Below are 248,488 nucleotides of genomic sequence, written 5' to 3'. Positions count from 1 at the left end.
GAAATGTTCTTGTAAATCCATTTTTCATGGAATTAGTTTTGCTGTTGGCTATATCTAGCCATTGTAGGACAGTAATTTAATATAAGGATATGTATCATTGTTACCAAGCTCTGCCTTTAGTGGAGATTGAGAGCTGCACACGGAGGGGAAGGAGCCTTGAATTTTAGTAAAATGTTGGACTAATGTCAATGCTGTTAGTGCAGATGTGTGTGGGTGGGTACCTATAAGAACAATAACGTTAATGTTCTGTTTGGTGAAAGCTGGCTTTTAGCACATTGCTCAATGTAGTGCTGTAAATATTTCCATTAAACACGGAGGCCCTTAAAAGTGAAACCCATTGACGCGCCTGTGACAGGTTGTCCACATTGCTCATCTGTGTAATACTGAACTTTCACCTTTTGTATTTTCAGTTAAATACTGTGAATTCATTATCTCATTGTTAATAGTGCAGCAAAGAAGGCGACTTCAGTTTACCAGCTGTCTGTTTTTCACTCCGCTCAATTTTCATAACCAAATGAGGCATGGTGCAAAATGGAAAGCTGATTCACTGCTGCCTGTTTCCCCTCTGGCAGGAACTGTTAAAATTGATCCCAAAGGGAAACAGTGTGGAACCTGACTGATCTAATTTGTTTTCATTAAAATGTGATCTTCTCTTCAGATAATTACATTATATTCAAATTGAACTCCAATTTAATCCAACTTGTACTTGCACCTAGACTCTTAATCCTTGTCACACCAAATCATACCTGAAAAATGCCACCCAAAATTATCACCCTAAATAAATGGCCTGCTGTAGTATGCTGTTTTGCACAGCACGTAATGAGGAAATAGACCATTTCAAAAAGCATAGGTAAGCCAAAAGTTGCATTGTGCAGAGTGATTTATTACTTTGGCTCAACAGTTTTTCTCTCACTCTCGAGGTTTTTAACCAAACTTCTTTTCTCGAGCAGCCAAAATTTCTTCCTTGCCCCGCTCTTGGCCATGGTGAGCTCAGCAGAACTACAATTGAAATCCCATTTACTCACCTATTTTATAGGCGCTAGAAATTTCCCACCAGCTGAAGTCCTGGTGATAAGAGTTTAACATCAGGAATGGGAATGTGGCCCAAATTTCTGTAGCTCACGGAGTGCTGCTTAAAAAAATTCCGAATAATTATTTTAAGATATTCCCCAGTGATAGTGTGCTGTTTCACCGTGAACTGCCACTCGCTGGGAATCATCTTGCTTTCATTATTTCCTAGACTGGTTTTAAACTGTCGTCTTTGTGCAAATGAGTTGTGTGAATTATCAACATAGAGACTTGCCCATGAAAAGTAACTTTAAAGTTGTTGAGAACACCAGGGGCACATTTTATCCATTCCTTTAAATCTCAGCGCTAGGCTTTTAATAGATTTGCAACCATTGAAATTTACTTTGTTAATGCAAACTTGTTTTCATTACACTGCAAACATCACCAAACGAGCTGATTTTATTGATTGTTGTTTGGCAGTAATCCTTCTATAATGTGTTTTATATGTGTTCAATCTTATATTTTAAATTTGGAGATCAGGTGGGAGTAGGTGAATCTGGTAGTGTTCCAAAATGATTAATTTTATCTAGACTACTGGAGATGCTAGAAAAAAACTATTGCTTTTTTTAACTGTGATTGGGTGATTTAGTCAGCGACAGGTCTGCTGTGGTTAAGAGTTTTTTTTAAGTAGACCAAAAAAAAATTGCAGAAATGACTGGGGTATGAAAGATAGTTCAATCCTGTGCAAGATATCTTTCTGCGAAAAGATCTGAAGTGAAAAACAGACGGCTGCAATGTTGCCTAGTTTATTAAAGTCTTCCTTCCCACTTGTCTTTCTTTGTATGTTCCTCTAAGATGAAGGAATTATCCTTTACCTCCGATTCCTGTCCTGTGCTGTATATGGGACCATTTTCTTAGTGTCTGCAATTACATGTTTTTTTTAAAATTTCTACTTTTTATATGTAAAATAAAGTTCTTCCATGCATGACTTTTGTGCCTCTCTCTCCCTTAATGATACTTTTAAAGCTATGTCCTGTGTTTCTACAAAATTGCTTACGTATTTATTTTTTAAAAAGTTATTGTCTGTTCATGTGAATAAAATTTAAGTGTTAAAACACTTTGGTGCCTATCCTTTTTCTCAGCTGCTGTAAAGGCTCACAGATATATTCACACTAAAATGTTGCTGCATTGAATTTGGTGTCTTTAATTTCGCACACATTCAGTTTCTGACACATTAAGGCTGGCGTTTCTCACAGAGGTAGGGGCTCCTCCTCCAGCTGAAAAGTCAGCGGTGAGTCCATCTCCGTGTGGCTGGGAAGCCCTGATCTAAATTAACGGCCAGCAGCCTGATAAATCAGCTCAGCTCGATGGTCCTGCCTCAGAGCTACTGGCCAATCAAATGGCTGGCAACTCTCTAGTCCCAGCAATGCCACTGGGAGTGGTGGCCATGGCTGGGATTGCAGCCAAGCCCCCCATGAGGATCGTCACTGAAACCGGACACTAAGGTAAGTGGAGTGGTTTTGGTGGGGCCAGTCAGGTAGGCCCCAGCGAGGGGTGTGGGAGGGCAAGAAGGAACAAATGGGCAGTGAGCACTCTTGAGGGACACACAGTGCCTGAACAGGCGGGGCACCCCAGCCACTGCCAGAATGCCACATGGTATGGGCACCCCCCCTTGCTGGTCAAAAAGCAACAGCGGCAAGAGGAGCCTCAATTAGCCCAAGGGCAAGCTGCCTGATGCTTCCTCTGCTGCTAATAAAATTTCAGGGGTGGGGGTATGTGATGGGTAGGGAGCCCCATGTCATAGTAGCCAATTTTACACCCCCCCCCACCTCCCCTGCTGCCAACCCGCTCCCACGGGAGTAAAATTTCAGTCCAAATGTCAGCCACTGAACCATGGCCTGCCAACAAGGAATTAAATTATCTACAGAAGTGAGCATTCAAGAGTAGCAGAAATGCAGAGGAATTGGGGGAAGAAAAGGTCTAAGCAAAGGGCTCACTACTTTGTGATCTAGGACATGGTAGACTTTTTTTAAAAAGCGATGTTCTGTGGAGAGCATTCACAGTTTCCCTGCCCCACCTGTGTTTTTTTTCTCACATCACACTATATATTTCATAAGCGTCTTCCATCCCTTCTTATCCCCCACCCCCATTACTCATATTGCTGCCAATGCTGCTTTTGGCCAAAACTCCTTCAATAGGTGGAATAGCTACCCAAATCTCTTCCGCTATCAGAGAATGTCAGAAAGGCATGCTGAGGTAAATTGCTGCCAATGCTCTAAAATTTGCCTTTTAACATATCACTGAATTCAGAACAAATTCAGTTTCCAGTGGGCTTAGATTTTGCCACAGAAACCATAACATGAGAAATCAACTTTGAATAACTGCTAACCGTCCTGTCATTAAGAAGTGGAGAGTTGTACCCGCGACATTTTGTGCAACTGGTACATTTTCTTTCTCATCCACCTCTGCAGTTAAAGTTGTTTTGGGCTGGCTCCACTTGCTGGCATTTGGCCAAAAACATAGGCTCAGGATTAAACTTAGTGCCTTGGAATTTCCAACTACATTAGTGTCCAGGTGCACCCTTAATCAAAGGATAAGCAAATTACACAGCTTAAAAGATTGTAGAAATTTGGACAGGTGTAAGTTACACTTGTAACACTACAACACCTAAAATCTTCTCTATCTTTTATACCTGTCCATCAACCAATCTGCCCACAAAACTGGTCATATCCCCAATTCTCAAGTGTGTATGTCCTTCAAATGCACTTTTTTTGGTGAGCCCACATTGTTACTGAATTTTCAGGCACAATGCGGGAACTGTTATGTTTTTAAATTGCAGGTTATTAAGTTTCTAATATCCCTATGAGACCAGATCTGTGTTCTGTAAAACTTTAATACATTTTTATGGCATAAGTCACATGAAAAATTTAAAACCTTCCCCTAACTGCATGCTTTTAAAATGTTTGTGCCTGATGTGCATGAATTGATGGTGAAATGAGTTAAAACTTAAATGTCTAGACTCAAAGAAGAAGTACATTGTTGTGTGGATTCAGCATTACCTTGGGTTGCTGATTTGTTCACACTGATTTCTGCCCATTTTAAGTGCGTGTATTCTATCGAGGTTGGGAGGAAACTTGGGTGAACTTGACATTGACAACAAGCCAACAACGTTGAAACGTTACACTTGAATTTTCCAGGTGCAACTTCTAAATAAATTAGAACAGAACCCATTTAGAGTATTGTTTACATGCCAAACAGTATCATTTCTTGAGCTATGCCTGGTTGTCAGTGTTTATTACCAGAAATCATTGTGGGATATAAATTCACTGTGTTGCAGTATCATTGCCTGGAGGTCATTGCAGAGTGTTGCTGAAGTGTCTTTTGCTCTTACAGGTGTGACTGTGCGATCAGGTGGCTCCCAAGCTAACTTATGATGAAATGGAACGTGGCCATTGCAAACCTTCAGAAAGAAGTATTTCAAAGATTGATCACATAAATTGCTCTGAAGAAACTTACTCATGGAAAATGTATCTAGCAGCTATTTGCAATAGAGATTAGTGTAAGATGTAGCTGGCGGGATTGATACCAAGCACATGATTACTGCATTAGACTTTTGGGTCTGGCAAGCAGTGCCAAGAGCTTCCTGGCCTCCTGAGGCTGGTGCCTCAAACTCCATTTGAGTTGGGCATATTCTTTACTTTTCCAGTGTGCTTGTGCTTTTTTTCCACAAGGAGAAACCTGGTGACACTAAGCATGTAGAATTTTGCTGACATCAAGAGCTCTTCAGATGATTCTACAGTTTCAAACGATGAGGATATCAGATACTTTGGAAGTTAACAGCATACGAGAAAGGAACAGACTAAATGTTACTCGAATGGGGAAATATGTGGGACAGTTTGAGGCTTATACAATACCACACACTCTTGTGAGCTGCAGGAGAATCCTGCTTATATTACTTAGGATTTTCTTTTTTTAATCTATTGCCTCATACAACCCCTATGAAGAGGCTGGACCCTAGTGGACCAAGTGACTATATCTTGAATTTTATCCAGAATCTGTACTCTAGTTCTGGAATCTATGCAAGGGTCAATGAAAGAAATTGTGACAGAAATCCAATTGCACTTGAGTTCCTTACATCAATCTTATTTGCAATAGAACATTGCAATTCCTTTTAATTTCCATAATGTAATGTTAGAAGTAAGCTTACAGCCCATTATTATTTATGTGATTGCATAATTCAGCTACAGCACACATAGACCTGCTCTGTGAAAAAAACAATATTGAACTGTAACTTGCAACAAGAACATTATTTTAATATTTGAAATATCAAGCTCTGCCAGAACAAATGGTATTTGGCTCAAAAGCAAGATTACAGAAGATGCCAAATGCTGAAATGCACCAAGTTGTGTGAAAATAAAAATGAACATTTGCTGGAGGATTGGGTAGTGGGGGTAGATGGTCGGTGGGGGCGGTCTGTTTCCAGAGTTCTGCTCGCAAATAAATATTGGGCTTTTCATCTCATTTCAAAGCTTCTCAACCCATCAGTGGAAAACTGGGACTGTGATGCACATTAGCTTTTCCTTGCAAAAGAAGTGGTGGAATAATCATAACCATATTATGCTATGGCAAGTGTAATATATTTAAAGAGCTGGTTGCATTGTGACACTGCCCTCTCTTTTGGGAATGGTGAATAAAGTATGTGACTGCATAGTCGATTAAGTAGAACCTCCATGTGAGTTATTTCCAGTCCAAAACAACACAGCAAAGTAGTGACAAGAATGGGATGGACCTTCTTTGCATGTTTCTTTTGAATAATCAAGGATTGGAGAACATCTTGACACACTTCTCGAAAGTCCTAAAGTTAAATTTGAGGATGGTTTGAGCAGTTTGAAAGATTGTTGCATTCATGGACAGCTCAATGAGTCAGCATATGGTACGTAGTGTGGACGTTATTGCATTTTTGCATCACAAGTGTATGAACTGTGAGCAGATATGAATTTAGACTGAGTGATATATGCAATTGAATGGAAAAAATAGCACAAAAAGCATATTGGATTCAGTGGGGGAATTCAACTCTCACAAAGAGGGCTGGAGTAATGTGAACAAAGGTTTAAAGTGAGATCTTTGGACTGTAGCACAGCTGCCCCTTGGACGTTAGCCCGTCAGTGGAATCTTTGTTTCAGTGTGCCTTTTGTATGTTCTAATTATATCCCATTCAAGCCTTGTGCTTCATTCTAGATTTTCTATACTCATGTCGTAAGCCACAGTTTATTTACCTATGATCCACCAAACTAAGGTGGAAATTGTTTAAACCAATAATGGTGCTGTCGATTGTCATACAATGCATGCATTGTGGCAGCTTCCTGGCTACCTGATATCCACCTGCATGATGCAATTGTGATAGTGATGTGCTTCTTGCGTGTTGATGGAATGGAAGCCCTTCATAGTCATCAATCCCATAGGATGAATAAAAAGTGCCTGAATGGTCACATATGGATACCATCACCGAAGCCCTTTTGAGAAGCCAGTAACACATTCCTTCAGCTTGTCATTATCCTGGGGGAAAGTGATTGAGTTTTGACTCTTGCGAACAAAGCACCAGTGACTTGATGCATGTTATGGTGCACTGCTGCTTGGCTCATCTGGTAAACACTCCCAAAGCCAGCTTTACAAGAGCTGACATAGAAGTTCAGGACTTTCACCACTGGGACAGAGTGATCCAAATATTGGATAAGGTTTGGAGGCCTTACTGCAGGAAATGGCAATGAGCTGTACATCTACCTGCTTGTGTCAATGCTTTTCCTTCGACAGCACCTTCCAAACCCGTGACTTCTACCACCTAGAAGGACAAGGGCAACAAATGCATGGGAACAGCCCACCTGCAAACTCCCCTCCAAGACCCATGCCATCCTGACTTGGTATATTACCATTCCTTCACTGGGTCAAAATCCTGGAGCTCCCTTCCTAACAGCACTGTGGATGCATCTACACCACATGGACTGCAGCGGTTCAAGAAGACAGCTCACCCACCACCTTCTCAAGGGCAATTAGAGATGGGCAACAAATGCTGGCCCACCCAGTGCCGCCCACATCCTGTCAATGAATAAGAAAATGATCCACCGAGTTCCTGGTCGCTGCAGGACCAAAGGGCAAGAGAAATTCTCATAGAAATCCCCACAACAGACCTAAAAAAATTAAAAAGGACAGAGATACAACAATAAATTAACCTAAATTTAATTAAAAAGATACTTCTTTCATTTTTAATACATTTTAAGAAGTTTCCTGCTGCAGCCTAGGAAGTAAGAATCCAAGTGTGCCAGGTTTACAGAGGTGCACAGTGATACATAGGCCAGAATCTTATGGGAGCACATCCGACCCGAATGGATGTGAAATAGCACGAGGTGGCGCTGGGCGAGTGCCCTGACGTCATCCCACATGCGAGCAACCTTCAGGTCAGCGAGTGCGCATAGGTGTCAGAGCCCCGCCCCACTTAAGGCCATTAAAAAGGTAATTTATCTCGATTTTATGTTGCCCGTATGATTTCAGGGTTGACTTTGCGCTCGTCACACGGGCAAAACGGGCCAGCGGGCAGCCCACTTTTAATGAAACCTCATCCAAGGGCGTGATGAAATGTCCGGAGTGAAATGTCATCAAAAAAGGTATCTGGGGACTGATGTTTTTTGAGTTTTGCTGTCAGGTGCTTGAAGGGGCTGCGTAGAGATAGTTTGCTGCATTCTTTTCTTGCCATTTAACCTGTCCAGGTTTGCCGCTCCCTGAGGCAGATCCGCAGCAGCTCTCCACCTTCAGGGAGCCCACTGGAAGCACCCACCCTCACTTTTGTCGGCACCCGCCCTCCTCTCCACCCTCCCCAGCCACCGGCAGCGCTGAGGCTTTCTCAGTACGCGTTTCATGCTGGCTGGCCGTTAATTGGCCAGCTGGTGTGAAATTGCGTTCGGGTGCCGATCACAGGCGAAAGCGTATTTTGCGTCTGCTTCTGGGCCCCTCGATCGCACGTGGCTGACGAACGTAAGATTCAGGCCATAGTGTCAGTGGAGCAAATCAACAAAAACTGCGAGAATGGAAGCTCTTCCTTCATTTACGTTCTTTCTAAAGTTCATGTACCAGAGCAGCATGAGCCGCCTGCTGTCCCAGTGCTTTCTGGGTGGGCTAGACTGGGAGGTGGAGTGGGCAATTTAAACATGCTCCATGTCTCTCCTACAAAGAACCTGTCGCCAATTTGCCAGCCTTCTGGAAGGAGAGGCAAATCACTCTCAAGTTAGCAATAAATAAATATAGAAGTTCTTGTGTGTGATTCTGGAAAAGGTGATTTAACTCTTGTCAAATCTGCAAGTAATTTAACAGATCCTGTTAGCTAACATAAAACTCATCTGGCTTTTGCTGGAAGGTCACAATCAGTAAATATTTTGACACCACCCAATGTTTCGTAATGCTGTAAATCAATGTGTGCAACAGATTCTGTGCTGTACATTGTAAATCATGATTTCCTTTTGTAATAAACTTGGAGTAGAAAATAAAAATGATGAAACATGAATCTTCTGGAGAGATAGAACAGCAGTCTTCTATTTTTCACTAAAATAAATAATTGGGTGGAGTTGCAGAAAACATTTCTCCAGAACTGAAGAGGGTGAATGTGTTTATGCCCAATTAATACTCATGGCTTCCTTCCTCATAAATAAAGGAAAGGCTAATTGTACAGATGTGTACCTTTAATCTATATATTTCATGTGTGTTCAATTGGTTTATTTTATTCTCTGATAATATCTGAACGTGCCCAGAACTTTCATCAGGCCCAGTGCATGTGTGTTTCACTGACCAGCTGGATTTTTATTTTCTCTGATAAAAATATGTGAGAATCTGTCAGGGAGTGTACTGGAAATTAAAGGACAATGTGGAAACAAGCTAATTATGCATCATGCCAATGACACACATCCATATTTTGTTTTAAAAAATTGAGTAATGGAGTAGGAAAATGTTGATAAGGCTAGAGGTGGGAAAACACCTTTCAGTCCATCAAAGCTGAACTCTGCAATACCCAAACTCTATGATGTCCAGTTCATGACCTGCTTTTGCACCCATTCCATCAGCAGTGATTTTACACGATATGGACCAAACAAGATACTTCTCAGTCCAAATTGCTCTAATTTTCTCTTTATTCATTCGCCGGCTGTGCATAGCAGCTGGTGTGCTAGGAGTTTGAACTTTCATTCTTGGTTCTGATTTTCCATGGTATCTGTGCAAAGGCATGTTGCAATGCTGCATTCAGGACACCCTAGAGTTGTCCCAAAATTCGTCGTCCCAAATTTGGCAGCAGAGTAGGGAACAGGGGAAGCAGTGACAGTACAGTCTGCTTCTTACTTATTTTGGAATATTACACAATTATTCATGAAACAAATATTGAGAAGCTGAATGTACACATGTGCACTGCTAACATCTAGGTCAGACTGACACATGTGTACATTCAGCTTCTCAATATTTGTTTCATGAATAATTGTGTAAGATTCCAAAATAAGTAAGAAGCAGACTGTACTGTCACTGCTTCCCCTGTTCCCTACTCTGCTGCCAAATTTGGGACAACCTCCAGCACAGAGCTCACTGATCCTTTGGCCATTGAACTGGATCCGCTGTCTCTCCACAACTGTTTTTGAACATGAATACTGGATCCTGGGTGCTCTAAGCTGATTCCACGTTGTTTAAAGGTCAACGCATCCCAGCACAGCACCTCAGACTCCAATTCTGGATTCTTTAATATCCTCCCCATATTCTATTTACAACCAGGCCATATCTCTTCTAATCTTTTCCATACATATGCAACATAAATCCCTCTGTGACCATATACATGTTCACCTTGACTGTCATTCTAGACCTGAATCCATCATTTCTGTCTCCCAGTTGTTTTTTTCTCAGACCCTCCTCTCCCAGCTTCCTCACCTTCCTGTCACCCAATCATGCTACCCTTAATCGCTCCTCTCCTCTCTACACTCTCAGCAATCCTCCCACCCCCCACCCCACTCCTACCCCCACCCCACCCCCGGCCCCTTTCCAGCTCCGACCATCATTACTCCTCTGTCTTCCTATCATCTTGCCATTATCCCAGGCTTCAATTGTCCTTGAATTAGCTCACATCTACCTTCTATGTTTCTCAGCATTCTCTGCAGGGCCCACTGAGGCACTTGCTACTGCCTCATTGCAAGCAGCAAACCCAACTGCCTTGTTTCCCTCTTTCACTGACCTTCCCATCCAGCACGTTGGCTGGACTAACCTCATTAACGTTATCCTTAACCTGTACCCGCCAGCCCCTTTTGTCTGTGACATCACCAACCCTTCTCTGCTTTTTTCTCTGAAATGTAAATTACTTCACAGGCCAGGCCTTCACCATCAATTACCTGATTATTGATGATTGTATCCACATCCTCGCTTTTATTGAAACTTGGCTCATAATTGTATGGGTCAGTACACCTTGCCCCTTACTATTTGTGTGGTGGTGTGACCCTTATCTCTAAGTCATTTCTTGGTCTGTTACCCTTTTCCTTCGATCACCTCAATTTCTTTCAATCCTCTCACTTCTTGTTTAAAATCCAAACCTCATTGAGTCTCTCTCTGTGATATCCTCCTTTCCTCAATATCAATATTTGGATAAGAGAACCAAATGTAATATTTCCAAGTTTGCTGATGACACAAAACTTGGTGGGAATGAGAGTGGTGAGCAGGATGTTAAGAGGCTTCAAGGCAATTTAGACAAGTTGAGTGAGTGGGCAAATACATGGCAGATGCAGTATAACGTGGCTAAGTGCGGAGTTATCCACTTTGGTAGGAAAAACTGAATAGCAGAGTATTATTTAAATGATGATAGATTGGGAAATGTTGATGTACAAAGGGACCTCGGTGTCCTTGTACACCAATTACGGAGAGCAAGCATGAGGGTGCAGCAAGCAGTTAAGAAGGCAAATGATATGTTGGCCTTCATTGCAAGAGTACAGGAGCAAGGATGTCTCACTGCAGCCATTCAGGGCCTTGGTGAGACCACACCTGGAGTATTGTGTGAAGTTTTGATCTCCTTAACCAAGAAAGGATATATTTGCCATAGAGGGAGTGCAGCGAAGTTTCACCAGACTGATTCCTGGGATGGCAGGATTGTCATATGAGGAGAGATTGGACCAACTAGGTCTGTATTCACTGGAGTTTAGAAGAATGTGAGGGGATCTCATTGAAACGTATAATATTCTGACAGGGCTGGACAGTCTGGATACAGGGATGATGTTTCCTCTGCTGGGGGGCCTAGAACAAGGGGTCACAATCTCAGGATATGGGGTATGCCATTTATGACTGAGATGAGGAGAAACTTCTTCACTCAGAGGGTGGTGAACCTCTGGAATCCTCTACCACTGAAGGCTGTGGAGGCCAAGTCACTGAATATAGTTAAGAAGGAAATAGATAGATAGATTTCTGGACTCTAAAGACATCAAGGAGTATGGGGAGAGAGCGGGAGAATGGTGTTGTGGATCAGCCATGATCATATTGAATGGTGGAGCAGGCTCAAAGGGCCGAATGACCTACTCCTGCTTCTATTTTCTATGTTTCTATGTTTCCCTCTCATCTTCTGTATTCAGTGACTCCTCATCCTTGTTGAGTTCAATCTCCATCTCAGTTTCTTTTGCCCTCTTTCCTCTGAATTCTGTCCTCCCTAAACCTCTCCCTTCACATAAACTTTTCTGACCATATTATGGTCACACTGTTAGCTTACCAACTCACAAATCTCTCTACTCCCATAGTTTTGATCATTGGCATGGCCGTCTCTCATCACTTGCTTGCTTCACCCACCATCTAACCCCTCCATTATTTTTTTCTAACTGTCCTTACTACAGCATCTGCCCTCAATAAAACTCCACCAAAGTTACTTACAATCAAAATTTCAACCATTTAGTTTACGGCCCTCCATTTGCTGTGATACTTCTGCAACTGTCCATTTTCTCTGTCGCTCCCTCAACTCCACCTTTTGTATCCTTCTCCCAAAAAATCCTTTACTCTCTCACCCCAGTCATTTCCCTTCTTTGGCCCACATCGGAAGTCCCTCAAGTCCAAGGGGCACAGACTTGAACGTATCTGCTGCACAACTGACTTACTATTCACCTCCTCTCCAATACAGCTCATTACTCCCGGTTCATTCTCCAGAGTAAGGATAACCTGCAGCCTCTTTTATCTATTGTTAACCATGTCCATCTTTCCTGCAGAACTCTCTCTGCATTTCTCTTATAAAGTCCCCAGGAGCGCCCCCCAAAACCCCACCTCCCCAACCCACCCACCCCTTCACCCCCACACCCTGGGTTAAGCATTGGAATATCTCTAACCTAAATCATCATTGGCATCCCCCCATGATGGTCATCATAATGCATTATTACTTCTTGCCCTGCTCAACCTCTCTTCAGCCTTTGACACAGTTAACTATCACATCTATATGGAAATCTCCTCCATTGTCCAACTCAGTGGGGCTATCCTTGCTTGATTCCACTCTCTCTATCTGATTGTCCCTGAGAATCTCCAGCAATGCTATTGGACCAACCTCACAATCTTATCTCTGGATTCCTCCGTGGATTTACCCTTGGCCTCTTCTTCTCCATCTACATGATGCCACCTGGTAAAATCAATTTGCTCCAGGTAAGCAATAAGAAGGCTGAAACCATTGTCTTCAGCTTTCCCCACAAATCCTGTGCCTCAGCATCAATTCTATTCCTTGCTACTATCTCAGGTTCAAAAAGATTGTTCACAGACTCAGACTCCTCTCCAATATAAAGATTGTCTCCTTCCATATTTTTAACATTATCCGCCTTCTCCTCCACATAAGCTGCTGAAACCCTCATCCAAGCCTTTGTTGCCTAGATACTTGAGTATTCCAATGCTTTTGTGGACTGCCTCCTTTCCTCCATCCTTTGCAACCTAAGCTCATCCAAGACTCTTCTGCATGTATCACATCTCGCATCATGTCCTGATCATCCATCATCTGTGTCCTTGCTGGATTAGATTGGCTCATAGTTGCCTAAGTTAAAATTGGCATCCTCATGTATGAATCCATTGCTGACCCTGCCATGGCTATCTCTGAACCCTCACCCATCCATATAACCACCACCCTCTACTCACTCTCTGTTCTTCTGACTCTTGTCCTTGTGCACTCCCCTCTCCTTGCCTTCAACCATCTCTTTTGCCAAGGTTTTAGTCAATCCTCTTCTTGGCTTGGCATCCTTTTTTAAAACACTTTTCGACTTTATAGGCATCGGCTCAGAATTGCTGTTGTAATGATGATGAAACTATCACTGTTCGCAACTTCCCCCAACCACACATGCACAGTTCAATGTGGAATTCCGGAAGTTGCGGTCACTGATACCCTGGCCCTCCATAGGGTGCACTTTGAATTCTATGCAGATGCAACCAGCACAGAGTCAGTGATTTGACATGAACTTCAATTTTTTCTGCATTATTCTCGCTGTGCAAAACACTGACAAAGTGAAGTCCTGCTGATGAGATCTAAGTTTTTAGCAGTGTACTAAGTCATAATTATTGCTGAACAACTTCTCTTCCCCTTAAAAACTGATTTTAAAAGTCTAGAGTGTCTTCCCTTCCATTCCATGATAAAAGTTCCATAGGTTTTTAAAATAATTAGTTTTTTTTTAAAGTTTGTTTCTGATTTTTCAGTTTCCACCTTATTTTCCCATCTTTATTTTTCTCTCTTTAAAATGATTAAAGTGTGAATTATAATCAGTGCTTTTTACTTCTGGCTTGCTGTCTGTGAGGAATTGTCAATCTAATTGGCTGTTCAGGCAGCTTGATGATTTCACTTTGCTGTTACTGAATGCCATCGATGGACAGATGGAGCCAGAATGAAACTGACATTGTGATGGAGGAAATCAATGCCTTATAGCCCGCCAAATCTTTTGTGGATAGCTTTCTTCAAGATTGAAAGTGAACGCTGTCCCTTCGCTGATGACCACAGGACCTGGGGGCCATTATCTAAATCCAAGTGGTTTTGTTGTTGTGGTGCTCCTGTCTCCTTCTGCTCTGTAGACCATTCCTGATCTCACAGATCCCCCTGTTCAGCAGTTGCCTAGCTGCTGAAACAAAGGGTTCATCTTAATTTAAATCAGAGACCATAAGGCCACCTGAAACTACAATTCCCTATAAGGTCATAACAGCAGTAGCCTGTCAATGACGTAGGACTTTGCTGCACTGGTGACAATCCCCTCACTCCCTTGCCTCCAGTTGGGGCATTTCAATATTTCAGGCAGATGCTGGGGCCATTTAACATGCCCCTCAGATTAGGGACAGGGCCAGGAAGAAGCAACATTGCTGCAGTGTCTGATTGCGTAGTAAGTTGGCCCACAGTCTTAGGCTTTCGAATGTAGCAGTTTCCATTATGCACTTGTTCACTCTACAATTAATTACACAAGGGAAGGCTGAATTTAAAATGTAACCCCTTACCCTCACCATCGTACACCAGGTGCCCATGACATCCAGTATTGTTGGGTGCAAATGATGGGAATTCCATGTTTGAGCAGACATATTGTACGCCTGATGCAATTTCCAATGGAATATGCTGGTGAGTGGGCTGGTGGAATGAACAACTTTACTCCACGGCTTGCTCAGTGGGTACCGGCGTAATGTGAGAGAAATTTGGGACTCTTAAATTCCAGCTTGCACTGCAGTCACTGAACTGTGACTTTAAAGTGAAACTAGCGCAGCTCACTTATATGTTGCAGCACCCAACTGAATTTTGAGCAGCCCGTTTTTTTACACTGCTATTCTGTCAAACATTTATCATTCTCTGTTATCTATTTTTATTTTTTTTTCACAAATTTATATTTGTTATTTAGTACCACATTTTGGTGTACTTTAAGTAATAACCTGTATTGGCCTTATCTACACTATTTAATATATTTCATGCACTTTGACAGAGTCCCTCTTCAGCTGCCTATTCTTACACTGTAAGGCTTAAGCTCCTAATATTTCATCCCCATTGCACTTGGAATTAGTGTTTTCGACCCTATCTGCTCCTGGTTGATGTTTTATGTGAAATGCTTTATTCAAGTTTGCATTCGTTGCACTAGATGGCAGTCTTCTCCACGTCAACAATTCTTAATGTGAAGATGTAATTCCTTTCAAGTTTAGCTCAAGGTTAATTTAATTTATGCCCTTGTCCTCAAGTTATTTTTCTATTCATTCTGACACTTTTCTCCATGAATCATAATCTATGCAGTGCTTTCTTAGAAAGGTAACAGATTTAAGTCTTTTTGTAATCTCTCTGGTGGTACCTTAGATGGGTAACAGATTTAGGCCCTGCAGCTTCTTTGTAGTTCAGTGATGACGTATATTAAAATATATTAGTGCCTGGTGTTATGATCCTGCTAGGGCTTGCTAATGTTTAAAGAGGAAATATGAACACCCATCAATTAACCAACAGAAGTATGTCACAAGATTTTACGTTTTTCAACATAAACAAGCTAAACTGCATATCAAAAATAATTGTACAAAATAAGTACTGTTAACACTAAAGCTACATATATTTTGAACTCAGTTTTACTTTTTACTTCCTCCCAGGAGTTCCTTTACCTTACAAAATATTGAAGGTTTATTCATTTTTCCTGGGGCCAACCCACAGGCCAGGATTTTCCATTTGGTTGGGGGTGGGTGGGGGAGGGGGGGGTAAGCGAGTTCGGGTGGGCACGGACCCGATCGTCGCACGCGATTGGATCCGCATCGCCATTTTACGCGGGTGGGCCAATTAAGGCCCGCCCAGCATATTTCCCAACTCCCGTGGATAGCGGGAGTGTGCGGGCGGCGGTGGGCGTGCACAGACCGCCGGGTCCAATGGCGACCCGGCAGTCTGTTTATTGGAAGGCCTGGCAGCCTTTTGTAGGCTGCTCACAATGGCCAGTTCCAGGCCGCAGCAGAGGGGTTTGGGTGAGCAGGCCAGGCTGGAGTGTAGGGCAGCGGAGCAGGCCAGGCTTCAGGGTAGGCCAGCGGGGGGCCAGTGCACCCCTCGTTTTTCTGATGAAGGAGGTGGCAGCAGGTCAGAAGCTGTTGGTCCCCCAGGATGGGAGGAGGAGGCCCCCCTACAAGATGAAACGTGCCTGGGAGGAGGTGGCGGAGGTGGTGAGCTCCCGCGACGTGGTGCGGCGCACCTGGATCCAGTATCGCAAGCGTTTCAACAACTTGTTGTGTTCTGACAGGGTGAGTACCATGTTGGCATTGGGCATTTAACCCAGCAGGTAGCGTTACCCTCTGCGGGCAACCCCCCCTAAAGTCTTAGTGTCGTGATTGCTTTGAATCATTGAGAACGATTTTCCTTTGCTGGGTGGCCAAGCAGATAGTGCCTATACTGAGGTCAGCCTGAGTGGGTCATGAGAGATAATTTTTCCCCTGCAGCATATGTTGATTTTAGTCCCACATAACTGGTTTGGGGGCAACCTGAAGGAGCTGCACCTAGACGCTGACTCAGACCTCCAGGACGTGTCCTAGTCAGGGTGATGAGATGGTGGAAGGGGAACCTCAAGGTGTTGTGGCAACGAACCATCTGCTGCCCTCTGCGCTCCACGTGCTTGTGCCTCATTGCTATGGGAGGAAATACCGTGTGGTTCCTAATGTGATGTAGGCAGCATGTTGCGGGGTTGCGGAGCAGGCCTAGCATCTTTGAGTGATCAGCAGCAGCGGGGTGAGGAGGCACCAGAGGCCTGGTATGTCCCACTCTGGTTGGGGTGGGCCGTGCGTGAACAGAGTCCATGTGCAATTTGCCCTAATCAATGGTCTTCTCTCTTTTTCAGGAGAAGAATGCCCATAACGCGGCCGAGCGTGTGAGGACTGGAGGTGGCCAGGCACAGCTCTCCATATTAAGCCGCTTCGAGCAGGAGGCCCTTGAACTGGGGAGGCGCCATGCACCCAGATCTACTGGTGTCAGTGAGGCTGGGGTGCTACGGCCAGGTATTTAAACCCAACAGTGAGGTCCGCGTTGTCCTCCCAACAGCCATAGCACTGAAGATTGTTAAATTAGTTATTGTTGCAACACGGCTGGGCCATTGGTTATGGAAGGTTGAACGCATAATGAGCCGGGGGGTGGGGGATAGGGATGAAGTTTGCCAGTGTGTGCACGCTAACTGATCCACTGTCCTTGTTCTTCCTTTCAGCATCATCGGAGCACGGCCGGGGGGAGGAGCAGCAGAGGCCTCCTCTCACTCCTGAGGGGCCTGAAGCCTCACCAGCGTCACACCATTTCTGCGAGGCAGGCACCAGCGCAGATACTAGCACCTCGGTGGGAATTAGAATATTGGCTAGTGTCCCAGGGCACAGCGGTGAGGGCACTTCACAGTTGCTGGAGGAGCTGGCAGAGACAGAGTGTGCCCATGGCGCCAGCAGTCAGAGGACTGCAGGAGACCAGGCACATGCTCAGTCTGTGCCTGATGATGTGCCTCTGGAGTTGTCTGCGACGCAGAAAATGCAGGAAATGCAGCCGGGTGTGCGGGACCATCTGGGGGAGATACATGAGGCTATGCTTGGCTTGGTCTCCGTGGTGGAGGGGTCCACGCGGAGGCTCACCGAAGCAATGAGCCACATGTCCGAGCGCCAAGTGTTCTCTATGGAGAGAGAGACGACTCTCGTGGAGAGGCCCCTCCAGGAGACCCGGCAGGGCTTCCTGAGGATGCGCTCTGACCAGCAAGCCCTCACATTGGCATTGACCTCAGCTGGTCACTGCCAGTGTGGGAGATGGTGTGGGCATCAAGCTTCCCAGCTCGGTGCCCATCCATTCACGGTGAGCAGGGAGGTCCGAGGCAACCTCATGTCGGCGCTGCAACTGCCTGTCGTCTCTGCAGGCACCTCTCAGGGCGCTCCGGATGAGGGCGGCATCTCCTCCGCCCCTCTCCCAGTGACCATATCATTTGGTGAGGCTGCGATGACTGGGGAGATGCCAACTGTGGAACTGGCAGCTCCCTCCCAGGCGGGGCCAGCACAGGCTCCACGCGCCAGAGGACGACAGCCAAGGTCATCGAGGCCAACAGGACAACAGAGTCAGCAGGCTGTCTCAGATGCCACTCCGAGCGATGGGGCAGCACCAAGACATTGCACCCAGAAATGAAAACATAAGGTACCTTAGGCACACCGCGGGTTTATCACTGGTGCTTGTGTGTTGGCCCGAGATTAGGTCCTTATGATTCCTTTTTGATTGTTTACACTATTGTTTTCTATTTGGGATAACTTCTGCTTCACACATATTAAATGCCAGATGTGTGACCATGGCTGAGGGTGCCTTGTTTCTTCTGCATGTGTATGTTTAAGAAAAGCGTAATGAGTGATTTGTTAGACATTCAGCTTTATGTACAAGGCCCTTAGTTAGTGCTGCTGACTTGGCAGATTTTGCACTTAGGTGACGAGTGTCGAGCCGACAGCCCAGGCTTGTCCTGGTGATCCATCTGTGTTGTGCTAGTGGAAGGTTTGTTGGATTAAAGCATCCCGGGTGTCCCTGCCTCCCTGGAGTAGTCCTGGGTCAGCGTCTACCCCCTCAGCATTTCCCTGTGTGTGCTCATCCTCGGACTCACTGCTGGATTCATCGTGGGCAGCTGCTCCCTGGGTGCGGGGAAGCCAGCAATGGCCGTGAAGCCTCTGGCTCGCTGTGTCTGGCTTGCCTGGTCCCAATGTAAGTGGATGAAGGCAATGCCTGTCTGAACAGAACGTCTGTGACCTGCTTGACACAAGTGTGGACAGCTGATTGGGAGATACCGCAAAGATCACCCACCGACCCCTGGAAGGAGACAGAGGCATAGAGGCAGAGGGCAGGTGTGACCTTCGGAGCCACTGGTATGGGGTATCTGCCCACACAATGAGGGGAGATCTCAGGCCCAATCATCTGACAGTTCTGTTGAAGGGTCATTCGGACTCGAAACGTTAACTGTGCTCCTCTCCACAGATGCTGCCAGACCTGCTGAGTTTTTCCAGGTATTTTTGTTTTTGATCTGACAGATATAATTGACTGTCTCACAGAATCACAGAATCACACAGTGCAGAAGAGGCCCTTCGGCCCATCGAATCTGCACCAACATGTGAGAAACACCTAACCTACCTACCTAATCCCATTTACCAGCACTTGGCCCATAGCCTTGAATGTTGACGTGCCAAGTGCTCAACCAGGTACTTTTTAAAGGATGTGAGGCAACCCGCCTCCACCACCCTCCCAGGCAGCGCATTCCAGACCGTCACCACCCTCTGGGTAAAAAGGTTTTTCCTCACATCCCCCCTAAACCTCCTACCCCTCAGCTTGAACTTGTGTCCCCACATGACTGACACTTCAACTAAGAGGATAGCTGCTCCCTATCCACCCTGTCCATGCCCCTCATAATCTCGTACACCTCGATCAGGTCGCCCCTCAGTCTTCTCTCCTCCAACGAAAATAACCCAAGTCTATCCAACCTCTCTTCATAACTTAAATGTTTCATCCCAGGCAACATCCTGGTGAATCTCCTCTGCTCCCCCTCCAGTGCAATCACATCCTTCCTATAATGTGGTGACCAGAACTGCACACAGTACTCCAGCTGTGGCCTCACCAAGGTTCTATACAACTCAAACATGACCTCCCTACTTTTGTAATCTATGCCTCAATTGATAAAGGCAAGTGTCCCATATGCCTTTTTCACCACCCCACTAACATGCCCCTCCGCCTTCAGAGATCTATGGACACACATGCCATGTTCCTCAGAACTTCTTAGTGTCATGCTGTTCATTGAATACTCCCTTGTCAAATTACTCCTTCCAAAGTGTATCGCCTCACACTTTTCAGGATTAAATTCCATCTGCCACTTATCTGCCCATTTGACCATCCTGTCTATATCTTCCTGTAGCCCAAGACACTCAACCTCACCGTTGACCACCTAGCCAATCTTTGCGTCATCCTCAAACTTACTAATCCTACCCCCCATATAGTCATCTATGTCGTTTATATAAATGACAAATAACAGGGGACCCAGCACAGATCCCTGTGGTACGCCACTGGACACTGGCTTCCAGTCACTAAAGCAGCCTTCTGTCATCACCCTCTGCCTCCAACAACTAAGCCAATTTTGAATCCACCTTATCAAATTAGCCTGTATCCCATGTGCATTTTCCTTCTTTATAAGTCTCCCATGTGGAACCTTGTCAAAGGCTTTGTTGAAATCCATATAAACTACATCAACTGCACTACCCTCATCTACATACCTGGTCACCTCCTTAAAAAATTCAATCAAATTTGTTAGGCATGACCTCCCTCTGACAAAGCTATGCTGACTATCTCTGATCAAACCTTGCCTCTCCAAGTGGAGATAGATTCTCTCCTTCAGAATTTTCTCCAATAGTTTCCCTACCACTGATGTGAGACTCACTGGTCTGTAGTTCCCTGGCGCATCTCCTCAACCCTTCTTAAATAGCAAAACCACATTAGCTGTTCTCCAGTCCTCTGGAACCTTCCCCGTGACCAGAGAGGAATTAAAAATTTGGGTCAGAGCCCCTGCGATTTCCTCCCGTGCCTCCCTCAGCAGTCTGGGACACAAATCATCCGGACCTGGAGATTTGTCCACTTTTAAACCTGCCAACACCTCCAATACCTTGTCACTCCCTATATCAATTTGCTCAAGAACCTCGCAGTCCCTCTTCCTGAGTTCCATACCTTCATCCTCATTCTCTTGGGTGAAGACTGACGTGAAGTATTCATTCAACACTCTACCGATGTCCTCTGGCTCCACCCAGAGATTGACCCTTGGTCCCTAATGTACCCTACTATTTCCCTGGTTAACCTCTTCCCATTGATATACTTATAGAATATTTGGGGATTTTCCCTACTTTTACCAGCCAGAGCTTTCTCATATCCCCTCTTTGCTCTCCCAATTGCTTTCTTAAGCTCCACCCTGCATTTTCTGTACTCCACTAATGCCTCTGCTGATTTGCTTCCCTTGTACCTGCTAAAAGCCTCTCTTTCCCTTCTCATCTTATCCTGAATATCTCTAGTCATCCATGGTTCTCTGGGCTTGTTACTCCTTCCTATCACCCTAGAGGGAACATGTTGAGCCTATACCCTCCCCATTTCCTTTTTGAACGCCCCCCACTGCTCTTCTGTAGATTTCCCCACAATAGCTGTTCCCAGTCTACCTTGGCCAGATCCTGCCTTATTTTACTAAAATCTGCTCTCCCCAATCCAAAACATTCTTTTGCAACTTGTCGATTTCTTTGTCCATAACAAGCTTAAATTGTACCATGTTGTGGTCACTATCACTAAAATGCTCCCCCACCACCACCTCAGCTACCTGTCTGGCTTCATTCTCCAGAATTAGGTCCAGCACTGCGTCATCCCTTGTTGGACCCTCTACATATTGACCTAAAAGGTTCTCCTGGACAAATTTCAAGAAATCCACTCCATTCAAGCCCTTAACACTATGTCTTTCCCAATTAATGTTGGGAAAGTTGAAATCACCTAATATAATTACCCTATTGTTATTGTTTTTACACACCTCCGCAAATTGTGCACATACTTGCTCCTCAATTTCCTGCTGACTATCTAGGGGTCCATAATAAACACCTAACAATGTGGCTGCCCCTTTTTTATTCGTAAGCTCTACCCACAAAGCTTCATTCGATGCCCCCTCCAAGATATCATTTCTCCTTACTGCAGTAGCTGACTCCTTAACTAATAATGCAATGCCTCCTCCTCTTTTACCCCCTCCCCTGCCTCACCTTAAGATTCTATATCCCGGAATGTTGAGCTGCCAATCCTGCCCCTTCCTCAACCACGTCTCTGTGATGGCTACTATATCAGAATTCCACATGTCAATCCTCACCCTTAACTCATCCGTTTTGCCTGTAATACTCCTGGCATTAAAGTTGAGGCCAACCAGCCTTGCCTTACTCCCTTGAAACTTATTGCAGCTGTCTTCCCTCTGACTTGATTGTTTTACTGTATTATGATGTGTCCCTATTCTGCTAACATTCTGTGTCCCCTCCCCCTGCCGAAGTCAACTCCTCCCAACAGCACTAACAAACCCGCCTGCAAGAATGTTAGTCCCGCTCTGGTTCAGATGTAGACTGTCCCACTTGTACAGGTCCCACCTTCCCCAGAAACAATCCCAGTGATCCAGAAATCTAAAACCCTCCCTCCTGCACCAACTCTTAAGCCACGTAGTCATCTGTGCTATTCTCCTATTTCTGTGCTTGCTAGCACGTGGCACTGGGAGTAATCCAGAGATTACAACCAGAGAGGTCTTGCTTTTCAGCCTACTGCCTAACTCCCTGAATTTTTGATGCAAGACCTCATCCCTCTTTCTACCTATGTCATTGGTACCAACATGTACCATGACCTCTGTCTTATCACCCTCCCCCTTCAGGATGCCCTGCAGACATCCCAGACCTTGGCACCAGGGAGGCAACACACCATCCTGGAGTCATGTTGACGGCCACAGTAGTGCCTATCTGTTCCCCTGACTATAGAATCCCCTATTACTATTGCTCTTCCTTTCTTCCTCCCCTCCTGTACAGACAGGCTGCATGTGGTGCCAGAAGCTTGGCTCTGTCTGCACTCCCTGGAGGAACCAGCGCCCTCATCAGCCTCCAAAATGGATTTGCGAGCGTGACCCCAGGGGACTCCCTTCGGCATTGCACCTCAGACATATTGAGACAACTGCTTCACCACCTGTAAACCCTGGCAGCAGGATAGTGGCCTCTTCTGCAGCTCCTTCCACCTTGGACTACCTCTTAGCCCTGTGCCCCTTGTGCCTGCACCTGTACTTCCAAAGGTGGCTCCCCTGGAGGCTGAATGTGCACTCCTGTCCTCCTCCCCTTCTAGCCCTCCCTTCTTCCTCAGAGGAGCTGCCTCCAGTGGACAGATCAGCTCCCATACCCAGGCTAAGGGAAGGCTTCCTGAAAGCTACAGGACCGGAAAAGATTCCTCACTGCAGAGTGCTGACCTGAAGGTTAAGAGTCCAGAAAAACAGCTGGCATGTGTTTTGATGTATTGCAGATCACACAGGCAAGTTTCATAAATTTTCAGAAATAAATGCTTGACTGTGTACACTCGTAACCTCACTGAGCTCTCTTATCCTGCCCGTGGATGAGGTTTATGCAAATGTCTCCTACCCGCTTGCCTTTTGCGCCCGTGCGCCGACCTGAAGATCACAAGGGCACCGAAAAATTGGCGTCGATTCAAGACTAAAAGGACCTTAAGTGGCCCCTTAATTAATGGTGGGCGCTCATCGGACTTCATCGTGCACCTGCCAAGTGAAATATCGCGATGGCGCGTAGTGACATTGGGACGCTTGCCCGATGTCATCGCGCATCATTTTACTTGCGGATGTGCGTGGCCTGCCCCCCCACTCATCAAACGGAAAGTTCTGCCCATAGGTATGCCAGAGCCCTCCAGAATCTGCTTTAATTCACTTTAGTATTCCAGATATTCCTTGAGGTAAAAATTTCATGGGGATCTTTCCATTAGATTTTGGCTAAACAATCCTCCAATTTTCTTTTTAAAGACCTCACAACTGTGGACTTTTCAGCTCCTTGTCCTTGTTTTGGCTACACATAGACTTCTTTTTCTGAGTCTGCTCCCACAGCCTCTGTATAGTTCTTTCCAAGCTAACTATTAAAGCTGACTGCTTTCTGTCACACGGCTCTGTGAGGACCACTGTAGATTTCTTCCACTAGCTGCAAGCTAGGGCAAATCTTCCAGTTGCGTTTCCCTCAGGAAACACAAATTGAGCTGCCTGCATCTGACAGCAAATGCACATAGATAAATTAAACAAAAGAACCTTCTAATCATGGATCCACCCTGAATCACTATCTGCATGGCAACATGGCATGCTTTGGAATGAATCAAGCAGCAAGGTAAACAACTTATTTTACCTTCAAAACATCTATTTTGTTCTGCAACCCATATGAATAATTTCTATCTCTAATGGAGTTTTACGACCCTCTTTCCTAGAATTGCCAGCTTTTAGCTTCTTTTATGGAGCTAACAATAAGATTGCTGTCTCTATGAAGAGGTCCAGAAATGGGTCACCCATTGTTTGAGGTTTTTTCACTCTCAACTCTGACCTTGTAAGATAAACACAAGTTAACTTTTACATGTAATTAGCTACGAGTTTGTTTGAATGGCATCTACTTCAGGGTTGCTTATCAGTTTCTCAATCAGATGTCCTCATTTTTCTACAGTTAAAACTCTAAATCCTAAAACTAGAAGTTATATTCATATGTAATATGAACTAGGTATTTGCAGCACTGGTAACACATTTTCTGATAGGGCTTCTTTGTAATGCAACATGTCCTTAAACTGGATGCAGTTTTCCAGTTGAATTTACCAGTGGTTTAGAAGATGGGAATTTACTTTCAATATTAGTGATTCAGATAGTTGAATGTTTTCTCCTCACAATTTATTTATCAGATTATTTGGTGTTACACAATCACATTATTTTTGGCACTGCTATGTATTGCTTACTGGTTTTTACTAATATTAAGTACCATTTTCCATTCATATCCACAGTTGTGAAAAGAGTGTAAATCTTTTTTCATGGATATACTTGCCCCAGACTGTTGCTTTTACAGGTATCATTCACAAGCTAAACATTCTACTTTCAATACTTTATCTGAAGCTTTTAATAAACAGGAGCTACTGGGAGCCCAAAACAGAACCCTGGAGGAAAACTGCTGCTTATAGCTTTGGCCAGTATTTTCCGTTTCTTATCTAACTACTCAATAATCCCATTTACAATTTCATGTTAGATGTCATGAGCTTGCACCACAGCCATAAATCACATCTGAAAGATCTTATCATATACCTTGTGAAATAACATCCACTTGGCCCACTGTATATGAAAATGAATCAATAAGTTCATTAGACATATTCCTTCTTTAATGTATTGACTTGGATGTATTTCCCTTACTTTCATAAGACCTAATAGAGTCTAATTATTTGTCCCTGTAGACCTGTCAAGCTTTTAGATCAAGACTATTATATGTGGCACATATCTCTGTCAATTTACGCACACATAATTTGTACTGGACTTCTAATAACTGAAATATATGCAAGCGATTCTTTTTACTGTCTCATTTTATTTTTAATATTTTGCTCACAGCCAGTAACACAAATGCTTTAATGCAATGAGCACTGTAGTAACATTTCTAATGCAACATAAAAGTACACGATTACCAATTTGTTTTACACCATCAGAAGCTGTAAAAGGCTTTCATTTATTGAAAAAGTTGACTTCAACACCTTCCTCCCTTGTTCCACCACCAACCATTCAACTCTGGCAATACACAGGCTCTGTTTTCTCTGTTCAGTCTATAACCCCTTGTGTCAATCTGTATTAGCAAGATGTGGTTCAATTGAAGAGTTGTAACTAAATGATCAAGTAACTCACAGAGTTTTTGAACTCTGCTACAAGAGCTACAACCTGTTGGCAAAACAGGGTTAATCCCCATTCAAAGGACCGAACTATCTTTAGTCTAATTTATTGTTAGATTTCAGAAAATTACAATAGCAACTTTAATCAACAGAACCAGTGCAATTTATGAAGACAACAATGTAAAGCAAGTGTACATAGGCCTGTGACTAGCTGTAAGATGAAAGAACAAAATGATTCTGAAAACATATATAATGTCAAAAAAATGCAGGCAACACACAATAGGTTCATCAGAGTCTGAAAGACAAAAAGTAGGTTAATGCTTTGGATGGGGACCACCTGCATGGAGCTTTCGTGTTCCAAAAGGAGCCTTGGTTGGAAGCATCAACCAGTTGTTTCTCTCTCCAGGTTTTGATGGGCCTGCTGTGCATTTCCAACATATCCTGATTTGATTTCAGAAATGCAGCATTCACTTTCTCTTTTATGTTCAGAATACACACTATGATGCTTGATGTGTGACCTGGCTGAGTTTTCTTTGAAAATGTTCTTTTGAAAACAGGAGTGTGTCAAGGTGGCTGCTGCAAACTCAGCTATTCCTCTCGTTGGACTGTTTGCATTCAAGGACTTCCCATTAACGTCACCAATTTAACACCACTACTGCTTAATGGGGTGGACGATACACAATGGTAACAACAAATAAACGTCAATATTGTTGCTAAAATAAGACAGTTTTGGCATTGTTTTGCCTCATGTTGAGATTGTAATTGTGATTAATTATTAGTACAAACCAGAGTTTGTTGATTCCTGGTCCTTGCTTTTCCCATTAAGATATTTATACCGGTCAATCTCCTGTGACTTTGTAATGGGGAGTCAAGACCAAGTACAGTATTGAAGTCAAGCAGAGGGCATTGAACCAATGCAAGTAAAGGGCAATTGAGAACCAACAGATAGAAAGGGAAGAAGAGAGTTGGTAGGGTGGGAGAAGAGATGTGTAGGGGATGGAGGAGAGAAAAGAAAGTAGGGGAAGCAGATGGGGAAAGGGAATGAGTCGGGGGATGGGAATAATGAATGGGGAACAAGGAACAGAAGAACAAGGAGGGGAATGGGAGCTCACAGAGGAAGAAAGAGGAAAGATGAGAGGGTGGAGGGGATGAAGGAGATGAAGGAATGGGGAAGGCAAAGGAATGGGGAAGGCTAAGGGATTGGAGACAGAAATGGAGGCAAACTATCACAGCAGAGAAATAACCTGCATTTGCACCTCATGATGAGTGGGGTGGGGGTGGGGAGAGGCAATGAGGAACTAAAACTATTCCTTTACTTTACAACTTCCTGCATGTAATATGGCACAGACATGATGTGCAATGGGGTTACCTAACAGAAATGAAAGGGGCTTCAATGGAGGAAAAGCAATAAATCCAGAAATGGCAACAACAGTTTGGGGGTTTTAGTATGTTTAACTTGTTTTCAAATATTGTTTTTCTACCACATGTCACTGTAGCACATTTAATAAGGAAGTTGGCAATTTATATTCCACCTCCAGATGTAGTTGACAAATTCTCCACAATAGGTTTTTTCATTGACAGTGGCTGACATAGGGCGTTTTCAGGGAATTTTGGAATGGCATCTTGGAATCCCCTCTGCAATTTTAATACGTGACATTTCATCAATTTAAAAGGGGCATCAGCCCATCTAATCCCATACAAGTGCTGTTTAAACTTGCAAGACAATTGGGCTTTCAGACAGACTCATGATGCAGGAAGGATGCTTTTTGCACTCACTTTCCTGAGGCATTACCTCAGGTGCAGTTTTGAACAGGTCCAGAGGGCACACCTGTGGTGGGAAAATTGAACCATGTCCCAGTAAGATTTAAAGCATTGATAAAAATTAAAAGGGCTCATCAGAAAAGGGAAAAAGCATTTTTTTAAAAGCCTTTGGAAAGGCTTAATATCTATCGGCAGGAATTAGGAAGTGACAGACAAAAATGGGAAGGGAAACCAGAGTTGTAAGCACAAGTCCCATTCAAGTGACTGAGTATCCCATCACCTGAACACCTCTTTAATGGGCACTGAAAGCAAAAGTAGTGTTACATGCAGTGGTTGAGAGTAGGGTGAACCTCTGTATCACTTGATGGCACCATCCCCATAGTCAGCTTGTCTGCAAGAAAATACATTCAAGTTTCAGGCCACAGTTGACACTTGCTGTCACTGGGTGAGCCAATTCCATGTTGAGTGATAGCTGCAGCCGTCTTTGCAGCAGATATTACAAATCTGGGCCTGGTGCCCTGCTAAACCAGACCCTGTGCAGGTAGTTTCCTACTTTCAGTATCAGGCAGCTGTACCAGGCAAGGGGAGTGGAATATAAAAGTAGAAAGGTTTGGCTACAGTTATACAGGGCATTGGTGAGACCACATCTGGAGTACTGTGTACAGTTTTGGCTTCCTTATTTAAGAAATTACATTAGAAGCAGCTCAGAGAGGGTTCACTCGACTAATTCCTGGCATGAAGGAATTATCTTTTGAGGAAATGTTGGACAGGTTGGACCTGTATCCATTGGAGTTTAGAAGATTGAGAAGTGATCACATTGAAACATAGAAGATCCTGAGGAGACTGGACAGGGTGGATGCTGAAAGGATATTTCCCCTTGTGGGAACTAGGGGACACAGTTTAAAAATAAGGGCTTTCCAATTTAAGATGGAGATGGGGACAATTTTTTCTCTCTTAGAGGGTCATTAGAGAGCAGTAGAGATGGGGCCATTGAATATGAGGCCGAGTTAGATAGATTCTTGATTGACAGGGGAGTCAAAGGTTTTAGAGGGTAGGCAGAAAAGTAGAGCTGGGGTCAAAATCAGACCAGTCATGATCTTATCAAATGGTGGAGCCAGCTCCTAATTTGTATGTTCATTTGTTTAAATGTGTGGTTGCTGATCAATGTGGTAAGTCTTCTTTCATTCAATGCCACCAAAAACAAGGTTTATTGTGATTAGGGCGCTTCTGAAAGGCCTTTAGATCTTCAATACGTTATTTAAATTTCTTAATTCAATTATGTTTTCATTCAAAGTTTTTAGTGCAGAAGAACAGCTTCAAATTATCAGGCATAGACTATAATACAAAGATGTGAGCTGAGAGTTATGGGCAAATATATGTCATATTCATAACCAAATTTACTCATTCAAAGTATATTGCTGGTAAATGGCTGCCTTTTGCACTAAATGCTAGTCCTTACGACTCATATTTATGTGAGAAATCTCGCAGCACAACACAACTGAAAAATATTAATGCAAAATATTACAGTAAATCCAGAATAATAGGCCAGAATTTGCTGCCAAAATAATGGTGAGTTTAATGGTACCTTCCGTTATTAATGTGCAATTTACCCTGACACTTGTGACAGGGAAGAGATACTCCATGAATTGCGAATCGCCGTTAAGTTGCTGGATAATCTGCACCGCTCTGCTGTTAGCTTCGGGAGAATGGCAGTTCACACTCAACCACTCCAAGAAATTGCTAATGAAACTCCCAGAAGGAAAACAAACCGTGGAGTCTCATTCTTACTGTTAGTAAATTGTGAGAGATTTTTAAAGTTTAAAATGTTAAAAAAGAAATCTTTCTTTTCCTTTCTGCCTTTCTTTCTCTTGTAATCCAATCATCCTTGCCCTCTATTTATTTCTCTTTCTGTATCTAATTTGATTCTATTTTAGAAAACAGTGGAAATACTCAGCCAGCCAGGCAGCAGCGATGGAGAGAGAAACATTTCGGGTCAATGACCTGTCGTTACAACTGGAAAACATTTCTTTTCTGCAGCAAACATTTATTTGTGAAGACAATGTCCCTTTAAAATCCTAGCATGATTCTCTACTACTACTTTATATTTATTTTTGTCTCCTTTTCTTGTTGTACAAATATGGAGAACAGTTGTACTTTGTATAATAGAGGATTATTATTCTTTGAACAGTTTGTTGAACAGAGTGGAAGCATTATTTTAATAAGTTTTGTTGAAACGGGGTGGGTGGGTATAAGAGTTATTTTGCTTTGTTTATAAACAGATGTAAGGGCCAAAGATTAACTTTAAGCAATAGGAATTTCTCATTGCAGGCAACAATTCACCAGAGTTTAAATGAAATTAGAAAATGCTGGAAAAACTCAGCAGGTCTAAGCTGTCAGACCTGCCCAGTTTTTCCAGCATTTTCTGTTTTTATTTCAGATTTCCAGCATCTGCAGTACTTTAATTTGCTTTTATTTAAATTAAATTATCTGTGCAGTAACTTTAAGAATGAGAAAAGTCAGTTCATTCAATTAAAAGCTATTTTTTCTGGTTCCTTCACTCCCATTATGATACTTGACTCCCTTCTGAAAGTATGTAATGGTTTTCCCCCAGTATCTGGTTTGACACATTATTCCGAGCATTTATTCCTCTTTGAGTAAAGAAACCTTGGTGTAAAACAATTCCACACTAATTTAAATTTATGTCCTTCACTTTTGCTTTTTCTGGCTTAAAGTAATATTCTGAGCATACTCTAGCCAAGCCATTTAATATTTTATATACCTCACTGAGGTATTCCTTTACCTTTCTTTCTAGAGGATCAGTCATACTGATTGTCTCTGCACCCTCTCTAACACACGTATATGTTTTTTGCAATGTTTGCAGAATTGAACATAATACTCTAAATGTGCTGTGGCCAGCGTTTTACATAATTTGCTGAGACCCGCATTCTACTGTCTTGTTGTATATTCCATTCTTTTATTTCCTTTCTTAGTTGCCTCATGTCATTGCCAAGCCATTAAGAGTGACGAGCCTACAAGTCCTTGTCTAAGTCTCCCTCTGCCACTTCAATGCTTTTCATTCTATACTTACTGAGGTTAACATGTACAACATAATATTTATCAGTGGTAAAATCTCAGCAAAATCAGTATATTAAAATTCATGTCTCCTCATTAACATAATGCTTCCACTGTGTCCAAATTGACAGGCAATATGTCAAAGACATTTGAAATCCTGATTGATAGCAGCAGATTACTCAACTCATCAAAAGCAATTCTGTCCTTTTTGGCACAATACGCCTACAATTGTGCATCAATGATGTAATTATAAGCTGGACAGCTGAACATTATTTGACCAAAAGTGACTTCGAAGATGGCTTTTCTTTCAATTGAATTGCGGATTTAATTATTTTTTGATGCCAACATGTGGTGAAGGGCTGAGAGATATCTTTCAGCCCAAATGATACAATCTCACAGGACAGAAATGAGCAACATTCTGAATGGTAATATATCACTCAGTAACTGATTGTAGGTTATGCTTAATCAAATTTCAGCAGCAAAAATGTTGTACTCCCTGCTCGTCTCATGGTAGAGTAAGGTTCAAAACAGGCACCCCAGCAGCATGGAGGCTGAGTTTCAATCCTTGGGAAAAAACATTCCATTCTTGTCAAACTTGTGCCCAGTGTTCAATTTTGAAGAAAAAGTCGCCCAAGGAAAAGGCTGAAGATAATCAGCTGCACACTATTTTTAATAATTTAAAAGAAAACACAGAATAACTTAGTAGGACAAGTTAGTTTTTTAAAAATAATGTTTAAGGAAGGGTAGCATGGCTTGAAACTTTGTTACGGCGTCTGTCAATTGGCAGAGAATCATCACAATACCTGAAAACAATTTAAGAAAAATACATTGATTAACAGATAGAAGATTCTGGAGAAGTGTCTTCAGTCCATTTCTCTTCAAAGTTACTAAACTCAAATCACCTGATCAATCAGTCTTGGTTTGAGCTCTAATTTTGTTTTTATGTTAGTTATGTTGCTTAATTCAAATTATTTCATTCAAATTTTCCTGGCGCAAATACAAAACTACTACAAATTATCAGGCATTGACAGTGATACAGAAACATGACCCGAGAGTTACAGGAGCAATCTTCTTCTTGAGTTCTCTGGCTGAAGGCAGGTCCAACACACAGTACCACGATCTCCACCGTGGGTCAGACTAGGAGGCAGGTCCCGAATCCACCCAAACCAGAACAAGGATCAAACTCCATGCTGTTGGCACCAATCCACACCAGCTGTCCAGTCAACCAAGGAGTCCAGGTTGCTGCGGCAACATGCACTTTTACAAACATGTTGTAGCCTGGAGCTTTGGATAGTGATAGTAGAGATTTCAATTTCTTTCCATCGCATGGCTGACCAGGAATCTCTCCTATTCCTGCTGGCTGCCTGGCACATGATGGAAGGATTTATATAGTAATGGTAGCTTTAAAGAATGTAGTGACTGTAGCTTTAAGACTTATTGTACTGTGTAGTATCACATGACAGTGTGAACAAATCAGCCTGAAGTGCGGGGAACCTTAGGGGTGGAGTTTTTGTCTAGTTGTGGTTCTTGATGGAAGCTTATAACTGCTGCTGAAGCCCGTAAATAAAGTTCACTGTTTCTTATGAGAAACCTGTCTGGAAAATCAAATCTATAAGAACTGGTGACGAGGATAAATTGGTTCCAGTGCTGCCCCTCGCCTAGTGAATGTGGGTATCTTGTTTTAAACAGAGGAAAGGGAAAATATACTCACCAGGTATACCACTTTCTGACAGGATCGAATCCTTCGACTCATCCACAAAGGATTGGAGTCAATATATAGAACACCTTGGTTTCTTTTTCCAAGTAAACTAAATAATGGCGGAGGAAAAAAAGGAAAGCAATTCTCCTAAGCATCTGTGGGAGTAAAACTTATAATTTAATTCATAGCTTGACAGCTCCGAACGCCCCCAATTCGAAGACCTTCAGTGAATTGGTATACCTTGGAAAGGGTAATTTTTAACCCAAACCCTCCATAATCATGCAGAGGTTCAAATTTAATTTGAGGGTAAGAGCCCCGGGGGAGACCTTAGCAACATACATAGCGAAGTTGCAACAACTATCTGAACATTGTGACTTCGGGGAGACCCTAAATGAGATGTTAAGGGATCCTTTGGTCTGCGGTGAGCACGATGATGCTATCGGTTATTAGCTGAAGTAAATGTTGATTTCAAAAGAATATTGGAAATAGCGCTCGTGATAGAAAGTGCCGAGCAGGATTTGCAGGCCTTGCAGGATTTACAAAATGGCGCCATTTCCCAGTTGGGCTGGGAACAGTCCGCCAGGCATGGCTTGAAAATCAGGGAGTTAGCCGCAAAGTGGGAGGCAGTCCCTGCTACCCGAAAATTTAAACAATATACAGGAGGCAGCTCAGTAGGAAAGAAAAGGAAAACCTGTTGAAAGACCTTCACACACTACAAGGATCCCTCAGGTCAAAGTTTGTACATCTGTAAAATCACGAAGAGAAGCAGAATGAATTTAACATCACTCTGAACAAACTGAAGAACCAGTCGGCAGAGAAGACACAGCAATGGTCAAGGTTCCAGGCGGAAACCAAAAGATACAAGGAGAAAGAAGAGCTGAAGAGTCAGCTGAGTGAAACAAAAGAGACGTTAAAAGGAAAGTAGTAACTGTAGCTTTAAGGAATGTAGTGACTGTAGCTTTAAGATTTGTTGTACGCTGTAGTTTCATGCAACAGTGTGAACGAATCAGTCCGAAGCACAGGGAACCTTAGGGATGGAGTTTGTGTTTCATTGTGGATCTTGATGGAAGCATGTAACTGCTGCTGAAGCCCTGTAAATAAAGTTCACTGTTTCTTATGAGAAACCTGTCTGGAAAATCAAGTCTATAACAATTTACAGCCTTTTTATGTACACACCTTCCTTGGACATTAAGTCTTGGAGTGGGTCTTGAACCCAGAGCTTCTAGCTCAGAGACAGAGACACTGTCACTGTACCACAAGGAGGACAAAATAAGATGAATTACAACACTGATTACACTTTAAATGTACATCATTGGCCGTAAAGTGCTTTGGAATCTCCTGAAGCCGTGTAAACATATTATAATAATGAAACCTCTTACTTTTCTTTCTTTACTCATTCAATTTTAGGGTTTACCATTAACCACATTTTGAATTATCGAACATGACAGGCCATTTTGTTTGGATTGTGCAGGTATTTTCAGTCATTAACATTTACAAAGCGATGCTGTAGCCAGCAGGAATATTGGTCACATTGCCTACAAAAGCTGCATAGGTATTTCAAGGTAGCCTGCGAAAGGGCATTGGTCCATCTTATTGCACTTCTAGGTAGGAGAAAAATCACACCAAGGATTTCTCAAGGGTTTTGCTGGGCTTCCCTATCATATCCTCGTTTATTTCATTTTCCAAATCTATGATCTCCTAAAAGAACAATGTCTCATTGAATGTGCCAGTAAGGCTATTACACTGACCGAGAATGATCTCCAAATTGCTTTCCTGCATACGTTGAATCATAAGTATTTAAGGATATTTTCAAGCCGAACATATCCTGTTTTATTTGGATTCTGGTAAGATACAAAACATCAACAATCACACAAAATCCGGGTGCTGTATCTCGGAGCATTGGAAAATGCATTGCAGGTTCTAATGCTAAGACCTGGGTAGGTTAGTTTGAAATACAAAGCTCAGTTCTGGGTTCAGGGATGTTTAAATTCAGGCATTTCAAAACTTCGACCATCAAAATAGAACCGAACTTTGAACTCAATGTTCTTAAACGTGAATATTGAATTCAGCGCAGGAGTCCATCCAAATGGCCTTTAAAAGACGTGCACCTGTCAGCCTGAACTCCGAGCGGAACTCGGAGGTGAGTGCCCACAACCTTGTGCAGCGCGCGCGAGCACCGCCCATAGCACATCAAGGAAGAGGCGCTGCGCATCCGGCGGGGACACAAGCAGGTCGCTTTTCCCTGGCTGGCCTTCAGTGTGGTGCTGGGGGCAAGGGCTCCAGTGCAATCAGGCTGGGGCGGGGTGGGGTGGTGACGGTAAACAGATTGAAGGAAATACTCAAGCACATGGTGGAGGAGGCGGGTGTGGGGGTGGGGGGACAGGGGACGAGGGAAGCAGCCACACACTTGGAAAAGCTTGTCAAAAGTGAGCATTCTTCCACTGCTGAGACCGTTCAGCTGCAATCCCCTTGCGAAAGGTGGCCACAACTCAGTCACTGGTGGAGGCACTCACAGCCCCTTGCAATGTCTTTAGTAAGGTCTGGGCCAGTATCCATCATGGTTCAAGTGCAGCCTTACAGTGCGGGTTAGGAGGATGCCTGTGCCTGAGCTGAGATTACAGCATGCAGTCCAGTGGCTGAAGCTGCCGCTAATTGGTGAAGTGGAGTGGGGAGGAGGTGGGTGGGGTTTTTTACAGCCAATGAGCACATTGGCCATCCAAGTGGTGGCCAGCACTCTCCTGCATGTGTAAAGGGGCCTTCAGACTTTAACCAAGAGAGATTCTTAGTACACCCATGCTAACCCATGCGTCTCTCTCTTTGATCCTGCAGGAGGAGAACATCAGGATCATGGAGCCTCATGGCTTACAGAGACCAGAGAAGAAGAAGAAGATAGCGGCGGAGGCGCTTGGCTCGGCAAAGCGAGGAGCACCTCCCTCAAGATGAAGGGGCGGCAGGGCCTGCTGTGGATGCAGCTGAAGATCCACAGAAAGCCATCATTTGTAGGTGCCTCACCAGACCCAGGGTCTACAGATGGAGCCTGTCATTCCTGCAGATGACTGAGAACCAGTGTCGCCGAAGATTGTGTATGTCAAGGGAACTGGTTGGTCACATTGCCATCTGCTGCAGGATTTGGTGCCTTGGGGATAAGGAGGACATCCACTGCCAGTGGCTGTGAAGGTGACAGTGGTGCTCAATTTTTACACCAGTGGCTCCTTCCAGGGCTCCACAGGTGACCTGTGCAGAATCTCACAAGCCTCCACACACAAGTGTATCCAGGAGGTCACAGATGCCATTGTCGTGAAGGCACGGGGGTTTGATGATTTCGCCCGGGGTCAGGAAAGCCAGGAAGCAAGAGCACTGGGATTTGCGCAGATCTCAGATTTTCCACAGGTAAAGGTCACCGTCGACTGCGCTCACATGGTGCTCAGATCTCCATGGCAACGGGCAGTCAGCTACGTCGACCACAAGAGCTTCCACACGCTGAATGTTCAGCTGGTGTGTGACCGCCACAAACACATCCTATAAGTCTGTGCACGATTCCCAGGGAACACCCACAACTCCTACATCCTTAGCAGGTCTCAGATCCCTGACGTCTTCCAGGATCCAGACAGGCTGCAGGATTGGCTCCTCGGAGACAAGGGCTACCCACAGAGGATGTGGTTGATGATGCCCATGTGGCGGCCTCAGGCTGCAGCAGAGTGATGGTGTAATGAGGCTCCTGCTGCAACCCAGACTTTGGTGGAGCAAACGATAGGCATTTTGAAAATGAGGTTCCAGTGCCTTGCCAGATCTGGTAGAGCATTGTAATACAGTCCCCAGAGGGTGTCATGCATCATCACCGCTTGCTCTGCGCTCCAGAACCTGGCGATGCAACAGGAGGAGGACCTGGCCCAGGAGGACATGGAAAAGCAGCACATCTCCAAAGAGGAGGATGTCGAAGGGGATGTGATAATGATGATGAGGTCCCCGAATGTGAGGATGCTAGCGATGAGGCCACCACACCGGCCAGGCAAGGCAGGCATGCTCAGGAACCCCTCATAGCCACAAGATTCATGGAGGATGATGAAGAGATGCAGTGAGGACAGTCCTGCCATCCTCACCCTGCATCTGTGAATGTTTGACTCCTGTGTGGCTGATGGCAGCGCACATACCCTCAGTGCTCAGGCTCATGTCATTGAGATGCAGCGGAGGCCTAAATAGTGACTAGATTCCAGGAGGATGATGACATGCAGTGAGGACACTCCATAGATCTTCACATAGCCTCTGTGAATGTCTGACTGCTGTCTGGCTGAGGGCAGCTTGCTTGCACTCTGTGATCAGGGTCCTATCATGGAGACACAGCTGTGAAACTTTAAATGCACCTGATCCTTTGTCAGCCTTCAGCACCTGTCCCCTTCAGGAACAAAGAGTTACCGTTCACAGATGCTATAGTGATGGGGGCCAGCCCCACCTCAAAGGTGCTGAGAGCGCACAGAGAATGACGGAACTCTGTGACACCTGCCCACGACATTCTGGCAGCAATGACAAGCACCATCAAGGTGCAGGCATCACTAATGTGTCCAGTGAGTGTGAAGCTGGGCCATCACTTTGGCCTGAAGGTTACACTCTGTACAGGGAAGAGGCCCTGGATTGAGACATCTGCCTTTATCTTGTGCAGGAACCAAGGTTTCACATCTGAGTGACACGAACACTGCTCATTAGAACAAGGAGCCATGGGCAAGGAGACACTCTTGAGAGTTTGTTTACCATAGTGAACATTATGTACAAGTGATTAACACCCGTGCCCAGGCTATGCAAATACATCTTCTTAACCTTCCTAACCCTGTCGCTATGTCTCGGTGCTCCCTCCGCCATCCACAGTGAACATGAAGGGAGCCTGCTGACTGTGACGGCCTGTCTGTGATGACCTTGGCAGGTGTCTTCTGGAGGGCCAAGACCTCGAAGGCCCTGGCCTGCTTTCGGGGTCCTGCTGTGTGGTACTGGAGCCCTCCTTGGCCTGTGGAGCTGGAGCTGCTGGGGCCACAGGAAGAGGGGATTCAGATGGGTCGGACACTCCCGGAGACACCTGGATGGATGGCTCCGGGGTGTGCATCTGCTGATCCTCCTCCCTATAGCTGCCTGAGGGCCCCTGGCTGACTCCTTGAGGAGCAGGGGTAGCTGCAGTGAGATCGAGCTGCCCCGCACCCCTCTTGAGTTGACACTGTTGGAGGCCAACTATGGCGTCAGAGATGGAGTTCAGCCCGCACAGCAGCGCAGGACTGATGTCTTAGACAAAGGTCTCCATGGCGGCCACCATACAACCAGTTTTGACCTTGTTGCGTTGGCTTGCCAATGCTATCACCTCAGACTCAAGGCAGACAGACTCCTCCATTGTGTCTTGCAATCTGGGGAGTGCAGCAGACACCCCTTCCTGATGTTCCCGAGCTTGCCTTTGCAGCTCCAGCAACTGAGGTATGACCGAGTCCAGAGGCTCGTCATCTGACTTGGATTCAGCAGATTTCTAGCCTCTAGCAGCCCTCCGTGTGCCGGACACCTGGAAAGTTCCTTCCACCGCCTGCTGTGGATCAGACAGTGCTATGTGCTCACCAGATTGTGACCGCCAGGCTACTCTAGAACTAGGTCCAACCGAGATGTATGTCATTGCGCTGGTGGAGGGTGTGGATGAGCATTGTGACGGGTTTCAATTAGGGTGTCATCAGCTAATTCTTCTGAGGTGTCTTTGGGGCTTGAGTCGAGGACCTGGCTCATGGACCCCCTCAGCTGCTTCCCAGATGTGCCTGTGAAAGCAAAGAGAGATGATCAGTACATGGCAGGGGACTGCAGAACTGACTCACAGCATGGTGTCTGTTGGATGTTCCACCACTGGATCCTCACTTGGCTGAGCACCACCGACCTCACCGTCAGCACAAGAATGGTCCAGATCTTCACTGGCCAGCTGGATGGCTCTATCTTCAAAGTTCATGAGGACCTTGATGTTGGGCATTCCTCCTCCAGTCTGCGACCTCCCTTTTGTGATGTGCCAGCTTGTCCTACATGAAGACAGATGGCGAGAGGACGCCTGCCGGACCAGATGGGAAGGATGCTTGGCATGTGTGGGTGGTGAGTAATCCCATGGTTGGGATGAAGACATGATCTGCAGGGCAGATGAAAGTGTGTGTGAGAGAATGAATGGTGATGTCCCTTGAACTGGCAGTAAGTGAGATCCCTGTGGATATGTGATGGGTTTGTAAGTGTGTGAGTTGAGAGTGATGGGAAGAGTGACTTACCCTGGTGGAATGGATGAGACCACTCATCCTCTTTCGGCACTGGGTGACTGTCCCCTTTTGCAGGGCATTGGCGCTGATGACCGCTGCCACCACCTCCCAAGCTGGATTGGTGACCTTGCTTGCTGGTTGTCACCCAGAGCGGAGGTAGGGGACTTCACGGCAGACCTCCACTGCATCCAGTAGGCACCTGAGGAAGGCATCACTAAACTTGGGGGCACCGTGTTTCCTCCCTTTGGCAGCCATCAGTTCCCAGCAGATTCCTATCCCTTGAAGAGTGCTAGTTCCCTGCAGGGCGCCCTTTAAATATAGTGTCTGGGTTACTGAAGGCCTGAGGTGACGGTGGGACAGGCAAATCACAGGCCGACCCACCAGAGATCCGATGTGTTTCCCGGGAATGCATTATTAATGAGGCATGATGTGCTGGGAATGGGACACTATGGCGTGAAAATTCACCATTGCGGCTGGTGGGTAAAATGTCCTTTTTCCCACTGCTACCGCACTTAGTGTAAATCTGGGACGATTCCACACTATCTTTGACTTGTGCACACTGGAATTCATATTGAGACTGCAAGGACTCATCTCCGTTCTGAACTTCATTAATTGTCAGTGCAAAGCCCATCTCTGTATTGGTGAATTTTGTGATTCTTAAAAAGGTCAGAACTGGTAAATGAAATATTTTCCCATTTTAAGATCCTAGCATCAACTTGAAGCTAATACACGGGACCCAACCATGTCCCTCAACCAAACCTCAGACTAAAACTCCCTAACGGACCAGTACAAATGGTACATTTCACATACTAGATGAACTGTGACCTTCATGAATGAGATTACAGGTACAGTGTCTCAAATTTGGCAGTCCAAAAACTGGAGTTGTTCAAAAGCTGGATATTTTTACAATATGCCACGCATGAATTTTAATTGAGTAAAAAATTAGCTTACCTGGGCAATTTGGCTAGGCGCTGTATTGGCACAGTGTGGCGCCAGGTTAGTTATCTATTTCATCATTTGCGTATTGCTCTATTCCTGCGCTCCATGTGACCCTTGATCCCACCCAACCTGACTTGACTTGAACCACCCACGGCCTGAACCGCCCAACCCAAAATGCGGTAAGGTCTGAAATCTGGCACGCCCCGGGTCCCGGGGTTGCCGGTTTTGAGACACTGAACCTGTACAAAGTAATTTGCAAATTAGAGCAAAATAGGATTGTGTTAATTTTTAAAAATATTTATTCTTTCTCAGGACGTGGGCTTCGCTGGCTGGGCCAGCATTTATTGCCCATCCCCAGTTGCCCTTGAGAAGGTGGTGGTGATCCACCTCTTGAACCGTTGCAGTCCCTGTGGTGGAGGTACACCCACAGTGTTGTTAGGAAGGGAGTTCCAGGTTTTGACCCAGCGACAGTGAAGGTACAGTGATATACTTCCAAGTCAGGATGGTGAGTGGCTTGGAGGGGAATTTCCAGGTGATGGTGTTGCCATGTATCTGCTGCCCTTGTCCTTCTAGGTGCTAGAGATCACGGGTTTGGAAGGTGCTGTTGAAGGAGCCTTAGTGAGTTGTTGCAAAACATCTTGTAGGTGGCACACATTTCTGACATTGTGCGTCAGTGGTAGAGGGAGTGACTGTTTAATGTGGTGGATGGAGTGTAGATCAAGGGGGCTGCTTTGTCCTGGATGGTGTTGAGCTTCTTGAGTACTGTTGGAGCTGCACTCATTCAGGCAAATAGACAGTATTCCATCACACTACTGACTTGTGCCTTGTAGATGGTGGTCAGGCTTTGGGGATTCAGGAGATGAATTACTCTCCGCAGAATTCCTAGCCTTTGACCTGTTCTTGTAGCCACAGTATTTATGTGGCTAGTCCAGTTCAGTTTCTAGTCAATGGTAACTCCCAGGATGTTGATAGCAGGGGATTCAGCAATGGTAATGCCATTGAATGCAAGGGGAGATGGTTGGATTCTCTCTTGTTGGAGATGGTCATTGCCTGGCACCTGTGTGGCATGTATGTTACTTATCACTTATCAACCCAAGCCTGGATGTTGTCCACGTCTTGCTGCATATGGGCATGGTCTATTGTAGTACCTGAGGAGTTGGGAATGGTGCTGAACATTGTGCAGTCATCAGCGAACATCCCCAATTCTGACCATATGGTGGAGGGAACGGACATTGATGAAGCAGCTGAAGATGGTTGGGCCGTGGACACTACCCTGAGGAACTCCTGCAGCGATGTCCTGGGACTGAGATGATTGACCTCCAACAACTACAACCGTCTTCCTTTGTGCTAGGTATGACTCCAACCAGTGGAGAGTTCTCCCCCGATTCCCATTGACTCCAGTTTTGCTCGGGCCCCTTGATGCCACACTTGGTCAAATGCTGCCTTGATGTCAAGGGCAGCCACTCTTACCTCACCTCTGGAGTTCAGTTCTTTTGTCCATGTTTGAACCAAGGCTGCAATGAGGTCAGGAACTGAGTGGCCCTGGCAGCATCAGTGTGCAGGTTATTGCTGAGTAAGTGCTGCTTGATAGCATTGCCAATGACAGTGAACAGGAGTTGGATTGAGACTATCAGAATTAATTTCAAATAAGACACCTTCAACCAGCAGATAGATGGGAATAAGCTGGCTTCAAACCATAACCCAAAGATGAAAGGCATGTATTGAAGTCCTTAAAAAGTTGAACATTGTAAAAATAACTTTGATTACACAGATCAATGTGTGACATTTGTATTATTCAGGGACCCCTGTGTTGATACCTTTATTCTGATCTGCAACTGTGAACAGACATAAATGCAACTGTTTAGTTTCAGTGGGGAGATGCACATGCAATTGCTGAGCCATGTTGAGCAGGAACACTTCAAGCTTTATCATTGTTCTCTGGTAAGTTAGCTTATCTGAGCTGCACCAGAGGTGGAAGCATCTCAATTCCTGCTCCTCACTGACTCCTGTACCTGTGTAAGTGTTGGGTAAAGACAGAATTGAATTTGATGACACCCCATGCCACCTTAGTGAAATAGTATGTTAATTGTCTGGGCTCATATGTGGAAAATGGCCATTGGTTGAGGTACTGGAGAGCTGCTGACACCTGTGGAACTGTGTCTTAACCTGAATCAGCACATTCAAAAGAAAGGAGAGGGACATATTGTCCTTTATTTGCTGCTGTGGTAGCAAAGTGTGTGTAACATTGCATATTCTTATAATATTCAAGATCTGGGTGTCACATTTATTTCCCATCCCCAGTACCCCTGAGACCATGATGGTGTTGGTCCATCTTGAACAACTGCAGTAGTTTGATACACAACCTGTGGATTACTAGCCCAATAACATAAGCACTGTGTTGCCATAAACCCATAGTTGAGCAATCCAAGTGGTGATATCACAGGTCCTCAGTCTCTGAGTGTGTTTGCAGTCATGCATTAAAGCCCTAATTGCCCCAGGAGAGCCTGAGAGCTGCTTTTGAGCTTGCAACCTGACACAGTGATAAGGATCTGGGCAATTGGGATGTCCCTCTGGAAGTAGCTAGTTAAATATGTTTACTTCAGACTCGATTACTATGTCAAACTACCCACTAATTTACACCAGCTTTTATTTAACCTTGGACTTTTTCGAATGAATATTTGTTGATAATAAAGCTACAGTGCATTTCACAGTAAAAACCTCACTTAGTCTATTTTGTTGACCGAAGCCAGAGTTTAAAATAAATACTCCAAACATCTGCCAGGAGTAATAGCCACAAAAATACAACAAAGAGAAAGCGTTTGGCAAGCGAGTGCAGGATGATAGGCAGCACAGTGTGGAATCTTCTCAGCTGTTACAGAGAACTACCAGAGCATGAACTTCATATAAAACAAAGAGTGTGTGGACTTTATTTAAACAGAGAGTGGGTGAGAATGTGGACTTTATTTAAACAAAGAACAGGTGAGCATGTGTACTTTATTTAAACAAAGAACGGGGAGACTTTATTTAAAAAGAGCATGGAGAGCAGATGATTGGTGAGTTGGACTGATGAACATTTCTAGTATTTAGATTTAAGGTCTATAGTTAGTGCTTAGATCTCTAATCTTTATTTTCTCTTTCATAAAAATAGCTTGTTATAAGATTGATACTGGTGTAAATAATTAATTTCAATAAAGTGCAAAGAGCAGGGATACTAGAGTAATTAATTAATAAATTAAATAATAAAGTGACAGCAGGACAAGTGACGTGTTGCTGCTGCAGCATGCGGAAGCTGCTGGCCACCAAGGTGATCCAGAGCAAATACATCTGCAGTAAGCGTTTGAAGCTTGAGGAACTTGGGGTCCGAGTTAAGGAGCTGCAGTCTGAGCTGCAGACGTTGCACCACATCAGGGAGGGGGAAAGCTACCTGGACACTTTGCTTCAGGAGGCGGTCACACCTCTCAGGTTAGATCATTCGAATTTGGTCTGTGACCAGGGACAGGAGTGTGTAACTGCAGATGAAGCAGATATGGGGGCCCAGGGGGTAGCGTTCAAGGAGCCTCAGCTCCCGCAATTGTGCAACAGCTACAAGGTTCTTGCGAACTGTGTGGATGAGAGCGGGGACTGCAGGGAGGATGAGCGAACTGACCATGGCACCATGGTACAGGGAGCCATTCGAGTGGGGGAGAAAATGGGAATGTAGTAGTGATAGGGGACAGTATAATTAGGGGGATAGATACTGTTCTCTGCAGTCGTGAGCGTGAGTCCCGAAGGCTGTGTTGCCTGCTCGGTGCCAGGGTTAAGGGCATCTCCTCGGGGCTGGAGAGGAACTTGGAGTGGGAGGGGAGGGATCCAGTTGTTGTCGTCCATGTTGTTACCAATGACATTGATAGGACTAGAAAGGAGGTTCTGCTTAAAGAATTTGAACAGTTAGGAGCTAAATTAAAAAGCAGAACCTCCAAGGTAAAAATCTCGGGATTGCTACCTGAGCCACGGGCAAACTGGCATAGGGCAAATAAAGTCAAGGAGTTAAATGTGTGGTTCAAAGATTGGTGTGGGAGGAATAGATTCTGTTCATGGGGCACAGGCACCAGTACTGGGATAGAAGGGAGTTGTTCCGGTGGGATGGGCTTCACTTGAACCGTGCTGGGACCAGTGTCCTGGCGAATCAAATAACTAGGGCTGTAGAGAGGGCTTTAAACTAAATAGAGGGGGGAGGATTCTGGAGAGGGGATATGTAGGCTTACAAAGCAAAAGGACATGGCAGCCTTGCAGGACAGCTACTTAGATAATGATGCCCAGAGTGACAGGAAGGGACACAGTGTACAAACAAAAAAAAAAGCAGCAAATAGAGTCAAAGGGGGGATAAATGGTAAAAAGGCAAAATGAATGGCTTTTTACTTAAATGCATGTAGTATTCAGAACAAAATAAATGAATTAATGGCACAAATAGAGGTTAATGGGTATGATCTTATAGCCATTATGGAGACATGGTTACAAGGAGATCAAAACTGGAAACTATATATTCAGGGGTATGTGACTTTTTGAAAGGGCAGGCAGGAAGGAAAGGGTGGTGGGGTAGCTTTGTTAGTACGAGATGGAATAAGTACAATAGCAAGAAATGATCTTGGATCAGAAGATGTGGAATCCATATTGCTGGAGGTAAGAAATAACAAGGGGAAGAAGACACTGGTGGGAGTAGTCTATAGGCCCCCTAACAGTCGCTATGCTATAGGACAGAGAATAAATCAGGAGATAATGAGGGCGTGTAAAAAAGCAGTATATTAATCATGGGTGACTTTAATCTTCATGTAGATTGGGAAATACAAATTGGCAGAGGTAGCCACGAGCAAGAATTCATAGAGTGTATTCGGAACTGTTTCCTAGACCAATATGTTGTGGTTTGAACCAGGCATCAGGCTATTTTGGATCTGGTAATGTGTAATGAGGCAGGTTTAATAAATGATCTCAGAGTAAAAGATCCCCTAGGAAACAGTGACCATAACATAGTGGAATTTAGATTTCAGTTTGAGAGTGAGAAACTTAGTTTGGAAACAACTGTGCTAAACTTAAATAAGGGTAATTACAAAGGAATGAGGGCAGAGTTGGCTGGAGTAGACTGGGAAAGGAGTTTAGCAGAAAAGACGGTTGATGAACAATGGCAGACATTTAAGAAAATGGTTCATGACTCACAACAAAGATATATCCAGTGAGGAAGAAGGATTACAGGAAAGGGATAAACCAACCATGGTTAACCAAGGAAGTTAAGGATAGTATCAAAGTGAAAGAAAAAACATACAATGTGGCAAAGATTAGTGGTGAGCCAGAGGATTGGGAAAATTTTAATAACCAACAAAAGATGACCAAAAAAAAATTAAGAGGGAGAAAATAAACTTTGAGGGTAAACTGGCAAGTAATATTAAAACAGACAGTAATAGCTTCTTTAAATATATAAAGAGGAAGAGAGAGGCCAAAGTCTATCTAGGCCCCTTATAAAATGAGGCTGGGGAAATAATAATGGGAACCAGGAAATGGCAGAGGAGTTGAATAAATACTTTACATCAGTCTTCACGGTAAGAGACACTAATTGCATTCCAAAAATAATAAATAATCAAGGGGCAAACGGGGGGTGGGAGGGGTGGGAGTGGGGGTAGTGGGGGGCGGTGGGGTGGTGGTGGAAATAAATACAATAACTATCACTAGAGAAAAAGTACCAGGGAAACTAATGGGGCTTAAGGCCGATAAATCCCCTGGACCTCACGGGTTGCATCCTAGGATATTAAAGGAAGCAGCTGCAGAGATAGTGGATGCACTGGTGGTAATCTTTCAAGAATCCTTCGATTCTGGACAAGTCCCAAAGGATTGGAAACCTGCCAATGTAACACCCTTATTCAAAAAGTGAAGGAGATAAAAAAACAGGTAACTATAGGCCAATTAGCTTAACATCCGTCATTGAGAAAATGTTACAGTCTATTATAAAGGATGTAATAGCAGAGCATTTAGAAATGTATAATATAATCAAGCAGAGTCAGCATGGCTTCATGAAGGGGAAATCATGCCTGACAAATTTATTAGAATTCTTTGAGGAGGGAATAAGTGAGATAAAGGGGAATCAGTAGATGTAATATATTTAGATTTCCAAAAGGTGTTTGATAAAGTACCACACGTAAGGCTACTTAATAAGATAAGAGCCCATAGTGTTGGGGGTAGTATACTAACATTGATCGAGGTCTGGCTAACTAATAGAAGACAGAGGGATGGGATATGGAGGGCATTTTCAGGATGGCAACCTGTAACTAGTGGAGTGCCACAGGGATCAGTGCTGGAGCCACAATTATTTACCATATATATTAATGACTTGGATGCAGGAAATGAATCTACTATCGCTAAGTTTGCAGATGAAACAAAACTAGGTGGGAAGGCAAGCGATAAGGGTGACACAAGGTGTCTACAGAGGGATATAGACAGGTTAAGTGAGTGGGCAAAAACTTGGCAGATGGAACATAATGTGGGAAAATGTGAGGTTATGCACATTGGCAGGAAGAATAGAAGAGTTGAATATTATTTAAATGGAGAAAGACTGAAGAAAGCTGCAGCACAGAGGGATTTGGGAGTCCTCGTGCATGAGTCACAAAAAGCTAGCATACAAATTCAGCAGGTAATAGGGAAAGCAAATGGAAGTTGGCCTTTAGTTCAAAGGGAATGGAGTATAAAAATAGGGGAGTCCTGCTAAAACAATACAAGGCACTAGTTAGACCACACCTCGAATACTGTGAACAGTTTTGGTCCCCGTATCTAAGGAGAGATATACTGGTATTGGAGGCAGTCCAGAGAAGGTTCACTAGATTGATCTCAGGGATAGAGGGATTTTCTTATGAGGAGAGGTTGAGTTGGCTGGGTCTGTACTCATTGGAGTTTAGAAGAATGAGAGGCAACCTTATTGAAACATATAAGATTCTTAGGGGACTTTACAGGGTAGATGCTGAGAGTTGTTTCCCCTTGTGGGAGAGTCAAGGACCAGAGGGCATAATCTCAGAGTAACGGGGCGCCCATTTAAAACAGAGTTAAGGAGGAATTTCTTCTCTCAGAGGGTAGTCAATCTGTGGAATTCTTTACCACAGAGGGCTGTAGAGGCTGGGTTGTTAAGTATATTCAAGGCTGAGATGGATAGATTTTTAATAAGGGAATCAAGGGTTATGGGGAAAAGGCAGGAAAGTGGAGTTGAGCATTATCAGATCAGCCACGATCTCGCTGAATGGCGGAGCATTCGATGGGCCGAATGGCCTAATTCTGCTCCTATGTCTTTTGGTCTTATGGTCTAACTCGGTGTTTCCATTGAATTTAATTTACAGACGACTGAAGGGAAATTTCACTCCCCCCCAACACCCCCCCAAATTCCCAGTTCCTACTTGAGGCTGGAGCTGAATCTGGTCTTCAAATTTACCTGAAACATTTCATAGTTTTGAAAGAATTCAAATGCTGTTTAAAAACAAATACATTAAAAATAGGGCTACAGGCAATGCAAAACCAGTGAGAGCTAATTTATCATTCATACAGGAATACTGGAAATTAAGCACGAGTTAAAAGGAACTACTGATCTAGCTGTTCACAAAGCAATCACCATGAGGTGAAAGCAAAATTGCATCACTTAATCTCTGTAAAACATTTTTGTTTTTAATGTGTAAATCATGAATGCCTAAAGTGTGCAATCATGGAACCCATGACACAGGAGCTTTTAATAAACCAAAATGAAGGGCCATAAGAACATAAGGAACTGGAATAGAAGACCATATAGCCCATTGAGCTTGCTCTGCCATTCAATATACTCATAGCTGACCTTTAACTTCGACTCCAAATTCACTCCCATTCCCAACATCCCTTGATTTCTTGGAGAGACAAAAAAATCTGTCAATCTGAGCCTTAAATATGCTCAACAATGAAGCATCCACAAGCCTCTGGGGTAGAGAATCCCAAAGATTCACAACCCTTTGAGCAAAGAAATTTCTCCCCAGTTCAGTCCTAAATGTCACCCTTATCCCGAGACTGTGCCCTTGTGTTCTAGACCCCCCCAGCCAGTGAAAACAACTTCTTCATGTCTATCCTGTCAAGACCCTTCAGGTCACCTCTCCTTCTTCTAAATTCCAGAGAACAGGCCCAATTTATTCAGCCTCTCATCACAGGGCTACCCTCTCATCCCGAGATCAATCTAGTGAACATTTGCTGTACCGCCTCCAATGCAAATATATCTTTCCTTAAGTATGGGGCTGCATTTTACATGCCCCTGCTGGGCGTGTTTTTCTTTGGGGGTGGGGAGCACATAAAATATGGCAGGTGCCCACCCCTACCACCTTCCCACCCACCCCCGAGCTCACCCCCATAATATAGGAAATTGACAGCCCACCTGCCATATTTACATCGGTAATCAAGGATCAATTAGGCTTGCTCCCAAACCAAATGACCCTGACAATACGCTGCCCACGCCATATATCGCTTGGCCTGGGCTGCAGGGCAGGAGTGGGCAGCCCATGTTTTTAAATAAGCTCTTCAAAGGACAAGAAGGAAGGTGGGGGGTGGGGTTTTATCTTTGGGGATTGCTCTGTGTGGATCAGGAATGGCCCCCTAAGATAGAACCCCACATTCTCTCCCTACCTGGCTGCTGCCTTAAACCCACCACCCACCCCCCCCACTCCCCCGCACCCACCTTATCCCAACCCCTCCACTGCCCGAATCCCTGGACCTGCATGTTTGTGGGGATCTATGCACCTTCTTCTTGTTTCCTGGTGCAGTCCCAGCAGCGCCCACTAATGTGCTCTTGGTGCTGTTGGGACTGATGAAGCTGCTGGCCAATCCAATCCACTTGAAAGGTATGCAGAAGTCACAGAATTATGAGTAACATGCTCTAGGTTTCCCACACGTGTATTTGTTAACAGTTAACAGGTACACCATCCATTTCCTGTGACCTTATTTACTAACAGTGGAGGATTTTATTCCTTTCCTGCTCTTTCCTCCTTTGCTATTTGAATTATGGACCCTTTGTTCTCTCAACCCTTGTCTTGTTGGTCTTTCCTGGGGGTAATTTTGGGCAAAAGCTGAAAACAGGTCCTAAATGAGTGCTGTGTAAATGAGACACCCCTTTATAAATGTGTGGGTTTAACAAACAATATTTGAACTAACTGATGCTCACCCTAATTTAAATGTGCCTGGAGACATGATACTGCAAGTTTAGCACTGAAGAGCAGATTGGACGCTATTTTCTTGGAGCTGTACGTGTGGCCTGTACTCACCAGCTTCCACTGAAGGTATGGTGTGTGCTGGCTAGGAGAAAAGCCAATGTAGAAGAATGTGCCAGGGACCTAGAGAAAGATTCTCTGGTGCAGGACTGGAGGTTCTGATGGAGGCACAAAGGAGGAGGGATGTCCTCTACCCACAGGGCAGAAGGAGGCCACAGTGGCAGTTAATATACCAGGTGTGGGAGGAGATGATACCCAGGAGCCCTAGCACCAAGACTTGGCTCCCTTGCTGCAGGAAATTTAATGACTTGACATAAGTGGGCAAGCTAAGATCCCATCTCACAAGGCACCAGATCACCACCAGCATCACAACCTCAACCACACTTCATGCACCCATCTAAATGTACAGTGACATTCACACACCCAATAGTGTTGCATTTTTACAGGCATTACTCACGCCTCAAACACCTTTCCCAGCTCTTCAGCCATGAGGCATCACACACATGCAAGCACTCCTCTGAATGCACTCATTCACAATCAGGACTCTGTCTTTTCCAGTGCAAGTTAGCACATAACAGGCAGCAACAGTACTTGGCCATTGAAAGTCAACCACACTCCCCTGGGGGAGGCAGTGCTCATATTATTTTATAATAATTTTACATTGGTTTAAATAGCAGGGGTTTAAAATGGAGGTTGCATTTGTTTTGTTAAGTACAAATGGTGAACCAAAGGCATGCCATCTATTCTTAAATCAGGCAAGGATGCTGTCCACTATTTAGTTGATAAAAAAGTTTCCTTTGATGAGTGGCTCAGCAGGTTTTAAATGCTAATGGCCGGAACATTTTGGCAAATGGAAATGTAATTTCTCTTTACTGGCTGGTTTTACAACAAACAGGTTGAATGTGATGGAGAAGCTTCCAGTTATAAGTCATTATCTCATTGGCTGCCAGAGTGTAAGAAATGATGCCATTGTTGAGTAGATCAAAAGAAATGGCTTTACATCTCCACAGGGTGGATGACCTATTTCTGATTGATTGAAACTTTAAAATTAAAAAAAATTGAAAAGGTTCTCTCATGTAAGTGTTGTGCTGTTTAGTTTTAGCCTGTGTTGTTTTGCTTCTGTGTATCATTTCATGTGTAAATCATCCGGAACAATGGTTCAGCCTGTGTAATATACCATTTTCCCTCAGTTTTATGGAAAACAGGAGATGCGGTAGGCACTTCATGTACGCTCCAGTTTACTGTTTAATTACTGTATTAGCCCTGGACTGTGCAATTTCAAATTTGGAGAAAATTATGCTGATAGGTCATCCACCCTGTGGAGATGTAAAGCCATTTCTTTTGATCTACTCAACGATGGCATCATTTCTTACACTCTGGCAGCCAATGAGATAATGACTTATAACTGGAAGCTTCTCCATCACATTCAACCTGTTTGTTGTAAATCTAGCCAGTAAAGAGAAATTACATTTCCATCTGCCAATATGTTCCAGCCATTAGCATTTAAAACCTATCAAAGGAAATTATGCTGCTGGCTTCTGTTCATGATGGAAACTGGCATCCATTTATGGAGTGTTACAAACCACAATGTAACTACACCTGTATATCAGTATAACACATCCATTTATGGAGCATTACAAACCACAATGTAACTTCTCTGGGAAGGGAGCTGAGCCACAACAGTAAGTGGGACAATAATTTGTTTTGATATGATTTATGTCATTGCCTGAAATGAATGAAGTTTCACTAAACACTTTCACAAGACATGATGACCAATCATCTCAGCCCCAGGACATCACTACAGGAGTTCCTCAGGGTAGTGTCCTAGTCCAAACCATCTTCAGCTGTTTCATCAATGACTTCCCTCCATCATAAGGTCAGAAGTGGGGATGTTTGCTGATGATTGCACAGTGTCCAGTACCACTTACATTTCCTCAGATACTGAAGCAGTCTGGGTCTGCATGCAGCAAGAACCAGACAACTTTCAGGCTTGGGTTGATAAGTAGCAAGCAGTATTCAGGTCACAAAGGTGCAAGGCAATTGCCATCTCTAACATGAAAGAAACCTCTCCCCATGGCATTCAATGACATTACTACTGCTAAATCACCCACAATCAACCAGACACATAATTGGGCTAGTCCAGTGTGGCTACAAGATCAGAGGGTAGGAATTCTGAAGTGAATATCTAATCTCCTGACTCCCCAAAGCCTGTCCACCTTCTACACAGCACAAGTCAGGAGTGTGATGGAATACTTTCCACTTGCCTGGAATGAGTGCAACTCCGACACCATCCAGGACAAAGCATTCTGTTTGATTGGTACCCTATTCACCACCTCAAACATTCACTCCCTCTGCCACAGTCACACAGCAGCAGCAGTGCAGCAATTTGTCAAGCCTCCATCGACAGCACCTTCCAACTAGAAGCACAGGGCCAGCAGATGCATAGGAGCACCACCACCTGCAAGTTCCCCTCCAAGCTACACGCCATCCTGACTTGGAACTATATCGCTGTTGCTTCACTGCTGCTGGGTCAAGATCCTGGAACTCCCTCCCTAACAGCTGTGGGTGTGCCTACACCACAGAGACTGCAGCAGTTCAAGAAGGCAGCTCACCACCACCTTCTCAAAGGCAATTGGTGATGGACAACAAATGCCAGGCCTGCCAGCGGAGTTTGCATCCCATGAATAAATAAAAAAAATAGTTCCAATCAATCTTTATATACACACATTTATTGGCACTTCATACCTTATTATGGACTTGCCAAGTAAAAAATGGCATTTATTCGCAAGGAGATAAATATCAGCTCCTTTAAAATGTATCTTTTAAAAGTGAGCTAAATTTTACATTCCTCAAGGTGAGGGATGGATATCTGATGAGAGAATGAAACATTTTTCAATTTATCATGCACAACGTTGGAATGAGCTGATGAAGAGAGGTTCCTTCACTGCATCGCAATAATGTATCCTCACTTCATGCTCATATCAATCATTCCCAAACATCTCAATTTCACTTCACGGAGCTATTCACTCAGACAACTAATTTCATGCCAAGTACTGGCATGGCGGCAGGCTTGTACTGTGGACTTGTGTTGAATCATGAACGAATTGAGATTGTTCGAAACCAATTGTAACGAAAGTATAATAATTCTCATAATATTACTGTGATTTACTGTAAAAGTAGGTTAATAGTGGGGTTTGGATAGTTTCCCTGTGTGTGGTATTTAATTGAATTGGAGACAGCTGGTCAGGAGGCTTTGACTCATCAAAAGAAGCTAGGTTTGAAATGCTAAAAAAGTAAACATGGCTGAAGTCTTAGAATGTGAGGTGAGGAGTATTTGCATTTTTAGATAATTCAGGGCAGTCTGAATTTCAAAGAGATGGTGGGATGTTACACTTAGCCAGAGAAGCTAGGCCAAGCAGTGTGTTTATTTTTCTCAAAAGTTACTGCTAATATTAGCACCATGAAACAAATTATATTATGAGAAAGGTAAAGTTCCAAAGACATATGGGAACAATGGGAATTACATTAAAAGGGAGAAACATGCATAAAGGAGAAGAGGCTATTTGTTAGGGAAGGTATTGTAAGATCTCTTAGAAGTGTGAAAAGCCTCCAGTATTTGTCGTTAGGCTTGCTGTCTGCAGAAACTGAATCTGGGAAAAGCCATTTTGAATTCTACTGCCCAGGCTATTGTGGTGACATGTTGGCATCTGTTTATAATCTATTTTTACTGTTGCCTTAACAGGGGTGTAACTGGAAGCCGGATTAATTAGAGGTTTTAGGAGTTATTATAGTAGTAATTTGTAGACCTATGTATGTGTTTGAAATCTTTTCCTTTTTAATAAATGTTTAATTTAGTTTTCTAAAAAAAATCTCTAAAGTCTTGGTGGACTTATTACTACTGAATTCAGAGCACGCATCTCGAAATAAAATACAAATTGTAAAACCGTTGTGATCACGTGATCAAGTTTCTCTTGTTGATTTGATCTGCCTGACACACATCATCTGCCGTGTCACAACATTGATGCATTTTACAATGTTGAATCTCATCTGAGATTTAATCCTGAGTGGGTTAGATTCAGATCCAAATTCCAGAGGCTTGAAGAGATTTAACCCACGGAGCCATCTAGCATATAATTTATATCGCTGTTCTGTACAGCATTCAGGAATTGCCAGGTGACTAGATGTCCCTGGGTCTTAGATGGTGTTGTTGAACAGCTAGAATTCTGAAAATGCTTGTCCGCTGTGCAGATGGTTTATTCCCTTCCAAACTCACATCTCAAGGTCCACATTCCCTCTCAGTTCACTCATGTGATTGTAGATTAAACAGTGTTTATCCCTTGGGAGGCATTGTTAGGAGATGAAGTAATTCCAGCCTCGCCAACAGTCGGAAACTGGTCTACTCCCTGTAGTAAAATTAAACTAGCCTTGCCTCTCAAGAGCACTTCTTGATTTAGTCTCCGCAATGTGAAAAGAGAGAAAATGATGCCAAAGAGCCAGTAAATACAAAGGCTTCTTGGGAGCTAAAGGAGAGCTCCATTGGATAGGAATGGGTAATAGACATCAGTGGCAGGGAGGAAGGGTAATCAGAGTTGAATATGTGATCTAAGACACAGACTTATTGGGGAGCAAACAATATCAGTTCCCAGGTCCGCCACTCCGCAAAGTAAGTTGAAATCAAGAGTTGAAATGTTCAGTTGTGTTACCAGAATGATCTCCAGGCAATGCTCTGACAGCATTTAATTCATGTTGGAAAATTGAAGAATACTCGATGGTACTCATTCATTTCTCATTTGGGCATGTTAAACTTGTTCAGAATGCGTATCTAAAAATGGTTAATGTTAAACTTTTCATTTAATGCTCCTTTAAATTCAAGATGAATCTAACCTGTGCATTAGTAAAACCCTAATACAACTATAGTTTTAATTTCTTTAAATACATGATGAGTTTGGATAAATTCAGATTCAACGATATTCTGTTCAGGATTGTCGCTCTACCAGTTCCATTATCTCCCATATAGACCAAAAGGGAATGTTTGTTAGAAAAATAGTTACATTTTAACTATTGAGCCTGCTGCAATAAAATGGGACTTACAGAAAATGCCTCCCATTTCAGTGCAGTTCACACCTCCACTCTTGGATCAGTGAATCCATTTCTTCCTTCGTTTATTAGAACTGGTTTTTCAGTCCGAGTGTGCCACACCAGGATCTGTAAAACAATCACCACATAAAACAATGACAACATTAACACTTTACTGTGTGCACTGTGACACTAGCAAGACACACATGAATTACTGGGAGAGGTTCCTGCCATTTGCATTTGTTGGACTGGGCATTTGGGGTTTTCCAGTGACCTGTCCACCAACGTCTATTTTTCCACCTTCTCTGTGCCTGATAATTGGGAACCAAGTGTTATTAATGTTATTAAAGGTCAGTAAAGCAAATGCTAATCCCATTGCTAGCTCCAACCCTAGTGTTCCCATTTGGTTTTTATCTTGGCAAAATATCACATGCCTAACGTGTGTGGACCTGGGTCCCACTTTAATTTATTTGCATGAGCAAACATTTAAATAACATACCTGTCCACATAAATATAGTACAGTGAAATTATGTTGTGCAAATGTTTAAATCCGCCCCCCCCTCCAAAAAAGTACAATACATAGAAATTCATGTACCAATAGATCATGTAGTGTGTAACAGCTGCATTCAGGCATTAAAACTTGTAACAAAATCGACAGCTGTTAAATAATTTGATTTTTTTTAACAAACTGTTCTTTATTTCTCACTGAACAGTCTCTGAAGAATGGCTGGGAAAAATACAATGGGGTATTGTTATATTTAAAGCTGTGAACAGCTGTTGTCCTGAATGTCTTTTTATAGGCTAGGTCAGCATTTATTGCCCATCCCTAGCAGTCCTTGAGAAGGTGATGGTGAGCCACCTTCTTGAACCGCTGGAGTCCATGTGGCGTAGCTACACCCACAGTGCTTTTAGGAAGGGAGTTCCAGGATTTTGGAACGAAATTTTGGTATTAAATTCCTTTGGTTTATATCTGATTTGATGATGCTTTGAGGGTATCTATCAATCTTACTTTTTTGTAACTTGCAAGTTACTTGCAAGTAATCAGAATTTTGCATCCAGTATTTTGTATAAAATATAGGAACATAGACCCATGATTAAGCCATTCAGCCTTTCAAGCCTGTTCCGCCATTCATTTGGATCTTGCTTGATCTATACCTCAATTCCATTTATATGGCTATGAACCATATTCCTTGATTATCTTTACTGAACAAAAAATTGTCAATCTCATTATTTTATAATTCAATTGACCCAGCATCTACAATATTTTGGGGAGAAAGTTCCAAATTTCTATTACCCTTTCTGTGAAAAGGTGTTTCCTGATTTCACTCCATAATGTCCTCGCTCTATTTTTAACATTATGTCCATTTGTTCTGAAATTCCCCAGCAGTGGTAGTAGTTAGTCTGTGTCTACTCTTCAAATCCCTTTACCCACTTAACCATTTGATTAGATCACCCTTCAACCTTCTAAACTCAAGAGAATACAAGCCAAATTATACAATTGCCCTTCAATGAAGAGTGGAGGGCGGCATGCCAGGAACAGCACCAGGCATACCAAAAAATGAGGTGTCAACCTGGTGAAGTTACAACACAGGACGACTTGCATGCCAAACAGAATAAGCAGCAAGTGGTAGAGCAATTCCATACCAATGGATCAAATCCAAGCTCTGCAGTCTTGCCACATCCAGTTGTGAATGTTGGTGGACAATTAAACAACTCACTGGGGGAGGAGGCTCCACAAATATCTCATCCTCAATGATGGAAGAGCCCAGCACAGCAGTGCATAAGGTAAGGCTAAAGTATTTGCAACAATCTTCAGCCAGGTGTGCCAAAGGTCCCCAGCATCATAGATGCCAGTCTTCAGCCAATTCGATTCACTCCACGTGATATCAAGAAAAGGCTGAGGGCACTGGATATTGAAAAGACTATATGCCCTGACAATATTCCGGTAATAGTGCTGAAGGCTTGTGCTCCAGAACTTATGGCGCGCCTAGCCAAGCTGTTCCAGTACAGCTAAAACACTGGCATCTACCTGGCAATGTAGAAAATTGCCCAGGTATGTCCTGTACTCAAAAAGGACAAATCCAACTGGCCAATTACTGCCCCATCGGTCTATTCTCGATTATCAGTAAAGCAATAGAAGGGATCATCAACAGTGCTATGAAGCTGCACTTACTTAGCAATAACCTGCTCAAAGATGTTCAGTTTGGGTTCCACCGGGGAGACTCAGCTCCTCACCTCATTACAACCTTGGTTCAAATATGGACATAAGAGCTGAATGCCAGAGGTGAGGTGAGAGCGACTGCCCTTGACATCAAGGCAACATTTGACCAAGCGTGGCATCAAGGAGCCCTAGCAAAACTGGAGTTAACAGGAATCAGGGGGAAAACTCTTCGCTAGTTGGGGTCATATCTAGCACAAAGGAAGATGGTTGTAGTTTTTGGAGGTTAATCATCTCAGTTTCAGGACATCACTGCAGGAGTTCCTCAGGGCATTGTCCTAGGCCCAACCACCTTCAGCTGCTTCATCAATGACCTTCCTTCCATCATAAGGTCTGAAGTGGGGATATTCATTGAAGTTTGTACAATATTCAAATGACTCCTCAGATACTGAAGCAGTCCATGTCAAAATGCTGCAAGACCTGGTAATATCCGCGCTTGAGTTGACAAGTAGCAAGTAACATTCGTGCCACACAAGTGCCAGGCATGACCATCTCCAACAAGGGACAATCTAACCATCACCCCTTGACATTCAATGGCATTACTATCGCTGAATCCTCCACTATCAACACCCTGGAGGTTACAATTGATCAGAAACTGAACTGGACCAGCCATTTAAATACAGTGGCTCCAAAATCAGGCCAAGAGGCTAGGAACCCTGCAGTGAGTAACTCACCTCCTGACTCCCCAAAGCCTGAGAACCATCCACAAGGCACAAGTCAGGAGTGTGATGGAATATTCTCCACTTGCCTGGATAAGTGCAGCTCCAACGACACTCAAGAAGCTTGACACCATCCGGGACAAAGCAGCCCGCTTGATTGACACCCCATCCACAAACATTAACTCCCTCCTCCACTGACGCACAGTGGCAGCAATGTACAATCTACAAGATGCACTGCAGACACTCATCAAGGGTCCTTTGATAGCACCTTCCAAACCCACGACCTCGACCATCTGGAAGGACAAGTGCAACAGACACATGGGAACACCAGCACCTGGAAATTCCCCTCCAAGCCACTCACCATCCTGACTTGGAAGTATATCACTGTTTCTTCACTGCTGCTGGGTCAAAATTCTGGAACTCCCACCCTAACAGTACTTTGGGTACACCTACACCACATGGAATGCAGCGCTTCAAGAAGGCAACTCACCGCCATGTTCTCAAAGGCAATTAGGGATGGGCAATAAATTCTGGCTTAGCCAGCAACACATACATTCCATGAATGAATAAAAAAAAAGCAAACCCTGTTACAGGTACAGTGGACAAAATCTTGTTGAGGCATTGAGGGTCTTGCCTGCCGGCCGGAGACCTGGCGAAAGGTTATGCTGCCTCTTTTCGGGAGGGCCTGCCAAACCACAAGCCAATCAGGCAGCCTTGTGGCCACCCACCTGCCTCCCCCTGCAATCAAGACCCGGAAGGCACAAATCTTGCCTAGCGACAGCTGCTGGCCAATCAGAGGCCAGCAGCTCTTGTGCTCAGCAGCGCCACTGGGGAGGCCATTGCTGCTGTCAGAAAGATAGGCAATTGAGTCCTTGGGTTGCAGGGCAACCCAGGCCACATGTAAGTAATGTAGGGGGTTGTAGGCTTCTTGGGATGAAGATCGTGGGGAGAGGGGTGCAGGGGGGTCAAAAGCAAGGCAGGGGCTAGGCTCTCAGTAGGTTCCCACTTCCTGATCGAGACTCGATCAGGCACTGAGTGCCTTTGATCGAGGCCCCCCCCCCCCTTCACTCCCTGTCCCCCCAGGTGGCAAGCTGGCCACACACACCATTTTACCTGCTGTGCATGCTGCATGGCCACAGTCCCACCTACAGGTGGGTTAATACCAGCGGCGGTGGGGTGAGACCCTCCAGTGGTCATTAATTGACCACTTAAGGGCCTCAATAGGGGAAGATGGGAATGTGGCAGGTTCCGGTACACCGCCATCCCACCTAATTACATGCCCTTCCCACCTTCAAGCTTGCCACCAGCGAGAACAGAAACTTTCGTCTAGTGTTTCAAAGCCAGCAACCTTGGGACGGAGTTTGTGCCAAATTTCTGATCTGGCCAGATTTTGGGTCATGCGGCTCAGGTCAGGTGCTTTGGACCATCTGAGTCGGATAGTTTGGGCCGAGCTGGGTCGGGTGGGGTCACTCGGGCCATGGGAAAAGACAGGAATGCAGAGCCGATAGCTAGTCGGCACTCCACCGCGCCAAGCAACAACTAACTGAAAAAGCCGGTAAGTTATTTTACTCACCTAATAATAATTAAAATTCATGTAAGTCATTTTTTAAAAAATCGCGTTTTCAGACATCCCCAATTTTCAGATCACCGGATTTGAGACACTGTACCTGTATTATTCTGGTGAACCTGCATTGTACCCCTTCCATGGCCAAGATATCTTTCCAGCGAACTGGTGGCCAAAACTGAACATGGTACTGTTGTCTGACCAAGGCTTTGCACTATGGAAGCATAACTTCTTCCCTTTGCATTCTAGTCCCCTTGCTTTAAAGGCCAATAGCATTTTGGATTACTTTTTGTACCCATGCATGACTTTTTTAGTGATTTGGGGATTTGGAGACCTAAACCACTTTCATCCTCCACATGCTCCGAGGGCGGGATTTTCCAGCCCCGTCCACCGCCAGGATCATCCGGTCCCGCTGACAGTCAATGGACTTTTGGCCGGGCTGCCGAATCTCCCGCGGCGGGTCTCGCCATGACAGGGCCGGAAAATCCCAGCCCCAGTTCCTGACCATTAAGGAAATATTCCAGTTTGTCTGTCTCTGATCCAAAGTGCATGGCTGTACAATTCACTATGTTGAATTCTATCAGCCATAGTTCTGCCTAGTCTCGTAGTCTATGATCCTTTGGCACTTCCCATTCCCATCTATAGAGCTTGTTCTGCTTCTCAGTTTAGTGCCATCTGCAAACTTGGATATACAACTCTCTATTTCTTCATCCCAGTATTAATATATATATTAAAAGGCTACTGCCCCAGTACAGGTTGCTGGGGAACACCACTTGATACATCCCACCAATCAGATCATTTCCTTTATTCCCTGTTTCCTACCTCCCAACCAATTAGCTCCAGGAGTAAGAAACTACAGAGGTGGCAGGGGTCCCATTGGCAGAACCCAGAGAGGAGAGCAGCCTGCTTCAGCAGGTGGTGGGACCCAGGGCCACATTTTGCTGGTGGCAGCTAATTAAATGACTGCTGTTAGGGCTGCCATGCCTATTAAGGAAGGTGGTCCACACCCCAGACCTGCTAGTCCAATCAGAGGGCTGGAAACTCAGCAGCCTCAGCAACACCACCACTGGTGGTGGGGTCATTGTTAGGGCTGCACCTGAAAGATGAGAGTACATCAATGTCCATGTGCCTCCCAAGTCAGGTAAGTGGGGGTTTAGGGGTGCCAGGGCCAGGCAGGCAGGCACCGGTGTCAGGCACCACCCCCGATGCCTTCCTGTGCCATTTTGCCAGCTGTCCTGCTGCCCAACCCTTTGCCAATGTGCCCAGAAAGTTGCAGCCTAGAAGTGAACAATGGTAAAAGTGCAACTTGTAAATCACATATATGACCTGATTTTTAATGGAGATTGATTTGTTGCAGGTTTGTAGACCAGATTTGAAATATGTACTCCCTTCACTTCATAATGTTCTCGTTAGATTTTTAGAAGAAAAATTTAGAAGGGTAACGACTGTTTCTCCCATGTGTACTCCCAATTTAAGAAAAAGCATGCTTGTCCATGACTGTTACACTCAAAATAGCACACGTTCATCACACGACTAAAAGCAGCAGTGTGTGCAAAGGCTACAACAGTTCAGGGAGGTGGATACTGAATCTGTGCCACTTCCTGAATGACCAATTGTAGGGACAGTCTTTAGACAACACTGTCCTTCCTATAGCACTCTCAGTTACAGTTCTCAATGTAATCAATGAGTAGGCTACTTCCAGCCTCTAGGAGGAAATATCATAAGGGTAAGTTACTATTTGATTCACGGAATCTTTCAGCAGGGAACTGATGTATGCCCACCACTGCATCAATGGGATGGTACATTATTTGAAATTACATAGAATCTACAGCACAGAAACAGACCACTCGGCCCAACTGGTCTATGCTGGCTTTTATGCTTCATATGAGTCATTAAATTTAGCAGGCAGCAGCAGCAAAGCCAAAGGCAGCTTAGTCGCTAACAAATTGCATTGTTTTGTGGAGTAAATTGAATTGGTGATTGGACTTATGCTGCTATTCAGACACCATCCAATACTTAAATAATGAAATCAAATAAATTTTGAATGCTTCCATGTGCAGATGCTAGCTGACCCCAGCCTTAGGCTAATACATGTTAAATGATCACTTCCTTGAGTGTGCCTACAATTCATAGAAACGCTGCAGATGTTTTTTTATTCTTTCATGAGATATTATTGGCAAGGAGGGAACTTGCAAGTGGCAGTGTTCCCATGCATCTGCTGCCCTTGTCCTTCAAGGTAGTAGAAGTCGTGGACTGGGAAGGAGCCGTTGAAGGAGGCTTAGCGAGTTGCTGCAGTGCATCTTGGTTTACCATAGATGGTAAACACTCCTGCCACTGTGTGTCAGTGGTGGAGGTAGTGAATGTTTAAGGTGGTGGATGGGATGCCGATCAAGTGTGCTGCTTTGCCCTGGATATTTTCAAGCTTATTGAGTGTTGTTGGAGCTAAGCAAGTGGAGAGTATTCCATCACACTCCTGACTTGTGCCTTGTAGATGGTGGACAGACTTTGGGGAGTCAGGAGGTGAGTTACTTGCTGCAGGATTCCTAGCCTCTGACCTACTCTTGTAGGCACAGTATTTATAAGGCTGGTCCAGTTCAGTTTCTGGTCAATGGTAACCCCCAGGATGTTGATAGTGGGGCATTCAGCAATGGTAATGCCATTGAATGTCAAAGGACGATGTTTAGGTTCTCTCTTGTTGGAGATGGTCATTGCCTGGCACTTGTGTAACATATTATTTGCAACTTATCAGCCCAAACCTGGATATTGTCTGTTAGTATGTGAGGAGCTGCGAATGGTACTGAACATTGTCATCAGCAAACATTCTGATTTCTGACCTTATGATGGTGGGAGGCAGCTGAATGGTTGGGCTTAGGACACTACCCTGAGGAACTCCTGCAGCGATGTCCTGGAATTAGGATGATTGACCTCCAATATCCACAACCATCTTCCTTTGTGCTAGATATGACTCCAACCAGTGGAGGATTTTCTCCCTGATTCCCGTTGACTTTAATTTCGTTAGGACTCCTTGATGCCACACTCAGTCAAATGCTGCCTTGATGTCAAGGGCAGACACTCTCACCTCATCTCAGGAGTTCAGCTCTTTTGTCCGTGTTTGAACCAAGGCTGTAGGTCAAGATGAGGTCAGGAGCTGAGTGGCCCTGGTGGAACCCGAACTGAGCGTCAGTGAGCAGGTTATTGCTGAATAAGTACCGCTTGTTTACCCTGTCAATGACACCTCCTATCACTTTGCTGACGGTTGAGAGTAAACAGAATGGGCGGTATTTGGCCAGGTTGGATTTGTCCTGCCTTTTGTCAACAGAATATACCTGGGCAACTTTTCACATTGTCAAGTAGATGCCAGTGTTCAAATGGTACTGGAACAACTTGGCTAAGGAGCAGATAGTTCTGAAGCACAAGTCTTCAGGTCTACTGCCAGGATGTTAACATTGATTTTGCAGTATCTAGTGCCTTCGGTCGTTTCTTGATAACAGGTGGAGTGAATTGAATCGGCTGAAGACTGGCATCTGTGATGTTGGGGACCTCCAGAGGAGGCCAGAGGTTGAAGATGGCACTGATGTGCTGGGCTCCTCCATCATTAAGGATGGAGATATTTGTGGGGTGCCTTCCTCTAGTGAGTTGTTTAATTGTCCACCACCATTCATGACTGGATGTGGCAGGACTGCAGAGCTTAGATGTTATCCGTTGGTTGTGGGGTTGTTTAGCTCTGTCTATCACATGTGGCTTCTGCTGTTTGGCATGCATGTAGTCCTGTGTTGTAACTTCACCAGGTTGACACCTCATTTTTAGGTATGACTGATGCTGCTCCTGGCATACCCTCCTGCACTCTTCACTGAACCAGGGTGGGTCCCTTGGCTTGATGATAATCATAAAATGATAAGATCATAAGAAATAGGAGCAGGAGTAGGTCATTGAGCCTGCCGCAACATTCAATAAGATCATGTTTGATCTGATTGTGGCCTTAACTCCACTTTCCTCCCTACCTGTTATAACCCTTGACTCCCTTGTAGATCAAAAGTGTGTCTAACCCAGCACCATGGCTCTCTGTGGAAGAGAATTCCAAAGACTAAAGAATTCCAAAGACCATCTAAAAGAAGAAATTCCTCCTCATCTCTGTCTGAAATGGGAGACCACATATTTTTAAACTGTGCCCCCTAGTTCTAGTCTCCCCCATGAAGGGTAACATCCTTTCAGCGTCTACCCTGTCAAGCCCCCACAGAATCTTTTATGTTTCAATAAGATCACCTCTTATTCTTCTAAACTCCAATGATTATAGGCCCAACCTACTCAACCATTCCTCGTAAGACAACCTCTTCATCCCAGGAATCAGCCGAGTGAACTTTCTTTGAACTGCTTCCAATGTAAGTATTTTCCTTCTTATGTAAGGATACCAAAACTGTACACTATGCTCCAGGTACAGTCACCATTCTCCTGTACAGTTATAGCATGAATTCCCTCCTTTTATATTCCATCCCTCTTGCATAAAAGGCCAACATTCCATTTGCCTCCCTAATTACTTGTTGTACCTGCATGCTAACTTTTTGGGATTCATGCACAAGGACACCCAGATCCCTCTGTGCAGCAGCATTCTGCAGTCTCTCTCCATTTAAATAATATTCTATTTTTCCAGTCTTCCTGCCAAAGTGGACAACCTCACATTTTCCCACTTTACACTCCATCTGCTAATTTTTTGCCCAGTCACCTAACCTATCTATTGTCCTTTGCAGACTCTTTCGGCTCGCTAACCACCCCGCACCAATAGAAGCAAAGTCGGAGGGGAGCCAACTTGCTTCATGTGAGTTTGCCCCACAGCCATAATGCGCTGCGGGTGGGCTAACTAGCCTTCCAGTGGCATTTCCGCCCTTCACTCCTCTCGGGAGCTGCAGCTCCAACAGTCCTGGCAGTGCCAAGTGCGCATTTGTGGGCACTGCTGGGACTGTAAACAGGCCCAAGAAGAAGGCACAATGGACCCCAGAGCAAGCTAAATCCTGGGAATATGTCAGAGTGCTTGGGCAGTTTAGGGAGGGGGCGGGTGAGGGGGTGGTGCGTTTAGGTGGGCAGGTGGGTAAGAAGAAAGGGGCAATGCATAAAGGCCACCCCCCCCCCCCCCCCGAAGACAGTACCCCTCCCCTCTTTCCTGCTCTTTTACCAAGTTTTTAAAAAATAGCCTGCCCACTTCCTCTTGAATGCCCACACCAACCGTGTTAGGCGTAGGCAGTGTATTACTGAGGTCAATTGGCTTGTCAACAAGCTCAACTGACCCTTGATTATTTGTTTTAATATGGTGGGCAGGCTGCCGATTTCGGTGCCCACTCACCTCTCATGTTATAGGGGTGAGCTCATGTGTGGGCAAGAAGGGGCAGGGTTGGCATCCATTGGTGTGTTTTCAGTGGGATGGCACATAAAATCCAGCCGTTTATATCCTATGCATAACTTGCTTTCCTATCTATCTTTGTATCATTAGCAAATTTGGCTACAATACAGCCAGTCCCTTCCTCCCAGATAGTTATATGGATCATAAATAGTTGAGGCCCCACCACTGATCCCTGTGGCACTCCACTAGTTACAGTTTGTCAATCTGCAAAAGACCTATTTATGCATAATCTGTTTACTGTTGGTTAACCAATGCTCTATCCATGCTAATATATCACCCCCAACACCGTGAACTCTTCTTTAGTAACCTCTTATGTGGCAACTTATTGAATGCCTTTTGGAAATCCAATAACACTACATCTACTGGCACTACTTCATCCACCCTGCTTGTTACATCCTCAAAGAACTCTAATAGATTTGTCAAACATGATTTCTCTTTCACAGAACCATGTTGACTCTGCCTCATCGTATTATGAGTTTTTAATTGTCCTGCTATTATCTCCTTAATAATAGATTCTAGCATTTTCCCAATAACACATGTTAGTCTAACTTGCCCATATTTTCTTGCTTTGTGGCTCCCCCTTTTCTTGAATAGAAGGTTTACATTTGTGGTTTTTCAATCTGCTGGAACCTTTCCAAAATCTATGGAAATTTGGAAGATTACCACCAAATATATCCACTATCTCAGCACCACTTCTTTTGGGACCCTAGGTTGAAGACCATCATATCCAGGGGACTTGTTAGCCTTTAGTCCCATGAGTTTACTCAGTACCTTTGCTCTGGTTATCATTATCGTTGTAAGTTCCTCTGTCCCTTTTGCCTCTTGATTATTCTACTATTCTTGGGATGCTTTTTATGTCTTCGACTGTGAAGACAGATACAAAATACTTGTGTAACGTCTCTGCCATTTCCTTGTTTCCCATTATTAATTCCCCAGTCTCATCCTCTAATAGACCAATGCTCCTTTTAGCTACATTTTTCCTTTTTATATACTTGTAGAAGCTTTTAGTGCCTGTTTTTATATTTTTTAAATTGTTTTATTGTCACTCTTTATTGTTTGAGCCATTCTTTGCTGGTTTCTAAAATGTTCCCAGTCTTCTAGCCTACTACAAATCTTTGTAGCATTGCATGCCTTTTCTTTCAATTTGATACCATTTTTACCTTCTTTCGTTAGGCACAGATAGTGTATCCTTCTCATGGAGCCTTTCTTTCTCAATGGAACACATCTTTGCTGAGTGTTATGAATTCTTGTCTTATATGTCTGTCACTGCTTTCTACCATCTTACCTTTTAACCTATTTTCCCACCCCATTTTAGTCAACTCTATCTTCATATCCTTGTAATTGCCTTCATTTAATTTTAAGACACTAGTTTTAGACCCATATTTCTCACCCTCAAACTGCAAGTGAAATTATATCATGTTATGATCACTCTTGCCTAGAGGATCCATTACTATGAGGCCATAAGTAATCTTGCCTCATTACAGAGGTGTAAAATAGATTGCTCCCTGATTGGTTTCAAACCATATTGCTCTTGGAAACTATCCAAAATACAGCCTATGAGCTCATCATCCCGAATACACTCTATGAACTCATCATCCAACCATCTTTGCCAATTTTGATTTGGACAATCTTTATGAAGATTAAAACTGCCCATGATTGTTGCGGTACCTTTCTTACAAACCCATATTATCTAATGATTTATACTCTGTCTTAGTGTAGCTACTGTTCAGGGGTCTTCTTTCTTTGCTATTTAATACCTCCATGCAAACAGATTCTACACTTTGATTTTCCAAACCAAGATCATTTCTCACTACTGTACTGATCTCAACCTTTATTAACAGAACTATCCAACTCTTTCCCTTTCTTCCTGTCCCTCTGAAATATCAAATACCCTTGAATATTCAGATCCCAGCCTTGGTCACTGTGCAACTACATCATAAGGTTACCATTTGTGGTTGCATACAATTCTGCTGTTACTGATGGCCACAGCACCACATGGATGCTGAATTTTGAGTTGCCAGATCTATGCTGTATCTATCCCATTTACCATTGTGGTAGTGCACACAACACATTGAATGGTATCTTCAGTGTGAAGACAGGACTTCATCTCCCCAAGAATAGTGCAGTGGTCCCTCCTACCAAATCTGTTATGGACACATGTATCTCCGACATGTAAATGCATGAGGACAAGGTCTGGATGGTTTTATCCTCTTGTTGGTTCTCTCACCACCTCCCACAGGCCCAGTCTGGCAAATATGTCCTTCAGGACTCAGCTAGCTTGGTCAGTAGTGTGGTTACTGAGCCAATCTTTCTGATGGCATTGAAGTCCCCACCCAGAGTACATGCTGTTCCCTTGTCACCCTCAATGCTTCTTTCAAGTGGTGTTCAACATGGAGGAGTACTGGTTCATCAAGCTGAGGGAGGGTGGTAGGTGGTTTGACCCAATGCCATGAGACTTCATGGAGGTCCAAAGTCAACATTGAGGAGATGTCCAGAGCAACTCCCTCCCAACTATATACCACTGTGCCATCACCTCTGCTGGATATGTCCTGTCCTACCAGTACATGTGGAGATGGAGGAGTCTAGGACATTGGCTGTAAGATATGATTCTGTGAATATGATAGCCTCAGGCTATCTCTTGACTTGTCTGTGGGACAGCTCTCCCAATTTTGGCACAAGCCCCCAAATGTTAGGAGGGAGGACTTTGCAGGGCTGGGTGCACCATTGTCATTTCCAGTGTTTAGCTTGATGCTGGGTGGTCTGTCCAGTTTTATCCCTTTTTAACTTTTCTGCAGCGGCTTGGTACAATTGGGTGGTTGGCTATGTCATTTCAGAGGGCATTTAAGAGTCAACTACATTGCTATGGATCTGGAGTCGGAGGCCAGCAGATTTCATTCAGGATATTAATGTACTACAATGGGTTTTTGCAACAATTGATGATAGTTTCATGGTCACCATCACTGGGACTAACTTTCAATTCCAGGTATATTATATTAATTGAGTTTATTCATTAATTAAGTTTGAATTCCACCAGTTGCCACAGTGATACTTGAACCTGCATCCACACAACATTAGCCTGGCCCTCTGGATTACTAGTCCAGTGACATTACCACTGCACCACCATCTCTCTCTGCATTGCCAAGTTGTTGAGGAGATGAGGAAGGTCTGCAGCTATAAGGCTATGCCATGCAATCATGGTACATGACACTTTGCCATAATGTGCCTGATAAGGGCTGGGTCGAAATTTGTTGAAGGCCATGCCTAAAACAGGTCTGCTTCTACAGCTAGATTCAACCTTTCAGCTACTGTCTTGCCTGCTGGTTATTGTATACATCAGTTAATGGCTATTAAACCACTGCAGAAAAGTGAAACTGTTCTTATAAAGGCAAATTGGCATAGACCAGCATAATGACAGAAAGCTAACAGCGGAACACACTTGGGGTTCCATGTGAGGAATGCTTTCAATAATGGAAAGCAAAGCTCAAAGGGGTAGCTCATTGTTTTTGACTACTAAACACATCATTCATACCGCTAATGCTATTCCTGGTGCAATGGGAGGTAAACATCCATCACACACTTCACTTCTGTGTTTTCCCATAAGTTTACTTTGCACATTGACTCAAAACCTGCAGTGCAAGTGGGCAGTAATGCTCTTTACTCTGACTGAGTTTCCGTGTACAATATGTTGATTCTAGTTTATAGAGTGATACACGCCCCTCAGGTTTGGTTGAGAAAGAATAAACTCTGTGTTAATTAAATCCCAACTGGAACGTTACTCTACTTTAGTGCAATTTGAAGCTTTCGGCTCCAGCTCTGTTAAAGTTACAAGTTCCCGCAACAAGCTGGTCTCCTGGTATCCTCCCTTGACTCCATATAGCTGGAAGTTGGCTGAAGATTTCATCAGTATTAACTTAACGTTAATGGCAAACCCTGCCATATCAATAGCAAAAGGTCTATTTGGGTCAAAGACAGTTTTCCAACCGACGACTTTTCCTGCAGTGTTCACTTTGGGAGACTCATATAGCAGTCCACCAACGAAAGCCACAGGCCATACTGAAACCTTTTTTGTAAATCGCATCTGAAAAATATAAATAAGAGGATGAATTATCTACACTTTGCAATGGGTGCTTTATCCAAGCTGTGTGTTTTATTAGAGTTGATAAGATTTTGCTGCTTGAAATTGTAAAATTAAAAACAAACTATAATTTGAATCTCCTTAGCAAGTCTGTAAACTTAGCAACCCAGGGCTGACAGTACATCTGTCTCTGATGCTTACGGCTGCTTATCCCCTTCTTGACTACTTTAAGTCTTACAACTATTCAAAGATTGTTTGGTTTGCCCCATATCACCTAGCCTATTCTGAAAATTCCTAAGTATGTTTTCATCTCTAAATTGTTCTTTCTTATTTCAATAAAAGCTGCTGAATCTACACCTATTGAGAGGTGTTAATTTGTCCCTATAAATACTGATTTCTGATAGTGAATTCTGTCCAAACATGACGCGACCCTGGCTTTCACTGTCACTTCCAATTATTTGCATCAAAACAATCAAATTACATTTGCATTATTTTCTCCTGAAATTAGCCCTCTGGATTCATTCCATCTTCATTAGTAACGATATTTGGGATGGATTTTTGAATCCAAACATAACTCCAAAGTCATGTTTAATAGTCACTCTTCCAGAGCTAAACTTTATAGCATGCAATGGAATTCCTCTCCATACCTATAAGCTAACATTGATGAAACTCTCACTCAAGAGACCCAAATGTTAACAAAGTCAAGGACTTAAATTCAACTTTCTATTCAGGAACTCAACACTGCAGCCTATTACTACTTACCTGTCCCTTTCTTATTGTTCAATTAATACTAGTAGTTATTTTTTTAAATAAACAATTGGTTAAAATGACAAATTTGCATGACTAGCCTTAATAATAGGAATAAGCAACCCATACTTGTTAGACATTCATTATGTCTAATAAACAGTAAAATACAGTGACTATGATGAACAAAGGCTATAAATCAACAGTCACTCCAGAACATAAAACTTAAAAACCTCAGCTTTGATACAAAGATTGTCTTAGGTATAAAGGAAGCACCTCTTCAAAGAGTTCCAAACTGTAAGTGTTGTCATCATCAGCAAAGTAAACCACGCCCTCTGATGAGTCATTAGGGCTCAATCTGTCTCTCAGCCAGCGCAGACCCAAGTTTCGTTGCAAAGTCCCCCTAGGAGTGCGAGAAGATGATTTACTGAGGCCTAGCTTCACGCTTTTTGGGCTTTGTACGTTCAAGTGGGTGAAGTTCAATCCACTCTTTTCTAGCAGCAGTGCTACTAAGCCGGTCCTCCGAGGAGAGTCCTCAATCACAATCCAATGCAGGTTCTGTATGTGGAGGAAAGTGTTAGCTAGCCTGGTCAGTTCTGCTTTCTGAACTGGTCTAGTATAGGTTGGTGTTATGACATAGATGGTTGGTAAAGACTGGGACCACTGGGGTGGTCTTGTGTATATGTATTCCAGTTTGATGACCTGCTGAGTAAGTGTTGCATCCTGGTGTACGCAGACACCTTGTTCCTCCTTGTTTTGCGAGCTGTTGACAAGTGCTCTTTTAGTTCCATTGTCTGGCTCCTCTGAAAAGGAAGAAATAAGAAATATTCAAGTTAATTGCTGGGGTCTTGTGTCTTTCAATAAACAGAATCCTTATTGGAAATGCAAATTGCTGCAGATGCTGGGGTTCTGAAATACAAACAAAAAGTGCTGGAAATACTCAGCAGGTCAGGCAGCAACTGTGGAGAGAAACAAGGTCAACACTTCAGGGCGAGATGACCTGTCATCAGAACTGAAGAAAGAAAGAAATGCAATAGGTTTTGAGCCAGTGGAGGGGGCATGTGGCAGGGAGAACAAAAGAAAAGGTCATGATAGGGTGGAGGGCAGGAGAGATTAAAAAACAAAAGATTTCATGATGCAACAATCAAAGGGAGTGTTTGTTTTTAGCATGGTTAATGGAATGTCTTTCATTCCACCTGAGTTTAAGAAAGCAACGAGCTACTATGGACCCAATGCTTTTATCTCATCCTCAGCTTTCTCTTCTGTTATTATCTAGGGGGAGGTTTATGCTGTGAGGCAAGGCTCCACGAGGAAATGGATTGGAATGTCATGAATTCATTTCAATCTGCAGGCAGTAGACCCTGGACTAGATGTGAACATAGGTACCAAGAGGTGAAAAGATTCTGACCAACTCACTGTACCACCCAGCCCCATTCATATTAGTATATGACTGAGTGGGAGAATAGCTATTCTGTAGGTATTTAAGACTGAACTGTGGGAGCCACTCTGTTATTGTGTACAAAACACGTTGGTACATGCATGTGCAGAATGGTGCCCTGAATTCTGGGACAGGAGGCAGCATTTGACTGAGTGTGGCATCAAGGAGCCCCTGGTAAAATTGAAGTCAATGGGAATCAAGGGGAAAACTCTCCACCGGCTGGATTCATACCTAGATTGTGGTTGTTGGAGGTCAATCATCTCAGTACCAGGACATCACTGCAGGAGTTCCTCAGGGCAGTATCCGAGGCCCTACCATTTTCAGCTACTTCATCAATGATCATCCCTTCATCATAAGGTCAAAAGTGGGAACGTATGTTGCTGATTGCACAGTGTTCAGTTCCATTCACAACACCTCAAGTCATGAAGAAGTCTACGCTTGCATGTATCAAGGCCAGGATAACTTTCAGGCTTGAGCTGATAAGTAGCAAGTAACATTCACACCACACAAGTGCCAGGCAAAGAACATCTCCAACAAGAGAGAAGTTAACCATCTCCCCTTGACATTCAGCGGCAATACCATCACTGAATCCTCCATGATCAACATCGGGGGGTGTCACGATTGACCAGAAACTTAACCCCACCTCATCCTTCTGGACTTGACTGCAGCTTTTGACATGGTTAACCACATCAACCTCCTCTAACACCTCTCCACTGTCATCCAGCTGGGTGAGACTTCTCCCATCTGGTTCCATTCTTATCTATTTAATCATAGCCAGAAAATCACTTAGAATGGCTTATCTTGCTGTTCCTGCACAGTTACCTCCGGTGTTCCCCAAGAATCTATTCTTGGCTCCCTTCTATTTCTTATTTACGTTCTGCCTGTCAGCAGCATCCATCCAAAAGCACAGCATTCATTTCATCCAAGTATGTTGATGACTCCCAGCTACTCAGCTCCACCTCACCACCACTTCTGTCGACTCCTCCACTGTCCCTAAATTGTCAGACAGCTCATCTGACATCCAATATGAAACAGAAATTTCCTCTAATTAAATATTGGAAAGACTGAAGCCACTGTTTTTGTTCCCACTCCAAACTGTGTTCCCTAGCTACTACCTCCATTCCTCTCCCTGGCAACAGTCTGAGGCTAAACCAGACTGTTTGCATGCTTGATGTCATATTTGACACTGAGATTAGTTTCCGATTACAAATTCTCTCCATCACAAAGACTATCTATTTCCACTTCTGTAACATCGCTCAACTTCGCTCCATCTCAGCTCTCCTGCTGCTGAAGTTCTCATTCCTGTCTTTGTTACCTTTAGACATGACAATTCCAACGCACTCCCAGCTGGTCTCCCACATTCTACACTATGTAAACTTTCCCGTGTCTTAACTTGTACAAAGTCCCTTTCACCTATCAGTCCTGTGCTCACTGACGACATTGGCTCCCAATAAAGAAATGTCTTGATTTTAAACTTAGAGTTATAGAGTCAAAGAATAGAATCATAATGACACATGCATCCTTGTTCTCAAATCCCTCCATGCCCTTGCCTCTCCCCATCTCTGGAATCTCCTTCAGCCCCACAACCCTCCAAGATATCTGCGCTCATCTAATTTTGGCTTCTTGAGCATCCCTGATTTTAATTGCTCCACCATTGGTGTTTGCACCTTCATTTGCCTACGACCTAAGCTCTGGAATTCCCTCCCTACACTTCTTCACTTCTCTGTCACTAACTCGCTTTCCTCCTTTAAGACAGTCCTTAAAACTTGTCTCTTTGCTCAAACTTTTGGTTATCTGACCTAATATCTCCTTTTGTGGTTCGGTGTCATATATTGTTTTATAATGCTCCTGTGAAGCACCTCAATGTTTTATTATGCTAAAGGCACTATATAAATTTAAGTTGTTGTTGTTGTTCTTGTTGAACTAGCCACTAAATAAGAGCAGGTCACAGATTTGGAATTCTGTGGCAGGTATCTCACTTCCTGATTCCCCAAAGTCGGTTCACTATCTACAAGGCTCGAGTCAGGCCTTTGATGATATACCCCCAACCAACATCCCCCTCCCTCCCCCCACCCACTTGCCTGGATGAGTAGAGCTCCATCAACACTCAAAATGCTCATCACCTTCCAAACCTGTAACCTCTACCACCTAAAAGAAAAAGTTCAACCGGCACATGGGAACACCATCACCTGTAAACTCTCCTCCAAATTATGTCAAAATTCTGTAGTTCCCTCCCTAATAGCACTGTGGGTGTCCCTACACTAGATGGACTGCAGCAGTTCAAGAAAGTGGCTCACCACCACCTTCTCAAGGATAATCAGGGATCGGCAATAAATGCTGGCCTAGCCAGCGATGCCCACATCCCATGAATAAGTGGTGCTGGTTAATCAAAATTCCAGTTATCTAAGAGTTCCGTGTTTTCAACCCATCAGAAAGCTCCAAGGTGATCTCGCAGTGATGGGGGTGTTGAAGTCTCGTGAGAAGCGAGGGAGCGTGTAAATCTAGTGAGTGGCACTGATAAAATGTGGTGCTGCGGAACAGTGGGAGGCTGAGGCCGGAGCAAAGGCTGACCACGGATAACAACTACCTGTGACTTTGGCAATTCTTAGTGATTATTTGAGAGTTAGGCTAATGGGGAAGAAAAGTGAACACCAGCTTCTGAGGGATGAGAGACACCTCCAGTCAAAAACATCCGACAGCAATTCCGGTTACTAGAACATGCTGCTTGAAAGAGCGTCAGATAACAGAAATTTTACCAAACCAGATATAGATTGTGCCAAACCTGGTCTAGATCTTAGCAAATGAGATACAGATAGCAGCAAACCAGATATAAATATTAACTAAGTAGATAAAGATAGTACCAAACCAATTATAAAACATTGCCAGATAAAGATATTACCAGGACATATGCAGATCATGCTGAACCAGAGATTGATCGGGCAAAACTTAATATAGATAGTATAAAACAAATGTGGAAAATACCAAGCCAGATATAGAAGTTATGATCTTACAGCCGGGACTATATGCGGTCCCTATCCTGATGGTCTGTGAGTACCACCCGCCTGTGCAATGCTCCCAGAGACAGTCAATTAAGAGGCTGCCTCCAGGACCCCTGTCTAATTAGGGAAAATGGGCGCTCCACAGGGGGAGTGACAATGGGAGTGCCTGAGCCTCTTGTACGTTCATATGATCTTGTTAGCCCACAGTCCCACTGGGAGAGGTGGGTGCTGCCGATATAGGAGAGAGACGGTGAGGGCACCTTAAGATGGAGGCATCCTCTGACGATATGCATGGGCAGAGCTAGCAGGCAACAAACCCCTCCATAGGATGGCCTGGAGCCACAGCAGTGGCTTTCTGGCAGACATGGGGAGGGGCTTTGATAAATGAGACTTCAATGATGTCCTGGTTTACTACGATATGGCCACCTCCAGCCAACTGTCTAGATTTGGCCTCAGTGGGGGCCCCATCCATCACTGGTAAGATCCCTAGCGACGTCCCAAATCCGCCCACAAGTAACCACTTTAATTGTCCCAAATTGGGTACCTGCCACTGCCAAATGAGTAGCCAGTGCTGGTATGACCCTGCCGCTGGCCTCAGATCCCTTGGAGGTAGGTTCATGTCAAATAACCGATCCAATTCCCTATTCTACAAGTTTGCTTGTGGCCCCGCCTTCAGAACCTTCAAAACCACATCGGCGGGATTGGGAAGATTCCGCCCAGAATGTGCCAAACCAGATATACGTATTACCAAACTGGATATAGATGTTATAAAACTAGATATCTAGGACAGAATTTAAAGCCCCTTGCGGAAGTAGGTTCGGAGATGGAGAGGGCCATGTGATTGGGCGGGAAGGTGCGGGGTGCAGATCCCACTGCCTTGTCACGTCCCTCTGATTTAGTCCTTGGAAATGCCTGAGAACAGTCTTTCCACCTGAAGGCCAAGTGAGGTCCTTAAGTGGCCTTTAATTGCCCTTTGGGGGGGCAGGGGGGGTGATGTCCCTCTTACTTGGGCAGCCCTTGACCAATGGAGAGACCCACTGGAGGTAAGGGTTTCCCATGAGTAAAGACCCCTGCCTGCACTAAATACTCACCCCTCTTTCTCCCATTCACTGGGGCCTCCATGTCTGGTCTCAGTAAGCCACCCCATTAACTTTATTCCTGGGGCTCCATCAATAATCCTCTGCCTAAGTCAAACTGCAGTACTGGCAGTGGCCACCACTCCCGGTGGTACTCCTGGTCCTGGAGAGCTGCCAAGTTTTAATTGGCTGGCAGCTCTCAGAGGCAGGATATCCACCCGACACTCGGATTTGTCAGGTGAACTGCCCCTCAGAGGAGCCCAGAAGCCGGACAGTGGGAAGGTAAATGCCTGGTTGGAATTAATCCCATTGGACCTCCCAAAAATGGCTGTAGCCGAGTTACCACTGATTTTCCGGCCAGTAGACAGGTCCCCCACCACAACTGTTCATGAGCTTGCGTGATATACAGCGCAAAATGATCTGATCAGGGTAGCCATTATCCTGCAGGATGTCTTTGATGCGCCCTATTTCAGCATCAAGCTTGCATGGTGAGCAAATGGCACGGGTCCTATTTACAAGGTTGCCGTTAAAATCGATCTTATAGCATTTGGAACTATAAGAATCCCAATACGTATATTGATCAATGAAGGTAGGCTTGTGGTAAACCATGGTAGAGAATCCCTTTGCAGATTTTCAACTAGAACGTCAAGAAAGGGGAGTTCATTTGACTGCTCCATTTCAAAGGTGAATTCAGGATGGAGCCCATTAAGACAGGCAAGGAAATTGTTACATGCAGTTGTGGACTTAAATATAGCAAATGTATCAGCCACATGTTGGAAATATGTGAGAGGTAGAAGTTTAGGTGTCATTCCATCGAAGGCAAGTTTCTCATGGATCCTCTCTAGGCCCAGCTCTCAGAAACATCTTTGTTGGGTTCCATGAAAAATGTGGCTTATCGGCAACCTTGTAAATAGGCCTGAACCATTTGCTCACCATGTAAACTTGATGCTGAAATAAGGCACATCAAAGGCATTCTACAGGATAATGGCTACCCTGATCAGATCATTTCATGCTGTATATCACACAAACTCATGAACAGGCCTAAGACCTTCACTTTCAGCTCTGAAAAGTGCCCATTCTACATCAGATTACCCTGGAAGGGTAAGGTATCTCAAAAATTTGAGCAACAGATAAAGCTAGCTGCTTCACGCTGCTACTGTGCAGTAGCAACGCGAGTGGTATTCCCCACTAACAGGATGCTGCCGTTAAGCCAAAAAGACATTCTGCCTATCACACAAATGAGTAAGGTGGTATATGAATTTCAGTGCCCGTGAGATACTAGATATGTAGGTTGTAAGACTGGGGCAGATTGTATCAAACAGCATGTCCCAGCCACTGTTCACAACGGGCCTGGTACAGACCGTACCCAACGAGCGTGCGCTTGCAAAACTCAAAACACAATGTCCAACATTAGATATAAACCTGCGGTTGGACAACATTTGTTGAATAATCCTCAATGTGCGAAGAATTACGCTGACAACCAATTTAAGGTTGTCAGTCAGGCTCGCAATGTGGCGCATATGCATGTGCTGGAAGCTTCATATATTAATACACAGGGTCCTGTTATTTGCAGACAGAAAGAATATGTACATACATTGCACCTGTTTTAGCTAAACAAAATAAGTGACAGCCATTCGCTGACTCATTCCTCAGGGTAATGCCTTGACCAATCATGGTCAAGTTGCCTAGTTTAAATTTCAAACAATGCTTGGCAGTTAACCGTCAGTTACCATCAGTGGTGCATTCTCCATAGCAGCGCCACTTGCCAACCAATCAGCACTCTCTTCACATACAGCATAAATTGTTGTCTTCCTCTTATATTGGTATTCTTGCGAGTGTCCTGATGAGTGCAAGATGAAAAGCTTAGACATGTCTCTTTTTTCAGCAATACTCAAGTTCTGTACTACCAAACAACTAAAAGTTATAGCTCATGAAATAAAAGGGACAGCAGTAACATGGTTACAAAATTGGCTGTGACAGGAAACAGAGTAATGGTTATTGGATGTTTTTCGGCCTGAGGAACGTTTGTAGTAAAGTTCTCCAGGGGTCGGTATTGGGACCTTTGCTTTTCCTGATGTATATTTATGACCTAGGCCTTGGTGCATAGGGAACAATTTCAAAATTTGCAGACGATGCAAAACTTGGAAGCATTGTAAACTGTGAGGAGGACATTGTAGAACTTCAAAAGGGTATTGACAAGTTGGTGGAATGGGCGGATAGACGACCGATGAAGTTCAATGTGAAGAAATGTGAGGTGACACATTCTGGTGTGAAGAACATGGAGAGGCAGTATAAAATAAAGGGTGCTATTCTAAAGGGGGTGCAGGAGCAGAGGGACCTGGATGTATAAGTCATTAAAGGTGTCAGGACAGGTTGAGAATGCAGTTAATAAAGTATATGGTAGCCGAGGCTTTATTAACAGGAGCATAGAGTACAAGAGCAAGGAGGTTATGTTAAGCTTGCATAAGACACTAGTTCAACCTCAGCTGGAGTACTGCGTACTGGGCACCATATTTTAGGAAGGATGTGAAGGCATTGGAGAGAGTGCAGAAGAGGTTTACAAGAATGGTTCCAGGGATGAGAAACTTCAATTCTGAAGATAGATTAGAGAAGTTGGGAGAAAGGAAGTCTGAGAGGAGATTTGATAAAAGTATTCAAAATCATGAGGAGCCTGGACAAAGTAGGTAGGAAGAAACTGTTCCCACTTGTGAAAGGATTGAGAATGAGAGCGCCAAGATTTAAAATAATTCGTAAAAGAAGCAAAAGCGATATGAGAGGAAACTTTTTCACGCACCAAGTAGTTACGGTTTGGAATGCACTGCCTGAGAATGTAGTGGAGGCAGGTTCAATCAAAGTATTAAAAAGGGGAATTAGATGATTATCTGAAAAGAAACAATATGCAGAGTTAGGGGGAGAAGGTGGGAAAATGGCACTAGGTGAAATGCTCATTTGGAGAGATGGTGCAGACACGAGGGGCCGAATGGCCTCTTTCTGTGTTGTAAAAAATCTTTGATATATACATAGAAAAATATAACGGTGACAGCACAAGAGGAGCCATTCTGCCCTTTGCATCCATGCTGACTCTCTGCAAGAACAACCGAGCTAGTCCCACTCTCCAGACTTTCCCCCGTAGCCTGGCAAACCTTTTCAACTCAGATAATTATCCAAGTCCCTTTGAAAGCCACGATTGAATCTGCCTCCACCGCATTCGCAGGCAGTGCATTCCACATCCAAATCACTTGCTGCATTAAAAACTTTTCCCTCATGTCACCTTTGGTTCTTTTCCCAGTCACCTTAAATCGGTGTCATCTGGTTCTTGACCCTTTTGCCAATGGGAACAGTCTGTCCCTATCTACTCTGTCAAGACTCCTCATGATTTTGAACATCTCTATCAAATCTCTTCTCAAACTTCTTTTCTCCAAAAAGTACAGCCCAAACTTCTCCAATCTATTCATTTAATTGAAGTCCTTCACCGCCGAATCCATTCTCGTAAATCTTTTCTGCACCCTCTCCAATGCCTTCATATCCTCCTTAAAGTGTGTTGCCCAGAATTGAACACAATCCTTCAACTGAGGGCAAACCTATGTTTTATAAAGGTTCACCATAACTTTCCTGCTTTTTTAATCTATGCCTCTATTTATAAAGCTCAGGATTCCTTATTAACCCCTTTCCCAACCTGCCCTGGTACCTTCAACAGTTTTGGCACATCCACCACCATGTCCCTCTGCTCCTGCAACTCTTTTAAAATTGTATCCTTTATTTTGTATTGCCTCTTCGACCAAAATGCATCACTTCATATCTTCCTGCATTAAATTTCATCTGCCAAGTATCTGTTCATTCCACTGGATATGTCTACATCCTCTTGAAGTCTATCATTATCCTCCACACAGTTCACAATACTTCCAAGTTTTGTGTCAACTGCAAAAATTGAAATTTTGCCCAGCACAACCTTGATATATATCAAGGAAAGTAGATGTCCAAGTACAAGCTCCAGTAGGATAAACAACTGTTCACCATTACTCTTTGCTTCCTGTCACTCAGCAACTTTGTATCTGTTCAACCACTCTCCCTTTTATTCCATGGGCTTTGACTCTGCCTACAAGTCTATTATGTGGCACTTTATCAAATCCATGTACGCCACACCAGCTGCATTACTGTCATCAATCCTCTCTGTTACCTCATCAAAAAACAAGATGTAGATAATGAGGTAGATATTCCTCTTTAAATTGATGGGCTGTTAGCACATCCTTCAAAATTTAGGCACAAAATGCCCATGATTCAGATTGGGAGAAAATAGAAAATGGTGTTACACAAGGATCAGTGCTGGGACCACTTTTATTCATAATTTATATGAAATTTGTGGTTGATATAAAACTGGAAGGCATAGCTGACACTGAGAAAGAATGCAATATAATACAAGATGATATTAAACACTTGCAGACTGGGCAGTTAAGTGACAAATGAATTTTAACATAAATAAATGTGAGATGACGCACTTTCTAAGGAAAGCAGAAACTTCACCAACAACTTAGAAAATAAGATAGAAGAACAAAGAAATCTAGGGCTACAGCTGAACGAATTATTAAAAGCAGCAAGAGGTTAGCAAAGCTATTACAAATGCTAACAAAGCACTGGGATTTATTTCTAGGGATATACAATATAAAAGTAATGAAGAAATGTTAAACTTGAATAGGACCTTGGTCAGGTCACTCAGAGTACTGTGCACAGTTCCAGCTTCTAAACTAATGAAAGGACATGACTGTGCACTAGCTATTAGTTCAGAGCTAGACAATATGGACTTGTTCTCCAAGCCTGTCCCAGAAGTGCCCTACCTCAAGTCCAAGGTTTCAGTTCTTGACCAGGGTATGCCAGCAGTGGATAAGTTCTCTTATCTCAGCAGCACACTCTCCCTCAAGCTGTCAATATTACAACAAAACATATACAAGAATTGCCAAAACAAGTGCAGCCTTTGGCAGACTTCAAACATCAGTTTGGGAACAAACAGGAATACATATGCCTACCAAACTGAAATCTACAGAGTAATAGTCCTGCCCACTCTCCTCTGTGCATGTGAGACTTGGACTGTGTACCAGCATCATTCCAGAAGCACAATCACTTTCACCTGAGCTGCCTTCAGAAGCTTCTGAAGATCAGGTGGAAGGACAAAATACCAGACAGTGAAGTGCTCACCCAGGCTGCCATACCAAACATTCCCACCATACTGAGACAGTTACAACTGAGTTGAGCTAGCCATGTAGTCAGAATGCCTGACACTGGATTAGCAAAGTAAATCTTCTATGGACAGCTTGAGTCTAGGATGTGCTCTCATGGCAGTGAAAGGAAGCTTTACAAGGACACTCTGAAGGCTTCACTTTGGAACTTTAATATCAACTTCAAGTCCTGGGAGAAGCTCACTCAGGATCGCTGCACATGGCATAACCAATAAAAACAGTGCGGCCTCCTACAGAAGCAAGTGCATATCAGAGGCACAGAGAAAATGCAAGGAGAGAAAATCCCAAGCCAGAACTCAGCGAAAACTCAATCATCTGCAGTATCCTGTCCTATTTGCAGCAGAACCTTCCAGGCGCAAATTGGTCTGAGCAGTCACTTATGTATCCACCTAGAAACTACTGAACACTGCAGATGATGAACATGGTCATCTTCAGCTCGAAGAATGAACATGAAAGAAATGAAAGGACATAGAAGCACAGGAGAAAGTGTAAAAAAAAGACTTACAAGGAAAATTTGAACAGATTAGGGGTTTTTACTTTCGAAAGGAACATACGAAATAGAAGCAGAAGTAGGCCTTTCGGCCCCTTGCGCCTGCTCCATCATTCAATAAGATCATGATTGATCTGTTTATGTTTCAAGTTCCACATTCCAGCTGCTTAGAAGTGATCTGATTGAGGTCTTTAAAAAAAATGAATGGGTTAACTAGGGTAAATGTGGAGGAAATGTTTCCACCTATGGGAGAATCCAAAACCATGGGCCTTAAATGTAAAATAGTTACTAACAAATCCAATAGGGAAATAGAGTAAAATTTCTTTGCACAGAGAGTGGCTAGAACGTGGAACTCACTACCACAGGAAGTGGGTGAGGTGAATGTCTTACATCTTTTCAAAAGGAGATTAGATAAATACATAAGAAAACGATAACAGATATGCTGAAAAACTGAGATGAGATTACTGGAATGGGAGGAGACCTCATGTGGAGAGTAAACACCAGCGCAGTTGCATCAAATGGCCTGTTTCTGCGTTGTATATTCAATATAATTTATGTAATGTTGTCTGTGCCCAAGTTTATGATAAGTGCTTATGTTCTGCTGAGGTTTTACATCTGGATGCTAAGGAGGAACATCCGCCAGTGTCTCCAGCTGGAGGTGTCTTGTCTCAAACTGTGTTCATAAGGATATTTTTCAAGCATGTCTGGCCAAATGTTTAGGGCTGATGTAGATGTGCCAGGAAAAGTATTCGTCCCCAGGGGTGGGAAGGTAACGAAGACCACATTGTTAAAAGGAATGTTGGACCAAAACTCGCATTATAATGTACATACTGACTCCACTGAATTTGAGAAGCAATTGATTTAAGATATTAAATTCACAATTGTCTCCACATTTGACATTAGTAGAGTTATTAGGTGGAATTTTCTCGCTTTAGTTGCTGCCAAAACAATGGAATCATTTTCAGATCTGCAAGCCGACTCACTAATTTGTGCGCCAGCCAATGCTCTTTCCCCAGAGCAAATAGCTATCATCTTGCCTCAGACTTCTCAGCCAATTAGGGCGGGTGGGCAGGTTGATGGATCCATTCTGTCAAAGGAAGGATTTCTAATTAAAAGGACCATAACTTGAGTCACTAGGGTTCACTGTTGCTTGGGCTTTTGAGGCTGCAGCAATCACTGGAATGGAGCGAAGAGCTGGGAAGGCTGCACGCCAGGTCTCTCACTCTTAGCTGGAGGTCCTGCTGCAGGACCTGAGGGGCTACAGTGAGGTGAGCTTTCCCAAGGATAGATAGAAGAGGACAACCTCTCCAACCAAGCGGTCAGGGATGGAAGTTGCAATATTAGGGTGTGGCACATACAGGGTTAATGTGGGATGGAGTACAGTACCACCCACACAGTGGGATGTAAGGAGGCACATGACCCAGACCTACAGTCAGTGTGATGTTGAGCAGAGGCATGTTAAGATCTAGGCTTGGAGATAGCTCCTTGCCTGTAGCCTTTACTGTATATAGGTATATAGTTACCTATAGTTTTATATATATATAGTTACCTGTATATAGTTACAAGTAGTTAATAAAGACCTGCTGTTAACCTACTGAAGACTTCGAGGACTTCTTTAGGAGGCACCGTTCTATAAACAACACCCTCCCAACAGAAGTGGCTGAGGAAGTCAGAAGCAAGGGAGTGACCCTCCAACCTAAAGACAGTGCACCAAGATTTAGGACCTCAGAGGGACATGATAGGTGACTGGCAAAAAATGCTGAGGTGCCACGTCCCACACTCAGACTTTCCCAGCATTCTCCTGCACAGCCTGGATGAGTGCAGCTCCCACAACACTCAAGAGGCTTGACACCGTCCAGGACAAAGCAGCCCGCTTGATTGGCACCACATTCACAAACATTCACTCCCTCCACCACCGATGCACAGTGGCCGCAGTGTGCAAGACGCACTGCAGGAATTCACCAAGACTCCTTCAACAGCGCCTTCCAAATCCACGACCACTACCATCTAGAAGGGCAAGGGCAGTAGATAGATGGGAACATCACCACCTGGAAGTTCCCCTCCAGGTTACTCACCATTTTGACTTGGAAATACATTGCTGTTCCTTCACTGTCGCTGGGTCAAAATCCTGGAACTCCCTTCCTAACAGCACTGTGGATGTACCTACACCACATGGACTGCAGCGGTTCAAGAAGGCAGCTCACCACCACCTTCTCAAGGGCAACTAGGGATGGGCAATAAATGCTGGCCCAGCCAGCGACTTTCGCATCCCATGAATGAATTTTTAAAAAAGCACTCCCCAGAACAACAAACCCTGCAGCTCTACTTATTTCTTGGTCTGCTGACATCTCACTACTATCTGAACAGCCAACGTTCACACTCACTTTCAACCTATTGTCCTCTCACAGTCATTCTCCACAAATGATGTCCTTCCATCCTCTCTGCACAAGCCATTATGACCACTCACACCTCTCTGCTTTCTCTCCTCACAGGAGAAGAGAGCACACAACCTGGAAAGAAGCAGAGACCTGGACCTGGGAGGGGGAGGTGCTGGGGTGGGTGGTCCTCCAGTGACAGGCACCTTATTTGCCACTGGTAATTCATGCCTACCTGGCTTCACTGGGAAGGGGATCTTGTTTCATGAGGTTGCAATGTCAGCAGTGACATGCGGTTAGAGTCAAAGCCTCTTGAGGCACTGGTGCTCAGGCATGTTGAGAAAGCTCATTCTCTTGCCTGTAGACCCTGGGTTTGGGGTTTTGCCTGCTTGGAGCTGAATCTCAGTGTCCATCCTTCCTACTCTCTTGAAGGGCATGCAGCTGAGGGGAAGGCAGCTGGTGCAGCTGCTGATGAGGCTCCTGCTGCTGCTGGGGCAGTTGGTGGTCGTATGGCCTCTGCTATTTCCCCTCAGCAGAGTTGCAAAGTGGGGTGGCATAAACTATTCCCATGTTGTAGTGGAGGCTGGCAAATACAGCTGCAAGACAGAAGAAGCGCCTCCCAAGAAGTTGGCAATCACTTGTGAAGCAATGATAGCACTCTCTGAGAAAAGAAGTGCTTTGAACATAGTCTCTCAATGGCCACGGCTGGTCTAACTGATCAAAGCCTTCCCAGCTTGTCAGTTTCACTGGAGAAGCTCTTCCTGTTGTGTACTCGCTTCGGTGACCCTGGTGAATTGCTGACAGGTCAGGAAACAGGTCCCCTAGCTGGAAAATCCCGGATTCTCAATTACTCACCCGATAGATCCAAGGGACCACTCGCCTTCAATACCATCCGGGGAAAGGTGGGGGCGGGGAAGGGGGTGGTGATAGTGGCGCAGGCAAGATCACTTTGGGGTTTTGACCTGACTTCAATTTCTGGGACTTCTCCCCCCCTGCATTGCTTACCCTGCCTCTACCTGGCTGGGAAAATGTTGCCTATGATCTCCAAAGTTAAAATATGCATTTTCCCTAAAGAAACATTTTTCCTTGTGCTTTTGAATTGCGGTGCTCATCCCGAACGGCACAAGTTCAGAAATATTTCCTTCAAGATATAAAATATTCAGCCACCAAAATTTGGCACCCTTGTCTCAGTAAGGCACTGTTAGTGCAGTGAGTAACTGGCATGAATTTTTACACAGGTACATTTCTTTCACTGAATAGATCAAAATCAAGGAGTGATTACATTTTTACCTGATATCAATGCAGAAGTAATATCGGGTGATATAAACAGACAAATACTGTTGTATATGTGGGATTGTATGTTTTGGTGTATGCTTCTTTCACACAATCCTTGAAGCTCCCTAAAGTGTGAGGACCAGTGTATTACACACAAGTGTTTTATAAAGACCGCAAGACATGACACCCTGACATTTTGGTCGTTTGAGATCTTCACAAAAAAAGTGTATTCCATATAAAGCACAGCTCTGACTGGCAGATATTCTGAAGGGAAAGTTTACCATAGCTGGACAGAACAGCCCATCTCTGGAAATTGCAGGGGCAATGCCATTGATTCTCCATTCAGAAAATCATCCACCAGTGGTGGGTAAGGCTCTGTGCATTCAGGAAAGTAGCTGCTACCAGAGCAGCTGGTTGACTAGCTGACAGCTGACTGCCTAGTTTATTTCAAAGAGCAAATTCAACATTTTTTCTGCAAAGCATTGACCAGGAACATGAAGGCTGTCCTTCATTTATAACTAATGACATCTCTAAAGTCATACAGAGGCATGAAGAATCACTTACTTCTCTGAATGGACAGGTAGAAAACCCCTGAGTTCTGATGCCAGATGGTCAGGAGTATGGTCCAGGGTAAAACGATGAGGATTGCAGTGAGAAGGTTTCTTCGTCTTGGCATATTGTTGTAAACTCACAGCAGGAAAAGTGCCTCATTGCTTCATTCGTACCTTTAAATGTAACAGAAAGAGAACATTACCGGAACTGATCTGGAAGGAAGAAACATTTCTGTTTGAATGTGTACATTCAATTATATGGAACATGATGAAAATCCTAACAGTATATTTGCAAAAATGTAACTATAAATTTATAAATATAATTATAAACCTAAAAACTATACAGTGCAACAATATGTACAACATTTAGCGTGTTTAAATCAGATTTGTATGTATGTTTTAAAAAAATAACTTGGATTGATATATCACATTTCATAACCTCAGGATGTCTCAAAATAATTTACAGTCGATTAGGTACTTTTAAAATGTCATCACTATTGTAATGTCGGGAAATGCAACGGCCATATTCGTGCAACATGGTTTCCCATAAACAGCAATGAGATAATTGACCAGGTCATCTATTTTAGTAATGCTCTTGAGTCTGTTGGTCAGGACACTGAGGAGAACTCACCTTCTTTTCTTCTGATAGAGCTATGACCTCTTTTATGTCCACCTGAAAGGGCAGATGGATCTTCAGTTTTATGTCTCATCCAAAAGACCGATGGTGAAGAATTCTGTCAATACTGCACTTAACTGTCAGACTGGGTTATGTGCTCAACTTCCTGCAGCACCACTTGTTGGCACAAATTTCTGTCTCAAAAGTGTGAATGCTGCTGAGTGTGAACTCGTTTATTTGAAAAGGGTTAAGGCCTGTGTTGAGGAGGTTTTGTGGTGCAGTGGTTAGCATCCCTACTCCTGAGCTAGAAGCTTTGGGTTCAAGTCCCACTCCAGAACTTAATGGTCAATGAAGGGGCTTTAAAAACATGGCCAAACAGGTTTTGAGTATCAATTTATAAATCCTTTCAACATACACTAAAGGCAGGTGGTAAGAGTGGGAGAGATTCCTGGCCAACCATGTGATGGAAAGGAATTGGAGTCTCTACCATCACTATCCATAGTTCCAGGTTACAGCATGTATGGAAAAATACATGTTGCCAGGGCAACTTGGACTCCTTTTGGGGCTGATTAGCTCGGATTGGCTGGAAGGCTGGTGTGGATCAAATTGGTGCCAACAGCATGGAGTTTGATCCCCATTCTGGCTGGCATGGATTCAGGACCAAAAAAAAAGCTTATTATCTAAATGGTGAGAGATTGCAGAGCTCTGATATTCAGAAGGATCTGGGTGTCCTAGTGCATGAATCTCAAAAAGATAGTATGCAGGTACAACAAGTAATTAGGAAATCTAACACAATGGTATCAGTTATTGTGAGGGGAACTGATTATAAAAGTAGGGAGGTTACGCTTCAGCTGTACAGGGCATTGGGGAGACCACATCTGGAATATTGTGTACAGTACTGGTTTCCTTATTTAAAGAAAGATTTAAATGTTTTAGAAGCAGTTCAGAGAAGGTTTACTGACTAATACCAGGAATGGACAGATTGTCTTATGAAGAAATGTTGGACAGGTTAGGTTTTTATCCACTGGAATTTAGAAGATTAAGAGGTGACTTGATTGAAACCTTTAAGATCCTGAGGGGTCTTGACAGGGTGAATGTGGAGAGGATCTTTCCCCTTGTGGGAGATTCTAGGACTAGGGGTCACTGTTTAAAAATAAGGGGTCGCTCATTTAACACAGAGATGAGGAGGAATTTTTTCTCTCAAAGGGTCGTGAGTCTTTGGAACTCTCTTCCTCAAAAGGTGGTGGAAGCAGAGCCTTTGAATGTTTTTAAGGCAAAGCTAGATAGATTCTTGATTAACATGAGGGTGAAAGGTTATCAGGGGTAGGCAGGAATGTGGGGTTGAGGTTATAATCAGATCAGCCATGATCTTATTGGATGGCAGAGCAGGCTCGAGGGGCCAAGTGCTTACTCCTGCTCCTAATTCTTACATTCGTATATTTGTATGTTCCTTGCCCTACCCATGGTGGAGATCATGGCACAGTGGTTTGCACCTGCCTTTGGGCAGAGAACTCGAAGAAGATTGCCTGTGTTAAAATTACAAACAAGGCAATTTGATATGACACTTAATATGATCATACAGTATCACGCAATATAATTTCCAGGTTAGATAAGTTCAAAATATTATAGCACTCAACCTCCTTTCGTATAGGAACAGTCCTTTCTGTGAGGAGAGATATCCGATAACTTTTATCATCAATACTGTTCAACACTTCTCTGTCAAATTGACATAATTGCTCGGCTTTAGAAAATGTGATAGTAATGGTGAATATTACAATACTGGAACTTATCAGATACAAAAATAACCCATCAAACAGCACTTCAGTTGGAGTGAGTTACAAACTGGGGCCAAATCTGTGAATTCAGATACTACACTCAGATCATTCAACTTTTACCGACTTAGTTCATTTTGTTTCATACCGACCAGAATTGTACATTTTTGTATCAATCCAGTGCTTCTCAGATGGAACAGATTCTTAACTTAACTACATCGCATCTATTACTTATCTACACTGTACACTGCACTTTTATGTTTCATGTCCACTTAAAATCTGACAAACTCAACAGATTGAAACAGACACACAAGCACATTCGCACACATGCACTCACACACGCGCGCATGCACTCACACACGCATGCACTCACACATGCACGCACTCAAATACACGCACGTGCATGCACTCACACACGCACGCACTCACACACGCATGCATGCACTCACACACGCACGCATGCACTCACACACATGTGCATGCACTCACACACGCATGCATGCACTCACACACGCACGCACGCACTCACACACACGCATGTATGCACTCACACACGCACACATGCACTCACACACACGTGCATGCACTCACATGCACACATGCACTCACACACGCACGCATGCACTCACACACACGCATGCATGCACTCACACACGCATGCATGCACTCACCCACGCACACATGCACTCACAGACGCATGCATGCACTCACACGCACGCATGCAAGCACACACACATGCACTCACACACACATGCATGCACTCACCACGCATGCATACACTCACACACGCATGCATGCACTCACACAAGTCTGTCTCATATGAGTTGCCAATTCCAGAGCCCCTGATCAGACTGAAGAAGAATTGAGAACTGGAAAGGATTGATTTCCGCACTATTCTTCACTGCTGGGGCTTTTACTAAACACTCTCAGCAGGTATGGAGCCATTAGAGATGGCATTGACATGTTGGGTAGAATTTCAGTAATAGCCTGGAAATACCCTCAGACATGCCCCCAAATGCAGTGTGAACTGATGAAGTGAGCATCCCTTCCCTCCACTCCAGTCAAAAACTTCAACATAACCAAAATGGAGCAGAAACTTCATTGATCCAGCACAATTCCAACTAAGTTTCACCATCACCTCCTCTCCCCATCAGGTATCCAGGTCAGTCTGTCATACATTGGTTAAGAAAGTACAATACTTTTAGAATAGTTTCTTATGAAAGCTTTTGTTTCTCTTAGTTTTCTAAAATTTGTTCCCTATTATATAAAGTTGTGTGTATGCGGTTAGTGATGCAGACCTATTCATCAGGCAGCAGGCTGATTTAGAGAGGCCCTTTCATGTCGGATATCATGCAATCTGGAACAAATGACATGTCATGAACCTTGGGCTAGGAAGCTTCAGGCATGTATACACTATGAAGCAGTATCTATTAATGCAAACAGATTGTGAAAGAGACTTGGGGTAGTAGCTGATAACTGATTAAAGGCATGCATGGACTGTAACATGACTATGGGAGGAGCTTTAGGTTAGAACAAAACCGCAAATGCCCCAAAGTTTAAATAAAAGCAGGCCTCATACCTCTTCCCCTCAAGTAGCCCCTATCGCTAGCAGATTAAACAAAGGAAAATACATCTCTGTAGAAACCCCCAGTCACTAGTCATCTTCTACATGTGAAGGGGTGTGGGTGCCTCCAGTGAGGTTCCATGAAACACAGTTAACATTTCAGGTAAAAGCAAAAAACTGCGGATGCTGGAAATCCAAAACTAAAACAAAAATACCTGGAAAACTCAGAAGGTCTGGCAGCATCTGTGGAGAGGAACACAGTTAACGCTTTGAGTCCACATAACTCTTCAACAGAACTAAGGAAAAATAGAAAAGGGGAGAAATATAAGCTGGTTTAAGGTGGGGGTGGGGGGGGGGAGGGGGTGCAGAAGGGAGACGACAAGAAGAGCTGGATAGAGGGCCAGTGATAGGTGGAGATTGCCAAAAGATGTCACAGACAAAAGGACAAAGAGGTGTTGAAGGTGGTGATATTATCTAAAGGAATGTGCTAATTAAGAGTAGAAAGCAGGACGAGCAAGGTACAGATAGCCCTAGTGGGGATGGGGTGAAGGAATCAAAATAGGCTAAAAGGTAGAGATAAAACAATGGATGGAAATACATTTAAAAATAATGGAAATAGGTGGGAAAAGAAAAATCTATATAAATTATTGGAAAAAACAAAAAGGAGGGGGAAAATCGGAAAAGGAGTGGGGATGGAGGAGAGAGTTCATGATCTAAAATTGTTGAACTCAATATTCAGTCCGGAAGGCTGTAAACTGAATATTGAGTTCAACAATTTTAGATCATGAACTCTCTCCTCCATCCCCACCCCCTTTCCGATTTTCCCCCTCCTTTTTGTTTTTTCCAATAATTTATATAGATTTTTCTTTTCCCACCTATTTCCATTATTTTTAAATGTATTTCCATCCATTGTTTTATCTCTACCTTTTAGCCTATTTCGATTCCTTCACCCCACCCCACCCCCACTAGGGCTATCTGTACCTTGCTTGTCCTGCTTTCTACCCTTAATTAGCACATTCCTTTAGATAATATCACCACCTTCAACACCTTTTTGTCCTTTTGTCTGTGACATCTTTTGGTTATCTCCACCTATCACTGGCCCTCTATCCAGCTCTTCTTGTCCCACCACCACCCCCCCCAACACACCCCCCCTAAACCAGCTTATATTTCACCCCTTTTCTATTTTTCCTTAGTTCTGTTGAAGAGTTATGCGGACTCGAAACGTTAACTGTGCTCCTCTCCACAGATGCTGCCAGACCTGCTGAGTTTTTCTAGGTATTTTTGTTTTTGTTTACCATTTCAGCTAAATGATCTTTCTTCAAAACTGAGTTCTCTCTCTACAGATACTGTCAGGCCTGCTGAGTATTTCCGGCAGTACTTTGCTTTTGTGGAAGAAAATCCAATCCCGACAATCACTCTCTGAGATTTATACCCTGTTTCGCAAAAGATCCTATTGACTCTCACTCACCACAGTTCTGACGGTGTCAGTGATCCACCCATCAGCACCACAGAACCTCCGAAACACCTTCTCTTTTATTGTTGACAGATATTGTTACAATTAACAAAACTACTAAAATGGTTGAGGGATCAAAAGCTATTTTGTTTCATTAATAATATTTTCAGAATTACAGAGCATAATGCAACAACAGCAGTAACATGGAGCATTGGTGGTTGAAGGAAGAAGAGGAAAAAAATTGTCTATTGTTTAGAAGTAAAATTGGTGACAAAAAAAATCAAACTAAGATTGGATAAATGGTGCAACCGAGCAGCGATTTGAAATAAAAACTAGAAGATTCTCAAGAAGGTAGGGATTACAGAAGTAGCTGGAATGGAAATTAGGAATATTCTAAAACTGTTTAAAGCCTTTTAAGTTTAGGTTTTGTTACAATATTAAGATTACCAATATAAAATAATATTCAACTACCTCAGAACTGTTGACATTTCTGTTCATTGTCCAGTGAAGGGTTTTGATAGAGTAAATAAGGAGAAATTATTTCCACTGTAACCAGAAGACACCGATTTTAGATAATTGGCAATCTAGCCAGAGGGAACATGGGAAGCATTTCCTTATGTATTGAATTGTGATCTGCAATGCACCGACTGAAAGGGTGGTGGAAGCAGATTAAATAGTAACTTCCAAAAAGGAATTGGATAGATCCTTGAAGAGGGAAAAAAAATGCAAGATGATGGGGAAAGAGCAAAGGAGTGAGACTAATTGAATAGCTCTTCAAAGAGCTGGCACAAACATGATAGACCAAAAGGCCTCTCTGTCTGTGCTATTCGATTCTATAATTCAAAGCAAGGTAGCATAAAGTTATTGCTAGTATCTATATTTCATTCCAAGCCAATGTATTTCTTTCCCAGGCAGGTAACTCTTTAGAGATTTACATACTGATATGAAAAGACTCCCTTAGGCTTTGGTGCTTGCTGCAATGCCAGAGGAGCAGCCTTTGATATTAACTGGTAAAGCTTGCACTACTTTGGGTATTAATGCTTCAGCACAGCCAACTTGCTGATGGTGGATTGTAACCAAGTTAAAAGCTGGTGACAAAAAGGGAGGAAATATTATAAATGAAACATAACACTGGGATCTAGAAGGTTGAGAGCTTGCAAGTTACTCCAGGAAATGGCTGCTAGTGCATTCTTTGTTAGAAAAAAAGTGGGCAAATTTCTTGCATTTCCTATTTAATATTATAGTCAAATTAAATAGGAGAATTTAATAAAGACATAGCAAAATTAACTTTTGGAAGAAAAACCATCTTTATCTATACAAGTATTGTAAAGTGAGCTTGGCAGAGACATCCTAAATAACTGAGAATTGGTGGCAAGGTAGGAAATGCAGCATTCACCTGCAACAAAGGCCAGGATTTTCCATAAGTTGGGTGGGCTTGGCGGGAGTGGGCCGGGGTGGTTCTGGAGCCGGCCGCCACCCACGATCAGCTCCGCACTATGATTTAACACGGGCGGGCCAATTAATGCCCGTCCTGCGATGATCACAAGCGGTAGCGAGCGCTACCTGTGTGGGCAGGGGAGTCGGGTCCAGAGCTCTCCCTGAAGCACGGAGCTCGTGGATGAGGTTTCCTAAAAAACATAAAGGCCGCTTGGTCCTTTTGCCTGCCCGCCAACCGTAAGGTTGGACGGACAGCGTAAAATTCAGGTTAATTACCTGGTTATTGGTTTTAATAGGCCTTTCAGTTATCGGTGGTTGCGCAGCCGACTGTGGCGCGCACAAGCTGAACGAAACATCGTGCAACTTTGTGATGATGTCAGGACGCACGCCCGACGTCATCACGCATCATTTAACGTTCTGGCATGTTGGGTGCGCGTCCACATGCCGAATGCAAAATTCTGCCCACGGAAGAAGGAAAGAACATAGATTTATACAGTGCTTCAGCATGCTGCAAAATGCTTCACCCACAGCCAATGTAGTACTTGGGCAGAATTTTACATTCGGCTTGCGGGCGTGCGCCCGACATGCCGGAAATGTAAAATGACGCTCGATGAAGTCGGGCATGCGTCCCAATGTCATCACGCTGTCTCGCAATGTTTTGATTCGGTGGGCGCGCACCGGAGTCAACTGTGCATCCGCCGATAATTGAAAGGCCTATTAAGGCCATTAACGAAGTAATTAACTTCAAATTTACGATGCTCGTCCAACCTAATGGTTGGCGGGCAGGCAAAAAGGCCAAGCGGCCTTTACATTTTTTAGGTAATCTCTTCCACGAACGGGATGAGGTTTCCTAAAGTTAATACCAATTAAATAAAACCTTTATTTTGACAGTAAAAACATGTCCTATCTCATGTGACACAGTCACATGAGGGAACATATTTCATGAAATTTTTAATGTCTTTAATAATTTTTTTAAAAAGCGCTTCAATCTCCCTGAGGCAGCTCCTTATCTCAGTGAGATTGAAGCGCTCTTTCGCATGCATGTGAAACTGGACCCGACTCTCCCTCCACCCCCACCTGCACAGGTAGCGCTCAGCGTTACCGCTCGCGATCCACGTTGGGCGGACCTTAATTGGCCCACCTGCGTGAAATTGTGGTGCGGAGCTGATCGCGGCCGGCGCATGGCTCCGCGACAGCCCTGCCCACTCCCGCCAAGCCCGCCCAACCAATGTAAAATCCTGGCCCTTGTTTCAAGTGTAGAAACTATTATATTGTGGGAAACATGGCAGACAAAGCATTTTGTTTTAATTCTTTCACAGGGTGTGGGTGTCACTGGCTAGGCCAGGATTTATTGACCATCCCTGTTTGTCTGTGCCAAGGTGGTGGTGAGCCGCCTTCTTGAATCGCTATGGTCCATGTGGTGTAGGGAGAGAGTTCCAGGATTTTGACCCAGCAATAGTGAAGGAACAGCGATATATTTCCAATTCAGAATTATGTGTGACTTGGAGGGGAACTTCCAGGTGGCGGTGTTCCCATACATCTGCTTCCTTTGTCCTTCTAGGTGGTAGAGGTCACGTGTTTGGAAGATTCTGTCAAAGGATCCTTGGCGAATTCCTGCAGTGCGACGTGTAGATGGTATACACAGCTGCCACTGTGTGTTGGTGGTGGACAGAGTGAATGTCTAAGTTGGTAGATGAGGCACCAATCCAGCGGGCTGCTTTGTCCTGGACGGTGTCCAGCTTCTTGAGCATTGTGGGAACTGCACTTATCCAGGCAAGTGGAGAGTATTCCATCACACTCCTGACTTGGGCCTTGTAGATGGTGGACAGGCTTTGGGGAGTAGGGAGATAAGTTACATGTAAGTGCATGACAAGCTTCCACTAGTATTTGGATAATCACCTGTTTCGGTGATGTTGGTTGAAGGGTAAATATTGGCCAGGACTTTGGGAGAACTCTCCTGCTCCTCTTTGAATAGTTGTGTAATCTTTTACAATCACCTGAGGCAACGGACAAGGCCTTTGTGTAATATCTCATTTGAAAGCTGTTCATGTCTGTATGCAATTGGCAGTGAGAGAAATTGCAGTTTCTCCACAAGAAATATCTGGAATTAAGAGTCTAATGATGACCATGAAACCATTGTCAACTGTTGTCCTTTAGGGAAGGAAATCAGTCAGCCTTACCTGGTCTGGCCTACATGTGACTCCAGACCCAGACCCACAGCAATGTTGACTCAGCTGTAACAAACCGCTACAAAGTCGCTAAAAAGGAGTGAAACTGGATGGACCACCTGGCATCGACCCAGGCACCGGAAACGACAACAGCAATCTCAGCCCTGTCAACCCTGCAAAGTCCTCCTTACTAACATCTGGAGGCTAGTGCCAAAATTGGGGGAGCTGTCTCATAGACTAGTCAAGCAACAGCCTGACATAGTCAACCTCACGGAATCATACCTTACAGATAATGTCCCAGAGACCACCATCACCATCCCTGGGTATGTCCTGTCCCACCGGCAGGACAGACCCAGCAGAGGTGGTGAAACAGTGGTATACAGTCAGGAAGGTGTTGCCCTGGGAGTTCTCAACATCGACTCCAGGCCCCATGAAGTCTCATGGCATCAGTCAAACATGGGCAAGGAAACCTCCTGCTGATTACCACGTACCGCCCTCCCTCAGCTGATGAATCAGTATTCCTCCATGTTGAACACCACTTGGAGGAAGCACTGAAGGTGGCAAGGGCGCTGAATGTACTCTGGGTGGGGGACTTCAATGTCCATCACCAAGAGTGGCTCAGTAGCACCACTACTGACCGAGTTGGCCGAGTCCTAAATGACATAGCTGCTAGACTGGATCTGCAGCAGGTGGTGAGGGAAAAACATACTTGACCTCATCCTCACCAACCTGCCTGCCACAGATGCATCTGTCCATGACACTATTGGTAGGAGTGACCACCGCACAGTCGTTGTGGAGACGAAGTCCCGCCTTCACAGTGAGGATATCCTCCATCATGTTGTGTGGCACTACCACCGTGCTATATGGGATAGATGTTGAACAGATCTAGCAACTCAAGACTGGGCATCCATGAGGCGCTGTGGGCCATCAGTAGCAGCAGAATTGTACTTGAGCACAATCTGTAACCTCAAGGCCTGGCATATCCTCCACTCTACCATTACTATCAAGCTAGGGGCTCAACCATGGTCCAATGAAGAGTGCAGGAGGGCATGCCAGGAGCAGCACCAGGCATGCCTAAAAATAAGGTGTCAACTTGGTGAAGCTATAACACAGGACTACTTGCATACCCAACAACATAAGCAGCAAGTGATAGGCAGAGCTAAGCGATCCCACAAACAATGGATCAGATCTAACTCTGCAGTCCTGCCACATCCAGTCGTGAATGGTGGTGGACAATTAAACAATTCACTGGAGGAGGAGGCTCCACAAATATCCCCATCCTCAATGATGGAGGAGCCCAGCCCAGCACAGCAGTGCAAAAGATAAGGCTGAAGCATTCACAACAATCTTCAACCAGAAGTGCCGAGTGGATGATCCATCTTGGCCTCCTCCAGAGGTCCCCAGCAGCACAGAATCAGCCAATTCAATTCACTCCACATGATATCAAGAAATGGCTGAAGGCACTGGATAATGAAAAGACTATGGGCCCTGACAATATTCCGGCAATACTACTGAAGACCCGTGCTCCAGAACTTGCCACACTCTAGTCAAGCTGTTCCAGTACAGCTACAACACTGGCATCAACCTGGCTATGTGGAAAATTGCTCAGGTATGTCCTGTACACAAAAAGCAGGGCAAATCCAACCCGGCCAATTACTGCCCCATCAGTCTATTCTCCATCATCAGTAAAGTAATGGAAGGGGTCATCAACAGTGCTATCAAGCAACACTTGCTTCGCAATAACCTGCTCACCGATGCCCAGTTTGGGTTCCGCCAGGGTCACTCAACTCCTGACCTCATTGCAGCCTTGGTTCAAATATGGACAAAAAAGCTGAACTCCCGAAGTGAGATGAGAGTGACTGCCCTTGACATCAAGGCAGCATTTGACAGAGTGTGGCATCAAGGAGCCCTAGTAAAATTGGAGTCAATGGGAATCAGGGGGGAAACTCTCCGCTGGTTGGAGTCATACCTAGCACAAAGGAAGATGGTTGTGGTTGTTGGAGGTCAGTCATCTGAGCTCCAGGACATCACTGCAGGAGTTCCTCAGGGTAGTGTCCCCGGCCCAACCATTTTCAGCTGCTTCATCAATGACCTTCCTTCCATCATAAGGTCAGAAGTGGGGATGTTCGCTGATGATTGCATGATGTTCAGCACCATGCGCAACTCCTCAGATACTGAAGCAGTCTACGTCCAAATGCAGCAAGACCTGGACAATATCCAGGCTTGGGCTGACAAGTGATAAGTAACATTTGCGCCACACAAGTGTCAGGTAATGACCATCTCCAACAAGAGAGAATCCTACCATCGCCCCTTGATGTTCAATGGCATTACCATCACTGAATCCTCCACTATCAACATCTTGGGGGCTTACCATTGACCAGAAACTGAACTGGACTAGCCAATTAAATACTGTGGCTACAAGAGCAGGTCAGAGGTTAGGAATTGTGCGACGAGTATCTCACCTCCTGACTTCCCAAAGCCTGTCCACGATCTACAAGGCACAAGTCAGAAGTGTGATGGAATACTCTGCACTTGTCTGGATGAGTGCAGCTCCCACAACACTCAAGCAGCTGGACACCACCCAGGGCAAAGCAGTCCACTTGATTGGCACCATATCCACAAACATTCACACCCTCCACCACTGATGCACAGTAGCTGCAGTGTGTACCATCTACAAGATGCACTGCAGGAATTCACCAAAGCTCCTTAGAGAGCACCTTCCAAACCCATGACCACTACCATCTAGAACGACATGGGCAGCAGATAGATGGGAACACCACCACCTGGAAGTTCCTCTCCAAGTCGCGCACCATCCTGACTTGGAAATTTATCGCCGTTCCTTCACTGTCCCTGGGTCAAAATCCTGGAACTCCCTTCTTAACAGCACTGTGGGTGTACCTACACCACATGGACTGCAGCAGTTTAAGAAGGCAGCTCACCACCATCTTCTCAAGGGCAACTAGGGGTGGGCAATAAATGCTGGCCCAGCCAGCGAAGCCCACAGGCTGTGAATGAATAAAATAAAATCAGCATTTTTACTAAGATATACCCATTCCACTTTCCATGGTATTACAGTCCTTTTAGCAAACAGTCCCCAGTTGCTACCAGCTTCTAATGAGTTCTCATTTCCCCATTTCACTGAATAGTAATTTTGAGTGACCATCACCAAGTGTTTTCCTCAGTTTTCAGAGAATTTCTTAAATCCTGCACTAGCAATAAAGCTTGTTCCAATGATTCCTCTTTCCACTGGCCATGCCAGGATAATCTCCCAGAGTCCACGGAAGGCTACAGGGTGTGTTTCTTTAACTAGAGACCATCTTCCTCCCGTACCTGGCTATGGGGGCTCACAAAGGCATCTAGCCTTTTCTCCCTGCTGTCCACACAGGACTACTATCTGATTATGATATTCACTGATTTGTATGGAAGCCAGTATCCTGATCTCAAAAAAAGGCTTCCTCTGCCCTTTTCCTCAAGGCAACATGAAACACATTAACCTTGTATCTAGGTAGAAATTCTGATTAGCTATCTTTAGTCCCAAATCCCTTTCATTTTAGAAGTAAATAGATAATTTACAGGACAACCTGATGCCTATAACACCTTTCTGGGACTTTAGGAGACTCAGAGTATACACATGCTAAACTCAGAGGCTGCTGCCATTATCTCCAATGTAAATATCATGCACCTGCTTCTCAGTAAAACAATCTGAGCCTTCCTTTGATCTCTAAGATTCAAACCACCCAGGCGGACTGCAGAACAATCACATCAACCCCTTCATTGACCCTAAATTTAAAGCTACTGTCCCAAAATATAATAATCCTATAAACCTCGTAATTGTAATAGGGGCATCTGAGGGGATACCCAGTGTAGTTTGGGAATGAGTCTCCATATAAGCCTCAAAGGGCTGGCCCTGAGAAGTGGCTGGACCTCCACCAGCATCACCCTCCAAACCTGCCCTTCCCCAACCCCCCATCAATCCCCATTGTAATTTCTAGGCTCCTTATGAATGGTAGGTGGATCTGGATTCTCCCCTTTAACGGAGCACCTCTATCCCCTGGAATTATCACAGGTTTATGTTCCTAGAATCACACAATTTCTGGGCTAGTAATGTCTATTTAACTCTGATAGATTTCAGTCCCAGTTTCCAGACTGGTGCCAACAGACACCTTCCAACAAAGCAGCTGAGTCTGGCAGCCTTCAGTCCAGCCCTTTGATGGAACTAATTGCTTCAAGCAAGCTAGGGAACCCCCTGAACTGGATAGTCTACCAAGTTACCTAATTGGCCAGAGCTGATTTTTCTTCTCAAATACTAATAAGCTGATATGTTGATGGCGTATGTTACTTTGCTTTTTTTAAGGTGTGGAGGAACAGCTTTAACTCTATTTGCCTGCTGGAAATTGGACGATAGTATTCCAAAAATGGCAATGGTTCACTGAATGCCCCGTTCTTTCTCATTTTGCACCAACTGCCACTTTGGTTAGGGCCTCTGATTGGGCGGCACAGGCAGCCAACTATTTGTAATATTGTAGTTGGGGTCTTAAGACACACATTTGAGATACCAGTGGGTGCAACATATGCTGATTACTCATCCTGGTCCCCAAAACTCTTCCTGCCCTCTGCAGATCCCTTCTTGACATCGTCCACAATTACCTCTCCCTCTTTCCCTAGAGTCACTGAACTTCCTGGAACCTCCTGACCCCGACAAAGGTGCAGTCTCCACCCCCTTCTTCCACCTCCTTAACCTCTTACCAGCCAGGTTTGAGTGTTACAACAGAGCTTGAACTTCACTGGAAATATGGAAGTGAGTTCCAGACTTTAAAACAACTCAGGGCTCATGCTGAACCCATTAAGAAGGCTGTGTTAAATTTAATCCCATGGCCTTGTCTGACCCCAAGAGTTTTTTAACGTTGCATCTCTTATACTGCACCTAAACTTATCTCTAAATCACTGGTAGTGGTATCTTTTTAACCTATGAATAACACACTCTCAGAGTCAATAACAAATGAACAAGCAATTGAGCTCAAGGCTGGAAATCTATTACTACTATCTACAGTGCAGACCTCGTTAAACTTTAACGGTCAGTGATTCTGTACAAAACTTTGAGGTCTATTAAGGAAATTATCCTAGTTGACTACAAACTTGTGTTCTGCCTGCTATTTTGATAGGGAGGGAGATCCTGGCTCACAAGCAGAAAACCCCAGCTACAGAATGAAGAGAGAAGAGGAGCCCCATTCTCCCGTACAGCTACAGAATGGGGAGAGAAGAGGACCCCCATTCTCCCGTACAGCTACAGAATGGGGAGAGAAGAGGAGCCCCATTCGCCCGTACAGCTACAGAATGGGGAGAGAAGAGGAGCCCCATTCGCCCGTACAGCTACAGAATGGGGAGAGAAGAGGAGCCCCATTCTCCCGCACAGCTACAGAATGAAGAGAGAAGAGGAGCCCCATTCTCCCGTACAGCTACAGAATGAAGAGAGAAGAGGAGCCCCATTCTCCTGTACAGCTACAGAATGGTGAGAGAAGGAGCCCCATTCTCCCGTACAGCTACAGAATGGGGAGAGAAGAGGAGTCCCATTCTCCCGTACAGCTACAGAATGAAGAGAGAAGAGGAGCCCCATTCTCCCGTACAGCTACAGAATGGGGAGAGAAGTGGAGCCCCATTCTCCCGTACAGCTACAGAATGAAGAGAGAAGAGGAGCCCCATTCTCTCGTACAGCTGCAGAATGAAGAGAGAAGAGGAGCCCCATTTACATCAACTGACGGAAAAATGCTTCAAACATCTTACAAGTGGTGTTCCATAAACTAAGTTGGAGCTCAGAGGAGAACTAGCAGTTCATCCATTGCTAATTACAAAAGACATTTAATGACACATTTTATACTCTAAAGAACTACTTCATTTAATTGTACAGCATATGATACTAATTGCTAGATTTTCCAAGTTACCAGGCTGATGGAAATCAATGAATGGAAAATCATGAGCAGCAAATGCATGATTTTCCAATGAAGCTTGTGAGGCCATGGGAAATCTATTCTTATATTTATTAATTTATTCATCATAACTTATCAATAAAATCTCACTTACTACAGCTGCCAGTTTTAATAAGAGAGTATCTAATTTTGCAGTCAAAACAGATTGGTAGAAAAGTAAACTGTATTGTGACAGTTGCTACTCTTCAAAACTACATCATCGGTTCAAAAGCGCTTTGGGATCACATCATGAAACGATCAATATAAATGGAAATCTTTCCTTTTTCATCAATATTAACGGAAACCTTTGTAAGATATGGTGACAACAGAGATAGGAAGAACAATCTAATATCAATCTATTGTGATTTTGTGTCTGCCAAGGCTCGGACTGAGCACAGTGTTCCTTTGACCAATTGGAATGGGCCTAAAGAAATCTCCAGGAGTGAGGAGCTCTTAAAGGATCTGGGAATTCTTTGTTGTTCCTAATCTCCCAGTTGCTGTTAATCTTTATTTATATTCTTGTGAACATTTTTTCATTCAGAATTTTGTAAAAGATTTTTCTCCCAATAGTCCATGATGTTTATGTAAATCCTAAGCAAGCCATTTATCATCTGCTCACAAAATCATCGTGGATATGGAATACTATTTAGTCCATCCGAATTCACCCATCCAGGGAGATCCTAATATTCCTGCCATTTCAGTACCTAATTGGTTCTTAAAAGATTCCAGGGTTTTAACCTCTGCTTTTCCTGGGGCAGAATCTACCATCCCGTGGGCAGGCGCACGCCCGCCCGTCCGCATCGGGCGTAAAATTGCACAAGATGACGTTGGGCAAGCGTCCCGATGTCATCCTGTGCTCGCGCGATATTTCGCTCGGCGGGTGCACGCAAAAGTCAGAAGCACGCCCACGCCCGACGACAACTAAGAGGGCAATTAAGCCCATTAACTGGGCAATTGTCTCCGATTTTTCGTGGTCCATCCAACCTTACAGTTGGGAGACAGGCAAATTAGCCAAGTGGACTTTGCATTTTTCATCAAACCTCATTCAAGGGCGGGATGAAGTTTCCGTTATTAAATAAAGTAAAAAATAAAAATCTGCGGACAGCATTTTTATCATCTATATGTTCAGATGCCTGATTGTGATAATTGAACAATTTTTTTCTGATTTTAAAAACTTTATTTCATGCTTTTCGGGCCTGCAGCTCCCTGAGGCAGCTGTCTGCCTTCAGGGAGCTTTCTCTCAGCACTCGCCCGTGCCCACATTGACATCATTGCCTGCCCTCCTCCCACCCCCAATCCGGCAGCGCTGAGCATTTCAGCGCGTGCTTCATGTTGGCTGGCTGTTAATTGGCTAGCCAGCGTGAAATCTCGGTTGGGGGCCGATCACGGTCAGTGGTCCTTTTCCTGGCCGATCCCAGGCCCGCCAAATCGCACCCGCCTGCAGAGCTGAAAATTCAGGCCATGGAAGTCCATTCTATATATAGTTCATTTTTTGTGTGAAGAATGATTTCTTGATATTAGTTCTAATTTTATCTTATATTATTAGTTTGAACCTTTTGCTCTCTTGTCCCACTTTCACAATCTAATTTAAAACTATTCTTTAGATGCATCCTTTCAATTTCCTTAACTATCTTACTTAATTCTGTAAGATCAGCTCTCAAATGCCTCCTTCGTATGCTGAAAAGCCCAACTTTCCTTACAAGTCAGATCCTTCACACAAGTGATCAGGTTCATTTCTCTTCCCTGCTGCCAGGTTTCACTCAAAGTCACCTCTGATCACATGTTTCTGCTTTTTCTTACATTCATCCCAGTGAACCCCTTCCTCTTAAGCCATTGTAATGCTGATGGCATTTGAAGTATTCTGGAGACTTAAACAGAACAGGAAAAGAGCTGAACAAAAGAATGGACATGAAAACAAAAAGCTCTTACATACAAACTTTCATGGGCATTAGGGGCATCCAAGAGAATGGCAATTTGCAAATCAAGGTAAAGTTAATGATGGTTGGTTTATAGTACCAAAAATACAACATGTTATGCTTGTATTGGTAAATGATGAAAGAAGGCATACTAGTGGAGAAGAGCAAGCACTATTGGAGTTACTGATTGAAGTAGAGACCATGCTAACATTTAAGAACAGGTAAGGCAGGTAGTTGGAGGAAATGGGGATAAAGGAATATGTGAGTAGAAATGGTACATGGGATCAGAATTGCTGGTTGTGCGGAAGATAAATACCAGAACAGACTGTTTCCGTATTATAAATATCAATGTAATATATCTGTTTCAAGGGCATCCTTGGGGATGACACTGAGAATGCAGTGAAGCTCATGCTACATTTTTGCTGCTACCTTTTAGCAGATATTCTGGAGCAAAACTTTGGCTTAGTGGCAGCATTTTCACTTCAAAGCTGAAGGGGCAGGTTTTGGATATCACTCCAGACAGTTCCATCAAGTGGAGACTCGAGTTCTGGCACTAAATTCTCCATTGACATCCCGCAAGTTCTCACTGTTGGTGGAGGTGGGTGCCCTCCTCCCCACATTTGTAAAACTAACCACCTTACCAACTGATATAAAGATGATTATGGCTTTGGAAGAAGTGCTTAACATGTGGCCCCTTAGGCTGTTAATCAATCTGTAAACCTTCCACCACTCCACATTGTTCTGCAAGGGAACATTGCGAAGATATAAAAACAACCAGGTATGCATCACTATGGTCCTCTATTCTCTAGATAGCAAATGGGTAAAACTTATGCTGCAGCGATTCCACTTTGGAACTAATCAACTGGGGTTTGGATGCTTCTCTTGTTCTGTCTGTCACACTTACATTATCCCTCCCTTGGGTTTTGTAGTCACTTTTTTTACTCCATACAGCTTTTCAGAAGACCAAAACGTACGTTGAAAATATTGCAAAAGGGAAATACTGCAGATGCTGGAATTCTGCCTAGAACAACAATTATGGTGAATTACTCCATTAAGAAAGCATTATACTATTAATGAGATTTTAGTTTGCATAAATGCTACAACATTTACCAAGATGATATGTCCTTCATGAAATATCTTTTTAAGTTATACACATACTGAAACTCAGTAAAATTACATACTGCTTATTTAACCACAATGCTTAATAAAAAAACAAATAAAATATGGAAATGAAACTTATGTTATAATGTTGATTTCATGGTATGAAAAAATGTTATTTGCTTCTATTAAATAAATACAGAGCTAATCTTGCTGATATTCAACAAGCTAAAGACTGTATATATAGGCATCAGTATTCAGAAAATCATTGTAACTTTGTCAGCAGAATACAGCACACTAAAATTATTATATTTAAACAATTAAGCCTTGTCATTTGGCATAACTTGAATTAATTTTTATAGGGATCAGCTGCTGCTTGATGCTGACAGGAATTCTTGCATATGTACGGACACCAGCCAAGTAATTGTTCTCAAACAAAAACAGAAAATGCTGGAAAAACTCAGCAGGTCTAACAGCATCTGTGGAGAGACAAACAGAGTTAGCGTTTCGAGTCTGTATGACTCTTCTTCAGAGCTAAAGAGAAGTAAAAATGTGATGAAATTTATACTGTTTAAGGTGGGTGGAGCAGGTGAAGCTGGATAGAAGGCCAGCGATAGGTGGAGGCAAAGGAGAGATTGCCAGAGATGTCATGAACAAAAGGACAAAGGGGATGTTAATGGTAGTGGTACTGGCTAAAGGAGATGTTGACGGTGGCATTAAGGTCAGAAAATAGAATGTGGTAATAGCAGGACAAGGCTGAGCATTCTGGAAAGAACAACATGAACAAGTGACAGATGGCCCTTGTGGGGGTGGGGTGGGGGGAGGGGACAGTGGTGGGAAAAAAGATTGAAAATAGGATAAAAGGTAGGGATAAAACAATGAATAAAAATGAAAATAATAAAAATAAAATTAAGCGGATAAAAAAATAAAAATGAAAAATGAAAATGAATATTGAAAAAAGGGGATAAAAAAGGGGTGAGGATGGAGGAGTGAATTCATGGTCTGAAGTTGTTGAACTCAATGTTAAGTCCGGAAGGCTGTAAAGTGCCTAATCGGAAGATGAGGCGCTGTTCCTCTAGTTTGTGTTGGGCTTCACTGGAACATATCAGCAGACAAGGATGGACATGTGGGCATGAGAGCAGGATGGTGTGGGTCATGCTTGTGGACAGACCGAAGGTGTTCTGCAAAGCGGTCAAGCAGTCTGCGTTTGTTCTCTCCAATGTAGAGGAGACCACATTGGGAGCAGCAAATGCAGTAGACCAAATTGAAGGAGATGCAAGTGAAGAGCTGCTGCGCCTGAAATGAGTGTTTGGGCCCTTGGACGGTGAGGTTGGAGGAGGTAAAGGGGCAGGTGTTGCACCTTCTGCGATTGCATGAAAAAGTACTGTGGGAGGGAGAATGAAGTGTTGGGGGTGATGGAGGGTGGACCAGGGTGTCCAGGAGGGAACGGTCTCTATGGAATGCTGATGGGGCTGTGAAAGGAAGATGTGGTTGGTGGTGACATCATGCTGGAGTTGGAGAAAATGGCGGAGGATGATCCTTTGAATGCAGAGGCTGATGGGGTGAAAAGTGAGGACAAGGGGGACTCTATCATGGTTCTGGGAGGGAGAGGAAAGTATGAGGACAGAGGCGCGGGAGATGGGTCAGACCCGGTTGAGGGCCCTATCAACCACGGTGGGTGGGAAACCTCGGTCAAGGAAGAAGGAAGACATGTCAGAAGCGCCGTTTTGGAAATTGGCATAATCAGAACAGATGCGACGGAGGCGAAGGAACTGAGAGAATGGGATGGAGTCCTTACAGGAAGCAGGGTGTGAGGAGCTGTAGTCGAGGTAGCTGTGGGAGTCGGTGGGCTTGTAATGAATATTGGTGGACAGTCTATCATCAGAAATTGAGACAGAGAGGTCAAGGAAGGAAGGGAAGTGTTGGAGATGGACCGTGTGAAGGTGCTGGAGGGGTGGAAATTGGAAGCAAAATTGATAAATTTTTCCAGGTCCAGATGAGAGCATGAAGCAGCACTGAAACAGTCATTGATGTACTGAAAAAAGAGTCATGGGAATGGGCCTGAGTAGGACTGGAACAAGGAACGTTCCACATACCCCATAAAGAAACAGGCATAACTGGAGCCCATGCAGATACCCATAGCCACACCTTTTATTTGGAGGAAGTGAGTCGAGTTTAAGGAGAAATTTTTCAGTGAGAGAACAAGTTCAGCCAGACGGAGGAGAGTGGTGGTGGATGGGGATTGTTCGGGCCTCTGTTCAAGGAAGGAGTGGAGAGCCCTCAGACCATCCTGGTGGGGGATGGAGGTGTAGAGGGATTGGACGTCCATTAGGTTGATTAAGGTTTGAATTGTCTGCTGCTTACAATAGATACTTCAATCAGGGAAAAAAATGTTTGCTGTAGCATAAATGACTGGGATAATGACTGAGTTTATTCTGAATCTTTTGAATTTTACATTTCATATTTTGGCAGTAACAATATATTTTTCTTTGTTTGCATGTGGCTCTTTTCCTTGTTCAAATACAGTGATATTTGTTGTTTACATGATGGATGGCAGTGACATGATTGTGACTCAATGTACTGTGCAGGTTGTGAACTCTGTCAAAGTAAGACAATAAATATTTGCTTCAATCATTAATGTGTTATTTATTACTATTATTACTGTCTCAAAGGTATGTTAGTCACCAGTTGTGATAAAGGGTCTACACCTGAAATGTCAACTTTAGTTTTCCTTCCTCCTTTTTGGCCCAGATTTTCATGGAGTCAGAAGGTCTCTGACCTCATTTAAAAATGTCGGGCGAGAGCCGATTCCAGGAATCTGGCCCCCATTCCCAACACCCTCCCCCCCACCCCACACAACTTTTGCTGGAGCGGGATAAGGTTACAGGTCATGAGCTCGGACCCTGCGCTCCCAAACTGGCTGGCTCTGTTGTGGGGTGGGCATTGCCTAACACTCCACAATTTTCATGGAGTCCAGCCAGCTTCTCCATGACTTGTGGATGCGACGGAGGCGAAGGAACTGAGAGAATGGGATGGAGTCATTGTGAGTCATGGATCCTAGAGGAGTCGTGCATCATAGTCTGGATTCAGGAACCTTCTGAAAGGTAACTTCAAAAGGTCTAGCCCCCCCATATCCCTCCCACACCAAATCATGTCCCACACCCAGCCCCATTGGCCCCTCATACCATCCATGCCAACTCTTGGTCCTTTCATGCCCAGACAGTATGCACTATATACAGAATCAATGAACCTTTTCTTAACAATGGAATGGGTGAAACTGCTTTAAAAAAGCACCCATTCATAATTCTTTGAAAAGAAAACTGGTGTTCCTTCAACCATACATAATGAGGCTTGGCTGAGAGCTCTGGGAGTCCAATTTTCACGGCTGAAGAAAACTGTTGACTTTGCTTGATTGACATCTTTATGCGATTATAAGTTATTTTTCTGTGATCTCTTTTGTCAATGTCTCAATGTTTATTTGCAGTGAAGTGCTTAATGCTTTTGTTATTGATACTTCAGTGATCTCTTTGATTGACACTTCTATAAGGTTGTAGGAACACCAAGAGAATCCTTGAGGAGATTCATGGAATAACACCCTCGAGGCTGAGCTTACCAGCTAGAGGAGGGATCCTTTTACGGAAATTGGGTAGATAATTACTTTAGGAATAAGCAATTATACATCACGGCTGAGGCACAAAGTAAACTGCCAACAAGAAGATTCTGCCAGAATTACCTACTTCAGAAACAAAGGGAGGACATTTTGGATTAAATTTTCCAAGCATGCGTAAGGAGCATGATACCTCAATTATGGCCAGTGAGTACCTAAAATCTGCAGACAACAAACCTCTAATTTTTCAAAGTACACTGGAACTTGGCAGGAGACCTCACAAAATGTATTCTTCATCTATTTATTAGACGTAGGTGGCCATATTTCCTTTATTAGAAAACTTAGCAAAAAACAAGTAGTGTATTAAAACATTTTTTAAAAACTGTAATGGATTATTACTAATAGGTTAATTACCATGGCTATGAGAATTGATCCTGCTCAAAGACGGATTCAAAGAAATTAGTGAAAAGAGAAAAAAAAACATTTTTTTTCCTTGTTAAAAGCCGATCACGAGTAAGTTGTACTGAACCTTGTATTTGGGCAAGCAGCTGAAGACATGGTAGGGCAGGATCTGCGTGCTACATGGCAGCCGTCAGCAGCAGGCCAGTCACTGCGTGCATGGAAAAAGACATTACAGACCTCATTGAGTAGTTATTCTAGTCGGCAATCGGGCCCTTTGACTTTCTACTGGATATATCTATAATCATTGACTGGCGAGCTGTTCATGTCTATTTCAACATGATTAAATTTAATTCTGGGACACTTTTTTGTTGCACAACAAAGGAATGGCAGAGAGCAAAAGATACTGAATTCATTTTAAATAGTGAATACCGTGTGGCAGGGATGTTCAACGTTCTTTGCCTGGTGTATAAACCCATGAACTCCCCTGTCTGATTTCTAAGTGCACCCCTTTCTGGAGGATTAACAGTCACTGCTCAGTCAAGCATTGAGTAGCACATGATACAGAAGGTCCTTTGTCGCTATATGTGTTGAACCCTAGTGTTCTTGCGTCAGTGCCAGAAATCTCCCCTGCTGATTAGCTCAATAAGAAGAAAAGTCATTCTGAGGGTCAGCCTAAAATATGGGGTGGAGTCACTGTGAGAAAAGGTTTCCAAGACCTGGGAACAGTGGAGCATCTGTCTCAAGAAAATGATCTAAGGATGCAGAGAAAATTCTCTCATTGTTCTGAGCATCCCACTACAGGAAGGGCATTAGAGCCATGAAAAACATACAGTGAAGGTTTTCTACAATGACAGCATTGACAGGTCATCGTTATGAAAATAATTGGGGCTCATTTCATTGGAACAGAGAAGGTTAAGTAGAGATCTGACTATTAAGAGGGCGTAAAATGAGTAAATAAAATATAATGAGTGGAATTTTAACTTATTCCCTGGTTGTTACCTAGTACATAGAATATGTAGAATGTACAACAGCCTGTGCCAGCATTTATGCTCCACACAAACCTACTCCCACCGTCTTCACCTAACCCTATTGGAGTAACATTCAATTCTTTTATCCCTCAGGAATTTCTCCAGCTTCCCCTTTAATGCATCTATGCTATTTACCTCAATTACGCTTACATTTCTAAATTTCCATTGAAACAAATGACAAGGAAAGCCAGGCAGTTTCTATATTGCGCGGATAATCCACAAAGGAGTGCCTCCCCTAGCTCCACAGTCGGCCTGCAGGCCATTGCAGCCTCTGCTTGGCCTCCTCTCAATCATTTTTCCCAATCAGAGCCTACCTGAAGATCACTGTTGGTGGCACCGCTGCCCAAAATTGATGCCCATTGGTGAACTGCCATACATGCAGCAGACACCTGCAGCTTATAGGTCTAATTTATATGAGGCCCAAGACCTAATTCCGATCATGCCCTGGGCCTACTCGCAGGGATTGTTCCTGATTGTACCCAGCAGCTTGGCGGCACTATCCTATTTCTGCCCCAACATTCCTATGGGACTGGATGGCTGGTAACCTTTGAGCTCCCCAGCATCGGATTTGGGGGTACCCAAAAGATGCGCAGGGAAGTTTCCAGATAAGGGATTGCATGGCAAGCGCCCAGAAGTGCACACTTCCTCTGAGCAATTGCGCTGTGCTGGGAACCATCCAAAAATGTGGTTTAAATTTCAAACTTCAGATGGTTTCGCCAGGGTTATATGAACAGTTACATAGGCAAAGTTAGAAGAATTAAAACCTCTTCTAACTTCTGAGTAACTATTGTAAAGACCCAGACTGACCCCGATCTCATGGGGCTCCCCCGACACCGCCTGCTCCCCTCCCATGGGACTCACCCCACACCTCCTGACCACCCACCCCCCCAACTCCCCCCCCACCCCTCCGACCTCTGACACTCCCTATCCCCCGACTTCTGACACCCTCCACTCCCCGACCTCCGACAACCCCACCCCCTAATTCCGACACTCCAACCACCAACCCCCTCAAACCCCCAAACCCCAACCTTTGACATCCCCAAACCCCCGATCTCCAATACCCCACACCCCTGACCATCGACACCCCCCAGCCCCCCAACCCCCACCAACCTCTGAACCTCCACCCCCCAGCCTTCAAACCCCACCCTCCTGATCTCTGATTTCCCACCGCCGACTTCAGATCCCCCTCCTCCCCCCCCGACCTCCGATCCCACATCCCCATGGACCTCCAACCCCACACCACCCCCAGCCCCCCAGACCTTTAACTGATCTCAACCCCCGACCTCGGACCCCCTCCTCACTCCCCACGGATTTCTGACCTCCCCCCACCAACTTCGTAACCCCCAACGAATCCCCCAGACCTCTGATCCCTCCCTAGACTTCCGACTGTCCCACCCCCCCTGGACCTCGGACACCTACCCCAACCCATGACTTCCTAGACCTCTGACCACCCTCTCCACGACCCCACCTCCCCCATGAACATCCAATCGACTTCCGCCCCTGACCTCAGACAACCCCCCAGTCCCACCCAGCACTCTGCACCCACCCCCTCACGGACGTCCAACCCCCCCACCCCACTGGATCTCTAACCGACCACCCCCCACACTCCCAGATCTCCAACTGACCCCCACCTTCCCAGACCTCCAACTGACCACCCCCACCTCTTCCGGACCTCTGACCCACCCCCCAAATCCTTACCTTAGACACTTATCTTCTCCCTGGTCTGTCAATTTCCCTGGCCCTTTAAACTTACCATAAGTGCCATAAACAGGGGGCATGGCCTCCTTGAATCCGCTGGAGCTGCATTTCGCTGGGGCCTGCGAGGATTTTTTCAGTGCAGGCCCCAAGCCGCTCCAGCGAATGGAGGTGTCAACGTTATTTTCAAGGCCAGGTAAGTAGGTATTTATTTCCTCTAATCCCTGTGGGCCAGCACTTTCCAACAGTAGTTCGAAGTTACAGCCCAATACGATTGACCAATATCTTATTGTTCAATACTTAATGAGTATAAAGGTGGGTTTTCACAAAACAAAAATGCTTTTTCAATTTTTTTCTTTCTGCTGGCAGAAGCAAAACCTCTCTTCTGAGACAGCAAAATAATAAACATTGAGAGCTATAAACTGCAGCATTTGCAAGACCATGTCAAATTTATCTAACTGCTCTTCTTTTTTATATTGTTGTTCACTTTAGCAATTCCATTTCCATCCACCCTCGGGTTTAACAGAACTCCTTTTGTTTCTCTCGGCAGAGTTTGGATTCCAGCAGCCAGAAGTGCAATGTTGTTGCAGGAAGTGATGAACATATGTGATCCGCTCATGGTTTAGGGAAGTGTTACTTAACACTCTGCTAAACTTCCTTGTAATGTAACATTTTCTGTGAGACAGGCAGGAGGTTCTACATTTTTCCTTAATACATATTGTACAGGCTCCACACCATGGCCCACTAATTTGCTTGAAAGAGTAAATGTGAATGAAACTTTTATTCAAAAAAAGGCTAGCACTTTCCTTTATAAATGGAATGTGACTGATGAGTCAAATGTTAGAAACTCATCATTTTGACAATTGGCTGGTAAAAGTAATGAGATACCATATGAGCATATTAAAAGCTACAGATATTGGGATAGTGAAAACATCAGAGTAATATGGAATTCAAAGAGAATTTGATATGGATTAGAATATGAACAACTTGATAGAATAAAGATTATGATATACAGCGTAACTAAAATATAATCCAGTTTTTCAATAGAAAACATTGCTAATGTGGCAAATATTTTGGTCTAAAACTAACACCGTTTTTAACAAATCACCAAGTTCTTAACAAGAGGAGATGCACTGTAATTTACAATTTTGAGCTGTAAGTCACAAAAAAAATTCTATGTCAATTACTGTATAGTGTTTCCACATTAAGGTAAAATATATCTTAGTAAAACTAAAAGCTAACCTGTTAACTATTTTTTTTCTAAAACCTGTTTTATGAAGTTGTTATTACTAACATTGTGCATTTATTCTGTTACAAAATAATATTAAAAAGCTAATATTTGTAACCAAGATTAAAAAGAATGTCCACATCCAGTGATGAAAATATTTTCTTCCCTTTTGTAAGCTAAAATGTGTTTTTACCTATTGGCATTGTTGAACCACTAATTTTCCCCTCTGATCTAAAATTAATTAAAAGCCTGTTCCGTGCATCAGTGGCTAAAGATCTGGGAACTTTGATAAGCCCTGTTACACATACATCAGGGAGCACACCCCACCCCTTCTCCCAAATGATAATATAAAGACAAATGGAATTTTAGTAATACAAAGATAAAGAACAACACCTATTGAAGTTCAGGCTAGGTAAAGTTAGGGTAAAACATGGCTTAAGCCACATCTGGGATAGAATGAGTGGCACAAAATGGTAGAATATAAAACAACACCACTAGTTATAATAATTAGTTATTTTATAGTCCCTTTGTAGCACAGAACTTGAGTATTGCTGAAATAAGAGACATGCTGTCAAAGCTTTTCATCTTGCACTCATCAGGACAGATGCAGGGCCACTCAGTTTCTGACCTCATTACAGCCTTGGTTCAAACATGGATAAAAGAGCTGAACTCAAAAGGTGAGGTGAGAGTGACTGCTCTTGACATCAAGGCAGCATCTAACTTTGACTCTAGCAAAACTGGAGTCAATGGGAATCAGGAGTAAACTCATCACTGGTTGGAGTCATACCTAGCAGGAAGGAAGATGGTTGTGGTTGTTGGAGGTCAATCATCCCAGTTCCAGGACATCACTGCAAGAGTTCCTTAGGGTAGTGTCCTTGGCCCAACCATCTTCAGCTGCTTCATCAATGACCTTTCCTCCATCATAAGGTCAGAAGCGGTGATGTTCGCTGATGATTGCACAATGTTCAGCACCATTTGCGACTCCTCAGATACTGAAGCAGTCCATGTCAAAATGCAGCAAGACCTGACAATAGCTTTGGCTGATAACTGGCAAGTAACATTCGTGCCACACGAGTGCCAATGATCATCTTCAACAAGAGAGAATCCAACCATCTCCCCTTGACATTCAATTGCATTACCATCACTGAATCTCCCACTATCTACATCCTGGGGGTTACCTTTGACCAGAAACTCAACTGGACTAGCCATATAAATACTGTGGCTACAAGAGCAGGTCAGAGGCTGAGAATTCTGCAGCAAGTAACTCACCTCCCTGACTCCCCAAAGCCTGCCCACAATCTACAAGGCACAAGTCAGGAGTGTGATGCAATACTGTCCACTTCCCTGTATGAGTGCAGCTCCAACAACACTTAAGAAGCTTGACACCATCCAGGACAAAGTAGCCCACTTGATTGGCACCCCATCCATCTCTTTGAACATCCACTCCCTCCACCACTGACGCACAGTGACAGCACCATGTGCCATCTACAAGATGCACTGCAGCAACTCACCAAGGCTCCTTTGACAGCACCTTCCAAACTCATGACCTCTACCACCTAAAAGGACAAGGGCAGCAATGTAAGGGAACACCACCACCTGCAAGTTCTTCTCCAAATCATACACCATCCTGACTTGAAACTGTATCGTTGTTCCTTCATTGTTGGTTGGTGTCAAAATCCTGGATCTCCCTCCCAAACAGCACTTGTGGGTATACCTACGCTTGCAACGGTTCACGAAGGTGGCTCACTGCCTGGACACATTCCTTTTGCCTGCAGAGGACAGGTCCCTGCAAATGGGATATGTAACTTCCAGCAAGTGTAAGTGAGCTACATTGTGAGCCCACCTGATAATCTTAAATTGGTTGTTAGTGTCATTCTTAGCACACTCAGGATTGTTCAGAAAATGCTGCCCAATTGCTGAATCACTTCTACGTTATCATTATATTGTGAGTTTTGTAAGCACGGATTAGTTGAGTATGATCAGTACTCTGCCTATTACGAACTGCCAAAGGAATGTGCTGCTTGATATGATCTGCAAGCCATTGAACATATGGCCTGCATTGCACTGCTGCATAGTAATTCATATACTGTAGTACTCATTTGTGTGGTAGGCAGAACATTTTTTTACCTTTATGGCAGCATCCTGTTAATGGCAAATATCACTCATAGCTTCACCTGTTGCTTAAAGTTTTGAGTTATTTTACCCTTCCAGGATAAACTGAGGTAGAATGGGCACTTTTCAGATGTGAAAATGGCAGCCATTGGCTCATTCGTGCGTATGCACACTACACAATGAGTAATGATCTGATCAGAGTAGCCATTATCCCGCAGGGTAGCTTTGGTGCACCCTATGTTGGCATTAAGCTTGCACGGCGAGCAAGTGGTTTGGACTCTATTTATTAGATTGCTGATAAGGCCAAACTTGTAGCACGTGGAGCTGTAGGAATCCCAGCATGTATATTGACCAGTGAAGGTGGGCATACGGTAAACAGTAATAGAGAACCCATTAGCGGGTTTCTCAACTAGCATGTCGAGGAAAGGGAGCTTGTTAGACTGCTCCATTTCAAAGGTGATTTTGAGCGTGGGATGAAGTGTATACTCGTGAATGGGCCAAAGGCTACCACTTTCAGGCCTGAAAACTGCCCAGTCTACCTTAAATTACCCTGGAAGGGTAAAGTAGCTTAAAAATGTGAGCAATCAGGCGAAGCTAGCCATTTCACACTGCTACTATGCAGTAGCAACACGAGTGGTATTCACCACTAACAGGATGCTGCTGTCAAGCTAAAAAGACATTCTACCTACCACACAAATGAGTAATGTGGCAGATGAATTTCAGTGCAGTGTGATGCCGGGTACATAGTTTGTATGTCCCAACAATTGGCAAATCATATCAAATAGCAGATTCCTTCGGCAGTTCACAATAGGCAGAGTACTGACCATACTCAATCAACCCGTGTTTGCTAAACTCAGAACATAATGATAACATAAATGTGATTCCACGATTGGGCAGTGTTTGCTGAACAATTCCAAGTGCGCTAAGAATTACACTAACAACCAATTTACGATTATCAGTTGGGCTCACAATATAGCTTACTTATTCTTGAAGAAGCTACATATATTCATATGCAGGGACCTGTCCTCTGCAGGCAAAAGAAATATATCCAGACATTACACATTTTTTGAATAAACAAAAGCATGGGGGAGGTAATAGCTTCCTGGCGCATTTGCCATGGCAACATCTGAAACAATCAGAACCAACTTGCCAACCAATCAGTAACCTTTTTCTCATGCAGTATAAATTGTTGTTCCTTTTGAAATTTGACATCTGTCCTGATGGGTGCAAGGCGAAAAGTTTGGACAGCGCGTCTCTTTTTTCAGCTATTAGTTATTTCAAGAGTTTCTCTGTTGCTTAGATTACAAACTGCAGGCTTACTGTACTATAAACATTTTTAAAGTTAGGATTGTTACTCTGGGCCTGAGAGTTTGCAGGGTTTCATAAATCAAACTGGGATTTGCTCAAATTTCCTTTAGTCATTTATCACAAAAGTAATTTACTCCACAGCTAGAGAAGCAAACCAGTTAACCGCTTGCTTAGCTGCTTGAGAAGTGTTAAGAGATGATCATTACAGGTACATCATATTTTTCCTTAATTAAAACCCACAAAATTGCATCTTAGTGAGTGTGCATTTGAAAACTATACATTCCATTGATTTTATTCGGGAGTTATAAATTATGAAGAAAAATAGTTTTTCTCTCAGTCCTGTTCAGCTCAACAAAATACAGCTCAGTGAAACATGTTGGCTTGTCTAAATCATAGGATCCATTTAATTATATGAGTACTCCATATCACACCCATCAGCATCAGCACCTCGATGTATAACTCACTGCAAGCAGCAGGCAGTAAATCATCCACTCTCTCAATTTTCTCTTATATTCGCTGTAGATTCACTGAATGGCAGCTTTTGTCATTCTTATTCCCTATTTTTCTTTTTGATAAACCTGGGCCAAGGTCTACAGTCAGCAAAGCCGAAGAGAGATGAGTTCACTAAAAAAGTAATAATTGTGAAAAGTCAACCTTGAATTTTAATAACCTTGTCAACTGTAGAAAAAAAATAAAGACTGATGGATGGTAGCAGTTCTGGGAAAGAAGCAAGAGATGGTGCAATGACTGTATTGGTCTGTATTTTCTCCCTCCTCTTCCTACTCTTTCCTATTCACCAGTAATTTTATTCTTCAGTCATATGGAATTTAAAGATCAGAAACAGGCCATTTGGCCTAACTGGTCTGTGCCAGCATTAATGCTCACGGCAAGACTCCTGCAGGTCCTTCTATTCCTTTCTCCCTCATTTACCTATCTAGCTTCCCCTTTAAGGTTCCCACTAGTCACCACCAGTACAAAGAGCCAGGTGCACAATGTATATGAGGTAAACAGACGCACAGACAGAGGACATGTGCACAAGTCAGTGTGTGCATATTCCTCAGGCTGATTTTTACTCAAACCCCAGTAGTATAATGAACAATGATCTCCCATACTGAAATGGTTTGTTTAATTTTTTTAAAGTTCTTGTTGGCTTTTTGTCAAACCTTATGCAGGCCAATTTGGATTGACCTAAAAACAGGCAAAGGGATTGCAATGCATGATTAACCCATGCTAATGATTGCAATACAGGAAGTATGTTGATTTTGTGCCTCTTGTTCATTTGAATGATCTCAGCATCCAGCCAGCACTAACTGCACTGTTGATCAGCTGTATGCACCAGCAGGGAGCCAATATTGTGACAGGCTAGCACCATTTAAAGCTAGCACACACTGCTTAAAGCTATCCCACAGCTCTTAAAGGGGAGGTGCATGCTGGCTGGACCATATGCTGGGAGTCTTGGTTGAAAAGAATATGATTTTGGAAAGAGTAAAAAAATGGCACAACATGGGAGAGAGAGCAGGCTCCAAGATTTTCCGGCACTGCACTGGGTGTGTTGATAAAGGAAGTACAAAGGAGGAGAGATGTCCTGTATCCACAGTGGGGAAGGAGGCCCTCCAGACAGACATTGAAACGCAGTGGGAGTGGATAACAATGGAGGTCAATGCCAGGAGACAAATCCTGAGGACCTGGATATGGTGCCGCAAGAAGTTCAATGACCTCACACGAGTGATCAAGGTCCGTGAGTGCAATGCCATATCCTACCAACAACATCCAGAGCTGCAGGCACTGCTCAAATCACCGTGCACCCATCACTCCCTTAGCATCAATATCTATCAAACTGGCCTCATAACTAACATTTATATCCTTCACCTCACCCTCATACACTTAGCACTACTGCAAACCTTACACCTACAGCAGGACATGGTGACAGAAAACAGGTGGGGACCCCTATGGTTGAGATGGTGCTGTACATTGTTGCGGCACCCATGACCAGCAGAAGGGCTGAAACCATTGAATATGATGATATCCTCATACCTGATCCTCCTTCTCACCATCTCACAATTTCTTCTGATAGAAGCTGCTGATGGTCTAAGCATGTACGTCTTACTTCCCCCTCTATCTCTCTGCACCACACCCTTACCTTTGTCCTTTTAGATACCTATATCACCTGGCCAGGCATTGGAGGAACGGCAAGAAAACAGTGTTGACAAAGACACAGCGCCACTGCTTGATTCAAGAAATGCTGCCACCATTTTTGACAAAGACCGTCACTCTGAGAACAGATTAGAGGCAGAATCTATACATGGTGAGACACAAGTGGGCTGAATCCAAGGTGGGCAATAAGGATAATACAAGTGCCAGCTCACCAGGGGTTCAGGTTGCACAATGTTCTGCTGCAGAGGACAGATTAGGACCTCAATGGAGCGGCCTACAAAAGAGCACCAATGGGTATGCACAACAAATTTTTGGTGTATTGAGAATCCTGCCAGAGAGCCTGCGACCAATGAGGAACAACATGGAGGAGTCCAACACCAATTAGGCATTGGGGGTTTACACAGAACTTTTGAGTCTATCCTATCCAGCATGGGTGTAGTGACCAACTCCATCAGCTCATTTGTGGAACCAATCATGATGCAGTGTTTGATGGCCAATGTTACAACTTCCATTGTAGCTCATGTAGAAACCACCCAATGTCTGAGTGCTGCAATGGAACCTCAGACTGAAGCCTTTCAAGGTCGGCTTGTTGCCACCATGGTGGTGGAATACACTGTGCAAAGCGGCTTGCAGGGTGTCATTGCAGTCGGGCAATCTGACTTCTAATCCATTGCTAGGATTGCAGACACGACACCCCAGGCAACTGGCAGGGACTCCATGGAACAGAAACCTGCTTCCCTCACTCAGGATGAGACCATTCATCCTTCCACCCCTTCCACTCTGCCACTATCCTTGCTGTTGCCTGTCAGCCAGCCAGACTCCTGCTGCCTATACCGAGATGGTGTAGTCCACAGCAGGGACTTCTGGGCCTGGAGCTGCTCAAAGTCGCCTCTAATGCCACCTGCAGTCTCCCCCAGTGAAAGTAACCTTCCAACAGCCATACTGCAGTCACTGGGGTAGCCCTGTGTAGCAGCATTAGGACAAAGATGCCCGCAGGACAGGTGCTAAGGAAATTAATGAAGGTAGTTAATATAAAAACAGAAAAATTGCTGGAAACAGTCAGCAGGTCTGGCAGCATCTGTGGAGAGAGAAACAAGGTTAACTTTTCAGGACTGTAACCTTTCATCAGAAGTAGCAGTGAGCAATGGCATCAATCAGTATTGCACACTGACTGGTGACATGATTTGTCTGCTGTACATCCTGCCGGTGGACATTCACTGCACACATGCTAACGTCCTCACCATTATGGTGTCCAGTGCAAATAGCACCATAATTGTACCTGTAGGCTGCTGATGCCATTCTGGGGCTCAAAGGGCACACATAGTGCCCAAATAATTGGGGTTAACAAGCCTAATTTCTTGCCCTATAATCTTAATTTGATGATCTGTGTTCAACAAGTGCAAGATATCATTGCTGGAGAACAGAACACTTTAGTAGTTTGGGCTTTCAGGTGAGATATAACAGAGGCAGCTTCAGAATAAATTATTCTATTCCTCCCAAGCAATCTAATAATATCAAGCCCCTAATGAACCTCTTTACTATTCCCTACAACAGCCATCCTTCAGTCAGACTGACAATCCAATATTAATTAGTATCAAATGATATATTCTACATTTATGACCACTTGATGTCTCTTGTCAAGATATTTCTCAATTATTGGCCAATGCATTATTTGAATTCTGGATTGACAGCGCTCATTGCAACAACAGCAACAGAAATTAATTGCATTTACATAACATCTTTAATGTAGAAAATGTCCCAAGGTGTTTTGCAGAAGGGTGGGAGGAGAAGAAAAACATAAATCAGAACAAATAAGGGACAGTCACCTTTTCCCTGATATTGAGGTGGAGGCAGGAAAGCTTCAGGGAGGTGAAAAACAGCTGAAGAACCCACAACGCCTGTAAAGCTTGGAGGTCCTGCCAAATAACATAATGATAGTTTGTTTCCTTTCTGCAGCCAACCAAATGGACAACCACTGGCAGTCTAGTGGGAAAACCGTCTGCAACAGGCCATTGTTTAGGATCTGTGGGGACAGAATGGCCAAGGGAGAAAGAGAGGCCATGATTGGGAGGCAGAGGCTACAATCAGGAGTGGGGAGAGAGAGCCTGATTAGGAGAGGGGTGAGAGGTGGTGATTGGAAGAGGGTAGAGAGGCTGTGATTGGAAGAGGTTGTGATTGGGAGAGGGCAGAGAGGCTGTGATTGGAAGAGGGGAGTGAGGCTGTGATTGGAAGAGGGGGAGGGGCGGTGATGCTGTGATTGGGAGCAGGGAGAGTGACTGTGATTGGGAATGGGGAAGCCAAAGGCTTTCTGAAGGGGCTTGGTAAGGGGCAACACTCCTGCTTCTCCATGCCCACAGGAGTGTTGAGAAAGGCAATAACCTTGTGGAGTCAGAAGCTTTCCCCTCCCTTTCATTACTGCTGATTTAATCATGTTAATGAGTGATCAGCCTCTCTACACTGGGACACTCAGACGCTTGAACATCTGTTGCTGTAAAAAAGGCAGTGCCTGTATACGTGGCATTTTTGGGACAAGTATGTATTTAACTCTTTAACCTACCATCTGACCTTCTCCTGTCCATTATATGAGGGGTTAATATCAAGACCCTGTCACAGAGGGTGAGATTAAGTGGGGTTTAGAGAAGGTTTTTTTTTGAATATTCATTGGTAGTACAGAACAGTAGGAATGTTGCTGAAAAAAGACACATTATCTTACTCTCATCAGGACAATTTGTAAGAATACCAAATGTAAAGGGAATAATGCTTAATACTGCATGAAAAGAGAGTGCTGATTGGTTGGCAAGTGGATTCTGATTGGTAGAGGTGTTGCATTCTCCATGGCATCGCCTCTACCAATCAGAGTCCAATTGTCAACCAATCAACATTTGGTATTCTTACAAATTGTCCTGATGAGAGCATGACGAAAAACTTCGACAACACGTATCTTCTTTCAGCAATCACCAAGGATTTTATTGTCGGAGAGAAGTGAGTTTAGGGAGGGAGATCCAGAGAACAGGCCCCAGACAGCTGAAGGCTTGAGACAAACAGGGGAAAATACACAAAATGTCAGTCAGAATTGCAGTCAGTCAGTCAGATCAGTGGGGATGGGGGCAAAGTGGTGGGTAAGCTCCCCCCACCCTCATCCTTGCCCTCACCCCACCCCCTGGTTTTCTGTTTTGCATGGTTTCCAGTGGGAGTTAAAATCTGGGTCATTGTCATCATCAAATGCTCTTAGATATAGCTTGTGTTGGGATCCCTTTCTCAAGCTCAACCTCAGAAGAAATATAGAAATTTGTTTCCGTCATCCTTAGGGCCCTTCTGACTGAAACTGTTAATTTTAAGCTAATTAATGTTCAATTAGTGGAAGTGTGTTGTATCACTGCATCTACCACTAATTGGATTATGACTATGAAAATTAATTTCAGTTAGAACTCTTTCAACTAACCCTCATCAATCTTTACTGGCTTCCCAGAGATGAAAATAGGGTATGCTAACTCACTCTGGCAATCAGTTCCTATCCTTTGTGACTTCTCTATATATTGTGCTATATGTAACCTAATAATATGCTTCTGGCAGAAGCAATAGGTAACTAAGTAAGGGGCCACAAGATGACTAATTGCTCACTTCAGTAGATAATCTGTTTCCTGGAGTTTGCTTCCAGCCAATTTGTAGGATGTAGGTCAAATAACTCTGAGACTGTGTCCAAGCCACTACGAGCACTGGTTCATGGCAAATGCATGGCTTCAACTTCACAATTTATCTTTAAACAGGGGTCAATATTTGATCATTACCGCCCTTGTCATGAATGCTGATTTTATTTTACACCTCTAATTTCTCAAACATGAAATACTGGAGGTGACACCAGGGAAGTACCCAAGCTACAGAAAAGTCATGGGAGCCACACTGCACAATCGCTACACTTGTATCAGACTGCTGCAGCGCTAGGTATTGAAGACACTCAGTAGTTAGTGTTACTGGTACAAATGAAAAAGCAACTTAGGGATTCTTTTTTTTACCTCTGGGGACTGAGCTTAAATCCTAAACAGCAAAGGTTAAGATTCAAATCATGATTCATATCCCGATGAGGCACAGCATTTCATTGAACAAGGATTCTGCTGAAGCCTTCTCAATTGCTCCATCAGGCGTCCTCATTATAAAACTATCAACATGAGGCCTACTCATAACAGATATTGTACAATTTAACATCATGAAACACAATCGACCTTAAATTTATCTTCAGCTAAAAACAGGAAAAAGCCAGACTTTCTCCATAATTAATGGCGGCTTTAATGAAATCATAGGAATATGTGACTTCAAAATTTATAAATTTGGGTGGGGGGGATATGACTTAGCTAATAGGTCATTGGTTAGAAAAGAAAAAACAAGATACCTTGCCATTCTTTGTCAAAAAAGAAAGTTTGTTATTTATTACTTATACAACCTGTGGTAGTCGTGCAGCATGAGGTTTCAGAAACATGTGAGAAAAGTCAATAAGGTGATGAGAACTAATTCAAATGCCACTGATTCACTCAGATCAGTAATCTCCACAGCATGACAAGCTTGAAAAGTGCACCTCCTGTTACCAAAAAGAGCACTTTCGACTGGTACAAATTACTAGTGCAGCGGTTGCCAGTCTAAATGCTTTATTTCATAATGTCTTAAGACAGTTTTAAATATTACCGTTAATCTATCGAATATCTTTAGAACTTGGAACTAAACACAAGCCCACAGACTGCAGGAGTACAGCAATCAAAGGAGGCAGAGTTCCATCTAAATATCACAGTGCTGGAGGAGTAAATTGATATCTATCAGCTGTCGCTGTCAGCTTTTGCTCAGCTCCACTCCTGAAGCACTATGATATTTAACGGATAATTCTCCCAGCTGACAGATGACTTCAGTCTTGGCCCAAGGTACTGATTTTTAGCTGATCTGAGACAATTCTCTCTCCCAAATTTAAATAGAGGCTCTTACATTTCCACAATAGAGTGACCAAACATCAAATTCTGGGCTATGAGTCGCCTGGCCATTCTACTTATTAGTCCAAGCAAATACAGAAATCTGCACAAATTACATCTGTTTACCTGGAATTATAAAAACTTTTTCTTTTTCGGTATCATCAGTCATTTTCATTAATCAGTCTTCTTTGTGGCACTTGACCTCAATTTTACAGTCAATAGAGGGAGTGCTGTTATATTTATCATCCTCCACTGTGAAGGTAAACTGTGACTCCCTGAATATTATTAAAATCCCATCACTTATCTAACAAGTCCAAATAAACTTAAAGCTGCTGCATTGTGAGGTCCAGAAATCTACCCAAGTAAATGGCTTAGTGGGCTGTGAAATCAATGGGTGAGAGATCATATCTCATTGTGTCCAAATATAAAAATAAATACTGCGATCAGAACATTCCTCAGATGATACAGCTGGTGCTGATTTGGAAGCCAATGTCACTCTGCACCTCACGTCTTGTAATATGAGCTAAATAGCTCACATAATAAGTAACCTATTGAGCCTTTTGTTTCTTTTTGTGCCATATAAGATAACATTATCTTTGTATCTTCCATATCTAGAAGAATGATTTACTGTCATAATATGGTGTTGGAGGTTATAAAGGATCTGTCTTTATAGTCACTAATGTCAGAGCGTATGTGCTTAGTATTATATATAGACCATAGCTAATAACAATGCTGTATTCAAATGACAAGTAACATACCTCCTGGTAGTACACACAGAGTCAAGGCAAGTGCAGTCTTCAGGTGAAGTGAGTTTAGAGAACAGGGAGTACTTAGACCAGGATTGCATTTTTAATTCAGTCCCCATCTTAAAGTAATACAATCTGAAGGCAATAGATGGAAAATTATTGACAGACTGTCCAAGATTTTGGGATTCCCATCGGCAGCGTGAGGTCATGCACAATGCTCCCCAAAACACAGACCAGGTCAGATGATCAGATGTGATCAGAGGATTTTCACTAGTTGCCATAATTATCCCTACAAGTCATACAGAGGTTACAGAGCCCAAACACAGAGGCAATATTGGCAGTTCAGCTGACCTGTGGACTAATTTCTCGTTTTCAGCAACCAAAGAGAAATGCTTCTGGGCATGAATAATAATTGATATTTCAAGGTCTTATATTTTTCACATTTCATATTTTTCTCTACAAAATGTAGGCACAGATGAAAGGATTTCTACATCTTGGAATTCAGTCTACTAAGGATGAGGAGAATAGTTAGTGCTGTTTTGGGAATTCAGTATAAAAAGCCTCATTAATTCTGGAGCAATGTTGGTATCAAATCAGTGTGTAGCTTCTAGTAAATTAACAATTAAATATTAAATGCTCTTGTGATGACCTTTCACATTAATTTAACAGGAACATATACTAACCAGAAGACCAGTACAAAGTATATCATATAATAGCAACAGCAAGTTTAGATTGTGTTTTTTTAATTCTTTCATGGGATATGGGCATCGCTGGTTAGGCCAGCATTTATTGCCCGTCCTTAATTGCCCTTGAGAAGGTGGTGGTGAACCACCTTCTTGAACTGCTGCAGTCGATGTGGTGCAGATACACCTACAGTGCTGTTAGGAAGTGAGTTCCAGGATTTTGAGCCAGTAAGAGTGAAGGACAACAATATAATTCCAAGTCAGGATGGTCTGTGGCCTGCAGGGGAAATTGCAAGGGGTGGTGTCCCCATGCATCTGCTGCCCTTGTCCTTCTAGATGGTAGAGGTTGCGGGTTTGGAAGGTGCTGTTCAAGGAGCCTTGGAGAATTGCTGCAGTGCACCTTGTAGATGGTACACACTGCTGCCACAGTGTGTCGGTGGTGGAGGGAGTGAATGTTCAAAGTGGTGGATGGGATGCCATTCAAGCGGGCTGCTTTGTCCTGGATGGTCTCAAGCTTCTTGAGTGTTGTTGGAGCTACACTAATCCAAGAAAGTGGGGACTATTCCATTACACTCCTGACTTGTGCCTTGTAGATGGTGGACAGGCTTTGCGGAGTCAGGAGGTGAATTAATTGCCGTGAAATTCATAGGATCTGATCTGTTCTTGTGACCACAGTATATGGCTGGTCCTGTTCGGTTTCTGGGAAATGGTAAAACCAAGGATGTTGGTAGCGGAGGATTTATTGATGATAATGTTACTGAATGTCAGGGGAGATGGTTAGGTTCTCTCTTGGTGGTAGCCATTGCCTGGCAATGTGGCATAAATGTTATTTGTCACTTATCAGCCCAATTACAAATGTTGTCCAGATCTTACTGCACAAGAACAGAAATTGCTTCAATATCTGGGGAGTTGCAATTAATCACTGTGCAATGATCAGTGAATATCCCCAGTTCTGATGGAAGGAAGGTCATTGATGAAGCGGCTGAAGATGGTTTGGCCTACCCTCAGGAACTCCTGCAGCTGTGTCCTGGGGATTAGATGGTTGGCCTCCAACAACCCGAACCATCTTCCTTATGCTAGTTATGACACCAACCAGCAGAGAGAATTTCCCTGATTCCCATTGACTTCAATTTTGTTAAGGCTCCTTGATGCCACACTCGGCCAAATGCTGCCTCGATGTCAAAGGCAGCCATTCTCACCTTACCTCTGGAATTCAACTCTTTGGTCCATGTTTGGACCATGGCTGCAATGGGGTCAGGAGCTGAGTGGACCTGGCAGAATCCAAACTGAGCGTAGGTGTGCAGGTTATTGCTGAGTAGGGGCCACTTGGTAGCACTGCCACTGCAGACCCAGTCTAGCAGCTATGTCATTTAGGACTCGGCCAGCTCAGTCAGTAGTGGTGCTACCAAGCCACTCTTTGTGATGGACATTGAAGTCCCTGACCCAGAGTACGTTCTGTGCCCTTGCCACCCTCAGTGTTTCTTCCAAGTCATATTCAACATGGAGGAGTACTGATTCATCAGCTGAGGGGTGGTATAGTTAATAATCAGCAGAAGGTTTCCTTGCCCATGTTTGACCTGAGTTCAGAGTCAATGTTAAGTACTCCCGGGACAACTCTCTCCCAACTGTGATACCACCTCTGGTGGAACAGAATGTACCCAGGGATGGTGATGGTGGTATGTTTCCATGAGTATGACTATATCAGGCTACTGTCTTACTACTCAACCATGTTGCTGTGGGTCTAGAGTTTCACATAGAGGCCAGACCAGTTGAGGACTGCAGATTTCCTTCCCTACAGAAGCATGAGTGAACCAGATGGGTCTTTACAACAATCAATAATGGTTTCCAGTTGCCATTACTGACACCAACTTTTAATTTATTGAATTTAACTTCCACCAGCTGCCTTTGTGGGATTTGAACCCATGTCCCCCGAACATTGGGCAAGATATCTGGACTGCTAGTCCAGTGACATTACCGCTACGCCACCCGGCCTCCCCTTTGTGCATGTTTAACTAGACAGGCTAAAGGAGAGTACAACAAATTCACTGTGTAACCTGTCTTTTGAAGATCTCAAGGCTAATGGGTACATCTGAGAGTCTCTGGTCAAATCTTGTACTGAGTATCCTCTTAGTATATCACTTACTATTCACTCTGACTAGAATTTCTCTCTAGTTGTTACATGATCCTACTTAAATGGAAAAAATATGACATAATATTTCTCACTTTTCCATGCTGCATCAAGGATCCTGAATGAAGATTTGCATGTGGCCAAAACTTAATTTACTTTCGGACAAGAATAAGCACATTTTTAAATATATAATAATAGACAGATTAACCCGAAGCACATGAAAATTTCTGCCTGCCTAGTTTTTCTAACTTGCATTAACAACTCCGATTCTGAAGCTGAGTACCAAATCGACAATGCTTTGATGTGCCCACATTTTGGGAGTTGTGTTCAGTTCTGTTCACTGACACAGAGATGATTGTTTTACATCCTTAGGCATGCGACAAATCAGCAGTGGGTATATAAAATCTGGATGGGTTGTAAGCACATGAAGAACACTTGAAGCCTCAGTGAGGCAAGGCAGTTTTCTAGCTCACTAGACAAATCATTTTTTAAAAGTATTTTCCGCTCATGGAAATATTACAATTATGAGATTTATAAGATTCATAAGTTTTAGAACTATATCTTTAAATGTGAGGTAAAATGAAGTAGGCCTGTTATGAAGGCTGCCTGATAGTAAGCCTGAGTGGTTTGATTGTCAGAGAGAAACGGAAGGCTTAGATTGTTTTAATGGGAAGAAGGTTCAAGGTATTTATGCTCGGAGACAATGGCAGCAGTCTATGGCCAGAATTTTCTCGTTGGCATGTGCGAGCGGGCCCCATATGCCGACGCGTAAAATGGCGTGCGGTGACATCGGGCGAGTGTCCCAACGTCACTGCACGCCATCGCGGTATTTAGGTGGGCGGGGGCGCGATGTTCTCTGATATGCACCCGCCATTAGTTAATCACCCAGTTAAGGCCCTTGGGGCAGCAACTATCTGCTATTTTTCGGGGCCCATGCAATCTTCAGGATGTCGCACGGGCAGGCGGGTAGGACACAAGTTGTATAAACCTCATCCACAGGTGGGATAAGAGGGGTGAGTGGGGTCGCAAGTGGTATCTGTCAGATATTTAATTGTGAAAGTTACTGATACTTGCCTGTGTGAGCGGGAATACTTCAAAACTCTTCATAGCTGCTTGGAAAGGAGTAACAGCCTTCAGGTCAGGACTCTATAGTAAAGATAATTTCTGGGGCCTGCAGGTTTCAGGGAGCCTTCCCTTAGCCTGGGAATGGGAGTTGTGCTCTCCACTGGAGGCACCTCCTCTGAGGAGGAAGGGAGGGCCAGCAAGGGGAGGAGGCCAGGAGTCTACATTCAGCCTCTAAGAGAGCCACCTTTGGGAGGAGAGGTGCAGGCACAAGGGGCGCAGGGCCAACAGGAAGTCCAAGGTGGAAGGGGTTGCAGAAGATGCCACTATCCTGCTGCCATAGTTTACAGGCGGCGAAGCAGCTACCTCAATATGTCTGAGGTGCAGTGCCGAAGGAGGCTTCGTCTCTCAAGGGAGACAGTCACCTCCATCTGTCAGATGATAGGCCCTGAGATCTACGCCAACTGTGTGGGTGGGCACCCCTTGCCAGTGGCGCTGAAGGTCACAGCTGCCCTCAACCTCTATGCTTCCGGCTCTTTACAGGGGTCAGTGGATGATCTTTGCGGAGTCCCCCAATCAGCTGTCCACACTTGTGTCAAGCAGGTCACAGACACTCTGTTCAGGCATGCATTGACTTTCATCCACTACCGCTGGGATGACGCCAGCCAGACAGAGCGAGCCAGAGGCTTTGCGGTGATTGCTGGCTTCCCCCGTGTCCAGGGTGCTATAGACTGCACACATGTGGCCATCAAGGCGCCAGCAGGTGAGCCCGGTGCCTTCGTCAACAGGAAGGGCTTCCACTCCATGAACGTGCAGATAGTGTGTGACCACAGGGTGCTGATTCTACAAGTCTGTGCAAGGTACCCAGGCAGTTCCCACGACGCCTACATCCTCAGACACTCCCAGGTGCCGGGGCTCTTCAGTGCTCCAGCCCGGCTTGATGGATGGCTGCTGGGTGACAAGGGCTATCCCCTCAAAAAGTGGCTCGTGACGCGTCTCTGCAATGCTGAGCAGTGGTACAATAGGAGCGACGCCACCATAAGGGCTGTGGTGGAGAGAACCATCGGTCTTCTCAAGATGCGCTTCCGATGCCTGGACCGTTCAGGTGGCGCACTCCAATACCCCCAGATCGTGTGTCGCTGATAGTGGTTGCATGCTGCGCTCTCCACAATCTGGCGCTGGAAAGGGGGGAACGCAGTGGATGAAGATGATGTAGACGCAGTTGCTCCAGCTGCACACGATGAGTCCAGCAGTGAGTCCGAGGATGAGAATGCACAGGGAAATGCTGAGGGGGTAGACGCTGACCCGGGCACACTCCAGGGAGGCAGGGACACCCAGGAGGCTTTAATCCAAAGAACCATCAGCTAGCCCACCATAGAGGGACTTCCAACACATGCCAGGGCTGCAGGCTCCAAACTCGATACCTGAGTGCAAAATCTGCCTGAGTAGGAACATTAACTAAGGGCCTTGTCAATAAAGCTCAATGACAAACAGCTCACTATAAACATCGTGGGTAACCGTCCACCTGCAGAGGAAAGGGGTCACCCTGAGCCATGCTCACATATTAAAATTTAATGATTTAACAAGATGAAGTTCAGAAAGAAAAAATTACAAAGGTGTTGCACATCACACCAATAAAAGCACCAGTGAGAAACCCGTGTTGTGCCTTAAGTTTACACTTGCGTGTGCTACGTCTAGGTGCTGTCCCCTCGATGGCAATGGAATCTGAGACAGCCTGTTGACTCTGCTGTCCTGTTGGCCTCGATGACCTTGGCGGTTGTCCTCTGGCCCGTGGAGCCTTTGATGGCTCCGCCTGGGAGGGAGCAACCAGCTCCACAGCTGGCATCTCCCCAGTCACCGCAGCCTCATTGGATGCCACTGTCACTGGCAGAGGGGCGGAGGAGCTGCTGCCCTCATCCGGAGTGCCCTGAGAGGAGCTCACAGAGACGACAGGCAGCTGCTGCGCCAACGTGAGGTCGCTTTGGACCTCCCTGCTCACCGTAGATGGATCGGCACCGAGCTGGGACACTTGGTGCCCACACCATCTCCCACACTGGCACTGCACTGACCAGCTGAGGTCAATGCCGCTGTGAGGGCTTGCTGGTCCGTGCACAACCCCACGAGGCCCCGATTGTTCTCCTGGAGGAGCCTCTCCATGAGAGCCGCCACTCTCTCCATGGAGGAAGCGTGGCGCTCAGCCATGAGGCTCATTGCATCGGTGATTCTCCGCATGGACTCCTCCAGCACGGGCACCATGCCACGCATAGCCTCATGAATCTCCGCCAGATCCTCCCGTATACCCTGCTGCACTTTCAGCACTTGCTGCCTCACAGACGACTCCAGAGGCAGATCATCAGCCATTGACTGAGCATGTGCCTGGTTCCCTGCAGTCCTCCGGCTGCTGGCGCCATGGGCACTCTCTGTCTCTGCCCACACCTCAAGTGAATGTGAACTGCCCTCACCGCTGTGCCCCAGTACACTAGCCGATGACCTAATTCCCACTGAGGTGCTAGTGTCTGCGCTGGTGCCTGCCTGGTTGAGATGGTTTGACGCTGGTGAGTCAAAATGTTCAGGGCCCTCAGGTGTGAGAGGTGGCCCCTCTGTCTCCTCCTCCCGGCCCTGCTCCGGTGATGCTGAAAGGAAGAACAAGGACATTTGATTGGTTAAAGCGGAGACAATGTCAATGTGCATCCCTGTCCCCTGGATCAGTATGCGCTCATCCTTCCATAATCAATGGTTAACCCATGTTGCCAACTTCAATCACTGAGCATTCAGCACTGCCATGGCTGCTGGGACACACATGGTGATCTCAGTGCTCGGCAAACATACCTCCCCATGGCACCCCAGCCTCACCACCACTGGTGGACCTGGGTGCATGGCACCTCTCCAGATCCATGGTCTCTTGCTCAAATTGAGTCAAGATGGCCAACTGGGCCTGGCCTCCGCCAGTCCGCATCCACTCGGTGGCATTCTGTGCAGCCTTCTCCTGAAAAGGAGAGAAGAGCATTGATCTGTCCGCCCTGTACCTGGATTCCCATCACATCCCTGCCACCCCAGCCAGAGTGGGACATTGCAGGGCTCCAGTGCTTTGTCACCCTGCAGCTGCCGCACACTCACCCAAAGAAGCCAGAGCTGACCCCCGCCCCCACCCCACCCCCCCAACCCCTTGCCCACATGCTGCCTCCATCACATTTGGCACCACACGGTCTAACCGTTCTAAGCAAGGAGGCACAAGCACGTGGAATGCAAAGACCAGCAGATGGATCGGTGCCCCGCCACCTGGAAGCTCCCCTCCCAGCATGTTAACACTCTGACTTTGACATGTTTAGCAGTTCCAGCACTGTGCCTAGGTGCAGATCCTTGAGTTTGCCCCTGATTCTACACTCTGGGTGTCAGTGTCACACATGCTGCGGGTGCAGAACCCATCTCAGCTCTGCCCTCTCAGGGTGAACTAGGCATGGGTAATATCTGCTGTCCCACCCAGCGAGGGAAACATGCCGTGAAGGATTCAATGCTGTGACTGCACTAGTTGGGCAGGATTTTCCAGTTGGTGAGTGGCCCCGCCCCCTGCTCGCCGACGCGTAAAGTGACACGTGGTGATGTTGGGCAGAACTCCCGACCTCACCGCGCCCCGCTTAAATTTTCCGAAATCAGCTGCGTGCCCGCCGACCTGTCAATGGCCAATTGAGGGCATTGACAGAGTAGTTAAAATAATTAGTGGACCTGCCCGTCCAACCTTAAGATTGGTGGGCAGGTCAGGAGCCCCAGCGGGAATTAGAAAAAACTTGAAACCTCATCCACGGGCGGGATGAGGTTTCATGTAGGGTTTTAAAAATTTTAATAAAGTTTTTGTAAAAATTATGGACATGTCCCAACTCATGTGACAGTGTCACATGAGGGGACATGTTGGGGAAATCTTATTTTTCTGTTTTTAGCTGTTTTACATTTAGAGCCGATCTCCCTCAGTGAGATGAGTGTGCACTTCTGTGCGCACGTGCCAAAGAGCGCACACTCAATTTTGGGAATCCCCCCCGCCCGCACTGGGAGCGCACAGCACTGCTGTGTGGATGTCACGCTGGGCGGGCCTTAATTGGCCCACCCACGTAAAATGGCGCCGCGCCCCCAATCGGGGGTGCCGATCTGAAGCGCGCCTGCGCTCGCCCGCCCTTCAACTTCGCCCCCGACGGAGGGAAAATCCTGCCTGTTGTTCCGGGGGGTGGTGGGGGCGGGGGTGCCCTGGTGGGGGGGGAAAGGCTGACGGCTGCATTAAGTGACCTCTCCAAACATGGTACTCACCCTTCCCGGGCGCAGGAGTTCGTTGAATCTCTTCGGGTACTGGACCCATGTGCGTTGCACCATATCATGGGAGCTCACTGTCTCGGCCACCTCCTCCCAGGCACATTTGGTCAGGTGGAGGGGCCTCCACCTCCCATCCCTCTGAGCGAGGACCTCCCGCCGTGCTGCCACCTGCTCCAGGAGGGCAGCTAGGCACTCATCGGAAAACCAAGAGGAACACTGCCTTACTGCCCTACCCCCTGGCCTGGCCTGCTCTGCTGCCCTACCCCCTGGCCTGACCTGCTCTGCTGCCCTACCCCCTGGCCTGGCCTGCTCTGCTGCCCTACCCCCTGGCCTGGCCTGCTCTGCTGCCCTACCCCCTGGCCTGGCCTGCTCTGCTGCCCTACCCCCTGGCCTGGCCTGCTCTGCTGCCCTACCCCCTGGCCTGGCCTGCTCTGCTGCCCTACCCCCTGGCCTGGCCTGCTCTGCTGCCCTACCCCCTGGTCTGGCCTGCTCCGCTGGCCTACCCTCAGGGCTGGCCTGCTCTCCAGGAACCCTTTGGTGAGCCTTCTACTTGCCACTGTGATCAGCCCTTCCAAGGCTGCCAGCACTTCACTTAAACAGGCTGCCGGGTCGCCACTGGACCCGGTGTTCATTGCACTCCTGCCGCCGCCTGCCCACTCCCGCTATCTTCAGGAGTCGCTCATTACACTGGGTGGGGCTTAATTGGCCCGCCTACGTAAAATGGTGGCGTGGACCCGATCACGGGCGGCAATCGGGTCCGCACCCGCCCGCGCCCACTCTCACTCAGCCCACCCGACATGGGGAAAGTTCTCCCCTATGTGTTCATAGTGGAATCTAAGAGTCTCCAGAGACCCAGAAAAGTGTTGAGAATTTCAAGTTGTAAACTGTTGTGCTTTAAACAGTCTATTTAGTTCCAAGATGAAAGAGAATCGTGCTCTCAAGGATTGCTAATTAGCATTTCTACCTAGATACAAGGCCCATGTGATTCACATTACCACGGGAAGGATGCAGAGGAAGCTATTGTAAAGATAAAATTACAGGCTTTCCTAAAATACCACTGAATATCACAGACAGTGTTTTTGGGAGTCTGCCTGGACCTGGGAAAGAGGGAGCAGTTAGAGGCCAAAAATGTCTCTGTGTTTCACCATGCAAGAATGCAAGTGGAAGCTGATACTCAAGATTGAAAAGACCAAATTTGTGGGGAATTAATCAAGACTGGAAGAGTCGCCTAGCTTGGGCTAGAGGGAGAATCACTGGGAAAAGAAAACCTCACTGTGAAAGACAGTTCTAAGATTGTAAGTTACCAGAAAAGAAAAGAACAAGAATAAACCCTTGGGTGCTAAGAATCACTTGGATTGATTCTGGGAAAATTCAGTGCCTATGTAAAGGATTGTGTAAAGTATACTTGTGAAGTGTGTGTTTTCTGGTTGGGCTAAGAATAAGAAGGGGGGCTGTTCCATACTGTGGAAGTTTGAATTTGTTTTTAAACGTTATCAGTCTCTATGGAGATTGTAATAAAAATTTGTGAATATTGGGCACCAGATCATGTATCGGCTGGCTGAATACACTAGGTTGAGCAGAGTTCCAGCATTCTTCAGAGCCACCCCTTATCACGGAGTATTTCCATTTGATGAATCTGCCAATAACTCACAAGAAGTAACAGCTTCTAATGTAGGAGTGCTACAATCCAGTCTGATTTAAAACACATTATTTTGTGCACATTTCCCTTTTGTAATATGATTAGGTTTGTCTAGGGGTTTTTAACAGCGTGAATCTTGCTTACATAATCATTGAAAGGCAAACATGCATTTTTCATACACATTGCTGAAGGCCCAATTCTGAGCTTCAAACATTTTAATAAAGGTAGGCATTGATTTTCCAAGATGCAAGTAAGTAGCATTTACACAGTAATATTTACAAGGCTCTAGTACTTTGTAATTTTTGCACAATGGGCCAATGATGTTGTCCATTATTTGTGATGGATGAGGTCAATATGGCACCTGAAACCTTGTTCAGCTAATCCAAATTAAATCTCTATGTGGCTAATTTACACCATCAATCTTTTACAGACAAGCAGAAGCTATCTACAGTTCAAAGCTGTTGTCTGTGTCAAATAAGGAGAATTGCAAATCGGGGTGGCAGCAGCGAACTGGACATCATGGGGTTGAATTTGACCTCATGGGGCGTGGCCGATCATGGGGGTTTGATCATGTGGAGGTAAGCTCAGTGGGCCTGATGAAAGCACTTGTGCTCCCCCATAAGCCATGCAAGGAAAGATATTTAACCTGTGGATTTGACCATTCTTGCCTCCTTTTACTTGTGATCTGGGAATGTCAGCCTCCAACTGTTAAAAATAATAATTTAACTAAAATGGATGCATCAAACCTCCTTAAAACATTATGACTGAAGTGCCTCCTGAGAGTGGATTGGTTGCATGCACATTGACTCACCTCCACTAAAACCGAACATGGGTAGGTTAAAGGCTGGGTAGGGTTAGGTTTGCGAATTTAAAATTTTGGTGGAGGTAGACATAGAACTGGTGATATGGGATCAACTGCTCATTATACGCAGTGCCTGAAAATTTAATTGACCAGAAACTGAACTGGACTAGTCATAAAAATACTGTCGTCACAAGATCAGGTCAGAGGCTGGGAATTCTGTGGCAAGAAACTCATCTCCTGACTCCCCAAAGCCTGTTCACTTACAAGGCATAAGTCAGGAGTGTGATGGAATACTCTCCACTTGCATGGATGAGTGCATCTTGACACCAGCCAAGACAAAGCAACCTGCTTGATGGGCACCCCATCCATCACCTTAAAGATTCACTCACTCCACTACCAACTCACAGTAGCAGCAGTGTGTACCACCAACAAGATGCACTGCAGCAGCTCACCAAGGCTTATTCAACAGTACCTTCCAAATCCAGGACCTCTACCACCTGGAAGGCAAGAGCAGCAGATGCACGGGAACATCAGCACCAGCAATTTCCCCCTCCAAGCCACACACCATTCTGACTTAGAACTATATCACTGTTCCTTCACTGTCGCTGGGTCACAATCCTGGAACTCCCTCCCTAACAGCGCTGTGGGTGTAACTACAGCACATGGACTGCAGCAGTTCTAGAAAGCAGCTCACCACCACCTTCTCAAGGATAATTAGGGATGGGCAATAAATACTGGCCTAGCTAGCGATGCCCACATTCGTGAAAGAATTTTTAAAAATTCATTGCAGGCAAAGGAGCTGAATACCGAGCTCTGTATATGAGAAGTGCCAATTCGATACTGCCCGTTTCGTATCACCACCCGAGAGAAATTTGCCTTCCCACTCACCCAACTCACCTCTCCTTTGGAGTAAAAAATCATCTAGTGATGTTCAGCATCACCATTTAAATTCCACTGCCATCTAATCATTACCTTGAGTTAATTCAACATGGACTACTCAAACTAAGGATAGCCATTCAAAGTTTTCCTGTTATACTCCAGAAAGCCAGTTAGTGTAGGGTAGAACTGGAGCCAATCTTTACAGCATTAATTTACGGTGTTATACATTACAAACATGCATCTCCTAACCAAATAACCCCAGTTTCAGTCTATGTCTGTTTATATCTCGTTTGTGCATTTAACACCAATTAATTACCCTACTTGAAAGGGGAACTATCACCCCACCATAACAAAAACAAAGATCTATAAAATAAACTTAACAACTTAGATTAAAATAATATTAGTTGTCTATTTATAGTGGTACAAGTGAATACCCAGTTAATGCCCTCCACCTGCATACAATTGAGCAAATTTAATATAAAATTAACAGGGTTGGGGGTGGAGGAAAGGATGGCATGACATTTGCAGGCTCCAGAATTCAAATATCAGTTAAACACAGTCTTTAAGGTGGAAAAAAAACAATTTGATGGGGAATCTTGGACCACTGGGTGTAAATACATTACTACACACCTGAGATCTGGTGATTAGCATCACCCATGACTAGATTGTCAGCATCAAGTGTAAATGCTACAATAAATCAGGTAAGAATGTGTGTTAAGCAGAAAATAATTAAAATATACCTTTAGTGTGGTCCTCAAGTCAGATGTTAAAAGGTGTTTGAGGAGAGGCTTCTGACAGAACATACATTAAACATTTTGCTTTCAAGAAGAAACACATCATAGTGTTTGAAATTAAAAATTGTCACTGCACAGAGAGAAATATCAAATTCACTGGGCAGAATTTTATGGCTGACACACGGGTGGCGGAGCCCACACGTCAGTGTTTAAAATGTCGCGTGAGCGTCCCGACGTCAGCGCGCGGCATGGCGATATTTAGGTGGGCGGGTGCTATGAAGCGCGACGCGTGCCCACCATTAATTAAAGGCCTTGTTAAGGCCCTTAACTCGACAACTGAAGCCGATTTTGAGGAGCCCATGTGATCTTCGCCTCGGTGCACGGGCCCAACGGGCAGGCGGGTAACTGATTTTTTAACAAACCTCATCCACGGGTGGGATATGTGAGCTCAGAGGGGTTGTTAATGTTTTTTCTGAAGTTTATAATGCAGAAAGTGTTTTAAACTTGCCTGTGTAATTGTTAACAGTTCAGATCGATTTCCAATAGCTTTTTCTCTACTTTGAAGCTTCAGCTCAGCACTCTGCAGACAGTAATCTTTATTGGGCCTGCAGCTTTCCGGAGGCCTCCATTTAGCCTGGGTATGGGTTCTGACATCTCCACTGGAGGCAGCTTCTCTGAGGAGGAAGGGAGGGATAGAATAAGGAGGAGGCCAGGAGTGGACAATCAGCCTCCAGGGGAGCCACCTTTGGGAGGCCAGGCGCAGACACAAGGGGCGCAGGGCCAAGAGGTTGTCCAAGGTGGAAGGGGCCACAGAAGGTGCCACTATCCTGCTGCCAGGGTATACAGGGGGCGTAACATATGACTGAGGCGCAGTGCCGAAAGAAGCTCCGACTGTCAAGGGAAACAGTCAACTACATCTGTCAGATGATTGGCCCTGAGATCTCCCCTAACTGTGTGGGCGGACACCCCATGCCAGCAGCTCTGAAGCTCACAGTTGCCCTCCACTTCTATGCCTCTGGCTCCTTCCAGGGCTCGGTGGGTGATCTTTGCGGTGTCTCCCAATCAGCTGTCCACGCGTGTCAAGCAGGTTACAGACGCTCTGTTCAGACGGGCATTGACCTTCATCCACTTCCACTGGGACCAGGCAAGCCAGACACAGTGAGCCAGAGGCTTCGCCGCCATTGCTGGCTTCCCCCACGTCCAGGGTACAATAGACTGCACACATGTGGCCATCAAGGCGCCAGGTGAGCCCGGTGCCTTTGTCAACAGGAAGGGATTCCACTCCATGAACGTGCAGATAGTGTGTGATCACAGGATGCAGATTCTGCAAGTCTGTGCAAGGTACCCAGGCAGCTCCCACGATGCCTACATTCTCAGACACTCCCAGGTGCTGGGGCTCTTCAGTGCTCCGGCTCGGCTGGATGGATGGCTGGTGGGTGATAAGGGCTATCCCCTCAGAAGGTGGCTCATGACGCCTCTCTGCCATCCAAGAACAGAAGCTGAGCAGTGGTACAATAGGAGCCACGGCACCACAAGGGCTGTGGTGGAGGGAGCCATCGGTCTTCTCAAGATGCGCTTCCGTTGCCTGGACCGATCAGGGGGCGCACTCCAGTACCCCCCAGAACCTGTCTCTGTGATAGCGGTAGCATGCTCTGCACAATCTTGTGCTGGAAAGGGGGGATGCAGTTGATGAGGAAGACCTTGACGCAGTGGATGAGGCTGCACATGATGAATCCAGCAGTGGCTGAGAGGATGAGGAAGCACAGGGCGATGATGAGGGGCAGCACGCCGACCCGCTACTACACCAAGGAGGCAGGGACATCTGGAATACTTTAATCCAACGAACCTTCAGCTAGCTCCACACACATCGATCAGCAGGACCAGCATTGCCTGACGCTTCCACACGTGGCATTTAGGTGCTACATCTTCCACCTCATCAGCTGCAACTAAGGGCTTAGTACAGAAACATCAATGTCCACTCAAACACTCATGAGATGTCTGTGAAACATATAAATGCAGCACAAAGGAAACACCCTCAGCCATGGTCAGAAAAGTGGACTTTATTCCCACCAAAATAAAGCACAAATGTCGCTCTGACGTATATAATGATATATTCCCTAATCTAAGGCCAACACAAAATCACCAGTGACAAACCCGTGGCGTGCCCAACGTGCCTTATGCTTACGTTTGTGGGTGCTGCGTCTTGGTGCCGCCCCATTGCTCGGAGTGGCTTGTGAGACAGCCTGCTGACTCTGCTGTCCTGTTGGCGTCGATGACCTTGGCGGGCGTCCTCTGGCCCGTGGAACCTGTGATGGCCCTGCCTGGGAGGGAGTGGCCAGTTCCAGAACTGGCACCTCCCCAGTTGTCACAGCCTCAATGGATGCAATGGTTACTGGGAGAGGGGCGGAGGAGCTGCTGCCTCATCCGGAGCGCCCTGAAAGGAGCTCGCAGCGACGACAGGCAGCTGCTGCGCCAACGTGAGGTCACATTGGATCTCCCTGCTCACCGCAGATGGATGGGCACCGAGCGGCGACACTTGGTGCCCAGAGCGTCTCCCACATTGCGAAAGACCACCTGTGGCCATTAGCGCTGTGAGGGCTTGCAGGCCAGAGCGTAACCCAATCAGAAGATTCTCAATCCAATGGAAGCCCCTCTCCATGAGAGTCGCCAATCTCTCAATGGAGGAAGCCTGACGCTCTGTCCTGAGGTTCATGCCTTCACTGACACTCTGCCTGGATTCCTCCACCACAGATACCAAGTGAAGCACACCCTCATGCAACCCTGCCAGATGCTCCCGCGCACCCGGCCGCTTGTCCTGCAGCTGCTGCATGGCTGACATCTCCAGAGTCACATCATCATTGCTGGACTCAGCATGTGCCTGGTCCCCTGCAGTCCTCTGGCTGCTGGCATCATCAGCACTCTCTGTCCGTGCCATCTCCTCCAGCGACTGTGATGTGCCCTCTCCAATGTGCCCCAGGACACTAGCCGATGTCATAATCCCCACCGAAGTGTTTGTTGCTGCGCTGGTGCTTGGCTCACTTAAAGGATGTGATACAAGTTGCAAATGTTGGCCCTCAGGTGTGGAGGGGGGGCTCTGGACTTGTTGGTGGCAGCCATGCAGTGGTGATGCTGAAATTAACAACAAGGACAGTGCATCAGTTAGCGTTCAGTCAGTAACACCTTTCATCCCTTTCCCCTCCCAGCCTCATAAGTCGCTCACCCTTCAAGAACCTAAGGAGACGAACATTGGTGGGGTGGTAAATAGTCAAGAGGAAGCCCAAACATTACACGCGCATACAGACAGGCTGGTCAGATGGCCTAAGGAATGCCACATGGAATGTTATGTGGATAAGTGTTCGGTTAAACACTTGGGCAAGACAAGCAAGGTACGGGAATACATGAGTAATGGGAGGCCCGTGGGAAGTCACGACGATTACAGGGACCTTGCTGGGCAGACCAGTTATGGTAGCAGAACAGGAACATAAGGCGTTTAACAAGGTCAAAGCCAGACTTGCCTTTATTAGCCGAGGAATAGAATGTAGGAAAAGGGAGGTCATGTTGCAATTGCAGAAAATGCTGTCGAGGCCACATCTACACTTCTGCATTCAGTTGTGATCTGCGCTTCATGGGATGGATGGCATTGGAGTGGGGAGAATGCAGAGGTTCCTGACCTGGATGCATGCTGGCCTGGAGAGTTGGAGTTATGAGGAAACATTGCAAACACTTGTGACATTTGCTGTGGAGCACAGGGGATTGACAGGTCACATTATTGACCTTCATACCGTTATGAGGGGCATAGAACGGGTGGACAGAAGGCAACATTTCCCCTTGGCGCACGGATGAGTAACGTGGTGGCATTTATTTAAGTTGAGTGCCATGAGGTTGCCAGGTGAGGTGCTGAGGACCTTTTGGACAGAGTAATGTGGGACGCACTGACTGAAAGTGTGGTGGAGATATAAACCCTCCTAAGATACAATAAGTCTTTGGCTGTGCAGCAGCGATGCCATGGCATGTTAGGTCATGGGGATAGTGGTCACAAATGGGATAAGGTGACTTTGGAAGGTGCTAGAGATGCACATCCTCAAGGGGCAGAGGGTCCTTTGTGTATGACCCACACGTCTGACTGTATCAGTCTGTGAATGAGCAGTGTTGCTGCATTAACGATTGCAGCAACCATCAGTGGTTTGGATGGTGGGGAGGCAGAGTGGATGGGACTGTGGCCCTCAAATACCTGGCCGCTGGACCCCAACCTCACCGACACCTGCCGACCTGGCCACCTGCCTCCTCCCCAGCTCCATGGCCTGCTCTTCGTACGTGGTGAGGTGCTGCAGCACGGCGTGCCCACCACCAGTCCGCTGACGCTCCCGCATATTGCTGTCAGTTTTTGCCTACAGAACAGAGAAGAGCATTTATTGGGGCTGATCGCTCATGTACTCTGCACACGCACGCCGCATCCCAACCACAGTGGCCCATCTGAGGCCTCCAGCGGCTCCTGTCCACACTACTGGTGATCAGTCCCCAGAAGGTAGTATGGCTGCTCCCAACACCCTCCCCCAATGGCCACCTTGGACACATTCGGCGTCCATCACTTTGAATAACACACGGGTCTTAGCGCCCATGGCAAGGAGGCACAACTAGGTGTGGTGCCGAGGCCAGCAGATGGCTTTTGGCCACGACACCTTGGGGCTCCCCTTCACCATCTCATCACCATCAATAAGACATGTGTTGGAGTTCTGAGTATGTGTTTAGCTGCCTCCCCTGCAGGTTGCCCCCAGACTACTCAAATGCGACAAACACCAACATATGCGGCAGGGAGAACCCATCTTCTCATCAACCACTATGGCTGATGTAAGCATGGTCACTATCTGTCTGCCCACCCAGCGTGCGCAAAATGCCTAATGCAGTAATGACAGTAAGATGTGGGGCAGGGGGTGGGGGTGGGGGGAGGGGGAGGGGGAGGGGGAGGTTGTGGGGGGGGCCCTCAAAGGCTAAGGCTACCTGCTGGGTAAAATGGCCACGGCCGACATTTTACTCACCCTTCCAGACAGCAGCAAATCATTGAAGCGCTTGCGGCACTGTGTTCCTGTGCGCCGCACAGCATTTTGAGAGCTTACAGCCTCCGCCACCTCCTGCCACGCCTGCCTGGTGACATGGGGCACCCTCCTCCTCCCATCCTCCGGAAACAAGACATCGCGATGGTTGGACACCTCTTCGAGGAGGACAGTAAGACAGGCATCTGAGAACCGAGGGGCACAGTGGCCCCCCGCTGGCCTAAGCTGCAGTCTGCCCCCCTCCTCCTCCTCTGCCCTCACCTCTTGTGCTGCCCGGTGACTGGCCATGGTCAACAGCCTAAAGGAGGCTGCCTGGCCGCTCTTTATACAGACTGCTGGTTCCCCATGGGAACTGGTGGTCTGAACATGCCCGCCACCGATTTAATTTTCCCGATGAACACGGGAGTCTGAAACGCGCTGGACGGGCCTTAATTGGCCCGCCCGCGCAAAATGGCGGCGTGGCCCGTTTCGGCGGCGGGGATCGGCTGCCCGCCCGCCCGTCAAACGGAAAATTCTTCCCACTGTCTTTTGTTTTCTTTCAAATGCAGTCCAATTCAGCAAAATAAGGCAGCACTCCAAAATTTTGTTCCTAATTTAAGTCTTCACACATCTCTAACTGCCACCTATTTCTTCAATTCCATAATTATTATTGCTATCAGCAGGACGATCTTCAGGTGCTTCAATGCTTTGTTTTATTCATCAGTCATTTGCTGCCTCTTCTACAATAAAGAGATTGTTATAATTTCATCATTAAGGATTGAGGTAAATGATTCCAGGAGATGAATATTTACTATAACAATGCTAAAAGTTTTGAAACTTAAGAATCCAAACACAACTGTAAGATTTGAAATTGACAGCTGAGGCTAGCGTGCTATGGGCAGTGTAACCTAAACATGTGATTCATTTTTGATGAACAATAGAATTGCTTCCAAGCAGTCTTATATGTGACCAAAATTGATAGAGTGCCACTTCCATTAATTACTCACACTTGATGGTTTTCAGTTCATTTTATGTATAATACTTTGCATTGATCCCAAGAAAAACAAGAGCAGTAGAATCTGGAGAACTTCACCACTTCCAAATTTTCTTTCAAATCGCACCCTATCCTGACTTGATCATAGACTGCCATTTCTTCAAAACTCTGCAATTCCCTATGTAACGCCATTGTGAGAACACCATCACCATGGACTGTGGCAGTTCAAGGGAAGACCCACTATCTTTTTAAGGTAATTAAAGATAGTCAATTAATGGCACCTCGCCAACATCCTGAGAACATTATTTTTTTAACAAGTAGCTAGACCGTTGAACATAGGAACATATGAACAGGAGTAGAACATTCAGCCCCTCAAGCCTGTTCCATTACTCAATTAGGTCCTGGCTGATCTATATCTGAATTCCATCTATCGCTTTGTTTCCCTTAATAACCTTGCCAATCAAAACTCTATCAATCTCAGATTTCAAATGATCTAACCTCAATAGCTTTCTGGGGAAGAGAGTTCCAGGTCTTCATAATGCTTAATGTGAAGAAGTGCTTCATGGCATTACTCCTGAACAATCAAACTCGAATTCTAACATTATAGCCCCTTGTTCTGGACTCTCCCACCAGAGGAAATGGTTTCTTCCTATTTACCCTACGATACCCTTTGATCATCTTAAACACATCAATTAGATCAATCATCTTTTAAATTCAAGGGAATACAAGCCCAGTCTATGTAACTTCTCCTCATAATTGAATTCTTCTAGCCATAGTATCTTTCTAGTGAACCTGTGCTACACTCCCCCCCCCAGGTCAGTGTATCCTTCCTGAGATACAATGCCCAGAACTGAAAGCAGTTCTTCAGATTGGGTCTAAATAGATCTCTGTATGGCTTAATATAACTTTCACCACATCGTATACCAACCCTCTTAAGATAAAGGCCAACATCCCATCAGCCTTTGGGACATTGGCATTTATCTTAAGAGGGTTGGTATTAGCCTTTTTAATCACTTTGTGTACCTGTCCGTGAGCTTTCAGTGATTTCTGTGCTTGAACCTCTCTGCTCAGCTCCTAGCTTCTCCCCATTTAGAAAATACTCCGGTTTTTGAAAGCACAGGGTGGAATTGTCCCAGATTTGCACAAAGTGCGGTAGCATTGGCGGATTTTTTCACCGTATTATCCCCTTCCCGCCTCAAATTATGCAGCCACAGGAAACACACCAGATCGCTGGCAGCCAGCCACGGGTTTGCCTGCCATGCCATTACCTCACCGCTTCCTCACTCCGGGTGCCATATCTAAAGTGCAGCCGCGCGCACATTTCTCAGTGCTTGCAGCCCAGGACTGCTCTGGTAAAGACATGCCCCAAAATCCAAGAAGAGTGCAGCCCCCTGATTCAGTGACGCATCCCTGGGACACCTTCTGGACACCGTGGAGGCCCGCCGTGATGTCCTCTACCCCTGCTCTGGCCACAGAGACTGATGGACAGTCAAGTCTCAAAGCTCCGGCTTGGGAGGCTGTGCCAGAGGTAGTCAGTGCCAAAGCTGCACACAAGAAGTCGGCCATCCAGTGCAGAAAAAGGATGAAGGATCTCATCTGTGCTGCCAGGAGTTAAGTCAACCATCTCATCAAGTTTAACTCACACACTCACAAGCCCATCACATATTCACTGGTATCTCACTCACTGCCAGCTCAAGGGACATCACCATTCACTCTCACACACACACCCTCACATCTCTATCTGGCCTCATCTCCTCTGGAGGCTGCCTCCTCAGCCCATCCATAGCTCCACTCAGCACACACGCATGGCATCCTTCTCATTTGGCCAGGCATGCGCCTTGCTCACACTCTCTCCACCTGTCTTTATGCAGGACAAGATCGTGCACAATCACCGGGAGAGGTCCCAGATCAGGGATGAAATGCCGGACATCAAGGGTTCACTCCATTTGAGAGTCGTGCGTTGGAGCTGGCCGAAGAGGACATGGACCGTTCCTGCAATGAAGGTGAGGTCGGCAGCAAGCATCTACGTGAGGATCCTCCACCACATCAGCCCTCTGTCAATGCTACCCTGAGTCCCATGTTCTGTGTCTAGCACAGCTGCCAAGCGCTAACAATCTCCACTTTCTCTCCTAGACACATATGACACATCACCCTCAGGCAACCTTTACCCCAACTCCAGCACTGAGACCACCTCAGATGAGGACCCTGAGGGCAGCACCGTTGAAGAACCCATCACGGGGCTCACCCACACCCTCCACCAGCGCAATGACACACACCTCGGTGGGAATTAGATGTAGAGCAGCCTCGGGATCACAATCTGGTCAGCACAGCGCACAATCTGTTCCACAGCACATGGAGACAGGAACATCTGAGGTTGCTGGGGAGGCGACGGCATAGTGGTGTTGTCGCTGGACTAGTAATCCAGAGACCCAGGGTAATGCTCTGGGGTTCTGGGTTCAAATCCCATCATGGCAGATGGTGGAATTTGAATTCAATAAAAATCTGGAATGAAACCATTGTCGATTGTTGTAAAAACCCATCTGGCTCACTAATGCCCTTTAGGGAAGGAAATCTGTCGTCCTTACCTGGTCTGGCCTACATGTGACTCCAGACCCACAGCAATTTGGTTGACTCTTAAATGCCCTCTGAAATGGCCTAGCAAGCCACTCAATTGTAACAAAACCGCTACAAAGACACAAAAAAGGAATGAAACCGTATGGAACACCCGGCACTGACCTAGGCACAGGAAATGACAATGGTCTGAGCCCTGTCGACTCTGCAAAATCCTCCTTACTAACATCTAGTGCTAGTTTGGGAGAGCTGTCTCACAGCTGACAGCAAACAATAGGCTGACATAGCCATCCTCACGGAATCATACCTTACAGATAATACCCCAGACACCATCCATGGGTATGTCGTGTCCCATCAGCAGGACAGACCCAGAAGAGGTGGCGGCACAGTGGTATACAGTCGGGAAGGAGTTGTCCTGGGCGTCTTTAACACCGGCTCCGGCCGCCATGAAGTCTCATGGCATCAGGTCAAACATGGGTAAGGAAACCTCCTGCTGATTACCATGTACTGCCCTCTCTCAGCTGATGAATCAGTGCTCCTCCATGTTGAACACCACTTGGAGGAAGCACTGAGGGTGGCAAGGGCACAGAATGTACTCTGAGTGGGGGACTTCAATGTCCATCACCAAAAGTGGCTCGGTAGCAGAAGTGCCGACCAAGCTGGCTGTGTCCTAAATGACATAGCTCCTAGACTGGGTCTGCGGCAGGTGGTGAGGGAACCAACAAGAGGGAAAAATATACTTGACCTCATCAACACCAACCTGCCTGCCACAGATGCATCTGTCCATGACAGTATCGGTAGGAGTGACCACCACAGTCATTGTGGAGATGAAGTCCCACCTTCACATTGAGGATACCCTCCATCGTGTTATGTGGCGCTACCACTGTGCTAAATGGGATGGATTTCAAACAGATCTAGCAACTCAAGACTGGACATCTATGAGGTGCTGTGGGCCATCAGCAGCAGCAGAATTGTACTCGAACACAATCCGTAACCTTCTTGCCTGGCATATCCCCCACTCTACCATTACCATCAAGCCAGGGGATCAACCCTGGTTCAATGAAGAGTGCAGGAGGGCATGCCAGGAGCAGCACCAGGCATACCTAAAAATGAAATGTCAACCTGGTGAAGCTATGAAACAGGACTACATGCGTGCCAAACAGTCTAAGCAGCAAGTGATAGACAGAGTTAAGCGATCCCATAACCATTGGATCAGATCTAAGCTTTGCAGTTCTGCCACATCCAGTCGTGAATGGTGTTGGACAATTAAACAACTCACTGGAGGAGGAGGCTCCACAAATATCCCCATCCTCAATGATGGAGGAGCACAGCACAGCAGTGCAAAAGATAAGGCTGAAGCATTCGCAACAATCTTCAGCCAGAAGTGCCGAGTGGATGATCCACCTCGGCCTCCTCTAGAGGTCCCCAGCATCACAGATGCCAGTCTTCAGCCAATTCGATTCACTCCACATGATATCAAGAAACAGCTGAAGGCACTGGATACTGCAAAGGCTATGGACCCTGGCAATATTCCGGCTATAGTACTGGAGACTTGTGCTCCAGAACTTGCCGCACCCCTAGCCAAGCTGTTCCAGTACAACTACAGCCCTAGCATCTACCTGGCTATGTGGAAAATTGCCCAGGTATGTCCTGTACACAAAAAGCAGGACAAATCCAACCCAACCAATTACCGCCCCATCAGTCTATTCTCCATCATTAATAAAGTAATGGAAGGGGTCATCAACAGTGCTATCAAGCAGCACTTGCTTAGCAATAACCTGCTCACTGATGCCCAGTTTGCCCAGAGGGCTACTCAACTCCTGACCTCATTATAGCCTTGGTTCAAACATGGACAAAAGAGCTGAACTCCTGAGGTGAGGTGAGAGTGACTGCCCTTGGCATCAAGGCAGCATTTGACTGAGTGTGGCTTCAAGGACCCTAGCAAAACTGGAGTCATTGGGAATCAGGAGGAAAACTCCCCACTGCTTGGAGTCATACCTAGCACAAGAGAATATGGTTGTGGTTGTTGGAGGTCAGTCATCTGAGCTCCAGGACATCACTGCCGGAGTTCCTCAGGGTAATGTCCTAGGCCCAACCATCTTCAGCTGCTTCATCAATGACCTCCCTTCCATCATAAGGTCAGATGTGGGGATGTTCGTTGATGATTGCACAATGCACAGCACCATTCGTGACTCCTCAGATACTGAAGCAGTCCGTGTCCAAATGCAGCAAGACCTGGAGAATATCCAGGCTTGGGCTGACAAGTGGCATTCACACCACACAAGTGTCAGGCAATGACCATCTCCAACAAGAGAGAATCCAACCATCACCTTTTGATATTCAATGGCATTACCATCACTGAATCCCCCAATATCAACATCTTGGGGGTTACCATTGACCAGAAACTGAACTGGACTAGCCATATAAATACTGTGGCTACAAGAGCAGGTCAGAGGCTAGGAATCCTGCAACCGGTAACTTACCTCCTGACTCCCCAACGCCTGCCCACCATCTACAAGGCACAAGTCAGGAATGCGATGGAATACTCCCCACTTGCCTGGATGAGTGCAGCTCTTACAACAGTGAAAATCTGGACACCGTCCAGTACAAAGCAGCCCGCTTGATCAGCACCACATTCACAAACATTCACTCCCTCCACCACTGACGCACAGTAGCCGCAGTGTGTACCATCTACAAGATGCACTTTAGGAGTTCACCAAGGCTCCTTAGACAGCACCTTCCAAACCCACGACCACTACCATCTAGAAGGACAAGGGCAGCAGATAGATGGGAACATCACCACCTGGAGGTTCCCCTCCAAGTCACTCACCATCCTGACATGGAGATATATCGCTGGGTCAAAATCCTGGAACTCCCTTCCTAACAGCACTGTGGGTATACTGACATAATGGACGACAGCGGTTCAAGAAGGTAGCTCACCACCACCTTCTCAAGGGCAACTAGGGATGGGCAATAAATGCTGGCCCGGCTAGAGAAGCCCACATCCCATGAATGAATAAAAAAAACTCAGAGGACTGCTGGAGGCAAGGAATCTGCTGAGTCTGAGTCAGATGATGAGCCTCTGGATTCAATCAGTTTGTGGAGCTGCAAAGACAACCACGGGAACATCAGGAAGAGATGACTGGTGCACTCCTCAGATTGCAAGGGACGATGGAGGAGTCTGTCCACCTTCAGTCTAAGGTGATAGCGTCGGCATGACAACACACTGAGGTCAACATTGGCAGGATTGCAACCTTGATCTAGGACATCGATCCTGCACTGGTGTGCGGAATGAACTACATCGCTGACGCCTCCAACAGTTTCAATTGAGCGAGGCATGCAGAGCAGCTCAATCTCACTCCAGCTACCCCTTCTCCTCAAGGAATCAGCCAGCGGCCATTGGGCACCCAAAGGGAGGAGATCCAGCAGCTCGACCCAGGTGAATCCGGGAATGCCTGGCCGTTCTGAATCCCCTCTTCCTGTGACCCCCACAGCTCCAGCTCAACAGGCCGAGAAGGGTGCACCTGGCCCACAGGAGGATACCCAAAAGCAGGCCAGGGCCCTCCAGGTCTCGGCCCTCCAGAGGACACCTGCCAAGATGTCCACAGACAGGGTGTAGCAGTCAGCAGGCTGCCTCCACCTCCACTGTTGATGTCGGGGAGCACCAAGGCATAGCGGCAGGGTTAGGAAAGTTAAGGAGATGTAACTCTTTTAAGTCAAAACAATTAAACTAAATTAACAAAATCAGGGACAAAGTAAAAGCAGCCCCTTAAAGGGAAACTGCAAAAACAAAAGACAAGATTCAAAGGAAACTTACAAACATCAAACCAAAATGTGATCAAAAGGGTCCAGAAAGTAGCCCAGACCCCGCGGTGCCCACTGAGCAAGGAGGGCCTCGATGGTGCCGGCAGACACCGCGTGCTCCCTCTCCAGGGACACCCGGCCATGAAAGTAGCCGCAGAAGAGGGGCAGACAATTGGGTCGGACGACCTCCTCGATCACCCACTGCCTGGGCCTGTTAGTTGTACGGCCTGGGCATGGATGTTAATCACTTGTACATAATGTTTACTATCGTAAATAAATTCCCAAGAATGTCTCCTCGTCTATGGCTCCTTGTTATGATGAGTAGTGTTCATGACACTCAGATGTGAAATCTTGGTTCCTGCACAAGAGAATGGCTGGTGTCTCAGTCCAGGGCCTCTTCCCTGTGCAGTGTGTAACCTTCAGGCCACATTCACTGGACACAATACTGATACCTGCATCTTGACAGTGCTTGTCATTGCTGCCAGAGAGTGTCATAGGTAGACATCACAGAGTTCCATCACTCTCTCTCTCTGTGTGCTCTCTGCACCTTTAAGGTGGGGCTGACCCTCCAAACCCCCAGCTCTTCAGCATCTGTGACCAGTGATGCTGTGCTCCTGAAGGGGACAGGTGCTGAAGGCTGACAAAGGATCAGGTGCATTTAAAGTTTCATTACTGCATTTCCATGATATGACCCTTATCACAGAGCGCAAGTGAGCTACCCTTGACAGGAGTCAGACATTCACAGAGGCTATGTGAAGATCTATGGAGTGTCCTCACTGCATGCCATCATCATCCTCCTGGAATCTAGCAGCTACTAGGGCCTCTACTGTGTCTCCATGACATGAGCCTGAGCACTGAGTATTTGTGCGCTGTGATCAGCCACACAGGAGTCAAACGTTCACAGATGCAAGGTGAGGACATCAGGACTGTCCTCACTGCATCACGTCATCATCCTCCACAAATCTTGCAGCTATTAGGGCCTCACAAGTACACCTGCCTCACCTGGCCTCATTTCCAGCATCCTCGCTTTTAAGGGCCTCAGCACCCTCATCCCTTTCAACGTCCTCCTCATCGGAGGAAACGTGCAGCTCTTTCATCTCCTCCTCAGCCAGGTCCTCCCCTGTTGCAGCGCCAGGTTGTGGATCGTGTAGCAAGCAACAATGATGCATGACACCCCTGGGAGTGTATCGCAGTGCTCCACCAGACCTGTCGAGGCACTGGAACCTCATTTTCCATATGCCTATCATTTACTCCACCAGTGACCGGGTTGCGGTATGAGCCTCGTTATACAGTCTCTCTGCTGCACAGGCATCATCAACCACATCCTCTGTGGGTAGCCTTTGTGCCCGATGAGCCAACCCTGCAGCCTCTGTGGACCCTAGAAAATGTCAGGGATCTGAGACCTGCTAAGGATCTTGAAGTCTTGGATGCTCACTGGGAATTGTGCACAGTCCCGTAGGATATGTTTGTGGTGGTCACACACCAGCTGGACATTCAGTGAGTGGAAGCCCTTGTGGTTGTCGTAGTTGACTGATTGTTGCCATGGAGATCTAAGCACCATGTGAGTGCAGTTGATGGCACCCTGCACCTGTGGAAAACCTGAGATCTGCGCAAATCCCAGTGCTCATGCTTCCTGGCTTTCCTGATCCTGGCCGAAATGCACAAAGCTCTGTGCCTTCACGAAGGTGGTGTCCGTGACTTCCTGGATACACTTTTGCGTGAAGGCTTGTGAGATCCCACACAGGTCACCTGTGGAGCCCTGGAAGGAGCCACTGGCATAAAAATTGATCGCCGTGGTCACTTTCACAGCCACTGGCAGTGGGTGCCCTCCATGTCCCCATGGCATCAATTCCTGCAGCAGGTGGCATAAGTGACCAACCCATTCTGTAGACATGCACAGTCTTTGGCGGCACTTCTTCTAAGTCATCTGCAGGAATGACAAGCACCGTCTATAGACCCTGGGTCGAGCGAGGCGCCTACAAGCGATGGCTCGTTGTGGACCTTCAGCTGCGTGCGCTGCAGGCTGCTCCTCCTATTGGTATGCCAGACACCTCCGTCGTACTGCTCTCCTTTTCTGCTCTCTGTAAGCCATGAGGCATACCACTAAATCACCAAGCTCCATAATACTGATGTTCTCCTCCTGTAGGATCAAAGAGAGAGATGTGCAGGTTAACATATGTATCCTAAGGACCTCTCTTGGTTAAGTCTGAAGGCCACTTCATGCATGCAGGAGAGTGCTGGCCACCACTTGGATGGCCAGTGTGTCGTGCACTTCATGACTATCTGAAAGCCCACCCACCTCCACTCCACTTCAGTTGACCAATTGGCTGCAGCTTCAGCCACTGGACCGCATGCTGTAATCTCAGCTCAGGCACAGGCATTCTCCTAACCCGCACTGCAAGGCTGCACTGTTAGCTTGAACCATGATGGATATTGGTCCAGACCTTAATAAAGACATTGCAAGGGACTGTGAGCACCTCCGCCAGTGACTGCGAAATGGCCACCTTGTGCAGGGGATTCTACATCTTGCCCACTCGCCCAATGGCTCTGCAGCCTCCTAAAATGCATATTAATTTGCAATCTGCGCCCGAGGAGTGGAAATTTCCAGAGCATTTGGTGGTACTTTCATGCACTTGCATTGCTCGAGTGAGCAGAAAGGCTTCAGAGGCCCAACTCCAAGCCTGTCAATGGAGCTGCAGCTGAACAGTCTCAGCTGCCGAAGAATGCTCATTTTTGACCAGCTTTTCCAAGTGTGTGGCTATTTTCCTCACTCTCCACCCCTCCTCAATCACAACCCCTGCTCCCAGCATCTGCTTGTGTACGTCCTTCAATCTGTGCTGCCTTGCACTCCCCTCCCCAGCACCCTCGCCAGCCCCATCCGCACTGCAGCCCTTGTCCCAGCACCACACTGAAAGCCAGCATAGAAAAAGCGACTTGCCTGAGCTCCCCACCCCCTCCCAAATGCCTGGCGCCTCTTCCTACATGCAATCCTCATGAGTGCTGCATAATTTTGTGTGTAATCACAACCGAGTTCCCCTCGACGTTCAGCTTTCCAGGCTCATGCTTCTTAAGGGCAGTCATAAATCACGCTGTTCTGAAGTCACACCGACGTGGGTGGTAAATTTGACATGGGGGGATGATTCTGGCATGCGGCCACAATGATGAAATTCAAATGCATTAAAATGAAGTTCCTGTCGTTGAACGGCGGGAAATGCAGCCTGCCATTGACAGGCAGAGAGGACAATTACAGGCTGATTTCACGATGGCGTGAAACTGAATTTTGGCCTTCTTGCAATATTGTCTGCTCATGCCTGCCATGTCACCCACCACCAATGGGAGCGGACCATTATGGCCACAGTCTTTTGAAGGACTCAAGTCAGATTAAAATAATCTGTGTCAAGTGAAGGATTTGACATGTTGCAAATGATGAAGTAAATTCAATCTGCAGAATTGTTGCCACTGTTACAGAGCACAAAGAAAGAAAATACTGTATCTTCCAGCTAAGATATGTCCTTGATTTACTTGTCACCCGGTGACTGTGTGTAGCATGGCCTTTTTAATGTAATTCCTGTTTGGTGACAGCAGCCTGTCAATATGTATAATTTCTGGTTTATATGTAGCTGCCACTTCAAAGCTAGAAGAGTCACCTTTACTGGGTTCACAGTTCAGTAGGTGGCTGATGTAGAATTGAAAACAATTAATATTGATCGGTGGGCCATCAGTTGGTAACAGCCATCCGTGATCTTTCCAATTGTCACATAAGGAAGTCCTTAGCTGTGCTCTGAATGAGCGGACTTAAATATAGCAAACGTATCATCCACATATTGGAAATATATGAGAGGTAGGACATTAGGTGTCATTCCATCGAAGACACAATTCTCTGGATCCCCTCTAGGCCCAGCTCTCGCAAACATCTTTGAAATGTGTCTTTGATGGAATGACACCTAACCTCCTACCCCTCGCATATTTCCTTTCATGTGTTAATGGGCCTTACACAAGTAATTCTTGAATACTTACTAAGCAAGAGTAGCTGGTTTCACACTGCCTTCCTTATGATTTTTATCTTTGAAACATCTTCTCTTGGGTTGATTATAACCAATGCTAATGAGCTCCACCTACCCTTTAAAGTGCATTGTCACCCACACCCAATTGGATGTATAAATTTATGATTTTTAAAAAGCATTGCTATCATTTATCCTTTTGAACATATGTATACATTTATGATTTTTAAAAATGATTGGTATCATTTAACTGACTTAAATCTGTTGCTCCAGTGGCTTTTTTAACATGAATCTATTAAGACAGATACTGCAGCAGCTTAGTTCTGACCGATTGGGTTTCACTGCGCCATGTGATCTGTCCTTCTCACCCACGCTGGAGAATACTGTACAGCCATGCAGAGGCCCGTGCCTTGAGGAAGACCTCCCTCCTTGCAAGTGAAATTCTTGCCCCCACATTGCTTTAGGTAAGTTGGCCCTTTAGTTCTAGATCAGTGGCGATCGTCATCACTTTGCCGCTAACCACAGAATCCAGGCCATGATTTCAGATTATTTCGCATCTATGGTCAATGTTGTGGATCAACAGGAGCATGGGCTTGCCTTCAGAAATGGGATTTTGCCCTGGCATGAGAAACGTCATAGAGACAATATGAATAATAATGGTAACATCAATGGAGTGCACCATTCATCAGGGGTTTATCATATGAATATCCCATGCCCGCAAAAGTGGGTTAATGAACATTAATGAAAACGTTGATACCTTTTTCCTTCATTATTGATGAACTCGAGCAATCTTCCTCAGCTGCAGGGAGGGATCATTTTACTCCAGAGAGCCCAAATGAATGGGAAAATGTTGAAGCACCATCACAATCTTGACACAAGTGAACACAATATAATTTACTTCAATTCCTTTCCTGGGTTCTTCTCATACAAGTTATGTGAGCTACAGAAATAACAAGTCAACTATTTATCATCGGCTTCTATTCTCCACAATAAAAAGGGAAATAATTTTGACTTTAGGGTGACAGTGTAAAATGGGTGATATCGAATCAGCTACCATTATGCATCTCTTCCCACCTCTCCCAATTGGTCAGAACTAAGCTGCTGCAGTATCTGTCATAATAGATTCATGTTAAAAAGCCACTGGAGCAACAGATTTAAGTCAGTTAAATGATATCAGTCATTTAAAAAAATCATAAATGTACATCTATATTCAAAAGGATAAATGGTAGCAATGCTTTAAAAAATCATAAATTTATACATCCAATTGGGTGTGGGTGACAATCCAAACAATGAAGCAATGGAACCAAAGGTAGGTCACTCCGTACAGACATCAAAGGGTTACAGACATTCTCAGATACTGCAATATAATATGAAAAAGTACTGCGTGTGTTGAAGTTCCTCTGACAAAGTGACAGAAATTAGACTTAGGCTGAAATACAAAACTAGCAGAAAATTAATGTATGTATATCAGGGGCTTAGCTGGTAGTCATATACTCTAAAATAACAATGCGTCAAAGAATTATTGAGCAGTAAAGACAAGATCAACTTAAGGGTCTGAGCACATGCAGAGACTTACAGGTAAATCAAGATCATCTCACTATCCCTGAGCCAATGCCCTGAAAACTGCACATTCCATAACTAAGTTAATGAATGTTGAGAGATTTATAACAAATAAGCGATCAGTTAGCTACTTAAGGAGTATTAAGCGGTCATTTGAAAAAGTGTGTCCTGATTGGCTGCTAGTATTATACTATATTATTACTAATGAAACCTGATTCGTACAATTGCCTCATTTCAAAGGTCTGTGTTCCCATAATGTCGTTCACAGCTTGTAAATTACAGTGAAACATGGAACAAGGAAGAAACAATGTCCCAAAAAATACTATTCAAAGAGGTGACATTAACAAAATCCTGGTCATGATTATGCATTAATTATACTTTTTGTTAATCTGATTTGCAGCTGAAGGAAAAAAATATAGTGCATAAGGGTATTTAAATTCCATAGGGACACAGTGTACTAAGAAGTTATGCAAAGCTGCAGTTGTCTGTGTGTCAATTTGTAAGAAAAATCTTCATAGCTGTTCATTCATTATACTTGGACGATGGTATATCAATCAAAAAACATTTAATTTTTGTTTAATTCACCTAAATCTACAAGTCCAATGTTCATTGAATTATGGTGTTCTCTAAGGACTGTGCTTATAAAACAACAACTCCAGTCTGAACTGCTGTCATAAATATATAGATTGTCATTAGATACTGCAGGGAACTAAATTATGTCTGACGAAAAGTCAAGTCCCATTAATTGGCCGTTGGTTAACCGCATGTCCTGAATCAAAATGTGACTCATCTTATTTGAGTTTACCCCATTAAATTATTTTTATGGATTTTTCTCTAATTCAATAACAAAACTTAGCTAAGATCCACTCTTTAAAAATCTGTATCCAAGAAGTTACTATTATTAATCTTAGTGGATAAACGTGTAATGCATTCCCATGACAATTCTTTGCCTGGTATTTTTGTAGAGATGTTGACCAATTTATAACAGGTTAATATCTACACTAAAGTAGCAGACAAAGGAATGTCAAGCAAACATGCTAGAGCAGTTAGATGGTCATCCACAAACACTGCCTACAGTCACTCCTTGGCTTTTACGTATGCAAGCTTGAATCAAAAAAATACCTTTACTCTATCCTGACGTAAAGCCAATGAAGTACTTTTGAACTGTTGTCACGATTGCAATTTAGGAAACTTGGCAGGTCATTGCATACAGCAAGGCCCCACAAACAGCAATGTGATAATGGCCAGATAATCTGTTTTGGTAATTTTGGTTGCGGCGGGAGAGATGTTGGCCAGGACAATGGGGAAACTCCACCACTTTTCTTTGAAGTAATGCCATACACTGGTAGTAATCTTCCAGGAATCCTTAGATTCTGGAAAAGTCCCAGAGGATTGGAGAACGGCCAATGTAACACCCTTATTCAAAAAGGGGGGAAGACAAAAAACAAGTAACTATAGGTCAGTTAGCTTAACATTTGTCATTGGGAAAATTTTGGAGTCTATTATAAAGGATGTAATAGCAGAGCATTTAGAAATGCATAATATAATCAAGCAGAGTCAGCATGGCTTCATGAAGGGGAAATCATGCCTGACAAATTTATTAAAATTCATTGAGGAGGTAACAAGCACGATAAATAAAGGAGAACCAGTAGATGTAATACATTTGGATTTCCAAAAGACGTTCGATAAGGTATCGCACATAAGGCTACTTAATAAGGTAAGAGCCCATGGTGTTGGGAGTAGTATATTAGCATGGATAGAGGATTGGTTAACTAATAGAAGACAGAAAGTTGGGATAAGGGGGGCTTATTCGGGATGGCAACCTGTAACTAGTGTGGAGTGCCACAGAGATCAGTGCTGGGGCCTCAATTATTTACAATATATGAGGAAAGTGAATGTACTATCGCCAAGTTTGTGAATGACACAAAAATAGGTGGGAAGGCAAGTGGTGAGGATGACACAAGGAGTCTACAGAGGGATATAGACAGGTTAAGTGAGTGGGCAAAAACTTGGCAGATGGAATATAATGTGGGAAAATGTGAGGTTATGCACTTTAGCTGGAAGAATAGAGGAGCTTAATATTATTTAAATGGAGAAAGACTGCAGAAGGCTGCAGCACAGGGGGATTTGGGAGTCCTTATGCATGAATCCCAAAAAGCTAACATACAAGTTCAACAGGTAATAGGGAAGGGAAATGGAATGTTGGCCTTTATTTCAAAGGGAATGGAGTGTAAAAATAGGGAAGTCTTGCTAAAACTATACAAGGCACTAGTTAGAATACACCTAGAATATTGTGAACAATTTTGGTCCTCTTATCTAAGGAAAGATATATTGGCATTGGAGGCAGTCTAGAGAAGGTTCACTAGGTTGATCCCGGATATGGAGGGATTTTCTTATGAGGAGAGGCTGAGTAAGTTGGGCCTGCACTCATTGCAGTTTAGAAGAATGAGAGGTGCCCTTATTGAAACATATAAGATTCTTAGGGGGCTTGACAGAGTAGATGCTGAGAGCTTGTTTCCCCTTGTGGGAGAGTCTAGGACCAGAAGGCATAATCTCAGAGTAAAGGGGCGCCCATTTAAAACAGAGATGAGGAGGAATTTCTTCTCTCAGAGGGTAGTGAATCTCTGGAATTCTTTACCACAGAGGGCTGTAGAGGCTGGGTCGCTAGGTATATTCAAGGCTGAGATAGACAGATTTTTAATCAGTAAGGGAATCAAGGGTTATGGGGAAAAGGCAGGAAAGTGGAGTTGAGGGTTATCTGATCAGCCATGATCTCATTGAATGGCAGAGCAGACTCGATGGGCCAAACGGCCTACTTCTGTTCCTACATCTTATGGTCTTATGGGATCTTTTACACCCACCCTCAAGGTCAGGCAACATCTTTGTTTAAAGTCTCACCTGCAAGATAACACTCCCTCAGCATTGTACTGGTGTTTTGACTTTGTGCTTAAGTCTATTTCGTGGGACTTGAACCCACTGTCATCAGGACTAGAGTGCTGCTACTGAGCTACAGCTAACACATATAGTGTGCCAAATTGTGGTGGTATCACTAGTGGGAGCAGAGGCACATCTGTTCATGGTTCTGCTGTTTCTTTGATTAGCAAAGCTCAATGCAAACCTAACCTGAGACATAATCATAACCTGAGTTATGATTAAAAGGTACAGCCATAACATGGATTCCATTTGTTTTCTGATGTCTATAAAGGTTGCTCAGAAAAGCTTTATCTGTACTACAGACATTTAACCTCGATTTAGATGTTAATTGCATTGTGTATTTTAGTTTATTATGAGGTAAGGTATGGAGTTTCTCAATGGGTGCTGCAATGTGATGGCAACAGACATAAGTTTAAACTAAAGCTGGAAATTCCTCAAAGTTGCTCCTGCTCAACACCATGGTTTCACCTGAAGTGCAGCGTAAACCCTCATTCGTTGTGTAAGTCAAGTTTCTGAACTGCTTTCCATTAAGCCAGGGCAGTAGAATGGGAGCAACTCTGAGGAAATTCTTAATGGCAGTGTGAGTTTGGCTTCTGAATCGCATTGCATGCCATCAACTTGAAGGCACTGCGGTCCAATCTTGGAGATATATGAAGTCAATCCGTCATCTTCACCGCTATCCTTCCATCTGCGGAATGGACATGCAGCAAATCAAATCCAAATCCAAACAAGTCAAATTATTGTTGTTGTTGTTGCTTTGATGCTCTTAAAACTCTTAAAATTGTGGGCTTGTTATGGTTTTTGCTGTGAGGTCTTCAGCCCAGCAGAATGATGTAACTGTGTCACACTATCCTGAAGTCATCTACATCTTGTATCAAACTGACCCTGACTTAATTAGCATTCATCAAACAAAGTTGATCCTAACTGACCCTATTGCCCATTTTCCTCTCCAAACCCACATCCTTCCATGAACACATTGGAATTCAATCTGATGACAATGGGACACTTACTAAAATAGAACCATTGAGAAGAGTTTTTTCTTAAGTATGTCATACTACATTTAAAAAGAGCAGATTTTGATTGCCCCAATCTGCTATCATAGCTATTGTGATAATCTTTGCGGGGTCCAGACTCAAGGTATTTGAAATTGACAGTAGGTATTTTTTTCGAAACCCAGTGTATTACAGGCTTTACAAGATGAATGGTTGTTCCTTTATATAAAATGGCTGAGCAAAATGAAAAGAAAATGCTGTGTAAGTGTGGTTTCTTTTTACCTTATGTCCTGCCTACATAGATTAACAAAAGGAACACTGTACTTCACAATAAAAGCACCATATTATCAAAAAGCCATTATATGCTGTGTAAATGGTCTGTTTTGTTCTCACTGGAGAATGCAAACTCAAATGAAAATCAGGGAGTCACTTTTATGCATTCCAAAGGATTATTTGCTAAGATTTGCAAAGATCTACTGTATTTCAGACCATGACAATACAGCTGTCTAAGTAGTTAAAGGCTCTTTGTTTGCAGAGTAAAATGCAAATGTAAAGATTTCATTTAATACATTCTCCAAAGCTACGCTGTTAAAGTGCCAGAAATCTTTGCCAATAAAATATTGAAAGTGTGTGCGATGAGGCAAAAGTGAAGATGCTGAATATATAATTCATGAAGCCAGGCCTAATTTTTTAGTGCAGTGCAGCAGCTTTATTTTTAAGATATTTGTCCGCTTAAATAAGTTGACTTAAGATTTTACTTGCATTCCAGTTTAATATACAGTTCACCATAATAAAGGATGTGTACATGGTTTTCAGTGTGTGAGGTCTGGCATTTCATAATGACTGGGAATGTGGGTGAGTAGTTCAGAAAAACTAGGCCTGTATGTGTGGCTGGTATTGTGTGTGGATTTGACTGAGAATGTAGCTGGAGGATTTTTGACATTCACAATCTTTTATTTAGAAGGAGTAGAAGAGACAAACTGGAAACTATGGCTGAAGAATATAAAATGGTCGCAAGACTGATCAACCTTTTGTTTTTGAGTGCTATGATTCAGAGTGCAGACAAAGAGATTTGATTTACATCATACGTTCCAATAATTCTCCATCATAGGGCCTGATTTTCTGTTGCTGAAACTAGGATGAGTTGCACCATCTGAAAAAACATGGATTTCTTGTTTATTAATCTCACATCTGATCATGCAATTGGAAGATGGTCCAGTGGAATTTGATCCCCGCCAGCAAAATGGAGAGGACTGTACTTGCATTCCTGCTCTCCAGGGGTTCACAAAACCTATCTGGGCCACTGTGGCCCTGAATCACCCACCGTCCACAACTGTAACCCCATCCCCTGCAGCTTACTGCAAAGGTTATGGGCCCTGACAACATTCCAGCAATAGTACTGAAGACTTATGCTCCAGAACTAGCTGCACCCATAGCCAAGCTGTTCCAGTGCAGCTACAACGCTGGCATCTACCGGACAATGTGGAAAATTGCCCAGGTATGTCCTGTCCACAAAAAGCAGGATAAATCCAATCCAGCTAATTACCGTCCCATCAGTCTGCTCTCGATTGTCACCAAATCTATGAAGCGGCAGTTGCTCAGCAATAACCTGCTCGCTGATGCTCAGTTTGAGTTCCACCAGGGCCAATCTGCTCCTGACCTCATTATAGCCTTCATCCCTCCATCATAAGGTCAGAATGGGTATGTTTGCTGATGATTGTGCAATGTTCAGTACCATTTGTGACCCCTCAAAAACTGAAGAAGTCTGTGTCCATATGCAGCAAGACCTGGACAATAGTCAGACTTGGGCTGACAAGTGGCAAGTAATATCCACACCACACAAGTGTCAGGCAATGACCATCTCCAAAAAGAGAGAATATAATCATCTCTCCTTAACATTCCATGGCATTACCATTGCCGAATCCCCCTCTATAAACATCCTGGGGCCTACCATTGATAAGAAACTGAACTGGACCAAACATATAAATACTCTGACTACAAGAGCAGGTCAGAGGCTGGGAATCCTGTGGTGAGTAACTCACCTCCTGACTCCCCAAAGCCTGTCCACCATCTGCAAGGCTCACGTCAGGAGTGTGATGGAATACTCTCCACTTGCCTGGATGAGTGCAGCTCCAACAATACTCAAGAAGCTTAACACCATCCAGGACAAAGCAACCCCCTTGATTGGCACCCCATTCACCACTTTAAACATTCACTCCCTCCACCACCAATGCACAATGGCAGCCGTGTGTACCATCTGCAAGATGCACTGCAACTCATCAATGGTGCTTTGACTGCACGTTCCAAATCCATGACTTCTAACACCTTGAAGGACAAGGGCAGTAGATGCATTGAAACACCACCACCTGCAGATTCCCCTCCATGTTACACACCACCATGACTTGGAATAATATTGCTGTTCCTTCACTGTCGCTGGATCAAAGTCCTGGAACTCCCTTCCTAACAGCACTGTGGGTGTACCTACACCACATGAACTGCAGCAGTTCAAGAAGGTGGCTCACCTCTTACCTCTTAAGGGTAATTAGGGATGGGCAATAAATTCTGGCCTAGCCTCCGTGAAAGAATAAAAAAAAACTTACCTTGCTTATGGCTGACCCGGTACGATCTTGAGGCCTTGATGAGCTGCCAGTTTGGCATCACCTGTCAAATTTAAATAAGACCAAGGCCACTCTACTGCCATAATAGGTGGTCGACTGAACATTAAAATTGATCCAGCATATCAGACAAAAAGTCTAAGTGAACAGAGGCGGTGGTGGGTTCAAGAGATGTGTGCATGTGGAAGTTGTTTCCCTGCCTGCGGATGATGTCACAAAGGTCAGCATGTAGATAAGGAATCAAAAGACAAATCCTGAAGGACTCTGGAAGTTAATAGTGCAGGAGTGGGAAGAGGAGTCATTACTAGAGATGGTATGACAATGGTTGGATAGGTAAGACTAAACTCTCTTCTGGGATATAAAAGAATCTGATTTTATCTGAATCAGGAGTCAACATAAAGAGTTAATCTGAAATCTTAGAGAAGCAATCAGTCAGAACTAGTCAGCACAATATTCCTTAAAGGAAGAAGAAATACTAAGTGCATTTAAAACTTATTTACAGAGAATTAGCTCTGAGCATTACAATCGTATTATTTTGTCCGGTGGAGGAACTAGATGGAAGGTTATAAATATATAACCATATTACATTATGTGCTTGTTCATCTTCTGCAAAATAAGCTGCCTTGATATTTTAGTTTATACATAAGTATTGATGTGTGCTGTTGTCAGGAAGGTATAATAATTTTCATAATGTTATTGGAATTTATTGTAAAGTAGAATAATAGTTGGGTCTGTGTGTGTGTGTGCGTACGTATGACTTAATTGAATTAAAGGCAGCTAGTCTGAAGGCTTTGATGTATCAGAAGATAAGTTGGGTTTGAATTATTAAATAGGTAAACATGGGGGAAGTTTTAGAATGTGAGGTGTAAAGGGAATATTTTCATTTTTAAATAAACCAGAGTATCTTGAACACAAAAGAGGGGGTGAAATGTTGCATCTAATCACAAGAAGTTGAGAAATAGTGTGTTTATTTTTCCCAAAGATTACTGGTAAAACTGGTACTATGATAGATTTTTATTATTAGAGAGGTAAAGTCCAAAGACATAGTGAAACAATGGAAATGTGCATTCAAAGGGGAAAATATGTATAAAGGAGAGAAGGCTGTGCATAAGGGCAGGCATTTTAAGATCTAACACAAGTGTGAAAAGCCTCCAACATGTAAGCCTCAAGCTGCCATCTACAAGGAACTGAAGCTGAGAAAACTAACTTTGAATTTGACTGTCTAGGGTATGTGCTTTGCCTGGATCTGTTAAAATCTATATGTTTTACTGTTGCCTTAATGGAGGTGTAACTGGGAGTTAAATTAAGAATAAGAGCTAGGAGTTATCATAGTAGTAATTTGTAAACCTATATGTGCTTAAAATCATTTTTAAATTTAACTGTATAAACTACGACTCCAGTTTTGGCAGTACCCAATTATGCCAAGCAACTTAAGTTGGCCATAGACGCAAGCGATATAGGCATTGGGGCTGTACTATTACCAGAAGATGACACTGGAATTGAAAAACCGATCGGGTATTTTGCACAGAAGTTGAATGTACAACAGAGAAGATATTCAACGATCAAAAAGGAAACTTTGAGTCTGGTGTTAGCTTGCAGCATTTTGAAATTTATATTGCAAACAATTCGTCAGAAACAATTGTTTACACAGACCACAATCCTTTAAAGTTTCTGGACAAATTTCAAGACAGAAGTGCAAGCCTATTCAGATGGAGTTTATTACTGCACTATTTAATCTACAAATTGTACATGTGGCAGGATGAGAAAATCTGATTGCAGATGCATTGTCAAGAGTTTGAAGTTTAAAAGGAAAATTGAACGTTTAAAACCTGGACAATGGACTGGAATGATTTTTATTGATACCAAGGATTTGTACATATATTGTTATGTTAATGCATACATCTGGTAATGTAATAAGTATAGGAGGTAATGTAAGATGGGGTCAGAAAATGAAGCTGTCTTTTTAAATTATGATGGTTCATTTTTTAATAAGGAGGGGGATGTCAGGAAGATATAATATTTTTCATAATGTTATCGGAACTCATTGTAGAGTAATAGTGGTGTGTGTATGTGTGTGTGTGTGTGTGTGTGTGACGTAATTGAATTAAAGGCAACTGGTCTGAAGGCTTTGATGTATCAGAAGATAAGCTAGGTTTGAAATATTAAATAGGTAAGCATGGGTGAAGTTTTAGAACATGAGGTATAAAGGGAATATTTGCATTTTAAATAAACCAGAATATCTTAAACACAAAAGAGGTGGTGAGATGTTACATCTAGCCAGAAGAAGTTAAGAAACAGTGTGTTTATTTTTTCAAAGATTAGTGGTAAAATTAGTGCTATGATAGATTTTTATTATTAGAGAGGTAAAGTCCAAAGGCTTTATGGGAATTTGCATTCAAAGTGGAAAATATGTATAAAGGAGAGAAAGCTGTGCATAAGGGCAGGCATTCTAAGATCTAAAACAAGTGTGAAAAGCCTCCAGCATGTAAGCCTCAGCTCCCATCTACAAGGAATGGAAGCTGGGAAAACTCACTTTGAATTTGACAGGATGTGTGCTTTGCCTGGGTCTGTTAAAATCTGTGTGTTTTACTGTTGCCTTAATGGAGGTGTAAAGGGGAGTTAGATTAGCTAAGGGAGCTATGAGTTATCAGAGTAGTAATTTGTTAACCTATGTAGGTGCTTAAAATCTTTCTTTAAAATTTAATAAAGGTTTAATTTAGTTTTGTAAGAAACCTATAAGACTCGGTGGTCTTATTACTACTGAATTCAAGGCACGCATCTCGAAATAAATACAAATCGGAAAATAGTTTTGACTGTTGTTTCAAGTTTCCCTCTGGGATTTGAACAGCTTAGCATTTACCAGCCACTGTGCCATAACAGCTGTCCTATTGCTTTGAAGACTGGAGTCAGGTCTTATGAATTCAAGAAAACTCCATTGGCTTTGGTGGGACCAGAAGATGCCACCAGTGAGAGGGGCCATAAAATTCTTCCCTGTGTCTGAGGTTCATTTCCCAGATGCATTACTGAAAGTTTACCTACATTTTAAAGCAAAGATTAACACTCTCAAAGATGTAAAAAAGAGCTGGCATTCACCTGTGGGGGTGTTCTCAAATATGAACATTTAAAATAATGTAGGGTAACAAAGTTAGGGAAGAGCTAAATTATGGCTGGAATTGGAAATGCCACGAGCTAGCTACTGAGAAACTACGATTGTAAATACAGTTACCTATATTTAAGTGACTGAGATTGAAAACACTTGCTCGTCTTTCAATGACTGGGATCTGCAATGTTTTGGGCTGGAATTTGAACGTGTGGAATTGGAATTTAGTTGTCATTGAATGGCTAGAATTTTAAATATTATTGGGTAACTAGCAAACTAAAGACTCAATTTGGGAACATAATTGGCTAATATTTCGTTAATTGAATTTATGAATACAGCTTGGTTCATGTTACTTGAATGAAAATGCCTGACTGGTATTTGACTGAGTGGACTGGAAGAATATATGGATATGACCAAGAACACAACTGATGTTCACTTCACTGGCTCGGACTGTGAACACACCTAGCTGGTGCTTGAACAATTAATAGTACAGAGAAAAGAGACTATTTTTTTTCTACTGGATTTAATAAACCACCCAATCAAACTTTCTAGTATAGAAATCAGTTAATACTGAGGCTAGTTATTTAATACACTACATAAAATGTACTAAAAAGAATCTTATATACACTTGCACTTTTTGCCTCCAAAACCCACACTTCCTGTTGTCATATTTTTTGTCCAACATTTGTACCAACTTAATCTATAATAAATTCCTGTGTCCATATGTATAACGGGAATAGTCTCAGTAAACCTCCTTCTTTAATTACATCCTCCCAGTAGTGGTGGTGTGGCAGCTCCTCAGTTTGGTGTCCATCAGCTCCCCAGTCCTCAATGCAGGGAAATTCCTTCACTTCAACCAACTGGAGTTCTGTTTCCAAAACAGCCCTAAGTTTCTATATTCAACTATAAAAATAAGGACATTATGTATGACATTACGATTAGGACTGAACTGCAACAGCAACTTACATATATATTAGCACCTTTTGATGGGAGGGTGTTGGTTACAGAACAGTGTCTCTTGAAGAAGTCTCTGTAGTCTTCTCTATGTTAACAGCAAGTCTTTATTAACTATTTGTAACTACATACCTATATACAGCAAAGGGTAAAGGCAAGGAGCTATCTCCAAGTCTAGATCTTTACATGTCACTGCTCAACACCAAGTTGAACCTGGGTCTGGATCATGTGCTTCTTGCATCACTGTGTGGACAGTACTGTACTCAGTCCCAAATTAACCCAGTATGTGCTAGACCCTTATATTACATCTCCCCCCCCAAATTTTTATCCAATGTATATGAAGTTACATTTGTTTACTTCATGCCTTACATTGTTATCAGTCACTTGCATTTACATTGTTGTTGCTACATTATTGCAATTACTACATTATCATTACTACAATATTATTACTACCCCATCTCCCCCCTTCAAGTTCTTGAATTTACAGATTCAGGTAATCTGGAGGCCTTATACCCCTTCCATATCTTGTTTGCTGTTCTGTCAGAGGAGTGGTAGGCTGTGTTGGTTCTGGTTCTCACTGTGGGCTTGGAGGTTGGACTGGCATTTGGGTATGCTTTCGTTCTTTTCATCCATGGCTTTATGTTGAACCACAGTTGGTGGGTTCAACGGTTGGGTTGATCAATGATTGCTGCTACTCTAACTCATTTCTTGCAGGGTGGACAAATGTTGAATTGTCTCCTTGGTGCTTCTTTCACTTCTTTCATCATGTGGGCAGTCTCATTGTATATGGACGTTAATGTTTCAACAATTCACCTTCATTCACAACTGTTTCACAATCTTTGCCAATTTTTTGATTACTTTCATCTTTTTTGGTTGTTTCTCGAGCTTATGAGTCTTTTCATTCAGCTCGGCAGCTACTCTGGTAAGTTGAGTTGTCTTCATCTCAGAGTTATCTGCGGAACTCATATAAGTTTGACAACTTCACCTGGGCATTCAGTTCTGTTCAAAATGTTTCCTACCTGGTCACTGACCCGTTCAGTTCATTCATTAGAGCCTCAATGTGTTTCTTAGAATTCTTCTTATCTTTTAAAGTCTGAATGTGATCTCCCACACTACGCATCTCATCTATCATGTTGTTCAGGTTGGATCAGAGTTCAATAATTTCATGAGTTTTGGTCATTAATTCTGCATTCAAGCAACTGTTCTGATTCTTCAGCAATTCCTTCTCCTGTTCCAGACATTTCTCACAATGGTCACTGGAGACAACTGATGCTTGAAGTTCATCAAGTTTTAACTGAAGGTCTACCTTTGTTGAATGTGTTTGTATAAGTTCATCATTTAAGCGTTTCAAGTCCTCTTTATTGTGTTCTATTTCCTGTGAGTGACACTCCGATATTCTCATCAGTTCTCATTTTTCCCTGGCAAACTCATCATTTGTACATGAATGCTGATTTTCTACACTAATCATTTTTTCCTTAACAGCGTTTAATAGCTCTGCTATCCTTCAAGCTCACATTCTGTAATTGCACCTCTGCCAATTGTTTTTGAAACACCTCACACTCTTTAGTGAGAACTTTTACCTTTGCTTGCCTTTCTATGTTCTTGATTTTCATCTCTTCGTATCTCTCTTTGGAAAGGTGATTGCTTTTTAAGGTTTCTTCCAAATGAGCAACTGTTTCCTTCTGTGCTCTTCCTTGGACTTTTGTGCTTCCTCCCAGAACATTAAACATTTCTGGGTCTTCTCTGAAAACTGGTCCAGCAGTTCTTTCAGATTGGCATTAAATTCATTTTATTTCACTTCGTAATGTTCCAGAGGTACAAACTCTGACCTGAGGAATCCTTGTAGCATGTGAAGATCCTTCAACAGTTTTCCTTTTCGTTGTGAAGTTCAGTTACTTTGTCTTCTGTTTTCTTGTAATTTACCAGAGTCTCATTGGGCAGGATCTTCCCCCCGTCGGTGGGGGGTTTGTGCGGGAGCAGGCACGAGCAGACAGGTTCTCGATCGGCGACCCTGGTCGAGGACACATCACCATTTTACGTGGGCGGGCCACTTAAGGTCTGCCCAGTGTGACGTGTGCCAGGAAGCGCTATGCACTCCCTGTGCGGGCAGGGGGGGGGGATTCTCCGAGCTGGGAGTCCGCTCTTTCGTGCATGCGTGTGAAAGAGTGCACAGATCTCCCTGAGGCAAAGTGCTGCCTCAGGGAGATCGGCTTAGGTTTCAAACATTGAATAAAGATGAGAAAAAAGAATATTGACATGTTCCCTCATGTGACACTGTCACATGAGCTGGGACATGTCAATTCATTTTATTTAGACATTTCATACAAATTTTAATACCCTCATGAAACCTCATCCCGACCGTGGAGGCCGCCTGGGCCTAAGGTTGGATGGGCAGGGCCATCAATCAGTTTAATTACTTTTTTAATGGCCTTAATAGGCCTTTGATAGTTTGGTGGGCGCACAGCCAAACGGAAAATCTAACTGACGCGGGGTGACGTCAGGACGCATGCCCGACATCACCCCGCGTCATTTTACACATCGGCAAGCGGGCCCCGCCCCCGCTCACTGACCAGGGGATGCAGCCCATTAAGTTTGTTCTGCTACTCAGGGTATTCTTTATTCTGACATGTTGCTAAAGAGTATGTATTGTTTCTGAATTTGATCCTGAAGGACATTTATCTGTTCTTTCAACTGTTTATTCTCTTGTTCAGCTCTTGCCTTTTCACTCTGCATTTCAGCATACTGATCTGTCGCTACTGAGAGCTCCAACACAGCGTTTTCTGAAGTAGCATTCAACATCTTTTTTAACTCCTTGTGCGTTTTCAGGGGCATATATTGTTATTCAAAGAGTCTTTCAAGGCTGTATCTTCTTTGAGTACCTTCTCTGCCTGCTGTTGTGCCTGGCTGTACAGCTGGTTGAGTTTTCCCAACTCCCACTTCAATTTGCCAACCGTGGAATTGAAGGTCATTGTTTCCTCCTGGTACCTTTGTGATGTCTCTGAAATCTGTTTGTTCAGATCTGGAAGTTTGGTTCATCGAAAACTTTAGTTCATCATGTATTTATAGGTTTATACTCAGCTTGAAACTTGCACTTCAAATCTTCCAGTTTAACTTTGGTGCGAATGTTTTCCAATTTTACTTCTGTTTTTTCTTGGTCCGCCTGTCGCAGGGCTGTTTTCTTCTTGTTCACTACCAGCTGCAAGTAAAGTTGTGGAAACATATCTGTGTCTTCAAAAAGAAATTTGTTTGAGAATTGGGAATTCTGTCTCAGGCTTCTTAAAATGATATTCCTGGGACTTCCGGTAAGTTCTTTGCCTCTCTGGCACCCTCGTGTCTTTTTTTCAGGTACTGTCTTTTTTCCTTCTGCCTCTTTGCTGGGAGTTTTCTATGTCCCTTTTTAAGCTCTGCAGGCTCCTCCACTTGAAGATTAAAATGTTTGTTAAAGTCATTTATTTTCATTGAAGCTGGCTAAGGACTCATCAATGTATTGCATTATGATTACTTTGTCAGCAAGTTCACCAAACAAGTATAAAAAGGTATTAATCTGGACATCTTCAGATTTCGTGCTTAGACCTGATGCACTCTGATAATTTAAAAATTCCCTTCTCCAGGACAACCAATTTTTTGTTAGGTTTAGCCTTGGGATGAGTTCGAACTGATCTGGTAAGTTACATTTTGATCCATGGTCATTTAATATTTTTCTGCAGTCACAGCTTTAAATGTCGTTGCTCTTTTAAGAATGGCTGTGCAGCAACCATTTTCCTCTTACTGCTTTTTCCAGTTTCAGCTTTAAGAGCTTACAGGCTTTCAATATGGTGTCACCATTCACTGCAATACAAAGGATTTCCAATCCTTGCCAGTTCTGGTGGACTCTGCAAAGTGGTGATGGTGTGCTTCTTGAAGGAAACTTTTTAACAATGGCTGTCTGCTTACTTCTTTTGGTCAGCAGTTTGCTTTTCTGAGTAAAAATTTACAAGTTAAAACTTCAATGCAAGTTGCTGTTTTCCAAGTTGGACAGTTGGGGCCTTCCCGAGAGATTTTTTTTTTCTTTTATAAGCTCAGGGGCCACATTTTGAGGTTCCGAGTGCAGGATTGGGTTTCATTCAAACAGCGCTTGTGACACTGATTAGTGAAGGGGGTGTCAGGATCTGCTGCCGCCTGGAATTATAAAGGACTTAGCTCACCCTTGCAAGTTTTGTTGACTCTGCACTCTGGGAAGTTGGACATTCAATAGAGTCTTTTGCTGCAGTAAAAACCTCTGCCTTCAGCTTCCAGGCCTTTTCTCTGGAGCATTTTCTGGTGATTTTTCCTCTGCACCCACTGCTTATTTTGGGAGCTTCTTTCAGGCCAGTAAGCTTTGTTGAAGTTTTTCTTAATCTTCCAGCATTTCGGTTTGTTGCAGCATTTCAGCGAAGTTATGGGTTTTGATTCCCTTCCAGCACCATGTTGGGAGGATGTTAGTCACAGGATGGTGTCTCTTAAAGAAGTCTTCGTGGTCTTCAGTAGGTTAACACAAGTCTTTATTAGCTATTTCTAACTATATACCTATATACAGTAAAAGGTACAGGCAAGGAACTATCTCCAAGTCTAGGCCTGTACATGTTTGCTCAACGCCACACTGACCCTAGGTATGGGTCAGGTACCTTCTTACATCACTGTGTGGATGGTACGGTACTCAGTCCCACGTTAACCCTATATGTGCTAGACCCTTATACTACACCTATAATGTAGCAAAATGCTCCAAGATACTTCACAGGAGCATTATCAAACAAAACCTAACATCATGCCACATAAGGAGATATTAGAGTAGATAATTTTGCAGGGTGTTGGATACCATTCAGTAGGTCTTAATGAAGTCTTCATACTTTTGAGTAGGTTAACGGTATGTATTTTATTAACTATAAGAACTATGTACATATATACAGTGGGCTGAATTTTCTGGTCGGCTTGCATCCCGACGTCATCGCAAGTCATCTCAATATTTTGTTCGGCGGGCACGCACCAGAGATGGCTGTGCGCCCACCGAAATGTCAATGGCCTATTAAGGCCATTAAAAATGTAATTAAACTAGTTAAGAACACTGCCTGTCCAACCTTAAGGTTGGCGGGCAGCCAAAAAGGCCAAGTGTCCTTACATTTTTCAGGGAACCTCATCCACGGGCGGGATGAGGTTTCCCGAAGCTTTTATAAAATCAATTAAATAATTTCCCCACCTTTACAAACATGTCCCAATTCATGGGACACTGTCACATGAGGGGACATGTTTAAATAAATTTTAACATCATTTATTAAAGTTTTTTATTGTCTACTCACTCTCCCTCGTGCCTCAGGGAGATTTGCTGCGCTCTTTCACGCACATGCGCAAAAGAGCGCAGGCCCTGACTCTCCCTCCTTCCTCCGCCTGCACAGGTAGCGCTGAGCGCTACCAGCCGCATGTTACGCTGACCGGGCCTTAATTGGCCCGCCTGCATAAAATGGTGGTGCGCAGCCAATCGCGACGCGATCGGCTCCGCGCCAGCCTGCCATAAGTAAAATCCTGGCTAGTAAAGTGTTCAAACTAGGAGCTGTCTCCATGCATGTAGGTACACACAGTTTGTCCAGCACTAGACTGACCCTGGGTGTGGGTCATGTGTTCTCTTACATCACTGTGTGGATGGTACGGTACTCAGTCCCACTTTAACCCTATAGGTGCCAGACTCTTCTCCTACAGAGAACTAAAAGTTTGGTCAAAGAGGTAACTTTTAAGGAATGTCTTAAAGAGGAGAGAGATGGGGAGGTGGAGAGATTTTGGTCAGGACGTCCAGAACCTAGGACCTTGGGCACAGTTGTAAATCACGGAACAATTAAGATTGGGAATGCTGAAGATACCAGAATTGGAGGAGCACAGATATCTTGGTGGGTTTTATCTACACTGCATGCATTTTCCCCTGCCTTACAAGTGCACTTAAACTGAAAACTACATTTGATTTTTTAATTCCCTCTGTGTAACACCATGGACATTTAGAAAAGCATTATTTTTTTGCAGCATATGCAGATATTTTTCCTTTGGTTAAGCCACAAGGACATGTTATCAGGGTGTTTATTTATACTAGCATGATGTGCATCTATCACCTTAAAGACTAGATCTGCACCAAGGTCAGGAGGGGTGTGCTTGTATCATGCTCTGTGATTGGAAAAAGTCATTAGACAGTTGGTGAACAATTGTCTGAAAGTTCAACTGCTGTAGTTTCACGATGGATAGAGGTTTGAAGCTGTGTGACGGGATAAATTTATATGGAAAAGCAGAAAGTCACTAAACATTATAAAGTCTTTAAAAGTTTCATACGAAGGCAGGCTGCTGAACATTTCTTGTGCAGTGACTACAGAAAGTTTGCTTCTAAAGGTTAAGAAATCACACCTTTAAGACCAGCTCAATTAAAATTACCAAGGCTCCAGAAAATAATTTCAATTGTTCAGCAATATCTGGAAGATCTAACCTTTGTTGGTATTTCCCTGCAATAAGTGTTGATCTTCTAGAGGTTCTCTCGCTCTTGTACAGCCTCTCAGCTGGTTTGTGTCCCACTATCTAATGTATTAACTGATGATTCCTGCAGACTCCTTCACACCTACAGCCTCAACACAGCTCCATGGGTTGATTGTTGGAAATGAGATCTGTCCCAAAAAGGTAGAAATGTGTGAACAAGTCTCCTCAGCAAGGGCAGGCTGAGGAATGCTGAAACTCAAGCAGAAGCTATGTGAGAAAACTAGCTTTATGCTGTTCCACAGAGAAGTGGATGCTTAATCTCTAGTTAATTCAAAGAGATGGGGGTAAAGCAAAACACCCTTTATTAGAGAAACCACCACAGTGGTACGGATAATCATTCAAAACAGTTAGGTTACATCCATAGCACACAGGCCAAGTACCGTGCTGGAGAATATCACTAAACTTCATGTTATTAAGAATGCTGCATTCAGCCGATTCGCTTGAATGCCTGGAAAAGGTTGTGCTGATTCGCTGAATATTAGAAGATAAATTGCTCCAAAAGGAAAAGCTTCGCTTTCTGTTCAATGCCATTGAGATTTACCACTTCCATCCTAAATAGCAGAGTACTTTGCTCTGCCAGTAATAAAGCTTAGATTGTGATTACGTTGGCAATAAGAGATATGACTTTCTGCATAACTTTTTTTTAATGTTTCCATAAAAATGTCCCAGAAAAATTACATTTAGTAATCACTCTAATATGCATATAAACTTGCTCTGATCCCTTTGAGTCCAGAATAAAAACAGCCAGTAATTTTATCCTGCATCTATCAAAAACCCCATACAACAGGGCAAGGAGCAGATTGCTATTCAGGCATCTTTGTGAGCCTTTCAGTTACTGATCAGATGAGGTACTGAATGGCACAAAGTTCTTCTAATGCCATTGACAGATTCATTCCAGTTATAATACCGCAGTAATGCTACAATAGGTTCCAACTGTTAAATTGTCGAGATGCCCTGATAATACATTGTTCTCTTATTACTGAGTAGTTTAGGAAGGACATTAGCAAAGCAATGGCGAGATGCATGTGAAGATAGTCTTTCAATTATATAAGATGCTTGCTTAAAGGATACAGTAACTGTGGAGCTAACGCTTTGAAAAATGATAACACAGTGATTTTGTACGCCACAGCACTGTCATTCCTTTTGTGTTGTTAAGGTATTCAGCACTGTTGCCGTTGGAGAGAGTGCAAAATCAAGGTGAAGCAGTCTACGACTGCTCGGAAGCTTTAAATTAGATGTTTCAATAGTAATGTTATGGTAAAGTAGGTTTGGTGTTGTGCTGCCTTGCTAGGAGAAGATATTGCTGTTTTATTCTTGATGTGCTACAGTAGAACATTTCTGTTGTAATGCTAATTTTCTGAAATGAGTCATTGCCGTGCAGATACGCAGGTGGTGGACGACGACATAGCTGATGCAATGCTGACTAAGTTCTTAAGATAGAACATGAATGGTGTGATGTTTCATTAGGATACTGCAGTAAAAGGCCTGGCTCACTCTTCATTCACAGTCAGCAGTGAAATGGGCTCCTACAGTTCCAATATGGTGGGCAGCGTGCCTGACCCATGTTGGAAGTGTGCCGCTCGTCATGTTGAATTGTAGGGATCCAGGGCACAGCCCAGAAGTACTCAGTAATCTTATTATAATATTAAAATAAGAGTCCAATGCTGGGTCTTGGACTCTGGTCTATCCCAGCATCTGGCTCTCTATGTGAAAGTCAAAGCACTATCAGTCAGCAGGACCCTTCCAAATTACAATTTAAAGTGCCAATCCCCTCCATGCAGGTTAGTTGCTGATTTGTATTATGCAGCAGGTCAACATTTGGGCCCCTTTTTTGGCTATTTTCTCTGTTACACGAGGAAGGAATAGTAGGTAAAGCAAAATACTGCAGATGCTGGAAATCTGAAATAAAAACAGAAAATGCTGGAAATACACAGCAGGTCAGGCAGCAGCTGTGGAGAGAAACAGGCACGCTGCCCACCATATTGGAACTGTAGGAGCCCATTTCACTGCTGACTGTGAATGAAGAGTTAATGTTTCAGGCCTGTAATCTTTCATCAGAACTCCTCTGTTTCCCTCTCCACGAGGATCTGCTGATTATTTCCAGCATTTTCTGTTTTTATTAAGGAATAGCATGTGTTCCACCTGGAGTTTCAGGGAAAATGTTTTGCTGTTTCTGGGCTGCTTAATTGCCTTGGAAATATTTTAATTCACTCATGGGCAGTTGGTTTGTCCTGCCCTTGGGGCTGGAGGAGCAGGGACATAAAAGAAGCCAGGAGAGAGCAGGAGCATCTGGGCGAAGATTGTGGAGAACAGGCCTGGGTAGAAGGCCATATCCACAGGAAGCACTTTGATTATATCAACCTGATCAAGGAGCACAGGGCAAGCTGACTGTTCTTCAAGAAGAAGGCTGGAACAGCTCTCCTGTCATTTGCAAATCAGACCATGGACAATGTTAATGTTACAATTCTGTCACAATGAAGTGCATGCTCTAGTTGTAAGTGAGAGCAGCTGTTGCTAATTGGGGAATGGTTAGGGCATTATTTTAGGTATATATAAGAACCAGTTTCCACCTGTGTGGGGTGTGGGGTGGGGAAGGAGAAGGGAATGTGTTCTCTGGGTTTTTGAATAAACCTATGTTCAGGAAAGACTAGCTTCAGATTCCTCCTTGACTCAATAAATGAATAGTGAATTATAACAGACAACACTGCCTGTGGCTGTCAAAGCTTTTGTGGCTTTTAACTTTTATTCCATGAAAGCACTAGTCTTCAAAGCACATCACAGACTTCCTGATGGTCCAAAGGACCATAGGCTACACTTACCTTCCCTATGTGCTCTCTGTCATCAGCCTGGTATCTTCCTCAACCAAAGGAATGCAGCTCATTTGTGACCACAGGTATTGTAAATGCAGTTTTATAACTAGTTCCCTGACAGCTTGTGATGATGCCCTCATCCTGTGCTAGTCCTCTATCACATCTCTATTTTAACCATAAGGTCACAGACTGGCCACTTGGCAACAAGGGATATCTCCCGTAGACATGGGATCATGCCTGTCAGTAGCCCAGGTATAGACATAGAGCTGATGTACAATGAGAGTTATGCTGCCCCCAGAAATTTTATTGGGCATGCCATTGGTATGCTTAAACAATCGTGCTGTTGCTTGGAGCGATCTGGAGGAGTTCTGCAACACGCTCCAGATGTGTTTTGGTGTACAGGATGCTGCATAATTTTGCAAACCAAAGGAACAAGCCCTCACCACCACCTATGCAGGAAGAAATGGAGGAGGAGGTGGAGCAGCAGAACGAGGAGTATGTGCATTGCCTACCAGTCCCACTGGTTTTCAGAGCTCTCAGACAGCCACTCTACCTGAGTCATCCATCCACTTCCCAATACATCAAAAGCCCCACCATCCTTATAACCAGCACTTGATTACCCTCCTACAATCCAGTCTCATGGGTGTTCCCCTCACTTGACTTCAAATATTAACACTAACAGCAAAACCAGAAAAAGAATTACTGCGAGAACTCACATTATAATTGAATAATAATCAACTTACAAAACGAAGAATTAACCTAAGAAAAACCCTAGTGCCCATCTTATGCTGTTTTAAATATCCTAGTATTCCTACAAAGTGTATACCCTGTGGCTACAGCTTGGGAGATGGAAGGCTGCTGAGTTTCCACTGAATACACTAAATGGCTGTGGTGGACAAACTCAAGCAGCTCTAGGCCTCAAGGGCCCGAGTACAGATTGCAGCATCTCGATGTGGTCCAGGGCACTCTGATTTAGCTGGCTGTGTGACACTAATACGGGCAAAGGTGGAGTGTCTGGTGGGGGAGTGGGCATGCTGTCATCCTGAAAAAGGACGGCAGGTGCCTTTCCCATGGAGCCGAGGCCACTCTCCTGGAACTGCACCTCAGTAATCTTACAGCTGCATGCAAGATCAGAGTGTAGGATTGGTATCAGGATCTGGAAGCCCCTTTCAACACTGGACCCCAGAGCCAAGGCAGCAGCAGTCTGAGTTTTCATGTCAGGCCTGAAGCTATCAGCAGAGTCCCTGCCATGATGGACTCCATCACCATGTTCATGAACAGACCATTTCTTCCATGGTTGATGACATGACCCCCATGCTCTGAGTGAAGCCTGAGATGAGTTGGAGCTGGACTCCTCCGTTTGCTTAGCCACTGCATAGAGGCTTGCTAGCAAGCAAGTACGTGTTCTTAGTGTTTCCTGGTGAATGGTCATCAGCCTTCTTCTGTAACCTTGGAATCCTGTTCTCCCTCCCCCTGTCGATGATTGCTGACATGTGGGCCCCAAAGCTGCAAGAAAGAATCTGGGTGCCCTATCAGCAGCTCTGCAGCCATTTCTTTCCCTTACAAAACATTTCTTGCTGCCCATAACCATAGTACGTCACCCTTTTAAGAGATTCAGGCTGTCTCTCAGTAGCGCCATGATGCCCGATTTCTTGCCTCCCAGCTGCCCTCCACCCCAAAGAATGGAATGCTGCCAATAAACAGCATGGGTAATATTGATTGCACCCAATTCTAATGATAATGACTTCCCAGCATAAATTTCACATGGCCCCTATCTCGAATTTCTCAGCCATAGTGTTTGGAGCAAAGCTGTCATGCTGGCTATAATGTGCAATGATTTTAAATCACAAGTGTTGCTTATGTGATGACAACATTTGCAATTCAGTTTCATTATATTAATGTCGAGATATACGGATGAGTCATAGTCATTAATGCATTTTACAATAGCAAAAGTCTCTTGATGATTGGAAGTGCTCTAGAAACTGAGTCTGCCCTAGACTCATGGATTGAACTGAGCAGGTAGGGAAATAATTAGTATTAAAATAGGCTTTGAAAAAAGACAGCATTCTTTTCATCCAATCTATGGTTCCAGCTTAGGAAAAAAATTTAGCAGCTCTTACCTAACCAAGGATGCAATCACTAAAGCAATAGTGTAAATTTCAAGTTCTGATGTGAGATTCCCTGGACGTGACTCAAACCAGGTGTACAATGTGCAATGCCAAAACAGCCTAGACATCTCTTGGACCCTTGAGTACTTTTTAGTCAGAAGGTTGCGAGGCAGGTGGCATCTTTCAGATGAGATATTAAACTCTTTACATTCCTCTCAAGTGGGTGTGAAAGATCCCGAGGTATTAGTTTGAATAAGAGCAGGGCAGTTCTTTCCTTTATCCTGACCAGCATTTATTCCTCAACAAACACCACTTTGAAAGAAAAATAGATTATCTGGTCAGTATCTCATTGTTGTTTGTGGGAGTTAGCTATGCACTGTGACTACACTTCAAAAATACTTCATTTGCGATGAAATGCAGTGTGATGTCCTTAGGTTGTGAAATGCTCATTTTCCTTTCTTTACTTTCTTTAAGCTAAGCTGCCACTAATTTAAATGTTTAGAGACTGCCACTGCGCTGTCAAAATATTTCAAGTATAATGGTTGGTATTGAGGATCTGTGCAGGTGTCTAAGCACATTGTAATTCTAGGTCAGGTAAAATGTCTTCATATTTAGCAGCACATAGAATGTTAGAATACTACAGTGTAGAAGAAAGCCAATTAGCCCATGTGCCTGTGTGGACTTTTTAAAAGAGCTATCTAATTAGTCCCATTCCCCTGCTCTTTCTCCACAGCCCTGCAAAATTCTTTCCATCAGGTATATACTATGTGCCAACTGCCTCCCCAACTTTGAATATTTCCAAACATTTTAGTTGCAGGCTCCTGTGCTGAGGACACTGGTTTGAAAGCAACTACTTTCCCCACAGCCCTCTTTCTTATGCCATTAAAGTCATTTCAATTATATGTTTTACATACTTTCACTTTTTCAAACATTCTGTCAGCTTTTTATCCAAATGCATTTTCCCTTGCACATCATATGCATGGCAGTAGTATTGCATGGGACACCATCACTGTCAAGCTCCCCTCCAGTCACACACCATCCTGACTTGGGCATATGTTGATGTTCCTTCCTCGTCACTAGTTCAAAATTCCTGGAACTGCCTACCAAACAGCACTGCGTGAATACCTTCACCACAAGCAGTCATCCAAGAAGCAGACTCATAAGCACCTTCTCAAGGGCAAAGAAGAGTTGGCAAATTGCCCAACCTTATCAGCAATGCCAATATCTCAAGAATTAATAATAAAAAAGATGTCTGACTGGATAGTTACATGTGTCTGTAGTTAGAAGAGAATGTTTGGGTCAGTTCTTACTGATGTCAGTTTATGTTAAGCAGCTAATCGTGTCAATAGTGTGAAGTGATAATAGCCCAGTGCTGTGTAATTTTGCAGCATAATCATTTACAGTTTGGATGTGTCCTACAGTGACTGCAGTTTACTTGCAAAGATTTCATTTCCTATTTAAACAGAGCTGACTTGGGTGAAAGAAATGAAAAGAAATCAATTGCACTTCTGTCAAAAAAAAAGTTAAACCAGATTGGAATTGACAACAGAAAAGCAACAATATGAGATCAAAAATCAAACAAGAATTTGTTGAATCTACTGGGACATTAAGTATAAAATAACAAGAAACACAATGAAACCTGATGTCCTTGATAATTAAAGAATTGGAAAGTTCTATGTCTAGGTTTGGCAATTTGACCCATACTGTCCTTGGCCTAGTTAAAGATACTCCATACAGTATTTAATCAATGGCAACAATTGTTCCATTCATGCCTTAATATTTATTCTTCTGTTGGCAACCACTTTGATTTACTGGGACCCATTTGCACTGCAATCGCATTGCCCATATGATACCCTCAGTAACAGGGTCTGAGCCCAAATGGTTGAATCTTCTTTATAGTTGATCAGAGAACTATAAACATTGTATTGTGCAAAGAGAAAGGGCTAATTAATAATCTCCTTGTAAAGGAGCCTCTAGGGAACAGTGTCCATAATATGATAGAAATTTACATGAAGTTTGAAAGTGATATAGTTCAAACCAAAACTAAGGTCCTAAATGTAAACGTAGGAGATGACAAAGATATGAGGGGACAATTGGCTGTGGTAGATTGGGAAACTATATTAAAAGGCATGATGGTGGACAAGACATGGCTAACATTTAAAGAATTAATACATGGTTTACAACAAATTTACATTCATTTGAGGCACAAAAACCCAACAAGGAAAGTAATCCAACCATGGGTAACAAGAGAAGTTAAAGATTGTATCAGATCAAAGGGAGAGGCCAAATAAAAGTAGTAAGCCTGAGAATTGGCAGCATTTTAAAATTCAGCAAAGGAGAGCAAGAAACTGATAAAGAAAGAGAAAATAGAATATGAAAGTAAACTAGCAAGAAACAGAAAAATGGAGTGTACAAGCTTCTATAGGTATGTAAAAAGGAAAAGATCAGCAAAGACAAATGTGGATCCATTACAGGCAGAGACAGAAGAATTTATAATGGGGAATAAGGAAGTGGCAGAGAAACTAAACAAATACTTTGGGCAGAATCATCCCAGATTTGCACTAAGTGTGGTAGCAGGTGAGTAAAATGGTGTTTTACCCGTCGGCCGCAATGGCGGCTTTTCACGCCATATCGTCCCAAACCCACTACATTAATTATGCATTCCTGGGAAACACGCAATTTCCTTGGCGGACAGGCTTTCATTCACCCGCCATGCCATCATCTCGCTGCTTCCTCACGCCAGGCGCCATATTTAAATTGCAGCCACGCGCACAACTCTCAGTGCTTCTAGCACACGACTGTTGCAAAGAAGACAAGCCCTGAAAGGCAAATAGACTGCAGCCCCCAGGTTCAATGATGCAACCCTACAGCACCTTTTGGATACAGTGGAGGCTCGCCGTGATGTCCTCTAACCCCGCTTTTCCGCTTTGGTCGCAGGATTGGCAGCCACCTGACTAATCCAGCTTGGGAGGTGGTGGCAGCGGTGGTCAGCGCCAAAGCCCTTCAAAAGAGGACAGCCAACCAGTGCCGCAAGAGGATGAATGACCTTCTCTGTTCCTCCAGGGTAAGTCACTCTTCTCATGACTTTCAAATCACACACTCACAAACCCATCACACATCCACAGGGCCCTCACTCACTGCCAGTGCAAGGGACATCACCATTCACTCTCTCTCACACACACCTTCATTGTCCTCATCTCATCCATTGGACCACTCACCACCCACACATACCAGGCATACTTATCATCTGGCCTGGCAGGCGCCCTGCTTACACTCTCCCCATTTGTATTCATGCAGGACAAGTTGGCAAACAACAAAAGGGAGCAGTCGCAGACCAGTGGAGAAATGCCTGAAATCAAGGTCCTCATGGGCTTTGAAAACAGAGCCATCCAGCTGACAGAGACGATCTGGACTGGTCCTGTGCCGACAGTGAGGTCAGCGCTGCTCTACCAAGTGAGGGTCCAGCAGTGCAACATCCATCAGACAATCATGCTGTGAGTAATGTGTCCTGTTTAACAGGCCACGGCCATGCACTAATTATCTCCCCTTGCTTTCGCAGGCACATCTGGGAAACAGCCGACCGAGTCCATGACCCAGGGCCTCCAATCAAGCCCCGAAGAAACCTCTGAAGAGGAATCTGGAGGCAACCTCTTTGACGTCCAGTCACAGTGCTCACCCACACCCTCCACCAGCACAAAGACACACACCTCAGTGGGACCTAGCTTTACAGAAGCTTGGGATCACAATTTGGTGAGCGCATCGCACTGTCTGATCCACAGCAGGCAGCGGCAGGGACTTCCCTGGCATCTGGCACTCAGAGGATTGCTGGAGGCAAGAAAGTTGCTGAGTCCGAGTCAGATGACAAGCCTCTGGACTCAGTCATGTCACAGTTGCTGGAGCTGCAAAGGCAAGCTCAGGAACATCAGGAAAGGATGTTCACTGCACTCCTCAGATTACAAGGCACAATGTAGGAGTCCATCCATCTTCAGTCGGAGGTAATAGTGCCAGTATGCCAACGCAACGAGGTCAACATTGTAGGATGGCTGCCGCCACGGAGACCTTGGTCTAGGATGGCACTCCTGCATTTCTGCATGGGCTCAACTCCATCACTGATGCCATAGTTGGCCTCTGAAAGTGTGTGCACGAGAGGGGTGTGGGCCAGCACGACCTCACTCCAGCTTCCCCTTCCCCTTAAGCATCAGCCAGGGGCCCATGGGCACCCATAGGGAGGAGGTGCAAACTCTGGGGCCATCCACCCAGGTGACTCCGGGAGTATCTGGCCCATCTGAATCCCCTCTTCCTGTGACTCCAGCAGCTCCAGCTCCACAGACCGAAGAGGGTGCCACTACCACACAACAGGACCCCGAAAGCAGGCCGGGGCCCTCCAGGTCTCGGCCCTCCAGAGGACGCCTATCAAAGTCATCACAGACAGGGTGTAGCAGTCAGCAGGCTGCCTCCACCTCCGCTGTGGATGTCGGGCAGCACCAAGACGTAGCGGCAGGGTTAGGAAGGTTAAGAAGATGTAACTCTTTCGAGTACATTCACAGTTCTTGACTTTTTTTTCCCGGGAGTGGGACATGAACCCACAACCTTCTGACTCAAAGGTGAGGGTGCTATGAACTGAGCCACAGCTGACACCTAGTTGCACAGCCTGGGCACGGGTGTTAATCACTTCCACTTAATGTTCACTATTGTAAATAAACCCCCAAGAATGTCTCCTTGCCTGTGGCTCCTTGTTATGATGAGCAGTGTTCATGTCACTTAGATGTGAAACCTTGGTTCTGCACAAGATAAAGGCAAGTGTCTCAGGCCAAGGCCACTTCCCTGTGCAGTGTGTAACCTTCAGACCAAAGTGATGGTCTGGCTTCACACTCACTGGACACATTACTGATGCTTGCACCACAATAGTGCTTGTCATTGTTGCCAGAATGTGGTGGGCAGGCATCACAGAGTTCTCTCATTCTCTCTGTGTGCTCTCAGCACCTTTGAGGTGGGGCTGGCCCCCATCTCTTCAGCATCCGTGACCAGTGATGCTGTGCTCCTGAAGGGGACAGGTGATGAAGGCTGACAAAGCATCAGGTGCTTCTAAAGTTTCATGGCTGCGTCTCCATGATTTGACCCTGATCACAGAGTGCAAGTGAGCTACCCTTGGCCAGACAGGAGTCAGACATTCACAGAGGCTATGCGCAGATCTATGGAGTGTCCTCACCGCATGTCGTCATCATCCTCCTGTAATCTAGAAGCTATTAGGGCCTCTGCTGCGTCTCCATGACATGAGCCTGAGCACTGAGGGTATGTGCACTGCCATCAGCCACACAGGAGTCAAACGTTCACAGATGCAGGGTGAGGATGTCAGGACTGTCCTCACTGCATGACATGCCATGGCATACAAGGCTATGGGTCTAGTGCTGGAAAATGGGATTAGAATAGTTAGGTACTTGTTTGACCGGCGCAGACTCAATGGGCCGAAGGGCCTTTTATTGTGCTGTAGACCTCTATGACTCTATAAATATACATTTTATCATCATCCTGTATGAAACCTGTGGCTATGAGGGCCTCCTGAGTGCACCTAGCTTGTCTGGCCAGTGTGATGACCTCATCGCTGCATCCTTGCCTTCGCGGACCTCATCATCATCATCCCCTTCGACATCCTCCTCATCAGAGGATACGTGCACCTCCTCCATCTCCTCCTCAGCTAGGTCATCTCCCCATTGCAACACCAGGCTGTGGATCGCGCAGCAAGCGATAATGATGCACAACACCCTTTGGGGACTGTATTGCAGTGTCCACCAGACCTGTTGAGGCACCGGAACCTCATTTTTAAAATGTCTATCATTTACTCCACCAAAGTCTGGGTCGCAGCATGAGCCTTGTTATACCGTCATTCTGTTGCAGACTGAGGCTGTCGCATGGGCGTCATCAGCTACGTCATCTGTGAGTAGCCCTTGACCCCAGTGAGCCAACCCTGCAGCCTCTTGGGACCCTGGAAGATGTCAGGGATCTGAGACCCGATAAGGATGTAGGAGTCGGGGATGCTCGCTGGAAATCATGCTCAGACTTGTAGGATATGTTTGTGGTAGTCACAAATCAGCTGGACATTCAGTGAGTGGAAGCCCTTGTGGTTGACGTGGTTGAATGATTGTTGCCATGGAGATCTGAGAGCCACATGAGTGCAGTCGATGGCACCCTGCACCTGTGGGAAACCTGACATCTGTGGAAATCCCAGCGCTCTGGCTGTCTGGTTTGCCTGATCCCAGTCGACATGCACAAAGTTCTGTGCCTTTGTGAACATAGCATCCGTGACCTCCTGGATACACTTGTGCATGGAGGCTTGTGAGATCCCACACAGGTAACCTGTGGAGCCCTGGAAGGAGCCACTGGTGTAAAAATTGAGCACCGCTGTCACTTTTGCAGCCACTGGCAGTGGATGCTGTTCATTTCCCCATGGTGCCAAATCCTACAGCAGATGGTATATGTGACCAATCAGTTCCCTAGACATGTGCAGTCTTTGGCGACACTGGTTCTCGGTCATCTGCAGGAGTGACAGGTGCCTTCTATAGACCCTGTGTCTAATGAGAAGCCTAGAAGTGACAACTTTCTGTGGATCTTCAGCTGCATATGCAGCAGGACTGCCACCCTCATCTTCAAGGAGGTGCTCCTTCCTTTGCCGAGACAGGCACCTCTGCTGCTAAGTCACCAGGCTCCATGATCCTGATGTTCTCCTCCTGCAGGATCAAAAAGAGAGACACATGGGTTAGCATGAGTGTACTATGAACCTCTCTTGGTTAAAGTCTGAAGGCCACTTCACACATGCAGGAGAGTGCTGGCCCCCACTTGGATGGCCAGTGTGTAGTCGCTCATTGGCTGTCTGAAACCCCACCCACCTCTGCCATACTCTACTTGGCCGATTGACAGCAGCTTCGGCCACTGGACTGCATGCTGTACTCTCAGCTCAGGCGCAGGCATTCTCCTAACCCGCACTGCAAGGCTGCACTGTTAGCTTGAACCATGATGGATACTGGTCCAGACCTTAATAAAAACATTGCAAGGGGCTGTGAGCATCTCCACCAGTGACTGTGCCCTGCCCACCTTTTGCAAGCGGATTGTACAACTTGCCCAGTCGGCCAATTGCTTTGCTGCCCCCTAAAACGCACATTAATTTGCAGTCTGTGCCTGAGGGGTGAAATGTTCTGGGGCATTTAGTGGCACTTTCATGCTTTTGCATTGCTTGAGTGGGCAGAGAAACTTCAGAGACCCGACTCCAAGCATCTCAATGGAGCTGCAGCTGAACGGTCTCAGCTGCTGAAGAATGCTCACTTTTGACAAGCTTTTCCAAGTGCACGGCTGTTTCTCTCACCCCACCACCCCTTCCCGTATCTCCCCGGCATGTGTTTGAGTATTTCCTTCAGTCTGTGCTGGCTTGCATTCCCCACCACCCCCACAGCATGTACTTGTGTATTTTCTTCAGTATGTGCTGCTTTGCCCCCCGCCCCCCCGCCACCCCAGTCTGACCCGCACTGGAACCCTTGCCCTGGCACCGCACTGAAAGCTAGCCCTTGCCTGTGCCCTCGACAAATGCCTCATCCCTGATGCTTGCGAAGGCTGCACAAGGTTGTGAACACTCACCTCCGAGTTCCGCTTGAAGTTCAGTTCGCCAGCTGTGAGCCTTTTAAAGGCAGTCTTGGAGCACGCTGTTCTGAAGTCACACTGACGTGGGTGGTATATTTGATATGAAGGGGATGATTCTGGTGAGCAGGGCTTATAATTGGAAACAAATGTACTAAAATGATGTTCCTGACATGTGGGGGTGGGAAACGTGGCCCATCATTTACGGGTGGAGCGGACGATCGCAAACTGGTTTCACAACGGTGTAAACAAACGTTCTTCTCGCCATAATGTCTACCCCCCCCCACCCCACCCACCCCAACCCACCCATGCCCAGCATAACCCCTGGCACCAACGGGGCTGGAAAATTCCAGCCATAATGTCAGGGCCTCAAAATGTAACTCACATTCAGATGGCAACTTTAAAAAAAAATCATGTCAATAACAACAATTTTTATTACCTTAAAGGTGCTACGTAAATACAACGTCTCCAGTTACTTTACAGGAGCATTGTCATGCAAGGTTTTACACCAAGTCACATAAAACAATATTAGCGCAGATGATCATAAACTTGGTTAAAAGTTGTAAGGATCATCTTAAAGGAGGAAAGAAAGTTCGAGAGGCAGACAGATTTACAAATGGAATAGGGCTGTGTGTATGTTCAATGGAGCAGAGATTGTAATTTTGCATATGCATCCAAGTGTGCATTTACAATCTATCGGAAGGCAGACTTTTCTGAGACAAGGCTGAACACAATTCAACAAAATAGTTCAATTTGCAATTGTTAAGTGAACAGAGAAACATTTGTAGTAAATCTGACTGCATGTGATTCTGTATCACTCCTTGTAACAAAGAAAATAATACATACAGAACAAAAATGTACTTTCTCCAGTTGGCCCTTTCTATGAATCTGACGGGCTGTACCTTAGGAAAAAGACCCTCGTTCATTTGTCTCTCTCATCATGTCCTCATTCAACTCTTCCAGATCATGTTTTCTATTATTCGTTCCTGGCAGGCAAGGAAGCCAACAGTTGGGAGCTGCCCATTATGGGCACCAATCAAATCAGGCAGGGTTTCCCTAGGTGGAGTTTCCCCGGGAACAACATTCTTCTCCTGTTTTTAAGTTGATATTAATTAAAAGAAAATTGGTGGCTGATTCACAATGACTGTTTTACACATGGGCAACGAGTTTAAAGCCTTCCCCAGCAATTCGGGATGGCTCACAAGAAGGAACAATAGATAAGAAACAACATTCCACAAACTGTCTGAATGGTTTGGTAAATGCCCTCCCCACTTCCATCTCCCCTGTTGTGGGAACTTTATACCTTCATTTGCTAAATTTAACATTAAAATAAGATTGCAATATAAAACAGCTAGGTAGAATTTGATAAGTAAATATCCATTTGAAAGTCTTTTGGTGCAATGGCTAGTGTCCCTGCCTCTGAGCCAGAGCTCTTGATTTGAGTCTCACTCCAAGGCTTGATGGCCAAGGAAGGTGCCTTAATAATGCAGCCAAACAGGTTGAGCATCAATTTGCCAATCCTTCCAACACATGCCAATGGCAGGCTGAAAGAGTGGGAGAAAATCATGGTCAGCCATGTGATGGAAAAAACAGCGGCGCCTCTACCATCACTATCCACAGCTCCAGAATACAACACGCATGTAAAAAGTATAAGTCGGCAAAGAAACTTGGACTTCCTGAGTGAACTGTAACACACTACCACCATATATCCATTTATGTCATAAAGAAATTCAAACATTAAAGGTAGACTTCATTTTTCTAAATAAAAGATTAATTGCCCATAGATTGTAGAAATAAACAAACCCAAATGGTGAATAGAATTTTGCTGCTAAACTGTTTTTGCAATCTGAACCCAGGCAGGAATAAAATAATTTATAGCTGTGCCTCAACAATGCTGCTTTCACTCCTCCCAGAAGTGTCAGCTGTGGCTCAGTTCATAGCACCCTCGCCTTTGAATCAGAGGGTTGTGGGTTCATGTCCCACTCCCGGAAAACCAAGAACTGTGATTGTACTCGAAAGAAGTTGCAATCTGTGACTGTTGGTAACTCGAAAGAGTTTCACTCCTCCCAACCAACTAAATTGCTGCTTAATTAGTACAGCTGCTGGATAGTGCATCCAATTGTGGACAACACGGGCCTTGTTTTAACTGGCACAGCAGCAATGCTGGAAAGTTCAAGGGCCAGGGTAGAGTGTTTGAGTTCCATTCTGAACTTCAGTGTAGGAGGTTGGAGCTGTCCACAGACTCACAGTGGCAGCAGGCAACAGGTTAATATCGACTCAAGTTTAGATCAAACTCCTGCGAGGATCTGCAAAGTATGTAAAAAAAAACGACGAAAAAAAAGGCTAGAATATCATCCTATCTTAAAAACTGAGATGAATGACAAATGTAAACCCGTGTTAAAACCCTTGTTGTTCATCATCGATTGCATGGTGGGCTCCCTCGAGTCAGCACTGGACATTCGGTTTTTTTTTCAGGTGCAGGTAGTTGTGTCTTTGGAATCAATACCTGGGTAAATTTTTTCCATGAGTTGTACACCACCCATGCTCTCTCCTTGAGCTCCTCCTGCACTATACAAAAGCTGTGATGGTTGTTGCCCCCATGCTTTGTGGAAAACAATGTCACCAAAGAACAACTATCCGGTCATTATCATGTTGTTGTTTGTGGGAGTTTATTATGGGCAGAATTGACTATCACTACAACGGTGACTATACATTTCAAAAGTTCAGGTACATTGTCCAAATTCTGGCTGTCCAAAAACCGGAATTGTCCAAAAACTGGATATGTTCCTCTCGATTGGGAGTCCTGGGCGTCACTCCCGGAACAGAATAAGCTCGGGATTGAAGAGGCCATTCCCAGGCTGATCCCAGAGGACAGAATCAGTGAGAGTTGTGCACACACAGCACCTGAGTCTACTGCAGTGCTTTAAGATTTGCCTCCCCTGGCCCTCGCTATTCTCTGGACACAAAGCTGCCTGTTCCACTGTCGGGATAGAGTCAGGCGTTCTCTCCATCAGGGCCTGCAGCCCCAGGGAACTCATGGTTCGAATCAGGGTGAAGAAGCTGCGTTATATGTCCTGTGCACCAATTTCCAATATAACGTTAATGGCATCGTTCGGCAACAAATAACCCTTCTGTAAACAGAGCTGGGTCAATTAATTCCTTCCAACCAAAACTAGAGTCTATTTATCTTCACCAAATCCCAGTGAAGGGATCACAGGAGTTGGGGTAAGGTTCGGCTGAGCAGCAGTGAGCTTCTGGCAATGCTGCTTTCTGAATTTCAGTTCAGGCCTCAGTACTGCATTCCTTTAAATAAAGTTATGTGACAACAGAAAATGTGTCCACCCTGATCCAAAATCTGGAAAAATCCAAAATCTCAGTCCTGAAGGTGCAGCATTTTGTACATGGGACCTGTACTTCATTGCCTGTAAAGTGACTCAAGATGTCTGGTGATTGTGAAAAAATGCTATATAAATTCAAGTCTCTTTTTTTATTAAAATCCCGCTGAGTTGTCAAGTACTCTGTTGAAACTTTGATGGTTTACTGCATCTTGAGTACTGGACTGGGTAATATTTATAAAACTATTATTCGAAGAGAAGTGCAGCTTCATAATAAAAGACAGTGGCTGGTTTTATCTTCCCAAATAGCTTGGCTGCAATACAGATTCTGCTTGCCAGCTTCATATGATAGGTTTTCTACCCCTCTCTCCACATTTTCATGCTGGCAATTTTAAATGGTTCATTCCATAACAATATAGTGTTAATTTCTATTTGATTGCGTCACCATCACTTTTCCCAGTAGCATCAGCAAAAGATGATCAGCCACAATGTCAATAGATTTGGCTCCATTCTCCCTTATACCACTATTCTGTTAAACATGTATTGTACAATACATTGGGGTAGATTTTAACTACCAGGCAGCTGAGCAGCAGGGACAAGCTTGTGCTCGCTTGCTTTTTAAGGTTCTTTCTAAGCTCCTTCTGAAACCATTGTAGTCTAGGCCATCTGTCATTTTGCTTTTCTTAAAATGGAATATAATACCCTGTTGTTTCATTCAGTTTAATAGTTTAAAATACATTCCATTTTCTTCTACTTTTAAGAATGATTTCCCAATTTATTTTTTCTAACTCAACTAGGCTCAGATTTTCGCCATGCCCGAGAGGCTCAACAAGCCTGAGAGTTTCCCTTACTGGATTAGTACTGCATGACTGATTTCAAAACCAGCCATTATCACAGTAGGGTGTCTGCTATTTTGCAGTTTGACTGACACCTACAAGTAGTTATAGACTCTTTGATGTGGGACTATGAATCCCAATGCTTGTTGTTATAAGAGATTGAGCACTTGAATGAAACCTTTGTCATTATAAGGCTTTAATTAGTTGAAGGAATGTAAATGTAGTAAATGGGTTTTTAATGAATGAGAGGTTTTTTTCAATATAGTGAAGTCTGCAATAGACACTTAGAACATCATTTTATCTCTTCTCTGCATGAGATCTGCCAATGGTGGATACTGGCTGAGTTGTCATAGTCAGTGTTAAGGCAAAGGGTGGTGGGTTGGGGGCATGGGTTGGCATGAGTTGGCAGTAAGTTGGCATAGACACTATAAAGGGCCTTTGGGGTGAGTGAGGGCATAGTTGGCATGAAGGATATGAGAGATTATGGGGGTAGGTGGGGGACATAGATTGGCATAGAGGGTATGAGTGGTTATGGGTGGTAATTTTGGTCTTAACTTTGAGAATAATACAATAGTTATTGAATGGCAGCTGTTCATCTGTCTCCAGGTTCCAAAACAGCTCTGGGGAATTGCTAAACACCAGATCCAACACAGTCTCTGCTCCAAAAGCCTGATTCACATGGTGTGAGAGGTACCAGATCCTGACTGTCCTACTGTTTAAATCTGTTTGTAATCTTGCCCTTCTCTGATCATCTCGGATCTGCCCATTCAACTGCCAGGATTAACATGACAATGTTTTGCAACTGTTCTTGTCTGCCAGCTCCCTGTTCACCTGCTGACTTTGTGCTGCTGTTCTATTACAGGGAAACTGGATAAGTACATGAGGGAGACAGGAATAGAAGGTTATGGTGATTGGGCGAGAAGTAGAATGAGGTAATGCCTGTGAAAAGCAGAAACACTGGCACAGAATAGTTGGGCCGAATGTTCTGTTTCTGTGTTGTAAGTAATTGTACAATGACTAGGCAATAGTCTACCACTTAACATTCAGTTTCATCCATATCTTTTAAACCTTATCCCCTTCAGCTCCTATATTCATCATTTCTACACGTGCTGTATCACTTCTTATCGATCACATGGTTCCTCACACAAAAACAAAAATAGCTGGAAAAACTCAGCAGGTCTGACAGCATCTGCGGAAAGGAACACAGTTGACATTTCAAGTCCGTATGACTCTTCACCTCTTCACCTCAGAGGTTCCTCACCTCTGTTTGCATGCCTATTGTTATCAAATATTTTCTATCCTCTCTGCTCTAACTATTGGTTATCCACTGCTGTCAACAATGCTCTGAGATGCCAATAATATCAATATTCCCACTTGTCAGACATACCTCTAACTAATGGAGATGTCCATGGCCCAAAACATCTGCTGCAGCTCCCAGTTGCCCAGTTGAAGGGGGATGTTCTGAAGGTAGGAAAGCAGGAAGAGAAATTGAAGAGTAAAATCCAGCAAAAGAAAGAAGTGGAAATTACAGCACCACCTGCAAATATTTCATCCACCCAAGTGATCATGAGATTGAAAGCTAATACCTCTTCCTCCATGAAGTTCCTGGGTGTATGGTTATAAATTAGGGAGCAAGAGTTGCCACCAGAATGTTAACATTGGGCTGAAGGAAGAAATGAATCTGGTGCAGTATCTGTGACCTGAGGCAATGAATGTTTTTCTGAGGGAAACATAATTTGTTGTGGTCGATTTGAAATAATTTGGTAATTATTGTAATATGCCTTTAAGAGATAGCAGCACTGCCATCACTAGAGGGGAAGTGTGTCATGTGATCCAGTCTCAGTTTCACTTTGGCCTGTGAGCAGATCACAGGGCACACAGCTCTGCTGCTGATGTTTTCAAGCTTTCTATTCAGGTATATATGTTCTCATGTGCCTAGTTTAAATAAATGAACCTAAAATGTGTTTACACGATCCCTTATGAGCGGTTGGTGCCTTGTAATCATTATAAAAAACATGACATGGTGCTTAGCAGTGGTCAAACAGCCTGGCGGCAAGATTAAGTACAGGTATGACATGATGAACAGTCTTAGATGGCATGAGATGACCTGTGATGTTCTCGTCAGACCACAACGGAGTTCAGAGCATCAGAGAATTTTGAAATCGCAGTGTGGTGACTGCACAGAAAAGCTTGGAAGACACAGGCCAGGATAGTGCTTAAATAAAGGGCTGGTAAGCAGACGTTTGCCTCGTGATGAGATTGCAGCTCATAGCCTGTCAGTTTAGTGAATGGGAGAGTGTATCGAAAGGACCAGCACCGAGTTAGCTTGGTTGGGAAAGGTGAGTGACCAGGGTGTGGGCTGGATCTAAGGCTGGTGCAGCTCAATTTCATGTGTCATAAAGAAGGTTGGATAATTGAGAGCATGCCTTGATCCACGACATTTAAACGTAACTATGGAATGTGGCCCATACAAAATACCCACATTAGAAGAGTTGAATCTGAGATTTGCAGGTGAAAAGTTCTTCTCAAAGTTTGATGCCAAGCATGGCTACTGGTCAGTACATCTCACAGAGAAGTTCCAAGAGCTTACTACATTTCGTGCCCTGTTTGAACGATACTGTTTTCAAATACTTACCTTCGGGCTATCCGTCAGCCAGAATCTCTTTAAAGCTCACATGGACCGCGTTAGATGCACTGTGCCAGGATTTATTTGTATTTCCGATGACATTGCTCTTGTGGGAAGAACAAAGCACGAACCTGATCACAACCTGCACTTATTGATGTAAGCGACGTGTAATGAGGGATTAGTGTTCAACAATCTGAAATGCGCAATCGACGTGCAACAGATCAATTTCTTCGGTTCGATTTATTCCAGTGTTGGCGTATGTCCTGGTCCAAGTTAAATAGAGAACACTAAAGCCATGCCAACTCCTCTTCAAAGATGGCTAGGTCTCGTTAATTTCTTTTCTCTATACATTCCCAATTTCGCTCAAAAATCTTCATCGCTAAGGGAATTGTTGAGAAAGGATCTGCCTTTCTTGTGGCATGTAGACCACCAATACCTCATCAAAGCACTGAAACAGTCATTATCTAAAGCATCAACATTGCAATTTTACAATCCTAGGGAGACAACTACTCTGGAGATAAATACCACACGGAAAGGTCCAGGAGCACGCATACTACAAAACGGCAAATCGATTGCACTTGCTTCAAAATCTCTGTCCATAACGAAATCCAACTACTTCAACATCGAACGGGAAACACTAGCTTTAGTGTTTGGAACCATACGTTTTCATTCCTATCTATTTGGCAAAAGATTTGTGGTAGAGACTGACCACAAGCCACTGGAAATGATTTGGCAAAAACCATTGACCAGCGCACCACAAAGATTGCTACACCTCTTGATAAAGATTACAACTGTGAGATTAGGTACAAGTCAGGTAACTTGATGGTCACATTGGATATGCTTAGCAGGTTGCCTAACCCAGTGAAAACAGAAGATATATCCTTGGATCTACAAGTTGACTTCAGTAACATTGAGCCTGAAGATGTTCCCAAACTGATCTGGTACATTTTGTGCAATTCAAATGCCAGCTGCTACAAGATGAAATGGCAAACGGTTCCAAATTCCAGAAATGTGGAAAACAATCATCAAAGGATGACCTGATTCAATTCAGCATGAGATCATTTTGAGCTTACTGGGATGAGCTAGGCATCTCCTGGGGAGTAATTTTTAAAAGGCAGGCAGATCATCATACTAGATCATACTTTGTGACCTGAAATTCTTCAACAACCTCATCACTCACACATGGGCATAGATTGGACAAGAAGACTCGCAAGAGAAACAGTCCATTGCTGGGTATGAACAATGACTTTGAAGTCATCATCAAGAAATGTGAGTCACGTCAAGAGCATAGGCAAAGTCAGCACAAAGAACCACTGATCCTACACGAGGTTCCTACCTATCCTTGGTCCAAAATCGCATCCAACCTCTCTCATGTCCTGACTTCATCATCATTGTCGACTACTTTACCAAATACCCCATTATTCAACAATTGCACAATACATCAAGCATAACTGTCGCACACACTCTAAGTACTATCTTTCGTTTATTTGGCGTGCCTAGGAAGATCATTCCAGATAACAGTCCGCAATTTATTGGCAAGCTATTTCAGGATATATGTGAGAAGTGGAATATCGATCACGCTACAGCTTCTTCTCATTTCCCTAGATCTAATGGACTAGCTGAACAAATGATTCACTCAGCGAGATCCCTAATTCTCAAATGTAGACAGACCAAGCAAGATCTGCACACTGCAATGTTGTATCTGAGAATGACACTTTAAGTGCAACTATTCCATCGCTGGCAGAACTCATGTTTGGTAAACCAGTGTGTACCAATTTACCAACTCTAACCCATCCTATTCTCTCATAAACTAGAGAGCAATTTTTAAAAACTGCAAGAGAAGATGACCAATGTGCATGATAAAAATGCGGGTACAGAATTGCGAAGTATAAAGAATTGGGACAATAAATTCGCATCCAGGATCCCATAGAAGGTATGTGGCACCAGCTGAGGTGACAAGGATTTGTTCAGATCCAAGATCCTAAGAAGTCACTACACACAAAGGCACAATTGTATGGTGTAAATCAGATCCATTCCAGTTCCTCAACCACCATACAGTCTTATTGCATCTAGGACAAGATCCAAAATATACCAGGAACATCAATGAATGATAATCCCGCAGATTATTGTGAGCAATTAAAGGCACCTCCAGACGAAGTTAACATTACAAGATCTGAGCATACCAGCAGATAACTCTACACTTTAGAGACTCATAGATGCGCCAATCCTACACCTTATGTAATGGTAATAAGTGTGAACATGTATTTTAAATAGTTATACTTCTTTGGAATGGGGGAAAGATTCTTTAAAAAGAAAGGGGGGTGTTGTAATATGCCTTTAAGGGATAGCAGCATGCCATCACTAGAGGGGAAGTGTGTCATGTAAATTAGTCTCAGTTTCACACTGACCTGTGAGCAAAGCACACAGCTCTGCTGCTGGTGTCTTCAATTTTCTAACCATGTATATATGTTCTCATGTGCCTAGTTTAAATAAATGAACACACAATGTGTTTACCTACTCCATTATGAGTGATTGGTACCTATAATAGCATTGTAAAAACACAACAGTAATGTTTCCATATTCTGCAGTCACTGCATTCTATGAAAGGTTTAGTTCATCCTGATTCAAAATGACAATGTACTGGAAGTGCAGATTTTAGAAGGTCCCATTTTTCTTTATTTCTCACCAGTAACAGGATCCCAGGAATGGGAGTTACCGTGACACAAAGCCAGCTGTTATTTTTCAGGGTTCAGACGTCTCCCTGAGATACTAAATTTTCTGCTGAGAACTTGATTTAGATTCCGGTTTGCTACATTTCACCTGATTCCATACACAATCTGAAGACTCAATGAGCAGTTGCACGTTTACAAGCTGAAACATTAATTTTCTCATGGATATCCGTAAAGTATATTCACTTACAAATTTAAATTAGCAACATCTTTGTGCTACAGATGATGGCAATAATGCATCTGAGGTAAGTAGCTAAGGAAAAGCATGTTCCTGGACAATGTGCGCGCAGAGAATGGATTTGATTTCCGATGGTTTCAGTCTCTGGAAGGAAATGATCCAAGCTAGGAAGCTTCACCATTTGCTTTCTAGTATTGCTGATTGTTTTGTGTGAGCTGTAAATTCACAGGGTCCTGCAACGCTTGCCCCATAGTTATTTAATACCAATTGTACCTCATTGGTTAATGGCATTTGAGCAATATGCTCCACTTTTTAGTATTAATATCATCTCAATATCATACTGAAAGACTAAAAGGTGAAGCTGAAATAACACTTCCTAATATGTTAATATGTGAATACATTCTAGAGGGGCTGATCTGAGCATTTCTCAAAGCTTGCTCTTTCCCAAGCAAGAAGATTAAAGTGAAGCTTTATAGGATCTCCTTACTGTCTCACCTAATGCCCCAGAGTGACAGAGACCACTAATAACGTAGTCCACAGGACCAATGTATTTCCACTAGGGCTTCAGCAACTTACTCACTTATTGCAATTGTCACTTTAAATGGCCAAATAAACCATTTCCTTTCTCACTGCTTCATCGTAGCTTCTTTCATTCAGGCTGGAGATAATATTGCCTGAGTTGTAGAAGCAAGGAAAGTTCTCCAAAGGTTTTGGCAACCACTTTGTCTGACGCTACAGGACCATAGGTTTTAACATTGATTTTTAGCTAGAGTCCAATGTTATTTGAGAGTAGTATTGGTCATGGAACACCAATACTCTGTGCCACTTTCAGGTAGAGCAGCCGTCTATCAGAGGGCTTGTCTTTCTCTCCTAGCTATTTATTCTTCTGGAAAGATCCTCACTCTCGGGGCTCTGGTAACTAATGCCCTCCATGCTCATGGGAACTTAGGGCACTCTTTGGGTTGCTGGGAGTCAACCCATGAGTTGCATAGGCTGCTGTCAATAAGAACTCCATAAAAATCACTTAATCAAAAGTTCTCTTATTTATTGTAATAAAGCATTGTCCCTCTACATATTTTCCTATTTGATGTGCCACACAGAATTCTCTTGCATGATATTTTAAACTTATTTTAGGGCTTATTTTGACAATTTCAAGAAAGAAGATTTTAAAGGGTGTGTTTCTTATGCTTCCTGATTCTCAGTCTGTACATGAAATGCCTGAAATTATACTTGGTACCCAACTGAAATTAAAATAATAAGCATGGAGTAAACTTCTAAAATATATACCAGGCATTACTCTGAATCATAAGCACCTTGTCTTTAGGTGAAGTTCAAACATTGTTTGCAAGCTGGTTCTTGCCCCCTTAAAATGGTGCCAAAAATTTCAGAACATCTGAGGAAAAAGCTGAAGAAAGAATCAACAAAATGTCCCTATTTTCAATTTCAGATATTTATTGATTACAACCCTAAGGACTTACTAAACAGATACAGTTGTGCCATTAGACATGTTCATTGCATCAATTGAAATTAGAACAATAGCACTTTTACAATCATGCAGGAAATGTTACAAGTACCCAGTGGAGAAAATAGAAATACTGTAAAGTAAAATGAATTATTACTTACCGGTGTGACTGCTGCACTTTCCTGACATCAAATCATCAGCACTGCTCTATCCAGAAGAATAAAGCCAGGCAAGCTACTCACAGCATATGAGTTTCAATTATTATTCAGTAAGGCCACAATTGGTAGGACGATTAAAAGGAAGAAAGAAGTTTCTTTAGGTCTTTCTCAGTTGCAAGATGTGCAGTGTGTGTCCAGTCTGCTTATGAATGAAATACTGAGCAAGCAGAATCCTGCAGAGCTGCTGAAGTCAGCTCTGCAAATGCCTGTTACGCCTGTGCAGATTCTCCTTAAAGCTGCACTGCTAGAGAAATGCCAACAGCCCAAAAGCATTCTCATTGAGGGTGTTCTGTGGTTGAAATACTGAATGATATGGTACCTAGTGACAGTTATAGCTTTGGGTGTGATATCAAGTCCTTAATTTGATCAAATATAAATTACAGTCTGTAGACAAAAAATGGTCACGTTGTTATTTTTAATTCAGTTTTCTTAACCAGAGTAAAATAAAATGATATAGCTACACTCTTACTCACAAAAGGGTAAATACCCCATAATAGAAGCAGAGTATTCATATGCAAATGTCCTATTTCATTATGATGGCCTGAAAATTCATGAAGGACAGCTGACTGCTCTTCGAAATACTTGTAGCATGCAACCAGTGCCAAGTGCACTGTTGAGTGGCTGCACACTTAAGGAAGGGGCACAAAATAGTGAGAAATTAGCACCATTCAAGCTAGCCTGCACTACTTAAAGCCATTCTGCATTTCTTAAAGGTGTGTGCCTTCTGGCTGTGGCAAGTGCTGGTGCTGGTTGCAGAAGAGAGTGTGAGCTAGAAGAGCACTTAGTTGTGGCACAAGATGACAGGGAGCCTGCGCCAAGATTTTCTGACACAGCACTGGAGATTCAGAGGAGTAACTTTGGACCCTTCTCTTTTCAGGCAAGCAAGAACTGCCACTTGACCAGGCAGTGGTGGAAGGGAGAAGAGCAAATACAGTGATGAGGAAGAAACAACATCACTTAATGAGCAACCATCAGCTCAGATATTGGTACTGCACATATTTTAGAGAGTAGTTTAGAAGCGGGATCCGCATGTGGTGAGACACCGGACACGAGCGGCCTACAGATGGGGACACAAGTGTAGCGTGGATGCCAACTCACCAGAGAACAAGGTCACACATGAGTTCTGCTACTGAGGAGTCAGATGAGGACATTGATGGGGTGGTGTACAAGAAAAGGTTGCTGGGTTTGCACAATGAATTGCTTGGTGCATTTGCGGACCTGCCAGAAAGCTTAAGATCACTTTCAAGGGCCATGGCAGAGTCCGACACCGACTTGACACAGTGTCTTATGCAAAGCTCGGAGCCTGTACTTACCAGCATGGAAGTGATGGCCAACTCTGTGTAAAGAATTGTGCATCCACCTGTGATTAAACATGTGGTGGCTGATGTCTCAACTTCCACTACAGCACAAGCAGAAGCCATCTAATGTCGGGCTACTGCAATGGAAGCCCAGACTGAAGTCACGCAAGTTCAGAGTGCTGCCATCAAAGCTGTGGATTACAGTGTGCAAATGGTTGCAGGGTCTCACAGCAATGCAGCAATCTGTCCTCCAACACATTGTTATGGCTGTTGAAGCAGCAGCAACTTGCTCTCTTTTAAGGTGACAGTATTCATCTTCCCACCACTGCCACTCCACCAGTGCCTTTGCTATTGTCTGTCAATCAGTCAGCTAAGAACGCTGCTGCCCAAGACTAGGTGGTACAGTCCAAAGATGGGACATCAAAGCCAAGAGCTGCTCGAGGCTGCCCTCCAAAGCTACCTCCAGTCTCCTCCACTGAAAGTCAGCAGCCTTCCACCAGCCATGCTGCAGCCACTGGGGTAGCACTGTGTATGTGTACTGGGACAGGCAAAGGCACCCACAAGATAGGCATAAAGGGAATGCACAAAGGTGATTAGTTGACTTAAGTGGAATATCGAATGGTGGTTTGGACTGTTTGCTTTATAGCGGCTTTTATTTCAATACCGTGGTTAAGGCTGTGACAATCAGTAGCAGAGAGTAGGTAAGATGTGAAACTGCTGGTGAATGGGGAATTGGGGTTGTATTCAATGGTACATCACAGTCAGATGAGCCAATCACAGACAGTCCAACTAGAAAGGGAATGTGTTGATTTCCCCAACAATTCCTGCTCCTCCGCCTCTTCCTCCTCAGCCGCTCATGTGAACATATGAAATAGGAGCAGAAGTAGGCCATTCGGCCCCTTGAGCCTGCTCCGCCATTCAATAAGATCATGGCTGATCTGTTTGTGTTTTGAATTCCACATTCCCATCTACCCCTGATAGACTTTGGTTCCCTTGCCTAACAAGAATCTATCTACCTCCTCCTTAAAAATATTCAATGACCCCGCCTCCACCTCCTTCTGAGGAAGAGAGTTCCAAAGGTGCAGGACCCTCTGAGAGAAAAAATGTCTCCTCATCTCTGTTCTAAAAGGGCGACCCTTAATTTTAAAACAGTGCCTCATAGTTCTGGACTCACCCATAAGAGAAAACATTCTTTCGACATCAACCTTGTCAAGGCCGTTCAGGATCTTGTATACTTCAATCAAATCACCCGTCACTCTTCCAAACTCCAGTGGAACAAGCCCAGTCTGTCCAATCTTTCTTCATAAAACAACCCACTCATTCCAGGAATTAATCTGGTAAACCTCCTCTGAATTACTTCTAATGCATTTACATTATTCCTTAAATAAGGAGACCAAAACTGCACACAGTATTCGAGGTGTGGTCTCACCAATGCCCTGTATAACTGAAGCATAACATCCTTACTTTTATGTTCGATGCCTCTTGTAATAAAGGATAGCATTCCATTAGCCTTCTTAATTACTTGCTGTACCTGCATACTAACTTTTCGTGACTCATGTACTAGAACACCTAGATCCCTCTGCAGCTCGGAATTCTGCAGCTGTTCTCTCTTTAAGTAATACTCTGCTTTTTTATTCTTCCTGCTAAAGTGAACAACTTCACATTCTCCCACATTATACTCCATCTGTCAGATTTTTGCCCACTCACTCAACCTATCTATATCCCTCTGCAACCTCACAGAACCACAGAGTTGTTACGGTGCAGAAGGTGGCCATTCAGCCCAGTGTGTCTGCACTGGCCCTCTGAGCATTCTAACTTAGAGCCAATCTCCTGCCTTTTCCCTGTAACCCTGCACATTGTTTCTATTTAAATAATCATCCAATGCCCTCTTGAATGCCTCAATCGAACCTGCCTTCGCCACACTCTCAGGCAGTGCATTCCAAACCCTAACAACTCGTTGTGTGAAAAAATTTTTTCTCACTTTGCGCTTTTGCAAAATACTTTAAAACTGCGCCCTCTGGTTCTCGATCCGTTTAAAAGTGGAAACATTTTCTTCCTATCTACTCTGTCCAGACCCCTCATAATTTTGAAAACTTCTATCAAGTCTCCTCTTAGCCTTCTCCTCTCCAAGGAAAACTGTCCCAACTTCTCCAATCTTTCCTCATAACTGAAGTGTCTCATCCCTGGAACCATTCTCGTAAACCCCTTCTGCACTCTCTCCACTGCGTTCACATCCTCCCTATAGTGTAGTGCCTAGAACTGTACACAATACTCCAACTGAGGTCTAACCAGTGTCTTATCTAAGTTCATCAAAACCTCCCTGCTCTTAAACCCTATGCCCCTATTAATGAAGCCTAGAATACTGTATGCTTTAGAAACAGCTCTCTCTACCTGTCCTGCCACCTTTAATGGCTTTTTACATATGCACCCAGTTCTCTCTGCTCTTGCACACCCTTTAGAATAGTATCCTTTATTTTATACTGTCTCTCCATGTTCTTTGTACCAAAGTGCATCACCTCACACTTCTCCACATTGAACTTCATCTGCCACCTGTCTGCCCACTCCACTAATGTGTCAATGTCCTTTTGAAGTTCTACACTGTCCTCCTCTCAGTTCACAATTCTCCCAAGTTTTGGGTCATCCACAAACTTTGAAATTTTCCCCTGCACAGCAAGATCTAGATCATTTATATATATCAGGAAATGCAAGGGTCCCAATACCGACCCCTGGGGAACTTCACTACAAACCTTCTTCCAGCCTGAAAAATATCCATTAACCATTATCCTCTATTTCCTATCCCTCAGCCAATTTTGTATCCACATTGCCACTGTCCCTTTTATTCCATGACCTATAACTTTCCTCACAAGTCTGTTGTGTGACACTGTGTCGAAAGCTTTTTGGAAGTCCATTTACGCCACATCACTGGTCTTTCCCACATCAACCATCTCTGTTACCTCTTCAAAAAACTCTAGCAAGTTAGTTAGACACATTCAGATCCAGAGCCTTTAGTTTTGCCTTTTTGTTACCTTTGTAACATCTGGTCTTGACTGTCTCTGTCCCTTGCCATTCCCTGACCCTCATTTCCCATATTACAATTTTGCTCTCCTGCCTTGACTCTACCCTTTGATTGCCACATCTACCTAAGCTTGATCCCTCAACCCCTTGTTTAGTTTGAAGTCCCCTCCACTTCCCTAGTTATGCAGCCCATTAAAACACTGGTCCCAGCATGGTTCAGGTTTAGACCATCCCAATGGTACAGCCCCCACTTTCCATAGTACAGATGCCAGTGTCCGATGAACCTGAACCTACTTCTCCCACACCAGTCTCTGAGCCACGTATTCACCTCTCTAATCTTATTTGCCCTATGCAAATTTGCATATTGCTCAGGTAATAATCCAGAGATTATTACCTTTGAGGTTCTGCTTCTTAATTTGGCACCTTGCTTCTCATACTGACTATGAAGAACTTATTTTCTTGTCCTGCCTATGTCATTGGTACCTACATGGACCACGACAACTGGATCCTCCCTCTCCCACTGCAAGTGTCTCTCCAGCCATGAGCAGATACCCCGAACCCTGGTACTGGGCAGGCAACACAGCCTTCTGGGCTCTCGCTCTTTGCTGCAGAGAACAGTGTCAATCCCCCTCACTATACTGTCCCCTACTACCACCATAGTCCTGTTTGGTCTCCCCACTTGAACAGCTTCCTGTACCATGGTACCATGGCCAACCTGCTCATCCACCTTGCAGACCTTGCTTTTGTCCACATAGGTTGTAAGCACTTCAGGCCTGTTTGACAATTGCAAATTTTGAGGCTTTTCCACTGCTGTCTGCTCAGTCTCTTTTCCTGCCTCATTCACAGTCACATCCTTCTGTCCCTCACCGCTGACCAAAAGAGATGACCCTATTCTAAGGGGTATGACTGTCTTCTGGAACAAAGTATCCAGATATTTCTCCCCCTCCTTTATGCTGCAGTGTCTGTAGTTCAGCTCTCCGACCAATAACCCTGATTGGGAATTCCTCTAGCTGCTTATACTTTGTGTAAATGTGTTTGTCATGGATTGCTTTGGGGTCCAGAATTTCCCATGTTCCACAGCTGCAACATAACGCATGTCCTGCCATTGTTACTTATGTTATTTAGTTAATTTAATTTAATTAACTTCTTAATTAACTTAGAATAATTCCCCCATGCACCAAATTACCACATGAACCTAATTTACTACTCACTCGGTCTCTATGTGGTTTGAAATGCCTGGCTCTTATATAGACCCTCTGATGAGTCACTAGCTAGTTTAGATTTCTGTTACAATAATTAACACCAATTGAACCAACTGATTTCAGTTGATTGACAGATAACTGCCACTACCAGGCTCTTCCCTGTTTAACAAACTAGTTCCTTTCAGTTGCTTGCTGTATATGTGGTGGCAAGGGCTGTGCCCTCATGACCTCGACAAACCTCGACAAACCAGAACATCCATTCTGTTGAATACTTCAGGGCTCCTTCACAGCCATCCAGGTAGCAGAAGTTTGGTTTAAGCACCCCAACGATCCATTCAATCATGGGGCAGTGTGGCTCTCATTATGTGTATGCTGCCACAGTGTGCGGGGTTGTGTACCAAGAGGTGTCAGCTGTGGCTCAGTTCATAGCACCCTCGCCTTTGAATCAGAGGGTTGTGGGTTCATGTCCCACTCCTGGAAAAACCAAGAACTGTGATTGTACTCGAAAGAAGTTGTGTACCAGATTCACGAGCAGGTGGTTAGAAATTAGCTCTTGTTGCCTAGTAGGCACTCTCTGGTTTGTTGTGGTGTCTGAAATGCAGATGCTACAGGGGAAAGCATCATGGCTGCTGTCAGGATACCGAGCATTGCCCTGCATGATATGTTGTGTATGGTCACATCCCAGTTGGAAACTGAGGGACTGGAATCCCTGCTGCATGTGGTAGATCTCCGAATTAATATGAGCTGTCCACAAAGTGATGTCTATGCAGTTGCTGGTATTCTGCTCTTTAGGGAAGCTTGTAATTCTCCTGAGACCCTGTACTTGATTCATCTGCTCTTCTCTGACAAGAGACACTGAAACGTATACATCTCTCTTTGCATATAAGGCCTCAGTGACCTTCCTTATAGGCAGTGGACTGCGAACTGGAAGATGCTGCAAATATCACAGGCTCCATTCTGGAAGGAAACCGACACATAAAAGTTCGTGGCCACAGTCACCTTCACGGTCACAGCTCATGCTGCCCTTACCCTGCTCTTATACTCCAGTTTGGGATACAAGAGCTGGCAGTTTCAGTGAACACTGTTCATCCTGATATTGAGATTGGAGAATCGCTCCCTGAAGGCCCTAGGTGGATACGGCCTCCTGCTAAGGGCCCAGCTGCTCCCCGCTTTCCTCATGCCTATTGGGGCAGCCTGTCCTCCCCTGTGTTGCCTCAGCTCATCCTCCCTATCATGCTGCAGGCCAAGGGGGATGGAAACTATTGCATCCATGTCTGGGAGCAAGTGATCTGAGCAGAACCTTGAAGTCAGGACCAAGTCTCCTGTAAGTGACACTCCCTGTAGACATCAGCAACTTTAAATAACAGTACAAACCACCAAACACTTCTACAAACTCAGCAACATCCAGTAAAAATCAATCAGCAACTAACCTGAAAGTGTTTGATGATCCCTTTAAATAGCGCTGGATCTTTGTGCTGTGAATGCATGTTCAGCTCTCTGAGGTTAAGAGAGGGCACTAGTTGTGGTATTGAGGTTTTTTTTATTCATTCATGGGATGTGGGTGTCGCTGGCAAGGCCAGCATTTATTGCCCATCCCCAACTGCCGTTGAGGAGGTGGTGGTGAGCTGCCTTCTTGAACCGCTGCAGTCCATGTGGTGTAGATACACCCACAGTGCTGTTAGGAAGAGAGTTCCAGGATTTTGACCCAGTGACAGTGAAGGAATGGCAATACATTTCCAGGATGGTAAGTTCCTTGGAGGGGAACTTCCGGGTGGTGGTGTTCCCATGCATCTCCTGCCCTTGTCCTTCCAGATGGTAGTGGTCGTGGGTTTGGAAGGTGCTGTCTCAGGAGGCACTGTGAGTTCCTGCATTGCACCTTGTAGATGGTACACACTGCTGCCACGTGCTTCGGTGGTGGAAGGAGTGGATGTTTGTGGATGGGACACCAGTGAAGTGGGTTGCTTTATCCTGGATGATGTCAAGCTTCTTGAGTGCTGCTGGTTGAAAATGGCACTACTGGTGTCAAATTAGCGTTACACACTGGTTGACATCATGATCTGCCTACTCTGCACATTTCCAGCACAGGCACCCAGCACCCACACTAATCCCCTTACCAAAATCTCATCCTGCGAGCCAACACCAGAAGTGTGCATGAGTCACGGATGCCATTTTAGACCCAAATTGGCACACGTGGTGCTGAAAATATGGGCAAACAAATTTTCAAAACAATGGGCGGAATTTTCCCAGAATTACACCAAGTGCGGTAGCTGGCGGGTAAAATGGAGTCCTAGCCGCTGACGAAAATGACGGGTTTTCACACCGTATCATCTCGAGCCCGCCTCATTATTTAATTCCCAGGAAATACGCAGTTTCCATGGCGGGTGGACTGTCATTCGCCCACTCACCATCACCCCGCTATTGCATCTCGCTGGCCGCCATCTTTAAAAGGTAGCTGCCAGCAAAGTGCTCATCGCCACCAGCTCACCACCACCGCCTGGGAGACATGGCCAGCAAAGGATAAAAGACTGCAGCCTCCCGCTTCAATGACGGGTCCCTTGAGCGACTGCTGGGTGCCGTGGAGGCCCCCGGGATGTCCTGTACCCCTGCTCTGGCCGCAGGATGGGTAGCAATGTCACCAACATGGCTTGGGAGGCGGCGGCAGCGGTGGTCAACGCAAACACCCTGCAGAGGAGGACAGGCACCCAGTGCCGCAAAAGGATAAATGATCTCCTCTGTTCCGCCAGGGTAAGTCACTCTTTTCATCACTCCCAACTCACACACTCACAAACCCATCACACATCCACAGGGCCCTCACTCACTGCCAGTGCAAGGGACATCACATTCACTCTCTCACACACACACTGTCATTGTCCTCATCCCGTCCATGGGACCATTCACCACCCACACAGGCCAGGCATACTTACCATCTGGCCTGGCAGGCGTCCTGATACACTCTCCCCATCTCTATCCTTGCAGGACAAACTGGCTCACAACAGGAGGGAAAGATCACAGAGCAGAGGGATGCTGGAGATCAAAGTTCTCACAGAATTTGAAAACAGAGCCATCAGCTGGCTGGTGATGACCGGGACCGGTCCTGTGCTGATGGTGAGGTCGGCGCTGCTCTACCAAGTGAGGATCCAGCAGTTCAACATCCATCAGATAACCATTCCGTGAGTGATGTGTCCTCTTTCACAGGCCACTGCCATGCACTGATTAAATCTTTCGCAGTCACATCTGCCAAACAGCCGACAGAGTCCATGACCCAGGGCCACCAATCAAGCTCCGAGGAAACCTCTGAAGAGGAATCTGGAGGCACCCCCCCTGAAGTCCCATCACAGCGCTCACCCACACCCTCCACCAGCGCAGAGACACACAACTCAGTGGGGCCTAGCTTTAGAGTAGCCTCGGTATCACAATCTGGTGAGCACATCGCACTTTCTGATCCACAGCAGGTGGAGGCAGGGACTTCCCAAGTCCCCAGCACTCGGAGGACTGCTGGAGGCCAGAACGTTCCTGAGTCTGAATCAGATGGTGAGCCTCTGGACTCGGTCATGAGACAGTTGCTGGAGCTGCAAAGGCAAGCTCGGGAACATCAGGAAGGGATGTCTGTTGCTCTCCTCAGATTGCAAGGCATGATGGAGGAGTCCGTCCACCTTCAGGCTGAGGTGAGAACGCCGGCATTGCAATGCACTGAGGTCAACACTGGCAGGATGGCGGCCGCAATTGAGACCTTGGTCCAGGACGTCGCTCCTGCATTGCTGGCCTCCAACAGTGTGTATGAGAAGAGGTGCTGGGCAGCTCCATCTAACTCCAGCTACCCCTTCTGCTCACAGAGTCAGCCTGGGGCCCTCAGGCACCCATAGGGAGGAGGATTAGCAAGTGCACATTCCGGGGCCATCCACCCAGGTGATTCTGGGAGTGACCGGCCCATCCGACTCCCCTCTTCCTGCGACCTCCACTTCACTTGAAGCTCCAGTTTCACAGGGCGAGGAGGGTGCCACTGCCATGCAGCGGGACCCCGAAAGCAGGCCGGGGCTCACCAAGTCTCGGCCCTCCAAAGGACACCCGCCCAGGTCATCACACACAGGGCGTCACAGTCAGCAGGCTGCCCCCACCTCCGCTGTAGGTGTCCGGGGAGCACCGAGGCGTAGCGGCAGGGTTAGGAATGTTAGGTAAAAGTAGTTGCACAGCCTGGGCACAGGTGTTGATCACTTGTACATAATGTTCACTATTGTCAATAAACTTCTTAGAATGTCACCCTGCCTGTGGCTCCTTGTTCTAATGAACAGTGTTCTTGTCACTCAGATGTGAAATCTTTCTGTACAAGATAAAAGGCAGGTGTCTCAGTCCAGAGCCTCTCCCCTGTGCTCTGTGCACCCTTCAGACCACAGTGATGGTCCAGCCTCACACTCCCTGGAAACATTACTGATGCCTGCACCTCGACAGTGCTGGCCATTGCTGCCAGAATGTAGTGGGCAGGCGCCACAGAGTTCACTCATACTCTCCGTGTGCTCTCAGCACCTTTAAGGTGGGGCTGGCCCCCATCACACCAGCATCTGCGACCAGTGATGCTGTGCACCAGCACCTGAAGGGCTGAAGTGCTGGAGGCGGACACAGCATTAGATGCATCTAAAGTTTCATGTCTGCATCTCTGAGGTGACCCTGATCATGGAGCGTAGGTGAGCTGCCCTCGGCCAGACAGGAGTCAGACATTCTCAGAGGCTATGTGAAGATCTATGGAGTGTCCTCACTGCATGTTCTCATCATCCTCCTGCGATTGAGAGACTATTAAGGCCTCCATGACATCTCCATGACAGGAGCATTCTCCCAGAGGGTGTTGGCGCTGCCATAATACAGGCTGGAGTCAAACATTTACAACTGCGATGTGAGGATTTATGGGATCATCTCACTGCTGTCGTCATCATCCTCCATAAATCTGGCAGCTATGAGGGCCTCTGGAGTGTGCCTGCCTCGTTAGCCAGTGCGAGAGCCTCATCCCCATCATTGTCACCGCCGAGGACCCCCTCACCCTCATCCTCATCGGTGTCCTACTCATCGGAGGAGACCTCCAGCTCCTCCACCTCCTCCTCAGCCAGCTCCTCTCCCCGTTGCAGCGCCAGGTTGTAAAGGGCTCAGCAAACGACGACGATGCGTGATACCCTCCACGGGCTGTATTGCAGGGCTCCACCAGACCGGTCCAGGCACTGGAACCACATCTTCAGCATCCCGATGGTCTGCTCCACCAAGCTGCAAGCTGCTGCCTGAGCCTCATTATAGCATCGCTCTGCTGCAGTCTGAGGCCGCCGCACGGATGTCATCAGCCACAGCCACTGAGCGTAGCCTTTGTCCCCAAGGAGCCAACCCTGCAGCCTCTGTGGACCCTGGAAGATGGCAGAGATCTGCGAGTGACTCAGGATGTAGGCTTCATGCACACTCCCTGGAAACTGTACACATACCTGCAGGATGTGTTTCTAGTGGTCGCGTACCAGCTGCACATTCAGTGAGTGGAAGCCTTGCAGTTGATGAAGTCCACTGAGTGTAACGATGGAGACCTGAACACCACATGAGTGCAGTCAATCGCACCCTGCACTTGTGATCAGGGCGAATCCAATGGCCCTTGTATCCTGGCTGTCCTGGTCCCGGGTGAAATACACAAAGTTGTGTCCATGGAGGAGATGGCATCTGTGGCCTCATGGATACATTTGTGGGTGGCGGAATGTGAAATCCCACAGAGGTTACCTGTGGAGCCGTGAAAGGAGCCACTGGTGTAGAAATTGAACGCCACGGTTACTTTCACAGCTACTGGCAGTGGATGCCCTCCATGTCCCCTTGGCGCCAAATCCTGCAGTAAGTAGCAGATGTGAGCCACCAGGTCCCTAGACAAGGGCAGTCATCGGCGACACTGGTTCTCAGTCATCTGCAGGACTGGCAGGTGGGGTCTATAGACCTTGGGCGTCGCTAGGCACTGACCAGCCACGGCTCACTGTCGCTCCTGGGCAGCGTGTGCGGGAGCCCCTGCTGCCCCTTCTTCATGAGGTTGCTGCTCCTGCCTTTGCACAGCCAGGTGCCTCAGTCGCTCTCTCCTCCATCTTCTACAGCCTCTGTAGGCCATCATGCATACAGCTAGGTCACCAGGATCCATGATCCTGACGTGGTCCTCCTGCAGCATGAAAGAGAGAGACGTGGTTATCATGGCTGTACTTAGCACCCTTCCTGGCCCAGTGTGACCGCCCCTTAATGCTTCCTGGAGAGTGCTGGTCACCCCTCGGATGGCCAGAGATGAGTGCGCTGCATGGCTGCCCTGTCAACCTGAGACATGGGGGCACTGGTCCAAACCAGATTGCAAGGGGCTGTGAGCTCCTTAAGCAGTGACTGCTACATGGCCAGTGTTGGAGAGGAGATTGCACAACGTGTGCAGTCCAACTGCTCCGCGGTCCAGTAAAGTGGTGGCGGACTCAAAATCTGTGCAGGGGGGAGGGGGGGTAAGGTCCAGATCACTTGGTGGCCCTTTAGTGCCTCAATATTGCTGGCATGGGCGGGCAGAGTAGGAGCCTAACCCCAGTCATATCACTGTGGCTGCGCCTGATCTGTCTCGGTTGCAGAGGCATGGTCAGTTTATACAGGTGTCCCTAATGCATGGCCACTTCCCTTGCTTACCCTGCCTCCCACCTCGGCTGCCTGTGCGTGAGATGCAGCGCTTGATCCCCTACCCCCTGCCAACTGGCAACAGTCGCCTCCAAGGCTGGCCAGCACTTGTTCCTAGACATCCCAACCCCCACTGCCCCCCAACCCCCCCACCCCCCACCTCAGCAGTTGCCCTTGGACACCCCAGTCAGCAGTTGCCTCCGGGGCCAGGCATCAGTTGCCCCTGCCCCCCAGCACCCCTGAGGCCTGTAAATAACAGGTGAGCTGTGGAGAACGCTGCTGCTCACTCACCTCAGTTCCCCCAAAGTGAAGGCCGCCAAGTGCACGTTGCCTGTGTGCTGTTGTGAAACATGTCGGTGTGCTTTCCCGCTGACGTGGACAGACGATACGTCGGGATTCCGAGAGCCTGGTGGGATGGCCTTTTAATTATATGCTAATGTATTACAATTAGCTCCTCACCAACCGATGGCGGGAAACGCAGCCTGCCATTGGCGGGCTGAGCGGACAATCGCGACCTGTCTTCACGCTGTCACGAAGCAGGTCACGCCATATTTTCCACACGTGCTACCTATCACACCCACCGCCAACGGGCTCAGAAAATTCCACCCAATGCATTTATATGTTTACACACAAATAGCAATTCATGTCATACAAATGACCATATACTCAACACCAACTGAATTTAGTCTGAGTTCATATGGATTATCAGTACAAACCTGGGGGAATGGGCCAGGTCCCACCAGGTAAACCAGTGCAAGGGCTAATTCTGATCTCAATGCTGATTCACTGGGGATCAATTTAATCTAACCTACCAAGCAGGAAATGGGCAGGTCTGGAACAGGTGCCTGTTTTATACGCAGCCCAATATCACTTTCGCTTGAGGCCAATCATTAAAATAATCCCCGATTGATTACAGCACCTCATTGGGCCATAAATGTTTACAACAGGTAGAGGCCAATCAGCCCATTGTGTCTGCACCACCCCTGTGTTAAAGCAATTCAAAACAAATCCCATTGTCCCACCCACTTCCCATAGCTCTGTATTTTCCTTTGCTTCAAATATTTATCTAGTTTTCCCTTAAACAATACAATAATCTTTCCCCTCATTCACTCTTGGTACTTAAGTATTTTGTTCTTCAGACAAACACCATGTAAAGAAAGCCTCTCCTCCCACTTAGTAAAAATTTTAAATAACCCTCATCACTGACTCCCTAGCCAAAGGATTTAGTATTTCCATGCACGTGCTATCAAGGTCCTTCATAATTTTAAAAGCATTTCACTGAGTCTCATCGATTTTCTTCACATCAATGGAAATGGTCTCGGTCATGTTTGTTTTCTGAGAAAAATATTGGAGTTGGGGGACCAATTTCCAGAAGCTATCTTCCAAAGTTTATATCCAAGAGGAAACCAGCTGGTGACTTAAGAGGTGTTAGGCTCCTGAGTATGTTCAATGGGGGAGTTAATGCTACATCTTTGAACTTCATCATCAAATGTCGCAGAAACTATATGCGATCTGGTCAGTTTTTTCTGGTGTCCCACAGGCAAACCAGTGGTTCCTAAGGAAATCGCTGGAGTTTGCTGAAGAACGTGTAAATTTTTAAAAATTTACCTTAAGGCACAGACAGTTGGAGCAGGACTGCTCCTCTTAGCTTCACAGGAATACTGCTGGCCACGGCCAGACTGAACTTGCCCTGCCTTGTTCACTTCACCCCATCCAGAACGTACCTTACACCTAATCAGTGTTGCTCAGGAAAACCGTCAGATTAAGAATGTTGTGAGGGTGCTGGTTACTGAATGGTGTCTCTTAAAGAGGTCTTCATAGTCTTCAGTAGTCAAGTCTTTATTAACAAGTAGAACCATTTACACATGTACAATAAAGGGTACAGGCTAGAAGCTATCTCCATGCTTAGGCCTTAACCTGTCTCTGCTCAACACCACACTGACCCCTGGGTCTGGGTGATGTGCCTCTCACTGTGTGGACGGTACTGTACTCAGTCTCACGTTAATCCTGTATGTGCCAGATCCTTATACTACAGCTCCCCTAGTCTTTATCAAATGAAAAAAGAGTTACACTAGTTTATTTCGTGTCTTACATTGTTAACAGTCACATGCATTTACATTGTTGTTACCACATTATTGCTATCACTACATTATTGCTATTACTGTATTAGCATTATTACAACATTCTCTCTACCCCATCTCCCCCCTTCAATTCCTTGAACTTACACATTCAGGCGACCTGGAAGCCTTATAACACTTGCATATCTCGTTTGTCATTCTGTCGGAGGAGTGATAGCTCTGTTGGTTCTGGTTCTTCCTGTTGACTTGGAGGTTGGACTGGCATTTGAATATGCTTTCATTCTTTCCTTTCCTTCGTGTTGAACTGCACTTGGTCGGTTCTGCTGCTGCGTTGCTTGATGGTTGTTGCGACTCTAACTTGTTTCTTGTGCAGTGGACGAACATTGTACGCATCTCCTTGGTGCTTCTTTCTCTTCCTCTTTCGTCGTGTGGGCAGTCTCAATGTATGTGGGTGTTGACCTTTCAACAATGGAACCCCCATTTGCACCTGTTTCACAATTTTAGCCTCATTTTTGAATTCTTTCTTCTTTTCCAGTTGGTTTTCAAGCTTACAAGTCTTTTCATTCAGCTCAGTAAGTTGAGTTGTCGCCGTCTCAGAGTTATCTGCAGAATTCTTATATAAGTTTGATAACTTCACCTGGGCATTCAGTTCTGACCAGAATGTTTCTTGCCTGGTCACTGGCTGCTGTTTAGGCTCTTTCAGTTCATTCATTAGATCCTCAATGTGTTTCTTGGAATTCTCCTTTTCTGCTTTTAAAGTCTGGATGTGCCCTTCCACACTATGCATCTCATCTATCATGTTGTTCAGGTTGGATTGGAGTTCAACAATTTCATCAGTTTTGGTCATTAATTCTGCATTCAAGCAACGGTTCTAATTCTTCAGCAATTCCTTCTCCTGTTCCAGACATTTCTCACAATGGTCACTGGAGACAACTGATGCTTGAAGTTCATCAAGTTTTAACTGAAGGTCTATCTTTGTTGAATTTGTTTGCACAAGTTCATCATTTAAGCACTTCAAGTCCTCTTTAAAGTGTTCGACTTCCTATGAGTGACACACGGGTGTTCTCATCAATTCTCATGTTTCCTTGGCAAACTCATCATTTGTACGTGAAAGTTGATTCTCTGCACTGATCGGTTTTTCCTTGGCAGAATATAATTCTTCTGTGCTATCCTTCAAGCTCACATTCTGTGATTGCACTTCTGCCAATTGTTTTCGAAACACCTCACACTCTTTAGTGAGAACTTCCAGCTTTACTTGTCATTCTATGTTCTTGATTTTTTGACTCTTTATATATGTCTTTGGAAATATGATGTCTTTCAAGGCTTCTTCCAAATGTGCAACTGTTTCCTTCAGTGCTGCGGTCTCTTTCTTGGATCTCTCACTTCCTCCTGGAATATTGAGCATTTCTGAGCTTTCTCTGCAAACTGGTTTGTCAGTTCTTTCACAGTGGATTAAATTCATTTTGTTTCACTTCGTAATGTTCCAGAGGAACAATCTCTGACCTGAGGAATCCTTGTAGCATGTGAAGGTCCTTCAACAGGTTTTTCCCTTTCGTTACAAAGCTCACTTACTTCGTCTCGAGTTTTCTTATAATTCACCAGTTTGTTTTGCTGTTCTACCATTCTGCTGCTCAATGTTAATCTTTATTCCATCATGTTGCTGAGGAGTTATCTACTGTTTCTGAATCTGATCCTGAAGGACAATTCGCTGTTCTTTCAACTGTTTATTTTCTTGTTCAGTTCTTGTCTTCTCACTCTGCGTTTCAGTGTATTGATTGTCACGACAGAGAGCTCCAATGCAGATTTTTCTGAAGCAGCACCGAACATCTTTTTTAACTCTTCGTGTTTTCCAGGGACACATACTGGTTCTTCAAGGAGTCTTTCAAGGCTGCATCTTCTTGAATACCTTTTCTGCCAGCTGTTGTGCCTGGTTGTACAGCTGTTTGCGTTTTCCCAATTCCCCCTTCGATTTGCCAACCATGGAATTGAGGGTCATTATTCCCCGCTGGTACTTTTGTGATGTCTCTGAAATCTGTTTGTCAGATCTCGAACAATTTGGTTCATTGAAGACTTTAACTTACTGTGTGTTTTCAAAGGTATGCACTCAGCTAGAACCTTGTGCTTCAAATCTTCCAATTCAGCTTGGATACGAACATTTTCTGATTTCTATGCTTTTTTACTTCTACTTTTTATGGCTCTGCCTGCCACAGAGCTGTTTCCTTGTTGTTCATTACCAACTGCCGGTACAGTTCTGGAAAACCTGTTGGGGTCTTCGAAAATGTGACTTCTTGAAAGTGACCTCCCTCTATGATGCCCTCGTGTGGTTTGTTTGGGTATTGTCTTTTTTCCTTTTTTGTTATTTTGCTGGGGGGTTCTTTTTAAACTCTGCAGGCTCCTCCACTCAAAGGTTAAAATATTTGTCAAGGGCATTTAATATTTCATTGAAACTGGTTGAGGACTCATCATTGCAATGCATTAGGATTATTTTGTCACCAAACAAATATAAAAAGGTAGTAATCTTAACTTCTTCAAATTTTGTGCTTAGACCTGATACATTACAATGATTAAAAAATCCCCTCCTTCAGGACACCCAGTTTTTTTTTAGGCTTGGCTCTGCGATGAGTCCAACTGATGAATTTAAACTTTTAACTCTGCATGAATGCTTCGAAAAGAGATGTTTGGGCCATCTAGGAGGCTTTTAAAATGGAGAATTATGGTGGAAGGCGATTTTGTTTTGCTCTGTCTTCAGTTTTTAAAATTTTCTCTGGAGCTTTTCTTGGATTTCAAGATGGCTTCACTGTTAACTCCTATATAAAGGAAATTTTCTGTTCTTGCCAATTTTGGCAGGCTCCACAAATGGCCATGGCGCGCTTCTTGAAGAATATTCTTAATAATGGCTGCCTGGATCGGCTGTGTGCCAACTTCTTTCATTCCACGGTTTGCTATAGATAGTAACGAGGCATTCAAATTGAAACTTGTGCTTGCCGTTTTCCAAGCTGGACAGTTGCGAGGTTCACGAGGAATTTAAAGATTTAGCTCACCTTTTCAGGCTCGTAGGACTCTGCACTCCGAAGCTGGACTGCCAACGGAGATTCAATGGAGTTTTCTGCTGCAGTAAAAATCTCTGCCTTCAGCTTGCAGGCCTTTTCTCTGGGCTGTTTTCTGGTGAGGTTTCTCTGCATCTTCAGCTTCTGTTGGGAGCTCCTCTCAGGCCAGAATTTTCGTTGAAGTTTTTTCTTAGTCTTCCAGTACCTCAGCTTGTTTCAGCATTTTAGTGAGATTGAGGGCTTTTGATCCCCAGCTGCCACATGTAGGGATGGTGCTGGTTATAGAACGGTATCTCTTAAAGAAGTCTTCATAGTCTTCAGTAGGTTAACTGTAAGTCTTTATTAACAGATAGCTCTTTTTACAAATGTACAGTGAAGGGTACAGGCTAGGAGCTATCCCCATGTTTAGGTCATGACCCCTGGGTCTGGGTAATGTGTCATCTTACATCACTGTGTGGGGCAGCACTGTACTCTATCCCACATTAACCCTGTATGTGCCAGATCGTTATGCCAAGACATGTTCTTCAAAGTATCAGTGGATTGTGAAACTCCCACGCAGAACCCAGATTTCCAGTGCTCCAAGACTCCAGGATCTTACCGATGTCAATAAATAAATGTTCCTGATAATACAACTTTGAACAATGCCTCTGCTTCTTATTAAAAAATCTCTGACTCACCATAAGCAATACCACAGGACACCGATGAGTAATAATTAGAAGGAAACTAAAAAAAGCTGTTTGATGTGGCTGACTTACTTTATATAAATACAATATTACATTGTATGACAAGCATCTCTGCTTCCTCAGCATCACTGAGGAAATGCATCTAACCTTTGATTGCATCCAAGGACAAATATAACATTTTACAAATATTTAAACATTGCAGTCAGGTGCTACTTTACAAATCAAAATCTCCGTTAGAGGGCCAATGAAAACATATCTGTGAATATTTGACTGTAAATGAAATGGTAAATTTTAATAACACCAAGTGCGTGTAGTTTTGGGCACAAAATCATGACTCAACTTGGTATTCTTATGCAAAAATATGATTTATAGGACAGGCTTTGGAATTTGTAAGTGCAACTTAATAAGGCATATGCATGCAAAATGTGTTCTAAGTTATAACATTTGATGTCACATGATCACCGATCGTTTTTGAGTGCATTTGAACGCAAAAATGATGTCAAAGTTTCCGGGTAATAACGAGCCCAATTTCTCACTGGAGAACAGAACACTTTAGTAGGTTGGGCTTTCAGGTGAGATGTAGCAGAGGCAGCTTCAGGGTGAATTCTTCTGCTCCTCCCATGCAATTTAATAATATCAAACCCCTATTGAACATCTTTACTATCCCCTACAACAGCCATCCTTCAGTCAGACTGACAATCCAATATTAATTAGTATCAAATGATATGTTCTACACTTATCCCCACTCGGTGTCTCTCCATAAGACCATAAGACCATAAGACGTAGGAGCAGAAGTAGGCCATTCGGCCCATCGAGTCTGCTCCTCCATTCAATGTGATCATGGCTGATCTGATAATAAGACCATAAGACATAGGAGCAGAAATTAGGCCATTCGGCCCATCTGCTCCGCCATTCAATCATGGCTGATAAGTTTCTCAACCCCATTCTCCCGCCTTCTCCCCGCAACCTTTGATCCCCTTACCAATCAAGAACCTATCTATCTCGGTCTTAAATACACTCAATGACCTGGCCTCCACAGCCTTCTGTGGCAATGAATTCCATAGATTCACCACTCTCTGGCTAAAGAAGTTTCTCCTCATCTCTGTTCTAAAAGGTCTTCCCTTTACTCTGAGGCTGTGCCCTCAGGTCCTAGTCTCTCCTACTATTGGAAATATCTTCCCCACATCCACTCTATCCAGGCCTTTCAGTATTCTGTAAGTTTCAATCAGATCCCCCCTCACCCTTCTAAACTCAATCGAGTATAGACCCAGAGTCCTCAAACGTTCCTCATATGTTAAGCCTTTCATTCCTGGGATCGTTCTCGTGAACCTCCTCTGGACCCTCTCCAGGGCCAGAACATACTTCCTGAGAAACGGGGCCCAGAATTGCTCACAATATTCTAAATGTGGTCTGACCAGAGCCTTATAAAGCCTCAGCAGCACATCCTTGCTTTTATATTCTAGTCCTCGCGAAATAAATGCCAACATTGCATTTGCCTTCCTAACTACTGACTCAACCTGCAAGTTAACCTTAAGAGAATCCTGGACTAGGACTTCCAAGTCCCTTTGCACTCCAGATTTCTGAATTCTCTCCCCATTTAGAAAATAGTCTATGCAATTATTCTTCCTACCAAAGTGCATGACCTCACACTTCCACACGTTGTATTCCATCTGCCACTTCTTTGCCCATTCTCCTAACCTGTCCAAATCCTTTTGCAGCCTCCCCGCCTCCTCAATACTACCTGTCCCTCCACCTATCTTTGTATCATCTGCAAACTTAGCCAGGATACCCTCAGTTCCTTCATCTAGATCATTAATGTATAAAGTGAAAAGTTGTGGTCCCAACACTGACCCCTGCGGTACTCCACTAGTCACCGGCCGCCATCCTGAGAAGGACCCCCTTATCCCCACTCTCTGCCTCCTGCCAGACAGTCAATCTTCTATCCATGCTAGTACCTTGCCTCTAACACCATGGGCTCTTATCTTACTGAGCAGCCTCCTGTGCGGCACCTTGTCAAAGGCATTCTGGAAGTCCAAGTAGATAAGATCCATTGGCTCTCCTTTGTCTAACCTACTCGTTACCTCCTCAAAGAATTCTAACAGATTTGTCAGGCATGACCTCCCCTTGATGAAACCATGCTGACTTTGCCCGATTTTACCATGCACTTCCAAGTATTCTGAAATCTCATCCTTAATAATGGACTCTAAAATCTTACCAACGACCGAGGTCAGGCTAATCGGCCTGTAATTTCCCGTCTTTTGCCTCACTCCCTTTTTAAACAGGGGGGTTACATTTGCGATTTTCCAGTCCTCTGGGACCCTCCCTGACTCCAGTGATTCCTAAAAGATCACCACTAACGCCTCCACTATCTCTTCAGCTATCTCCTTCAGAACTCTGGGGTGTAATCCATCTGGTCCAGGTGATTTATCCACCTTCAGACCTTTCAGTTTTCCTAGCATCTTCTCCTTGGTAATGGCCACCATACTCACCTCTGCCCCCCGACTCTCTTGAACTTTGGGGATGTTACTCATGTCTTCCACTGTGAAGACTGACGCAAATTACCTATTCAGTTCTTCCGCCATTTCTTTGTTTCCCACTACTACTTCTCCAGCGTCACTTTCCAGCGGCCCAATGTCCACTTTTGCCTCTCTCTTACCCTTTATATATCTAAAAAAAAGTCTTTCAATCTTCTTTTATATTACTGGCTAGTTTACCCTCATATTTAATCTTCTCCCTCCTTATTTCTTTTTTAGTTGTCCTCTGTTGGTCTTTGTAGGCTTCCTAATCCCCTGGTTTCCCACTGCTCTTCGCCGCATTGTATGCTTTCTCTTTAGCTTTTATGCTGTCCCTGACTTCCCTTGTCAGCCATGGTTGCCTCGTCCTCCCTTTAGTCTGCTTCTTCTTCCTAGGGATGAATTTTTGCTGTGTCTCCCAAATTACTCCCAGAAACTCCTGCCATTGCTGTTCCACTGTCTTTCCTGCTAGGCTCATCTCCCAGTCAATTCTGGCCAGCTCCTCCCTCATGCCTCTGTAGTTGCCTTTATTCAACTGTAATACCTTTACATCCGATTCCAGCTTTTTCCTCTCAAATTGCAGGGTAAATTCTATCATATTATGGTCACTTCCTCCTAAGGGTTCCTTCACCTTAAGCTCCCTTATCAAATCTGCGTCATTACACATCACTAAATCTAGAATTGCCTGTTCCCTAGTGGGCTCCACCACAAGCTGCTCCAAAAAGCCATCTCGTAGACATTCCACAAATTCCTTTTCTTGGGATCCACTACCAACCTGATTTTCCCAGTCTACCTGCATATTGAAATCCCCCATGATCACTGTAACCCTGCCTTTCTTACATGCCTTTTCCATCTCCTGGTGTATCTTCTGCTCCACATCCTGATTACTGTTCGGAGGCCTGTACATAACTTCCATTATGGTTTTTTTACCTTTGCGGTTCCTCAACTTTACCCACACAGATTCTACATCATCTGACCCTACGTCATTTCTTGCTATCGATTTAATTTCATTTCTTACTAACAAAGCAACCCCACCCCCTCTGCCAACCTGCCTATCTTTTCGATAGGATGTATATCCTTGGATATTTAGCTCCCAGTCCTGATCCCCTTGCAGCCAAGACTCCGTGATGCCCTCCACATCATACCTGCCAATTTCTATCTGCATCACAAGCTCATTTACCTTATTTCGTATACTGCGTGCATTCAGATACAACACCTTCAGTCCTGTATTTCCTGTCCCCTTTCTCATTGTCATCCCTTTATCTGATGTGCTTGAAGTTAGATTCCTAGCCCTTTCCAAACACCCTGTCCTATTTTGTGTTGTGGAGACTTTAATAGCCTCTCCTGGGCTCTCCTTTCTTTTCAGTTTTTTCATAATTTTCCATGAAGTTGAATCCACCCCCCCACACGTTAACCTGCTGCTTTGTTTCCCATTAGTCACACTTCTTGGAGTTTTACCCTTCCCTCTCCCCCCACTTTCTATTTTAAAGTCCTGTTGACCACCCTATTTACCCTTTTTGCTAGAACATTGGTCCCAGATCGGTTCAGGTGGAGACCGTCCCAACGGTACAGATCCCTCCTGTTCCAATACTGATGCCTGTGCCCCACGAAATGGAACCCCTCTTTCCCGCACCACTCCTTTAGCCACGTGTTTACTTTCCTTATTCTCGCGTCCCTATGCCAATTTGCACGTGGCTCGGGTAGTAATCCGGAGATTATAACCCTTGAGGACCTGTTTAATTTAGTTCCTAGTTCCTGATAATCCCCAAACAGGTCCTCTTTCCTAGTCTTACCTATTTTATTTGTCCCGACATGGACCACAGCAACTGGATCCTCCCCCTCCCTCTCCAATATCCTTTCAAGCTGGTCAGAGATGTCCCTCACCCTGGCACCGAGCAGGCAACATACCATGCGGGACTCTTGATCCTGCTTACAAAGGATGCTATCAATTCCTCTAATTATAGAATCCCCTACAACTACCACTTGTCTTTTTGCTCCCCCCTCTTGAATGGCCTCCTGTGCCACATTGCCGTGGTCAGCTGGCTCATCCTCCCTAAAGCCCTGTTCCTCATCCACACAGGGAGTAAGTACCTCGTACCTGTTGGACAAGGTCAAGAGCTGAGGCTCCTCTGTTCCTGAACATAGGATCCCTCTACCTGCCTCACTTGCAGTCACACCATGCTGACCCTGACCACTGACCGAACTTGAGGTACTTAATCTACCAGGTGTGACTGCCTCCTGAAACAAAGGGTCCAGGTAACTCTCCTGCTCCCGGATGTGCCGCAGCGTCTGGAGCTCGGACTCCAGCTCATCAATTCTGAGCCGGAGTTCCTCCAGCAACCAACACTTGCTGCAGATGTGGTCACTGCGGCTCGCAATGGAATCTGCCAGCTCCCACATCATACAGTTACAGCACATCACCTGCTCAGCCATCTCGACTTAGATAATTAATTTATTAATTAGCTTTGCAGTGTTTTTTTTTCAAATTTGGTGCAGATTTCCTACCAACCAATCAGGTCACAGCTTTCCTGTGATGTCACTTTTTCAGTTTTGGCTTCAGTTACTCTGTGCCCCGAGGTCACCGCTCCGGTGCTCCTCCCTCCAAGTCTGCTCCCTGGACACAAGGCCGCGAATCCCAAGGTAAGCTAGATTTATACTCACCGCTCCTGTGCTCCTCCCTCCGAATCTGTTCCCTGGAGACAAGGCCGTGAATCCCCGAGGTAAGCTGGATTTATACTCACCGCCCCGGTGCTCCTCCCTCCGAGTTTGCTCCCAGGATTTACTCACCAATCAGCTGCTTTTTCTTTAAAATCCGCTTTCAGAAGAGTGTCCCTCGCAGGTCTGGTGCACTCCTGAAGGCACTGCCTCTTCCTCTCTCTTTTTTAGGTTTGAGGAGGAGGGAGGGATGGAAACACTACTGCAATGTAATGTTTGGGGCTATTCCGTTCTTTGACAGTGGGTCCTCCTCGATTCCCTCCTGAGTTGCGGTGGCTGCGGTGACTTCTCCCAGAACGCTTCAGTCACTTCTCACCAGCGCCCTCTCAAGGTATTTTTCAGCCATGGGACTATACTGTACTGGCAGCAGTGAGAGTAGGAGGAATGAATATTAAGTTTTTGTTAGGTAAGTCACTGTTCCTTCCATGTTACAGTTTGTTGAAATAATTGTTTTTGTTTAAATTTCAGACTCTGCACCCTGTCTTGGCTCCTGCCCTGCAAGGAATTGTCAAGCATATCAGGACAATTTTATTTCACAGGTGGCTATAGTTTGTGGCCTCAGGGTTGTGTTAACCTAGGCCTTATCTGTGCAACATTTACCCACAACTGAGAGGAAGAAAATCAATTTGTGGGTAATCAAGATGGTCATTTGCCTGTATTGCACAAGCTGACTGTGTGCATTGCAAATACAAATAGACAGATAGTGAGAAGACAAATAGGAATTAAGGAAAAGCCAAAGTTTCAGCAGTGGCTCAATTGATATCACTCTCACATCTTTATTCAGCTGATTGTGGTTTCAAGTTCCAGTGCAGAGGCTTCAGCACAGTAATGCTATAGGCTGGCACTTCAGTGCAGTACTGAAGGAGTATTCGAAACAAAAACAAAAATACCTGGGGAAACTCAGCAGGTCTGACAGCATCTGCGGAGAGGAACACAGTTAACGTTTCGAGTCCATATGACTCTTCAATAAAGATCAGGGGGTTCTCCCAGTGCTCTGATCAGTATTTAATCCTTAGCCACTGTCTCAAATAGATGATCTCGTCATTTATTTCATGACTGTGGATCTTGTGGAGTGTAAATCCATTGCCATGTTTCCTACATTAAAACAGTGACTATATCTCAAAAATATTTCATTAGATGTAAAATGCTTTGGAATGTCCTTAGCTTGTGAAAGATGCTATATAACTGCAAGGCTTTCTTTCTGTCTCTTCTCCTGCCAGGTTTTAGTTTGCAAGGCAACAAAGTGCTGATTGTCATCAAGGTGGACAGATTGAAGAACCTGTCAAGACTTGGCCAACAGTGTTACAATCAAATGTATAATAGGCTGTCCTTATTCAAGCTGCAACAAAAGCAGATTTTAGATAGCGTAAATCATCCATACCCATGACTTTGGGCGGAATCATCTGTGCCTGCTGGCGTCAGGCGTGTTCGGTGGCGTGAGCGGACAATATGACGAGAAGGCCAAAAATCGGTTTCACGATGTCGTGAAACCAGTTTGCAATCGTCCACTCAGCCAGTCGATGGCAAGCCATGTTTCCTGCCATTGGATCTCGGGAACCTCATTGTAATACATCTGCACATCATTATAAGGCCAGCCTGCCGGACCCCTGCTGGACCGTCGGCCCACATTGGCTGGAAAACACGCCGATATGTTTCACAACAGCATATATAAGGCGTGCACCTAGCGAGCTGCACTTCACTCGGGACTTCGAGGTTTGTTTGCCTACCTTGCTTCAGTCAGCACTGGTAGTCATCAGTGCCAGGCTTCACAGACAGCACCACATCATTTTTAGGGGGGCTCTTGGGCAGGTCTCTACCTACCAGATCAGCCATATGTGGATGGCTTTTCAGTGGCTGTAGGGCTAGGTCTTGCTTGGCGAAGGGGGAGAAGTGGCCTCAGACAAGGGAAGAAGCTGCAGGGTGAGAGCTGTACTAGGGAAGGAGGGTATCCCAGGGTGTGTGTGGGGGCACATGTTGGCCTTTGTAAGTGGCCTCAAGATGGTGAGGACTGAGGAGGCAGTCTCCAGAGGAGAAGAGGCCAGATAGAGATGTGAGGGTGTGTGTGAGAATGAGTGGTGATATCCCTTGAGCTGGCAGTGAGTGAGATGCCAGTGAATGTGTGATGGGCTTGTGACTGTGTGAGTTTAGAGTGATGAGATGGTTGCCTTACCCTGGCTGCATGGATGAGATCATTCATCCTCTATCTGCGTTGGATGGCCAACCTCTTCTGTGCAGCATTGGTACTGATCACCACTGCCATCACCTACCAAGCTGGAGTGGTAATGTTGCTGCCCCTCCTGCAGCCAGAGCAGGGGTAGATGACATCACAGCAGGGCCTCCACGGCTTCCAAAAGGTGCTCAAAGGCCTCAGTCTTCTTGCCTTTCGGGGCCATGTCTCCTTTGCTGCAGTCCTGGGCTGGAAGCACTGAGCCTGTCTGTACTTTAAATGGGGTGCCTGGCATGATTAAGCAGCAAGGTGACAGCATGGCAGGCAAATCGGAGCCCGTCCACCTTCTAAGCGGCGTGCTTCCCGGGAATGCATAATTAATGTGATGGGTTTGGGACGATGTGGCGTGAAAATCCACCACTGCGTAAAACGTCGTTTTACCCGCCTGCTATCGCACTTAGGGCAATTCTGGGACGATTCTGCCCTTTGTGCTTAAATTTCAACTCTGATGAACTGATTTTCAAATTCCAGGTTCAAGCAAATCCATCTGAGTCAATTTACTTAAAGTCCTTTTCTTATCATTTCTTTTCTTTTTTATTAAATGAGAATCTTTTCATCTGTAGGAAATCACCAAGGCTGAAAATAGTCTAAAATCAGGAAGTGGAGATTGGTTGACGGCAAGATTTATATTTAAAATTCTGAAAATGTAAAAGGAAGAAAATACTAAGGGAGGTAATCAAGGAGTTCCACTGCCTTGAGGTCCTGTTTGATTATGTCTATCTGTTGATTGCTCACTGTGTCGTATGCTATCAGTCACGCCTGTGGTGTGGTTAGAGAAACTAGAACCAAGCAGTAAGCATGACCAAACACTTACTCATAACACCCATCGCTGGAAACTGAACACAAATACTCTACTAGAGAGCAGAATTCACTAGCCTGCATATATGTTTGTAAACATTGGCACATGTATCTCTATGGTGGAAAGTTCACTCTCTGCACTGATCACCAAGTTCAACACTACATTGTTAGCCACGTCAGAATTTGATCATCGAACTCTGCATCAACAGATGGTCAGGTCGTCTTCATCAGTACAAGTCCAAGGTTGAGTATGACAGGAAGAACAACAGAGATATGCCTGTACATGAGAACATAGGAACAGGTTTAGGCTATTCAGGCCCTCTTGTCAGTTCCACCATTCATCCACCAGTCGTAGCTGATCTATATCTTAACTCCATCTTCTTGGCTTGGCTCTGTAACCTTTAAAACACATACGTTAAAAAAAACCTATTCATCTCAGCCGTGAAATTTTACATTGACCTCCAGTCTCAACAGCTTTTTGAGGGAGATAGAGTTGAATTTAATTCCTATGGTGTGGGTTTTTTTTTAATCTTTCATGGAATGTGGGCATTGTTGACAAGGCCAGCACTTGTTACCCTTCCTTAATTGTCCTTGAACTGAGTGGCTTTTTAAGCCATTTCACAGGGCAGTTAAGAGTCAACCACATTACTGTGGATCTATGTCACATGTAGGCCAGACCAGGTAAGGATGGCAGATTTCCTTCCCTAAAGGACATTAGTGAACCAGATGGGTTATACAGCAATCAATGATAGTTTCATGGTCACCATTACTGATGCTAGCTTTCAACTCCAAATTTTATTAATTTGATTCAAATTCCACCAGCTGCCGTACTGGGATTTGAACCTTTGTTGCCCAAAGCACTGACTCTCTGGATTACTATCCAGTGACATCACCACAACGCCACCATCTGGCCCCAATCTCTCGGCAGAAAGGCAAGTGCAGACCTCATTTTTAATGGACTGCCAGATTGCATGAAGTGCTCCCTTTGTAGTATAAGAGTCTGGCACATATGTGGGACTGAGTACAGAACAACCCCCAGATATGGGTTAATGTGGGACTGAGTACAGAACAACCCCCAGATATGGGTTAATGCGGGACTGAGTACAGAACAACCCCACTGTGATGTAAGAAGGCACATGAACCAGTCCCAGGGGTGTGTGGTGTTGAGCAGAGACGGGTTAAGACCTAAGCATGGAGATAGCTCCTAGCGTTTTTTCCTTTACCGTACATGTGTAAATACTTCTACTTGTTAATAAAGACATACAGTTAACCTACTGAAGGCTATAAACACTTCTTTATGAGACACTGTTCTGTAACCAATGCCATCCAAACATGGTGGCAGCTGGGGATCAAAAACCTCAACCTCACTAAAATGCTGAAACAAGCCGAGATGTTGGAAAGCTAATAAGAGACCTCAATAAAAATTCTGACCTGAGAGAAGCTCCCAACAGAAGCTGAAGATGCTGAGAAAATGCACCAGAAAAATCTTCAGAGAAAAGGCCAGGAAGCTGAAGGCAGAGAATTTTTTTGCAGCAGAAGACTCCATTGAAGCTCTGTTGGAAGTCCAGATTCAGAGCACAGAGCCCACAAAGGTGAGCCAAATCTTTCACATTCCAGGCTGCCAGCCCTGAGAACCCTTTCCTTAATTCAGTGTCAGAAGTGCCGCTGAAGGGAAGCCCATCATTAAAACCTGATTCCCCAGTTGGAGCCCCCAACATTTGGCTTCTGAATTTGCAACATAAGAAAAAAGAATTAATTTTTAAAATCCCTAGCGAACCCGTTACTCGGCAAAGCCAATTGCTGAACAAAAGAAGCCGGCAGACAGCCGATCCAGGCAGCCATTGTTAAAAGAAATCATTTCAAGAAGCATGCCTTCACCATTTCGCGGACCCCACCAAAACCAACAAGCCCGGGAAGACCCTTTATCTCTAATTGAATGGCAATGCCATCTTGAAATCCAGGAAAATTTCCAGAGAGATTTTTTAAAAACCTGAAGGCAGAGCAAGGAATTGCCTTCCAGCACAGTTCTTCAATTTAAAAACCTTTTAGATGGCCCAAACTCCTTGTTTTTAAGTTTTTCTGTAGAGTTAAAAAGTCAGTGCAAAGGAACCCCACTGAAACCTGACAATCACAGGAAGAAGAGCAGAGTGAAAAAAAATGGTTACTGCACAGCCATTCTGAAAAGGGCAACAACATTTAACGCTATAACTACAAAAAAAATTAAATGACCATGGATTAAAATCTAACCTACCAGATCAGTTTGGACTTATCAAAGGGCCAAACCCAACGGAAAATGTGGCATCCTTGAGAAGCAACTTTTCACATTACTGGAGCACATCAGGTCTCAGTAATAAATCAGATGAAGCCCAGATTACGACCTGTTTATATTGGTTTGGTGACCTTGTTAATCCCATTATCCTAATGCAAGGATTGATGAAGGCACAACCAGCATTGAGGAACTATTAACAGCCTTTGATGAATATTTTAATCTTCAAGCTGAGGGGAGGCTTAGAAAACTCCCAGCATAGTCACAAAATGGCTAAAGACAGTACCTGAAAAAAAACACATGAGGATGCCAGATAGGCAGGTAAGGACTACCAAAGGACTACTTTTTTGAAGATGCTGGTATGTTTCCAGAACCGTACCAATAGCTGGCAGTGAACAACAAGGAAAAGCCCAATGGCAGTGGGAGCCAGAATAAGCAGAAGTAAAATCTATAAATGTTTGTATCAAAGCTGAACTGAAGATTTGAAGCACAGGATTCAAGCTTAGTATATACCTTTGAAAACGTACGATAAACTTCAATGAGTCAAACTATTCAAGAATGGAATAAAGAAATTGCAGAAATACCACAAAGGTACCAGGAGGAAATAACAACCCTCAATTCCATGGTTGACAAATCAAAGCAGGAGTTGGGAAAATTCAAAATAGCAGACAGAAAAGGTATTCAAAGAAGTTGCAGAATTGAAAGACTCTTTGAAGAATCAATACGTACCTCTGGAAGAACACAGGGAATTAAAAAGACATTGAATACTACTTCAGAAAAGGCTGCATTGGAGCTCTCAGTAGTGACAAACCAATACGCTGAAACACAAAGTGAGAAGACAAAAGCTGAACAAGGAAATAAACAGTTGAAAGAACAGCAAATTGTTCTTCGGGATCAAATTCAAAAAAAGTACATAACTCTTCAGTAACATGACGGAATAAAGAATATCTTGAACAACAGAATGGCAGAACAGCAGGACAAACTTAATGAGACTCTGGCAAGTTACAAGAAAACTCAAGACAAAGTAAGTGAGCTATGCAATGAAAGGGAAAAACCTGTTGAAGGACCTTCACATGCTACAAGGATACCTCAGGTCAGAGATTGTTCTTCTGGAACATTACGAAGTGAAACAAAATGAATTTAATGCCACTCTGAAAGAACTGACAAACCAGTTTGCAGAGAAAACTCAGGGATGTTCAATATTCTGGGAAGAAGTGAGAGATCCAAGAAAGAGACCGCAGCACTGAAGGAAGCAGTTACACATTTAGAAGACACATTGGTTTAAGCACCACATTTCCAAGGAGACAAAAATCAAGAACATAGAATGGTAAGTAAAGATAGAAGTTCTCACTAAAGAGTGTGAGGTGTTTCAAAAACAATTGGCAGGAGTGCAATCACAGAATGTGAGCTTGAAGGATAGCACAGAAGAATTATATTCTGCCAAGGAAAAACCGATCAGTGCAGAGAATCAACTTTCACGTACAAATGATGAGTTTGCCAAGGAAACATGAGAATTGATGAGAACACCCGTGTGTCACTCATAGGAAGTCGAACACTTTAAAGAGGACTTGAAATGCTTAAATGATGAACTTGTACAAACAAATTCAACAAAGATAGACCTTCAGTTAAAACTTGATGAACTTCAAGCATCAGTTGTCTCCAGTGACCATTGTGAGAAATGTCTGGAACAGGAGAAAGAATTGCTGAAGAATCAGAACAGTTGCTTGAATGCAGAATTAATGACCAAAACTGATGAAATTGTTGAACTCTGATCCAACCTGAACAACATGATAGATGAGATGCATAGTGTGGAAGATACATCCAGACTTTAAAAGCAGAAAAGGAGAATTCCAAGAAACACATTGAGGATCTAATGAATGAACTGAAAGAGCCTAAACAGCAGCCAGTGACCAGGCAAGAAGCATTCTGAACAGAACTGAATGCCCAGGTGAAGTTATCAAACTTATATAAGAATTCTGCAGATAACTCTGTGACGGGGACAACTCAACTTACTGAGCTGAATGAAAAGACTTGTAAGCTTGAAAACCAACTGGAAAAGAAGAAAGAATTCAAAAATGAGGCTAAAATTGTAAAACAGGTGCAAATGGAGGTTCCATTGTTGAAAGGTCAACACCCATATACATTGAGACTGCCCACACGACGAAAGAGGAAGAGAAAGAAGCACCAAGGAGATGCGTACAATGTTCGTCCACTGCACAAGAAACAAGTTAGAGTAGCAACAACCATCGAGCAACGCAGCAGCAGAACCGACCAAGTGCAGTTCAACACGAAGGAAAGGAAAGAATGAAAGCATATTCAAATGCCAGTCCAACCTCCAAGCCAACAGGAAGAACCAGAACCAACAGAGCCTATCACTCCTCCAACAGAATGACAAACGAGATATGGAACAACATTTTCCCGGGATGTGCGGGAGTGGGCACGGGCGGACGGGTTCCCGATCTTCGCCATTTTACATGGGCGAGCCAATTAAGGCCCGCCCAGCATGACATGCACCAGGAAGCGCTATGTGCTCCCTGTGTGGGGAGGGGGGGGATTCCCTCAGCTGGGAGTGCGCTCTTTCCTGCATGCGTGCGAAAGATTGCACACATCTCCCTGAGGCTAATTGCCGCCTCAGGGAGATCGGCTCAGACTTGAAACTTTAAATAAAGATGAGGAAAAAATTTCGCTGCCATGTCTCCTCATGTGACACTGTCACATGAGTTGGGACATGTCCATAACTTTTATTTTAACACACTCTGAAATTTTAAAATCCCTCATGAAACCTCATCCCACCCGTGGCTGAGGTTTCATGTTTTTTCAGAAGCCCGCTGGGGCTCCCGGCCTGCCCGCCAATCTTACGGTTGGACGGGCAGGTCCATTAATGGTTTCAATTAGTTTTTTAATGGCCTTAATAGGCCGTTGACAGGTCGGTGGGCGCAGAGCCAACTCGGAAGACAGCCAACCTGAGAATGTAAGTGACACGGGGTGATGTCGGGGCGCATGCCCAACGTCACCCCGCGTCATTTTATGCATTGACGAGCGGGCCCCACCCCCATTCGCCGAACAGAAGATTCTGCCCATGGAAGTGTTATAAGGCCTGCTGATCGCCTGAAGGTGTAAGTTCAAGGATTTGAAGGGCAGAGATGGGGTAGTGAGAATGTTGTAATAATGCTAATACAGTGATATCAATAATGTAGTAACAACAATGTAAATGCATGAGACGGATAACAATGTAAGACATGAAGTAAACTAGTGTAACTCCATATACATTGGATAATGACTTAGGAGCAGATGTAGTGTAAGGGTCTGGCACGGTTTAATGTGGGACTGAGTACAGTACCATCCATACAGTGACCTTAAAAGTCACATGACCCAGAGATGTGTTAATACCTAAACACGGAGATAGCTCCTAGCCTGTACACTTTATGGTACATATATAAATAGATCTACTTGTTAATAAAGACTTACAGTTAACCAACTGAAGACTATGAAGACTTCTTTAAGAGACACCATTCTGTAATAAACACCATCCCAACAAGGCCCAGGGTCTTATAGCAATGTGGGGGGTGGTGGAGTGTGGGGATGGGGGGGCTGCTTTGGCTAGAAAGTTAGGGAAAGCCATATTTTTAACAGCTGTTTTCTCTTTCATATTGGCAAAATAATTTTGCATTTTAAAAGATGGAATCTTTAGGTTTAAGGTCCCATGATCTTTAACACATCCTAGAATCCCATTTTTGTTTCAAATACCCATTCAAAAGTATTTTTCTCCCTCCCTCTTGGTTTGGTGTCTTCCCCATCAATCCTGAAAGAAAAGATGAGAATAGGAACATTGGAACGGGAGTAGGCCATTTAACCCCTCGAGCCTATTCTACTTTTCAATTGTTCAATCATTCAATTAGATCATGGTTGATCTGCATCTTAAATCACACCTTGGTGCCATAACCCTTCGTGCCCCTGTCAACGAGAATCGATCAGTTTTGACATTATCAATTGTCACAACATCTTTTTCGGCGAGAAGCTTTCAGATTTCCATGGCCCTTTGATGTGCTTCCTGATATCACCCCTGAATGGCTTAGCTCTAATTTTAAAGTTGGACCTTCTTGTTCTGAGTTCTTCTACCAGAGGATATAGTTTCTATCTCACTACCCTTCCAATTCTTTAATCATCTTAAATACCTCAAAATATTCTAAATTCAAGGGAATACATTTCTAGTCTATGAAAACTGCCCTCATAATTTAACACTTTTAGCTCAGTATCATTCTGAGCAAGAGTGAAAGAGAATCAGATATCAGCCAATACCTCCGTGAAACCAGGAAGTTCATAAACAAATAATTGGAATTCATAGTATTAAGGGTGAAGTCAGTAATAAGCTCCGTATTTCTGTAGCTTGGAAAATAACGTTAGGGCAGCAGATGGTGTGATGAATTTTGATTTCAACATGCTGAAAATGCAGGAAGGAGGCAAAACATGTAGGGTGGCAAGAGATGGGATGGCAGAGAATCAGTTACCACTGTTGTATTCATAAAAATGAGGAAAAAGAAAAGTTGTGAATGGAAGAAAAGTTGAAAGGTAGACATGAGAGAAGATTACTGAGCAGATGACATTTCTTAACAATTGTCCAACAAACTAAAAAAGAGACTTTAAATTCTCAGGGCAAGGCAGAGATATTCAAGTCTTGGGTAGGTTTGGACTTTATAAAATAGATTTTAAGGTTTGGGCAGGAAATGCTTAGCATGAAAGTGGAAAAAGAGCATTTTGGAAGCAACTTTAGCAATGGAGGGAGTATTACTTAATCAAAGGAGATGGCAAAGCTAAAAATGTCAATAGATAAGGCCTGAGGGTAAAACTGTCCAAAGGTAAGAGATGGCAACTGTTGGTTAGACTTACAAAGAGCTATAAGGAAACTGTCTGCCATAAAAATTGAAAAATACAATATTTTTGTTGTCTTATTGAAAGGCAGGGAGGAGTTATTGGTTTTGTGCTTCATACGAACATATGAATTAGGAGCAGGAGTAGGTCACTTGGCCCCCTCGAGCCTGCTCCACTATTTAATAAGATCATGGCTGATCTGATTGTAACCTCAACCCCACATTCCCCGCCAACCCCTGATAACCTTTCACCCCCTTGTTAATCAAGAATCTATCCAGCTCAACCTTAAAAAATATTCAAAGACTCTGATTCCACTGCCTTTTGTAGAAGAGAGTTCGAAAGACTCACGACCCTCTGAGAGAAAATATTTCTCCTCATCTCTGTCTTAAATGAGCGACACCTTATTTGTAAACAGCGACCCCTCATTCTAGATTCTCCCTCAAGAAGAAACATCCTCTCCACATCCACCCTGCCAAGAACCCCCAGAATCTTAAAAGTTTCGATCAAGTCGCATCTTACTCTTCTAAGTTCCAGTGGATACAAGCATAACCTGTCCAGTCTTTCCTCATAAGACAACCCGCCCATTCCTGATATTAATCTAGTAAACCTTCTCTGAACTGCTTCTCGTGCATTTATATTTTTCTTTAAATAAGGAGACCAATACACAATACACAATACTCGAGATGTGGTCTCACCAATGCCCTGTACAACTGAAGCAAAACCTCCCTACTTTTGTAATCAATTCCCCATACAAAACTAAAAACATTCTATCAGCTTTCCTAACTACTTGCTGTAAATGCATACGAGCCTTTTGTGATTCATGCACTAGGACACCCAGATCCCTCTGCATCTCAGAGCTCTGAAATCTCTCACCATTTAATCAATAAGTGTCTTTTTTATTCTCACTTCCAAAATGGAAAATTTAGCATTTGCCCACATTATACTCAATTTGCCAGATCTTTCCCTACTCAACCTGAAGAGTCATACGGACTCGAAACATTAACTGTGTTCCTCTCCGCAGATGCTGTCAGACCTGCTGAGTTTTTCCAGCCATTTTCGTTTTTGTTTCAGATTTCCAGCATCCGCAGTATTTTGCTTTTATTTTTGCTTATATACCTTTGTAGCCTCTTTATGTCCTCTTTACAATTTGCTTTCCTACCTATCTTTGTGTCATCAGCAAATTTAGCAACCATACCTTCAGTCCCTTCATCGAAGTCAGGAGTGCAGGAGTGTCAGCCTCTGCAATTGTCCAACAGGTTTGAGGTTCTTTCAGCTTGTTTGGGTGAGATGCTATCTTGGAGGGGGCATCAAATGAAGCTTTGTGGGTAGAGTTTAGGAATAAAAAACAGGCAGCCACATTGTTAGGTGTCTGTTATAGACCCCCAGATGGTCAGCGGGAAATTGAGGAGCAAAGATGTGCACAATTTGCGAAGGTGTGTAAAAACAATAACAATAAGGTGATTTCAACTTTCCCAACATTAATTGGGATAGACATAATGTTAAGGGCTTGGATGGAGTGGATTTCTTGAAATGTGTACAGAACTTTTAGGTCAATATGTAGAGGGTCCAACAAGGTGCATTGCTGGACCTAATTCTGGGGAATGAAGCCGGACAGGTGGCTGAGGTGGTGGTGGGGGAGCATTTTAGTGATAGTGACCACAACATGGTACAATTTAAGCTTGTTATAGACAAAGAAATAGACAAGTTGCAAAAAAATGTTTTGGATTGGGGGAGAGTGGATTTTAGTAAAATAAGGCGGGATCTGGCCAAGGTAGACTGGGAACAACTACTTGTGGCGAAATCTACAGAAGAGCAGTGGGGGGCGTTCGAAAAGGAAATGGGAAGGGTACAGGCTCAACATGTTCCCTCTAGGATGATAGGAAGGAGTAACAAGCCCAGAGAACCATGGATGACCAGAGATATTCAGGATACGATGAGAAGGAAAAGAGAGGCTTTTAGCAGATACAAGGGGAGCAAATCAGCGGAGGCATTAGTGGAGTACAGGAAGTGCAGGGTGGAGCTTAAGAAAGCAATTAGGAGAGCAAAGAGGGGATATGAGAAAGCTCTTGCTGGTAAAAGATATTCTATAAGTATATCAATGGGGAGAGGATAACCAGGGAAAGAGTAGGGCCCATTAGGGACCAAGGGGGCAATCTATGGGTGGAGTCAGAGGACATCAGTAGAGTGTCAAACGAATACTTCACATACATCTTCACCCAAGGGAATGAGGATGAAGGTATGGAACTCGGGGAGAGGGGCTGCGAGGTTCTTGAGCAAATTGATATAGGGAGTGACAAGGTATTGGAGGTGTTGGCAGGCTTAAAAGTGGACAAATGTCCAGGTCCGGATGATTTGTGTCCCAGACTGCTGAGGGAGGCAAGGGGGGAGATCGCAGGGGCTCTGACCCAAATTTTTAATTCCTTTATGGCCATGGGGGAGGTGCCAGAGAACTGGAGAACAGCTAATGTAGTTCCGCTATTTAAGAAGGGTTGTAGAGATAAGCCAGGGAACTACAGACCAGTGAGTCTCACGTCAGTTGTAGGGAAACTATTGGAGAAAATTCTGAAGGAGAGAATCTATCTCCACTTGGAGAGGCAAGGTTTGATCAGGGATAGTCAGCATGGCTTTGTCAGAGGGAGGTCATGCCTAACAAATTTGATTGAATTTTTTTGAGGAGGTGACCAGGTGTGTAGATTAGGTTAGTGCAGTTGATGTAGTTTATATGGATTTCAGCAAAGCCTTTGACAAGGTCCCATATAGGAGACTTATAAAGAAGGCAAATGCACATGGGATACAGGGTAATTTGATAAGGTGGATTCAAAATTGGCTTAGTTGTAGGAGGCAGAGGGTGATGACAGAAGGATGCTTTAGTGACTGGAAGCCAGTGCCCAGTGGCGTACCACAGGGATCTGTGCTGGATCCCCTAATGTTTGTCATTTATATAAATGACATAGATGACTATGTGGGGGTAGGATTAGTAAATTTGCGGATGACACAAAGATTGGCCGGGTGGTTAGCAGTGAGGTTGAGTGTCTTGGGCTACAGGAAGATATAGACAGGATGGTCAAATGAGCAGATAAGTGGCAGATGGAATTTAACCCTGAAAAGTGTGAGGTGATATACTTTGGAAGGAGTAATTTGACAAGGAAGTATTCAATGAACGGCATGACACTAGGAAGTTCTGAGGAACAAAGGGACCTTGGCGTGTGTGTCCATAGATCTCTGAAGGCGGAGGGGCATGTTCGTGGGGTGGTGAAAAAGGCATATGGGACACTTGCCTTTATCAACTGAGGCATAGATTACAAAAGTCGGGAGGTCATGTTAGAGTTGTATAGAACATTGGTGAGGCCACAGCTGAAGTACTGTGTGCAGGACTGGTCGCCACATTATAGGAACGATGTGAGTGCACTGGAGGGGGTGCAGAGGGGATTCACCAGGATGTTGCCTGGGATGAAACATTTAAGTTATGAAGAGAGGCTGGATAGACTTGGGTTGTTTTCGTTGGAGCAGAGAATACTGAGGGGCGACCTGATCGAGGTGTACAAGATTATGAGGGGCATGGACAGGGTGGATAGGGAGCAGCTGTTCCCCTTAGTTGAAGGGTCAGTCACGAGGGGACACAAGTTCAAGGTGAGGGCCAGGAGGTTTCGGGGGGATGTGAGGAAAAACATTTTACCCTGAGGGTGGTGACGGTCTGGAATGCACTGCCTGGGAGGGTGGTGGAGGCGGGTTGCCTCACATTCTTTAAAAAGTACCTGGATGAGCACTTGGCAGTTCATAACATTCAGGGCTATGGGCCAAGTGCTGGTAAATGGGATTAGGTAGGTAGGCCAGGTGTTTCTCACGTGTCGGTGCAGACTCAATGGGCCGAAGGGCCTCTTCCTCACTGTGTGATTCTGTGATTCTGTGAGAGTGGGGGTTGCAGAGGGGTATGAGCTGACTGACCATGGCCCTGTGATACAGGAAGCCATTGAAGTAAGGGGAGCACAAAGAAATGTAGTGGTAGTAGGGGACAGTATAGTGAGGGGGATTGACACTGTTCTCTGTAGCAAAGAGTGAGAGTCCAGTTGGTTATGTTACCTGCCTGGTGCCAGGGATCAGGGCATTTGCTCAGGGCTGGAGAGGACCTTGCAGTGGGAGGGGGAGAATCCAATGGTCGTGATCCATGTAGGTACCAATGACATAGGCAAGATGATGAAGAAGGTTTTGTATAGTCAGTATGAGGAGCTAGGCACCAAATTAAGAAGCAGAACCTCAAAGGTAATAATTTATGGATTATTACCTGAGCTATATGCACATTAGCACAGGACAAATAAGATTAGAGAAATGAATGTGTGGCTCAAGGACTGGTGTGGGAGAAGTGGGTTCCGGTTTGTGGGGAACTGGCACCAGTTTTGGGGAAAGTGGATCTGTATCACTGGGACGATCTATGCCTGAACCATGCTGGGGCTGGTGTCCTCATGAGCCGCATAACTTGAGAAGTAGAGAGGGTTTTAAACTGAATAGTGGGGGCAAGGGATCAAATTTGGGAAGAGAGAAAGGTTAAACATGGGAAATGATAAACAGATCATGACAGGAAAGGACAGAGAGTACAAATCTAAGAGTAAATCAGCAGATAATGCTAGATGCTACAAAAATAATAAAAGGACAAATAATAAAGACTGTATATAAACACATGGAACATTCAAAACAAAACAGATAAACTGATAGCGCATATAGAAATAAAAAAGTATGATCTGATAGCCATTACAGATACATGGCTACAGGTTGACATAAATTGAGACCTGAATATTGAAGGGTAGATGACAGTTAGGAAGGACAGGAAATTAGGAAAAGGTAATTAATGATGATAATACCATATTAGAGAGGGATTATCTAAATTCAGGAAACTAAGATGTAGAATTGGTTTGGGTTGAGATGTGAAATGATATAGGCAAGAAGTCACTTGTGGGAGTGACCCCTAACCGTAACTACACAGGACAGAGTATAAAATAAGATATAATGGGAACTTGTTAGAAAGGTATGGCAATAATCATGGGGGATTTTAATCTACATATAGACTGGAAAATCAGATGGGCAAAGGTAGCATAGATGAGGTGTTCATAAAATGTTTTGGGAATAGTTTCCTGGAACAGCACATTTTGGAGCCAACCAGAAGCAGGCTATACGTGACCTGGTATTGAGCATCAAGATAGGATTAATTGATAACCTCATAGTGAAGGTAACAGCGATTATAATATGATTGAATTTTACATTCATTTTGAGGGAGAGACGAATGCTTCCAAGACTAGTATTTTAAACTTAAATAAGGGCAACTATGAGGGCATGAACGTGGAGCTAGCTAAAGTGAACTGGGAAATGAGGTTAAGGGATAGGTCAATAGAGGTTTAGTGGCAGACATTTACAGGGATATTTCAGAATACACAGAATGGATACATTCCAATGAGAATGAAAAATTCCAAAGGGAGGGCCCACTATCCGTGGTTAACTAAAAAAGTTAAAGACAGTGTCAAATGCATATTGCGCAAAGATGGGTGGCAGGTCAGAAGATTGGAAAGAGTATAAAGAAAGCAAAGAATGACCAAAAGATTAATAGGAGAGAAAAATTAGAGTATGAGAGAAAGCTAGCCAGAAATATAAAAACAGATAGTAACAGTTTCTATAGTTATTTAAAAAAAGAAAAGAGTTAACAAAGTGAGTGTTGGTGCTATAGAAAGTGCCTGGGGAATTGACAGTGGAAAGTAGGGAGATGGGGGATGAATTAAACAAGTATTTCGCATCGGTCTTCACCATAGAGGACACAAGTAACATCCCAGAAATAGCTGTAAATCAGGAAATGGAAGGGAGGAAGGAACTTGGGAAATTATAACACATTGCACTGTAAAAGAAAAGAAGGTGGTGCATGCTGAAGCCAATGGCCTAGAAATTCAATGTTTGCTTGCCCTTTCTTGCACACTAATTGGATGCTTAAGCCTTCAATATGACAGGTGGGGAGTGCATGCTCCTTATGAGCCTGAAGTGCGCTCTCCACCATATTGGTGCAAACAAGAAAATAAGTGCCCAAATCAGGCACCTGAAACAAGCATTAGATCTTTTACAAATTTATGTACAAATAAAGAACCTCATCTGTTTGAAACCCCTGTGCAGGATTGTGAAGGAATGTTCCATATTTAATTCAAGGGCTCCTGCCAGTCATAGCCCCTGCCTATTCCAATTGCCATACCCACGGGCTCCCTGATCATGACTGCAACCCTTGCATTAACCTGGACGTCCTGGTCATCCCCAGCATCTCTCTCAATTTCCACCTCACTCCTGATTTACCCCCACCCAGTTGCCCCCCTTTCCCAGTTGATTCCTTCCTTCCCCTTTAAAGATACAGCTACCTAAAATTCCAGTTCCCTTTGCCAGCAAGCTGCCTGGGGATGCCTAGTAGCTTGAGTTTAAATAAAGCTCAAGACACAACATCAAATGAGCCTTAGGTCTACTCATTCAGGCACAAGGTTTGACCTGACCTGCAAATAGATATCTTTCTCAGAGGAGCTGAAGTAGATTCGTGACTGTGGACTAAAATTATAACAACAAAATTGGGCAGGGTTGGATTATGAGTGGCAGGAGTCAAGAATGTTTAAACTGGAACACGGCTTTGGAGTTGGAAAAAGAGTTAGATGAAGAGGCAACAATTAAAGCACAGATGAATGATGTTAGGAGAAATTATAAACTATAGTGGAATGAGTTGTTTGGGAAAAATTAGACATATAGAAACTAGGAACAGGAGTAGGCCATTCAGCCTTTTCAGCTTCCTCCGTCATTCAATATGATCATGGCTGATCCTCTATCTCAACGCCATATTCCCGCTTTCTCTCCATACTCCTTGATGCCCCTATCATACTTAAGGTTGCAGATTCTGAATTGCAGTATACAATTATACATTAGTGTAAGAGACTTAGGCCCGGATTTTTGCCACAACAGAGAGGCTCTCCATCATGACAAAAACCCTGGAAATGGACGAAAATTATAAGTCCTGTCTCTGAACCTGGCATTTCCCACCTTCATGGGGACGGGATTAGAGTCAGGCTGGAGTTCTCATATGCGCAATTCGTGGAGACAGCTGGCCATTTAAATCACCAGCTGCCTCCACTGAAGTTTGGAAGAACTTGGAAGAGATGTGGAATCCGGAGTGTGAAGATTAGAACAAATAAGAGGAGGTCTGAACTTGGTGTATGTTCTTGGATAATTAGGGTACCCCTTTTGAGACACCTGGGACACCTCTGGGAGAGGTAAGGCACCCTTTGGGATTGTTAAAAGTGAGCATGATTGTGCACTTTTTATGCACCAACTCATTTGAACTGTCAAGCTATCAAAGAGCTGTTCAGCTGTCAAGAAACTGTCCAGCTGTCAAGGAACTGTTAAAGAGCTGTCCAGCTATCAAGGAATCGTCCATCTGTCAAGAATCTGTCAAGGAACTGTCCAGCTATCAAACCTGTCAAAGCTATCCAGGAAGTGTCAAAGGTGTCAAGGAACTGTCCAGGGATACTAGGTGAGTTGGCATGGAGGGAGTAACAGCAAAGGATGGTCGGTGGAATGCATGGGTTGGCATGAGTTAGCACTTAGTTGGCATAGGGGTATGTATGCAATTGGGGGTTGGGTAGAAGAGCACTATGTTGGCATAGATGGTATGGGGGCCATAGGAGTGGGTAGAGGGGCACTTAGCCGGCTTGGGGGTATGGGGTCATGGGGACCATGGGAGGTGGATAGGGGGACATGGGTTGGCATAGGAAGTAATGGGGTTGTAGGGGAGGTGTGGGGGCATGGATTGGGGTGGATGGGATGAAAATCTGGGCCTTATTTTGTATAACACTAAATTTGATATGTTGGTGTTTGCACTAATACTAGTGAAAAGGGCTGTTTGCAACTAGTGCAGATTAGAACAAAGATTTTAAGCCAGCGCTTATGTAAAGTGCAAATTAATCACCATGAAATACCTAGCTGTCAGTGAATGGCATTCAGAATTTGTTGGAATGTGTGGACCTGCTGGTGAGATTGAAGCTGAGATAGAACAGACCAATGCTACTAAGATTCTGTGACACCTAATTTGTTAACCCTTTGCACATGGACAGAAATCCACCTCTGGTACAGGTATGTTCCTGTAATATAGCAGAACATTCTGCAGGATCACTTTTTGCGTCTCCCCATTACGATGCTGTCTAATTTCTATATCTCTTTTCTTCTTCGTGTTTTAAGATGTCAGCTCAGATGGTTGTGGGTTTAAATCCCACTCCAAAGTCTTGAAGTGTGCAATCTAGGCTGGTACTTCACTTCAGGCGCAGGAGGTGCCAGCTTTCAGATGATACATTAAACCAAGGCCCCATCTGCCTCGGGGCACTATTCGACAAAGAACAGGAGATTTCTCCAGGCCAATATTTTTCACCTCAAGCAACCACTAATCTTACAGATTATCTGGTGATTGTATCATTGCTGTTTGTGGGACATAGGGACACCAGAACAGAGTAACTTAGAAACAAAAGTTGAGCACTCAGCCCCTTGGGTCTGATCCAACATGGTTGATCTGTAACTTTGTCTAGCCACCTTGGTTCCATAACTATTAAAACACCCTTTGCCTAAAAAAAACTATCAATCTCAGTTTTTAAATTTTCGATTGGCCTAGCTTCAACAGCTTTGGGGGAAGGGGCTTCCAGACTTCCACAACCCTTAAATGTGAAGATGTGACTCCGGCATCGCCACTGAATGACTAAGTTCTAATTTTAAGTCTATGGCCCCTTGTTCTGGACTCCTCCACCAGAGGAAATAGTTTCTCTCTATTAACTCCTATAATCATCTTAAACGCCTCGATTAGATCATCCCTTTATCTTTTATATTCAGTTGTGCACAAATTGGCTGCTGCATTTCTTACTTTGCAACAGTGATTACAGTTTATAAGTATCTCATTGTCTGTAAATCACTTTGAGACATTGTGAAAGGGGCAATATAATATTTTCAATACAAATCTTTCTTTCTTAGCAAAGGAGAATATGAATTACAAGATGAAGAAGACTGAGATTCATCAAGTTCACTTTCTGAAACATTTATTGCCGCTAATACATTTTTCAATTTTATGGTCATTTAAATGGTTTTGGCCAAACCATGCAATCTACAATGTAGAATCTATGGCCAGAATATAACGCTTGTCGGGCGGGAGCGCGCTCCACCCGACTGAGTGTAAAATGACGCATGATGATGTCAGCGAGCATCCCAACGTCATCACGCACTCGCATGATATTTTGGTCAGCGGGCACGCACGGGAGTCAGCAGCGCACCCGCCAACAATTAAAGGCCTATTAAGGCCATTAAAGTTATAATTGAAAGAAATTTTTCGCTCCCCACCCAATCTGACGGGTGGTGGGCAGGCAAAAAGGCTAGATTTTTTAGGAAACCTCATCCACGGGTGGGATGAGGTTTCCAACAAACAAATAAAAATAAAATTAAAATGTTAATATTTCATTAATAACATGTCCCTGCTATGTGACAGGGTCACATGAGGGGACATATTTTGTAACATTTTATAAACTTTTATTTTTAATGTTCAAAACAGCACAGAGCTGTCTCAGGGAGCTTCCCAGCACACACCTGCAAACTTGTGCTCTCGCCCTCCTCTATCACCCCCCTCACACACACAGGCAGTGCTCAGCGCTGCTGCCTGTGTTTCATGCTGGGCAGGCCTTAATTGGACCGCCAGTGTGAAATTGCCTTCCAGGCCCGATCGCGCTTCCCGACCGCCCCCACCCGCCCCTGCTGAGCCTGCTCGATGAGGGCAAACACCTGGCCTATGGATTAAGAGGCCTGGACTCAGAAGAACATTTAAAAATACTGTTTAGTCTATGTAACTTGTAAAATGCATGAAATTGATTTATTCATATCAGGCACCAGATCTTCAAATGCTAGTGTTTTTGTCATGGCAACCAAACCCTGGAGCGAGGACTAGGGAATTCTTTCACTATTAAATGGAACGGTCGTCTTTATACATGCTGTTCATTTTCCAGAATGATATATTTCCGTATTTCTGGACAAAAAGCACTAAAGTAATTGTTTAGAAAACCTGTGTGCGTCCCACTATCCTACAGCATCATGAAGTCATGAAGGACCATGACTGTTTCTAGTAAAGGTATTTAAGACTCATCTAGTGTGCAGCAAGATGATTGATAGCTTTCCATAGGTAGTGAAATGTAGTGGATGACAGAAAATCGTTATCTAGAAGAAGAGTTTAGATCAATATTATATTCATTATATCAACTTGGGATATCTCTGGCTCCCATTCCTGTTTATCTATCATCATTGAACACACATTTGATCCAGATTTCTCTTGGTTTTCATTCACACTCTGAAAGGAAGCAGACAGTATAGGAGAGAAAGAGCCAGAGGGTGAAAACTGGACCTTGCTGTGCCCATTTTACACACTTAACACAAACACAATGAGGTCCAATTTTGGGTATCAGTGACCCAATCCTCAAGGACACCTAAAGATCATCTGACCTGAAATTTAATTGGACTTCATCCACCTAAACCAGGCATTAGGCCCTCACATACATAAGTAAGAGGCTTTTTGCAGGTTCCCTCTGCTAAATTGGTCTGCAATGAATGGGATAGGCATCTGGTCCATCCATTGAAGATAGATTAATGGTTGCCAACAAAATGATCCTATGGAGCCATAGCCCTAGGGCCACTGCTAGCTCACAATCAGTCCCCCCTCATTCTGTTCCTCCCTGATACATTCCTCAGGGTGACTACAAGTGAGGCAGGTGGCCCAAAATGTACTTCTCATGTCCGGTGAGCTGCCTGTGGAGGCAGTGACAAGAGCCGGCAGCTTGTCATGATTACTCACATAAGGCCTGACAATCAAGATGCCGCAATCCTCAGATCTCGGCTTTTGGGCACAGGGATCGCCTGCAGGATGATCCTGGGGTGGTGGACGGTTTTAGCAAAGGGAAGTTATGCCAAGAGCACTTGATGTCATTGAGCCACAGCTTGTGATGGGTGGTTAAACCAGTTGTGCACCAGGTATACTCAACTCAGCATGGCTTGGACTTCAGGGAGTGAGTGGATTGATGCCATATCGGTGCAATGACCAGGATGGGAGTGAGCAAGAATCTTGCTGAGAACAAGAAACAACAAAGATGGAGGTGAGGGAATGGTTGAGCAGATCAAAGATAATGAAAGAAAGTGAAGCAAAAATGCTTCAAAAATTTTGTGAAGCAAGCTTGAACTGCCATTTTGAATTTTCCCAGCTGAAAACTTGCAGGTAAAAGTAACATTTAACATAAAAGCCCATAAAAAAGTCATAAATAAAATGCTTCCTCTTACCTGTACAGTGTTATAAATTCCTGCAATAGATTTTCCTCAGAAGAATAGTTTGTGTTGCACACCTGGGCTCACCTCCATTGCTTGAGGAAAGATTGCTCTCCGCTCAACTAAACAAATATTCAGGAGTGTGCCAGCTATTCCAATATAATGGTAAAGCCTGGAAATCTGTAAGGTAACATAAAAACTTTAAAATAACATGACCATAAAAATACACAGCCTGTGATCATACCCATTGGGAGTTCAGTCACTGACCCAAACAGACAACGTAAGGCTAATTGCATGTCCAAATATTTATATACATCTGGCATGGACCTACAACTTAAGACTGCATCTCAGGTGTTTGCATGCCCCCAAACTAGAAAGCCTGGAAATTGTCGCCATCCAAGAAGGGTGACCGGTTCTCTCTCCCCTCTGAAAAGATTGTATGGCCTCTAGTTTCAACCTCTTTTGTAAGAAGGCTGATAGTGCAACAGAAAAAGTGTCCAAACCATGGTTAATGTCAAGTCATGGTTGCAGCTTGGACGGAGCCAATGACATAGAGGTAGGGTGAAGAATTCACAGGAACTGCGACATCTTACGCCATTTTGTTAGTTCCATCTCATTTATATGTGGACGCAGCTGATGGGCAGGGGTGGAAGAAACAGGCATTCACTGCCCACAGTGGAACTTCCAGTGGATGCAGGAGAGGAAACCCATCAGAAATGGATATCGCTGTAAAGGTTTCTCTTGAAAAATGAGAAGTGCCCCTCTGTATAAGGATGTACTTTTTGAAGATACCATTTCTAATTTTTCTTTATCTAGCTGGATTTTAAAAAAACTGGGACCCTATACAGACAATGGGAAAACTGCCCAGACTGCGTCAATACACCAAAGTTTGCATTCCAGCAAGTGGGGTGAAGAAAACACTCAACCCCCTGGAGAGCATGAAAGACTCACACCACCCAGAGACTTTTCAAATGTTTCTGAGATGAGACAGCCATATGCAGTTACCTGTTCTGAAACAATAACTGCAACAGCCATGAACTAATATAATTTCTCTGGAATATACAACGAGTGAAATACTTCAAGGGCCTTACCAACCAGGAGAGGCAGAGAAAAAAGACAATGCTGTACGGTCACAGACTGATTTGAGCTGTGTTCTCTCTCTCTCTCTCCCTCTCTCTGTCTCTCTCTCTCTGTCTTGGACCTTCTATGCCCAGCTTGCAAAGTAACCATCCTGGGAAGAAAAACTGACTGCAAACTGAGATATTTTCAATAAAATGTGCAAATCTCCTCCATACAACTACACCGAGGAGGACACAAAATGGCTGTAATGTGACACCACTGCACCAAGACCAGCCAAGGAACAGCTAACTGTATACTCGTTTGTTTTAACTTTCATGAACTGTAAAAATCCTATAAGTCTATCCTCTTACTCTGCCATCTGTGTATATGTGTGCATGTGGGTCCAGGCGAATATGTGTGACCGTATGAATGGTGGTTGCGATTTATCTTTTTTCTTTAGTTCAGGAAATAGTTTCAATAAACTTATCTTGTTCTTTGTTTTACCTAAGAAAACCTGCCTGAATAATTCTTTACAGCCTCAAGGCATAAGTAGAGGGGCTCTTACAGAATTGGTAAAGCACCTTCTCTCTAAATTCTCAGAAAGACCCTGTTATGGCCAAACTTGAAGTGGGAGAATAAGAGAGTCAGTTTACACCTCCTCACGTGGTTGCAATACCCTCCCTCACTGTAGCATAAGGGTATCTGGCACAGCAAGGGTTAATGTGGGACTGGGAAACAGTACCGCCCACAGTGTGGTGTAAAGAGACACATGACCTGAGACTAGAGAGAGTTGTGGACTGGACAGACCTGTGTAGAAGTTAGCATGAATTAACTCATAGCTTGGGCTATGCCCTATATATATGTACATACTTATGTATTATCAATAAACAATTAATGTTCAACCATACAAGACTCAGAACCTTTTTGTGAGACCTATGTAACGCACAACATGGTGGCAGCTAATGGGAAAACCCAGAACCTCAGACAAGATGGAGCAGAAATTCAAAAGATGGAAAATTAAAGGAGCAGCATTCTGACCTGACTGAAAGCACCTGAAATGAAGACACAGAGGGAGAACATCTGAAAGAAGCTCCATCACAGAATTAGAAGCAGAAAGACAGAGAAAAAAATCCTACTGTGCAGCTGAGGACTCCACGAGATCTCATGGAGGTCCATTGTGAATGCTCACAGAGTGCAGAGCCAAAGGACTTAACAGGGGTGAGCAAAAAATTTGGTTCTAAGTTAGGACCAGTTTAAAAATCTTCAGCCCTGTTAAATAGTCAGAGAAGCCCCTTTCTGAAAGCACCTCAGCCGGCCCTGGTTCCAAATTGGCGACATACCACATGGCACCCGAGCCTGTTGTAAGAAAGTAAAAGCAGAAGGTTCAAAAACCTCAGCCAAAGCTGGGAATCAATTATAAAATGCTCAAAAATCCCCCAATCCAGCAGCAAAGGCCCCAAATTGTTGATTTAGCAGATCATTGCAAAAAACTAAACTCCAAAGAGGTCGGGACTGCCAGCACCATGGGAGCCTGCCAAAACTTGACAAGTGCAGGAAGACTCTTTGAAAAACTGTTACTGTGGCGCCATCTTTAAAACCTGCACATCATTTAAAGCTGAACTCACCTGAACCTTAAAGTGACTATGCACAACAAATCAACATTAACAGACAATTTGGACTGATCCAAAGGCCAAACAAACACAAAATTGGGGCTTTTGGTGGAAAAGAATCATAAGATACATGATAACTTCAGAATTAGATAAAAAGCTGAACAAGCAAATACACTACTCTATTCAGTCGGTCCGATGGCCAATGATTTATTGTGAGGCAAGGAATAAACAATTCTTCAGATAAATTTGATGAAATTCTAAAATCCTTTGATACATAAGTTAATCTAAAAAATAACAGAATTTTTAAGAGAGAGTGAAATTCAACAAATGTGTCCAACAGTCTGGAGAACCGATTCACTCTTTTATAAATAAATTATACAGATTGGCAGAAGGGTGCGCCTACTGAGACCTTAAGTCAGAACTCATAAGGATCAGAACAGTTGTTGGAGTGATTAACGATGCCCTTTCAGACATACATCAGGCCAAGGAAGATCTGATCCTAGAAAAAGCCATCCAAATAGTCAAACAGTCTGAAATCACCGACAGCACTGATCCATTTTACACGGCGAGAGCAAGCCATAGTACAGAGCGAGGCCAATTGTCCAGCTAGTAAAGCAATAACGGTGCAGAAAGTCTCCAGGCCAAGGAAGGCAATACCCAAACCGACCACAGGAGCGTGGGCGACCATGTCAGTGCTGTGGAGCCAAACAACCTCATGAGTGGGAGCAATAAGAGCAATCTCAGTGCAGTGTTTCAACTGCAACCACCTGGGACACTTTAGAAAGCTATGCAAAGCTAAGACACCCAGGTGGGTGGAGGATCCCAAGACAATCCATGAGATTGATGTACCACGCCAGGGAGAGAACCAACCGTGCTTCTTGGGTGAGGTCAAGGATCCTGGTTTTTCTTTTTGGGATGTGGACATCTCAGTAAATAGTCACCTCACCAACTTCAAACTGGACACGGGAGCCAGTGTTACGGTCCTCTTGGATAAGGAACTGTGACTGACAGACCACTGGCTACGAACAACAGACACACCATTCTATGACTCTGGAGGAATTTGACTTCCGACCATAGGCATGATCCTAGAACCAGAGTTAACATTTCAAGTCCAATATGACTCTTTTTCAGAACTGTTTCTCTCTCCACAGATGCTGCTAAACCTGTTGAGTTTTCCCGCACCTTCTATTTTATTTCAAATCCCCAACACCTGCAGTAATTTGCTTTTATTGACTTTAAAATGGGCACTGAATCACATCTATGCATCCTGGTCCAATTATTTCCCATCCTCTAATCTCACTTCAGTTGGCATCTACGCTTGGTTTTAACTTTCCCCTCCCTTGAGCAGTGCCAAAGTACTTGTAAAATTCTTTCATCAGGCGGGAACAATGTAAGACTGGAGATCATATTCAAAATCAGATCAAGTGCATAAGTGGGCACCCTTGAGGGAGCAGGAGTTTGCAGGACTCCCGCTCAGAAATCAGACTGAGTTGTTGAAGATGGGCAAATAGTCTTTCAAAAACTTTCAACATTGCTCCCTTTGCAGAGGGGCTGAAGAGGGCACTGAATGAGACCTCCTAGAAATAGCTGGTGGTGCCAGGATTTCTGGCAGCATTGGGCAGTTAATTGCCGGAGATGTATCTACAGCGGACGGCACCTGCAAGGCCCAATAATAAAACACTCGCCCACTGATCTTACAAACCCTGGAGCATCAACCTTAGAACCCAGCATGTTTCATATAGAGTGTTAACGGGGAACACTGCACTGGTTGAGGAAAGTTAGCCTTTCATCTGATTAGGGTAACATAATTTTTTCCTTAAAATTAATGCAATCATTAACACAACCACCATTTAAGCACATAATAAGAAGCAAGGAATGGTTAAATCTGTTGACTGTGAGCACTTCATTAGTTTGTATAATTTAGCAATCAATTTTCTTTTACTATTCATTGGGGATGGCTAAAGAGTCCCCCAGAGAACCTAAACCAACTTAAAACTGTGAAAGTGGTTATTTCATTTTGCAGCTCAGTGCAATCCTGGCTCCGTTCCAAGTATTTGTTTCACCATTTGGACAGATCTCAGTTCATCTGAATATAAAGCCAGCAAGAGTTGACTTAAGCCAGAATTTCTGACAATCCCTTCTATTGCAGAATGTCATATTTTGAATAGAGCTATTTATTATTGTTAAGGCATAATAAAACAAAATGTAATCCTTTTAACGTGTCGAAGTGCATCAGAATCGAATTCTGAAGTAGGTATAATCCCCAGTGTTTCACTATTCTCCAAATCCCATTACAAATCATTTATTTGTATTCAGTGTCTGCCACAGAAGTTTGTTACCAGGCTGAAGGCTGGACAGTGTACACCATGGCAGTGGTGCGTCTTATAGGTATTCATTCCCAGAAATTCTCCAAGCCATCAGGCCTTAGAATCATTTTCAACATATACACATATGCATCTATATGAAGTTTAAATTACAGCAGTCGGTGCTTTTGTCTCTAACACCCGTGTTCTGCAGACCGCTCTGACAGCCATTCCCGAAACCGGTTTATTATTTCTGCTGAAACAATAGCCATTAAACCAGCTCACCCTCCTCCAGGTTCTTCAACTGAATAAAGACCCTGCTGAGCAAGCTGGGAATCGCAACAATCAAAATAAAATTCACAACAGTTTATTAGTACAATTGACCTTTATAGCTTCTTTGGCCTTCACATGGCCAAATCAGAATGCTTTGGATTTCTGACCATACAAATCATAAACTGCAGCTTAAGCCAAAAAAAGCAACCATCTCTACTACAAAGGCAGTTAAATCCCCTTAGAATCCCACTGTGCGATTGAAGTTATATAGAAAGCTGCCTATTGTCAACTGGCTACAAGGCCACCGTGCAATGCTGAGGGTGCTAGTCTGATAAAAAATCTTTAGCAGTGGAGCATGCATGTAAAACAGCCTTGGCTAATACATAATAAAGTTTAGGCAATACAGGGATTCTGAGGTAATCTGCTTTTTATTAAATTGAAACAGACAAAATAATTTGCTCCTGAGGTGAATTATTTTGATATGAAGGAGTAATATTAAGTCATTTACATGAAACAATGTTGAAATAAATATTCTAATATTGTGTATAAATATTATGGACAATTCAATCATTTTGGGGTGCTACTGGGCCTGACAGTTAACCTTGTAGCATCTTGTGGATGATGTCTGATTTGCCCTGAATCCTGTTGGGTGGTAATAAATTATTTTATATTTTTCAACATAGGTTTAATAAAACAGAAGTATGTTTTAGGGCTGGTGACTTAACAACAGAAGTTAAGCCAATTATTGGGCAAGGGTGATCCAATTAAGTTTAACCAAGCTGCAAAGTCCACAGGCTTCAATCCAAGGACAGTCAAAATAATGAGCCAATATGTATTATCATGCTCAGTTACAGTAATGGAAACAGCCAAGCCTAATGTACTGATCTAAGGGGAGGCATCATACACCTTTATAGAATCGGCACTTCACATTTCCAAGAATTATGCACCATGATTTAATTTTGCATGATACTACAGCACTGCAGTTCTGAGAAAAGCACATTTACTGAATAAAACACACATGATGTATACATAGTAGACATGGTAGCACTGTGAAAACTGGCAATGCCCGTCCTCCTGAATAATGTGATTCTTTTGGTACCCCAATGAGAAAAGAGTGCTAAATTCAATGAACAGAAGTATAAACACTTACAAGGAGGTTGAAGTTTGTCAATGCAATTATTTATTATAGATTAATATTCAGGGCTGTTGTTGAGTTGTTAGATTTTGGGCTGTGCCTTTTAATTTGAGGTTATCGATCAGCTTTTGCTTGACACACGTGTTTGGGCCTTACACTGACAATGGAGACAACGACCAGCAAAAGGCGATCAGGGATGAGGGAGTGGATAAAGAAGTACAGAACATTGACTATGTTGTATGAAACAGTCCTATAATTCTGACATTTTTGTTGTTGTACACGCTTTACTTATTTGAAAGGTTGTATTAAAGTGCAACCTTTTAATAGTACAAATTTTACCTTTCACCAATTTATCAAAATGGTGAATAAAGACTGTATGCTAAATATGACCAATATGCTTCAAATCCAAATAACAGATTGCAAGAAGGAACAAAGAAACTGGCCAAAGCCTGTCAGAATATTGCTCCAAGACTTTCTAGATGTGATACTACAGCACCTAATAAGAAGTAATTGCAATACGACATGAAATTCTTATTAGTTGCACTTGATCGACACAAAAGTGGACCCCGCAGTCAGGTATTGTTAATATTAATCATTTTTTTAGCTGGTGTTACATGGCATATGGGAACATACTGGAAGGATTATGTCAGTGCAGTTCTTTGATTTATAATGTTTCCTAAATTTATGGAGATTTCACAGTTTAAAAGCTATTTCCTGCAGGGTGCTCGCTAGCATTTGTATGTTTAACTCATTCCCTTCTCCAAGCCAGGCTACCCTCAGGTATCTATCACCTCTTTCACTGTGAAGGTTCTGTGGAGAATGACAAAAGTTTAAGTGCCAGAATTGTCCAAGGTAGAGGTCACAAGAAAAGCATTGTTGAAAATCTTATGGGGAAATCAAAGCAGCTTACCATCTGGGTGTGGATGGAAAGGTGTTTTTGGCTGGGCTTCAATTACTTGAAGAAAAAAACACTGCCTCTGCCAAATTAGCCATCATTACAAAATAGTTTCTTCTGGTGGAAAATTATATTATATTATATTATATATGTGCGGGAATTTCCTCTGATCCTATTCTATTCACTGGAGGTTAGCCTTGCTTTTCCTACCAAAATGTATCATTTCACACTTCCCTGCGTTAAATTTCATCTGCCACGTATCTTCCCATTCCACCAGCCTGACTATGCCCTCTTGAAGTCGATCGTTATCCTCCTCATGGTTCACAATTGTTCCAAGTTTTGTGTCACCCACAAATTTGGAAATTGTGCTCTGCACGCTCAAGTCTAGGTCACTAATATATATTATAAAAGCAGTGGTCCTAATACTGACCCTTAGGAAACGCCATTATATACCTTCCTCCAGTCTGAAAAATAATTGTTCGCTACTACTCTCTGTTTCCTGTCACTCAGCCAACTTTGTGTCCATGCTGCCACTGTCCTTTTTATTCCATGGGCTTTATCTTTGCTGAAAGATCTGTTATGTGGCATTTTATTAAATGCTTTTATTTAACCAAAGTTTGATTTGCTTGTGAACATTTGCTATCAACGCTGTCTATAAAGATAAAAGTACATTCCAAAATCTTTTGTAATACTTTGGGGGCTGGTTCTCTTTGTGTATCATCTTCGAGGTAAGATAATGTAATTTTAATAGATGTTTTTGTTGACATTTCTCCAAGGGCTATTATCATGTCAATATGAATGCTTGGCTGAGTTTCAAAATCTATAATTATCTCAATGAGGAATTCTGAGTTCATAGCTTGATTGACTGTTTAAAGAGGTTATTAAAAGATTTATTGTCTTTGATTGAGGCCTGAATAGAAGTTTGTGTGTTCTTATAAGAAATTAACTACTTGAGATTTAAAAGCTTTGAATGCATTTCATGAATAGTTTTTTTTTTCACTCTCAAGTGTGTTTGAGTAAGAGGTAGATTGTTAGAAGTTTTCTTTTTATCTCCACATGGGTCCTGAGGTCTTCCCATGGTAGATACTGGTTGGGTAGCTATGGAGGTGGCGTGGAGGATATTAGGGACCATGGGGGTGGGTGTGGGGCATGAGCTGGTATTAAGTTGGCATGGAGGGTATGAGGGGCCATGGGATGGGTGGGGAGCAAAAACAAAAATAGCTGGAAAAACTCAACAGGTCTGACAGCATCTGCAGAGAGGAACACAGTTAACGTTTCGAGTCCGAATGACTCTTCATCAGAACTAAAGAAATATAGAAATGTGGTGAAATATAAGCTGGTTGAGGGGGGGTGGGATAGGTAGAGCTGGATAGAAGGTCAGTGATAGGTGGAGGCAAAGAGATTGCCAAAGATGTCACAGACAAAAGGACAAAGGGGTGTTGACGGTGGTGATATTATCTAAGGAATGTGCTAATGGTGACATTAAGGGTAGAAAGCAGGACAAGGTAGTGGCAGATGGCCCGAGTGGGGATGGGGTGGGGGGAAGGGATCGAAATGGGCTAAAAGGTGGAGCTAAAATGATAGATCAAAATTCCTTTGGTTCTGATGAAGAGTCATTCAGACTTGAAATGTTAACTGTGTTCCTCTCCACAGACCTGTCAGACCTGCTGAGTTTTTCCAGCTATTTTTGTTTTTGTTTCAGATTTCCAGCATCCGCAGTGTTTTGCTTTTATCTTAGTGTTTAATTGACTGCCACTTCTTTTCCAGGAATGCCTATCTTGAAGAAGTACTGTTCTTCTCTCCGACAGGATTTCCACTTGTCTCTTTTGCCCTGTTCACCTTCATTGCTTTCCATTTCTCTCCTGGTGTTTGACAAGCTGTTTACTAAAACCCGCTTTCACAGCCATATTTCCTTCCTCAGTGACTGTCTCCGTCTCCGACTTACCCCACATGTATTCCATCTGAAGTTCCATCCCTCATGTTTCGAACCCACCCAGGAATACAGGTATCTCCGGGACATACAACGCTCCTCGGACTGCTGTTCTCGTCGCATTCTGAGATCCACATTCAGTGCCATGCGCCGCCATATGGGCACACTCGACCTCTCTCTCCAGCAGTACTGACTCACCCTATCTCTAAGCTGCCCTTGCCCCCAGTTTCATTTTATTCTTTGTCTCATCCGACGCCTCAACAAGAAACTTTGTCTCTTTCTTTCAGGTGCAAAGGAATGCAAGCTCCAACAGCTCATCGACACCAACACCCATCCAGGACCCTTCACCCCTGCCCATCCCTCTGTCCCTATCTAGTCTTCCAATCCCAGCCGCAGCCGTGTATTCACCATACCCCCTGACCTTCCCATCTCCAATGCTGAACGTTCAGTGCTCAGCAAAGGACTCAGTTTCATACCCTTACGCCCTCATCTCAATGAATTTCGGGCTTGGCACGAGGCTGAACTCTTCTTCCGCCGCCTTCGTCTCCGTGCTCACTTCTTTGGTAGGACTCCTCTCCCCGTTCAATGGATCCTTTTACCCACCTCCAATATTTTCCCTCCTCCTGGACCCCTCCCTCTGGATTCTTACCTGCTCTTGATCTTTTCATTGAGAACTGTCGGCATGACATTAGTCATCTCAATTTCTCTGTGCCTCTCACCCACTCTAACCTGTCTCTCTCTGAACTTGCTGCACTCCGTTCTCTCAGGTCCAACTCTGACTTTGTCATCAAACCCGCTGACAAGGGTGGTGCTATTATTGTCTGGCGCACTGACCTCTACCTCGCAGAGGCTGAGCGTCAACTTGCAGACACTTCCTCCTACCTCCCCCTGGACCATGACCCCAGCACTGAACATCAAGCCATTGTTTCCAGGACTGTCACTGACCTCATCTCCTCTGGAGATCTTCCCTTCACAGCTTCCAACCTGATAGTCTCCCAACCTTGGATGGCCCGCTTCTACCTCCTACCCAAAATCCACAAACAGGACTGTCCCGGCAGACCGATTGTGTCAGCCTGTTCCTGCCCCACGGAACTCATTTCTTGCTATCTTGACTCCATTCTCTCTGCCCTTGTCCAGTCCCTTCCCACCTACATCCGTGATTCCTCTGACACCCTACATCATATCAACAATTTCCAGTTCCCTGGCCCCAACTGCCTCCACTTCACCCTGGATTTCCAATACCTCTACACCTCCATCCCCCACCGGGATGGTCTGAGGGCTCTCCACTTCTTCCTCGAACAGAGGCCCGAACAAACCCCATCCACCATTACTCTCTTCCGTCTGGCTGAACTTGTTCTCTCACTGAACAATTTCTCCCTAAACTCATCTCACTTCCTCCAAATAAAAGGTGTGGCTATGGGTACCCGCATGGGCCCCAGCTATGCCTGTCTCTTTATGGGGTATGTGGAACATTCCTTGTTCCAGTCCGACTCCGGCCCCCTCCCACAACTCTTTCTCCGGTACATCGATGATTACTTTGGTGCTGCTTCATGCTCTCGTTGAGACCTGGAAAAATGTATTAATTTTGCTTCCAATCTCCACCCCTCCATCATTTTCACATGGTCCATCTCTGACACTTCCCTTCCCTTCCTTGACCTCTCTGTCTCAATTTCTGGTGTCCACCAATATTCATTACAAGCCTACCGACTCCCACAGCTACCTCGACTACATCTCCTCACACCCTGCTTCCTGTAAGGAGTCCATCCCATTCTCTCAGTTTCTTCGCCTCCATCGCATCTTTTCTGATGATGCCACTTTCCAAAACAGTTCCTCTGACATGTCTTCCTTCTTCCTTAACCAAGGTTTTCCACCCATGGTGGTTGACAGGGCCCTCACCCGTGTCCGGCCCATCTCTCGCGCATCCGCCCTCACTCCTTCCTCTCCCTCCCAGAACCATGATAGGGTCCCCCTTGTCCTCACTTATCACCCCACCAGCCTTCGCATTCAAAGGATCATCCTCCGCCTTTTCTGCCAACTCCAGCATGAAGCCACCACCAAACACATCTTCCCTTCACCCCCCCTGGCCGCAATCCACAGGGATCGTGCCCTCCGGGACACCCTGGTCCACTCCTCCATCACCCCCTACATCTCAACCCCCTCCACGGTACCTTCCCATGCAACCGCAGAAGTTGTTACACCTGCCCCTTTACTTCCCCCCTCCTCACCGTCCAAGGGCCCAAACACTCCTTTCAAGTGAAGCAGCACTTCATTTGCACTTCCCTCAATTTAGTCTACTGCATTCGCTGCTCCCAATTTGGTCTCCTCTACATTGGAGAGACCAAACGCAGACTGGGTGACCGCTTTGTGGAACACCTTCAGTCTGTCCGCAAGCATGACCCAGACCTTCCTGTCGCTTGCCATTTCAACACTCCACCCTGCTCTCAAGCCCACATGTCCGTCCTTGGCCTGCTGCATTGTTCCAGTGAAGCTCAACGCAAACTGGAGGAACAGCACCTCATCTTCCGACTAGGCACTTTACAGCCTTCCGGACTGAATATTGAGTTCAGCAACTTCAGAGCATGAACTCTCTCCTCCATCCCCA

At 44.4% G+C, this 248,488-nt stretch overlaps 1 protein-coding gene across 3 annotated transcripts; it reads right to left on the bottom strand.

The window, feature by feature from the left end:
* Nucleotides 1-30,905: 30,905 nt before the first annotated feature.
* Nucleotides 30,906-192,156, bottom strand: LOC144691958 (galactosylgalactosylxylosylprotein 3-beta-glucuronosyltransferase 1-like). Of its 3 annotated transcripts, XM_078560527.1 has the most exons (7): nucleotides 191,929-192,156; nucleotides 186,160-186,233; nucleotides 83,549-83,709; nucleotides 68,377-68,903; nucleotides 67,063-67,359; nucleotides 53,464-53,577; nucleotides 30,906-31,056 (listed from the first exon to the last, which is right to left on the bottom strand). In XM_078560527.1, exons 3-6 carry the CDS (start codon nucleotides 83,658-83,660, stop codon nucleotides 53,491-53,493), a joined length of 1,023 nt encoding a protein of 340 aa, XP_078416653.1. In that variant the 5' UTR covers nucleotides 83,661-83,709; nucleotides 186,160-186,233; nucleotides 191,929-192,156; the 3' UTR covers nucleotides 30,906-31,056; nucleotides 53,464-53,490. The 3 variants fall into 3 exon arrangements, with proteins under 3 accessions (XP_078416653.1, XP_078416651.1, XP_078416652.1); XM_078560525.1 differs by lacking the exon at nucleotides 186,160-186,233; XM_078560526.1 differs by lacking the exons at nucleotides 186,160-186,233; nucleotides 191,929-192,156 and adding an exon at nucleotides 108,313-108,411.
* Between the last annotated feature and the right edge of the window lie 56,332 nt (nucleotides 192,157-248,488).

This window comes from Cetorhinus maximus, chromosome 16 (genome assembly GCF_964194155.1).
Source record: "Cetorhinus maximus chromosome 16, sCetMax3.hap1.1, whole genome shotgun sequence".
In the NCBI taxonomy this organism is placed as follows: Eukaryota; Metazoa; Chordata; class Chondrichthyes; order Lamniformes; family Cetorhinidae; genus Cetorhinus; species Cetorhinus maximus.
This window is presented reverse-complemented; position numbering and strand designations above follow the sequence as displayed.

What these genes read in the sequence shown, in the direction of transcription:
- LOC144691958 (XM_078560527.1), bottom strand. Translation starts at nt 83,660, where the DNA reads ATGCCAAGACGAAGAAACCTTCTCACTGCAATCCTCATCGTTTTACCC. An exon ending in GTTTGGAACTCTTTGAAGAG is followed by an intron (nt 67,360 to 68,376) that starts GTGCTTCCTTTA and finishes TATATTTTTCAG; the next exon opens with ATGCGATTTACAAAAAAGGT. An exon ending in AAGCTTCAAATTGCACTAAA is followed by an intron (nt 53,578 to 67,062) that starts GTAGAGTAACGT and finishes ATTGTTTTACAG; the next exon opens with ATCCTGGTGTGGCACACTCG.